General features: G+C 35.2%; 1 protein-coding gene and 1 pseudogene across 4 annotated transcripts; both read right to left on the bottom strand.

Annotated features, from left to right (window-relative positions):
* Positions 1-42,530: 42,530 nt before the first annotated feature.
* On the bottom strand, positions 42,531-210,095 carry DPH6 (diphthamine biosynthesis 6). 4 transcript variants are annotated; one of them, XM_061182271.1, is made up of 9 exons: positions 210,055-210,095; positions 206,670-206,764; positions 201,601-201,794; positions 112,472-112,545; positions 108,278-108,396; positions 76,122-76,183; positions 52,470-52,564; positions 45,325-45,412; positions 42,531-42,558 (listed from the first exon to the last, which is right to left on the bottom strand). In XM_061182271.1, the coding sequence occupies exons 1-9, from the start codon at positions 210,093-210,095 to the stop codon at positions 42,541-42,543; spliced, it is 786 nt and encodes a 261-aa protein (XP_061038254.1). In that variant the 3' UTR covers positions 42,531-42,540. The 4 variants fall into 4 exon arrangements, with proteins under 4 accessions (XP_061038254.1, XP_061038253.1, XP_061038255.1 ...); XM_061182270.1 differs by lacking the exon at positions 42,531-42,558 and adding an exon at positions 42,600-44,146; XM_061182272.1 differs by lacking the exons at positions 42,531-42,558; positions 45,325-45,412 and adding an exon at positions 50,795-51,091 and having other exon boundaries at positions 210,055-210,092.
* Positions 210,096-244,816: 34,721 nt separating this feature from the next.
* Positions 244,817-245,405, bottom strand: LOC133084660 (MARCKS-related protein-like; annotated as a pseudogene).
* Between the last annotated feature and the right edge of the window lie 40,419 nt (positions 245,406-285,824).

The following is a 285,824-nucleotide window of genomic DNA, read 5'->3' as shown; positions in this document are numbered from 1 at the left end:
AAATCTAAAAATACATCTGTAGCAATGCTGCAAAGTTAGAGGGTACTACCAGCATGCAAGAATAGGAAGGAATTTATGGAAGGTATAAAACAAAATTGGGAAAGAAAGATTAAGAAAGAATTGCAACAAAGATGAGAATTTGCAGATTCAAAAAGGGAACAGGAAGGACATTATGGGCAATAAATTCTTATACTTTTCACCTCTTTGCCATTTTACCTGGGATTATGTGAGAATTAGTCCATTCACCCTTCCAGTTCACTAAGCTGATCTTTGGCTGTTAAGTCTACTATATAGCCTGAGTGATTTTTTAAAAAAATCACTAATCATTTCATTTTCATAGCAGCTTTTTTTTAAAAAAAACTATTATCCACCTGAATGTCACTAAAGATATTAAATAACTTTGAAGTTTTCTTTATTTCCCAAATTAACTTTGTTCCCACAAAGGTTACATTGTTTTATTGCTGAGTTTGATTCTGTCTGTGCTTGGGTTGGTTATTCTTTTTTTTTTTTTAATTAATTAATTAATTAATTTTTAAATTTTTGTATTCATTGGGTCTTTGCTGCTGCACGCAGGCTTTCATTTCTCTAGTTTCAGCGAGCAGGGGCTACTCTTCAATGTGGTGCGCAGGCTTCTCATTGTGGTGGCTTCTCTTGTTGTGGAGCACGGGCTCTAGGCGTGCAGGCTTCAGTAGCTGTGGCACGTGGGCTCAGTAGTTGTGGCTCACGGGCTCTAGAGCGCAGACTCAGTAGCTGTGGCGCATGGGCTTAGTTGCTCCGTGGCATGTGGGATCCTCCCGGACCAGGGCTCGAACCCGTGTCCCTTGCATTGGCAGGCAGATTCTTAACCACTGCACCACCAGGGAAGTCCCTTGGGCTGGTTATTCTTGAATGTTTGGTTCTTGGTTATCTATTTATATTTATAAGCAAGGATCTTGATTACTGAGCATTGTTACCGGGAGTGAATTTCAAGTGACAACATTCACCTGATTCTGAGAGTGACAATGACTACATGGTGCTGGCCACACTGTCAGGCTGGTTTGTGTACACTGTATATCTTTGGGGTGGGTGTACTTCCTTGTCTTTTGGGGCCCATTAATCAGGGGAGACCCTACCTCATCAAAATCTCCTTTGGGACTCTCTCATATCTTATTTGGATTTCCAAATTTGTGGCTATATCTTATTTGGATTTCCAAATTTGTGGCTTCATCCTGTACACAGTAGAGTCATCCTGAAGGCAGGACACTGGTGCAATTGTTCTACCACCCTAGCCAACCAGACATAACCTATTCTTCTCAGTTCCCTGCAGCCTTTTATCTTGGGCTTATTTATAGACTCCTTTTGTTCTGGAGAATATTTTCTATCTCTATGGAGCTGCAGGCTCCCCTTTGCTGGTATATGCTGTCAATCTTATCCTATTTGCTTTATACCTTCCAGAAATGTGCACTTCTGATGGCACCCTTCCCTGCTTTCTAAAGTTGCTATGGATTTATTATTGTTTTACATTTCTTCTGTCATTTCAATGAAATTTTGGTAGGATAGAAAGATAAAAGCTGTCAAAATGTGAGTCAGCTCTCTTGAACCAGTATATAAATTTCTATGTCAATTCACTTGAATTATCTGAGCAATTAAACAAATGTAATCTGATAGCACTTCCTAGTTTACTGAAATGGGAGCCATCTGTCTTAATTCCAACTCTCCACTAATGTTTTAGTAAATTCATCCAGACTCTGCTTTTTCAATCTTGCTTCAGCATAAGAAGTATACCCCATCCCTTCTCTACTCCTACCCTCTTTTGTATCTCCAATCTTTCTCCTGTGGGCTCTTCTTTTCTCTTAAAACAGATTTTAAATGTCCCTATTCTAAAAATATCTCTTCCGTTTCACCTCCCTCCTATCTTTCACAGCCCTCACATTAACTCCTAAGCCAAAGAGCAATAAACATTGCCAAACACTCACCCTTGAGGAAGTCTTCCTGGGAGTTCCCTGATCCTAACTCTACTGTGGTCCTTGTCCTACCTCTATATCAACTCTTTAGTCTGAAGGTAGTGGGACAGTGGGGATTCTCTCAATGTTGTGTGGAAAGGGTACTAATGCCAAAGATAGAGAAGAATCATGGAAATTGATCAGAAATAGGAAGAAAAGAATGAAAAACAATGTTGAGGCCCTCATAAGTCAAACCTATGTTCTTTTCTTAGTCTTCATTTGCAGTAATGAATACTACTGAACCCTGACTCTCGTTGCCTAGGATTCCATGGTCCTACTTGAACTCGGTCCTCTTCCTACCTCTTGGATAATTCCTTCTTAGTCTGAAGGGAGTCATATAGTGGGGGAGGTTTCTACAATAGGGAGGGCAATCTGTAGGAGTGTCAAATAGATATATATTTTTGAAATTCATCAAAACTTTGAAGGAATAGATGGAAAACAGGACAAAGCCTGAGAAAACAGGGTTGGAAGCAATATGAATTGAAAGGTGGATTTAACCAGTTAGTTGGGAAACAAAGCAGAAATAACCCTTGGTTTCAGAGCCAATGAGGTCTGAATAGGAAGTTGTAATCTTCGTGCTGCCTACATGGTGGAATGGCTGGCAGATGTCAGGCGCTTAAGCCCTTAAGTATAGCAAATCAGATGAGCATTTCCAATCTCATCTGCCTAATGGGAAAAGAGCTTCTCATATATTGAGTCACTGTCCTCCACTGGTTCTGGGGGCAGATGGGTTAGGCTGCTCATGGCTGGATGCTGCTCACTGTGACTACCTGGAATGGGCCTAGAGCAAGGCAGAGATCTTGGAGAAAGTACCAATTTCCCTGCTTAATGCCACAATACTCTATTCTTTTATCCCATATCTACTAAGTCTTAAAGCATTCTCTCATCAGTAAATTCTTTTCTGCTTACTTACTTCTAGTGGGACTTGGGTTGTTTTATAGAAAAATTATTTTTATCTCTAAGCTTGCCATGGAAAAAGTCTTTTTACTTTCCTTTGTTTTTAAAACATATGTCCCTAGTATAGTGTTCTGCATCAAAATTAAATAAATACCTATTTCTAGAAAACTTCCTATAAAAAATTAACTTTTCTGTCAAACAACTGGAATTTCTTGAAGCATTTTATATTGTACAATCAAAACCATTTTTATTTTCTTCTTTCACTTTTAAAAAATAATTAATTAATTAATTTTATTTTTGACTTGTTGGGTCTTCGTTGCTGTGCACGGGCTACTCTTCATTGCGGTGCGTGGGCTTCTCATTGTCGTGGCTTCTCTTGTTGCGGAGCACGGGCTGTAGGCACGCAGGTTTCAGTAGTCGTAGCTCACGGGCTTAGTTGCTCCGCGGCATGTGGGGTCTTCCTGGGCCAGGGATTGAACCCATGTCCCCTGCATTGGCAGGTGGATTCTTAGCCACTGCGCCACCAGGGAAGCCCTTCTTTCACTTTTTAATTTGAAAGTTATATATTTCAAAATAATTGGAAAAGATAATTAAATATTAGCAAATTGTCCTGATTAGTCTTGTGCAGGCAAAACAACAGCAAAACATCTGATGTTTGGTTGTTTAAGATTATGTCTGAAACCATTTATTTTAAGGATAAGTAAAACAAGGCCAAATCTGACAATTTGAAAATGACCATACACTGGAGGTATAGAGATGAGTAGAGGGAGTAAAAGGAAGAGTGTACTGGTTCCACGAAGATTCATTCTTTACCTCACTGCCAACGTCACTTTCCAATATTAATTTTTCTCTCCTTATATCCCAGAATCCCTTTATTTCTTAAGCCTTACCATGAATGTGTATCTCCATTTGTGAATTACTGACAATTGTTGTTAAGAAATAGTAAGAATTGGTAAATAAGAGAGGGAAATAAAAGAAACCTGTGATAATAAACCATGCTAGAAAACATGAAAACCACATAAATTTGAAAAACAACACAACCACTATACCAATGGGAGAGAGCATGATAACGAACAGGTTTCAAAGTCAGGGATATCAGAGCATGAACCTTGAATGAGGATTAAAGAAGATAACCAGAGAAGTGCCTGGTATCAGGCATTCAGGCAACTTTCCCTTCATGTAGCAGTAACAGTTACATACCTTGCAGGCAGGCAATGCTTGAAGGTGGTCACACATGCTGAGTTAATAGATGAGAAATCTTTCATGATTTTCAGATAGAGATGGACCAAAATAATATCTTTCAATTCCAATCTCTTAGATTTAATAGTAGCTGCAGAAGGAAACATATATCCGTAAGTTTAGGAAAACTATGAAAATTATTAGTGATATCTTGAGTAGATTTTATACAAAATACTTGCCATTTATAATATTTATATTCTTGACAATGGATTAGTGTGATTGCAGTATTTGGTGATGGTATAATGCAGAGGTTGCAAACTTTTTCTATAAAGGACCAGATAGTAAATATTTTAAATTTTGCAGGCCAAGAGGCAAAATTGAGGATATCATCTGGAACATAAATTATAGAAACTCTAACAAAATGTAGAAAACAAATTGCTTTGTTAACAAAATTCAAAATGTAATAATAGTAATTGAGATCATTAAAAAATACATGTCTACTCATGAGAAGAATGAAGTTCTCTTTTTTTTTTTTTTTCTTTTGGGATAACATTTCACTTAATAAGGGTACTAAGTTAGTATTCCCTGGCATCAGTTGCAAATGTTCATTTGTAAGAATCCTTCTTAGCTTGTACGTGGTATCAAAATGGCAGCAAGCTGGCTTTGGCCTGTGGGCCTTAGTGTATTGACTTCTACACTAATGGTCTTTAAAGCTACCATAATTTGGCCTTTTATAAAAAATGAAATGTGACTTTAAACTTTAGGTTTTATGAAATAAAGCATCTGCAACTTATCAAGGTTTTTTCCTGTATAAACTTCATGTTAATAAGATTAAATCAGTGAATATATTTTAAAGTGTTACCTTATGCTAAAAAAAACCCATTGATTTTTATTTCAGAATACTTCCAATGAGTAATATCAATGATTTTAATACCTTATGTCTTCGCAAACGATAGCCAGAGTAAGGAAATAAACCATTACCGAAATTTCAATTAAAACAAATTGATCTAATTTCTGACCTCTTAAATTGCTTGTAATGTCCTCTACACTAGATCTGAGCTTTGGACACTTCCCAGTTAGATCCACGGAAAATGATAGATTATAAATACTAAAAAGTTAATACCATTTTCTTAAGGATTGTTGATTGTTTCCGTATACTGTTATCCCTTACTTTCTCCAAAGTTCTGGAAATGAGATAAATCTTGATTGAACCAAGAAACTAAGAGGATTTAAGAAGATAAAGAAGTAAGAAACCAGAATCACCATCTGTTGAGACTGAAGATTACTAATAAAACAGAAAAGGGCAGTAAAATTCTTGGGATGAACTGAATCCTCGGATGATCATTGACTTTATGGGATTTAATTATTAAGGAACTTGAGGGAAAGTACCTCTCTTTAAGGGTATTCCAGTTAGAACTTCGAATTTCAGGCAAAAGAATGCTTAGAAGATAACTGAGCAGCTCATCATCAATAAAGCAGATAAAAGAAGTAGGATTTAATGTATATTATATATTTTGAATAGAAGAAAATAGAAAACAAAATAACCTTCAAAGAGCTCCGTATGAAGATCTTAAGCTGCTTTTAAAATTAATATTATTTCATTCTTATACACTGAAACATTAAGTCAAATATAATAATCAATTTGCTTCATGTACCAGCAAACAGCCATTCTTGGGATGCCGCATTTCTTTTTTTTTTTTTTTTTTTTTTTTTGTGGGCCACTGAGTTCACTTATTCAACATTCAGTGGCTATATTCTTTCTTGAAGTACTAAGAAAAATGAAAATTATTACAAATGTAATAATTTGTAATTATTACAAATTATTAAACATGTAAATTATTCTGAAGTGTTATAGCTTAACATGCAAGTTAATACTTAAAAGTGAACCAAAGTTTAAAAAAGGTAAAGGAAAATCCCTAAGCAAATATTAAAGATTTAGTATCAAAAGCTAAAAAAAAAAAAATTCCGTTTTTGAGGAACTTCTTGCTTCAAGAATTATGAAACATTTGACTATTGGAAGATTTTCATTTTTTGTACATTTCAAAGAAAAACAGACTGCTATTTTTCTGAGTTCTAATAAAATTCTGTGGAAGAGTAGAGATTCAGCCCAGATGAGCTTTTCCCATTCCTTTCTGTTTGGTGATCCTTTGATAAATATGACACCCGACAGCATTTATACCTAGGAGACAGAGGATACCACTAACAGGCAAAGGATTTAAAGTTCCCATGTCAGAATCCTTCTACAACTTCTCTTAGTCTAGAAGTAAAGAGAATTAGGAACTTTCCTCACTCACATCTTTGGTTTAAACAGTGTCTGATAGCTGCAGAGAGATTTTGAATTGGAACTCATGTTACACAAAATGTATCTACATTTGGGACTTGGGGCTCCCAACCCAAAGCTATTCCTTGAGGAAGATGTGCAGGTTATAAGGGTTTCCTGCCCCATTTTCCGGCAACACCTGGCTGGTTTGCTTGCCTACTAATAACCCTTGGGATGGAGCTGCTTCCACTTGTGATATGTTTGGAGACACATACATCTTTGCACTGCCATGTGGGAAAAACTAGGTGTCCTGCTAACATGCAGCTACTCTCAAACTACAGTAGGTAACAGATAGGCCAAAAGGTCCAGTATTATACATAGCTTCCCAGAAGTTGAAGGTCATCTGTTACTGTGGCCAATCTCTTTTTTCTGATCAAGTCTATACTGGGTAAATGTGCCAAGGAATGCTACTTTGGGACCATCAAGATACTCTATTGCTTTTTAATCCTTTGGAGATTATCCTTCCCATTATTCCACTGGACTATCTAGGTTCATGACATTTTAATGCCAAGAGTTTTAAACTGAGGGATTTCCACATAGAAACCTAATTTTCATCCTAAAAATTAATTCATAAGAAAAAATTTTATTTATTTATGCACCTGTAAACCTCTCACTCCCAAAATGATTTGAGACAGCCACTTGGGAAAATTTACCTTGCTGGTAACTTTGTTAGAATCTGTTATCACACTAATGTTATAAACAAGAGATAATTGACCAAGACACTGAAAGTGCTTAGTCTCTTGCATTTAGAAGACTATTTCAACTAGCCTATACTAAAACAAACAAACAAACAAAAAAACTGGGTTATGGATATTTGAGTGTGTTTTTTATATAATATTTTTGATCATTTTTGTATGTCTTGAACATCCCATAAATTTAAATAACAATAAAAAGCTACACCATATTTGCCATATTGGTAAAAATAAAAGACATTAATAATAGCAAGTTTGGGCAAGTTTTAGCAAGTGTGAGTAAGCTGGAACTCTTATGCACATTTTAGTAGGCATATAAATTGGTTCAAACTTTTTGAATAGCAATTTAACAAAGTGTTCATAGTCCATATTTGTAATATGAAACATAAAATACAGCTTTTGGAAGACAACATGGTCTTCATGATCTTGAGATAGGGAAAGATTTTTCTTAAATGAGACACAGAAAGCATTAACCTTAAAAGACAAGAAAAGGAATGAATTGTTCATCAAAAGACATCATAAATAGAGTAAAATGGGAAGCCACAGTATCTGACACAGCTCACATCTAAAATAGAAAAAGAATTCTTGCCAATTAATTAAAAACTATGACAGATAATCCTGTAGGAGAATGTACAAGAGACCTAAACAGACAAGTTACAAAAGAAGATATCCAAATGGCTAGAAAACATGATCAGAGAACTACAGATTAGAAATATATTGACATACCACTATGTACTCACTAGGATGGCAAATATTAAAAAGACTGACAACACAAATGTTGGTGAGGTTATGGAGCTAATGGAACCCTAATACACTGCTGGTGGGAGTTCAAATTGTTTTAAACACTTTAGAAAACCCAGCAATTCTACTCAATAAAAATGAATACACATTTGAACCAAAGATATGTACTAGAATATTCATAGCACTATTATTTGTAAACCCATAAAATACCCAAATGTCCATCATAGAATGGATATAGTACATCCACACAATATGAATACTTTTCAGAAAAAAAAGAAAAAGGAAAGAAAAACCCTGACCATTTATACAACAGTATGGATGAATTTTATAGCCACAATGTTGAGTGAAATGAAGTGGAAGAAGCCAGGCACAAAGAACATATAAGAATAAATAATAAATATTTACTTTATATAGAGCTCAAAAACAAGCAAAACTAATTATCTGTGGTATTAATTGTGAGAATGGTGTTCACTGTCAGGAAAGGGAGAAGGAATAGTGACTGAGAAGGGCACAAAGCTGTGAGGACTTCTGCAGTCTTCATAATGTTTTATATTTTGACCTGGGTAGCCGCTACACAGGTGTGATCACTGTGAAAATTAACTAATTTGTATATTTAAATTGTGCTCTTTTTTTGTGTGCTAATACTTCAACGAGAATGTAAGAAAAAAAGCAGTTTATGGATTTCCTAACAGAGATCCTCTCAATATCATTTCATTCATCCTGAGGCGACGGAACAGACGCATTTCTTCTTGCTTCTCAATCTGTACTGCCACCATCTTCTAATAAGTTTTGGTTGTATTATACCTGTGTTACTTAATATTTTCTCTCACTGCCATTTCTGTATTACTGCATTTCTCTTTTTCCTTAGAGTGGAGAACGTAAATCTGATAGCATCCAAGAGTCGTTTTGGGTTGAAGTTTTTTCTGAATAATTTTATCCTTATTAACTGAAAACAATTAAACAATTTCCTTCTATTTTTCAAAAACTATCTCTCCTCTACCACCTATTTCTGTTCTGTTTATTTGAACATGGGACCTCCCAGATTTTTCTTCCATGTCTCTCAATTTTTCTCCCATATTTTCCAAACTTTTTGTTATATATTCTGGGACATATCCTTGACTGGTAGGAAGTTATCAGATTATTAACTTATTCTTGTGTTTTGAACTATATTATATGCCTCTGAACATCACGTTAACCTCAGGTTAAATATACTTACTTGTAGGAATCCAAATAATTTCTTGAATGAATTTATCAATATGTGTGGAAACATCTTAATTTTCACTGAATTTTTAAAATTTTCACTCAAATATGTTATTTAAACATAGTTAGTGAAAGAATAAAGGAAAAATAATGAAGACACTGCTTCTGGATGAGTTAGAAAAGGATTTTAAACTCTCCCTCCTCAAATCTTGTATAATGCAGACACAAAGTAATTAAATTGGATTTAAAAAAAATCAGTATGTCAATTTCTGAACATGACATTTAAAAGACATTCTATTTAAGGATAATGTTATTAATGTGTAACACACTTTAGACATGTCATTTTCCTATGAATGCCTTTAAATCAGCTTTCTTATAGAGAATTTTGGTTTTATGTCTGGATTGAAACATTTTTTGATTGTGTTAAAATGAACATATTTGTGAAACAAAAGCCAAGAAAATGTGTCACTTGGGGAAAGAGAGGAAAATATTTTGTTTTCTTTTTTTCTTGGGATATTTTTGTTTACAGAGTGAGCATAGGTTGCTATCAAACTTCCAAATCTGAACAGTAGAGGTGACTTTGTCAGCATCACTTTGTTCCCAAAGTCAGTAGCTTTCCAAAACAGTGCAGTTGCCAGCTCACCTCTTTACTTACTGCTACATTTAGACACTTTAACAAAAGTGTATTGTTCACTTTAAGTGGTATCATTTCATTTTTATGTACTGTTTGTCTAAGGTGAATTTATTTATAAGTAAGAATTAATGTTTTAAAGTGATTCTACTACTGAATTGCTTTAACAACAGTAAGAAATTATTTTCACAGTCACTAATTAAAAACTAAATGCAGCACCAGAATCCATCCAGTAAGTATTTGTTTTGCTTCATATTATTAGAAATCCACTGGAAGTAATTTATTTTATAACCTATGACAAATGTCTACACTTAAATTTCTCACTTAAAAATTTAAAGCTAAGTAGCTTGAGAAAAGTACCTGTATGTTTATTTAATCCTTCAATAACAGAATTAAAACATAGGTATATCACTGACTTAGGGAGAGGCCATATAGAACAGAGGCTAAAAGCAGAAGCATAAGGGCCAGTTGCTTATGTGTATCCCACCAACTGACTAGTAGTGTAAACTTGGCCTAGATAACTTCTAGTTAACCCAGTTTCATCATCTGTAAGATGGGGATAACAGTACCTAACTCACAGGGTTGTTGTGATAATTGATAATACAGGATCAGGCATATAGTAAACACTAAATAAAATTTAGCTAATTATTCACTCTTTATAGTGAGGAGATAATAGAGAATTGTCAGAAGATGCTAAATCAGTAGAGATATAAGTGTATTGTATAAAGTCATGTCATCTTCCAAAAGACCTATAAATAGAAATTCACAGGAGTAAGGGGAATATGAGGAAAAGATAGACACCCCACTTTTCCTTAAATCCAACAAAAATAGGATGAAGAATATAATAAAGATACGTGTATCAGTTAAATACAAAACCATTCCGTCTTCTCACCGTGCCCTCTGTTATTTTCAAAGCTTTCCAACAATTCCCTTTATGACTTCAAACATTTCCTGTGTCCTATCTCCCAAAGACTAAACATATACATGCAATCACATGAAGCTGAGGAACCTGTAGACCCCAAAAAGAGAAGTAAAGGGTACCAAATGTAACAAACTCCTTTACTTTTTCATCCCTTTGTGATTTTGCACTGGGTTATGTAAAAATTCCTCAGGTTAAGCTTCCAGTTCCCTAAGCTGATGTTTAGACCTGTTCTTTTTACAATTCATCCCAAACTAATATTTTTAATTTTTTAATTGAAGTATAGTTGAGTTATAATATTATGTTAGTTTCAGGTATACAACATAGTGATTCAATATTTTTATAGATTATATACCATATAAAGTTGTTATAAAATATTGGCTATATTCCCTGTGTTGTACATTACATCCTTGTATCTTATTTATTTTACATCTAGTAGTTTCTGTGTCTTAATCCCCTTCCTCTATCTTGTTCCAGTCCAATCCTTCTTCCCACTGGTAATGACTAGTTTGTTCTCTGTACTGTGAGTCTGTTTCTGTTTTGTTATATTCATTCTTCTGTTTCGTTTTTTGGATTCCACATATAAGTAAAAACACAGAATTTTGCCTTTCTGTGTTTGACTTATTTCACTAAACAAAATACCTTCCAGGTCCATCCCCGTTGTTGTAAATGGCAAAATTGCATTCTTTTTTATGGCTGAGTAATATTCCATTGTGTATATATATTACATATATATGTATATATATCTCGCATTCTCTCTATGCATTCATCTGTTCATGAACACTTAGGTTGCTCCCATATCTTGTCTTGGCTATTGTAAACAATGCTATGAACACTGGGGTTCAATGTTTTCAAATTTGTGTTTTTTTTTCCTTCAGATATATACCTAGGAGTGAATATTGCTGGATCATATGGTAATTTTATTTTTAATTTTTTAATATAAATGGTAAGAGTAGGCATCCTCGTCTTGTTCCTGATTTTAGAGGAAAAGCATTCAGCTGGAAAAAAAAAATCTAGGTTAAATGTATTCCTCTCTATCTCTCACCTATCTTTTTTGCATAATTATGGGTATTATTTCCACTAGACTCTAAATTCTGTGAGTGCAGAATATAAACCTATTTCATTCTCTGTAGTAAACCCAGAACGTAGCATGGTACTTGGCACAGAATAGGCACTAAAAAGTGCTTGCTGAATACATGTTATGGAAAGAAGGAATCCTAGAGTTGGGCTGGACAAAAGAAGAAAAGGTGATAAAATAAAAAGGTGATAAGAGGAAACAAAGACTTAAAATTATTTATCAAGAAAGATAAATCAAATAAAAAATCATTCGCTGGACATACTACCCAAAGCAATCTACAGATTTAACACGATCCCTATCAAATTACCCATGACATTTTTCACATAACTAGAACAAATAATCCTAAAATTCATATGGAACCACAGAAGACCCAGAATTGCCAAAGCAATCCTGAAGAAAAAGAACAAAGCAGGAGGCATAACCCTCCCAGACTTCAGACAATACTACAAAGCTAAGTAATCAAAACAGTGTGGTACTGGCACAAAAACAAGACATATGGATCAATGGAACAGGATAGAGAGCCCAGAAATAAACCCACACACTTATGGTCAGTTAATCTTCAACAAAAGAGGCAAGAATATACAATGGGAAAAAGACAGTCTCTTCAGCAAGTGGTGTTGGGAAAGATGAACAGCCACATGTAAATCAATGAAGTTAGAACATGCCCTCACACCATACACAAAAATAAACTCAAAGTAGCTCAAAGACTTAAACATAAGACATGACACCATAAAACTCCTAAAAGAGCTCATAGGCAAAACATTCTCTGACATAAATCGTACCAATGTTTTCTTAGGTCAGTCTCCCAAGGCAATAGAAATAAAAACAAAAATAAACAAATGGAACCTAATCAAACTTACAAGCTTTTGCACAGCAAAGGAACCATAAACAAAACAAAAAGACAACCTACAGAATGGGAGAAAATATTTGCAAACGATGTGAGCAATAAGGGCTTAATTTCCAAAATATAGAAACAGCTCATACAACTCAACAACAAAAAATACAAAAAATCCAATCGAAAAATGGGCAGAAGACCTAAATAGACATTTCTCCAAAGAAGACATACAGATGGCCAATAGGCACATAAAAAGATGTTCAACATCACTAATTATTAGAGAAATGCAAATCAAAACTACAATGAGGTACCACCTCACATGGGTCAGAATGGCCATCATTAAAAAGTCTACAAATAACAAATGCTGGAGAGGCTGTGGAGAAAAGGGAACCCTCCTACACTGTCGGTGGGAATGTAGGTTGGTCCAGCCACTGTGAAAAATAGTATGGAGGTTCCTCAGAAAACTAAAAATAGAATTACCATATGATTCAACAATCCCACTCCTGGGCATATATCCAGACAAAACTATAATTCAAAAAGATACATGCACCCCTATGTTCATAGCAACACTATTCATAATAGCCAAGACATGGAAACAACCTAAATGTCCATTGACAGCTGAATGGACAAAGAAGATGTGGTACATATATACAATGGAATACTACTCAGCCATAAAAAGGAACAAAATAATGCCATCTGCAGCAACGTGGATGCAACTAGAGATTATCATACTAAGTGAAGTTAAGTCAGAAAGAGAAAGACAAATACCATATGATATCACTTATATGTGGAATCTAAAATATGACACAAATGAACCTATCTATCTATGAAACAGAATCATGGACATAGAGAACTGGCTGGTGGTTGCCAAGGGGGAGGGCGTTGGGGGAGGGATGGAGTAGAAGGCTGGGGTTAGCAGATGTAAGCATTTATATATAGAATGGATAAACAACTAGGTTCTACTGTATAGCAGAGAGAACTATATACAATATCCTATGATAAGCCATAATGGAAAAGAATGTATTAAAAAAAAGAACATGTATGTATGTATAACTGAATTACTTTTGCTATACAGTAGTAATTAACACAACATTGTAAATGAACAATTAAAAAAATCATCTGAAACTAGTGCTACAAAATGATTGCTAAAAAATGAAATTGAAGAATCCTCATAGATAAAAAACAATCTTTAATATTGAGATTTTTTTCCTATGAATTGTTCCAAATGGGTAGGAACAAAATTCCATTAGTCCAAGCAAGGATACTTCCTTAGGAGTCAGTAAAAGATATTAGAATGTACAAATTAATGGTTTTGAGAAGCACTTAAGCATGGCAAACTATACTATCAGATGATTACAATATACATTAGCTATATTCACATTCAGAATGTGTTGATTTCAAAGACTATAACACACAAATGTTATCTGGTAATATTTGCCATTCTTTAAAATCTAGGGAGATAGATTTGTGAAGGATGAGAAGAGTGTCAGCTTTCAAAAAAATTAATACAAGACACATGCATTCTCCATAAACTATTTATGTTAAGAAGCAACTCAGTCTTAATTTTAATATTACTTAAGCTCAGCTGTGAAATTTTAAATTCCTAAATTTAGATTTCTAAACTCCTCTGGCAAAATCTGTCTTCTTTGGGGGTTATTAAATCAATTAACCTTGCAAAGGGAAGGTTAAAAGGACTTCTGTAGGCTACAATCTCACAGCATGAAAGAGAACAGGCAGAAGCATGAGTGAACTGCTGGTAGGGTTCAAGGAAAGGCTTATGCTAGCAGATGATCAGCTCTGTTCTTGCTAAAATTTGGCAAAGAATTACACTGTGGTTTCTTCAGATGACAGCATCATAATTCATTTAGCTCTCCCCCTACCTTTTCACAAAAAGGCCAAAACCCCACAGGAAATGTGAGCACTGACATTTTCTACCCAGGATCAAAAACTGACTATTTTGCCAGAAATTGAAAACACTATAGCTAAAACAGTAAACACACAGCAATGTGTTGAAAGAAATAGGCTGCTGGACCGGCCAGTGACACAATCCATCATTTCTATTTTAACTTCTGATAGATAGAAAGGTTAAAAAAAATAAAGATAAATATATGTTTGGACTGGCAGATTTCCATGCAAATATAATGAAAACCAAATAAATTTTAAAGAATCTCTTTGTATTAATCTACAGATTATGACCTAAAGATTTACATTAAACACTGTGCCTTTAAGGCAAGTTTGATTATACATTTCTATCTGATTTCCAGGCAGTTAAAAGCTAGCTTAAGGGCCATCTAGAAGGCATGATTTCTTTTCTTTCCACAAAATGCTAACGCTTCTTTATCATTCTGTATTCAGTCATGAATTCAGCTGCACAAGCCAAATGTAAAGATTTTATGGGGTGATCTATCATGCGAATTCGTGAACAAGAATACAAGCCTACTCATGCAGTCACTAAGAGTGATTTCCATTTTTATGAATAAAAAAGAATCTTGCATAAACATTGTTTATTTAAAGTTTTAAATAAAGAAAGATGCAAAACAAAATGGGAACATTTTGTTTTATATGTCAATATCTTACAAGAGGGGCAAAGTAAGGAATCTGGCTCACATGATTCCCAAGACAGCAGTATCTCCTTTGCATTAAGTACGTAAATGAGATTTATGGCCACTGACCTAATCTTAGATGCCAAAATGTACAGTAGGAACAGCTTTCTGAAAAACCTAATTTAAAATTATGATGTTAACAAAAGCACTTTAGGAAGCAGACAACACACCCGGCATACATGCACACGTTAATCTAAGATACATGACTACAGAAAGAAGCCATGGTTATTTGCATAAAGCTTTAGAATACATTTCAGAGATAATTCAAACACACAGGTTTTACTTTTTTTCCCTATCACCTTGATGTTTATGAACTTCCAAATAAATACATTATCACTAGACAGTTGATTTTCATCACTAAAGATCACTTAATACCAGATATTCATAGATTCTGGTTTGGGGAAGGCTTAGAATTAAAATAAATAAATAAACCTGTTAATTGTTTTTCTGAATTTTAAAAGCAGTTTCCTTACTCACTAAGTACTAACTAAATTAGCACCTTGTAGAGAAGAAAAGGCTTGAGCTGCTGCAATTATAATACTTTCCTCACTGAATGAGAGAAAGGCGGCTATGATGCCGCTAATCCACTGGTAACCACTTGGAGATTTTCCTGAACTCATTGATTTTTGACCTGAAAAAGAAAAAAAAGAAAGAATAAGAAAGAAAGAAAAAAAAACAGTAAATGAAACCTATAATGACAGATGTCAAGTCAACACTTTCCTAATATAGTTCCATAAAACAGAACTCCTGGGAGGAAAATAACATCCTGCAGAATAAAATGTCAAGTTAAAGAAACACATTCCTTCCCTTATCACTGGGTTTTAACAAGTGAATTATGCATAGTTAGAGGAGGTAAACATATAGTAACAAATGTTTTTCAAATGATTTCAAAAGTTTTTAACTTTTAAATATAGAGTTGAAGCTCTGAAATGTATTAATACATTTCAGGTATACATAAATATATCATCCCTGAAACAGATAAATTATGCTACTATGTAACTTGTGCATAGGGTTAAAAAGATTTTTAAAGAGTACCATTAAAAAATTAAGTTAAAATGCAGGATTAAAAAGAACACTGGGTTTTATAAGTTATCTGTACATTCAATTCTAAATTCCTGTCTTAGTTTAGACTGTCCCAAAAGAGGGTCTAAAACAAGAACTTGGATGTAGGTAACTTATTTGGGAGGTAAATCACAAAAAGCTGACTGAGAAGGCATGGAGAGCAAGACAGGAGAGGAAAAGCCAACAATGCTATTGAGTGGGTTAATGATCTGAGCAACCAAGGATCAATTCTACTGGGAATTCTCTGAGGAGCTCTGTAGAAGGTGGCTCAGATTGCTCATCTTAAGGATATCAGGCTGGTGTATTTATTCACAATATCCTGTCCCCCATTAGTTGAACACTGCTGCAAGTGCCAATATCTCCCTCACTCTTCCAGGCTTCCTTGGCACAAGGGCTGAGTAAGCTCCCTTGGCTTCAGAGGAAGCCCTGAGGCAGAAGAATGGAGAAATGCACATCCCAAGTTTTGGTAGAACATTGTCAGTGTACCCAGAACTATTTGGCAGTGCTCGACAGCATGTGACAAGGGCACCAAAAACCTGTGCCTCAGATGCCAGGTCACCTACAAAAGTTATCACTGCATTACTTTGAATCAGCTCACAAGATGGAGATTAGTAAGACTCTTCATAAATCTAAAGTTTTTACATTCTAAAATACATTATTATTCCTAATTTTAAAAATCTGAAAACAATCTAATTTATAAAAATGATTTATGTGTTCATATAACCAATACAATTTCCTTTTTTTCTTTTTTTTTTTGGTGTGTGAGTGTGTGTGTGCTTTCAGAAGAAATTCATGTTTAAACTAGGCAAAAGGATAAATTTGAAGTTTAAAGAAAAAGAAGCCACTGATGCTAAAAGACAGAAAGAGAAAGTATCACCTAAATCGGTATTATGACAAATAATTTTCACATTGTTTCTATACTACAAAATTATTTAAATGGAAAATAATGTAATCTGATCAGTTTTATTCTTTTTTATCTCAGTAAAGAACAATCTGGTTTGGATTAACTCCACATTTTCCAACTAGCTGCTTCAGCATCATGAACAAACACATTGTCTTAATTGTACTTTTTTTTTTAAAGGCAATATATCATAGTGGTTAAAATTGCTCAGGCCTTGGGGTCAGATGCCTATGTTTGAATTGTCTCTCTGCAACTTACCAGCTGTACAAAATGGGGACAATGATAATACTTAGTTATATATTTAGTAATTAGTACTTTAGGATTAAATTATATAATACATATGAAGCCCTCAGAAAAGTGTCCATCTCATAATAACTGCTCCGTAACATTACAGATTATTATTATTATGTATTGCTAATAATCTACAAAAGTTAGGAGGTAAAAAGTCATTAACAGTAAGTTTGTAATTATGTATGCACTCATATACAATTATACTACAAAGCAATAAAGGAGAAAAAGACTGAGTAAAACATAAACTCACTATTTTGTAGAAGGGGAGTCAATGATTTCCAGATGAGAGGCGGAGTTTCATTTTGGTCTTCTTCCTCTTTGAGAGCAAGGATGTTATCCTCATTACAGTTCACCTCACATGAGCAGTTACCCATAAACAGCCTGTCTGAGAATGTCAAATGCTCAGAATAAATATTAGTGAGCAGAATAAGAAATGATGAATCAGGAAGCTAAAAAAAAGATGAAATTGGATAGATAAATGCAACTTACATTTACTCAAGAAAAAACTAAAAGGAAAAGCAAGGAGTTTATCCATTAGTAGGAAAACACAATATCTGAAAATGGCAAACAGTAGACATTGGTGACACAATGTGGTCAATGACCAATGTGGAATAATAGATTACAATCACACAAATGACTGGTGTATTACAATCATGCAAAGGAGCAAAAGCATTATAATACAATAGCATAGAGTTAGGTTGTGAATTGCTCAAAGAAAAGGGAAAAACATCATGAAGCTATTAAAGGCAAAAGGGACAAAGTAAAAAAGCATCAATTAAAAACATTAAAAAAATTTTAAATTCCAGTAGGAAAAAAGGTTGATCATGCAGTGGCAGGCCAGCATTAGAAAGTCATATGTTAGCACAATTACTATATAAGTTCAATTAAATAAATAAACATATAAACTAATACCATAGTCTAAAGTAGGACACAGTAATACAAATAAACTTAAAGCACTGAGCATACCTTTAGGAAACTAAATTTATGTTCAATCTGGGATAAATTTGTTATTGCATATTGGCACAATAGATCTAAATTACTATAGGTATCTAATGGGCATCAAATAGGCTTCTTCAAGTTTCCTAATTTTGAATTTAAAAGTAGAATAGAGAAGAATACTTTTTTGAGATTCTATAATTGCAGCTCGAAAAGAAACATCATTTTTTTTTAAAGATGAGAACTAAGGTTACGTTAAAGAACAACTTTCATCAACTTATCCCAACAAACTATGCATTGAATTTCTAGTTTGGTTTAAAATAGGGAGACATACATAAAATATATCTTGAAGTAAATTTGTATTTCACAATAGAAAATAAAGTACATTTTCTCCCAGTTTTTAAAAGTTGTTTCCAAGCGGTTTTTAAAACTGAGTTTTCATATTAAAACATAGTGTTCTTATTATATGGGTTTTCATAATATGAACCTGAGAAAAAATGTTGAATGTTTTTCTGTAAAACTAACCAATAAACTTTAGAAAAGTCAAATTATTCATGCTCATCTGGTCTGTTTTTTTCAATAATTTTAAATGGAGGTTCAGTAATTCCATGGGTTATCTGATTTCCTTCCTTCAGATACAGTCAAATGAGAGGGCAACTGAGTCCAGTATTCCTGCCAGCCGGCTTTAACATTTATCTACTCAAGGCTAATCTTACTCACCTATACTTTCACCCACTTCTTATCCTCACTGGATAATACTGAAGAAAATCCCAGATATCATAACATCTCATCTGCATGTATTTCAGTAAGTAAACATACAGAACTATTTTTTTCTTTATAAATATAACCACTATACAATTATCACACCTAAAAAAATAATTCTTTAATATCATCAATTATCTTGTCAATGTTCCCATCAAAATTTGATGAAATGCAACAAAATGTAAGATATCTTAACAAATAGTACAATAAATGGTCAAAGCAAAATCCATACCCAATCTGTATATGTGTCTTAATTTTTAAAATACATTTGGTAATTAACTGAATGTTGTTTTCATATGAATTATTATCAAGTAAAATTCTTAAGTATCCATTATTATTTACTTTAAAGTTTCCATTCAGCAATACAGAAGGATTTTGACCTTAAGATTCAGTACTTGCCAATGAGTTATCTCCAATGTGTTCACTTTTTTTCTGTGAATAATCACCCTAACTTTTATTTGTACATGCACACAAACTGACATGGGATAATGCTACTTCTATGCCCACCACACAAAAGTACATGATGTCTTTCTAGATATACTGCTGCCTCATTTTCTGTTATATGCTGCCTCATGTTCCAACAACTACTTTATCTATAGTAGCAATGAATAGGTAAGGCCCTGGACTACTTTAAATCAATCACTCATCCTTTGACAGATTTAAAAAGTTGGCTAATTCACTTCAACTTAATAAATATTTATTGAGTGCCTAATAAATGCTAGGCTCCACGATGTTATACGTACTGTTATGTGAGCAGTCAATAGGCAAGAAATGATCTCCCCTCTCAACAAGTTTACAGTCTAGTCTAGTAGCAAAACTGTAAAAATATGCCAAAGCAATGCCCATGTAACCTATTTCTAAAATTAGGAAATGTGATATTTAAAAAAATCCCTAACAACATTTGTTTCTCATCTGAAAACTGTGATTTTACTAAGGAAAAAAATGAGGAGAGGCAAAAAGCTTTGCATATAGGAGGCCGTTCAATTAATAGTAATGGGACTAAACTGATTAACCTAGGTTTTTTCTGGATAAGCATTCATTACTTTTCCTGTTTAATAACAGTTAGCTGTGTTTAAGATGGGTTAAACAACTTGTAATTAAACCTGAAGTAATCAATTAAGTTTGAAACATCAAGTCTATGTTTTCTTATTAGACAGCTTTCTTTTTTAGAGGTTTATGATTACTACTGATGATAAAGAGAAGCCAACTGGAAGGCAGAATTGTAAGCATATACACTAAGCTCAAAGAAGATATGTAAATTGCCAATCCTAAACTCATTAAAAATTGCTCTCTTTCTTTAGAAAAATATTTGTTCCAGGCTGAAAGCCCCATTATATGCAATGGAACTGAACCTTCACTTATAATTAAGGTTGGGTCAAAAGTCTAAACCAGAAATTCAAAATACACATAAATACTTGACCCGAATAAGGAAAAAAAGTCTCCAGTTAAGTGAAAGCTGTATGTTTGAAAGTTCTCAGGAGACTCAATTACTACCCCCCATTCTTTTAGGAAACATAATTCAGGAGAGGCTTAAAAGGAAGTTAAAAACATGCTAGATTCCTAAAGAATTTATATTCTCTCCTTAGATATTCACTTATTTAGGCAAATAAATGACCAAGTGATAGAAACTGAATTGATGAAAAGAAGCAATTAAATAGTATATGAAATAATACATTGTATAATATTTTCCTACATGTGGACCGTGGTCTAAATTATAAATAAAGTAAGAAGGATATTACTGGAGTATATAATCCTGTTCTGAACTTTATTTGGTTACAAAAAAGGTGCGAAATTATTTATGTATTATGTCACAGTTAAAGAATGTGCAAAAAAATAGGCAGATATCAGTTCCTATTTTATTTCAAACTGAACTTGAACTACCTGTGGACCTAATCCAGGGAAATTACTTTTAAAACAGCGAAGAATCTTATTTTTGAAGTGACTTTAATCTTTTGTCTTTAGTAAATTATTAGAAAAAAGAGCCGTTTTTGCGAAGAAAATGTTTTGTTATATGGTTGACTTGGATCAACCACCCATAAACTCACACACGCATATAAGACAATCAACAGAGACTGTCAAATATGTAGCTGCAAAGTATCATACTAGATAGCATTTGCTTAATAAGGATAGATTTCTTGATATAATGTGGCACCCAACATACTAACATTCATTGTGAAAATACTATCACTCAAATAACAATTTAAACATTTTCTATGATTAAACTAGCCATTTTCTAATTGATATTATTAAATATAACTATGATTATTTAATATTACCATTATTAAATATTAGCTAATTTCTAATATTTGAGACTGACCTACTTTGGGGGGGGTACTGCATTAATCATTATTTCTTCTTGAGACATTTTTTTTTCTATTCTGTCCACAACTACTTTAATGCTTCCAAGGACTTTGATTCCTCATCTCACTTTTAATATATTGAAAAGGACAAATATAACAATTAAAGCATCATACTGAAAAAAATATTCTTCTGTTTTCTCACAAAAATTCTGTATTTGCAACAGATTGAGAAGTTTCCCTCTACCTTTAACATGGAAGTAAAAACTGTATCTTTAGATTATAAACCATTAACATATTTTTAAAAGATTTTTACATAATTTTAGCACAAATAATGAAAATTTAGAAGCAAAAAATATAGAATTCCTTCCTAACAAATTATTTTCCACATTTCTTCTTGTCCTTTTTTACAGATGCATAAATTTTACACATCTATATTCATACTATAGGCACAATTATACTTTTATCATTTAAAGATATATAATATGCAATTATCAATGTCATATACCCTGTAAAATAAATACTGTCAATGGATATATACTATTCCAATGAGTTAATGTGCTATAATTTAACTACTCTAGTACACAGAAAAAAGGCAAGTGTGTCCATACTTAAAATACTTAGAAGCGTACCTGGTATACAGTAAGTTCTACTTAGTGCTGGCTTTCATTATTATCATTATTATTGTTATCATGCTATTATTATTGTAATTATCATTGTTCTTAGAGTACAGGAAAAAAATGAAACTTGAAAAGAATAAAATGAGATATAAAATATTCAAATTAAATTGATATGTATATATTCTTGTGAAATCCAAGGGAATCAACTAAAAAGATACTAGAAATAATAAAACGTTTGTAAGCTAGTTCTACAAAAAGAATCTATAAAAAAACCAGAACCTTTCTTTATGCAAACAATAACTCATTAAAAAACATAATGGAAGAAAATCATAATTATATCTAACATTTATTGAACATTTGTTAAGTGCCAGGCACTGTTGTAAATATTTTAAATTTACTGTATTTACTAACCTAACCTTCAAAACCACATTATGAGGTATATATCATATTTCATCAAATCTAAGACATCACTGTTAAGACTTACATCATAATTTCAAAGATGTTAAAAAATGGAAAAAAATGTGCCCTAGAATCACTAAGATACAGTATTATCATTCCTATTTTATAGAAGAAACTGAAAGAAGAGAGGTTAGAAAATTTGCTCAAGGTCACTCAACACAAAAGTGGAAGCACTTGAACTTTTTCTTGTTATACATAAATAAAACCATTTTTCTAAATTTACCTTGTATCCAGAAACCTTACAAAACTTAATTCTAAGGATGTGTCTATACATCTGCTCTACATTTTCTACTTATACAGTCATAATCTGCAAACAGTGATAACTTTATTTCTCCCTTTCCCTAACTTATACATTTATTTATTTTTCTTACCTTCCCCACTGGCTGAATAGAAGTGGTGATTTTAGGCACCCTTATCCTGTCCTTAAACTCAAATGAAAAGATTTCATCATTTCACACTTAGGTATGATGTTTTCTCTATCTATTGCAGATGATCATGTGTTTTTGTCTTTGTTATTCTTTTTTTTAAATTATTTATTTAATTATTTATTATTTTTTTTGGCTGTGTTGGGTCTTCGTTTCTGTGCGAGGGCTTTCTCTAGTTGTGGCAAGCGGGGGCCACTCTTCATCACGGTGCGCGGGCCTCTCACTATCACGGCCTCTCTTGTTGTGGAGCACAGGCTCCAGCCACGCAGGCTCAGTAGCCGTGGCTCACGGGCCCAGCTGCTCCGCGGCATGCGGGATCCTCCCAGACCAGGGCTCGAACCCGTGTCCCCTGCATTAGCAGGCAGATTCTCAACCACTGCGCCACCAGGGAAGCCCTGTTATTCTTTTAATATGGTGAATTCATTAACTGATTTTCAGCTGTTAAATCAGCCTTGCATTCATGGAATAACCCAACTTGGTCATGGTGTATTATTCATTTTATATATCACAAGTTTAATTTGATAACATTTTGTGAAGGATTTTTAAACCTATGTTCATGAGTGAGATTGATTTACAATTTTCCTACCTCTTAATTTCATTATCAGATTTTATTATTTCCAAGTATATTTTAAAAAAAATTAGAATCATGAGTCTAATGCAAACCAGTATTAAATATCAAAACTGGTTAATGTCCCCTACAGGGCAGTAATATTGTAACTTTTGGGGTTATCTTTTTCTATTTCACAGAAATAATTCACATCCCTACTGGACAAAAATCTATACATTAATTAGTAACTTCATAGATTCTAGGCTTTAATCAGTAAATAGTAAGTTTATAAGTAATAAGTAATAAATTAAAGTTTATTTTCTAGAGAATAAATGCTCCTTGAGTGGGCTTTTCAGCAATACTCCAGAATAACATTGAAAGGATGTGTAGTCAGTCATCCTTCCCAAAACATTTTCAAAAGAAATGTCAATTATATGTAACAGAATGTAGATACTAACCTCATAAAATGAGTCCCCTCTTCTGTTTTCTTGAAAGGTTTCTGTATGAAGGAATCATAATGATGCCTTCCTGTTAAGATTTCTGGGACTGATTATTTGTGCCTTCACTCTTTTTATCTCTATCAGCGTTGCCACGGATTGATCGAGTTTAATCATTTCTGAGAACCACTTCTCTGTCTTACGTTCATATTCTATTTAATTAATTTCTTTTTAAACTTTATTATTTGTTTCTTTGGGTTAAATTTCTATTCTTTAACTTATGATTATTGCTTAACTCATTGATTTTTTTGCCATTCTCTTTATATTATATATACATATTTGAGGCTATAAATTTCATTGGAAACACTGCTTTAATGTTATTTCACAATTTTGATATGTCAAGTTTTTCATTAGCAATTTGTTCAAAACATTACTAATTTCACTTGGGGTTTATTCTTTGTGCCATGAGTTATTTAGAAATCTGTTTAATTTCCACATATTTATAAATTTTCTAGCTATCTTTTTTTATTGTGATTAAAGACAAGTAACATAAAATTTACCATCTTAACCATCTTTAAATGTGTTGTACAGTAGTGTTAAATATATGCACCTTGTTGTGTAACATATCTCTAGAACCTTTTCACCTTGCAAAACGGAAACTCTGTACCCACTGAGCAATTCCGTTTTCCTCCCCTACCCACAGTCCCTGACATCCAACATTCTACGTTTTGTTTCTATAAGTTTGTGTACTTTAGATAGCTCACATAAGTGGAATCATGCAGCATTTGTCTTTTTGTGACTAGCTTATTTCATGTAGTATAATGTCCTCAAGGCTCATCCATGTTATTCATATGATGGAATTTCCTTCTTTTTTAAAGGCTGAATAATATTCCATCATATGTATATACCAATTTTTGTTATCTGTTCATCTGTTGATGAACATTTAGGTTGTTCCCACATCTCAACTACTGTGAATAATGCTACAATGAATGCAGGAGTGCAAATTTCTTTTTAAGATCCTGATTTTAATTATTTTGGATAGATACCCAGATGTTGGATTGCTGGGCATATGGTAGGTCTATTTTTAATACTTTGAGGAAATTCAATACTTTCTTACATAGCTGCTGCACCATTTTACATGCCCAGCAAGAGTGCACAAAAGTTACAATTTCCTTGCATCTTCACCAACATTTGGTATTTTTTGTTTTTTTTTTGACAGTGGCTAACCTAATGGATGTGAATTGATATCTCATTGCAGTTTTTATTTGCATATCTTTGATAACTAGTGATGAGGAGCATTTTTTCATCTGTTTGCCATTTGTAGATCTTCTTTGGAGAGATGTCTATTCAAGTTCTTTACCCATACTTAAATTGGATTATTCATATTTAAATTGTTGAGTTGTAGGTGTTTTTATATATTCTGAATACTGGTATGGTTTGCAAATATTTTCCCCCATACTGTAGCTTGTATTCTGTTGACTGATTCCATTGCTGTGCAGAAGTTTTTAAGTCTGATGTTGTCCTATTTGTTTCATATTCTTGCTTTTGTTGCCTGTGCTTTTGGTATCATATCCAAGAAATCACTGCCAAATGCAATGTGATGAAGCTTTTCCCCTATGTTTGCTCTAGGAATTTTATAGTTTCAGGTCTTACGTTTAGGCATTTAATCCATTTTGAGTTCATTTTTGCATATGGTATAAGGTAAGGGTCCAAATTCATTCTTTGGCATGTGGATATCTAGTTTTCCTAGCACCATTTGTTGAAATACCATGCTTTCCTCGTTGAGTAGCCTTATCATTCGTGTTGAAGATCGTTTAACCATGTATATGAGGGTTTATTTCTGGGCTCTCTATTCTGTTCCATTGGTTTACATGTCTGTCTTTATGACAGCACTATACTGTTTTAATTACTGTAGCTTCGTAATATGTTTTGAAACCAGGACGTGTAAAGCCTCCAGCATTGTTTTGCATTCTCAAGATTGCTTTGGCTATTGGAGTTCTTTGAGATTCCATAGGAATAGTACTTTCTATTTCTGAAAAATAAATGCCATTGGGATTTTGATAGGAATTGCACTGAATCTGTGGATTGCTCTGGGTAGTGAGGGTAATTTAACAATATTAGTTTTCTAACCTATGAACATGAGATGTTTTTCCATTTATTTGTATCTTTAATTTTTTTCAGCAATGTTTTGTAGTTCTCAGTGTATAAATCTTCCATCTACTTGTTAAGTTTATTCCTAAGTATTGGGTTGGCCAAAAAATTCGTTTGGGCTTTTTCTGTAACATCTTAAGGAAAAACCTGAACGAACTTTTTGGCCAATCCAATATTTTATTCTTTTTGAGGCTATTGTAAACAGGACTGTTTTCTTAATTTCCTTTTCAGATTGTTTGTTGTTGGTGTTTAAAAGTGCAACTGAATTTGTGTGTTGATTTTGTATCTTGCAACTTTGCTGAATTTGTTCATTAGTTCTAATAATATTTTTGTGGAATCAAGGTTTTCTGCATATAAGATCATATTATCTGCCAACAGAGAAAAATTTACTTCTTCCTTTCTGATTTGAATGCCTTTTATTTTTTCTTGACTAACTGCTCTGGTTAGGACTTCTAGTACCACGTTGAATAGAAGCGGTGAGAGAGGGCAGCCTTGTCTTTTTCCTAATCTTAGAGGGAAAGCTTTCCGTTTTTTTTTTATCATTGAGTATGAAGATAGCTGTGGGCTTTCACCTTTGGGCTTTATTATGTTGAGGTAATTTCCTTCTCTTCCTAGTTTGTTGAGTGCCTTCATCATGAAAAGGGTTGAATTTTGTCAAATGCTTTTTCTGCATCAATTAAGATAATCATGTGGTTGTTGTCCTTCCTTCTGTTAATGTGGTATATTATATTGACTGATTTTCATGTGCTGAGCCACCTTTGCATTCCATGAATAAACCTAATTGGTCATGGTATATAATTCTTTTAATGTATTATTGAGTTCAGTTTGCTTGTAGTTTGTTGAGGATTTTTGCATCAACATTCATCAGGGATATTGACTTATAGTCTCCTTTTCTTACAGTATCATTGCCCGATTTTCTTTTCTTGCAGTATCTTTGCCAGGGTATTGCTGGCCTCATAAAATAAGCTTGGAAATATTCCCTCCTGTTCACTTTTTTGGAAGAGTTTGAGAAAAATTGGTGTTAATTCTTTAAATGTTTGGTATAATTCTTCAGTGACACCACTAGTCCTGTGCTTTTCTTTGTTGGGAAGTTTTTGATTACTGATCCAATATCCTTACTAGTTATAGGTGTGCTTAGATTTTAAATTTCTTCATGATTCAGTCCTGATAGGTCGTATATTTCTAGAAATTTATCTATTATTTGTAGGTTTTCCAATTTTTTGGCATGTAATTGTTCATAGTAGTCTCATACTTATTATTTCTGTGATACCAGTTGCAATGTACTTCTATTATTTTTGATGTTTGTTATTTCAGTCTTCTATTTTTCTTAGTCTAGCTAAAGATTTGTCATTTTTGTTGATCTTTTCCAATAACCAACTCTTAGTTTTGCTGTTTTTTTCTATCATTCTTCTGTTCTTTACTGTGTTTATTTCTGCGTTAACCTTTATTATTTCCTTCCGTTAACTTTGGGTTTAGTGTGTTCTTCTTTTTCTAGTTCCTTGAGGTGTAAAGTTAGGTTGTTGATTTAAGATCTTTCTTTTTTTTTTTTTTCCCAATCATCTAAAAAATTTTCTTTAGGTAACATCAGTTTAAAACATTATATAAGTTTCATGTGTACAACATTATATTTCTACTTCTGTATACAATACCATGTGCTCACCAGCAAAAATTTAGTTTCCATCCCTCACCATACAGTTGAGCTCCTTCACCCATTTCACCCTCTCCCCCAACTATTTCCCCTCTGGTAGCCACTACTCTTCTCTGTATCTAGGTGTTTGTTTTTGTTTAGTTTAATTTGTTCATTTATTTTATTTTACTATTGAAAAAATATATTTCACATATGAGTGAAATCATATGGTATTTGTCTTTTTACATCTGACTTAATTCACTTAGCACGATACCTTCAAGGCCCACCCATGCTGTTGTAAGTGGCAATGTTAAAGCAGGCAGTTACCTAGATATGAGCATAGAAAGGGGGGCACGGGCCAAATGGCAGGAGACCATACAACCTGTAAACAATGGGGGTCCTTGGGCAGAAAAAGAAGAGCAGGAACCTCCAGACTGACAGGAAACCACATATTTTGGGATGATAGTGTCCTAGAGGCAGACAAAGAAAGGTGGGAAAAGTTGGGAATCTCCAGTGTCTGAATGTAACCTTTTGCTCATTATGCTCTCATTACAATAAAATTAGCCTTGCAGATAAGAAGCTTCCATCATGCACCGATGCCATGACACTTCCAATCAAGATTAAATAAGGATATAAATCCCTCCTCCCCTTGGAAGATGGAGCTGGGATGAAAATCAGGGAGTATGACCCCCACATCCCTCCCCCCTAATGAATATTCCACCCCTTCATTTCTATGGCCCACAAACTGGCTTGCCAAAGAAACTTGGGGCAGCTACTGACCTGAAACTGCCCGCTCTCCCCTTGAGAGTGTACTATCACTTAAATTAATCCTCACTTTATTTTCTTGACCTCCCTGTCTTGTCTCTGAATACTTTCTGTGATGAGACAAGAACCTACACTCCGGTGTCAGCAAGATGTAGTATATATACCACATCTTCTTTATCCATTCATCCACTAATAAGCACTTAGACTGTTTCCATATCTTGGCTGTCGTAAATAATGCTGCTATGAACATACAAATGTGTATATCTTTTTGAATTACTGTTTTTGTATTCTTTGGGTAAATATCAGCACAGAATAGCTGGATCATAAGATAGATCTATTCTTAATTTTTGGAGAAATCTCCATACTGTTTTCCATGGTGACTGTACCAATTTACATTTTTACCTATGGTGTATGAGGATTCCCTTTTCTTTACATCCTTGCCAACACTTGTTATTTCTTGCCTTTATGATAATAGCTATTCTAACAAGTGTGAGATGATATCTCACTGTGGATTTGATTTGCATTTCCATAATAATTAGTGACATTAAACATCTTTTCATGTGCCTGTTGGACATCCGTATGTCTTCTTTGGAAAAACATTCAGCTCCGCTGCCCATTTTTTGATTGTTTTGTTGTTGTTGTTGAGAACTGTATGAGTTCTTTATATATTTTTGGATATTAATGGCTTATCAGATATATGATTTGCAAATATCTTCTCCCATTCAGTAGGTTGTCCTTTTGTTTTGTTAAACGTTTCCTTTACCATGCAGGAGCTTTTTAATTTGCAGTCCCATTTGTTTATTTTTGCTTTTGTTTTCCTTGCCTGAGGAGACATACCCAGAAAAATATTTTTCAGACTGATGAAAAAAAGCACACTGCCTGTGTTTACTTCGAGTTTTATGTTTTCAGGTCTTACCTTCAAGTTTTTAACACATTTTGAGTTGATTTTTGTGTATGGTGTGAGATAATATTCTATTTTCATTTTTTGCATGTGGCTGTCCAATTTTCCCAACACCATTTATTAAAAAGACTATCCTTTCTACATTGTTCTTTGCTTCTTTGTCATAAATTAATTGTCCATATAAGTGTGGATTTTATTTCTGGGTTCTCAGTTCTGTTCCACTGATCTATATATCTGTTTTTTTCTGCTAGTCCCATGCTGTTTTGATTACTACAACTTTGTAATATAGTTTGAAAACAGGGAGTGTGATACCTTCAGCTTTGTTCTTTTTTCTCAGTATTGCTTTGGCTATTCAGGGTCTTTTGTGGTTCCATTCAAATTTTAGAATTTTTTGTTCTGTTTTTGTGAAAAATGTCCTTGGGATTTTGATAGGGATTGCACTGAATCTGTATACCGCTTTAAGTAATATAGACATTTTAAGAAGTTAATTCTTCCACACCATGAACATGGAATATTGTTCCATTTCTTTATGTCTTCTTCAGTTTCTTTCAACAATGTCTTATAGTTTGCAGTGTGCAGGTCTTTCACCTCCCTGATTAAATTTATTCCTAGGTACTTTATTCTTTTTGTTGCAATTATAAATGAGATTTTCATAATTTCTCTTTCTGCTAGCTCACTGTTAGCATATAGAAACAACGGACTTTGCACGTTAATTTGTATCCTCCGGCTTTACTGTATCTGTTACTATTTCTAATAGTTGTTTGGTATAGAATTTTCTATACATAAAGATCATGTTATCCACAAATAGTGACAGTTTTGCTTCTTCCTTTTCAATTTAGATGACTTTCATTTCTTTTTCCCATCTAATTGCTCTAGCTAAGACTTTCAATACTATGTTGAATAAGAGTGGTGAGAGTGGGCATCCTTGTTTTATTCTTGATCTTAGAGGGATAGCTTGCAGTTTTGCATCATTAAGTATGATGTTAGCTGTGGGTTTGTCATAGATGGCCTTTATTATGTTGAGGTAGGATCCTTCTATACCCATTTTCTTGAGAGTTGTTATATAAATCGATGTTGAATCTTGTCAAATACTTTTTCTGCATCTATTGAGGTGATCATATGGTTTTTATTCTTCAATTTGTTAATGTGGTGTATCACATTGATTGACTTGTAGATATTGAAAAATCCTTGCATTCCTCGGATAAATCACACTTGATCATGACGTATGACCCTTTTAATGTATTGGTGTATTCAGTTTGCTAGTTGAGGATTTTTGCATCTATGTTCATCAGAGATATTGGCTTGTAATTTTCTTTTTTTGTGTTGTGCTTGCCTAGTTTTGGTATCAAAGTAATGTTGGTCTCTTAAGATGTGTTAGAAAGCATTCCCTCCTATTCAACTTTATGGAAGAGTTTGAGAAAGATAGGTATTACATCTTCTTTGAATGTTTGGTAGAATTTACCTGTAAAGCTATCTGGTCTTGGACTTTTGTTTTCTGAGAGGTTTTTGGTTACTATTTCAATCTCTTTACTAGTGATCGGACTATTCAGATTTTCTATTTCTTCATGATTTAGTCTTGGAAGGTTATATGATTCCAAGAATTTGTCCATTTCTTTTAGGTTGTCCAATTTGTTGGCATATAGCTGTTCATAATATTCTCTTATATTACTTCGTATTTCTGAGTATCCATTGCTATTTCCCCCCTTTCTGATTTTATTTATCAGAGCCTCCTGTCTTTTTTTCTTAGTAAGTCTAGCTAAAGGTTGTCAATTATTTTTATCTTTTCAAAGAACCAGCTCAGTTTCATTGCTCTTTTCTATTGTCTTTTTAGTCTCTATTTCATTTATTTCCACTCTAATCATTATTATTTCCTTCCTTCTACTGAATTTGGGCTTCATTTGTTCTTTTTCTATTTCCTTTAGGTGTAAGATTAGATTGTTTTATTTGAGATTTTTCTTGTTTCTTGAGGTAGGCTTGTATTGCTAGAAACTTCCCTCTTACAACTGTTATTGCTGCATACCATGTAAGCAGCATGTTGTATTTTTATTTTCATTTGTCTTCAGATTTAAAAAAAAATTTCTCCTTTGATTTCTTCATTGACCCAATAGTTGTTCAGTAGTATATTGTTTAGTCTTCACATAGTTGTGATTTTTCCAGCTCTCTTTTTGTGGTTGATTTCAGTTTCATATCATTGTGACCAAAAAAGATGCTTGATAAGACTTCAGTCTTCTTTAATGTATTGAGACTTGTTTTATGTCGAACATATGGTCTATTCTTGAGAACGTTCCATGTGCACTTAAGAATGTGCATTTTGCTGCATTTGGATCCAATGTTCTGTACAAATCTATCAAATCTACCCAGCCTAATGTTTCATTTAAGATCATTGTTTCCTTGTTGACTTTCTTTCTGGATGATCTATCCATTGATTATGTGGGGTGTTAATATCCCGTACTATTATTGTGATGTCAATTTCTCCCTTTAGATCTGTTAATAGCTGCTTTATATATCTTAGTGTTCTTATGCTTTTGTTGTCTCAAATTACCCCTTTTTATGTTGTGAATTTGTTACCAAATTTAAGTAGCTATAGTTAATTTTACTGCTTGTTTCCCCTTTAACCTTTATGCTATATTAAAGTGTTTAAAAACCTATTCTGATACAGAGTTGCAATTTTCTGACTCTATCACTTTACTCAAAGTTTTGTGTACTTTTGCCTTTTTGTTTCTGGTAGAAGAGCTTCTTCCAACATTTCTTGTAAGGCAGATCTAGTGTTGAACTTCCTCAGCTTTTATTTGTCTGAGAAAGACTATTTCTCCTTCATATCTGAATTATAACTGCAAGATAGAGTATTCCTGGTGGACCAATTTTTATTTTTCAGTATTTTGAGAATGTCATTCCACTCCCTCCTGGCCTGTAGAGTTTCTGCTGACATATGTGCTAACCTTACAGGGGTTCCTTTGTAAGTTACCATCTTTTTTCCCCTGGCTGCCTTTAAAATTCTTTCTCATTGACTTCTGACAATTTTAATATACTGTATCTTAGAGAATGTCTTTTTGTGTTGAGGTAATTAGGTATTTTCTTAGCTTCATGGACTTTTATATCCAGTTCCTTTTCCAGGTTTGGGAATTTCTCAGTTATTAAAAAACAGCAACAACAAAAACTCTCTTCTCCTTCTGGGATGCCTATGACCTTATGGTGCCCTTCCTAGAAGAGTCAGATAGCTTTTGTAGAATTTCCTCACTTTTTTAAAGATCTTAATTGTCTTTCCTCTTCTACTTGTATCATTTCTGTAGTTCTGCCACTGAGCTCACTAATTCTCAGTTGCATGGTCTGCTCTACTTCTAATGCTTTCTAATGCATTCTTCATTTTGTTTATTGAGTTTTCCAGCTCCAGACTTTCGTTTTGGTTCTTTTTTAGACTTTCAATCTCTTCGGTAAACTATTTCTTCTGTTCATTAATTTTATTCCTAAACTCATGGAACTGCCTTTCTGGGTTTTCTTATAGCTTGTTGAGTTTCTTCATGACAGCTATTTTGAATTCTCTATCAGTTAGCTTGTAATATTCCAGGACTTTACTTTTGGTTTCTGGAGAAGTGTCATTTTCTTTTTGTGATACAGTGTTACTGTGATGCTTTATGATGCTTGATGATTTGTTCCTCATTTGAAGTAGTGAATACTTTTCTTCTTTAGATAAAGCTTTTTTTTTTTTTCCAATAACGGATTCAACAGGTTGGATATTAGAGGTCTTTCTTTCCTCGGTAGGCAGTGCTATAGCACAAGTTTTGGTCTCCCTTACTTGGGCTCCCTCTGGTTGTGCTTTAGAGATGTCACTTTCCATCCTCCACTGCCTCCATCATTCAGCGGTGTAGCTTAGTGCCCTTTGTTACTGCTTGTTGTTGGTGCCAGCATCTGTGGCACTGGGGTGGCAGGTGCTACTCCTGTGTTGGGGATCTCCTGAGTCACAGACTCCACTGCTGCAGAGGGAGGGGGTTAGATGGGGGTTGCTGGGGTTGTCAGTGCCTCTGCTGTGTCTGGAGTTGCTGAGTTTGTGGCTGCCACTGTTGAAGGTGGGGAGCAGGAGGGCCTAAGTCGTGGGTGTATCGGCTGGAGAGATGGGGTCACAGGCCCTGAACCACTTTTGCCCAATTACCTGTGGCCACGAGTACTGCTGTGGCCAGGAGGACAGAGTTGTGTGTGCTACTCCTCTGTTGCTACTGGGTTCGCTAGGGCTGCAGGTTCAGCTGTAGTGGCTGAGGACCCAGGATAAGAGGCATTGCCTCTACTGTTCCCTTGGTTTTGCCTCCCCCATGTGCTGGAGTCCACCCACCTTTAAATGTACAGATGTGTGAAAATTCGGAAGTGTTCTGGTGTGTTAGGCAGAACCACCTTTGCTGACTTGTGGATATTTTACTGGTTGCAGATTAAAAGGGAGCAACAAAGGGGGTGTCTCACCTGACCATGATGCTAACATCACTCTGTCTTTGTTTTTAATGTATGCGTTTACCACTATACATTTCCCTCTTGGTACTGCTTTTGTTGCATTTCATAATTTTTGGTACGTTCTGTTTTCACTCTCATTTGTCAGAAGATATTTTCTAATTTCTCTTGCGTGTGTGTGTGTGTGTGTGTGTGTGTATGTTTTGACCCATGGGTTGTTCAAGAGTGCATTGTTTAATTTCAACGTATTTGTGAATTTTCCAGTTTTGTTATTGATCTCAAGTTTCATACCATTCTGGTTGGAAAAGATATTTGGTATGATTTCAATCTTCTTAAATTTGTTAAGAAGTGTTTTGTGGCCTAACAAGTGATCTATCCTGGAGAATGTTCCTTGTATGTTTGAGAAGAATGTATATTTTGTTGTTGTTGGGTGGAGTGTTATTTTAATGTCTATTAGGTCCAATTAGTCTACAGTATAGGTCAAGTCCTCTATTTCCTACAGTATAGGTCAAGACCTTTAATCTGGTTGATTTCTACATTATTGAAAGTGAGATGCTGAAATCTCTACCATCATTGTGTTACTATTTCTCATTTCAATTCTGTCACTGTTTGCTTCATATATTTGGGTGCTCTGCTGTTAGGTGTATATATATTTATAGTTGTTATAACGTCCTGGTGAGCTGCTGTTTTATCATAAAATGTTCTTGTCTCTTTTGACAGTTTTTGACTTAAAAATCTATTTATCTGATATAAGTATGGCCACTCCTGCTCTCTTTTAGTTACCATTTTCATTGAATACCTTTTTTCATCCTTTCACATTCAGCCTATGTATAACCTTATATTTAAAGTGTATCTCTTATTAAGGGCATATTGTTGTTGTTGTTGTTTTCAATACATTCAACCACTCTATGTCATTTGGTTTTCCTTGAGAATTGTTCCACATGTAGATGTAATTTTTGGTGTTTTGTAGATGGTGAGCTCCACATCCTCCTACTCCACCATCTTGATCTCCACCCTCCCCAATGTCATTTGATTTGGAGTTTAATCTATTTATATTTAAGGCAATTAGTGGTAGAGAGGATTCACTATGGTCATCTTGTTAATTGTTTATGTCTTCTAGTCTTCTAGTTATTTTGTCACCCTTTCCTCTTTTGCAGTTGTCCTTTGTGTTTTGTTGTTGTTTTTTTTTTTTTTTTGTAGTGACACACTTTGATTCCTTTCTCCATTTCTTTTGTGCATTCTCTATAGGTATTTTCTTTGTGGTTACTATGGGGATTGCATCAAACATCTATAACAATCTATTTTAAACTGATAACAACTTAACATTAATCACATATAAAACTCTACTCCTTTATACTTCCTCTCTCTTACCTTATGTTATTGATGTCACAACTTATATCTTTGTATATTCTGTATCCTCTAACATAGTTTTATAGTTAACTTTCATGATTTTACTTATAATATTCTATGCCAGAATTAGAAGTAATTTACACACCACTATTACAATATTATAAAACCCTGTATACGTCTATATATTTACCTTTTATTCAGGAGCTTTACATTTTCAAATGCTTTAGTGTTGCTGTCTAGTGTCTTTTTTTTTTTTCAACTTGAAGAACTCCCTTTAGCAATACTCATAAAAAAGGCAAGTCTAGAACTCTCTCAGTTTTACTTTAACTGGGAAGGTCTTTATTTCTTCCTCCTTTAGACTTTTCTGTATGTTTAAATTTTTCCTTAATAAAATGTTGGAGTAAAATAAAAATAAAGTTAAGAAATTTTCAAACAAAAACTTAGAAAAATTATTACTAGCAGACACACCAAAGCATAATAAAGTATGTTAAGGTTTTAACATAAATGTTATTAACTAGAGTTAAAATATTTATTTCTTAAGGATAAAAATTACAGTGAAATGGACAAACCATAAGTGCACTACCAATGAGTTTTGACAAATGCATTACCGTCATCCTGAACGTACCTTCACTTTAATTTTTGAAGGATATTTTTTGCTGGCTACAGATTCTAGGATGATGGTTATTTTCATTTAGCACTACCAAGAATATGACTCCATTGTTTTGGATTCCCTTTTTTTCTGTTTAAAAGTTAGGTTTCATTCTAATAGTTGCTTCTTTGAAGGTAGCCTTTTTAAAAAATGCATTTTGATTATTTTCAATTTTTTTCCTTGATTTTTGTTTCCAGCAGTTTTATTATCACACACCTAAATATGGATCTCTCTTTATTCCATCTGCGGTTCATAAGACTTCTTGAATCTGTACCTTACATTACATTACATTAATCTGTAATTAATGTGTTTAATTAATTTTGGAAAGTTCTGAACCATTATCTTCTCAATTTGTGCACTTTACCCATTATACCACTCCTCTCTGACACTTTAATTACATTTTAGACCTTTCCACTGTTTTTATTTCTCAACCTCTAATGCGTATTTTTAATCTTTGTTTCTCTCCATGCTTCATTCTGAATATTTTCTTTTGACTTCTCATTCACTGAATCACTCTTTGGATGTATCTACAGGCTTCTGGCAAGACTCTTAGCCTTTCCCTACCCAAATCCAACCACTCACAGCTCACCACCACTATCTGGTATATGACCAAAAGAACCAGTCTTGCTACCCTAAATCTGGGTTTAAACCTGTCACCAGAGCAGCCTAAGATTCTCAGATCATGTTTATTCCATAAACTCCAATTTTCATTTCTATGGGCAATGAGGCAACTTCCCCCATCCCCTCTATTTTATATATTTGATTTGTTTATCTGTCTCATTCCATAGGATAAAATCTCCATGAAAGAAATGATTTTTGGTTGTCCAATTCGCTATTGTATCCCCACTGAATGAACAGTGTCAGGCATATAAATGTAAGCACCAAATAAATATATTAAATGAATAAGTGGTATGCCACATCTCTTTTATGAGAAATCATCAAAGTGAAACTTTATGAAAACACCAATCAGAAACTTTATTTTTTAAAACAACACCAAGAACAAAAAGCTACATGGGAGAACATAACAACAAAGTAAATATTAAAGAAAAAAAGTTAGTCAATTAGAATTTGAAGGAAGAGAAGGAAATCAACTGATTGGTTATTTTTATGATCCTGCCCCAAACTGATTAAATCTATCAAGATTTGGGTTCAAAATCTCTTCTACTGCCCAGTTTGATTCATGGCTTCCTGACACACTGATAAATTGTTGGTACTACTGAAATCTATGCATTAGGGGCAGAAATGCGTTAAGCAGCTCTCTAAACTTGGGTGAATCTGACGCTTGATTTATTAATCTGCTCCAATGATCATTTATGGCAGCATTGGCACAGCGGTACCTAAGGCCAAAATCTACCTGAACCCCAAGTTATATCAATAAGGTTTACAGAATAAGGTTTTAAAACCTGCTAAATGCCTTGCTCCCTCCTACTAGATCAGTTTTCTGCTCTTTAGCTTGACGGCAAAAGATGGGGAAAGGGTGGGATGTGGTAGAAAAGTTGTGCTGAACCAAATGTTGACAAATAAAAGTCATCCTTTATCTTTCTCCTTCTTTCGTCCCTCTGTAAGGAAATATTTTTGAGGTGGTATAGAGACTGTGGCAGCATATCTCCATGGCAGGGATCTTCAAATTTATACATGTGTCTATGAGCTGTGAGAGTAAATTCCCATGCACAACATAATCAAGAGGCCAATTGTCCAAATACTTTTAGTCCATTTATTTATTTATTTATTTATTTATTTATTTGCCCCAAGATTCACTGCTTAGACTTTACTATAGGATCAACTAGGTTTCAACCCACATCGTGGGTACTGTTTTCACTTAAGTTATATGGAAAGTTTTAAAGGGCTCTAGTGCATCTCTTTCTACCGAGACTACTAAAACGCTGTAGAATAACATTTAAATACTCATTTAGCACTGATGAACTCATTTGCCTCATTTTCTTAATCAAATATTTTAAAATTTAAAAGCATATGCTCATTGTAAGAAGTCACAATTACAGATATATAAAGAATTAAGCTTCTCTCTGTTTTTCCCCTTCATGCTCCCTTTCCCCAAAGAAATCAATATTATCAGTCTGGTTATTATGTGCTTACATCTTACTATCCTTAATCAAATATAATTAAATATATAAGCTCCTTGTCTCCACCACTATATTTTAGAAAAACAAGACCATATCCTACACATTACTTTTCACCTTGAATCAACAATATATTATGGCCATAACTTAAGTTCAGATTAGCCAAGCTAGTGAACTGTTATTGTAATCATAATGCTGGGAATAATGATTACTCATAATAACTTCAATTAAAAATCAGAATTAGAATTATGCTGTATTCTGTCCATAATTATAGTCAAGTCCATGTAGGCCTAACAGTTTTTGAAATAGAGTTGGTGCTCACAGATATTTGTTGGATTGAAGAGAAAAATAAAAGCACAGAGATGATTTAATGTTATAAATTTTTTCAAGATATTTGATGAGGTTTCTGAAAAAAAGCAAAATAAAATGAAAGACCAAGAATGGTCCATGAAATTATGATGTCTTTAAAAGTTACAACGAGTAGGAATATGAGCTTTTATAATTATATAAATATATAATTGTCCGATGGGTTATTTCAACAAAAAACGAAAGTACTAAGTGATAGTAGGGTACGTTAGTAAAATTGGGGCTAAATTTCCGTGAACCTTGTCTCTTTATAAATGCAAGGGCTTTGCCAATAATTAATTTGAAATATTATTTCTCATAAAGCTGTTTGAAAAATCTAAAACAACTACATAAGGAAGGAAGAGCTTCTGAATTGTTAAAAGTCTTTATTCTTCTGTTAAAGGTTATGCATTTTAATATGATCTGTTGGCTGATTTATGTAAAGCTTTGTATTTTTCATTTTCTCAAGCCTGTCAGAGTAGTGATGTATGGTTCATTTTAGCATCAAGTTTGCCATAAGCAATAAAGTCAGAGCCCCCAAAAGAAATTTTAATATATTTCCCCATTTTTAACCTGGAGCTTTTCATTATTCAGTTATTTTGTTTGGGATCCCATGTTTAGTTGATATAATTTTTACACTCACATACATAAATATTTTAACTTAAAGGTAACATTTAAATAGGTTAATTATTCAATAGAAAAGTTTAAGGGTCATTATATATAAAGTGCAAATCTTAGTGATAACTTAAATTTTACACCAACAACCTCTCTAAAGGCTGTATTTTATGTTCCAGTTTGCTTGGAACATTTTTCTCTAAAAGGATAAAAGAAAAATGGTATGCAACATGAAATGGAAGCACGTCCATAAAATTCTGTAAGAAGAAAAAATGAAGTATGAAAATAACAATCAGTTAAATTAAAGAATTCTTATTGCAGAACTAGTTGCTGTTGTAGGGGGTATGAAGATGAAAAAAGAAGAGCCCTTAAGAAATTTACAATCTAGTAGAAATAATAAGTCTTTAAACAACTATAACATAAGCTGCTTAAATTAATGGTCACAAGAAAGGAACAAACAAAGTATTAGGGCAGTTCATCTGGTATGGCTAAGTGTATAAGAGTATTTGAATTCAGTCATACATCATGGACAGGATGTAAACAGTTAAAAAAGACAGACAGAATAAGCAAAGGCAAGGGAGGAGAGAAGCAGAAGGCCTGGTAAGGGACTTTTCCAATGGTTCTGTATTACAAGAGCAAAGGTACATGTGGGGCAGTCCTGGGAGAAAGACTGAAAAAGGATGTTATGGCAACATGTCATAGCTAAACATCTTATTTATTGAGAAAACAATGTAGTGCCATTATGGATTTTTGTGCAGAGAAACAAAAACTAGAAAGAAAAATCTAATATGGCAATGAAGTAGAATATGGGGAGAATAAAAGCAAGGAGTCCACTTAAAGAAGTTCTATCTTGTCCAAGAGTTTGGGCAAGATACAACTTTAACTAGAGAGATGGGCATGGAGATGGAATAGTGTACAACAGGGGTCTCCAACCCCTGGGTCAAGGACCAGCACCGGTCCGTGGCCTGTTAGGAACTGGGCCACACAGTAGGAGGTGAGCGGTATGCGAGTGAGTTAAGCTTCATCTGCTTCTCCCCATTGCTTCCCATCGCTCCCATTACTGCCTGAACCATCTCCTACACCCCCAACTGTGGAAAAATTGTCTTCCACGAAAATGGCCCCTGGTGCCAAAAAGGTTGGGGGCCGCTGGTGTACAAGACATTAAAACTAACTTATAAAGGATTAGATAACCAATTGAATGTTCATGGTAAAGAAGAGATGATTTGATTTTTCTGTGCCTGAGTTACTAGGGGGAAAAGAGTTGTGTTAAATAACAAAAAACAAGGACAAGGTGCACTTGAAGGGGAAAATGATTTCAAAGTTTGTACATAATGAGCTTGATACTCATTGGCAGTCATGTCCAGCAGCCAGTCAGAAATAAGGATGTAGAGTTAAGGGGAAAAAAAAGATAGCAGTAGAAAGTCCAGAAAGAGAGTGCTTGAGAATTACCTGCATAGAGGTAAAAAGTAAACTTGTGGGAAAAGACACAGTCTTTGTCAGAGAAAATACTGACAAAGAATAAAATGGAGCCATAAAAAGAACTTGAGGCGCATATATATATATATATATATATATATATATATATATATATTTATATTTATGAAGGTAAGAAGCAAAGAAGCTATTGAAGAAGACAGAAGAAATCTTGAGAGAGTGGAAGGAAATTCAGAATAGTACAATGACATGTACACATTATAGGAAAAAATTTCGAGGAGATGGTAGTCAATATTATCAGGGAAAATGATTAACAATTATGAAGACAGAAAAGACCAACATCAAAGTAACTGAGGTCAAGCTAGATTGCAAATGTGTTATAAAGTGAATAGAAACTAAAGGAATTTAGGGAACAGATACGGATTTTCAGAGTGGTATTCAAAGTATACATTTGAGGTCTCACTATTATTTGGGGTAGAGTGTTAATTAATTTGTTAATATGAGTTTAAAATAACAATGTGAATTTGATAAAACACATGGAAGAATATCTGTCATTTTTGCCCTCTAGCATTTATTCATCTTTCTTTTGTTAATTATACTTTGTTTTCCCTCTATAGAATCCCCTTCTCTACTACCTGGGTGGGCTCAGGAGTAAAGCTGGTGACTTGGCCAATGCTTTACCCAATCCATTGAGATGTAGTAAAATTTCTGGGAAAGGAACTCTTACTTATTTCTTTCCTGATTCACCCTAAAAATGCCATCTCAAAGCCTGATATTAAAAAAAAAAAAAAAAAAAAAAAAGTCCTAAAGGAGGCAACATTTAACTGATTAAGTTAGAACGATGAACATTAAAAAGGATGTCTAAGCACATATACATATACATATATGCATAAAACTCTGATGAAAGAAATCAAAGAAGAATGAAATAAATAGATATTCCATGATCTTGTATAGTAGGATTCAATATTGTTAAGACGTCAGTTCTTTCCAACTTGATCTATAGATTCATTGTGGTCCCATTCAAAATCTTAGCAAGTTATTTTGTGGATATCAAAAAACTGACTCTAATGTTTATATGGAAAGGTAAAAGACCTAGAATAGTCAACACAGTATTGAAGGAGAAGAACAAAGTCAGAATCTGACATCATCTGACTTGAAGACATACTATAAAGCTACAGTAATTAAGACTTTGTGGTACTGGCAATACAATAGGCAAACAAATCAATGGAACAGAATAGAGAGCTCAAAAATAGGTCCACACAAATACAGTCAACTGATCTTTGACAAAGGAGCAAGGCAATATAATGGAGAAAATATAGTCTTTTCAACAAATGGTGCTAGAACCATTAGATATCCACACATAAAAAAATGAATGCAGACGTAAACCTTATACCCCTTCACAAAAATTAAGTCAAAATGGATAACAGACCCAATTGTAAAATGCAAAGCCATAAAAATCCTAGAAGATAAAATAGGAGAAAACCTAGATGACCTTGGGTTTGGTGATGACTTTTAGATACAACACCAAAGGCATGATCCAGGAAAAAAATAATTAATAAGCTGGGCTTCATTAAAATTAAAAACTTCTGCTCTGTGAAAGACACTGGCAAAAGAATGAGCAGACAAGCCATAAACTCGGAGAAAATATTTGCAAAAGACATAGCTGATAAAGAACTATTTCCAAAATATATAGAAAACTGTTAAAACTCAATAATAAAAAACAGAGAGTTCGAATAAAAAATTGGCAAAAGATCTAAACAGACATCTCACCAAATATGATATAGAGATAGCAAATAAATACATGAAAAGATGTTCCATGTCATACATCATGAGGGAAATGCAAATTAAAACAGCAATGAGGGGACTTCCCTGGTGGTCCAGTGGTTAAGACTCCACACTCCCAACACAGGGGGCCGGGTCTGATCCCTGGTCAGGGAACTAGATCCCACATGCCGCAACTAAGAGCTCACATGCCACAACTCAAGATCCTGCGCACCGCAACTAAAAGATCCCGCAGGTGGCAACAAAGATCCTGAGTGCCAAATAAATAAATAAATATTAAAAAAATAAAATAAAACAGCAATGAGATACCATTACACACCTATTAGAATGATGAAAGTCCGAAACACTGACAACACCAAAAGCTGGCAAGGATGTGGAGCAATAGGAACTCTCATTCATTGCTGATGGGAATGCAAAATAGTACAGCCACTTTGGAAGACAGTTTGGTGGTTTCTTGTAAAATTAAATATACTCTTACCATATAATCCAGCAATCACGTTCCTTGGTATTTACCCAATAGAGTTGAAAACTTATGTCCACACAAAAACTTGCACATGGATGTTTTACAAAAGCTTTATTCACAATTGCCGGAACTTCAAGCAACCAAGATGTCCTTCAGTAGGTGAAAGGATAAATATATTATGGTATGTCCAGACAATGGAATATTATTAAGCATTTAAAAACTTACGAAAAGACATGCAGGAACCTTAAATGCATATTACTAAGTCAAAGAAGCCAATCTAAAAATGGCACATACCATATTATTCTAACTATATGACGTTCTGGAAAAGGCAAAACTATGGAGATAATAAAAAGATCAGTGGTTGCGCCAGGGGTTGGAGGTAGTAAGCGATGAAAGGTGGAGCATGGAGGATTTTTAGGGCAGTGAAAATATTCTGTATGATACCATAATGATGGATACATGTCATCTATAGGATGTACAACGCCAAGAGTGAACTGTAATGTAAACTATGAACTTTGAGTGATTACGATGTGTACTGTAGGTTCATTACTTGTAACAAATGTACCCCTCTGGGGAGGAATGTTGATAATGAGGACGACTATGCATATGTGGGGGTAGGGGGTAAATGGGAAATTTCTGTACTTGCCCTCCAATTTTTCTGTGAACCTAAAACTGCTCTAAAAAATTGTCTTAATTAAAGAAAAAAAAGAAAAAAAAAAAAGAAATGAGCTTTTAAGCTATGAAAAGACACAATGGAATCCAAATGCATATTAGTAAGTGAAAGAAGCCAATCTGAAATGGCAACATACTAAATGATTCCAACTACATGATATTGTGGAAAAGGCAAAACTATGGCAAGACTAAACACATCAGAGGTTACCAGGGGTTAGAGGAAAAGGAAGGATGAATAGGCAGAGCTATTCTGTATTATACTATAATGGTGGATGCAAGTCATTATGCATTTGTCCAAACCCATAGAACGTACAACACCAAGAGTGACTCATCATGTAACTATGGTCTTTGGGTAATAATGATGTGTCCGTGTAAATTCCTTGACTGTAACAAATGTACTGTTGTGGTGTGGGATGTTGACAGCTGGCGGGGCTGTGCATGTGTGGGAACTCTCTGTACCTTCCGCTCAATTTTGCTGCAAACTCTAAAAGTAGTCTGAAGTCAGCATAGGTAATACCAAAAAACTGCATTTTTAAATCAGTTATAAAACAACCCGTAAGAGTTAATGGTATTCTTCTTGATTGTCCAATAATGTTGAAACAATGAATATATTCAAAACAAAAATGGTGACGCCCAGTAGAATAAACTTGATTAGCTAAATACAGTGATTGCCTTTTCATCCTCATTTTCAAATGCCTTTGCATTAGGATACTATAGGCAGAGATGAAAGCAGGAACAAGAAAGAGGAAAATAAACCAGTGTGATGAAAGCGAAGAAATGTTACAGAAATGAGGATTTCAGATGAAGTAAAAGGGGAAAAAAGAAGGTACCAATCACAGAGATCATTGATTGGATGTGTTAACCAATTAATCAATAGTTCTATCAACTTCTGATAAAGATAAATATTTCTAAGAATAAAAAAATGTAATGAAAAAAGTGGGACATAATAATTGAGAAAATGCTATGTGATTTTTAAAATATAAAAATACCAGCTTAGTAACAAAAATGCTTTTCAAGAGTTATGTATATAATTAGATGTTCTGCAGTTGTCAGGTACTGGGGACACCTAAGGAAAAAAAAAGGAAATGCACCATATTTATTCAGTGTCAGTGAGTACTGCACCTTAAAGAAGTAACAATCTTTTCTGCAAGAGGGCAAATGGACAGAGAAGACCAAAGCAATAACAAAATAGTGTGAATACTGAGCTATTTAGGTAGAGGTGAACATATAATGGCTAATGTATTTAAACCAGAATTTGGTGGTTTTGATTTTTTTGCGTGTGCCCATGGCAGCAAAAGCAGCAGAGACCTAGAAGTAAGAGGCTCCTTTCAGTGGGTCTGAAAGATGTCTGGATAGTTTAGCTTCATTCTCTTGAGGTTTACCAGTTTTTTGGTAAAAGGTCACCAATAGTCATCTTTCAGCCCAATTCAATCATCTCTTTTCAACCCTGTCTTTTCTAGTTTTTCTAGAGAAATGGCACCAAATATTATTCCCTACTTTTGGAAACTCTTGCTGATTGAGAGATTACTGGGGTTCCCATTTTTCTCCTTCCTTTGCCAATCATTGATTCTCTTGGTTCTTCAGATCCTCTGTCATATATATGACTGTGGGTGTGCCTCAAGACTTGATGACAGAACACGAAAGATGCAGACTTCTTCCAATCATTTATGCCTCAAGGAGCAGAGCTTTTAATCACAGGGTCTAATCTAGATCTTAACTATTCCACAAAACATTCTAAAATTGACTTCTGCTGTATTTTGACAGTCAATGTATTTAAAATAAAACTATCACACTTTTTGCTTCATTTTCCATCTTTCATTTGTACGTCTGTTCCCCTGTATATTTTTGGAAAAGCTTTAATTTCTCCCTTTCCTCTCCTCTTAAACTTTGTATAATGAAGATCCAATTTATGCTCAAACCTTTCCCCTAAGGCTGATGCTCAATAACCTAATTCTTAATTTTCTAGATGATTTAATATTTGGTTATACACCGTCCTGTCTTCTCCTTGATTAATGTATATATGATTCCCTTTTCAAATGAACTGCAAACTCTTCAGAAATATAATATCTTTTATATAATATAGAGCTCTTAAAACTATAAACATCTGCAGAATTCTTAGTTACTGAGGATTTGAAAAAAATCACTTTTTACCCTTTCATTTGTTGTTATAGAATTACATCTGTAGAGACAACACACATATCTCAATTTTCTCTTTAAATCACTGTGAACCTTAGATTTACTTGCCTTGTCCTCCAAGTGCAATTCTAAAAAGCGTAGGTAAGCCACAGGTGCAAATGCATCAGCTGAATGTGTGACTACTTCTGATGAATCCCTGAAATAAAAAAATTTTATAATACATTTATCTACTATGCAAAATCTGTTTTGTGGCAAGTTACTCTTACTAGTGACTAGAAAAGACCAAAAATCCTCATTTATTTCCACTAGTATACTATTGTATACATATTTACTACATAAGTAGTGATTAACATCTACTTTTAATAATCCAATATTTAACTGGGGAAAGGTTGAGAATACTAAACTTTCAAAAATAAGTAAAGACCTTTTCATCTTTATGAGGACACACAGTTCAACTTTCAGGTTCACTCAAAGCTCTCTGAACAGTTTTACAACTTGAAACTTCTATTCAATTTCATTTTCACAAATTTGGTTGGTATGGGCTACCATTAAACAGTAGTGCTTTATCTTCATTATTCTTTTCATTTTCAAGAGGTAATTCATCCAGTGTTTCACACAAAATCTCAATTATCCTTCACAAAGGCAGTACTGGTGATGGTTTTAAGCTCTAGATGAACTCTTCACACTGCAATATCATTGTTATTAAAATTGATTGTCTGACATAGTAATTACCACATTCAGGTAAAATAGTATGAACTGCTTGCTGGCACCATATGGATACATGTAAATTAACTCAACTTTTATCAAAGGTACCCTGTAAAGCACATATGAATAACTAAGATTATGTGTGAAGTTCTAATAACTAATTATCTTTTATTGTTGTTTATTAAGAAAGCAATAGTGTTTTTGCATTTTAACTCAAATTCTAAAGGCAGAAATTTCTCATATCTCTTTAATGCCTTAGGAACTAGTTCCAATGTTTATATTAGTACACTGTTAGCACTTTAACCATTGTTGTTCAGCAAAATAAATTCTTACTCTGATTCTTTTCCACTAATGTAAAATATTTTTGAATTAACTTTTGTAATACAAAGTTATTTAGCGACAATAGAAGAAATCTCAAAAGACTAGGATCCGATATATTAAATTTTCATGAGCAAAATCTGTTTACTTTTCACTTGAAAGATCAGAGATAGAGAAAAAACAGTTTGATGGTAAAAAAAAAAAATCAACTACCATTCATGAACTGTTAGTATCAAATACGTATCTTGTTAGTGCTTTAAAAAATTACATTAAAACAGGCTTCTATGACTTTAAAAGAAAAATATTATAATAGAAATAAAATCATTAGAGTCGGGATCATGAAAGAAAGTAATAACCTGCCTTCACAGACTACCTAACCGAAAGATGCCTCAATGTATAATGAGCAAGAGGAGAAAGAGAAAGAAAAGAGGAGACCCTCTTGCTTTCTACCACCTGTCTCTCTGCCTTGTTAACTCTAGTCTAGTCGTCTTGTCTATTTACTCCAGAGTTGTCTGTTCTGGTCTTATCTTGGCTCCTCAATAGATTCAAATTCTAGTTCCTGTGTATGACCTCATTCTTACATTAAATTTCAATCTCTATGTTCCCAATCCCAGCTTTGGAAACTGACCCTGAGCCTGAATTATGCCTGATGTAGGCAGCTTGGTCTTGATATCCTTGACAATGGGTACACCAAAACCATGATTAACCTGAACCAGTGATGTGTCAGTGGAAAGGGTTTCGGGCCCTCCTTTCTCTTGACAGTTATTCCCACTAGAAACAGAAGATTGACAGCAAATAGCTCACTTAATTGATAAAATTATTGCATTCTGAATCAAGATTGTTATCCAGAGAAAATATATAACATTCTGAACACTAAATGAAGAGGAATATGGTTTTTATGGATTCTATTAAATCCATACTCTCTAATTGACTAACGTCATTTCACTCAGTTATACAAAGCCAGAATCAACTGGGAGACAGATAGTAGATTCAAATCAATGGCTTTTAGCTTCAAACAGAATAATGCCACTACTGCTCTGCTTTTCTTTCATAAACTATCACCTGAAACTCAACTTTCAAGGGTCTCTGGTTTCTGTCTGCTTCATGGATTTCTCTGAAACCCAGAGCAGAATCTGCTGGAATACCCTCAGAGAGACCCAGAAAATTAAGAACAACTCTACCACAGCAAAAATGCTTTCCAGTTGGCTACCCTCCTCCTCTTTCCCTATTAATACAAGTAATCAGTGCAGCCCCTTCCTCTTACACAACTGAGGTTTCTCGGTAGCCAAGAGCTAGATCCCATGCTCCCTTTCACTGCTGCGTTAGGCTTATCTCTAGTTACGACTTCAAAAGGGCAGCTAGCTGAGTCAGGTCTGAGTCTCTCTTCCCTGACTACAGGCTCTCTCTTGAGTTAAGAGATCAGGCCCTAACCCTCTCACTTCAAAACCCTGGTATTTTCTCTTGAGGCTCAGCCATGGTCTTGGTTCCTACTTTCCCTCTGAAAAGACAACTGCACGCAGATATTCCCCGTGGGCTCACACTTCTCCTCACAAGACATTTCCAACGTCATTTCTGTGAAGGCTTGCCTGACATCTTCAGACAGTGCTAGTTTTCTGCTTTATGTGCTTTGGTAATGCATTTACAGACCTTTCATAACACATCCACTATATTATAATTATGTGTCTGTGTGCTTGTCTTCCTTCTCAGAGAGGGACCAGGTTTTGTTCATCTTTGTCTGCCTGTCTCCCCACACTCCACCTCTGGCTCAGTGCAGAATACACTGCCTTATTTTCAATCATTTGTTGAATAAACAAATAACTGTATAGTTTAACTTTGTTAAGTATCTTTACATTTACACAGTAACTATTGACACTATCAAAAACCCACACTGATTTTTCAATTACCTATCTTCATACGAATACGTACATTTTCATACATGCATACTGCATATATATGGATACATGAACATAAGCATACATGTATACCAATAACAATATATAGTTATCTCTAGCATAATAAAAATAATTATATAAATTTAAATACAAGGAAAATGGTTCATAAATTCTAATAAATTCCTAAGTGATACAGAATAGAAATGAGAAGGCAGATAAGGAAAGTACTTGATTCACCCTCATGGCTAAATGTCATATTATGATGCTCTGGGCTGAGTTCTGTCTTGAATAGGTAGAAACTAGGAGTAAGTGGGGAAGATGAGTGCATAGTGTTTTAATCATAGAATTTAGTTCTTCTTTTCATCCCTCCTTCCTTCCCATTGTTTCTTCTATCCATCCATCCATCCCATACACAGCAACTCTGTAGCAATAGTATATTAATATTGACAATTCAAATGGAAATATGGGGTTGTACCAAAGACTGACATTAAAATTGTGTTCATTAACAGTGAGAAGAAAATTATCACCTTCATTAATACATTGGGATTTTAGTTCCTACTTTTTTTTTTTCAAAATACTTGCTATATTCCCCGTGTTTTAGTTCTTACTTTTGATATGCATACACATATATTTCAAAGTAAGAAATAATAAGAAAGTAGGTTTTTTCTTTTTAAATTTATTTATTTTAGGCTGCGTTGGGTCTTCATTGCTGCACGCGGGCTTCTCTCTAGTTGCGGCGAGCGGAGGGCCACTCTTTGTTGTGGTGCGCGAGCTTCTCACTGGGGTGACTTCTCTTGTTGCAGAGCATAGGCTCTAGGTGCGCAGGCTCAGTAGTCGTGGCTCACGGGCTCTAGAGCGCAGGCTCAGCAGTTGTGGCTCACGGGCTTAGTTGCTCCGCGGCATGTGGGATCTTCCTAGACCAGGGCTCGAACCCGTGTACCATGCATTGGCAGGTGGATTCTTAACCACTGCGCCACGAGGGACGCCGAGAAAGTAGGTTTTTTATTTGAGGACCTACAATTGTCCTCTTTTCTTAAAGACTAGGCTGTAGTTCCTTTTGTCAAGGCTCCTCAGGAAAAAACCCTCATTTTCTGATCTAAAAATTTGTATCTAGAGGTGAGTAGTCACATCCTAATTGATGTGAAAAGTAAATTGTAAAATGTTCTAGTCAAAAATTTAAAAAATTACTTCCACACAAAGACTGTTATACCAGTGTTTCCTACAAGATTTTAAAAATGTTAGTTGGAATTTGGGGCAAAATGTATCTTATAATAAACTTCTAGAACCACCCTAATTTGTCTAAATTATTTCATTATACAAGAGATTCTATCCGTGTTTTTGAAAAAAAAAAAAAAACACACCCTAATTATAATCAAATCATTTTGCATGCAAAAGTTTATTTTTTCTCCTCATAGAGGTAGTCTCCTTTTTTAACATAAAATTTTGAATTGGACATTTAAAAGGGGATTCCTAATAATCAACTAGTTGTATGCTAATTGTGGAAGATCACTACTATGTCAAAAATAACAGGAGAAATTATTAAGTTTGCCCCCCCAAATACATTCTAACTGACAGGATCCAGTATGATTAATAGTCAATTGTTAACAAGTAGTTACCAGGTCTAAAATTATCTTTTAATTGTGTCACATGGAAAACTATCTCTAAATAAAATAACTTTAATTTATATACAGTTTTAGAATGTGCAATGCATATTCATTCACATCATCACATTTAGTGCTTATCAGATAGGTATGATAAGGACATTTTCTATTTTAAAGAGAAGGAAAGATTTTGTATATAGCAGGTGACATTCTTTTTCCATTCAACTACTACAACCTCTAGTTATAACCTAAGAAAGGAACACATAAAAGTGAAATAGGATATTTAAAACTAAACAATAAATGAAAAATTAATTCCACGATATTTAACATTTATCAGTGCCTACTACTGTGTGTTCTGAGAGTTCAGATATGAGGACAAGCACTGGGAGCAGTAACAACCAAAGCCTTTTAAAATGGAAGGATTTAGTAAAGTGGGGATAAATGGGAAGGCAATCTAGCGAAAAGAAATAAGAAAGTTACGAAGCTGAGGTGAGGCAGAGCCTATGAAGAAAAAAATCAAAGAACATGCTTAAGCATCAGAATCAGATTAGTGATTAGCTGATAACTGAGTAAGAAAGAAACGTCAGTTCTTCCCCTTCTGTTCTCAAGGTACACACTCGTATGTTAGCACTTACAGTATTGCTGATTTGCCTCTCCATTCTTACAGAAGAACTTTTACAGAGCAGGGTGGCAGCTTGCAGAGTTCCACCCACATAATTATCCTCAACAAATGATTATCCAGTTCAACTGAACAGCTCATTTTGGCACTAGAGGGTTCTAATACACCTTCCCTGACATCCTTCTCTTCAATAGCATGGTTAACTCCCATCATGTCATTGTCTCAGTCAGGTTGAGGTTTCCCTATCTACACAATGATGAGGTGAAAGATTCATTTTTCAGGTCTAAAGTACTATCATAAATAAACCTTCTGGTTATGTAGTGTAAAGCAGTACATTTCTTTTCTTTTTTTTTTTTTTTAAACATTCCTTTTTTTTTTTTTAATTTTTATTTATTTATTTATTTATTTTTGGCTGTGTTGGGTCTTCGTTTCTGTGCCAGGGCTTTCTCTAGTTGCGGCAAGCGGGGGCCACTCTTCATCGCGGTGCGCGGGCCTCTCACTGTCGCGGCCTCTCTTGTTGCGGAGCACAGGCTCCAGACGCGCAGGCTCAGTAGTTGTGGCTCACGGGCCCAGTTCCTCCACGGCATGTGGGATCCTCCCAGACCAGGGCTCGAACCCATGTCCCCTGCATTGGCAGGCAGATTCTCAGCCACTGCACCACCAGGGAAGCCCAGCAGTACATTTCTTATAACTCTATGTTGTCCATAAAGACTTCTGGGTGCTCCAGGACCTCAAGTTGTCTAATAAACAGGAAGAGTATTATTCTTTGGCCTTCTTTCTCTTATTGCGCTTTTTATTTTTTTCTAATTTGGTTAGTCTAATAAGTATATTGCAAGTTTCCTATTATACTATAATTTCACCCTAGCATGGAAATGTTTTTCTTGAAAAACCAAACAGTATTATTTCATAGAAGTAATACCTAAGGCACAGTTCATTCAATGAATTGTTTTGTGATCATTGAAGCCAGAAGAAATACCTCCCGTTTATGAACTTATTCTTCTGACTCTTATCCTCTACCATTTTGTGTCACAATTTTATGCAGATGTGTCTTCCTTCCACCCTTCTGGAGACAGGAACTATGTTTCAACATCAGTGGTGTCCAGTAGAATGCTTTAGACATAAAAGGTACTTGATATATACTTGCCAAATATATTATTATTATGTTTGATGATTATTAATGGAAAAGAAGTTAGAAGAAATGAGAGAAGCAAGAGTGGGTGAATATTGCATAGGGTAATGAAAAGGTCTTGGCTATGTTTCCCAAGATAAATGTAATTTTTAGAAAATTCTCCTGGAGTTGTCTTAACTTCTTAGAACATTCTTTCCCTCATTATTAATATGTACAAAGAAGTCACCTTTCAGTGTTGAAAATATTAAAGCTGTCCATTCGATACAAGAGTCTAGTCTTTCATCAAGTGAGGCTTCTGAAATCAAGCATAATTCTGACAATCTTTTCAAGAAGCTGAAGAGCTTAGGAAAAGCAAATAAAGTGCTCTCTTAGCATATGAGAAGAGTGATATAAATCAGAGTATGGATAATAATGTTAACAAACTGAAGACAGTTCCTATTTTTTGCTACACGAATTTTAACAATTTATGGCAAAGAAATCACACTATTCACCATAAAACAGAATTCATTTAAAAACAAAGTTTATATGTAAAAATAACCCCAAATAATTGAAATGTTTAGTATTACCATTCTAAGTTATTAAAGCCAAGAAAAAGGAAAAAGAGAACGGAGTTAATGGAACCCACAGGCTACTGATGTGGCAGTTTATCAAATGTAGCTGTAATGAAAGATAAATAATACAGGCAATTCACACTTCAAGAAAGGGTAAAAGTGTCAGTGTGTAGGTACCAGTTTTACTGCAGGCCATAATCAGCAAGTAAATGAAAGTGCAATGTCTAAAAAGTTTATAGGCTTCTATGAAGGCCTCGTCTTGTCATGTATTGATTTAGGTATTCAGACGACTTCACTGGTATTAAACAAATTGAGTGTTTGTGAACTTGGAGGACATGTTCTATTTCTGTTAACAAAAGTTGCCTCCAGCTTAATGTTACGTTGCTTCCATCACTTAAATTTGAGGAAGGGGAAGAAAATGATGAAATGATATCTTACACAATTATTTTCTTCCTAAACAGAGGGCAATCCAAAGTGAACGTTTCATACTCTCCACCTTCTCCACAAACATGGACTCCGTACTTCTTAGAAAGCTGAATATAGGGAAAAAAAAGAAAAAGAAAAAGAAAGAAAGAAACAGGAATCTTAAAATTAGTTAGCAAAAATGCTCACTTATTTTGTCCTAAAAAATATCCATGCCAGAAACTTTAATTCCAAAACAGATTGTGAGCTACAGGAAAATAACTGTATATTTCTGCTTAAAATATGTGTTTAAAACCATATGAAAAATGTTATCATAAAGCATAGCATTTTTAATAATCACCAAACCCTTATAAAAAGATGTAAGGGACCAACATTTTTGTGTATAATGAGAAAGCTTTAAGATTACTATAAAGTTTAGGAATGCCACTAGCTTTAGCTTCAAAGGGAGGCTAAGGAGGAAAGATACTAAGTAATTACATAGTAAATGAGAATATATGCAGCCAAACCGTGCTTTCCCCTGCCCTTTGACCTATATGTAGAAGGGGGAAAAATGTGTTTAGAGCATTTCTCAGAGACACAGAGAATGTAATCTAAGGCCTTTCCTTGGGCCTGGGCACACAAAGAAGTCATAAACATGGTTATTATGCCTAAGGTTATTATTAATAGTAAAGTTCCAAGGGTATCAAGAACTAATGAAGTTCCAATGCTGCAGACAAGCCCTAGGAAAGTATAACTCCCAGAAAGGTTGGGATAGCTTATAATGTTGTCTAATTAAACCTGAAATTAAAACACAAAAAAATAAGCAAAGAAACAAAAAAATTCCCTGTGCTTTGCATTGAATATAAGCTGCGTTATTTAAATGATCCTGATACTGAGAGTAAAATCATCTCTTATTTGGTTGGTACATGGCTGGAATCAGTGCTGGGGAGCACTCTCACTGGCTGTGCCATAGAATCTTTCTGCTCTTGTGTGGAGGCTTTATCACTATGATTCCATCTCCTTCATTCTGAATTTCATAGCTTTCCCTGCTTACAGTCTCTCCCAGCCCAAAGTCCTCATAGCCCAAAGGAAGAGCGACTCCATTGATGTTCTCTGTTACTGCCAGTGCTGGGACTGTGGCCTAAGTCTTCGGTTTTACCTGCATTGTTACACATTTATTTATTTGGTTATTTTTGTGGTTGTGCTACCATTCCAAATCCATTACATTTCAACTATTGACTACGTGCCCTTCGGGATTTAAAGCACACATCTATGAAAATTCTACTACTCCCTCTAAGGATCAATAGTAATGTGGATGACCTGTAAAGCCAAACAGCAAGAGAAGTGAAGGAAAGAAAATGGGGTGGCATTTTCTATAAGAACTCACAAGAGCAAAGTAGATAAATGAAGTAGGGAATCAGCAAGGCAGGATTACGGCAGCTGGTCCTTATGAGAGCAGATAACAGGAATACATTACCGTAGTAAACCAAATTAAATTCATGTCTGCTTTGCAATAAAAAATGTAGGAATAATAATGGGATGTGGATTTCAGGGGTGTTTCCTTGTTCTGTCAGCTGGTGCCCGACCCCTTCTGTGCTGATCTCCCTTCACTGGTCTTCCCATTCTAGCAACTGTCTACCAAGTGAACCTTCTACTCTCACCTTTATGGACAGTCTTCTTACGTGGGAGTATACCTTAACAATCATTGGCTTCCTTTTATTAGAAAATGTTTCACTGAAGCTTTGCAAAATTTCTATAATCTACCACCAAAGAATAACTGGATTTTTAAAAATTAAAGTTGGCATGGCTGTTATCCTACTGATATCCTTCTATTAGTCCCTAGTAAAAATAATGCAAGCTGCTATGTTAATCCAACACAGTACTAGGAAATCTAAAATACGGATGCATCCAATGATATTTCCAGTTCACGTAAAATATTTCCATAATATTCATCCAATCAGTTCTTCAACAAATATTTATTGAACAGTGATTATTTGGCAGGCCTTGCTAGATGAAAAAGATCCAAAAGTAAACAAGACAATGTCCCTGGTCTCTGGAAGCTTCCTAAATATACTGCACCTTATATTTTAATACCACAATATGATGAAACAGTGATGTCACTTCTATAAATAATATGTGCAATCTCTTCTCCCCACTACTACTGGTTCACCAGCATGGACACAGATTCCAAGTCAAGAAATTTGGGTAAAGAGCCCAGTGGTTTTTATGGCTGATGAACCAAGAAGTAGTCTGTGAATCCTTAGGATGTCTTTTGCAGCCCCTCTAAACTCTACTAGCTTCAAGCTCTAGTAGATGCAAGTATTTAGAAAATTCGATCTTTATTGGCTGATTTCCAGCCAGTTCCAAGTCCCTCTGATGTCCTGAGAGGCCTCAAGAAGCAAAGTTTATGCTAGCCACTTTCTTTAAGCCACTTTCTTTATCTAAGACATAGCACTCTGTTAGAAATCAACATCCTGGTAGCACAAAAGCATGATGTATGCATGTGATAAAAAAAGGGTCAGTTTAGGTAAGTAGAGAATCCAGATGTGTACATTCCAGAGACATATTTGTGGTACACAACATTCAATTTACTCTTCTAAAACATGTAGGCCAGTGTTACTCATATCTACACTATTCACAGAAAGTAGCAACTTTATTCTAACATGTTTCAGGTCTGTGTTTGGGTTTCAACTCAAAATTAGCATTATTGTATGACAGCACTTAATCACTCCAAATACAGTTTTTGCAGTTCACTTTGATAAGTTTCTCTGTCAATTTCATTGTAATTGAAAATACTAAATAGGTAACAGTTTTTCTAAGGTTTAGTTTCTCGCTGAATTATCATGATTCTTTCCATAATTTAAGTACAAATGATAGCAATCTATATTGAAAAATAAAAAATATTTTTCATATTGCTATTTGACCATTAAGGTCTAATGTCCATTAATGATTAAAACATTGTTAAACAGTTTCAGTTAGTATGTAAAAAGTGGAAGTAGACAGTTGTTATCACCGTAACACCAAAAATATGCCAGATAGGCTACAAAACCATGCCTTTGTGTTTTACCTACAGAGATCCAAGAATGCAAAGAAGTCTGGATGAACTAACTGCAGATCAGGGTAAGCCTTTCCTAGATGAGTGACGATCCATGGTCACTTTCCTAATGGGGGAACAGACAGAGTAGAAGCAAATCTCCATAGATGAGGGATGTCTATCAGTGTATACAAAAAGCCAAACTCTTATGGCCATCTGTGGACCTTTGTGATAGATTATTAGGGTCCTGAGGAGACCCAGGGAGTGTGTACAGCCTGCCAGTTCTTTTTCACAGTCTTAACTAAGTGTACACAGTAGCTACATGCAGAGAGCTAGGGCCAGGGCAGAAAAGGGGAGAGAGATCCCTTTGAGAACACCTGCCCATCAAGTCTTTTCTACTGAACTTTCACTGTACCAAGGACTGGTGACAGGGCAGGAAGACAGAGAGGTTTCAGCCAAGACTTGGAAAGCCAGAGAGGAGGCAGGGTAAGGCCAAGAGCAGTAAGCCCTTGAAAAGGCACAAAACACTGGTAGCAGGACTTTAAAGCAGGGGGACGGGGTAGGGGGGAGAAGGAGAGAGCGATCTCTAGACTCACTGGAGCACAGATCACATGCCCTGATAAAGGGAGAGACCTTATCCTGCTTTCAAAACATTTCAAACAAGTAGCAAACTGAAACAACTCAAACCAGACCCAGCTCAACTGGAGATTAGACTAAAGAGAATAAACACCACAAACTAGCTGTCTGACAGAGGAAGGGGTGTGACTTTTCTGGAGTGAATATTTACTTCAGTCTCTACTGTTCTTTTTTATTCAATATCTACCATAATATATATAAAACAAATCAGATGAACAGTGAAGAAGTTAAAAATGTGACTTGTAATCAAGAGAAAAACAAACAAAACAGAAACAGGCCCACACATTAATCAAATATTGAACCCAGTAGATAAGGACTTTAAACATAACTACTATAAATACATTAAAGATTTACTGGAAAAGATAGACAAAATTTATGAACAGAGAGTAATTTTAGCACAGTTGGAAAACTAGGGATAGACAGCTGTAGGTTCATATTCTAGCTCCAACACTTACTGAGTACTGGACCCAGGATGAATTGCTTAAGTTCTCTGAATTTCCATTTCCCTAGGTAATACCTGCCCTTCGGGGGATGTTGTATTAGAAGATATAATACATACAAAGCTTTTAACCCAGTGCCTAGTGCACAGGAAGCAGTTGACATATGTTATCTTTTCTCTATTAATTTGCCATTCCCTTGGACCTTCTGCTCTTTATCTATATACTCCCATCTTTGAGGACCATGACCCCTACTATATCTATTACCTCTACTGCAAATGGCTCTTGAAGCGAAAACCCTAGCCATCAACCTCTCTCCCATGTATTCGCTCCCCCCCCCATAACAAACGTTTATTGAGTGTTTTACTTGGGAGCACTGTTGTCTTACTTCAACATGAATAAAACACAGTTCTTTATTTTTTCCTCAAAACCTTCTCTCCCTGCTCAATTTCTGTTCAATCAAGCTTAAAATACTGGAGTAGAACTTAATTCCTTCCTTTCCTTCTGCCACACAGCCTACATTTTAAAATTTTCATGAATTCATTTATTGAATCTACAAATATTCACTCAGTACTTATTAAGTGCCAGATGCTCTTCTATACACTAGGCATATGGCAGTGAATGAGAAAATGTACGCACTCCCTTCCATTCTAACATCCTTACTGATCATTTTGCACTTGAACTATTACAATAAACTCTTGTCTTCCTGCTTTATATTCACCCCTCCCAATCTACCCTACATGTTATCAACACACTAACTTTCCTTAACAATATGAGATGGCATTCATCCACTTAAAAACTTTTGGTGTTTGACTATTGCCTATTCAATGCAAATCAAGCTCTGTAAACAGAGCGTCAAAGACTTCAGCCATTTGGTCCCATCATTCACAAGAATACTAAGACATAAAGCTAATACACTGAATGGGAAAATAAAGTAAAATAAAGATTCAAAAGAACCTTGACTAGCTGAAAAAAACCCCAAAAGATTAAATCTTAAAAAGTGAAATATAATGTGATAAACATAAACCCCAACAGGTAATTTCCTTCTCTTCAACTTATAGAAATCACTCTTATTACTGCCTGTGGGATTGTCCTATGCTGCCTTATGACATATTTCTGTATTGCATTACTATGTACCCCTTGAATTTAAATGTTTCTCATGAGACTATAAGTTTCTAAATTTCTTAAACCCTCTCATAACTTTTTCCTAGTAGTGTGTAGCACATAGTACACAATGACCAAATGGCTGTCTTCTCCATGGTCCGGATACCCTGTATACTCCCAGAAAAGGTTCCAATTGGCATGTCCTGACAGGTCTAGTTTCAGACAGAAAGTAAGCCATTCCCAAACAGAATTATCAAGTAAAAGGGAGGAGTGATACCGAGCAAGGCCCTGTGGGCCTTCTGGGCACAAAGCCTTTCTGTGTCTCCCATTTCTGTGATTACAGGAAATAGCCTTCATTCAGCCTCCAGGACCTTCCCTGAGTTCCAACATGCAGATTCAAGCAGTTGTTAATTAGGGAAGGGAGGGGATATGAGACAAGGGAGAAACAAAACAGTCAAGAGAAACAATAGTGCAGCCTTGGCGGGAGGTCCTGGTTCCCCATCAAAGGATACACACAATAATATCTTTGAGCTGTTTTGCAGATACTGAAACCCGCTCCAGGTGGGAGAAGTTAACGGTTAACGATGGTATGCTGCCCTCAAGCATGTAGACCCCAGACCAGTTGGAACCTGAAGGTTGATGAGGCTGACTCCTACTTACCTTACCACCAACCCATCAGAAGAATGTCCACGAGCTGATCACGCCCTCTTTGAACCATTACTATAAAACTTCTCACTAGCCTCTCCAAGTTGGGACACATAGTTTTTCAAGGCAGGAGCCCGCTGTGTCTCCCTTTGTCTGGCAATGTAATAAAGCTATCCTTTTCTACTTCACCCAAATCTCTGTCTCCGAGATTTGATTCGGCACCAGTGTACAGAGAAGCTGAGCTTTCGGCATCAGGAGAAAGTTACTAATTGCTTTTCCTATATCGTTAGAAATAGGATAAAAATGTTCTATTTTTGGAACTCTAAAACTGAATAAAATTTACACATGGTTGTCAATGTTTTTCTTATCTCATTACCCACTGAATCAGGGATGTCACTATTTTTCCCCCTGTTTTTAACCATTTGGGGAATGTTATATAGAAAAAGATTCAGATCAGATGGCCATTGGATATGATTAATACACCTGCTATTTTGTCTGACATCAGTCAAACTGGTCCCATCCTTTGTATAAATACAAAGGTATAAAGCTAACACAATCAATAAAATAAAATAAAATTTCAAAAGGATCTTGACCAGCTGAAAAGAAATATGTTGCTGTTTTCTAACCAGTTAAATTATTTTTGATAAAATAATAAGATCATTTTTTACTTATTTCACATTATAATTTCCATTGTATAAAAGTATATTCCTTGCTTCACAGATATCTAAATTGTGCTGTGTTCTCTTTTGGATAAATTTTTTATGGAAGGTAAACATTAATTTTCCAACTAACTATTGTTAAGATAAGCTTTCTAAAACACATTTTGAACAGATGTGGCTGACTTGGGTCATTTCATGGCTTATAAGAATGCCTTGGAGTCTGAGCATTTAAAAAGTGAATTCCTAGTAAATGAAAAGGAAATTACTTGTATGATTCTATTTTTTCTGGCACATTTATTCATACAGATAAATATTCATATTCATAATAACTCCATTTGAACTCTACTAATTATTGAACTGAAAAGGTTATGGGCATCATGATTTCCCTGTTTAATTTTTTTATCCCTTTGAAAGACTGTAATAACCATAATTGTGAGAATTTCTTATTAAATCAAGATATTTCTTCTTTTAAACCTACCTCATTTGCTGTTACTAATCTTAAAACTGACAAAAAAAAAGAAAAGGCCAAATGAAATTGCACTTCCCTCATCCCTCCTACCACCTAAAGAAAACCATGAGGTTTAAAAAACTCACCACAATTTCATTTTATAAATGATGTATTTAACATACAAAATAATTTCATGCTGCATATATTCATTCATAGCATTTATTAAAGAAGTATTTATTGAATGTCTACAGTAGGTCTGGCATTGTTCTAAGTGCTGGGGATAACAATAGGAGCAGACATAAATTCTGCATAAAACAGCTTACTGTCTGGAGGTACAGACATAAAGTTAAACAAGCAATTACAATAAAAGGTAGGGACTGCTTTGGTGGATGCATGCGATGCAGTGGGAATATAAAGCAGGGGACCTAACTGGAAGGAACTCAAAAAGCTTCTCAAAGAATCTGAAGGACGAGTTAACCAGGAAAGTCTGGAGAGAGAGAGGGAAAGAGAAAGAGGGAGAGGGAGAGGGAGAGGGGAGAGGGAGACAGAAGGCAGGAGATAAGAAAACTGTTCCAGAAGGAACAGCATGTGTTAAGTCCCAGAGCACACGACGGGCACTAGAAATTGAAGTAAGTTTGGCATAGCTGAAACATAACTAGACGAGTAATAGTGGAGAGGTGAGGCTGAAAAACTAGAAAGAGGACAGATGTTATGGGGCTTCATATGCCATACTAAGTTATTATCCTCAGGTCATTGAGAACCCATGGGGATGTTTTAAACAGAAAACTGACCTGATCTCATTTGTCTTTTAGAAACATCATTCTGGCTGCACAGTGGAGAATGGGCTGGAGGGCAGAAAGTCAAGAAGCAGAAAGAACTGAGAAGTTGCTGGAGGAATCTCGGCAGGAGGTAAAGCTTTCCTGAACTGGAGAAGTAGCAGTGAGGATGGAGAGGAGAGGGCAGATATTTTGAGAGGGATTTTCTAGGCTGAAATAAGTGACTGGAGAAGTGAAGAAAGTTTAAAAAAAGTAAGAAAAATTCCCAGCTTTCTGCATTGGGAAACTGGATGGATGGTGGTCCTGTTTACTGGTTTTTAGTATAAGTAGCAATGTGCTGGGACACTGTCTAATGACCTTATCTTTTTCAAACTTTATGTAGCATGTGATACAACTGATGTCTCAAATCTTTGTGATTATTTTCCTTAGGCTTCCATGTTACTGTATTTTCTAAGTTATTGCTAGGCTTCTCCAACTCCTTTCCCTCCTGCTGCTCCTAAATTATAAATAGCCCTCATGATTCTCTCTATAGTCTTCTTTATCAATTATTCCCTCGGATAGCTTATGCAGTCCACGGGTTGAACCATCACCTTTATGTTATTCTGCTGCTGCAAATACGAACACTGTCACTACTAATTAAAGACAATTTGCTTTATGCCTTAAAGTTAAGAAAATGATGAAATTATCTTATTTAATCTTCAAAATGACTTTTAAGAATAAAAGAGAGCATAGGCTCTGAAATCAGATAGACTTAAAGCATAAATTCCAGTTCTGCAACTTCCCAGCTCTGTGACTTTGGAAAAGTAACTCACCCTCTAAGTGATTCCTCATCTGTAAAATGTAAACATTAGTAGTAGCAACGTCATAGGCTTGTTAGATGGTTAAATAAAATAATGCATAAAAAGCACTTAGCACAGAGTATGGCACTTAGTAAATACATAGCTTAACTATAAAAGTCGGTAAAGCACATATTGTAGTGAGGCACGGTGAAAGCAGCATTGCATAATTGATTAAAAGCAGTAGCTTTGGAGACACACTGCCCTTGGTTCAAATCCTAGCTCTGTCACTTTGTAGCTACGTGATCTTAGGTCATGCAAACTCTCGGAGCCTCAGATTACTGATCTGTACAATGGAGATGACAACAGCATCTACCTCATAGGAGTGCTGTTTTCAGTAATAAAACCATGTGAAAAAAAAATCTAATATACTACACAGCACATAATATATACTCAATGAAATGGCTCCTAATTTTAGTTTCTTCCTTTTCCAGAGGTGAAAACTAGGTTGATTTGCAAAGGTTATGTAGCTTAGAACTAAACAAACCCAGAATTTAAAGTTGTGTCCTGACTCTGATAAATAACAAACCTTAGTCTTTAGCCTGAACATCTCAATTGTGTGCCAACCTCATAGTTTAAAAACATATGCCTTTGGTTTACATGTTATAATTTAAAACTCAGTATGTTTAAGACCAAGCTTATCATTGTTCTTTCTCAACCCTGTTCTCCTCTGCAAAAATGTGTGCTTCTAATTTCCCCAATCATTACGTGTGGATTAATCTTTGATTCTTCCTTTTCCAGCTTCTGGCCATTTGGTGCTAATTTCTTTTTCATTCTTCCATCAAAATCTTTCTTTTAGTTTTGTTCTCTCTCTCCATCCCTACTGTCAGCGGTTTCATGCTCTAAGCCCTCACACCTGTTTCCTATAAGAGCACCTTAGACTCTTTCATTTCCAATTTCTTCTACTCCCAATCCATGAATACTACTGCCAGACTAAATTTCCTGAGATATATTTTAGTAATATAAATCCCTGTTGATGAGCCTTCTATATCTTGCTATTTCTTATCCCAAATCGCTTGGTCCATCTCTCAAGGCCCTTTATGATTGGGTCCTAAATTCCCACCTCACCTTTTTCTTATTAATCTACCAATACCAACTCTTAGTTTCGTTTAAACCAAGTTCCTCATTGTCCCTGCATGTCTTCTTGCCAGGAATCTTCTTCATATTGATTCACTTTGTTGCTACCACCCATGTAAATTTCATCCATCCTTCAGACCAGTTTAAGTGCTGAGGCTTCCATGACATCGCCTTCAGCTACTCTAGGTCATGTGGTCATCTTCCATCTCTTAGGTCCTAATTACATTTATAGTAAATACCAATTTGGCTTTATCTGATCCAAGTTATTAGGGTCCTCCCCTCATTTACAAAACTCTAAGTTCCATGAAAAATAACTCTTTGACTTACTTTGTACCCCTTATAGAAGCCAGCATAGAACTGAGCACATAAGAAGTCCTTACAAATGCTTATCACTCAATTCTATTAGTACCACATGACACTGGCAGTTAAGAGTTCTTCTATAAAACACAGAGAAATGTGAGGGACAGGTTAAAGGTCATATATTAGAACAGCCACTAACTATGGAGGACCTTCACCTCTTCTCTTTAACTACAGCTATTAATGGGCACTACTGCCAGGTCAAATTCCTTAAACTACACCTTTCAGAATTTTAGTCCCTTCCTCTAAATCCTGCAGTTAGTCCTCATTGTTTAGATAATTAAATCCGCGCTTCAATATTCAAAATCTCTCACGATATGGCTTTGACTTCTTTTTTCAGCTTCCTCTCCCAGTACTCAAAATATACTCCAAACAGTTCAGCCAGTGAAAAATCCTATCCATTCTTAAAGTCCAGTATGGCGGTCAATTTATCTCTGAATTTACTCAGAATTCTCTCAACAACATATAATTTTCTTTGAAATTCTATGGTACATATTTTTTACTTTTTTTAGAGTACATTTTAATACACCTTGTAATTTATATTTATAATAGTCACTGGACTCAACCATAACATTCCACATATCCTTCCAACTCAGTTATGTTCAAAATTCAAAATCTCCTCTCAAGGAAGTTCTACCTCCTCTTGACTTTCAAGGTCAGTTAAAGGTGTTCTTTTCCATAAAGTTAGCAGTACAGGAAACAAGGCTTAAAATTCTGTCTCTCTCTTCCACATTATCAAATCAACTTTAGTGAAATTCTCTTTATCTTTTGCTTTTTAAGTGATAGGTAGCTGGGATTGTAAACTGCTCTTTTGTCAAACCCATAAGGAAGACAAGTTAACTCATATAAAACAGAACTTGAAACAGAGCTTTAAGCTTGAAATCAGCATTGCACATATCTGGCTTTAGCTCTTACAGCACCTAGCTGAGTGGTATACTCCTTAGTCAGTACATATCTACTTACCTTTGACTCAAGGCTAGAAGTCCAATTTCCCAATTCTATGTGAATAGTTCTGGAAAAAGCAACCAATTCTATATATTCACAATTTTTATATAATATGGTTTCATTCTTCCATTTAGCAGACAACTTTTACTTGGATGATCTTAAGAAATCTCTTGATTAAAGAGTAATGGCTGCTGGTAAAGACAGTGGATTGAATCCATGTATCTACTCCCACGCCCTTCTAAAACCTTCATGGGAGGTATTTCATAAAATGGCATAAACTCAAAAAGATGCAGAAAAGCAGAGGGCAAGTGACAGGATCAATAAATTTAATAGAACCAAGAACTCTGGATCCTAGGCCGACTGACAGTGGAGAATGCAAAGGACCAAACCAATTTACACAGTAAGATAACTCCTTCCTCTAAAACAATAAGGTAATGAGCTGGTGGCACTGGGTACCTCTGGAAGTAAAGGGAAAATATGAAAAGGACACCAGAATAAGAAGGGTTGATTAGCAGTGTGTTTAACAAGCAGTCAGCTCCCCAGATCCTTTCGCTCTAGGCTGGCAACTGCCTCTCCTCCACCCGGACAGAACATTGAAGGTTTATTCTCTGCAGAGGGTGAGACAGAGGAACTAGCCTGGGAGAAAAGAGACACAGCTGAGGGCAGAGGTACTATAATAAAAACAGAGGGATTCAGTTAATGTATGCACACAAGATTCTGAGACCACTAGCCATCTTCCGTGTTCAACTCCCAGAAAACAAAACAAACAAACAAAAAAACCTTGCAGCATGTGTTCACTTCAGGAGCAGACTGGAGAATCCTCTTCTTTGAAATCTAACTAGCTCAGATTAAATGACCTAGATATACTTCCCTATAGTGAAACTCAAGGTCACAAAGCTCCATCCACACACTTAGTGCTTACCACAAAAATTTTAGGTCCCTACTCTTAAATATGAGTAGAACACCAAAGATTAGCAGAAACATCTCTAAAATGAAAGTTAGAGACCAAAGTAAACAATGGAGAAAAAGGACTATGCAGGAGAGAAGAAAAATTATAATAAGGATAAAGTATTACAGATTTAAAAAAGAACATTCAGAGAACAAAAATAAGCTTTTAGAAATTAAAAATAAGATATGAAAAAACTCAATTAAAAATTTTGAAGGTAAAATTGAGAAAGTCTCCCAGAAAGGGGAAAAATGATGTAGGTAAAAATTAAAAGAGAAACATTAGATATTAAAGAAACATCTAAATAATAGGAATTCAAAGAAGCAAAAACAAAGGGGAGGTAAACACCAGTGAAGTAATTCAAGGAAATTTCCCAGAACTGAAATTTTCAAGCTGAAAATTCTACCTGTCTCAGCACAATGGATAAAAATATGCACACCCAAGACACAGCACATAAGACTTTACAATTCGTGGGGCAATAGAAATATCTTACATACTCTTACAGAGAGATGGAGAGAGAAATAAATAAGGTTGCATACAAATAGTCAGGAATTAGAATGACTTTAGGCTTCTCAACAGCATATACCAAGCTGCAAGGGAATGAAGCAATACTATCAAGATCCAGAAGGGAAAATATTCCAAAAATAGAATTTATGACCTGCTGAAGAACCAATCAAATGCAAGGAAAGAATGAAGACATTTATAGATATGCACAGTGTCTCAAAACACTTACCTCCTGTGGACCATTTATTAAAATCTTATAGAGAATGTGCTTCACAAAAATGAGAATAAAACAAAGAGAAAGGAAGACGCTGGATCCAGGAAATGAGGGCTTCAACAAAGAAGAAAGGTAAAGGGGTCTCCAGGATTATGAGGAGATGATAGGATGACAGCCTTGTAACATAGAAGGAAACTGGCCCAGATTACCTACAGGTCAGAGGGCCCTGGAAAAGACTTCAGGAGGAGGAAACTGAAAAACTACTTAACATGTCTGAACATCTGGCTAAAAGACTAGAAAATTGGCAGTGAGTACAGCACTGAATTAGTGATTGGTACATGGAATACTAAATAAGTGAATAAAACAAGACAATTATTAATTCAAATGAAAAAATAAAAAGTTGTACAGGAAAGGTTTATTACCAGAGTTTATTATCTAACTCAGCTGTGATTTGAATTTTCATAGTTATCATAATTTAAACACTGACTATTCATCCAACTGGAATTGCAGTATAACTGTATGGGAAGATGGAATGAGGGAAAGAGTACACATATGTGATGGAGGCAAAGGGAGTAAAGATAGCTAAATCTGTATAATCTAGAGTGAGAAGTCAACAAATAGTTCTAGAGTTGGGGGAAATCATGAAGTAATACATAGACATGGAGGTAAAAATCAACTATAAGAGATGAAAGTAAGATGGTGAAATGAGTGAGAGGCAGGAAAGACTCAGAGGGTTGCTTCCCATAGCAAAGTTTGAAGGACCACTTGAGAGTATTAACTTTGACAAACATTGTAAAGTATCACAGAATAGGAATACTCTTAACAAACATTTAAATAACAGTCCAAAACTTTTAAAATTTGATGCAATTTTCATATTAAAATTCATCTCCTTTTTTTGAACAGTGAGAAAATAATCCTGGGGGAAAAAAGCACAAAAGATAAAATGATTTTTGACTCCATTGTTCAGATGATAATTTTAGGAACCTGTAGAAATTTAAGAATCAACGACTAAAATGATTCCATAGTTAATTTAGAGTAATAAATGTATAAGCCTTGAAGTTGTTGTATTTTTTGACCCATAAATTACATTCCTAGGGATTTATCTAAAGAAAGTAATAATCAGAAATGTACATGAAGATTTATTAGGAAAGATAATAATCACAAAATTATTTATAATAATTTAAAAATAAATAACATTATTTATAATAATTTAGAAAGAAATATTCCCAACAAGAGATAACTTGTTAAATTCACCATGCTATATTCATATGCAGAATATAAATATGATGGAATCTACACAGCCATTAATTAATGTATTTTCAAATAGATTTAGTTATGTGGGAAAATAAACACAGCATAATATTAGGAGAAAAAAAGGAAACAAACTGTATGTATAGTTGAACCAAATTATGTAAATACAATATGTACAAGTATTTAATGACATGAGCTTGTGTGTACAATGAACACTGTGTGTACAATAAAACAACATGGAATACACCAACATGTTAGCAGTGTGCATCATGGGGCAGAAGAACTATGCTTTTTATTTGCTATCCTATACTTTATCATATCTCAAATTTTCAGCAATAGTCAGGTATTCTTATATTGTATTTTTTTAAAATTCCCATTTATTTACCAGTGGGAAGAGGGACAGGGGGAGGGGCAACATAGGGGTGGGGAATTAAGAGCTACAAACTATTACGTATAAACTAAGCTATGGGGATATACTGTACAGCATAGGAAATATAGCCAATATTTCATAATAACTATAAGTGGAGTGTAACCTTTAAAAATTGTGAATAACTATACTGCACACCTGTAACTTACATAATATTGTACATCAACTATACTTCAATAAGAAATAAAAAATAAAAATTCCTGTTTATCTCTATTCTTTACCCCCATTTTTTTCCTTATCACAGGCAAATATTTAAAAGTATTCCATGTGTATCTCTTGTCTATGTCCTTGCAAATGTATTATTTAAATGTATTTAAATGTATACTACATTTTTAATTTATCTCAATGTTGCTTTTATTCATTCAGCACTTTGCTGCCATTTGCACATTGAATATATTTGTTTAACTGTAAATCTGTAGTTTGTAAGGTGTGCCTACCATGTTTTAACTAAAAGCTCTCCTGGGAATGGACATCCATGTTGCCTCCAACAACCCCAACCCAACACCATCAAAACTAACCCTGCAAAGGACTAGTCTCACTCATGTCCCCTTAGGGACTGATAGGAGAATTGCTTCATCAAGGAGCATAGGGACATTTAATCTAGGTATTACAATATTGCCCTCTAGAATGGTAGTACCTGTCCACATTCTCAGAGGGGTTCTATAAATCCCCACCTGTCAACAACTGGCATTATCCAGCTTTCGCATTTTTGCCAACTGGTAAAAGTAACATCCCACTGTTGCTTTAATTTGTATTTCTCTGATACTAAACCCGTTTGAGCATCTCTTCCGTCTGTATTAGGTTTTAAGACATTCTCTTCTGTATAGTGGTTCTCCATAGCTTTTGCCATTTTTCTGTTAGGATTGCTGCCTCACATGTTGATATACGCCAGTTAAAAATCCCTTGAGAGTTTTAAATATGACCCCAATTATAGTGTCTACCCGGTTCTCTGTGTATCTTGTAAGGCAGAAAAGTTTCCAAATTATTCTTTAGTAATGGCAAATTTTACTCATAATAGTAAACACTGCTAACATTTAATAGTAAACATTGTTAACATTCTTTAGTAATGGCAAATTTTACTCGTAATAGTAAACACTGCTAACATTGCTAACATTTAACATTATAAATTTTACTCATAATAGTAAACATTGCTAACATTTAACATTGCCAGATGCTGAGCTAAGCACTTTATATATCATTTCATTGTTATTACTTCCATTTTATATATGGGAAACTAACTAGATCAACGTTTCAGGTAAGCAGTAGAGTCAGGGGTAGGATTCACACCTGGGCTCCTACGTACAGAGGTAATTTCCTGATTGCTATCCCACACTGCCTCTTACCCTATGGGATCTGAATGAACTATGAAAGGACTCTTGCCCAAAGGTATCATCTTCTCTCCACAACTCCTGCCACCAACTTCTCTGTAATTCTCACAATTAAATATTAATTCCTGCATGGGAAAACATTATAATATGCAAAAATTCCCTAACTTAAAAATATGAACTCTTGAATACAGCAATATATTCAAAGATTAATATATTAGAAAAATTGACATTACGGTTAATAAGTCATGTCAACCCACATTACACAGTACATAAAAAGTGGCTCAGGGGATCTGAGGCAGGTAAACACACTGGGTTCCTCGACCTAACCTCTTTCTCTCCAACCCCTGCAAGTTTAAAGGTTGTCTGTTTTCTCCCCTTCTTTTGGATTCCTTGACTATTCATGAGAGTTGTGCCAACAAGTTGAAAAATGAACACGTGGTTGATCTTTAAAGTCACTTAATAAGGTTAATCACATTATTCATAAAGATAAGGAGATACAGGCATTCCTTAAAATCTGATTTGTCTTAGACAATGATGCAGAAGATGAGAGTCCTAGACAATATGTTAAAAAAAAACATACTTTCTAAATTCATAAAGAAGATATCGAGTTTGACAAATGACTCATTCACTTTTATATTAGAATCACTGTATTATGTGTACATCAGGCAATTGATTGAGTCTCCTTTATGAGCGTATGCAAAACTGAAAGGAAACAAAAAGAGAGCAAAAAACCTGGGCAGTCTGAATTAAAATGTGGATTGTGTCACATAACTGTTGTGAATGAGCTGAGAAACAAATTTCTAACTGTATAAATATTAAGTACTCACTTTACAGAAAATCCACATACACAGATTAGACTACGCAGAAGCCAGAGAAAAAGACACTCAGATTGCTTTGCATAATTTTCTATAACTATCAGGGAAAAGAATTCCTGTTCAAAATGTACAACTATCCATTTATATTCACCCCTCCCTTGTAGAGCAATTTTAAACCATCCTGAGAAACTACTTGTCAAAATCAGCAAAAATAATCACAGCAAAGCCCTAAAATCTCTTCAAACGCTGCTTCTGTTCTGTCCTTTCTCTCTTCCACTCCTGCAACTCCGATTACATGTATGATAAACTTCTCTTCCTTACATCTCATATTCTTGTCTCTATTTCCATTCTATTCTCTCTGTGCTTCAGGTTGGATATTTTACATTGCCCTATCTTCCAGTTCTTTAATTGTCTATACAACTGTATCTAATCTACGGGTAAACTCACGTATGGTGTTCTTAGTTTTAGGTATTGTATTTTTAAGTTCCAGAATTCTATTTGATTATTTTATATAGCTTTCAAATATCCCCTAAAATAGTTCATCTTCTCACCCAATACCACAGTCATTTTAAAGTCTACATCTGATAATTTGGTTAAACAGATATCCTCTGGGACTGTTTCTATTTTGTGTTTTTTTCTTAGTTTCAGTTATCTTCTCAGGTCTCCTGATATGCTTGGTAATTTTTGATTGCCTGCTGAAAACTGTATGTGAGATATTTTAAATCTAAGGCTCTGAATCACGTTATTTTTCTCCAGAGAGAAATAGGCAATAAGAGTAGGATCAGACCACTTTAATTCACTCTAGGATTGATACGATTCAAAGTTGGATATAAGCATTTGCAAGGGCTGCACTATTTCTGGTTTGCCTTTATTCCTAAGTTAGAGTCCATGTAGGAATACAGCTGAAAACTTGGAGGGTTAAGCAGGTCCATTCCACTTTGGTTTGCCCTGAATTCTAATTTTTGTCTCCCTAGCCCTATGAAGCTGCTGAAAGTCCAAGTCTGCTTCTCAGCTGGAGTTTTCTCCTCAGCTTCTTGGCATTTCTGTAGCATTTTTGAATTAGAAGAAGAGGCAATGTTCAGGGCTTCCATCCTCTCTAGAATTCTGGCCCCTCAAATTATTTCAGTTTTTGTAACTCTCTAATGCCTTCCAACATTAATTTGTTTTAATTTCATACCACTTTTCTAGTTGTTTGAATTGGGAGAGTTGATCTCATTTAAGTTATTCCACCATAACTGGAAATGGATTTCTTAAGTATCTATTAAAATTAAAAACATATATACTTTTGACCCAGCATGTCCATTCTAGAATTTTATCCTATAGATAAACTCATACATGCCCAAAATTATATGTAATGTGTATTCTAGCATTATTTGTAATAGCAAAAGACATGAAAGGAATCAATAAAGAATAAAATCTATCAATAAAGAACAGGTTTTATGTGTATGTAATAGAACACAATGAAGTGGAAACAAATGACCTGAATTTTCATGTGTTAAAATGGAAGATGGAGACTAATGTGCATAGTATACTCCAATTTAGGCTAAAGTGGATAAACACATGCATATATTTTTTACATATGCAAAAATGTTTTTGACAAGATACCCTAGAGCAGAAAAGAGTTGCTGTTCTGGGAAAGGACAGAAAAACTGGAGCTTGGAGTCAGTGGAATATTTTTCACTATATTTTATAGTATTTGAATTTTTGTTTTTACATATTACATGCCTTAACTTTATAATAAACATTAAGAGAAAAATATTATATAGCATGAGAAGTGCTACATACCAGGAGGCAAAGAGGAAAATGGCAGGCTCAAAAAAGGCTTATTTAAGCAAGACAACCTCACAGTATTGAACTCTGAATTTAGACTTCAAGGACAAATTGGATTTAGTAGAGTGAAGGAGAGAGAAAGCATGCAGAGAAGGCGAGTAGAACATGGAGGTATGAGGGGATGCTCACTTTAGGGAAATCATCAACTATTCAAAGTTGATGAAGGATAGGGTAGATGCAGGAGATTGTATACCTTACAAGCTTCACTCTTCCCCATGGACAGATTGTGTTGTGTTAGAAGTTTAAATTTTATTTTGAGACAATGGGGAGCAACTCAAAAGTTTGCTTTTTGACATGAAAGTGTCATATGATCAGATTCGAATTTCATATATATCATGATGGCAATATATGGACAGTGGAGGGACAAGGGGCGAGACAGGGAGGAGACAGACTTGAAAAAGAAGATAGGGAAGCACTTTGCTATACAGTAGAAACTAACACAACATTGTAAAGCAACTATACTCCAATGAAAATTAATTAAAAAAAAAAAAGAAGATAGGGAAGACTCTAATATGGCGACATGAGGACAAAAAGGAACAGATAATACGATATTAGGAAGGTAGAATGAAAAGGACTTGGGGCCTTATTTATGAATAATGGAGTATGTGAAATGATTTATTACAATTCATTTTTAATTTTTTTTTTTTTTTTTTTGGCTTGGATACCTTAGGAAACAATGGGGCCTTTCACTGTCAGGAAACGTAAATATGGCATAGATGTCAGGAAAGAAATGTTCGGTTCTTCACAGTCGAGGCTGAGGTGCTTGAAGACACCTAAGAGAGAAAGGTGCCCAGTTGGCAGCTGAATACATGTCTTTTTTTTTAACTTTTTATTTTGCATTGGAGTATAGTTGATTAACAATGTTGCATTAGTTTCAGGTGTACATCACAGTGATTCAGTTACGCATATACATGTATCTATTCCCTGGTGGTCCAGAGGTTAAGACTCCGCACTCCCACTGCAGGGGGCACAGGTTTGATCCCTGGTCAGAGAACAAGATCCCCATGCTGCATGGCATGGCAAAAAAAAAAAAAAAAAAAAGAACACATGTCTTAGGCATAGAAAGATGATGGAGAAATAGGCTTAACTGTCATAAGAATAAAATTGGTAGTTGAAGTCACATAGGTATTTAATATCACCACAGGAGGAAGGCTGTGGATGGAACCACAATATATAAGGGGTGGAATATAATTGGAAGCCCCAAGAGGAAGCTAAGAAAGTACTCAGAAATTCAGGAGTGAGTGGAAGGCATAGACTCCAAGAGATTAATTCCTTCGGGTAAAATGGAGAAAACTTTATGGGAAAACTGGTGAGCATCTGAGACTGATAGGTGGTCAAAGGACAGAGAAAGTGGAAAGGAGTAAGGTCCCAGTGGAGTAAGAACTATCAGGAGATCCAAGGGAACAGGAGTAGAAATCAGTCCAAGAGACCAGAGCATAAGATTCCTGGATGTGGGAGGAGAGGGTGGTAAATATCAGCCTAGGGAAGTAAGTTAAAACCAGATAAAAGAGGGCCTTAAAGTATATACTAAGCAGTTTGGACTTTGTTCTATAGCGAATGGGAGTCATCAAAAGCTTTAGAGCAAGGAGTGACAGGTTCATAAGTGAGTCACATGCTAATCTTTCATTTCCATAAATGAATGTTTGATTTGCATAAAATAAATAAAATTCTGCTTTATATCTCTCCCTCCCAACACACAAACAAGGCATACACTCTTTCAGAGAAATCTAGAAAGATAGGACCTGAAGTATGTTGCTGGTATTGAGGAACTAGAAGATTATACATTCGATCATTGTGTCAAAATTACATTGTGCTTATTTAAAGGTCAAATTCCTGGTCCTTCAGCACTGAAATTTCTTGGAATGGGAAAAGAGTATAGGCATTTTTAACAAGGTCCCCAGTTTTCCTCTCAGGTCTGAAAACAGCAATAGCAGATTGTAAACTCCTCAAGAACAAGGATCTTGTTTACTTAATTCGTCATGTATATTTAGTGCTCACCACAGCATCTGTCACATAACAGGTCCTCAATAAATGTTAAATAATTTAAAGATGAGAGCGATGAATGGACAGACAGAACAAACAAATGAATGAAAGAACTAAAGAACTCATGTTTTTGCCAAAATCTTGGTAATACTATTGGAGCTTACATTCTAGCGGAGTAAGGAGAGAGGCAACAGAAAATATACATGTAAACAGATAAACAAAATAATTTGAGGAGACCTACTTTAGCTGGGGTAGTCAGGGAGAGCTTTTGAGCTGAGGAAGTAGCATTTGAGCTGTCACATTATGAGAAAGCATTAACCATGTGATGGTCCGAGGGAAGAAAAACCTCAAGCAGAGGAAAGTCTTAAGGAGAAAAAGGGTAAATAAAGTGTGCTTAAGTAATAAAAGAGGCATATGTGGCTATGGCTCAGTGAGTGAGTTAGAGACTGGGAGAAAACGAGACTGAAAAGATTGATAAAATGCTCATCATACAGGGTCTCAGTGGTTGTGATCTCACAGGAGTCTGGATGTTATTCTAATTGAAATGAAAAACCACTGAAACTTTAAACAAAATAGTTATATCTGATTTACCCTTAAAAAAAAATCACTCTGGCATCTGTATGAATAATGAATCATAGCAGGGCAATGACAGAAGTAAGCAGACCAGTTGGGGGTTGATGGAGTATCCCAGATAAGAGATGATTATGGTCTGGTGGTAGCAGCAGAGGCAGTGAGAAGTGCTTGGATTTGGAATATATTCTGGAGATAGAATAGACAAGATCATGTTAATGGGTTGGATAGAGTAGGTGAGGGAGAGGAGTGTAAAGAATTTGGATTTTAGCCTGTAGGCAATGGGGACTCATTTAAAGTTCTGAAGTGAGTGACACAATTACAGTAGAATATATTCGAACAATGATCTTGAGGCAGTAGCAAAATAAATTCTTTGAGAAATAAAATGGAAAGTAGAGGCAAATTTGGAAGTATCAGTAATACTCTAGGCTTGAAGTGACAGGCATCTGAATTAAGGTGATGACAAAGGGAACGGCAAGAAGTGATGGATATAAAGGCCACAATCAAGTTTGCAGAGATTTAATTTGCAGTGCCTTTGGGCACTAGAATTTAGCAGAGAAATCTAGGCTAGAAATATTTGGGAGTTATCAGAATAGAGCTAGTAATGAAAGCCATGTGAGTGACTGAGATCACCCAGGAAAAGTCTGTAGACTGAAAATGGGGACTAGAATAGGAACTAGCAAGAGAGACTGACAGTGTCCAAAAGCAAAGGAGAAAAACTAGGAAAGTGTGGCATCACGAATGCCGGTACAAGCATTTCAAGAAGAAATGTTTATAACTGTCAAATAAGGACTGAGAAGTGTCTGTTGGGTTTGGTAAAACTGGAGATCATGGGTGGTCTTGATCAGAGCTGTACCCATTTAGAGGTGGAAAAAGAAGTAAGATGCTAGGTATATGAGGCGTCTGAGACGCGAAGAAGTACTATGAATACAGATAACACTTCTGAAATTTTTGGTTTTGAAGCAAAGAATAAAGAGAAGTGGCTAGAGGAATAACTAGAGTAGAGGGAGCGAATCTTTAGGATGGGAGAGATGGTGGCAGTGATGTGAAGGAGACCATAAAGAGAGAGAGGAGGAAGATACTGGAGGGGGAGGGTTGATTGCAAGGTCTCTAAGAAGGCAGATGCTAATGGGATCTAGAGCACAGAGAGTGCATTAGCCATAGACAGGATGAAGGACACTTCTCCCCGTCACAGCAAGCAAGGACAGGTGTAAGTGCGCATCAGTTAGAAGGAGTGGTGCTCAGAGGTGGAGGGATTCCTAGGATGATGATTTCTATTTTTTCTGTGAAGGAAGAAACAAGTCATCCTCTCACTGTGAGGAGAAAATATGAAGGGGTTTGAAATTTGAGGAGCAGAGAAGGAATAAAATGACCACTATAGAGAATGGGTAGATTATTTTTCTAATGAAATGTAAGATAGCCAGGTCATGTGAGGAACTTGCTGAAGTTGAATAAAATAATTTCTGCATTTTTGTGTTTAAACATATATGATAACATACAGGTTAATTCACAATCAACATCATGGCAATCCTAAAACTTTACTTAACCTTTTCTACAAAGAATCTCTACATGCTTGAAACCTGAACTCACTTCAAATTTTAGAAGCAGCTTACAAAAGCTCTTTTGCCAAAGCTCCAGTCTCCCATTTCTGAAGTTCTCTTTCTTTCACCCTCATAAATTTAATTTCATTATTTATCTACATTGTTTTTGCAGAAACAAAATTTAGTCTGATGGTAGTGAATAGATGTGAACATAGATATGTTGGCCACAGAACAAACTGCTGTGAGAAGAGTCCTATCAGAAGGGCATGGAAAGCAATCATGTCCATTAGATAGACTTAAATAAATGACACCAAATTATCTAGAAATCAAATATAATTTGTCACAATTATATAAGCATTGCATTTTAATTTTAATCGTTACTATTTCCCTGGCACATATTAGATGCTTAATCATGCTTAAGAAAAGAAGGAATTAGCATTTTAGGGATTTCTAAGCATTTGGTACATATTGATAAGCCATAAAATAATCAAATACAAATAAGTCTGAAAGAAAATGTGAAATCTATACAGTTAGTGAAGAGTACACCTGCTAACAGTTCATATCACAGCAATGGTATTAACAATGTCCAGAGACAATTCTGATGAAGAACATGGGAGGGAAGAATGATAATAGAGGAGTTCACTTCTGTCACAGAAGTAGGGTGATTTTCTTTTTTCTACCATGATTGTAAAATAAAAAAAAATTCTAATAATTACACTGTTCTAGCTAATTTAGCATTGCCATACTAATCATAACATTTGACCCCAATTCTAATAAAATATAATACAGTTAATAGGAAAGAGTAAAAATAACAAAACCTTTCTTTAATATTTAGAACACAGTCAGGATTTGACAATGATAAGGGTTAAACAATTGTAATTTGAAGCCTTGGGATAATTTATTTACTACTCTGCAAATTAATTTCCTAATTGGTAAAAAAGAAGAGGTTAGATTAGATAATCTCTAAAGGATATTTCCACTCACATTTCTGATGGAAATGCACCTGATCAGGTACTGATGGAGACTATCAGGTACTGTATAGTACTTAACAATGGCGATTTTAATAAAAGTAAACTTCTTGACAGAACAATTTCCTTTTAGGTATAGCTTACTTACTCTTTCAGTGAGCTCAACGAGCTGATATAACTTTTGTAATTAATTTTAAACATACTTTCATATCCACTAGAGGTTTAATTTTTTCATAAAACTATATCATCAATGTATCTGAGTTTTTCTAAAAATTGATTGTATAATCATTATATCATGGCATTGTTTATTTTCCTGCTTTAGAAGCCTATATTTTGAGAAATAGTATAAATTCTTACCTCTAAGAGATAAGGCTCCATTTGGTCCAGGGTTTTTCCAAGATGCTTATCTGGATCTAAACCTGCCAAGAAAGGTTAAATTTTTTCTTAGATAACGATTAAAATGGAGGTTTAAAGACACGTTGCCCTTCCCTTGGCTCCTCCTTGCCTAGGAAACCAGTGTATGTGTATTTTAAGGCAAAATGTACCTTACTAGTATTTACTTTTCTATTCCCCTTGGGTAACTGGTTTTCTTGCTCCTGAAAAATAAGTTTCATTCCAATTCATTTCAATTGCACTTCATCAACTACCAGACACATTGTTTCAATCCCTTTTTCATTTTTGAGGAATTGTAATTAGTATGGGAAAAAAAAGTATCATTTCAAAGATATGAAATTTAAATCCTTGGTATTTTAATTATTATTATTATTTTTTACTCATGGACAACAGCGAGAATTTTCTGACATTTCTATTTTATCTGTTTCAAACTTCTTATTTGGAGAATAAAAGTAGAAAATAAAAGAGTGGTAAACTGTATCCTTATGTAATTAATTCACTTAGTAGCATATGGACACAAATAATTGTATTACCAAATTAAATGACAGCTCATTTCAATGACCACTTGGTGTGACAGCGTCTTCCAAGAAAAAATAGAAACACTCTGAAAAATCATTATAGTACCAATAGCATTTGCATAATCTCTGATAAAGATGTTCAACTGATAAAATAACAGAGTTTATGTGGGTGATGGGGTATAGGTAGACTACTGTGGACAACAGGAACTCTTCCCACATTCCAAAACTAACCTGCCAGGAAAAAAATCACATGCCGCAAGTCAGCTATGAAAGGAATGAATTCATTTTAGATATTTACATCCATAATACATGTATTAGCTTAGGTTCATTTAAATAGGCTATTTTTATTTATTATTGGTTTAAACCAATCAGCTTATTAATTATACAAACTGAGTAATAATTTTCTTTTTCTAGTCAAATGCCTTCTTTGTAACATGGTATTTCTTATAATCACACACAGAATAATAAAAGGGAAGTCAGATAAAGATTAAGGATTCTTCTCCTACTGATATTAAATTATATTAATCCCAAAGGAAACAACTCAGACTACTAGCACTAAATGGATTATTTGACTCCTTTCACAGCAATCTTATTCTCAAGATGCATTCATTAAAATCAAAATTTCAATTGGCTGGGTAAACACTTGATGAACTAATTGTTGACTTTGTCCAGTTCCTTTATTCCTGTCACCCTTGCAACCTTTGCAATTCAATGTTTAAAATGAGTAAGTAAATAAAATATTTGAGACAAGCACCTATGTAATCACCACCCAGATTTAATAAGCATTAACATCTTGCCCTATTTCCTCCACAACTCTTCTTTAAACACCACCAACATAATAGAATCTCACAGTATATCTACCCTTAATCAATCTATTTTCCCTAGCCTTCAGTCTTTTGAAGTTGGTATGTTATTTCCCAGCTATGCTTTTATAATTTTATTACAAATGTACATATCCAAAACAATATTTGTTATTGTTCATGTATATCAAATTTTAACACGAATGATAACTTTTTACTTGTTTTTTTCAATTCACATTGTTAATGAGATTTACTTATAGTAATTACTATGGCTCTGGTCCATCCATTTTTACTGTTGTATTGTATTCCATTATATGGATATATCAGAATTTACTTATCCATTTTCCAATAGATGCACAGTTGGGCACTGACTTATTTCTAATGTCTGTTTTGCCACTAGTAAGTACTTTCTATGCTGCAGTAAATATGCTTTTATGTGAAATTACTATTGCAATATGATAGAGGAGAAAAAATATATTTGCTATTTTATATATACATACAATCTTCAAGTCCATTATATATTGCCAAATTGCTCTCCAAAGCAGTATTGTCATCAAGGAAATAGAATTCTTATTTCCCATAAGGTGAAAATAATTAATGTTGTTAGATTTTTCATCTTTGCCAATCTGAGTTATATAGACATATAAAAAAATGTTTTGGATGCTTGTTTTAATTTTCATCTTCTGATTACTATTAAAAGTAAGCACTTTTTCATATTTCATTGTCCATTCATTCAGGGTTTCACTTCAGTGAATTGCTTATTAAAATCATTTGCCTATTTTTGATGCTGTTTTTTGATGATTCATAGTTCTTGATATATTCTGAATGCTAACCCTTCATCATTATGGGCACGGTAAATATCTTCCTAATCAGTGGCTTGTCATTACACTTTTTTTTTATTGAGGGAGGGTCTCTTGATAAACATAAACTTTTTAACCTTATAGTAGTCAAAAGAATTGTTATTTAAAAATGTTTTTCTTTTGTATTGTAATAAACAATGCCCATGGTCATAATGTTACTCTCTTATATTTTCATTTCAAAGTTTTAAAATTTTGCTATTCACATTTAGATATTCAATCCATGTAGAATTTACTTTCAGTTATCATAGATGTAGTGTTATAACTGTATCTCTTATTTATGGGTAGGTACTGTTTATGGAATCCCTTCCCTATTGATGTATACGCCACCTCTGCCAAACAACGTTTCCATACATATGGAAATCTATGTCATGTTGCCTACAACTTACTTTAAAATATTTCAGCATAACCAGTGAAATATACAAGTGTCTGTTTTAATCTACACTCAGAGATGGTTATTTAGCAATTAAAGGACTCTAATCAGAACCCATAACTCCAACTTCTAGTGGTACAATTATCTTTATCTTAGACCAGCAAGAGAAAGTTTGCTAATTAACATGTCTGTTAGAAATGATTTTTCCTTGTGAAATTTATTTAAAATATATATAGATTATATAGTACTATGTACAAGGCACTGTTATAAGTGCTCTGCAAATATTAACTGAATTCTCATAACAATCCAATGAGTGGTATTATAATTATCCCTATTTAATATATGAGAAAATAGAGGCACAGAGAAGTTTAGTGACTCTCTAAGATCACCCACTACCAAGAGATAAAAATGAAAATTCAAACCTAGGCAGTCTGGCTATACAGTCCAGGCTTTCAACTGCCAGACTATGTTGCTTCTCTACGTTGGATTAAGGATGTTTCCATCTATACTTCATTTGCTAAGATTTCTTCGCTGTTCTCATGATCATACTTGCTAATTCTGCTGTTTTATAGCATGAACAGACACCAAATTTCATACATACTTTGTCTATATCTACTGAGATGTGTTCTCTAACATCTTCACCAATACTAGATATTATTAAATTTAAAACTTTTGCTATTTTGATAGGAAAAAATGATATTTATCTCCTTGGTATTTTTATTTGCATATCTTTACTCTTGTATGATTGAGGTGGAACATGTTCTTCAGAAATTTGTGGCCAGATTTGTAACTTTTTTTTTTAACTGTGAAAATGACTATTTTTCTAACAGGCCACTCATCTTCTTTTCTTAATAATACTGAAACACTTCTAAACCAAGGCCATTTATTTTATGAATTCATATAAGGCAGAATACTTTATTGGTGATTGGTCTTTTATTTTTGATGGATCTTGTCATGTATCTGGCAACTTGGGGAGTCTCATCAAGGTGCCAGCTTTTTGTTGTTTTTAATATTTTCTCCACTTTTCAATTTCATAAATTTTACTCTTACTTTTGTCACTTCCTTATTTCTGCTTTCTTTGTGTTCATTCAATAGCTTATTTATTTCTAGCTTCTTGATTTGAATGCTTGACTCATTTATATTTACACATTTCTTACTTTTTAAATAGAAAGATTTTAAGTACCAATTTAGCTGCATCCCAGAAGATTTGAAAGTGACACATTTATTGTCATTCTGTTTTCAATATTTTGTCATTTTTATTGTTATTTAAGATTACTCTTGTGTCAAAACATGTTTGTTTACTTTCACTACTTTTTGTTGTCTTCTAATTTAATTGCATATGGTCAAGACTGTAGTCTTTATATGATAATTCTTCAAAATTTGGTGAAGCTCCTTTGTGACTTATGGATGATTAAATTTTATAAATGCCCCATTTGTGCTTGGAAAGTGGATCTGCTGAAAGCAAAGTAAGATTTTATACCTAAACATAAAAAATCATGATCTTGTTAATTCTGCTGTTCATATCTTCTATGACCTTACTAATATTTGGTTTCCATGAACCATCAGTTTCAAATAAAGGGGTGGTTAAAACCTCCCATTATGATTTTGGTTTTAATAATTTCTTATAATTGAAAGTTTTGTTTTATACATTTGAGAGGTGTGTTGTTATGGACACAAATTCATAATTTCTAAAACTTCTTGGGAGGATTATTCCTTTATCAAGAAGTAGTGAGCTTTTCATCTCCACATATGACTTTTATCATATATTCTATTTATCAACATTACAACACCAGCTTTCTTTTTTTTTAATATATATATATTTTTTTATTAATTAATTAATTTATTTTTGGCTGTGTTGGGTCTTCGTTTCTGTGCGAGGGCTGTCTCTAGTTGCGGCAAGCGGGGGCCACTCTTCATCGCGGTGCGCGGGCCGCTCACTATCGCAGCCTCTCTTGTTGCGGAGCACAGGCTCCAGACGCGCAGGCTCAGTAGTTGTGGCTCACGGGCCCAGTTGCTCTGCGGCATGTGGGATCTTCCCAGACCAGGGCTCGAATCCGTGTCCCCCTGCATTGGCAGGCAGATTCTCAACCACTGCGTCACCAGGGAAGCCCACCAGCTTTCTTTTGTTAACGTTTTTCTGATATACATATAACCGGGTTTTGAAATTTTTTATCCTATCTTATAAATACAAATTCAAAGAATTGATTTTAAATATTTTATATTTTTTATATTTTACAATTTTTTTTGTCTGGACCTGTTTCCATCACCTTATTGTGCACTTTTTGTTACATTAAACTTTATATATATATTTTTTCCTTTGCCACTTTCTGCCTCATACTGGATCAAAAAGGATATTTTGTCTGTTTGTTTTCTCTGCTGATTAGAAAGCTGTACACTATTTATGTCAATCCCAATCTCCTAATATATATACACTATTGATACTATGTATAAAATAGATAACTAATGAGAACCTACCGTACAGCACAGGGAACTCTACTCAGTGCTCTGTGGTGACCTAAAGGAGAAGGAAATCCAAAAAAGAGGGGATATATGTATACGTATAGTTGATTCACTTTGCTGTACAGCAGAAACTAATACAACATTGTAAAGCAACTATACTTCAATAAAAATTTTTTTAAAATGTGATCCTTTTCATCGGTCTCATCTTAGTACAGTGCCTGGAACACTTTCAAGTGTAAGCTTTCAAGAAATATTTAGTGAATAAAATGCATGTTAATCTTAAAAATAAAATAAAGCTGTAGACTGAATTTCTACTCTTCCAGTAATCACTTGTAATTTTTAACATTCATTCAAAACCACAGTATTTAAGTCTAAAGTATTAAATATCTAAGAATTTATGAACCTTAGAATATAAATCTAAGAATTTATTTTTAAATTTTTTTAATCTAAGAATTTATGTTTAGCATCTTTTTTTTTTTTTTTTGCCACGCCGCGCGGCTTACGAGATCTTCGTGCCCCCACCAGGGATTGAACCCACACCCTCAGCAGTGAAAGCCCAGCGGCCTGACCACTGGACCGCCAGGGAATTCCATTTAGCAACTTTTTGACCACAACAAATTAGCATGTTTTAAACTAGACACTAAATAAGTTTTACCATTTAAGTTGTTATCACTGTGTTAAATTTTAGTTCCATCATTTTGGGCAAGAAAATGTAAGCTTATGAACACATTTTACAGTGTCTGTGCTCACCATTGTTTGTCATTCATTTCTCCTGGAATTCAATTTATTTCTGACTGAAGTCCATTCTTTATTTTTTCACTGAAGATCTGTGAGTGGTAAACTCTCCTAGTTTTTACCTGTCTGATAATGTCCTATTTTGCTATCTCTACCACATAACAGTTTAGTTGTAATATATTATTACTTCTTTAGGCTTTAGTTGTTCTTAATGAGATTTACGCTGCCAAACAGTGGTTCCCATATAAGGAATCTTCATTTTCTCTGTGCTAGACAGTACAATTTTCAGTTTACCTATATGACATTCTATAATTTTAACACAAGGTATCTATTTTTACTTACACTGCACAGCACCTAATATGTACTTTCAATTCCAAAACTCATCTTTCTTCGAACCTAAAAAGTTTATAGCCATTATATCTGTAAATACTGTTTTTCTGCCTTCTATTTTTTTCTGAAACATCTATTACACAAATATTGCAATTTCCCAATCTATCCTCCATATTTTTAAATTGCTCTTTCAATGTTGTCTTCTGGGTGAATTATTTTTTTCTGCTTCACTCATTCTGTCTTTGACTTGGTTCATCTAGAGTTTATTCTGCCCACTATTTTGTTTTTTAAACGACTCTATGTTTCACCCCAAATTTCTAATTGTTTACTTTTCACATCATACTGTTGCTATTTCATTTTGAGTGATTTATTTTTCTAATTGATTGCTTTTTCTTTAATGGATGTTTTATTTTTATCTCTTTGAGGTTCTCCTTCAGAGGGGGCACTTTCAGTCTGTTTCCCCACAGGACTGTGATCTCCCAATTGCTTTTGCCTATTTCCTGACCCTCTGTATTACAGCCCCACAGCTTCATTTCTGAATTATTTTGTATGTCTATTCATTCTTAATTCACAGAGATGTTTATAATGCTTTCCAGCACAGCTCTTTCATACTTTTCCTTCATATATTCATCTATTACTGCCATGGTTTGGGGTAGAAATTTGGAAAACTCAAAGCAAGAATGTACAAGGCCAGCATGGCAGGAAGTCATTTTTTAGCCGCCCTTCCAATTCCTTGATTCTCATATATATTGGTCACATAGCACATACATATCACCTTAGCACTTAGCATCAGGCTACACATCATTAAAATCATTTAAAAAGTCTCTCATGATTGAACCTAAGAATTTATGTTTTGTGTTCTCTATAAGGGTTTGGGAGTAAATAAATGCCTATCTAAAAGGCATGAAAAGGAATTTAAGAGCATGTGATTTTATACAGGTGGGCAATGAAAGATCAAGCCAACAATCTTCCCATTTTCCTTGCAGCCTTTTAATTCATTGCAAAATCATCATGCCCCAGTTCTGAACTGTTAAAGTAGAGAAATAGCTGTAATATCTCATTTCAAAGATGGCTGCATTCCATGATGTACCAGTAAAGTAATTTGGCTTGCCTTTAGATAAGAGAGTCAGTAAAATATGTAAACATAAGTCACATTGGGCACATTTTTTCCACATGAATCTGTATTCATCACAGAAGTACACTCTGGTAAAATTATTTCAAGATTTTTGTGTATTCATAGAAATATTTTCAATTTATTTATTCCTAGGATAAGCACTGAAAATTCTATGGAGCTAAAACAATTAGAATAGAAATTTAAAAATTTAAGGAAGATTTTCAAATATTTTTCTGAAACATATTATAGATCATTTCACTAGGAGATTATTGTAAAACTATAAAATAGCTAAAATAAAAGTTACATTTTTTTCTCAGAGTTAATAATGAAATAAGCTGCATGTATGAGTCATTATAGTTTGGTAATACGGTCTGCACCATGTTTGGTGAGGATGAGATGCTGTTACGAGTCATGGTCTGACTATTTAGATCTTTCACACAGGGCAGACCAATCAGTAAGGATACTTCACATACACACATCAATAGATGATTCCAATGGACGTGTAAAACCAAGGAAATGCGGGAACTGAGAAATAAACAATTTTGACACATTGTAAATTTATCAGAGGTTATGTCTGGTGATTTTGGTAGGCATCTTTGCATAAACAATGATTTAGGAGTTCTTATCTCATGAGATGATACTATTTAAATAGACTATAATTCTTTTCCAAAAAAGGTCTAAGTTTTAATAATGAAACTGCTTGTCTAGATTCCATACAATAATGTACATATTGTTCTGAAGGAATCTTTCTACTTTAAATCAACACTGTATATAATACATATTTGGGTCAGGCTACCATGTTCTACTGTAGTTGGTAATGACTACTCAGGTGCTTTTCTCCTGATGCTGGTTATCCTGTGCAAGTGCAATCTGTCTTTGCTTCCATTTTTCTGTTCATTAGCAAGTGACAAGTCATTGGGGACCTCACAATCACTGCCCATAAGATGTGCATTTCAAATTGTTTTTATAAAATATTTTCTTGGATAAGATCCAGAGACTCCTAGCAATTCAAGCTCCTGTCCTTGAGAAATCAATGGCCTGAAGCCACCCTGATCTCCGAGATCTCTTCTAAATTGGTATACTATTACACGTGGGATGATATTAGTCAGGGATGCGGTAGGAAGATTATTCATCCTACCCTATACACTCAGATATGGAACTTTTCTCAAGAAATTATTTACTGCCTAAAACAATGATGTTGCCATAAATATTAAACTATATGCAAATGAAAACTCTTTGTAACTTATTTTTATAAATATAATGGATGACTGAATATTTAATTTTATTACACTTACACATTTTTTTCACAAGTTTCTTCATTTAGAAACATCTTAGCATTGTATGTACAATCTGTATGATATTTAATTTCTCTAAATGGAATAAGACAATTATTAAGATAATTTTAAAACAAGCATCTGGAGAAACAGATCAGTTTAACATAAAAAAAAAGCCAAAAACCTGTTAGCTTATCTATAATTATGAAGCCCAAAGATGTTAATCTTTACCTCATGTATTTTGGTTTTGGTATTTTCTAACTAGATGATACGCACAGAGAATTCTGACACTGAAGATCCTTCATAATTGAGAATGGAAAGTCAGGGTCAGATTAGTATCAATAAAATATATTTATCATTGGATTTATGCTTTAAGTGCTTTAGAGAGAAATATTTTACATAATAAAGTCAATGTTTGAGTTAAAATTTAACAGAAAGCTTAGACAAAATAAATAACTTCTCAGTTTAATTTACTTGTTTTATCAACAAGTATCCACTTATATTTTTAAACTAAAGAAAGATGCTAATATACCAATATATTTGCTCTCAAATGATTCTACTATATGGAACCACTTTAGAGTACATGAATATATAACACACCTCAGTAATTTTAAAATCCATCTTATATATTCATTCTATTTTCAATTTTTTTTTTTTTTTATTTTCAATTTTTAAACAGTAGCTATTTAACTGGTAAATGCAGCCAGTCCAAAGGCATAATCTTCTCTTTCTTTGAATAAATGCTAGTATCTAGACCCAATACAATTTCAATACAATTTGAAAATCTCTAGCCTAATCTTTGTAATGTCTTCATTCCCATTTTATTTTATATAAAACTATATTAGGTAAAAACCCTCTGAGGGACTGTGAAAAGCCTATGAAAAAGCCACAATGGTTCCTGGGCTTTTTCCATGCAATTCAACTAAAAGCTTCAATTTATCCTAGTCCTTGGAAAAGATGTTTCTTTTTTAGATTCATTCAATTTAGGTGTCTCTTCTCTAGTGAAGCCTGGGTCATGAATGGACATAAACTGTGATTCACCAAAACCCTAACAGTCTGTTCAGTTTACCTCCTGAATCAGTCAGATGTGGAATGTGAGTCTCAGTGTGTCTAGCTCCCTTATGAAAACCTTTATAATCATTGAGATGGTAACATTTAATAATGTTTATATAAATATAAAGTATATTTAAAGTATATTTAACTCAAATACCTAGATAAGCTACTTTAAGTTACTAACAAAATTTTCTTCAAAGTGCAGAAAAATTTACTATAAATCCTGACACCTAATCATTTAATCATGACTTATAGACATTCCTTGATGGAAGCTGGGTGGATGAATAAACCCACAACAAGACCTAGGCACTGGATAACTCCATGCAGAATTAAGAAATTAATTAGGAGGAAGAACCATAATTTGCAGAGCTGACATCTATTTTATTTTACTTGCATGTTATCAATGGGAAGCAATTACAATTCAATTAAAATATTCAATTTTATTACTTTACTGACTGACCTTGAAGTTAATGCCTGTTCTATTTAATTGTATCATCTATGAATAAATGTTAACCCTACAATGTTATGCCCCATTATTTTCAATGCATTTTTCAACTTCTCAACTGAATTATATCAATTTATTGTCTACTATCATGAAAGCAAGTGGAAGTTTATTTCTTCACGACAGCCCAATATATGATATGAGAGAAACATCACGAAATGTTTGATAATGCTACTGTTAACAGAGTCAAGTAAAATGAATTGTGTTCTCAACTTTGTAGCCTAGACTTTTACTGTAAAATCAGTAGGTGATATTAGAAAAGGTATAATCACTCTGAGAAGCAATTTCTAGTCCGCCTATAATTCTTGATAAATTTCAGTGCAGACAGGAATGGAGCATTCAGTGTATCTTCAAAAGTTAAATACAACCCCTCCCTGCCCCCAATAATCTCTTCCTATTTTTACCAGGCTCACTGGCCATCAAAACAAGTGAATTTCATTTAAAAAGCTCTAATGTTTTTGTTGGTAAATATAACCTTTTTGTTCCCAGACTTCAACTGAGCACACCATTATTCTACAATTCAGCACTTTATAAATATAACCACTATATTTGTGTCAAAAGAACAAATAAAAAAGACTGATTATGTGATCTCTAAGGTAAAAATTAGCTCACATGTTTTGAAAGTTGACTATTGGGGGAAGGACCTTATTTGAATTTCCAGATTTTCCATTTCTACAATTAGATCACTAAAAGCTTAGCTATCTTAGAGGTTGTGTTAGGACTCATCTCAACATGTAACTTCTTTCTGAAATCTATGAACTGGTATTGTACTTCAGTGTATGTAACATAAAGGAGACTCAGACACTTCATGGATTCACTTTTGAGATCCATGGCACCCATGAAATGAATGACCAATAAATCATATTAAATATAATTATGCAGTTAATGATAATCAATACTTGCTGATGATAGCCCAAATGGTCCTTCTTCTACCTTTAAAATACTACACAGTTTTAATATGAAAAAAATGAATAAAAAGTGAAAGATATGCGAGTCAAAGAAATTTTTTAAAGGGGGATTTGAAATATTTATTATAGAAATATTTTCCTAATTTTTCATATTAGTTTTCAACATAATGAGGACTGGAAAGTGAAAGAAGCTTGATATGAGTAGGGAGTGTTTAGAGGGGTGAAAGTTGAGGTTAAAAAAAGTAGACAAGGGGGCTTCCCTGGTGGCGCAGTGGTTAAGAATCCGCCTGCCAATGCAGGGGACACGGGTTCGAGCCCTGGTCCGGGAAGATCCCACATGCCATGGAGCAGCTAAGCACGTGCGCCACAACTACTGAGCCTGTGCTCTAGAGCCTGTGAGCCACAACTACTGAAGCCCGCATGCCTACAGCCCGTGCTCCGCAACAAGAGAAGCTACTGCAATGAGAAGCCCACGTACCGCAATGAAGAGTAGCCCCCGCTCGCCACAACTAGAGAGAAACCCACGCGCAGCAACAAAGACCCAACACAGCCAAAAATAAATAGATAAATTAAAAAAAAAAAGTAGACAAAAGCCAAATCCTATAGGTCCTTGTGTTTCATTTTAAAGAGTTTGTACTTGAATGCAAGGTCACAGAGAAATTCTAAGCAGAGGATGACATGATCCAATTAGATCTTTAGTGATCCAATTAGTGATCTTTCTTTAGAAAGATCACTCTAGCTTCAGTTGAATTCCTTGGGAGGAAACAAGACTGATGGTAAGAAGGCAAATAAAGGGATTGTTGCAATAATTAGTGAGACAGGATGTAACAGACAAAAGCAATAGGTATGGAAGGAAGAGAACAGATTTGAGAGCAACATACAGTAGGTAGGATATATAGTACTTGCTGATAAATTGGGTATCGTGAATACAAGAAAAAGAAAAGGCAAGGATGATTTGCAGGTTACTGATTTGGTCAAATTAAAAGATGGTGGCACCAAACACCATTTACTTCAGATATAGAACAGAACACAAGAAAGTTTGGGAAGGAAATAAAGGGCAAATTCAATTTTAGACACGTGTTTGAGGTTTCAGGGAATCACCCAAGAAGAGATATTTAATTGGCAATTAGGTATATGGGGTTAGAGCCCAGCATGGAAGTCTGAGCTGGGGGTACTGATATAGAAATAGAAGCCACAAGATGAACACTCAAGGAGAACTTGCAAAGTGAGAAGATAAAATACAGGCAAGAGCTTTGAGGAATATCAAACTTTAATGGGCATTACAGTCAGAGAGCTGTCCAAAATGGAAAGCTGATCTGGTCATCTTCATTTTTAAATCCTTCATTTATACTTCTGGGCAAGATGGTTACATGAGCACTGGCATCCAATTCTTTCCTTTTCTTCCTGTGATGGTTAATTTTATGTGTTAACCTGAGTGGGCCATGGGATGCCCAGATGAAACACTGTTTCTGAGTGTGTCTGTAAGAGTGTTTGGGGATGACACTGGCACTTGAATCAGTGGTCTCAGTAAAGTAAATTGCCCTCTCCAATGCAGGTGGGCATTACTCAGTCTGTTAAGGGCCTGAACAGAACAAAGGACAGAGGAAAGAGGAACTCACCCCTTTTTTCTTGCCTCATTGCTTGAACTGTGACATCTCACCTCATCTTCTCCTGCTTTCGGACTGGGATGTACGTCATTGGCTCCCCTGGTTCTGAAGCCTTTGAACTTGGACTGAAATACACTACTGGCTTTCCTGGGTCTCCAATTTACAGACAGCAGATTGTGGGACTTCTTAGCCTCCATAATCATGTGAGCCAGCTCCTCATAATACACTTCTTTTATATCACGTTGGTTCCGTTTTTCTGGAGAACCCTGCTTATTAACACATGTACCCTCTCCATTCCAAACTCCACTGAAAAGACCACTGAATAAAGGAAGAGGAAAATATCAGGACTGAAACTGCCCAAAACTTGAACTAAATTTTGCTTGCTTGAGTGAAGTTGGAATCAAATTCAGAAGAAAGTCTATCCTAAGACTTTTCCAGTGAAAGAATAACTTTCTTGAAAAAGAAGTACAGGCGACTTCAGAGAACCCTGATTATTGTCCATACCTTAGGTCTTGCACTGTGAGATGCCTACCTCACCTGGTTTTTATGTAACTTTACACTAACTGTGACCTATAAATATTTCTACATATTTACCTACATATGTTTGAGACATCAACCAATACAATATTAACTTTCTGAAAGAGATTTTGACAGAAGACAAGCCCTACAAACTTTATAACATATTATTGTTCCAAGCAGTTTTAATATGTAAATGTTGGGACCTCAGCTAAGACAGGAAAATCCCACTTTCCAACCATGGCAAATATAGAATGATTCTGGTATTTTCTACACACAAACATCTGCTTGGGCAATATAGTTATTAAATAGTCTTACTACTACATGGATAAACAGAAAAAGACTCAAAGACTTACCTTTCCAGAAGGAATTTTCAGTGAATTGTTACATATTATCATGAAAGTTGTTTTAGTGTAAACTACCTGACACAGCCATAAAGGCTACTTACTACAGAGGGATAATTTTTATAATAGCAGGCACTAAAAAAAGATCTTATTTATTTGTGAATATTACATTTTGTATATGTTAAAGAATAAAGGGAATTGGTAGGGATGAAGGTAGAAAGACAGGTTTTAGAATTATAACATGGTACATATTTCTTGGAAGGCTATATATATATATATATATACACACACACACACACACACACACATACACACATACACATACATATACATATACATACAAAGTAGCTTGGGATGGATAGAATCTTAATGTATTCAAAAATTCAAAGAACATATCCATACTAGCACCAAATAGTTATATGCCTAACTTATTTTTAGAACAGCCTGCCTTACCTGGCAAAGGAAAAGATGTGCTAGCCATAAAATGAACAAAATCAGCATTTATTTCCTCTGCTGTTATAATCTGTTACTTCACTTTACAGACTGAGCAAAAGGCACCCTATTCAGAGATGGGTAGCTGTGGGACTGGTAGTATTTGTATTTGAACCTTAAGGAAAGATTATATTGCATATACTCAGAATTTGATATTTAAGACTTGATTTTTTTTCCTTCAATTTAAAATGGTAAACATTTACAACACATTTGGGAGACGTTAAAAGTTTCAACTTTTGATGTTTCAACACTTGAGCTTAAAAATTCTGTGCTACAGTACTTTGTATAAAGGTAAAAATATATTTCTAGTAGCAATTTACACTTGAATGCACATTAAGTAACCTTTTTTTAAACAAAATAATTATTTGAACAAAGTTCAGGTGTAAAAAATTGTTATGTTAACCACAGAATATGAAAGAATAATGCAAATTGCTTTTAACCTTTACTGTTCAGCAATCTTTTCTAGGAAGGCTATCGCAATGAATGATTTTAATTATGTCCATTATTATCCAGATGAATGACAGAAGAGTGCAAGGTGTGGAAGCAATAATTAATATGCCTTACCTTGGCTTATTTGGGCAGTTATAAAAGAAGAAACAGATTAATATAACATATAGGAATTACCGCAGGTGAGTATGCGTAGGAGTGGAACTCAGCCATTGGGATGTCGGCACAATTAAAGCTGTTTTCTAATTAGTATGGGCATCTCTTAATGTTAACCCAAAGGGTGAAACTTTAAAAAGTATATGTTAAAAATTTGAAGAAAAAAAATGGTTGGCATCCCTCCGAGAGGCAAGTAAGGGAGTTTGAAAACTATCCAGGCTGCTTGGAAGACAGAAAAGGACAGTGGCAATGAGAGACATATACAGAGTGTTCATTATTTGACAGGTCAAAAGAGAAATCTGTGGATAGTTTGGGGAAAAAAAAACAAAACTGGAAATAATTCCAGAGTCACTTATGAATACATTGAAAGTATCTAGAATATCTTAACACTTGCCTTTTTTTTTCTGAATTAAATACCAAAAATACACTGTCAGGGAAAAAAAGAATTTGAAAATTAAAAGGACAAAAGGTACCATGAGGACTAAGCAGACAACATGAGTGGTTGGACTAACTGCTGAGTTTCTCCCCATCAGTGAGGACTTGAAATGAGGACAAATAAAAGGATGAGAAGCAGCAGAGAAGTTTAATTCAGTTTTATTTGGCATTGACCTTTGCTGTACAGGATAGTGGGGAAACGACTATTCCAAGGGCACTTTCTGAGAAAATCAGTGGGGCAGTAGCAGAGAGCAATCTCCTAGGGGGAAATAACAGAGCAACTTGAGAAATTCCACAGTAATAAATTACCATGACCAGATGGTATTCAACTGAGAGTTTCTGAAGGGAATAAAGTGTGAAATGGCTCAGCTACAGATGAGGATATGCAATGTATTCAGAAAACCAGCAACTGTTTCCAAATATTGCAATTTTTCTAATATGGTAGCTCTTTTGTAAGAAAAAAAAACAATCAAATTAAGATTTATAGAATTACAGACCAGTGACTCTCTTGGTGATAATGGAGAAACTGATAGAGTCTAATTAAGAATAGCTTCCTTCAACATCAGGATAAGGTTAACCTGCTAAGGTCAAATCACCCACTGAGTCTATAAAGAGAACACTGTTTCTCTCCATCCTATTAAACCTATCTGGAAATGTCAATAAAATACTAGATAGAAGTAAGCCAGTAAATGTAATTTATTTGGGAATTACATGAAGCTTTTAACAAGGTCACATGAAACTACTGGAGAAAAATAAGCACAGTCTTTGGGAGGAGAGGCCACAAGAGAAACTTCTGTCATTAACTGTAAAACTTGCTAAGTAATGAAAACAAAGTTTCAGGGACAATTTTCTTCCCTAACACCGTGTTACCTTTTCCAGACACATATAGATCACCTTCAACTAAAAAAAAAAAAAGAATTTCACAATACACAAGATGCAGAGTAACAGTAGGCAAGGAAGATGTGCTTCCAAATCAAGAAAAAAACAGTAAGAGACCAACATGCAATGGCAAAATAAGCATGTAACAAAATTTTTACCTAGCAAATGGAATCTGAATGCCATAACTGAGTTTAAATTTCTCATCACTGTGCTCTGTGTAAGCATCAGATTTTAATGAAAGCTAAGAAGTAATAAAGTAATGAGACTGATTTTTACGTAGTCAAATGAGGGCTGTACCTTCAAAGTGGTCGCCTTTGCACACGACATATGCTTATTCCGGTAGTATATATTTGCCCTTAATCAATCCATTTCCAAAATTCTCTCTATAGAACTGCCCTCAGAGCCAGTGGCGTATTGTTCTGAAGTTATCCAATGGTGGCAAACCTCCACCCTTCAAGAGTGGAGCCAGAAGCCATTAGAGTAGAATGGAATTTCCTCCCCAAAGCCACCTTAGCTAGCCCCATTCTACAACCTCAGATGACTTCTGTTTCAGCATGAAGGAGCAGTATTATATTGGAAAGGGCAAGGGCATGTAGTAGAAGCTTGAAGAAATCCACACAAGGGCCTGTGGCAACCTCCTATGAAACTATCCGAGAGCTCCAAATGTAGGAAAGTTCTGATACCAAATCAAGACTTGTTTCACTACATAACTTCCACTTCCTCTTAGAATTGTTCTCTGAAGTCACGAAAGTACCAGCAGCCTTTCAAATACTGTGGATTGCTGTAAAAATCCCCATTTTCCTTGACCCAGTAACCTGCTGCCTTCACTTCAGGCTAAATATATAGCTCCTTTAAATAGTCCTCCTATGGCACCATTTCTCGTCCTTTCAATGTTCTGGTCACTCGCCACTCACTGAATTATAGCTGTTTCTGTGTCCCATCTTCATCCAATCTTTCCCCCTGTTTAAAAAAGCAATTTCTGGGACTTCCCTGGTGGTGCAGTGGTTAAGAATCCACCTGCCAATGCAGCGGACACGGGTTCAAGCCCTGGTCCAGGAAGATCCCACATGCCGTGGAGCAACTAAGCCCGTGCGCCACAACTACTGAGCCTGCGCTCTAGAGTCCGCGAGCCTCGGTGTCATCTCTAGATATTCTGATTTAATTTCTCTGGGTGAAGCTTGGGCAAAGGGATTTCTAAAAGCCCAACAGGTGACTCTGATGTGCAGCCGAGGTTGAAAACAATTGTTCTAGAAATTTGACCTGGGTCCCTGATATACGTGTCTATGGAGAGGAAAAAAGAAGAGGGGTAAAGATGTCTTTATTTGGCTGTAACATTCCCAAATGTACTGCACCAGGCTGTCCTGTATAATATATAAATTAACTGTCAGGATACCAGAGCATCTTGCACTGAAAATGTTTCTATTTGTCTTTATTATCAGCTTACAAACTAGCACATATGAGGCCCAACATGTTAAGCACATTTCTGAAAAAAATACAGCAAGTCATTTTGAATCAAAGGTCAATCCTTTGTATCACTGGGATATAAGGATCCCAAATAGGACTATGTTTCTTTTTCTTTTTTTTTTTAATATCTTTATTGGAGCATAATTGCTTTACAATGGTGTGTTAGTTTCTGCTTTATAACAAAGTGAATCAGCTATACATATACATATATCCCCATATCTCCTCCCTCTTGTGTCTCCCTCCCACCCTCCCTATCCCACCCCTCTATGTGGTCACAAAGCACCGAGCTGATCTCCCTGTGCTATGCAGCAGGACTATGTTTCTGTCCTGACTATGGGCTAGCCCCTTAAATTCCTTATATTGATTAGGAAGTATTATAAAGATGATATTGCATTTTTGATATTAATATTTTAGAATTTTTAAGTTGAAAAATATAACTTTGAAAAGATTAAAGCTAATTACTAGTAGAATGAACCCCTCCCAGAGCAATAGAGAACATTAAAATATCACACACAGCAAAAGGCAGAAAATAAAGGAAAACACAATAAATCATGAAAAATAGATAACATCAAATGGATAAAATAAGAAGAAAAATTAAGAAATAACTTATTGATTACACTATATGCTAGGTTATAAAGCATCCCCTTAAATTTTTTAAAAATTGTGATTGAGTCAGAAATCAATAATATAAAGACAAATAGGAAGCCATCATGTTTGGAAACTAAGCAATACTTGAAACTAAATAACACATTTCTAAATAACCAGTGGATTAGAGAAGAAATTTCAATGAAAATTGGAAAGCATTTTGAACTAATTGATAATGAAAATACAACTAGAGGTACAATTACAGGAAAAATTATAGCATAAATATATATATATTAGAAAACAAGGGTGAAATTTAGTGTATATGTATATATCAAGAAATTAGAAAACACTTCACAATATATACAAATATATAATCATTATGTTATATACCTGAAACTAACATAATGTTATATGCCAATTATACTAAACAGCAAATTAAACCCAAAGAAAGTATAAGAGAAGGAATAATAAAGACAGCAGCAGAAATTAAGGAACTAAAGAAACCAACATGTAATTTAGAAAATCAACAAAATCAAAGCTTGTCAATAATACAATCAATAAACCCCTACAAGACTGATAAAGTAAGGAAAAGAACAAATTACCATTGGAATGAAAAAAATGACATCACTACTAATCTTACAGATGATAAGAAGACAATAAGAAGCATTAAAAGCTTTATATTTATAATTTTCAAAACTTCAGACAAATTCAGAGAAAAACACAACTTACCAAACTGAAATAAGAAATAGAAAATCTGAATAGTCTTAATCTAACAAAGCAATGCAATCACTAATTGAAAACTTTCCCCAAAAGAAATTTCCATGTCCAGATGGCTTAAGCAATAAGTGCTTCAAAACGCTGAAGAAAGAATACCCATCTTACAGAAAATCGTTCAGACAATAGAAAAAGAGGAAACTTTATGAGGCTTTATGAGGCCAGGGTAACCTTATCACCCACATCTGTCACTACTAGGAAAGAAAATTATGGGTCAATCCTTCTTATGAACATACATGCCAAATTCCTAAACAGAGTATGAGCAAACTGAATCAAGCAATTAAAAAAAAGGGACAATTCACTGTGCAATGTTACACAGCAATATATATATATAAATAAATAAATACTGATCCAGGCTATAATATAGATAAACCTTGAAAACACTATTCCAAATGAAAGAAGCCAGTCATGAATGACCACATATTGTAGTATTCCATTCATAGGAAATATCCAGAATAGCAAATATATAAAGACATAAAGATGCAAAGCAGCTTTGTGGGGCTTAGGACTTGGAGTAGGAGAAGGCTGGGAGGAAATGGGGAATGACTGCTAATGGGTACGGGTTTCTTATGGGGGAGGGGGTACAAAAATGTTCTAAAATTTGATTATGATGATTGCTGCACAACTCTGTGAATATACTAATAAACATTGAATTGTATACTTTAAATGCGTGAATTGTATGGCATGTTAATTGTATCTCCATAAAACTGTTAAAAAATAGTGTACAGTATATAATAGTTATATGCTCAGACAAAACAGATGTAGAACTCATAAGAAATGGGAAGTGAAATGCAGGAAACCACATGTAAAAAATTATTTTTAACTGTTCTCAACAATCACATTAATGGTGGTGGTATTAGCATGGTTATTCTGAGACTGTATCATACATTGTTAAAATTTTAATACCTATATTTATTAATAATGCCGAGTGCCAACATGAGTCTCTTGGAGCAGAACAGATTATTATTACTACTTACATATGGTAAGTAGGTAATACCATTCTGGCCCTTCTGGGCCCCAGGTCTTATCCCAGGAGCAAGGTGATGAGAATGAGATGGAATTTTTCAAGTAATTCCATCTTCTGTAGGTAAGGTATAAATCTGTATATTTACTTAGGAAAAAAGAGACAGTTGTTTTCCTTCTCCTTCTGAGAGCTTCTTTGGAAAAGTAAAGGGAAAGACTTGTGTCTTCATTTTGGAACGTAAAAAAAATCTCTCTGGGGAGGAATAAACTAGTGTCTGCAGCTTTACAACCCAGGAGATGTCTCTTAAGGTCCTGGTCTCAACCCCCACCCCTGAAATGTAAACACAGACCTCCAGAGAAGTAAATCTCTCTGCAGTCCGCTCTGTCTACTCCAACATACATTAAATTCTAATGCTGGTCTTTTAGCCGAGGTCCCAAGTTTCTGCAAAATTTGCTCAGAAAGCCCTAATTATGCAGAAACCTAAGCCCATTTTCTCTACAACCCTACATATACAATGTGGTACAAAATAAATGAGAAATTGAGTTAAACCAAAAGACTGGACTGTCAAGTCAGACTCAGACAAATCCAAGACCTTATTCAGCATCAATCTTTACTGATAATTTAAAGAACAGAAATAAACAACACAGCAAATCAGGGAGAGGTCCAGGACTATCAGAATATCTTTCCAAGTCCTTCACTGTCACACTGATTATGCTCTGGCCCAGGTTGGCATAAAGGGTCAATTAGAATTATAGCACCATTCTCCATTTCTTGCCCAACAAAACCAACTTTTTCTCATGCACATTCACATTCAGTGACCAGGGTAGTGACCAGAGATTACTGTTCAATTAAGTTGTGGATTCCATCTGGTTTGAGAATTTAACTATATCCCAGATATCACAGTGTAGGTTTTAACCGCCATTGGCTTCTAGATATCATTGTGCAAAATGCTCTCTTCAGGTCAACACAGTGTTACTCCAGATAATCCTTTATCTGGCCAATCTCAATCAATGCACCATGGAAAGATAAATCCCCTTTATATCTATCTGTGGTACCTGGACCATTAGAAAACAAATATAAGGGTCACACTGTCCAGTAATGTCCTATCATAATCTAGGCTAATGGTAGTATTCCCATATACTGGCATGCTTAGCTTGGCTTCTGATACTCCTTTGATCTTTAAAAATAGCAACTTCCGGGGCTTCCCTGGTGGCACAGTGGTTAAGAATCCGCCTGCCAATGCAGGGGACACGGGTTTGAGCCCTGGTCCAGGAAGATCCCACATGCCACGGAGGAACCAAGCCCGTGGGCCACAACTACTGAGGCTGGGCTCTAGAGCCCGCGAGCCACAACTACTGAAGCCCGCGCGCCTAGAGCCCGTGCTCTGCAATAAGAGAAGTCACCCAATGAGAAGCCTGCGCACCGCAACAAAGAGTAGCCCCCCCTCACTGCAACTAGAGAAAGGCTGCGCGCAGCAACGAAGACCCAATGCAGCCAAAAATAAAATAAATAAAATTAAGTAAATTAAAAAAAAAATAGCAACTTCCATAATGAGTAGAATATTCAATAGTCTTTCCTGGGTAAGTATTCAGGCCCTCTCCCTATACTGTTGACTGACACAATGTTCCATGAAAGTAAATATTCCATTAATCCAGGCATTTAAAGCTTTGCTCTCCCTTCAGGGCCGTTTCTAGATGTAGTCAGTCTCCTGGAAAAGAGCTCCCTCTAGTGTCTATATTTGGACTAGCAGGTTCTTTTCACCATGAAGAACTTCCAGGAACATTCCATATTTTGGTCTGATGTAGTACCGCAAGACCAGGATCAAAAATCCCTACAGAACATCTTGCACAGCAGAGGCAATAGTAATCAACCCACAACATGTGTAATGACCATGGTACATTAGTGGCATTTGTACAATTTAGGAAAATGGCTTGTACACAAAAATAACGTTAAGCCCCGTAAGATTATCAATTGGTGTATTATACCAAATACAGCTCTGCCTGGGTGTCACAGGTTTTCCATAAATGTACTTTGCATAACTCCAGAGAGAAGTTATAAGTAATATCAATTCATTATATCTCTACCAAATCCATCTCCCTCAAGGGTTGTGTTCCAATTTCCTTAAATGAAGTCCATTACATTCACATATTCTGTATTTGAAGGACTAGACTAAGCTACGGCAGGCAGTAAAAATCTGCTCTCCATTATACCTAGGTAGGTGTCTTAGCAACATATTGTTATGCCCACAAAGAGTGCAAAAGCTCTACAGTTCAGAATCCTCCACCTACATAATTCATTAGCAATAATCATCAGAAAAATGATCAGAATGGTAGCTATAGACAATAAACCAATAACTGAGTGGTAACTGTAGTTAACTACCCCTACACTGAACCATCAATTGGAACACTGTCATTTTGTTGCTTCAAATTATCTAGGTAAAATCTTCACGTAGAGCTCATATATCAGCAACTTCCCTTCTCTGCAGAAAAGAGGTCCAGAGTTTTCTCTCAACATAAGTTAAGTAGTCAGCATCAGATCTGAGAGGGATGCCTAAGAGTGTTATTCTCTAGCTCAGAGGCTCTGGCACGGAGGCCACATGACTGCACTCTGCCACAGAATTGTAATCTACTTATAAGTGCTTTTCCATCTCCTCTGATTCCCTTCATTTCCATTTATTACCTGTTTTGACCCATACCCTTTCCCCTATGATTGGCCTTTCTGGCTCAGCAGATGTATTATAAACCCACAGGGGCAGTAAAAACAGCAGCCTTGTTAGCACTTCTCCTTGGACTGACTCGCAGGCTGATATTACAGGATTTGACAGAAAAAGAATCACAGGACACATGGCCCTGTGTTTAGAGATAGGCCTTAATTTATCTCTATGGGTGAAGCTATGACATACCCCTAACAGTCTTTAAGAATATGCACTGTCAAATTTTAGTATTAATATTGTGTTTTGTGCATTGATAACACTTTATTTTGGTACATGTAACTTTAAACTCAGGCCTGGAACCAGTATAGATCAGGCAAAACAAAAGAAAAAATTTGTGAAATAGGAAAAATATATAGTTGTGTACTTGCATCATCTCCCATCACCTCATTCCTACCTCCCAATCCTAGAACCCTTGCCAGTAGAGTCTTGGCATTACTTCCTATCATAGTCAATATTAGCACAAAATAATTTAACTAATTAAGCTAACCATAAATCTTTCTTTTTCCTTACCAGCCATTTTAATTAACTAGTGCATCAATTCCCCTTTCCAATTTTCAAGTACATCGCTGCTCTAAGGATGCTAACAAATGTAGTAGGTCCATGAGATATTTCTTGTCCATTTCTGTGTATTTATAGCAGTGAAATGTATACAATGGTCAGAATATACTGAAGTGGACCAAAAGATGGAGAATTGGCTGCTCCAAACTTTAACTGTACTTCCCAATGTTGCTTAAGTTGAATAAGGCTTAGTGTTGGCTAGGCATCATCTTAGTTAACACTCATTTGCTGTTTCTTGGGGCTTCTGGTAAAGGTCCAATATAATCTACTTGACAGCTAATATGCCAGTCCTTGTCTTTGGGAAATTTTATTCACTGCCCTGTTTAATTTCATTTTTTAAATTCGTTTTAAAATAAAATTCACCAATTTTAAGTTTCAGGAAATATATACAGGCATGTAGCCACCATCATAATGATATGGAACATTTCCACCACTCTAAAAAGTTCATGAGAAGTTGTAGGCTGTTCTTTCCCTGCTTTACAGTTAGTCTTTCCCCCAACTCCCAGCATCTGGCAACCAGTTATTTACCATGTGCCTGTATAATTTTCTATTTTCAAAATGTCATATAAATGGAATAATTATAATACGAAGCTTTACTTGTATCCCACTACTGTGATGCGTTGCAGTTTTATTTTCATTCAATTCAAATACTTTCTTCTTTGACTAGTGGGTTATTTAGAAGTATATTGGTTAATTTCAAAGTGTGGGGGATTTTCCAGATGTATCTGTTAATTTTTGTATATTCAGAGAACATACTTTGTCTGATTTCAGTATGATGACATATACTGAGACTTCTTTTATGATCCACAATATGGTTTATCTTGATGAATGGTCCATGTGTGCTTAAATGTGTATTTTGCTGCTAATGCATGAAGTGTTTTATGAGGGGCAAGTAGGGTGAGTTGGTTGGTAGTGTTGTTCAAACTTTCTATATCCTAATAATTTTCTGTCTACTGTACCTGGTTTAGCTATTACTGAAAAAAAAAATGTTGAAAGCTCTGTATATAACCATGGATTTGTCCAATTCTCCTTATATCAGTTTCGTGTTGTGTATCTTAAGGCACTGTTATGGGTGCACAGATCTTTTAGACTGCTATGCTCTCTTGATAAATTGACCCCTTTATCACTATGAAATGTCCCTCTTTATCCCTAATAATACTCCTTGTTCTAAAGACTACTTTGTCTGATATTAATATAACCATCTCAGCTTTCTTTGAATTAGTGTTACCATGGAGTATCTTTTTCCATCAATTCACTTTTAACCTATTTATGTCTTTACAATTAAGGCAAGTTTCTTATAGAAAGCATATAGTTGAACCTTCTTTTTCATTTTTTAATTGAATTTGCAAATCCCTCCCTTTTAATTGGAGGTGTTTGAATAATTTACATTTAATGTAATTATTGAAATGATTAAGTTTAAATCCACCATCTTATTTTTTGTTTTCTATTTTTCTCATCTGTTCTGTTTGTTTGTTTTTTCCCTTTCTTGACTTCTTTTGGATTATTTTACAATATTCAATTTACTCTCCTATACACCTGTTTCATTTTTTAGTGGTTCTTTATGGTTTACATTTTACATCTGTAAGTTATCAGTCCACAATCAAATAGTATTATATAATTATGTATAATTTAAGAATTTTACACATTATACCTTCATTTCACTGTACTTTCTCCCTTATACTATTTGTGCTACAATAATTATATATCTACTTCCCATATAAACCCCACAACTCACTACCATTATTTTTGCTTTAAGTAATCTAGCTTATCTTTTTAAAAGTTAGGAGAATAGATATAAAATTTATCTACTCTATTATTTCATTGCTCTTTATCACCTTGTAAGATTCAAATTTCATCAATTATTATTTCCTTCTGTCCAAAAAACTTCCTTTAGTATTACTTGAAATGCAGATCTAAAGGTGATGAATCCCTCAATTTTTGTACATCTGAGAATGTCTTTATATGGTCTTCATTTTGAAATTTATTTTTACTGGGTATAAAATTCTTGGTGACCTTTATTGATTTTCAGTACCTTAAGATATAAATTCATTGTATTCCATTTTGGACAGCTTTCGAGGCAAAGCCTGTTGATTTTTTTATCTTTGCTTTCTGTATAGAATTAATTTTTTCACATTGGCTGCTTTTAAGATTTTCTCTTGACCACTGGTTTTCAGCAATTTGATGATAATGTGCCTTGTGATTTTCCTCATGTTTCTTCTGCTTGGGTTCATTGAAATTTTGGATCTGTAGATGTAGAGTTTTCATCAAACTAGAAAAATCTTTTGCCCATTATTTCTTCAAATATTCTCCCCATCCTATTTCCTAGGACACTACACCTAAGTTAGTCTGCTTGTTATGGTCCCACAGCTCACTGATACTACGTTAATTATTTTCAGTCCTTTTTTTCCTCTATGCTTCATTTTTGACAGATACTATATGTCTTTAGATTCACTCATGTTCTCTGCAATGTCTAATTGCTGTGTATTGTTCATTTCAGATAACGTATTTTTGAAGTAGTATTTGGGCCTTTTTGTATTTTTTATTTCTTATCATAATCATGTTTTCCTCTAGTTTTTTGAGCATTATGATCATATTTATAAGAGCTGTTATAACTTCCTTGCCTGCCAGTTCCAAATCTGGGTGTATTTTGATTGATTTTCTCAGTATTAATCACATGTTCTTGCTTCTTTGCATGCCTGGTAACTAAGACGCAAGGCATTATGAATTTTATCCTATGTGTTGGATTTTATTATTTTCCTTTAAATAGTTTTAGATTTTGTTCTGGCATAAGTTAAGTTATTTGAAATCAGTTTGATCCTTTTGAGGCTTGCTTTTAAATTTTGCTAGATCAGGTTCGTAGCAGCCTTTAGTCTAAGGCTCATGACTACTAAGGTGATACCTGTTTGAGGACTCTACCTGATATCTCATGTATGATGAGGTCTTTCCACTGGTGGAAACATGGATGTTTCCAGTTTTATGTGAACTCTGGAAATTGTTCAGCCTACTGTTTTTTGATGATTCTTTCTTCAGCTGGAGGTAGCTCTCTTTCACACATATGCAGATCCATACTCTGCCGAAGACTGAGGGAAGCTTTCTATAGGCCTACAGAGGTTTCTCTCCATGAAGATCCCTTCTGTCTGGTATTCTGTCCCACAAAATCTCAGCCCTTGGTCTTTCTGAATTGTGATCTCTGTCTCCTCAGTTCAGTGAAAACTGCCTGAGCTCTCTTTGGGTTCTTTTCCCTTACACTGCAGTGTAGAAATTACCTCCAGGCAGTTAGCTAAGACAATTGTAGCATTCACCTCACTCATTTTCCTTCTCTTAGGGATTACAATTTGCTTGTTTTAGCTCAGGTCTCCACTCAGATTCAGATTTCTTTATGGTGGTTCTGTGAATAGGGATGAACAGGATTCCTAAATGATGAATATGTTTTTGCCTAAATCCAAAAGCCCTTCTAGTCTTAGATTCTTGTTTATTAGTGAATTCTGTGGGAGATATCAACTTAATTCCCACATTTTGAGGAACGTCCCATGGTTGGTCCAGCCCATATAATTCTCAGGAAACTCAAAGACTGAGCTAGCCCTTGAATTTCAGCTGGATTTGTCAGCCAGCCTCTATTTTTCATATATATACTATAGTTCTTAACTCCTCCTGAGTTTCTTCCTCTGAAGAGGCAATTCTCACTATTTTATCAATGCAATGCACTAACTTGGTTGGTATTAATGTTTTTCAAGTCCAAGTCTTACCTCACTGGATTGTGATGATGAATTTAAACATCACAGTGGCAGCACAGTAAATGTATATTGAGTTCCAGTCCATGAGAATGGAACATATTGTACATGGACGGGCTCTGAAACTGGTATTGTAAAGTAGGTGTTGGTCAGGGCTCTAATGGCATACTAGTCCCCCTGGTCCTTTTGCACTTCCTGTTTATAGTCTTTTTATATCAGGTACAGCTATAGCAATAGGAAGAACTACCTTGTATAATCCTTGATTGCATATTGTTAACCTCCAGGAACTAGCCAGACTAGATGATTAAAAATGAGCAGTGATCTTCTATTGACCTCCTGGAATCCTTATTGCTTAATGTTTACTACTAAGAAGGGCCTGGGCAATTCCAAAGGTTTCCATTTAGCATGGCCAGTTAAACCAAAATGAAGGGACAGACTTAGTACACATCCCCTGTAAAAAGGGTAAGGGCAACATATACTATTCACACATAATATCCATACCAATTATGCATTCAGGTAAACATGAAATGACCACAGGAGAAGCTCAAGAGTTATATTTTCCAATTTTTAACCTTAGCCCTACTTTGGTTTTCTCCACTACAGCATTCCTATATACCACAAATTTCACCCTCAGCCTTTCAGTGCACAATTCTTATCTTTCATAGGGATTACCATAGGATACTGAGCCCAGTATCTAACTAAAAAGTTCTGCATTCCACCCCAACAGTGTATGTAGCCTAAGATTCCCTGCTAGGGATTGGGCAAACAGATCTGACTTCTCAGTGTTTTTCAGATTCTACGGCTTTCTGAGAGAATAAATTCAGTCCCCTTTTTATTTTCCATTGTAAATCATGATTCTCATAATTGGGCTAAATTTCTCCAGAACAGATAGAATGAATTTGCTGAAGCATTTTAAAAGGTGGTGCCAGAATGCCTCTCCCATTTCCTAAAACTTAATAGTGCTTTATTAGATCCTTAGTAAAAACTCCATCAATTTCCCACTTTGTCAACCCATTTTTCAGAAGTCATCTAAACAACTCCACCTGGTTGAGCCAGTTACTGTCCTCCTATCTTTTCATTTCTCTCCTTTTTGCCTCCTTTCTTTTGGATAGCTTGGTAGTTTTTCACAATGCAGCCCTATGCATGGTAACTAAGCCAGCAGATCAGTTACTGCCCTGAATAGTCTCTTGGCTTCCCAAAAGCAATGTTTTCATGATGACCTACTCGCATGACTTCATCATTTGTGCCAATGGCATCAAATTATGTGTCTCCCTCTGGTCTTAATAAAGCCAGTCTAGGGTTAATTGTAACTCATACCATTTCTATTATTGCTTTGGAAGGAGTATTCCATTTGTAGTTCAGGGAAGGGGCGAGACACCTACTCTTTTCAGGGTAAGACTGCCAAATCCCAACCATAATGCACTGTAGCAAGTTAGTTGTCATACCGTTCAGAAGTATACAGAATGGACTGTCATATCATCCATCTGCTCAGCCTAGATACTCCTTTCCATTCAACAATGTCTAGAATAGTGATATGGCTTCCCGATTGTTAATTCTAAAATTCCATGTCAATAATCATTCCCCAGGCTTCTGCTGGTATTTTCTATAAAGAGCACTAACTCTTAAACGGAATACTCTTAGCATTGAGTAGTCACCTGACTTTGGTCTCCAACTACCTGTATGGTATTTCTACTGATCAATCTAGTTACTTTGTTAGCAAATATATATGGAAGCAGAAGGTTTTCCAGTGATGGGTAAAGATAGTCTCAAGCTTTTTCTCCAACTACTATCTCTTTTTTTGTTGTTTTTAAACTGTCCTGCTTTTACCGGGGCTGCTAACAATAGTTAAGTCCTCATCACCATTTTCTACCCTTTTTTTTCTTGCCAAAGGTGTCTTATATATCTGTGGGTCTGAAAAACAAAATCCCACTGACTAGGCCAATTTGCAATAACAAAAGACTGTACTGTGACATCAGACTCATACAAACCAGAGACCTTACCTAGTATCAAGCTTTACTAATAATTCCAAGGATACAAGCAATCAAAGGGCCAGGTGAAGCAGGGAGAGGGCCAGAACTATGAGTGAAGCCCTCCAGGTGTTTTCTGGTCACACTGAACCTGCCGTGAACCAGGTCAACAGGTCAGGTCTCTAAGCAATGCATGTAGCTTACATCACTTACACAGAAAATAGCTACCTCAGTCATAAAACATCTTGATTGATTTCCTATTCAGATAGTTACATACCTTACATGACATGTTCCAGGGAGCCATGCCCCCAAACCCAAGGACTCCAGGTTTGTTTACCAAAACCAACCATAGCAACCAGATACGTCCTGCTAAAGGCAGTTTAAAGATAAGGACTCCTCCCCACTAGTAAATATCATTAGTGATTTTGTTTTGTTTGTTTATTTTTGCCATGACATCTGTAATTAATGTTTATAAGGAGATTATATGAGTTCTTCCTTTTTTCCCAGGGGACTTACCCCAGTTACTGGAAAGAATGGGTTACAGACCTACTACTTGATCTTTTGTTCCCAGTAATTATGGGATCTTCTAATCAATAACATCTCCTATGGCCTTGAGAATCAAGAATATTTTTCACTGTGGAAGAAAGCACAGATGGAAGACAGAATAATTACAGTCCTTACATAGCCCTAAATCTGATTTCAAAATACCATGAACTCCTGAGGTTTTACATATACACATACATATATATCATTCCCCATTAAAAAAAAACCCAAGGTCTTCTTAAAGAAATGGATGTTCTAGGTCTGGGGCAGAAAATGTACAAAATGACACTATATGTTCATAGCAGTACTGTTTATAATGGTACCAAACTAAAAACTACCCACAGGCTATCGAATATAGAATGGACAATTCAACTGTGGTTTACTCCTACAATGGAACACTACACTATAAGGAGAAATGAGCAAGCTACTGCATTATTCAATAACGTGGATGAATCTCATAAGCATAATGTTGAGCCAAAGAAGCCAGACACAATGGAGCCTATGCTCTATGATTCAGCCATATAAAATTCAAAAACAGGAAAAACGAATCTACGGTATTAAGTATCAGAAGAGCTATAACCTCTGGGAGGGCAAGGCAAGTATTGACTAGGGAGATATTAGCAATGTTCTATATCTAGATTTGGGTGTTGATTACATAGATATGTTCACTTTTTGAAAATTCATCAAGTTGGACACAAGAATTTGTGCAATTGTTTGTATTTATGTTATACTTCAATAAAAGGTTAATTAAAAACAAAACAAAACATGAAGTAAATCTACATTTATTGACATGGAAAAAAAAATCTCCAAAACATATTGTTGAGTGAAAAAAGGCAAGTTGCCCATCAATACACAGAGTAAGATACTCTTCATATAATATTTCTATGTAGAAGTACTATGATTGTTCTATGGCTTTTTAAATATTACATATACACATACCAAAAAAGTGATTAAAAAGATGATCAGCATCACTCTGGTGGGTATCTCTGGGAAAGGGAATCATTGGCAGCAGAGGAGCAGATAGAAAACACATCAAATCTTTTCTGTAACCATGAAAATTTAACATTACATGGCAAGAATGTTTTCATGTAATACTCATACAATTAAAAATAAATATTTCTAAAAGGCAGGATTGTTCTTAAGTCCAATGTGGAAACACTTCTTTAAATAAGTCTAAAAACCAGAAACTCCTTTAAGCACTAAGCCGTTAATGTGAAAATTTCACGAGTTCACTCACGCCTGCAAGACACCAAGGTTGTGTAACACAATTATTCGAAATTTGTTTTTATACGTCCATATAGAATCAACCCTTTTATAAGACCATTCCATAATCTCATGGGCCACAAAACTTTGCTGACCCCCTCTGTGAATGGAAAGGTCCTACTGTCCCATTTTTTGTTTAAAACTTTTTCTGAAAATTTTAAAGTGTGTGTGGGGGGAAGCTTGGAAACCTATATTGCATCATTTATGTTTGTGTCTTTACAAGGAATGTGCCACTCAACAAACCTTTCTTTAACAGTGTTCTTGAGAATAATTTTCATCTTTGCACACCTATAGGCAATCAATAGAAACTATGTGCTGTAAATGTTCAAATCGGATCTATACTTTTGTCATTGGGATGTCAAGGACAAATTATCTCAGTTTCATATTTTAGCCAAAAGTTTAATACAGTTAATCACCATCCCCAACCTTTACAGAGAGGCACACACACATCCACACACACAAATGAAACGACAAGCAATATCGGCCACATACTATAATAAAGGTGGCAGTAAGATCATATTCTATTGCTCTGTCTTTCTAACGGGGCAGGATCTCTCAGGGTTCTAATCCATTCCATTTTCTAGTAGTAAAAGGGACAGAATATGTACTGTCCAGTGAGGTGTCACATGAACTTCATTACAGAACTATGCAATCTGAGAAAATCCAAAAGAGAGCAAGCGACAAAGAAAGTGAGAGAGCATATTCTGTATACATTCATATAGAAACTCATATGACAAATATATCTGTAGTGAGAACTTCAATCATAAGAGTTATTGAGCAACATTTTCTCAAAAATGAGAACACAACACCACCTCAATGTTTTTCTTTTTAACAGCTAAGGAGATCAACTGCATGTTCTCTAAATAAGGCTTTCCACTAAAGATAACACCTCAATTTCCACAAGAAGAGAGTAGCTTGGTGTTTACCAAGAAGAAATATTATGGAATCTTCCTTTTAATGCTGTTTAAAATGTGAATTCATCTGTGAAATCTTCCACAGCTTTGGACCTTGTTATTTTAGAGATCAGCAAGGTGAACACTCTCAAATGAGGTACATGTTTTAGGCTTTGAGAACCCTGAGGCTCCAGGGCATTTACTGTAATAGGTTCATGAAATAAATGAATTGGGCTCAAATCCCATGGTTTCTTGAAAATGAATATAATTATAAAAATTCAATGCAACAAATTAAATGTGTTCGTATGCAATATCCATTTTTGAATCAGATTACCACCTGCCTGTTGTGTCTATGCTAACTGATCAAACGACATTTTCTCAAACATGAATTTCTCATCATCCTCAACAAAAACCCACTACGCGGCTTATTTCTGATACCATAAACAAAGACAATCCTTCTATTTCAGCATTATTCAAAGTATGTTAAAAAAAAATACAAGGAAAATATCATGTGTTATACCAAATACAGATTTTAAAAAGCTTCAAAAAAAATCAAACTATATTTTCTGTTTCCTATGAATATGATTTCCATATCTTATAAAAAGAACTTAAATTGAAGGACCACAATATAATACCAGTTTTAGAGGTAGTTATATACTAAAAAAAGAAAAGAGGCTCACTATTAATCACTTTGGTTAATAATCAAAAGCCCATTTTAAAACTTCCCCTTACTCAATTTCTTCAGCTTGTGACTCCACATTTTTATATTCTAAGTCATTCTTCCTTTTTACTTGTAATTGCTTATTAGTGAACTCAGATTATCTGTGTGGTAACAGACAGCTCCCTTGGAATTCTGGTTACATACCTAGAGCTGCTACTTTGATGATGATTGCTTGAACGTTAGATGATATCATCTCTCGGAGCAAATCTTCCTGGTTTCTTTGCCAAAGGTAAGCTAAAGGCTGGAGATTAAGCCTTTTACACCTATAACATAATTTTTAAAAAATCAGATGATATCTTAATGTTCTATACTTGGACCCACAGCAATTACTTTGATTTTAAACATACTGCTTCTCTCAAGGATTTTAGCATATAAAATACTTTTAAAAACATGTTTTACATAATGAAGTTTATATATACAACATAAATATATTTAATTTCCATGCGCTATGCATAAACAGATAAAAATGAAATCTCCAGGCAGATTAGAAATATTAATTTTAGTAAGACTCTAAGTTTAGAAATCTATGCAAAAAAGCTTCCAAATGCTAATGGATGTTTATTCTTGTTTTAGAACTTTCTTGGGTATCAAAATTGTGAAGCACAGGCAAATACATTTATCCTAATAAAATAATTATATATTGATTACACTTATAATACCTATGGTTATATGAATTATTCTTATCTAATAACTCTGAAATTTTTTTTAAAGAATTTGACTCTGAGAGGGGGAGGGATAAATTAGAAGTATGGGAGTTAACAGATAAAAATTACTATACATAAAACAGATAAACAAGGGTTTACTGTATAGCACAGGGAACTATATTCAATATCTTGTAATAACCTATAATGGAAAAGAATCCGAAAAAAACATATACCTGAATCACTTTGCTGTACACCTGAAACTAACATAATATTGTAAATCAACTATACTTCAATAAAAAAAGAGAAGAAAGGTAAAATAAAGATATGTTAATACAAACAAAAAGAATTAAGAAAAAGCATAATCATAATGACAGCAAAAAAAAAAAAAAAGAATTCGACTGAGTGAAAAGAAAATAGTAAGAACAAAAAGTACATTCATTGAATACCTAGTATGCTGCAGGTATTGTACTACGTATTTTACATTATATTGCTGTAGAAAGAATGCAGATTTTGGATTCCAGACAAATCTGAGTTTGAAACCTCCTTCTACACTCACTAGCTGCATGACTTTGACAAGTCAGAGCCAAGCTCCAGGCCTTTAGTTTCCCAGTTCATACATAGGGACAAAAATATTTCCTTCCAAAGTTCTTGAGAAGATTAAAATATTAGAAAGTGAAGTCATTCATTAGTCCTCTTTTCTTCACATTCCACATCCAATCTACCACAATGCAGAATATGACCACTCCTCACCAATACCACTGCTAACATGCTGGTCTGAGCCACCAGTATCTCTCCTAACTTCTTCCCATTTCCATTCTTGCCCTTTTAAAATCAGTTTTCAATATAGTAGCCAGTGTGACCCTTTTAAAACATAAACAGATCATGGGATTTCTCTGCTCAGAACTCTCCCCATTACTCCTAGTAAATTAGACCTACATGGATCTCACCCTGGTTGGCTCTCATACCTCATCTCCCACTACTCTCCTCTCACTCCAACCCACCACCCCTGGCCTGCTCACTCTTGCCTAACACACTTGCCATGTTCCCTACCTTCCTCACTTGCTTTATGCCTTTGCTTAAATGTCACTTTCTCAGGGAGGACCAATTGATTAAAATTAATGTAGATTAATTGATTAATCAATTAAAAGTAATGTAGATAAAAAATGTAGTACAATACCTGGATAAAATAGGTCTTCAGTAAATGGTAGTCAGAGCCAAGTGCCTTGCTCAAGTCACAGAGTAAGTGGCTGAGATCAGATTTCAAATTAAAAAAACATAGCTCTAAACCCCATCATCCCTAGTGTCAGTAAGGTTTCCTGGCTGACTACTCCAGCACACATTGAACTCTTTCTCAGATAATCCCAGTACCTATTAAACGTACCACACGTTTAGTCATTTACTCATATATGGTCTTAGAAATATCACTCTTTTTTTCATGCACATATACCCTGACCTTCAAAGAAATCAAAATCTTCCTGAATGTAGAGACTTTTATCAGTATATAATTTACCTTTGTAAAATGTCCTGAGCATCTAAAGCAATGTGGAGGCAGTTAATAAATACAAAAATAATAAAACTGTAACTATCCATGTAACACAAGCATTACAGTTTTTGCTGTCCTATCACCAATCTTTAATGCCTACTAATCAAACTTCTCTCCACCTTTTTCAGCTAAAAGGTTTTTTTTTTTTGAAAAAAATTTTATTCCTTCCAGGCCTTATTGCAAAATTCTTGGTTGTTTCTTCGGTATCCCTGATCTTTTGGCTATTTTTAGACTTAAGTCATACTTCTTTACCTATTTAAATTCTTTAACAGTTTAAAATATCATGGCTGAAATAAGCTTCCTCTGTAAATCACTGTTGTATTTGAGCTTGTGACATCTATTAAGTGCTTTATACCTTGAAAATATAATGATGCAACACTAACTACAAATTGAAGATCAGCTAATTCAAACCTGAGTTTGCAGACCAACAGACTCCCAATAACACTGCTTTACAATTTTCAAGGATTAAATTATTACAGATGTGCTTTATGGTATATAATCTGGGCATCTTAAACCATGTGCTGAAGTGTACTTGAGACTGCATTTTGGGAAATAGCTTGCCTCTACCTATGAGTAATCAATGGGCCCTTCTCCCATTTAGATATTGCTATAAGGCAGCTTCACCTCAGGAGCACATGTTCATTCAGCTCCTTAAAGCTTTCATAAACAGATGTCAGCCCTATCTACAGCTTGGCTACCCAGTGAACCATGTAGGTTTAAACTTATTCAAAAACAAAGATTTTTAAACAAAATAATTCTCAGAGAACATGACTTAAACCTTGATGAGAATAATATTATTTTTAACATATGGCTAAGGGATATGCAATCCATCTCCATCTATAAATCAGCTGTTCTCAAATGTAGGCAGACAGAATGTAAGGACAACTTTTTCCAAATACACGTTTGACCTCCTCCCCCACTTCCACCTCCGCTCTCCATTCTCCAGAGATTCTGATAGTCCCCCAAATATGAGATCATCATACTTCTTTTCGTTTATTTATTCTTTGCCCTGCTTTCCCTTCACTTACTTTTAAAATTCTATATATTTAACTGCCTTAAATTCATTGTGGAATTAGAGAGAAAATAAATAAAGTAAAAAATAAAACAAGTTTTCAAGTCTATTAATATGCGAGTATTTAATGAGATAGTCAATATGAATGTTTCTTTGTCAAGAACATGAAACTATTAGATAAATACAGCCCTTATCTTATTTTCATTTACCCTTTTAAATGGCAAAATCATTTATTTCTACGTCGAATTGTGCTCAAGATTAATAGTGAAGTCTTTATTTTCTGTTTTGCTAATATAATGACATGTAAAGTCTCTACACAATATTTTATTTATCCGAATAAATTAAAAACGAAAATTAAATTCATTCGGGGGTGTTTTGCCAAGCCAACATTTAATAATCATTATTTTCATTTGACCTTATGTTTTTTGAGTAGATCAAAGGAGCTGACTATTTTGGTACTTGTACAGACAATGTTTTACTAGTACTACATTGCTTGGGAGGTGGGGGAGACGGGAGGAGCAACAATCTAAAAATTCCTTTAAAGTTGAATGGCTTTTTATAGAAGTATTTCAATCTCATGAATATTTTTAGTCAAGAACTGAATTCTAAGGACCAAAGAAGAGATTTCTTAATACATTTTTTTCTTTAATACTGCACTTTTATTACAAATGATGATAAGATATTAAAAGGGTATACTAATTCAAATAAGGAAAAATTGAAAATAATACTTTGACTTCAAAAAAATCTTTGTTTCAATTTTTTATTATAAATAATTTATTTTTCCTTATGGTAAGTTTTCTCATGTGTTGATATAAGGATAGAAAAAAAGTAAAAGTGCAACTTTTGTTACTTAGGGCAATACATTTAGTTTCATGGGGCATGTAGAATACCATATCTATTTATTATTTGGATACAATTATCTATTTATTTATTATTGGGGTATAGCTGTTTTACAATGTTGTGTTAGTTTCTACTGTATAGCGAAATGGAGTTCCCTGGGCTATACAGCAGGTTCTCATTATTTATCTATTTTATACATATTAGTGTATATATGTCAATCCCATATTGATTTTTTATTTATTCACATTCTTAAAATACATAAAACTTTAAAAATATAGGACAAATTAACGTTTTCTTACACATTTTCTACTCGAACATGCTGATAGTCAGACAGTATAGCACCTACTGATATTCCCTCTACTTCTTCTTTTTCCTGAAAATAAAGAAAAAAATATGATTAAAAAATAAATAACATGTGGCTCTGCATCATGTTCTAAAAATTATAAATGAACCGTGTTTCATTTAGAAGACCACCTTGAAACAGAATAACTTACTGGAGGGCTTCCCTGGTGGCGCAGTGGTTGAGAATCTGCCTGCTAATGCAGGGGACACGGGTTTGAGCCCTGGTCTGGGAAGATCCCACATGCCACGGAGCAACTAGGCCCATGAGCCACAACTACTGAGCCTGCGCGTCTGGAGCCTGTGCTCCACAACAAGAGAGGCCGTGATAGTGAGAGGCCCGCGCACCGCGATTAAGAGTGGCCCCCGCTTGCCACAACCAGAGAAAGCCCTCGCACAGAAACGAAGACCCAACACAGCCAAAAATAAATAAATAAATTTAAAATAAATAAATAAAATAACAAATGTTCAAGTACAATTGGTGTCTAAAAAAAAAAAAAAAAGAAATGTTGCTATTTAAAAAAAAGAATAACTTACTGGAAATGCAATCCACATTCAGAGAAAAAGAAAGTATATTAAAAATATATATATTTAAGTCACCCTCTCAGCTCTGGGGGGAAATAATTATTCTTTTTACCTAAAATCCAAATAACTGGAGACCATTTTCCATGGAGAAGATAAAGGCAGCACTTCCAAAATGTTTTCTCACTTGATATATTTTTAAAGATTCACTGATGTTTGATAGAAATTTCCAAGAAATTTCTATTTAAGGACAATGTATTCCCAGGTTGAGTAACTTTTTAAAAAAAATTTAAGCAATGGTATAAGTAGATAAAGGAATACAATGATTTAATCCATATCTTAAAGTGATTGACATAGGAGCATCCAGGAAGCAGAGATGATAGCGGCATTGTCTGTATAACAGTATAGAACAGTGGATAAAGAAATCTAGGATGAGAAGGAAGCAATGAATTATTATCAGTAGAGCTGAGAACATCTAGCAGTATATCCAGCAGAGTCCCCCAGGGATGAGGACTAGTCTATACAACACAGCCATTAATGACATGGAGGAGAATGTAAATTCAAATATGATCAAGTTTACAGATGATACAAAGCTAGGATGGATTAAAAAGAAAACAAAATCAATCAAGTACCTGGATGGATATGGACAACTTGGGGATTTGAAAGGACGGGTCTAAGATGAGATTTAATGTAAAGAAGTATAAAATAATACCCTTAAGGAAGAATCACACACAACACAGGTATAAACTAGGGAAATGTTATCTAGAAAACAGATATGAAGAAAGTGACTGGGGGGTGATTACTAATAACAAACTGAATAGAAATTCTCTGAATAGGCATAAAAGAAAAGTCATCCTAGCCTATGCAGTACAGAAGAAACTACTTCAGAGAGATGACTTCATTATTAACATTGGTCTTTCCAAATTTGGAAACCTACAAAAAAGAACAATAGTGTTTCACATAAAAATAAATGTAATACTTGGAGACATTCTAAAATAACCCCGAATGTCCTAAAATGATGCCATAATAAATAAACAAAAATGCACAACAGGAATCTCTCATGTCTTTGAAGATAAAGCCAATTTAAAATTTCCCCTCTAAAATGATAGAGAAACATCTTCCCAAACCTCCCCAAAATAAAATGATTCTTTCTATTAGATAAGGATTCCAGGAAAAGAGCTATTTCCTTTGCTTTCCTATTTCAGCAACTTTGTGAGAACATTTGCTTGTAACCTTTCTCTAACCTTCCTAGCCATTTTCTTTTCATAAAAGTCATTGTATTACTAGAAAAAAGCACGGCATAGTGATCCTCATTAAATGAAAATATAGCATAGGATCATAGGGTAGTGAATAATGTTATCAAAAATCAAAATTCTAGTTATATTCTTTTACCATATATTGTTTAACTGCCAAAAGAAAATATAAGGTACTGAATAGTATGTGTGTGTGTGTGTGTGTGTGTGTGTGTGTGTGTGTGTGTTTCTCTATAGATCATGAAAACAAACACAAGTCACTGGTGTTCTTCTTTCTAAACTAAGTCAAGGCACTGTTAAAATAATAATTGGCATTTACTCTCCACTTAAAATGTGTTAATGTTCTATAATTCTCATTTAATGTTCACTACAACCCTAAAATAATTATATAATTCTTCTTAGTCTACATGCATTGTGAACATTGAGTAATATAATACACATAAGTAACAGTGACTAGCATCTAGTGAGCACTCAGTAAATATTTTCTTCTGTCATTATCATAATCTTTGTTATCACTAATACTACTTTTATAACTACTTCTGTTACTACTTCTACTATTACTACTACTGACCACCACCACCGCTACAACTAGATAAAGGCCTAACTTGACAAACAAAGCCCTTCATTCCTGGGCTTTAATCTCTTGCTCATTACCACTTTTTAACTAGCTTACTAACCCATGATAGTTAATTTTATGTGTGAACTTGACTAGGCTAAGGGGTACCCATTGCTGGTAAAACATTATTTCTGTGAGGAAGTTTCTGGAAGAGATTATGAATTCGTAGACTGGGTAAAAAAGATTGCCCTAACCAATGCAGGTGGGCATCATCCAACCTGTTGAGGACCTGAATAGAACAAAAAGGTAGAGGAGGGGCGCATTTACTCTCTGCTTGAGCTGGGACATCCATTTTCTTCTGTCCTCAGACAACAGTGTTCCTGATTCTTGGGCCTTTGGACTCAGAGTGGAATTTACAACACTGGCCCCCTTGTTCTCAGGTTTTTGGGTTTAGACTGGAACTATATACTACCAGCTTTTTAGGTGTCCAGCCTGCAAATGGAGCACGTGGGACTTCTTAGCTTCCGTAATCAGATGAGTTAATCCCTCAAAATAAACCTCTTTCTATATATCTTTATATATCCTATTGTTCCTGTTTCTCTGGAGAACCCTGACTAATACATAACCCTTGACAACCAACTCTACAGTCCAGTCACAAATGTTTCCAACCTAGTGAGCCCTGAATAATCCAAGGATAAGTAAGACTTCTGTTGAATCCTTAATCATTCAGAACATACTACTAATTTTGAAGAAAGAGAGACCTATAAAAGATAAAAATCTATCACATAGACAATCTACTCTGCAGAAAACACAAAGCTAAGCTCAGGTCCTACCTGAGCTACCAGACTACCAGAATAAAAGGCGTTATACCGAGGCAGCATAAAGACATAGCCAAATAAATCACCCTGTGACATAACTGAAATAAAAATAAATGTGCTGCAGGGACTTCCTTGGTGGTCCAGTGGGTAAGACTCCACGCTCCCAAGCAGGGGGCCCAGGTTCGATCCCTAGTTGGGGAACTAGATCCCACAGGCATGCCACAGTGAAGATCCCGTGTGCCACAACTAAGACCCTGTGCAGCCAAAATAAATAAATAAATATTTAAAAATAAATAAATAAATAAATGTGCTGCAGAAAACAGTTAATATAGAATCTGAGACCCAGAAATCTGACCAGATTCGAACCAACTTCCCATGATCAATCCCATGCCCACTAAGCAACCTTAGGTTGCCTTGTTACTGTCAAACCCAGAAAGATTATGCTAATCCATAAAAACAAGCATTCTCATCCACTTAACAAAAATGGTCTACATTATAAATCAACAAATTGGCATTCAAGCCTATATATTAGTCTTAAATGAATTTGGTCTGTATTAGTCTATACTAAAGAGACTGATAACTTCTTGGTACATTGTCAAAATCAAGTCTCTAGTCTGGAGAGCTATACCACAGTACTCACCAAAGTAATATTCCCAAGCTTAACCAGCCATGTAACCTCTTCTAACAATAATGCTAATTGTCATGTCATCATTCTTTAATGGTTCACCTAATATTAAAACATGTAACCAAAAATGTTTTATATGTCCATACTATGTACCAGTTTAATAAATAAGATTAGCTCTACTGTTGGGAGATTAAGGCACCAAAACTAAGTAATAAAGAAAGTGATATGAAAGCAAAAAGTTGGGGAAGGTTTCACAGAAGAAGTAGACTTCAGGGCCTACTCATCAAGGATATATTTGATTTTGTTGAGAAAGGAAAGAAAGGTAGTAGGGAACAATTCAGACAGAGTGAAGAATATGAACCAAGGCAACAAAATAAAGTGTTTGGCATATTAGGAGATGGTCAGCAGTGTGGGGTAGCTGGAGCTGAAAGCACACATCAAGAAGTGGAAGGAAAAAAGGATGGAAAAGCAAATTGGGATCAGATTGTTCAGAAATGTGGCTTGCATCCTGAAGGTAACAGAGAACCCTTCCCTGTAGAAAATTTTTTCTAACCAACTCTTGCGGTACAATTCACATACAGTAAACTGCATCTATTTAAAGTGCACAATTCAATGAGTTTTGACAAACGCACACACCAGTGAAACTGCCACCACAATCAAGATTACTGACTACTCCCAAAAGATACCTTGTGCCTCTTTGCAGCCCAACCCTTCCCCCTTTACACCTGGCTTTATACTATTACTGATCTGTTTTATGACAGTATACATTAGTTTACATTTTCTGGAATGTTATATAAATAGCATCCTACAATACGTATTCTTTGTTTCTAGCTTCTTTCACTCAGTGTGATTTTGAGGTTCATCCATGTTGTATGTGTATCCATAGTTCATTCCTTCTATTCCATTTTAATCCATTGTATGGATATGCCACATTTGTTTATCCATTCACTTGTTGACGGATATTTGAGTTTAAGGTTCTTATGAATAAAGCTATGAATTTTACTTTATGGCTTTGTGTTAATATACGTTTTCACTTTTCTTGAGTCACTAAAGAATTTAACAAGTGAGATATGATATTTATAAGTAAAAAGATAAACGTGGCGATAGTGTGAAGGATTGACTAGAGAGTAGAGAAATCGAAGAAGGAGCCTAATCTGAAAGAACTGAAGAATGGAGATAAGAGGACAAACTCCAAAAATGATTTAGAGACAAAATTAGTAGGACTTGTGAACAGTGACAAGAAGCACACATAAAGCATGGGGCCAATGACTGTAATTTAAGTGACTATTAACTGAGAAAGGAAATATATGTCTTAAAAGAAAATACTGAGTTTATTTAGCAACGTACGTGTTGTGTTCAATTTGTTTGCTAGGTATCCAAAGTAGATAAGACCATTAGGTATATTGAGTACAGTCATCCCTCCATATCCATGGGTTCTGCATACATGGATTCAACCAACAGTGGATCAAAAATATTTTTTAAAAAATTTTCTAGAAAGTTTCAAAAAGGAAAACTTGAGCTTGTCGCACACTGGCAACTATTTATAGAGCATTTACATTGTATTAGGTATTATAAGTAATCTAGAAAGGATTTAAAGTATGATAGAATGTGCATAGGTTATACGCAAGTACTGTGCCATTTTATATAAGAGACTTGGGCATCCTCAGATTTTGGTATCCACAATGGGGTCCTGGAACCAATCCCCTGTGGATACCAAGGGATGACTATACTCTGGTGCTCAAGACAGTATAGAGAAAGATGGGGGTGCTGTCAGCATGTAGGAGAACTTGAAGCCACAGGAGCAAATAAGAACCTCAAGAAGCAGGACACAGAGTGAGAAGAGGGCTCAATGTATGACCCTGACGGCGCAGTGACTTGTAAGAAAAGGAAGGAGAAGGAAAATTCAGTGAAGACGTTGAGAAAGAGTGGCCAGGATAATAAGAGACACCACCGGGATAGAGTAACAGTGTGTGCACAGAATTTTGTTAAAATTTCTTAGCATCCCTTATAATGTTTATCTACCTTGGAGCAGGGTTGAGGGTAGTAACAAATATAAATGATTAATGACATTACGTGCTGCTGTTTCTGGTACTCAGTGATGCTGTTGATTTTATTATTTCCTGAGTTGAACTCCATAGTGATAATGGCCTGAGCTAAACAGTTTCCACTTGTGTCTGGGAGTCCCTGTGGCTTAGTAATGTGCCAGACTATTTAGGGCCCAGGCCCTTGTCTCTAACTTCTCTATTACTGACATTACTAATTTTTATTTTTATTTTTGCCTTCTTTGTTCTTAACTACTTTATGACAGGAATATAATTTAATATGTGTTCAACTCTCCAAATTCTCTGAATTGTGTTGAATTTAGCAATAGATATCATTAATTGATTAACCATATTTATTTTACTGAGGGTCTGAAATTTATTCTTTGAAGAATTTGGCAATAATATGTGTCAAGTGTTGTGTTCTTGCTTTCATTAAACATCGACAACTTTCCCCTCAGTGGTCATAACCAATTTCCTAATTGTAAAATATTGTAAAATACAGTGGTTCTGTTGAACTTTCTACAGAATTTGGTACTATGTATACGAGAAAGAACACAAGTATGGTTGGCAGACAGGCCTTAAAGGCTGGTTATTCTACTTACCAGCTATGACAACCTGAATGGGTTAATGTCTGTGTTCTCACATATAAAATCAGGTAAATAATATTTTGGATTGTTGTAAGGAATAACTGAGATAATATATACAAAGCACCTAGCACAAATCTTGGTATATAATAGGAACTTGGTAATATTGTTACTTTACCTTACCTTTTCATCAAAATTCTGTTTCTGTGCACACACCATTATTCTATCCCCGTTGTGTGTCTCATTATCACGGCCACTCTTTCTCAACATCTTTACTGAATTTTCCTTCTCCTCCCCTCTCTTCTTACAAGTCACTGAACCCTCAGGGTCAGATACTGAGTCCTCTTCTCACTCTATGTCCTGCTTCTTGAGGTTCTTGTTTGCTCCTGTGGCTTCAAGTTCTCCTACATGCTGACAGCACCCCCATCTTTCTCTATTCTCTCTTGAGCATCAGAGTACAGTTGTCCCTTGGTATCCATAGGGATTGGTTCCAGGATCCCACTGTGGATGCCAGAATCCAAGGATGCTCAAGTCTTTTACATAAAATGGTGTAGTATTTGCATATAACATATGCACATTCTCTCACATACTTTAAATCTTCTCTAGATTACTGAAAATACCTAATACAATGTAAATGCTATGTAATAGTTGTAAATATAATGATCAGATTAGCTAAGCAGACATCACAAGCTTATTTGTTGCTTAGATCACTCTTTTTTCCCAATTCTGTCATTGTGAAACACACCTGCAAGACTGCTGGGGAGCTAGTCCAGGCAGCTACTGACCTACCTCACCAATCATAACAATAGAGAGTTCACTTGCAAAAACAGACACATACTCATAAACTGGTACAAAACACAACTTCATTATTACTATTTCTACACCTACTTGTGTGCAAAAGGGCAGTTATACCAAGGATTTGTTCAGAAAGAGCAAATATATCAATATATCAACACTCTGTTTAAGAATCCAAGTCTGAATACAGATGGTCAACCATGCTTCTCACAATACATTTTAACTTCTGGAGACCAGAAATAGACCAAATTGTATAATGCTTACTTCTGAATAGTAATTCATTTTTCCTATTTCATTTCCAACTTTATACTTCCTCAAATATTTTTACAACACGTGTATTACTTTTCAATTAGGGGGAAAGTTATTAAAATCCACATATGCATATACGTACTCATCTCTTATCCTATGTGCTGGTAAGCTAGCAGACAAAATTATTCATGTATTTATTATACAGTAATTTATAAATGCCTATTGTGACAGGTCCTATACTAGGAAGGATGAAACACATTTGAAAACAGCACAGTTGCTAACCTTAAGAAGTTAAAATCTAGTGGTGAGGGATGTGGCAGAATGGACACATTAAGAAATTAAGTAAAATAAGTGACATAAGTCCATATAGAGCATAATGGACTACAAAGGAAAGAATTCTTGCTGGGGGAATGATATTAGAAAATACTTCTAATACTAAACAGTCAGAAATGTTGATTCTTTGCCCTTCTTGACCATAAGAAAATAGATAATAGCAAATACTAAAATAGATAATAGCTCCTACTACTGTCTTCCTCTACCCTCCTTCATATCGCATTTATGTACAAAATCCACCAAGTATTTTTTCTTCAAAGAAATAAATCTGGATCTAAAAAGAAATACATACAATTTATCAGCTAACGAATCTACATAATACTAATCGTTTATCTCCATTTGGTATCCGATTGTGTGGTTCCATCTTCCATAGAAAACAGCAATCAATAATCATCAAAAAAATATGACCATGTCAATCTGTCAAGGCCGCGGGGCGGGTCCTGTGCCAGGCTGGCACCTTTCTTCTGTGGCTCCTGGGATGCTCACTGCTTTTGGCCTGGGCCTAGATCCTCAGAAAGCCAGAGTCCTCTGCTGGGTGGACAGCTGCTCTGAGGGCTCCACGAAGCTCCTGTGAGCCCAGCCCAGGCCTGGCCCTAGAAGTCCAAGCCTTTGCACCAGGCGGGGAGCTGCATCAGATTATGAGGACCTGCCCATATAAGTTTATAACCTAGTCCTAAAGCCTTATTAACTACTAAGTCTTATTGACTTCTCTTAAAATCAATACCCTAAGGTATCAGGAACATAGACACACAAGGATAGAAATGGGCTTCCACTCTGAAATGTACTTGATGTGTCCTCATGCAAAACTCTACCATATAACAGTTAAAAGGCACCCAATATAGAGATTTGGATGATGAAGGCATTCAGTCATATGGTAATAGTGATAATTACAAGTTTTAAAGGTAGAAATCTAGACCCAAATTAGATTTATTCACTCAATAGTCACTTATTTTCATAATGAAAAGTTGATTCACAAAGCCAACAACATAATCTTTTTAAACAACTTTTAAATTGCAACTTATATAAATGAGGATTATTATTTTTTATGTTCTTTAAACAATTCCAGCTCTATTGAGTATAATTGACAAATAAAATTGTAAGATGTTTAAAATGTGCAACATGATGAAAACAAGCTGTCCCTTTTTACAGATGAAAACTAGGCCTACTTATTCCAAAGATGAGAAGATATGCAGCTTGCATTTATTGGGGATATTATTTTCTTTGAAAAATGCCTCAGTTACCAGTATTATTCTGTTAATGAGTTCCTGTCTGTTGAGAAAAAAATGAACTGCTGAATTCAAAATGTTTTTCATCTGAAAGGCATTCTAACATTTTTAATATGAACCATTCATTAAAGAAGCACACTTGCATTATAGCTCTGAGTGGCGATACTTGGACTTCTGGCAGCATGACATTATTAAATAAGAAACATTTGTGAATGTCAATGATATTCTGGGGACTGGATAACTAAACAAGAAGTTTATGTGGCCAGTAAGGCACTAGATGATTTTTCCTTAAACTTCTAATTCTTCACTTTAGTAGAATTAGACCAGTCCAGGTTAGTAAAAATAACCACAGAAGTGAATATTCTTTTATATGAAATAATTCTGAAAGTAACACTGAAAATTTCCAAGTGATATATTCAGGCGTCTGACTAAAATTTTTGTTTGACTTGTTATTGTTTTTCTTAGCATCATCAATATAAAATATTTCCAAAATGGGAAACGATCACCATCTGGAGTTCTTCCATTAAACAGTGAGCTCATGACAGAGTATTAGGTCACTAATTTGTAGCATTACTGTTCCCCTTTGTGAGCTTTCTCAGTTAAATAGGGAAAAATTTGTTAAGGCTGGAAATTAAATGACAAAGAAACTGCAGAAAATCATAATCATTTGTCATTTATTTCCATTTTAAAACTAATGTGTATTCTTTTACTTTTGAGTCTCCATCTGAGTTGCAACAGTATGACACTCCTAGTTTGTAATAAATCAGTCGTTTGCTACAGAGAGTGTGTTCCAACCTCAATGGACTTAGAGATTGCTGGTCATCCTAGACCAAATTCAACCCAAAATGAAACTGAACAGAAGTCTAGAACTACAATTATTTATTATTTTTCCTTGAGTTTCCCAAGAATATTCATCTTGCTAACAAGACAAGGTAACATTTTGAGGACTTCTGTGAAACTCTAACAACAACAACATAAATAAATATTGGATTAAATTGTTAATCTTTGTTGGAAGAATAAAGAATCAAGAAGTATTCATTTCTAAACAAACAAGTTTGGTAGGAGGTGTTTAATATGTTTAAAAGCTGCTTTCTGAACTCATTTTCTAAGCTCTTAAGAAAACTTCCTTTGATTAGAGATAACTTTTAAAATGCAACTTATATAAATGGGGATTATTATATTTTATATGTTTTTTGATTATTCCAGCTTTATTGAGGAATAATTGACAGGTAAAATTGTAAGATACTTAAAATGTTCAACATGATGATCCATATTATTGTGAAAGGATTCTGACTTAACACATCTATCACCTCACATATTTAACTTTTGTTCTTTCTTTCTTTTCATTTTGGTGAGAATATTTAAATCCTACTCTCAAAGCAAACTTCAACTTTACAATACAGTATTATCAACTATAGCCACCATGTTATATATTAAATCCTCTGACCTTATTCATATTATAACTGAAAGTTTGCACCCTTTTGCCAACCTGTCCCTGTTTCCCACATCACCCACCCCTTGGCAACCACCTTTCCACTCTCTGTTTCTATGAGTTCATCTTTAAAAAAAATTTTTTTTTTAGATTCCACATATAAGTGATACCATGCAGTACTTGTTGTCTTTATCTGGCTTATTTCATTTAGCATTTAGCACGCCTTCCAAGTTCATCCATGTTGTTGCAAAATGTCAGGATTTCCTTCTTTTTTTAAGGCTGAATAATATTCCATTATATACATATACCATACTTTCTTTATCCATTCATCTATCAACAATACTTAGGTTGTTTCCATACCTTGGCTATTCTGAATAAAGCTGCAATGAACATGAGAGTACAGATATCTTTCGGAGATAATGATTTCACTTCCTTTGGATATATGCCCAGAAGCAGGATGGCTGGATCATATGGTAGTTCTATATTTAATTTCTTGAGATACCTCCATACTGTTTTTCCTAGTGGCTGTCCAACTTACATTCCCATCAACACTGTACAAGGTTTCCCTATTCTCCACATCCTTGCCAGCATTTGTTATCTTTTGTCTGTTTGAAAACAGATATCCTAACAGGTGTGAAGTAATATTTCATAGTGGTTTTGGTTTGTATTTCCCTGTAATTAGTTATTTTGGGTACCTTTTCAAGTACCTACTCACCATTCATATGTCTTCTTTGCAAAAATGTCTATTCAGGTCCTTTGCCCAATTTTTTAATTGGGTTACTTGGGTTTTTTTCTTTTCTTTTCTTTCTTTTTCTTTTCTTTTCTTTTTTTTTTTTTTTTTTGGTTATTGAGTTGTCTGAGTTCCTTGTATATTTTGGATATTAACCCCTTATCATACATGCAGTTTGCATATATTTTTTCCCATTTCATAGAATGTCTTTTTATTTTCTTGATGGTTTCTGAGGCTGTACAGAGCTTTTTAATTTTATGTAGTCCCACTTGTTTATTTTTGCTTTTGTTGCCTTTGCTTTTGGTGTCAAGTCCAAAAAAATCATTGCCAAGACCAATGTCTAGGAGTTTATCCCCTATGTTTTCATCTAGTAATTTAAAAGTTTCAGGTCTTACATTCAGGCCTTTAACCCATTTTGAGTTGATTTTTATCTATGGTGTGAGACAGGGATCCAGTTTCACTCTTTTGCATGTGGCTAACTAGTTTTCCCATCACCATTTATTGAAGAGACTATTCTTTGCCCATTGTATATTCTTGGCTCCTCTGTCAAAAATTAATTGACCATATATGCATGGGTTTATTTCTGGGCTCTGTATTCTGTTCCACTGATCTATGTCTCTATTTTTACGTCAATACCATACTGTTTTGATTACTATAGCTTTGTAATATAGTTTGCCTCCATCTTTGTTCTTTCTCAAGATTGCTTTGGCTATTGGGGATTTTTTGTGGTTCCATAAAAATTTTAGGATTTTTTTATTAACGTCTATAAAAAAATGTCACTGGAATTTTGATAGGATTGCACTGAACCTATAAATTGCTTTGAGTAGTATGGTCATTTTAACAATATTACCTTTCTGATTGACCACTGAATGTTAAGTACATTAACACTGTTGTGCAATTGGCTTTGCATTTTTAAATGATTACATAGGAATATTGATCAGAAAAGTGTACAGAAGCAGAATAACTACTTAGGGAACCCTAAAGGTATCTAAGTAAGAAATGATGAAGGTCTAAAGTAAGGCAGTGGTTATGATGATGACAAGGAAAAGGCAGACTTGTGATACAAGAAAAGATCAACAGACTTTGGTGGCATGTGGCTGAGAAAGAAATCCAGAATGCTCTCAAGTTTTTGGCTTGGTCACTTGATGGACAGCAATGACATTAATTTTATAAGAAATACACAAATTTGGGGAGGAATATGATAAGTACTATTTTGGACATTAAGCCTTACGTGTCTTTGGTCATTCAATCAGAGTTGTCCAGTAGACAGTTGAGTATGGAGCTCAAAAAAAAGATATAATTGGGTGGTAACTGAAGCCATAAGAAGAGATGGGGTCAAACGGCAAGGAAGTGTAGACTAAAAGAGGGTGAAAAATGAACCACGAGGAACTATAATATTATAAATTGGGTAGAGAAAGAAGGGTCTTGAAAGAAAGCTAAGGACAGAAAAACAGATGGAAAACTAGGAAGGGAGGATATCACAGAAGACAAGGCCAAAGAAGAAAAGTTTACAAGTTCCCAAAGATTGGGAGTGAAAAAGAATAAAACGTGTCCACTGGATTTACTTGTTACTGACCTTAAGAAGAGAAGTTTTAATGCATTGCTGTTGATGGGAACTAAGTTGAAGCAGCATAATAGAATGGGCAATGAGAAATAAAATAAATATAAATAAATATTCCAAAAAGATCTGTTGTAGAGAGATGGTGCAATTGCTAGAAGAGAATGTAGGATTAAGGAGGGATACATAATGTTTAGTATTACAAGTTCACAAAACATAGTGGTGGCACCACCATGAAAATCAGAATTTGAAATAACATTTCCGAGTTCAGTCTTACTTCTACTAACATACAGAAATGCTATTCAGGTCAAGAATGACACGACCATAAGAAAATGTATGCAGCTTCATAATCTCTAAAAGTAAGAGTGTCCTCCAAAAAGTAAAACAAAACGAGAAAACTTACTTTTACCTCAATAATTGTACTCTCAGAAGAAAAAGTTTTTTAAAAGTTTCTAACTTTCCTTTAAAAACATGTCCAAAATTAACCTTATTATAATTACTATAGAAGCTGTGATTTATGGTCAAAAGAATATATGATTTTAAATGTGATCAAGGAAGCTAATAAAGTCCATTATTAAAAAAAGAAAACAGGGAAAGAGAAGACCTGAGTTAAAATACTCAGCTTTACAACATACCAAATAACAAAATCCTGTACAAATCTCAACTCTTAGAAGCATAGTTTCTTCATAAAATAAAGATGGTAATCTAGTTCATAGGGTTGTGTGAGGCAACTAGTATAACATACGGAAAAGTGCTCAAATAATCATAGAGCAATACAAATATTTCCTCATTAACCTCCTTTATGTTCTCATTTCTCTGTATTTGTCACTAACATCATCCAGCTTCAAAATGTACAAGTGACCTTAGACTCTCCACCCTCTGTGGGTGCTTACCTGGAGCCAGACAGACATTGAGACTAGAAAGACTCCCCATATCCAGTCACTAGGTATGGCAAATTAGGCATTTTACTGCGTTAGTACTAGTTCAGATCCTCTCAGCTCTCCCTAGAATAACAGCAATGGAGCCATCATTGCTCTCTCCACCTCTAATTTCTTCTCCCTCCAGTTGATCCAACTAACAGATTTATCTTCCTAAAAGCAATCCCTTCACACTTCCCTATCGGCCAAATACATTTCTCTCTCTAATCTACACTTATTTACATAAATCCTTTATGTATCTTCTATTTAGACTGAATGTACTAATTTCCTATCTTACTCTTCTTTCCATTTGCAATTTTCTACCAATCCTCTGGCCCCAATCTCCACTAAGTGCAATCCTACTCATTCTTCACAAACCATGAAGCCTTGCCTGATCCCTCTGATCAGAGGTGATCTCTTCTGCCTTTCACCCCTTTATACCTCTTACTCTGTACACTTCTTGAGGCACTTTACATATGTCATTTATATATATATATAAAATAACAACAAAATCTATTTTATTCTGTTGGCATCCACAGGCACCCAGTATAGTGTCTTACATTCAATCATCAAAAAAGTACATGAGAATTCAGTCATTTCTATAGATCCTACAATGATAAAAGTAAAGGGATGACTAATTTATTTAGCAATATTAAAGTTATACTTTATAAAATTAGCACTTTGATGACTGTATCAGTCAAAGTACAAGTAGAACAAAAAAACACTCTGAGAATTTAAAGAAAGGTACAGGGAATTAATTACACAGGTTACAGAACTGAGAAGCCAAACAGAGCATTGCGAGAGAACCCAGGAACCAGCAATAGCAGAAAGCAGTTACTATCCCTAGGCTGAAGGGACAAAGGAGGACTTTTCCAGAGCCCAGGAACCAAGTACCTGGTGGAAGCTGGAACCTCAGTGGGCCTGTCCAATAAGAGCTAAGCAAGAGGCAAGCCAGCCATAGCACAAAATCCACCTAGGCAGAGAAAAAGGGAAGAACCAGGGTTTCTCACTTCCTTCTGACCTTAATCTCCCCAGTGGCTCCCATCTAAGGGAAAGCCAGCTACTGGGGAGCTCTGGAATCTAAGCCCACTAAGCCCCCTTGGGATACCAAGCAGGGTCTGGAAGGAGCAAAAAAAAAAAGATATGAAGGCAGAGGCCCAGGACCCATACAATGACCTTAACAGTATGTAATCATTTAAGAAAATGTTTTTAAAAAGAAAAAAACTACTTATGAAAGTAAAATGTCTAAAAATCAGCAAGAGACAAATCCCAACACACTATTTTTTCTCACTCAGTAGATTATTCAACAAATACAGACAGACATCATCTTTACCTTAATGACCTTACTGTCTAGCAAAGGCTTGCTAGAATAATCAACCTTAATAAATAAGACATAGTAATATATCATAAACTTTGCTGGTTTCCAGCATCACCATATAAATGGTTAAGAACGGTGGGCTACCAGCTCTATTTGAAATGTTCTTCTCTTCTGATTCTCTTAGATACTAATCCCGAAATTGAGAGAAGCAACTTTAACTGACTATACCCAAAATAAAAATTTAGGAGGAATAGTCTTTAAGATGGTCAATTTCAACTATAGAATGCTTTGCCAGAAGTCAGGAATAGAAAGAGAATCCATGTTTATATATGCTAATTAATAAACACCATGTAGGTCACTCAGCAAACAGGAGTTGTCTCATTTTTACATAAAGTTTGGTAACAATCCTGGGAAAGAAAACTCATGGTGCCAGCTTTAAAAATGAAGCAAGTACTTTGATTTACATAAGTTCACCAAATAAATCATTATCAGGAAAAGGACTCGGGTCTCCCAACATTCAGTTATGTTTTCTTTTCATTAAGGAAATGAAAATAAAAGCCTTGATCAGTAATAACATAATCATTATGTTAGTAAAAACCCAGTTCCTCCTGTGTTTCTCCTTTACTCTCACACTACTACCACACTCACAACACTTCTGACACCAATGTCAGAGGAGGGTTGTCCCACATCAAGCAATTCTGCAACACCTGCTGAGTGTCCTACAATTTAACTCAACTCTGACACTATCTGCCTGGAAATAGCATTAGATCCCACAGGTTAAGGGCTCAGTCCTACAAGACTGCCCCCACACCTCCTTCAGATGCCAATTGCAAGTAGTAGGTCCCCAGGTTACTCACAATTTCTGTCCCATTTGGCTACAAATCGGAGGTCCCCATGAACATTTTGAACATTCTGAATTTTGAACCAGGTGAATGCATTGCCTATTCAATAAATAAACAAGATTAAGAGCAACTTCAACAGCAACATCCTCTGAATCTTTTTGCCCTTAGCAAATTTGGCAGGAAACTGATTTCCAAACCAAGTTAATTTTTTCCCCTCTTTAAAAGAGAGAAAAATTCAAGGGAAAAATTCCAATTAGCCCTGATCTACATATTATTGCCTGAAGTGCTGTTACAACTATAGAGTCACTAGGTTTAAAACTCTAACAGAATGTTGCCACATAAACATATGGAATTACAAAAAGGAGAAGCAAATACTGAAGACCAGTTACATTCTTAACTCTTCTTTGCCCTTGATAAACAAAACAAAACAAAAAAAAGCCACCAACAGACATAACATTAAAGTTTCAAGGCAGAGACCGTAGTTTTCAGAATTCTTTTAAGGTTAACCTGCCAATGGTCTGCACATGGTTAGGCTAATTAAGTCAAAGCACAGATCTATTTGCCAATTTTTCTTGGTAGATCATCTTTTAGTTATTCATTTTAGCATCCCTGAGGAAAAAGAATGCTGACCACCAGCCAAACAGGGTTTCTCTCAAACCATACTGGAATACTATATAAATGTAAAGAGTTAAATAATTAAAGATTTTTTTCAATGTTATTAGTCATCAATAAGCCAGCATTCTCTAATTAATGAATATTAGCTCCATAACTGCACCAGAAAAGAATGCATAAATAAATAATAAAAAATAAATGCAAAAATAAAATAATAAAGGCCTTCATTCAGAAGATCTTTGATATCAAGAGTTGGGACATCAAGGCCCAGTCCTATGAGGGGAGTAGTTAGAATACTGCCCTTCATGCTACCCGCTCACACTTGGGAGAAAAAACTTAAACAGCTACCACCATTCTTGATTTTCTCTCTCCTTCCAGCTTCATCCCTGCATCTAGATAATGAAGCACTGCAACAACAGACTTAGTAAAGTATATTATCCTGGTTCTAGCTGCCAAACATTAAATATTGCATAGAATAGGGATAGGATGAGAATGAGAGTTAAACAAAACATGGAAACAGTCTTTTATAAGTCTTCTTTCCATACATACATCCAAGAAATTGCTGGTGTGATTTTCTAATTTCAGGGTCAGTATCAGCTGTAGGGTAGATTTGGAAATAAACCTTAAGATCAGCAATGGTTTCAGAATCTATAAACATCAATGTTTATTTAGTTTCCCTGAACTCTCTGCAATTGAAGGCCCTTGGAAATCATAAAACTGGAGAACCTAATCAGAACCAGTATCCCAAACTTGTCAAGGTCTTTCTAGACCGAGTACTGACTAAGATGACACGCAGTTACAATTAAAGAGACTGCAGTGCTATTGGGGACATGTTGATTAAGTTGAATTATGTATTTCTTAGGTCAAATCTTTGATATTCTGAGGTCAATTACAGAAAAGCAAAATTTTTTGATGCATTTGGTGAAAAACGGAATTTTAATGTTGCTTTGAAACATTTTGTATTTTGCCAGAATTGTAGACATGTTAACATTTTAATAGTGTTAATTTCTGCACATAAAGCATCAGAGTAACCTGAAATTATCACAGAAAATACCGAATAAGAAAGACAGTCAAGAAGAGGGGTAAGAGTGGCAGAGCAAAAATAATAATAAATTATAACATGAACCAAAAAAAACCTGGAAAGAATATTAAAAAGCAATGTAAGCCACAGTCTCTGCCCTCTAGCAGCTTACATGTAGCTGGAGAAAAAGATATATGAATAATACAAAACAGTAAATGAAAAGAACAAAATAAAAAATCTTATAAAAACAAAACAGCAAAACATCATTGCAAATGACTACCGAGGGTGCATAAGACGTGAAAAGAAAAGATTTGGGGCAAGAGAAGGCTTACTAACTTTTAATAAGAGGCATTTTTTAATTTTAAAAATTATTAGATGATTTATAAAAGTAAGAAATATTCCTAACTGTTGAGTTCCTATGACAGAAATAGTATCTTACCAGGTATATATTTTTGATAATCACTAACTATGGGTCTTTAGCCAAGATTCCTAATTTCTCTAGATCTCAGGTCCGTCATTGGTAAATAAGAAGTTTAGACTTGGTGTGTATATTATCCTGATACTGAGCAGCTGAACTAATAAATATGGTTGTGCCTAAAGTTAGGATGATGGAATAACAGATGATCTGAGAATATAGAATGTGACTTGGTCCTGCTGTGTTGAATCAAATAAATAAACCAAATAAATCAAATAAATAAATAAATGAAACACGGCTTCATCTTTTCAAAGCAGGTTATCAAAGAAATTAGTACAAATAAATGCTAGGAAAGATCTTTAATTCTCAAATACCAGAAAATTATAACACTATCAATGTATACACAATCTAAAAATCTTAGTTTTTTAAAAGTCTACACAGAAGCACAAAGATTGGGCTATTTCTACTTGATAATTTTAGTTTATTGCATTATTGGGTTGGCCAAAAAGTTCCTTTGGTTTTAAAGTAAAACTAAAGACACATTTTTCATTTTTGCCAAGAACTTTATTGAACAACGTATTCACCCTTTTGTTTTACTATCTTCTGCTATTTTTCAGGCAACTTCATAATTCCATCTTCCTAAAACTTTTTATCTTTTTGAGTGAAGAACTGTTCCAGGTGCCTTTTACAGTCTTCAAGGGAATTGAAATTTTTTCTATTAAGAGAATTTTGTAAAGACAGAAATAAATGGAAATCCAAAGTGCAATGTCTGGTGAATACAGCGGATGACTCAGAACTTCCCAGCCAAGCTGTAACAGTTTTTGCCTGGTCATCAAAGAAACATGCAGTCTTGTGTTATCTTGATGGAAGATTACGTGTTTTCTGTTGACTAATTCTGGATGCTTTTCATCGAGTGTTGCTTTCAGTTGGTCTAACTGGGAGCAGTACTTGTTGGAATTAATCGTTTGGTTTGCCAAAAGGAGCTCATAATAGAGGACTCCCTTGCAATCCCACCATATACACAACATCACCTTCTTTGGATGAAGACCGGTCTTTGGTGTGGTTGGTGGTGGTTCATTTCGCTTGCCCCATGATCTCTTCCATTCCACATTGTTGTACAGTATCCACTTTTCATCAACCATGTACAATTTGTTTTAAAAATGGAACATTTTCATTACATTTCAGTAGAGAATCGCGCATGCAAATACAGTCAAGAAGGTTTTATTCGCTTAACCTACGTGGAACCCAAACATCAAAGCGATTAACATGACCAAGCTGGTGCAAATGATTTTCAACACTTGCTATGGATATTTTGAGTATGTCAGCTATCTTCCACGTGGTATAACGTTGATTGTTCTCAATTAATGTCTCGATTTGATAGCTATCAACTTCAACTTGTCTACTCGACCGTGGAGCATTGTCCAGCGAGAAATCTCCAGCATGAAACTTCACAAAACACTTTTGACATGTTCGATGAGTCACAGCACCTTCTCCTTACACCGCACAAATCTTTTTTTGTGTTTCAGTTGCATTTTTACCTCTCTTGAAATAATACAGCATAATATGCTGAAAATGTTGCTTTTTTTCTTCTATCTTCAATATTAAAATGCTTACACAAAGATTCACCAATTTTGATAAGTTTTTCTTTAAATGCACACTGATATGACAGCTGTCATAATACAATCTAACAAAATTGTTTTGAATGATGTTAAAGACAGCTAAGTAAGCACTACTAGAACCATCTTATGTAAAAAACTTAATGAACCTTTTGGCCAACCCAATATATTATATTCAATGTACAGAAGAAAAATTGAATTAAAGGAAACAATCACATTTACCATCACATCAAAAAGAATAAAATACCTAGGAATAAACCTACCTAAGAAGGCAAGAGACCTGTACTCTGAAAACTATAAGATGCTGATGAAAGAAATCGAAGATTACACAGATGGAAAGATATACTGTGTTCTTGGATTGGAAGAATCAATACTGTCAAAATGACTACACTACCCAAAGCAATCTACAGATTCAATGCAATCCCTGTCAAATTACCAATGGCATTTTTCACAGAACTAGAACAAAAAATTGCACAATTTGTATGGAAACACAAAAGACCCCCAAATAGCCAAAGCAATCCTGAGAAAGAAAAACAGAGCTGGAGGAATCAGCCTCCTGACTTCAAACTGTATTACAAATCTACAGTCATCAAAACAGTATGGCACTGGCACAAAAACAGAAATATAGATCAATGGAACAGGATAGAAAGCTCAGAAATAAACCCATGCACACATGGTCACCTAATCTGTGACAAAGGAGGCAAGAATATACAATGCAGAAAATACAGTCTCTTTAAGAAGTGGTGCTGGGAAAACTGGACAGCAACATGTAAAAGAATGAAATTAGAACATTCTTTAATACCATACACAAAAATAAACTCAAAACGAATTAAAGACCTAAATGCAAGACTGGATACTATAAAACTCTCAGAGGAAAACATAGGCAGAACACTCTCTGACATAAATCACAGCAATATCTTTTTGGATCCACCTCCAAGAGAAATGAAAACAAAAATAAACAAATGGGACCTAATTAAACTTAAAAGCTTTTGCACTGCAAAGGAAATCACAAACAAAATGAAAAGACAACCCTCAGAATGGGAAAAAATTTTTGCAAATGAAGCAACAGACAAGGGATTAATCTCCAAAATAAACAAACAGCTCATGCAGCTCAATATCAAAAAAAACAAACAACGCAATCAAAAATGCACAGAAGATCTAAACAGACTTTTCTCCAGAGACATACAGATGGCCAATAAACACATGTAAAGACGCTCAACATCGTTAATTATTAGAGAAATGCAAATCAAAACTACAATGAGGTATCACCTCACACCAGTCAGAATGGCCATCATCAAAAAGTCTACAAACAATAAATGCTGCAGAGGGTGTAAAGAAAAGGGAACCCTCCTACACTGTTGTTGGGAATATAAATTGGTACAACCACTATGGAGAACAGTATCGAGGTTCCTTAAAAAACTAAAACTAGAACTACCATATGATCCAGCAATCCCACTCCTGGGCATATATCTGGAGAAAACCATAATTTGAAAAGATACATGCACCCCAATGTTCACTGCAGCACTATTTACAATATAGCCAAGACATGCATGCAGCCTAAATGTCCATTGACAAACGAATGGATAAAGAAGATGTGGCACACATACACAATGGAATATTAGTCAGCTGTTAACAAGAATGAAATAATGCCATTTGCAGCAAGATGGATGGATCTAGAAATTATCATACTAAGTGAAGTCAATCAGGGAAAGACAAATATCATATGATATCACTTAGATGTGGAATCTAAAAAGATGAAACAAATGAACTTATTCACAAAACAGAAATAGACTCACAAACTTTGAAAACAAATTTATGGTTACCAAAGGGGAAAGGTGGGGGAGAGGGATAAATTAGAAGTTTGGGATTAACATATACACACTACTATATATAAAATAGATAATCAACAAGAACCTACTGTATAGCACAGGGATCTCTATTCAGTATTCTGTAATAACCTATATGGGAAAAGAAACTGAAAAAAATTGATATATGTATATGTATAACTGGATCACTTTGCTGTAACAGAAACCAACACAACATTGTAAATCAACTATACCCCAATATAAAATATAAACTAAATAAAAAAAAAAACTTTGTGATTACAAAGTTTTCAAGATCTATCCTATGGTATCACTTAAAGGTGAAACTTCTTTAAAACACAGTCTGTGATTAATGAGGTACAAGAGAGACTGACTTTAGATTGAGTTTCACTTACTAGTTACATTGCGTATTATAGAGAAATCCCAATGCATTACTTAGCCTTCAGAGCATTCATTATAGAACAGTTATAGAACACTAAGTGTTAAGAAAAATAATCTAGGAAATATAGGTAGCAAAAGACTATGCAGATTTCCACTTAACAAAGCTTTTCATTTTTTATAACATTTTCTTTCCATGGAAACTACTAAACTTTTCTGTTCTAAAAATGAACACAATGTGAGACTTTCAAAAACCAAACCAAACAAAACAAAATAAAAACAAATACATCTGTGAATTGTGAAAAAAGACATTTAGAGGTAGCATAATACTTTATTATAGCTACAAAGATAAGACTTCTTAATTACAGGTTTTATTTTTCATACAAGCTGAAATGATTATGTTATTTTCATTTTTAATATACCCTATGCATAACATTAATGAAAATGGGGAAAAACCCTGGAGGCTTATTGCTAGATTAAAATGTACAATTATACCATAACTATATATCAAAGTATAACATTTATTGTCTGAATTACATAAAATTTTAAATAAATCTTTTTTTAGTTTTTTTTTTGTTGTTTTGTTAAGGGATCTTAGGTGGGGGGTAGATTTTCTCTTAACTATTAACGTGGAGTTACTGTACTTTGTTATATAGCATGAAATGTTTTTCCAAGTAAAAAATGACTCATATTATGAAGTGTTAAGAGCTATATAACAAACAAAGGCACTGCAAAGCCCCATAGCATCAGTGTACTCCATCAGTGCAGCATATTCATTCATTAGAGTAGTGCCATCATACACATGGATAGTAGTGATGCACTTGTTCCTGGTAATGTATTACTCTTACAGGTTAGACCAGTGCAATATTTTATAAATTTATAGTACATAGTGATTTCATTCATTTAGAAATTTCATTTCCTTGTCACAGCCTAAAATGAGTTTTCTGAACACTCATGGTAATTTCATTGTCTATCTCCAAAATGTTTTAACTGGCCAACTAATCAATTGTTTAAATTGGTGTGACTATATGGGTTTTCTTCAATTTCACATTCTCACTTCTTATCTAGCCATCTTAGGGCTCAGCAAAAAGAAAATTAGTGATAATGCTTTCAATTTAATTAGTATATTACATGCACTGTAATTATTAGTGGGAAATGTTATATTAATGAATGTAAAAGTTAGCAGTAAATTACCTTGTAGCTATTATCAATTTCCCAAGCTACTGCTCCTTAAGATAACCCTCTCCCTATGGTCCTTCCGGTAATTTTTCTTTGCCTGATAAACACGATGATTAAATAGCACACAGAGCAAACCTTTGATACTTTTTAAATTAAATCCATGCCCAGCCTAAGGGCTGTGTCTGATTTCAACTAAATGTGTCAGTTAATCAGATAAAAAATTATCAGTAACTCAAAGAAACAGCAGCCTTAGGCTTCATCAGTGCCAGGGAAAGCTGAACAAAATAAGACATTCAGACAATATCACATTATGTGTAAAGGTTACTGATAAGCCTATAAGTAAACAGAACTGCTTACCACTGTAACAATGTCTGTCTGGAAAGAAATGTTATAGTCAACATTCAAATTACTCTAAATGATTTTAAGGAAAAAAAAGTAATTTAGAGAAAAGACTAGGAATATTTTACCCACACATAAAAACAAACATATGCACACTTATATATAAATGAACCCACAAAAAGATAGTAAAAACATGCACTGGAGTAGGGAAATGGAATTCTTAAAACTAGATTCTCTGAGAGATTTTATTGAAACAGTGCTTATTATCACCGAGACTACTTCTAGGACACTTGAAAAATTATACCAAGTAAACCAAATATTTAATGGCTAAGGGAAAGTGTACGTAAATTCAAGATCATTCATCCACAGAGTTCTACCTAGTGCTTGAAATGATACAATTTCACCAATTTTTAAAAAAAATCTGGGGTAGATTAAACTATAGCAAGATCCTAAATTAATTAAGAAAGCAGACAATTTTTAACCTGTAACAATGAGCACCAACAGTCATTTGCAGTGTTACCAATTAAAATAATATATATCATCAGGGGCCTGGTTATTAATAAGAGGATTTAAAAGCTCCTACAATTATTATTATATACAGAGGCTGGCAAACCTTTACACTTTCAGAGCATATTATGACTTTCAAAGCATTCTCAGATTCCTAATTAAGATTGCTTTAACTATAGAAGAGGGCTATCTTATAAACTGATATATCAGTAACAAGCGCCAGAAAGAAACTAAATCTGAAAAGAATGGAAAATTATCTTTGAAAGACATAATAGGCAGTAGTTATGAAAAATCCATTTATAAATCAGAGCAGGAGTCCCAAACCCTCTGACAAAGAAAATTTCAAATTAATACTCCATCATCTTTATTCTTCTCTTCTACTGCGATCAGATAATATATTCAACTTCAACAAGATTCTCATACTCTTTATCAAATGCAACTTCTTAGTAAGTAGACCACTGACAGGAGAAGAACTGGGCCAATTCTACGCAAATACAAACCACTAAACATCAGAGGTCCATAGTACAAATTAAAGTTATTCAACAGAATTTCAAACTTGTTACCCACATATGGATAGAGGATCACTGTATCTTAAAGTTTTACTTCTCAATACATTAAAAAGCTTAATATAGACTCTCTGAAATCACTGTTTTTTGTCAAGAATTACCTGAAGTGCAGAGAAAGTGGTTTTGCTTTCCTAACTGCTACAAGCAGCAATGTACACCTTTCAGGAAACACTTGGGACGATGCGAGTCCATCAAGGACTAACACTGCTTAAAGCAGGTTAAAATTTCTCCAAGACGTCCACACATTTCAGAGTTCACCAAAGAGCAGCTGAAAAATTATCTTAGGGTTATAGAATGAAATTCGAACCGGTCACCAAGAGGTGACTCAATTTAGCTGCTTCTAGCAATCCCCAGGGCTTTTTGGTCTCCTCTCATACCACAGGGTTTAATTAATGCACACTCCCTCTGACCTCTGCAAGTCTCACATTAATGGACACAACACTGTCCCTCTGAACGCTCCACAACTTCAAATCCATGCAAGAGTATTACTTAACATCTTGTTTAAATAAAAAGCGTAATGATATACAAGAATTAAAAATTCTAATTGAAAAGAAAATTATCCACAGTTTTATTTGAGACTACAATTACAATACTAGGTCCATCCTCTAAAAGTAATTGCAAGGAAAATAAGAATAACCATTTATGAAAATAATGTATTTATTATGGTTCTAAACACAATTTGCTATATTTTCAAATGTATTTTCCTGAATAGTGAAAATGTTACTCTTTAAAAAATTACTCTAGCACTGGCACCAGTGTCCACATGGTAGAAAGAGCTCCCAAAAACGGCTGCTGCCAGTGACTATATCCCCAGGGTGAGCCACAGCTGTCCCTGCTGCCTCTCAAGGAGAGTCTCCAAGACCAGCAGATGCACATGTTGCAATCATGCTTCACAGAGAGACCTGCAGTGTAAGATATGTTAAGAGAAATCTTTCTAGCAGAAGTAAATTATATCACATGGAAACCTGGATCTACACAAAGAAAAAGAAAACAGCAGAAACAACATCTACATAGGTTATTACAAGATATTGAGTATACTTCCCTGTGCTACACACCGGGTGGCTGACAGAGTCTTGGTACTCCAGCCGGGTGTCAGGCCTGAGCCTCTGAGGTGGGAGAGCCGAGTTCAGACATTGATCCACCAGAGACCTCCCAGCCCCACGTAATATCAAATGGCGAAAGCTCTCTCAGAGATCTCCATCTCAATGCTAAGACCCAGCTCCACTCAACAGCCAGCAAGCTACAGTGATGGACACCCTATCCCAAACAACTAGCAAGACAGGAACACAACGCCACACATTAGCAGAGAGGCTGCCTAAGATCATAACAAGGTCACAGACACCTCAAAACACACCACTGGACGCGGTCCTGCCAACCAGAAATACAAGATCCAGCCTCATCCACCAGAACACAGGCACCATTCCCCTCCACCAGGAAACCTACACAACACACTGAACCAACCTTACCCACTGGGGACACACACCAAAAACAACGGGAACTATGAACCTGCAGCCTGCGAAAAACAGACCCAAAACACAGTAAGTTAAGCAAAATGAGAAGACAGAGAAACACACAGCAGATGAAGGAGCAAGCTAAAAACCCACCAGACCAAACAAATGAAGAGGAAATAGGCAGTCTACCTGAAAAAGAATTCAGAGTAATGAGTGTAAAGATGATCCAAAATCTTGGAAATAGAATGGAGAAAATACAAGAAATGTTTAACAAAGACCTACAAGAACTAAAGAGCAAACAAACAATGATGAACAACACAATAAATGAAATTAAAATTTCTCTAGAAGGAATCAATAGCAGAATAACTGACGCAGAAGAACGGATAAGTGACCTGGAAGATAAAACAGTGGAAGTAACTATTGCAGAGCAGAATAAAGAAAAAAGAATGAAAAGATTTGAGGACAGTCTCAGAGACCTCTGGGATAACATTAAATGCACCAACTTTCGAATTATAGGGGTCCCAGAACAAGAAGAGAAAAAGAAGGGGACTGAGAAAGTATTTGAAGAGACTATAGTTGAAAACTTCCCTAATATGGGAAAGGAAATAGTCAATCAAGTCCAGGAAGCACAGAGAGTCCCACAGAAGATAAATCCAAGGAGAAACACGCCAAGACACATATTAATCAAATTATCAAAAATTAAATACAAATAAAAAATATTAAAGGCAGCAAGGGAAAAGCAACAAATAACATACAAGGGAATCCCCATAAGGTTAACAGTGGACCTTTCAGTAGAAACTCTGCAAGCCAGAACAGAGTGGCAGGACATATTCAAAGTGATGAAACCTACAACCAAGATTACTCTACCCAGCAAGGATCTCATTCAGATTCGACAGAGAAATTAAAATCTTTACAGACAACCAAAAGCTAAGAGAATTCAGCACCACCAAACCAACATTACAACAAATCCTAAGGGAACTTCTCTAGGCAGGAAACACAAGAGAAGGAAAAGACCTACAATAACAAACCCAAAACAATTAAGAAAATGGTAATAGGAATACACATATCGATAACTACCTTAAATGTAAATGGATTAAATGCTCAAACCAAAAGACAAAGACTGGCTGAATGGATACAAAAACAAGACCCGGATATATGCTCTCTACAAGAGACCCACTTCAGACCTACGGATACATACAGACTGAAAGTGAGGGGATGAAAAAAGATATTCCATGTAAATGGAAATCAAAAGGAAGCTGAGTAGCAATTCTCATATCAGACAAAATAGACTTTAAAACAAAGACTATTATGAGAGACAAAGAATGACACTACATAATGATCAAGGGATCAATCCAAGAAGAAGATATAACAATTGTAAATATTTATGCACCCAACACAGGAGCACCTCAATACATAAGGCAAATGCAAACAGCCATAAAAGGGGAAATCAACAGTAACACAATCATAGTAGGGGACTTTGACACCCCACTTTCACCAATGGACAGATCATCCAAACTGAAAATAAATAAGGAAACACAAGCTTTAAATGATACATCAAACAAGATGGACTTAATTGATATTTATAAGACATTCCATTCAAAAACAACAGAATACACTTTCTTCTCAAGTGCTCATGGAACATTCTCCAGGATAGATCATATCTTGGGTCACAAATCAAGTCTTAGTAAATTTAAGAAAATTGAAATCGTATCAAGTATCTTTTCCGACCACAATGCTAAGAGACTAGATATCAATTACAGGAAAAAAATCGGTAAAAAATACAAACACATGGAGGCTAAACAATACACTACTAAATAATCAAGAGATCACTGAAGAAATCAAAGAGGAAATAAAAAAATACCTAGAAACAAATGACAATGAAAACAAGACGACGCAACACCTATGGGATGCAGCAAAAGCAGTTCTAAGAGGGAGGTTTATAGCAGTACAATCCTACCTCAAGTGACAAGAAACATCTCAAATAAACAACCTAACCTTACACCTAAAGCAATTAGAGAAAGAAGCATAAAAAAAACCCAAAGTTAGCAGAAGGAAAGAAATCATAAAGATCAGATCAGAAATAAATGAAAAAGAAATGAAGGAAACAATAGCTAACATCAATAAGTCTAAAAGCTATTTCTTTGAGAAGATAAACAAAATTGATAAACCACGAGCCAGACTCATCAAGAAAAAAAGGGAGAAGACTCATGTTAAGAGAATTAGAAATGAAAAAGGAGACATAACAACTGACACTGCAGAAATACAAAGGATAATGAGAGGTTACTACAAGCAATTATATGCAATAAAATGGACAATGTGGAAGAAATGGACAAATTCTTAGAAAAGCACAACCTCCCGAGACTGAACCAGGAAGAAATAGAAAATATAAGCAGATCAATCACAAGCACTGAAATTGAAACTGTGATTAAAAATCTTCCAACAAACAAAAGCCCAGGACGAGATGCATTTACAGGTGAATTCTATCAAACATTTAGAGAAGAGCTAACAGCTATCCTTCTCAAACTCTTCCAAAATATAGCAGAGGGAGGAACACTCCCAAACTCATTCTACGAGGCCACCATCACCCTGATACCAAAACCAGACAAAGATGTCACAAAAAAAGAAATCTATAGACTAATATCACTGATGAACATAGATGCAAAAATCCTCAACAAAATACTAGCAAACAGAATCCAACAGCACATTAAAAGGATCATACACCATGATCAAGTGGGGTTTATCCCATGAATGCAAGGATTCTTCAATATACGCAAATCAATGTGATAAACCATATTAACAAACTGAAGGAGAAAAACCATATGATCATCTCAATAGATGCAGAAAAAGCTTTTGACAAAATTCAACACCCATTTATGATAAAAACTCTCCAGAAGATGGGCATAGTGGGCAACCTACCTCAACATTATAAAGGCCATATATGATAAACCCACAGCCAACATCGTCCTCAATGGTGAAAAACTGAAACCATTTCCACTAAGACCAGGAAGAAGACAAGGTTGCCCACTCTCACCACTATTATTCAACAAAATTTTGGAAGTTTTAGCCACAGCAATCAGAGAAGAAAAAGAAATAAAAGGAATCCAAGTCAGAAAAGAAGAAGTAAAACTGTCACTGTTTGCAGATGACATGATACTATACATAGAGAATCCTAAAGATGCTACCAGAAAACTACTAGAGCTAATCAATGAATTTGGTAAAGTTGCACGATATAAAAATAATGCACAGAAATCTCTTGTATTCCTATACATTAATGATGAAAAATCTGAAAGAGAAATTAAGGAAACACTCCCATTTACCACTGCAACAAAAAGAATAAAATACCTAGGAATAAACCTACCTTAGGAGACAAAAGACCTGTATGCAGAAAACTATAAGACATCGCTAAAAGAAATTAAAGATGATACAAACAGATGGAAAGATATACCATGCTCTTGGATTGGAAGAATCAACATTGTGAAAATGACTATATTACCGAAAGCAGTCTACAGATTCAATGCAATCCCTATCAAACTGCCAATGGCATTTTTCACAGAACTAGAAAAAAAATTTTCACAATTTGTATGGAAACACAAAAAACCCTGAATCGCCAAAGCAATCTTGAGAAAGAAAAAACGGAGCTGGAGGAATCAAGTTCCCTGACTTCAGACTATACTACAAAGCTACAGTAATTAAGACAGTATGGTACTGGCACAAAAACAGAAATGCAGATCAATGGAACAGGATAGAAAGCCCAGAGATAAACCCATGCACATATGGTCCCCTTATCTTTGATAAAGGAGGCAAGAATATACAAAGGAGAAAAGACAGCCTCTTCAATAAGAGGTGCTGGGAAAGCTGGACAGCTACATGTAAAAGAATGAAATATAACACTCCCTAACAGCATACACAAAATAAGCTCAAAATGGATTAAAGACTTAAATGTAAGGCCAGACACTATAAAACTCTTAGAAGAAAACATAGGCAGAACACTCCATGACATAAATCACAGCAAGACTCTTTTTGACCCACCTCCTAGAGAAATGGAAATAAAAACAAAAATAAACAAATGGGACCTAATGAAACTTAGAAGCCTTTGCACAGCAAAGTAAACCATAAACAAGATGAAAAGACAACCCTCAGAATGGGAGAAAATATTTGCAAACGAAGCAACTGACAAAGGATTAATCTCCAAAATATACAGGCAGGTCATGCAGCTCAATATCAGAAAAACAAACAACCCAATCCAAGAAATGGGCAGAAGATCTAAATAGACATTTCTCCAAAGAAGATATACAGATTGCCAACAAACACATGAAAGAATGCTCAATATCACTAATCATTAGAGAAATGCAAATCAAAACTACAACGAGGTATCACCTCACACCAGTCAGAATGTCCATAATCAAAAAATCTACAAACAATAAATTCTGGAAAGGGTGCGGAGAAAAGGGAACCCTTTTGCACTGTTGGTGGGAATGTAAATTGATACAGCCACTATGGAAAACAGTATGGAGGTTCCTTAAAAAACTAAAATTAAAACTACTGTACGACCCAGCAATCCCACTGCTGGGCATATACCCTGAGAAAAGCATAATTCAAAAACAGTCATGTACCACTATGTTCACTGCAGCTCTATTTACAATAGCCAGGACATGAAAGCAACCTAAGTGTCCATCGACAGATTAATGGATAAAGAAGATGTGGCACATATATACAATGGAATATTACTCAGTCATAAAAAGAAATGAAATTGAGTTATTTGTAGTGAAGTGGTGGACCTAGAGACTGTCATACAGAGTGAAGTAAGTCAGAAAGAGAAAAACAAATACCATATGCTAACACATATACATGGAATCTAAAACAAAACAAAACAAAAAAAAAACATGGTTCTGAAGAACCTAGGAGCAGGACAGGAATAAAGACACAGACATAGAGAATGGACTTGAGGAGATGTGGAGGGGGAAGAGTAAGCTGGGACGAAGTGAGGGAGTGGCATGGACATATATACACTACCAAATGTAAAAGAGATAACTAGTGGGAAGCAGCCACATAGCACAGGGAGATCAGCTCAGTGCTTTGTGTCCACCTAGAGGGGTGGGATAGGGAGGGTGAGAGGGAGATGCAAGAGGGGGGAGATATGTGGGTATATGTTTATGTATAGCTGATTCACTGTGTTATACAGCAGAAACTAACACACCATTTTAAAGCAATTATACTCCAATGAAGATGTTAAAAAAAAAATTATTCTAATGATAAAATTTATTTGGATATGCAATTACTGATATAGACCTGATATAAATATAAATATGTAAGATATAAATATGATGACCTATTAAACTTTGAAGAAAACAAAATAAAAATTAATCTTGAATTTAAAAAAAAATTTATAGTAATAATCCAATTTTGCTCCTGGGATGAGTTCAAGTCAACCAGAAGACTTTATAACAATATTAGCTTAAAAAAAGCTAATATTAGGTAGATGCTTATTTGCAGTGAAATATGTATGAATTTTGTGGTTTCTCCCTTTAAAAGCTCAAATATTTACACAGCATTTTCCTACAGACAATTCCTTCAGGAAATCCTATATATAAGAATGACCACCATTAGAAACCTGACAATGACTTATGTTTAAAACTGAATTTGACATAAACAAGCTTCCCAAACTTTAATACACTAAAGTTATTCTGCAGTGATCAGGTGCCAGTGAACAACCACAACAATTAAGTCTAAAGGCTATGTAGTTTTCTATCCAATACCAACCACATATATATCAAATACATTTGTGGGATTTTACATAGGATGCTTGTAAAACGTATAGCAGTTTTACATTTTTATCCTTAAATGAAATGTTTAACATTTAAAGCAAGCACTATAAGATTTCACATATGGCATGCTGATATTTAACCTAAAAATTCCATTAAAATAATTTAACAAGAGAAATTAAACTACTTTAATATTTAAGGTTGGGTATTATCTTTAAGAAAATATTATTTTCAAGTAAGTTAAGAATTAAGAATTTCTCTTGTCTTTCTTATATGAACTGTAGTAAGGGTAGCTGCTGAGTAACCAAATAATAGGTGAAGGGAAGTCTTTTTTTATAGAATATTCCAACTAATAAATGAAGCAAGAATGGTAGAATCATTAATATCAACATTTTGCAACCTCCTTTTAAATAATAAATCTAAGCAACAATCATCAACAGCTGATGATGTTAGCACCATAAAAAAAGAGAGAGAATTAAACATTATGTCTCCTAATGGAAGAACATAAAACCATTTGTGAGTTATAATTAAAAAAAAATTCAAACCTGAATTTAATGAAACTTCTAGATTAGTGATTTTCAACTGAGCTTTCAGCAATGATGGAAATGTTCTTTCTGTACCATCCAATACGGTAACCACACGTGGCTATTGAGCATTTGAAATGTGGCTAGTGAGACTGAGGAAGTAATTTTTAAATTTTACTTAGATTTAATTAATTAAAAATTTGATGTATTTAATGACATGTAGCTCATAGCTACCATATTGAACAGCAAAGCTTTAGATTGAACTATGAATTTACAGCAAATCAGAGAACAAAGAAACATACTGCACTACACTGTGGGGATTTTGTCAGTCTGTGGGAACCCTAATGGACAACTAACCTAGTTTTTTCAACAGAGAAGTTAAAAGAGAGAGAAAATATAGATTACAAGAGACTTAAAAGATATACCAACCAATTACAATGCATAAAACTGATTTGGATCCTGATTTAAGCAAGACAAAACAATGTAAGGCATTTATGAAACAACTGAAAACTTGAACACTGACTGGATATATAATGAATTAAGAAATTACTATGCATTATTTTAATCTGTGATTACGGTATTACCATTATACCTAAAAGGAAAATCTTATCTCTTAGAGATAGATGCTAAAATATTTGCAAATGATACATGATATCTGGTGTTTGCTTCAAAATAATAATTGATGGAGGTAAGTAAGCAGGTATATAGATGAAAGAAGATGGGTTATTGGCTACGTTGTTGTTGAAGCTCTCTAATAGGTGCCGTAATATTTATTACTTTATATTACTTTGTCTTCTTTTTTTTTACTGTTATCTGAAAATTTTAATTTTTTTTCGTTTCTCTTTTTTCTTTGATAGGTCTTTATTGGAGTGTAATTGCTTCACAATACTGTGTTAGTTTCTGTTGTACACCCAAGTGAATCAGCCATATGCATACATATCTCCCCATATCCCCTCCCTCTTGAGCCTCCTCCCATCCTCCCTATCCCATCCCTCTAGGTCATTGCAAAGCACCAAACTGATCTCCCTGTGCTATGCTGCTGCTTCCCACTAGCTAACTATACTACATTCGGTAGTGTATATATGTCGATGCTACTCTCACTTCACCAAGCTTCCCCTCCCACCCTGTGTCCTCAAGTCCATTCTCTATGTTGACATCTTTACTCCTGCCCTGCAACTAGGTTCATCAGTACCACTTTTTTTTTCTTTTTTTTAAGATTCCATATATAGGCATTAGCATACGGTATTTGTTTTTCTCTTTCTGACTTACTTCACTCTGTATGAAGTAAGGTGGATGGACCTACTTCACTAGGTCCATCCACCTCACTACAAATAACTCAATTTCGTTTCTTTTCATGGCTGAGTAATACTCCATTGTATATATGTGCCACATCTTCTTTATCCATTCAACTGTTGATGGACATTTAGGTTGGTTCCATGTCCTGGCTATTGTAAATAGTGCTGCAATGAACATTGTGGTACACGTCTCTTTTTGAATTATGCTTTTCTCAGGGTATATGCCCAGTAGTGGGATTGCTGGGTCACATGTTAGTTGTATTTTTAGTTTTTTAAGGAACCTCCATACTGTTTTCCATAGTGGTTGTATCAATTTACATTCCTACCAACAGTGCAGGAGCATTTCCTTTTCACCACACCCTTTCCAGCATTTACTGTTTCTAGATTTTTTGATGGCCATTCTGACTGGCATGAGGTGATACCTCACTGCAGTTTTGATTTGCATTTCTCTAATAATTAGTGATGTTGAGCATCTTTTCATGTGCCTCTTGGCCATCTGTATGTCTTCCTTGGTGAAATGTCTATTTAGGTCTTCCACCCATTTTTTAATTGGATTGTTTGTTTCTTTGATATTGAGCTACATGAGCTGTCTGTATATTTTGGAGATTAATCCTTTGTCTGTTGTTTCATTTGCAAATATTTTCTCCCATTCTGAGGGTTGTCTTTTTGTCTTGTTTATGGTTTCCTTTGCTGTGCAAAAGCTTTTAAGTTTAATTAAGTCCCATTTTTTTATTTTTGTTTTTATTTCCATTACTCTCGGAGGTGGGTCAAAAAAGATCTTGCTGTGGTTTATGCCAAAGTGTTTTTCCTATGTTTTCCTCAAAGAGTTTCATAGTATCTGGTCTTACATTTAGGTCTTTAATCCATTTGGAGTTTATTTTTGTATATGGTGTTAGGTAGTGTTCTAATTTCATTCTTTTACATGTAGCTGTCCAGTTTTCCCAGCACCACGTATAAAAGAGGCTGTTTTTTCTCCATTGAATGTTCTTGTCTCCTTTGTCGTAAATTAGGTGACCATATGTGCGTGGGTTTATCTCTGGGCATTCTATCCTGTACCACTGATCTACATTTCTGTTTCTGTGCTAATACCATACTGTCTTGATTACTGTACTTTGTGGTATAGTTTGAAGTCGGGGAGCCTGATTCCTCCAACTCCGTTTATCTTTCTCAAGATTGCTTTGGCTATTTGGGATCTTTTCTGTTTCCGTAAGAATTATAAAATTTTTTGTTCTAATTCTATGAAGAATGTCATTGGTAGTTTGATAGGGATTGCACTGACTCTGTAGATTGCTTTGGGTAGTATAGTCATTTTCACAATATTGATTCTTCCAACCCAAGAACATGGTATATTTCTCCATCTGTTTATGTCATCTTTGGTTTCTTTCATCAGTGTTTTATAGTTTTCTGAGTACAAGTCTTGCCCCTCCTTAGGCAGATTTATTCCTAGGTGTTTTATTCTTCTTGTTGCAATGGTAAATGGGAGTGTTTCCTTAATTTCTCTTTCTGATTTTTTGTTGTTGGAGTATAGGAATGCCAGAGATTTCTGTGCATTAATTTTGTATCCTGCAACCTTACCAAATTCATTGATTAGTTCTAGTAGTTTCTGGTGGCATCTTTAGGATTTTCTATGTATAGTATCAAGTCATCTGCAAACAGTGACAGTTTTACTTCTTCTTTTCCAATCTGTATTCCTTTCATTTCTTTTTCTTCTCTGATTGCTGTGGCTAGAACTTCCAAAACTATGTTGAATAATAGTGGTGAGAGTGGACATCCTTGTCTTGTTCCTGATCTTAGTGAAAATGCTCTCAGTTTTTCACCACTGAGTATGAAGTTTGCTGTGGGCTTGTCATATATGGTCTTTATTATGTTGAGGTAGGTTGCCCTCTATGCCCATTTTCTGGAGAGTTTTTATCATAAATGGGTGTTGAATTTTGTCAAAAGCTTTTTCTGCATCTATTGAGATGATCATATGGTTTTTCTCCTTCAGTTTGTTAATATGGTTTATCACATTGATTTGCGTATATTGAAGAATCCTTGCATTCATGGGATAAACCCCACTTGATCATGGTGTATGATCCTTTTAATGTGCTGTTGGATTCTGTTTGCTAGTATTTTGTTGAGGATTTTTGCATCTATGTTCATCAGTGATATTAGTCTATAGATTTCTTTTTTTGTGACATCTTTGTCTGGTTTTGGTATCAGGGTGATGGTGGCCTCGTAGAATGAGTTTGGGAGTGTTCCTCCCTCTGCTATATTTTGGAAGAGTTTGAGAAGGATAGCTGTTAGCTCTTCTCTAAATGTTTGATAGAATTCACCTGTAAATGCATCTCGTCCTGGGCTTTTGTTTGTTGGAAGATTTTTAATCACAGTTTCAATTTCAGTGCTTGTGATTGATCTGCTTATATTTTCTATTTCTTCCTGGTTCAGTCTCGGGAGGTTGTGCTTTTCTAAGAATTTGTCCATTTCTTCCACATTGTCCATTTTATTGGCATATAGTTGTTTGTAGTAGTCTCTTACAATCCTTTGTATTTCTGCAGTGTCAGTTGTGACCTCGCCTTTTTCATTTCTAATTTTATTGATTTGCACCCTCTCCCTTTTTTCCTTGATGAGTCTAGCTAAGGTTTCTCAATTTTGTTTATCTTCTCAAAGAACCAGCTCTTAGTTTTACTGATCTTTGCTATTGTTTTCTTTGTTTCTATTTCATTTATTTCTGCTCTGATTTTTATGATTTCTTTCCTTCTACTGACTTTGGGTTATTTTGTTCTTCTGTCTCTAGTTGTTTTAAGCATATGGTTAGATTGTTTATTTGAGATGTTTCTTGTTTCTTGAGGTAGGATTGTATTGCTATAAACTTCCCTCTTAGAACTGCTTTTGGCTGCATCTCATAGGTTTTGGGTCATCTTATTTTCATTGTCATTTGTTTCTATGTATTTTTTTAATTCTTCTTTGATTTCTTCAGTGATCTCTTGGTTATTTAGTAGTGCACTGTTTAGCCTCCATGTATTTGTGTTTTTTACAGTTTTTTTCTTGTAATTGATTTCCAATCTCATAGCACTGTGGTCAGAAAAGATGCTTGATACAACTTCCATTTTCTTAAATTTTCTGAGGCTTGATTTGTTACCCAACATGTGATCTATCCTGGAGAATGTTCTGTGTGCACTTGAGAAGTGTATTCTGCCACTTTTGGGTGGAATGTTCTATTAATATCAATTAAATCTACCTGGTTTACTGTGTCATTTAAAGCTTGTGTTTCCTTTTTATTTTCTCTTTGTATGATCTGTCCATTGGTGTAAGTGGGGTGTTAAAGTCCCCAACTATTATCATGTTACTGTCGATTTCTCCTTTTATGGTTGTTAGCATTTGCCTTATGTATTGAGGGGCTCCTATGTTGGGTGCATAAACATTTATAATTGTTTTATCCTCTTCTTTGATTGATCCTTTGATCATTATGTAGTGTCCCTCCTCATCTCTTGTAACTGTCTTTATTTTAAAGTCTATTTTATCTGATACAAGTATTGCTACTGCAGCTTTCTTCTGATTACCATTTGCATGGAATATCTTTTCCCATACCTTCACTTTCAGTCTTTATGTGTCCCTAGGTCTGAAGTGGGTCTCTTGTAGACAGTATATATATGGGTCTTGTTTTTGTATCCATTCAGCCAGTCTGTGTCTTTTGGTTGGGGCATTTAATCCATTTACATTCAAGGTTATTATGGATATGTATGTTCCTATTACCATTTTCTTAATTGTTTTGGGTTTGTTTTTGTGGGTCTTTTTCTTCTCTTATGTTTTCCGCCTAGAGAAGTTTCTTTAGCATTTGTTGTAAAGCTGGTTTGTTGGTGCTGAATTCTCTTAGCTCTTGCTTGTCTGAAAAGCTTTTGATTTCTCTGTCGAATCTGAATGAGATCCTTGCTGGGTAGAGTAATCTTGATTGTAGGTTTTTCTTTCATCACTTTAAGTATATCCTGCCACTCCCTTCTGGCCTGCAGAGTTTCTGCTGAAAAATCAGCTGATAACCTTATGGGGATTCCTTTGTATGTTTTTGTTTGTTTTTCCCTTGCTGCTTTTAATCTTTTTTCTTTGAATTTAATTTTTGTTAGTTTGATTAATATGTGTCTTGGTGTGTTTTTCCTAGGTTTTACCTTGTATGGGGCTCCCTGTGCTTCCTGGATTTAGGTGACTATTTCCTTTCCCATGTTAGGGAAGTTTTCAACTATAATCTCTTCAAATATTTTTTCAGACCCTTTCTTTTTCTCGTCTTCTTCTGGGACCCCTATAATTCAAATGCTGGTGTGTTTAGTGTTGTCCCAGAGGTCTCTGAAATTGTCTTCAATTCTTTTCATTCTTTTTTCTTTATTCTGCTCCTCGGCAGTTATTTCCACCATTTTGTCTTCCAGTTCACTTATTCATTCTTCTGCCTCAGTTATTCTGTTATTGATTCCTCTAGTGTATTTTTCATTTCAGTTATTGTGTTGTTCATCTCTGTTTGCTTGGTCTTTAGTTCTTCTAGATCTTTGTTAAACATTTATTGCATTTTCTCAATCCATGCCTCCATTCTATTTCTGAGATTCTGCATCATCTTTATTATCATTACTCTGAATTCTTTTTCAGGTAGATTGCCTATTTCCGCTTCATTTCTTTGGTCTTGTAGGTTTTTACCTTGCTCCTTCATCTGTGACATATTGTTTTGCCGCCTCTTTTTTTTATTTTTTTATTTTTTTATGAGTGGGATTGTGTTCCTGTCTTACTGGTTGTTTGGCCTGAGGCTTCCAACACCGGAGTTTGTAGGCTGTTGGGTAGAGCTGGGTCTTGATGCTGAGATGAGGACTTCCATGAGACCTCACCCCGATGAATATTCCCTGGGGTCTGAGGTTCTCTGTTAGTCTAGTGGTTCCGACACAGAGCTCCCACTGCAGGAACTTCAGCCCAACCCCCGGCTCATGAGCCAAGATCCCGCAAGCCACATGGGGTGGCAAAAAAAAAAAAGAGAGAACAATAACAAAATAAAACATAAAATTAGACTAGGAAACTAACAGATATGTTAGAAAGAATATAAAAATAAAAATATTTATGAATCAACAACCAGAAGGTACAATAGTACAATAGTAAAAAAGAGGAGGAGGGAAAAGAGAAAAAAAAGGGAGGCGGGGAAGGCCTTGGCTGTGGAGGGCGGGGCCTAAGCAAGGGTGAGGTTTGGGCAGTGGGTGTGGCTTATGCTTAGGACCCACAGGGCTGGAAAAGGCCCTGGGGGCTGTCGGCAGTGGGGCTTAGGCTCAACAGAACAGAAAGGGCCCAGGCATGCCCTCCACACCTGGTCTCAGAGGGTGGGGGACCTCACCTGGCAATGCAGCAGGCTTCCTGGGCTCGAGTGGGCAGGGCAAATGCCCTCCTCTCCTCTCCTGCTCCTCTGGTCCCGGAGGGCCCCTCCCACCTGCCTCTCCTGATTTCCCCTTGGCCTCCTTCCTATGCCCCCAAGGGCCTACATGGCCTGGAAGGGGCTTTTCAGGGCAGGGGATCTGCCTGGGAGCTCAGCCTGCTCCCTGGGGCCCAAGTGGGTGGGGCAATCGCCCTCTGCTCCTCTCCTGCTCCTCCTGGAGGGTCCCTCCCACCTGCCTCTCCTGATCTTCCTGGCCTCAGTGGCACCAATCCTGTCTGGCCTCCACTTCTCCTCCCCCCCTCAGTCCCCCCACATCCTACCGGTTCACTTGGGGGTTCCTTCCGTCTCCTTGGGCGTCAGGGTCCCCCACCAGTGGCCAGCAGGCACCCTAGTTGTGGGGAGATGCTAACTCAGCGTCTTCCCCCATCATCATCTTGATTCCATCCCCCCTTTACCTTCTTTTTAAATGTTTAAAATTTTTTGAAAAAAAAAAAATAACAAAAAGGTTACAGAAAAAGAAAATAAGGCCTGGTGGATTTACTTTCAGCAAATCCTATCCCCACAAAAGCAATGATAAACCTGGAGAAACTATCAGAAACAACTATCTCGGGGATCTGGAAATTGATCAAAGGTATGTACCAAATTAAGAAGTGGTTACACTGAATACATGAAAAACTACTGAACTTTGGGAGTCTGTGGCATTCTTGCCTGGAGCTGCTCCCATATCAAGGCAGGGGAAGCTGAAAAAATCAGCAGTTTTATTGCTAGAGGAGGCTGACTAGATTTGGAATGAGCCATGGAAAAATCTCCACATCCAGTGGCATCCTCAGTACCAACCATGATTTCCCCGGCAAATGAAGTGAGAAGACCAGGGACTCAGATAGCCTGAGGCTGCAATCCTGGTTGGGTGAAGCAATGGACTGTCAGACTAGCCAGACATATAACAGGAGACCCAGAAAATGAAACAGCATAGAACCAATTGATAAATTCTACACACATATATGCAGGAGACACCAGAGAGGGCCCAAGCTAGCTACACATTCCTGACAATGGTAAGCCTATGCAGATAGGACACAAAAGGGAATAGTAGCTGATTATTAAACATTTTATATTTACTATAAAATCAAATAATCAAGATGATGGTACTGGAGTAAGAATAGGCATATAGGTCATTTAAACTGTTAGAATTAAGAGTCTAGAAATAAACCTTCACATTTATGGCCAACTGAATTTTGAAAAAGTTTTCAAGGCAATTAAATGGAGGAAACAGTACTTTTCAACAAATGGTACTGAAATAATTGATTATCTATGTGCAAATGATTAATTCAAATCCTTTCCTCACACCATATACAAAAAAATAACTAAAAATATATTACACCACAGACTTAAAGTAAGAGCTGAAACGATAAAACACTTAAGAGAAAATACAAAAGAATACCCGAATGGCCTTAGCTTAAAAGCACCACCAAAAGCACAGTTCATAAAAGAAAAAATTGACAAATTGGACTTCTTTAAACTTAAAAAATTCACATTTCAAAAAATACCATTAAGAAGATTAAAAGATAAGCCATGGACAAAGAGAAAGTATTTGCAAATAATATATCTGATAAAAGACTGGTATACAGAATATATGAAGAATTCTTGCAACTGAATAATAAGAATTCAAACAACATAACTAAAAAGTGAGTATTACCAAAGAGAACATGAATGGCTAATAAGTACATAAAAGATGCTTAGCATCTTTAGTCATTAGCAAAATGCAAATTAAAACAATGAGATTCCAATACACACTCACTAGGATATCTAAAATCAAAATGTGTACAAGTGAGGTGAGAATGTAGAGAAAGGGAAACCCTCATTCACTGCAGATGGGGATTTTAAATTGTGTAGTCATATTGAAAACAGTTTGGTAACTTCTTTAAAAGTTAAGGATAAATTTATCTTATGACCCAGCAATTCCATTCCTGGTACCTATGCATGAGAAATGAAAACACATGTCCACACAACTTATATGTGAATATTCATAGCAGCATTACATATACTAGCCAAAAACTGAAAACAATTTAATTTTCCATTAATTGGTGAATGGATAAACAAAATGTGAGATACCTACATAATTGAATACTATTCAGCAATGAAAAGGAATAAAACACTGATACATGAACAACATAGATAAACCTAGAAAACACATTATGCTAACAGAAAGAAATCACATACAGAAGACTACATATTAGATGATTTCATTTACATTAAATGTTTAGAAGAAGCAAATCCATAGAGACAGAAAGCAGGTTAATGGTTGCCTCAGGTTGGGGTATGGGAACAAGGACAAATGGCACAGGAAAACTGGTGGAGGTAAAAAATGTTCTAAAGCTAGATGGTGGTTGATTGTCCAACTCTATAAATTTACTAAAGTCACTGAATTGTACACTTACAATGAGTATTTTATAGTACACTGTCATTTATACCTCAATAAAACTATAAAATACAAATAATTAACAAGGAATTCCCTAGTTGGGGAACCATCCTGCATGCCATGCAGCCAAAATACAAAAATAAATAAATATCAATAAACAAATTAAAAAAAAAAAAAGTCATTAGGTCCAGCCCACATGCAAAGGGAGAAGATTACAAAAGGGCAGGAACACTAGAAAGCAGAGATCATTGGGGACCATCTTAGAGGCTGTCAAATGCAATAGGTAATGGGTAATTGGGTTAGTTACACTATTCCTTCTACTTTTGTGTATGTTTGAAATTTTTCCTAATAAAAATTTCAAGAAGAGAGAGAAAGTATTATTTTCAGAAACTAAATGCAAGTAAACATTTCTTATTTTTAAGAAAATTTCAGAAGTTTCTACAAAGTAGCAAAATAATGAAAATGTCGTTAAATGAAAAAACAATAAAATGATTATTTTAACATTTTTTGACCACTTACCACATACCAGATACTGTTCTAAACATTTAACATGTATTAGTGTAATTTAATTTTCACAACAATCCTCTGCAGTAGGTATTACTAATATCCTTCAGATGAAAAAACTAAGGTACAAAGAGTTAAATAACTTGTCCAAGGTCACACAGCTAGTAAGTAGTAGAGCCAAAAGTTCCATGGGTAGCAGGGAGGGGGATGGGGATTGAATGGCACATGGGGAACACATCAAAAGTTCAGAATTAGGAATTCTTGGAGAAGGGGATTAAGATTTTTTGTGTTGCCATGTGTTGTCTTATTAATGTTTACATCATTACTACACAATTCGGGTATCAAGATATGTTATTATGTCAAAATAATTAAATGGTCTTATTCTCCCTTGTCAACCCCATTACAGGATCAGGTCATTACAAAGACAAGTTTATTCTATGGTTCACCCTCTGCTCAAAAGATCAGCATGGATTATTTTTAGATGTAAGCAATATTTAATAGCTAATGTAATTTCTCATTTATACATATCATAAATGTGGCCAGCTGTTCTTTTCCACTCTCTTTTGTTCTTCTAACAAATCACATGCCTTCATCAGTCTCTGATCAGTTGGCAGGGCAAGGCTTCCTTTTCTCATGCTTCACTCTCCCTCTGTCAAAGTCAAATGTCTAAAAACTGTTTGGATAGAATATTTCTGAATTTATGAAGTAATTTCATATATATTATCTTATTTGATCCTTCTCACACTAGCCTGTAATTAAATTGACAGTTTATAGTATTGCTCTATTTGGATTACAGTAATATGGTAAGTGGGGAATTCAAAACTCACACTGGAACTCCTGCTTCTGAGTCCAGGGCCCTTCCTAGTACCCACTATTCTTCCCTAAATGCTTCTGGGGTTTAGAAGACCACAAATCACTAGTTAGTTTAAGTAATTAAATATTAGTTTGAAAAGAACAAAAAAAGAATAAATTGTACATTATGTAAAATAAAGTTCTACAGGGCTATGAAAGAGATAAAAATGATGAGGAAAGGAAATTATAATCAGGCAAATGGAATTTAAAAATCTGGTTGAGGGCCATAGACATTTCAATTCAGAAAAAAATGAGACTCTGAATTTTATTAATACTAAATTCCCTAAAAATACAAGATTGATACTGCAACTCTGTGCATAGCAAGCTATAAAATCACCTAGCATCTTGTAATTTCAGTCAATGAATAGAGTAAATACATACTTAGTTGTCTGTCCAGCATCTCTTTTGTGCAAAACACCCACCTACCATCCATGTGGTAACCACAACTACTTTTTACAAGATGATTTGGTCCCTGTGGGAATAACTAATTGGTTCAAAACTGGGCACTCCAAGCTGGCCAACAGTTTGTTTCTCAGAAATTTGAAATTGAAACTAATAGATTTCAATCTCAGGCTAAGACGGACTCTTGAAAAGGGAGTTATAACCTTGAAAACTAGAAGCAGCCATGTTTTCTACCACATAATCTGGGGATCTGAGAAAACCAGTCTTTTCAGAGAAAATAGAGTGGATTTTTAAAGAGAAGCAGAAATAAGAGAGAAGAGTTTTCAAAGTACTCCAGTCCCTTGCTCTAGAGTTTTATGACATTGGCTTCCCTTCTGTCCTTAAAACATTTTTTTCTATCTTAAAACAGACCCAACTAATACATCATAAATAGAAGATGATGCATACTAATAAATATTAACTAGAATTACAACCAAAACTTATTCACCAAACTTTTGCAGGAAAGGGCCCATATCTTTCTCATGTTCATATTACAGTGTACACAGAATAAGATGCTTTTCGTTTACATAATGAAATATTAAATATAAAAACCATTTTTTCTGGTGCAATATATTAAAACTATTAAATATTTTGCTTTGGGGGGATGGAAAACAAATTCTATACCTTCATGTGCAATTCTACTTGTCTAATAATGCACTATTTTTTAGAATGTCAGCAAAGGTTATCTGGGTATGGGATTACAAGATTTTTTAAACATTTTTCTTTTTTTTTTATAACTTAAGATGATGACTAGCTATTTAATTGAATTTATTTATTTATTTATTTATGGCTGTGTTGGGTCTTCGTTTCTGTGCGAGGGCTTTCTCTAGTTGTGGCAAGCGGGGGCCACTCTTCATCGCCGTGCGCGGGCCTCTCACTATCGCGGCCTCCCTTGTTGCGGAGCACAGGCTCCAGACGCGCAGTCTCAGTAATTGTGGCTCACGGGCCCAGTTGCTCCGCGGCATGTGGTATCTTCCCAGACCAGGGCTCAAACCCTTGCCCCCTGCATTGGCAGGCAGATTCTCAACCACTGCGCCACCAGGAACGCCCAAACATTTTTCTTAATTAACAACCTAATAACGATTACTTTTAAAAAGTAGCAAAAAACTATTTTTGGCAAGCAAACAATTAGACAAAATTAGTGAAAATGCATAAGCCCTGAAGCAATGCTCTTCATGCAGGAGGTGCATCTAAACTTAAAACACCCAAGGGTAAAAGAAGACTGAGCATTTATCTTTGTACTTGGACTAAATCTACTCTAGGATCACTGGCCCTTTTTCAACTGCACCTCAATTGTTGGGTGAATCTGCACTTCACTAAGTAAAGTCTGAGATTTCTGTGGCTCCCACTTAGTCCCTCTTAAAGGAAAATATATCCCCCAAAACCAGAAAAGAAAGCAGCCTGAATTGTCAGTTATAAAGAGAGATTTGTAGTGGATCAAATGAATGTGGAATATAGTTAATAAATGAACTATGTTCCATCACTGTAAAACAAAAATACCTTCAGTCTATTTGACTAGAAAAGGAAAACTATTATAAATTATTATGTGTCCGTGACCACATAGAGCCATATAATGATAGCAGTCTGTTGTGCCAACCTTTCACTTTCTTTAGGTCCAGGAATGTACAAAAAGAATATTTTCTTATAATAAATTCTTCTGTGCCTCTTCATTCATGCTATTTTATTTAGAATTTTTCTTTTCTGAGATAGCCTCCTGGGACACGCATCTCATTTTCATGAGGGTTCCTGAGAGACTTGAGCATACAGTATTTACTTCAGTACAATGTCAACAACATATTGCAGAACATTTCATCTAAAATAATAATAGAAAATGTTGAGCCATCTTTCCATTTGGAAAAATATATCTGGAAGAATGTGATGTCTGACGAAATCCACAATGCTTAAACACACTGTGCCATCTCAGCTTGCTTTGGGAATTTAAAGATACATATATATGTATATATATTCTTTTTTAAAGAATAGAAAAATGAAGACAGATAAAAGGCTGTGCAACATTAGGGAAGAGAAAATTAATGGATATCGATATACAGTGCCTGGCACAGAGTCAACAAGAATGCCATAAGGTTAGCTGACTACCTTGCTTGGTCAAAAGTGAAATGACTGGATTCGTAGATAAAGAAAATTTTTCTAAAAAGTAAACTGTTACTGAAATTAATGTCCTAAACCAAGTTCTTTCAAGTTCTTCCTATAATCACTTTCTCAGTGGCATTTTCAATTAATCATCTGAACTTCCATGGTCAACATCAAACATGAGGCCAATGAAGGAAGACAATTAAATTTACCTATTACGTTATTCAAGTTTTTCACTCAGAAATAAGAATATTTGCCAACTAACAAATGAAAATTGTTTATCATGTGGGTGCTAGAAGGTAATCCACAAATTTCGCTCCCTCTTTATCAGTAATAGTAATCTATAGGAATAAGATTTCCTAAGATTCAGAAACATTTTCTCACTAAGGATTATTTCCCATGGCCTTCGCTGACTGAGATTTTCAAGTCTGAGAGCATTGCTGACAATCAATGAGGTGTTAAATAAGTGCATGCTCTTTGCTAAGGGTTTCACATGTATTATCTTATTCCATCTTCATTGTAACTTCATAAGATATGTTCCTTTACTTTTGATTTTACTAATAAGAAAACTGAAGCACAGAGGGATTAAGTAACTTATTCAAGAACATACAACTACTAGGGCAGGTTGGCTCCAGAGTGTGGGCTTGTAACCACTACACTGAAACATCAGGGCAAAGGTATAGAAAAAAATGAATAATGAAGTCCACTACTTTGGTTTACTAGACACAAGACAGAACTTGACAAACACAGATCCAAATGTGTGAACTACTTTTATCTGATTTTTAGTGTCATCTTTAACATGGTTCTATTTTCTACCTTAGGAAGATCACTAACTTTTAAGTTCTTTATTCAAAAGTAGTAGATTCATGCTGATCTACCAACGTTCTCTCATCCATAGTCACAAATAAAACATGTGAAGTGGCTTGATGTAGGAAGGGGAGTAATTAGGCACAGAGTTAGACAAATGGTTTAAGAATAACAGGAGGGAGAGGAACCATGTACCTAGTAAATGCACAGCGACAAATAATGAAGTCATAATGTGGAGAACTCTTGTATTTCAGATGAGGGTATTTTAATAACATTTTTATTTCTCCTGCTGTATTTTTTGAGTCTGAGATTAAAATGTACTACTACCTATCTATTTTAAGATTCTATTTTAAAATTGAAGATTTCTATCCCAGCCTAACATAGCCTTCTAGAGAAAGCTCTGGAGGCAACTGCCTAGGTTCAAATTATGATTCAATCATTTATTAGCTGTGTGGCCTGGCAAAAGTTACTTATCCTTCTGTGCCTAAGTCTCCTTATCTGTAAAAAGGAACGATAAAATAGTAGTATAGAGTTAATGTAAGGAGTATATTAATACATGTAAATCACTTAGAACAGTGCCTGCTCACATGTAGGCAATTTTTATTTGCTCAAAAAATATTACCTTTAGTTATTATTACTATTACAACCTTCAGTTATTATTACTAATAACTACTATTATTATTATTACTATTACTATTACCATCATGACTACTCCTTGTCATCCATCTATTTCTGAATGACATACTTTTTAATGATTTTCAGATTTCTCTAAAATGATAGCTATTTGTGCAATGCACAGTTTAACTTTTGCACATACTCACTATTTTGGAGCACCAAACTCCAAAATACCAAAGCAAAGAAACCAGAGCAGTTATTTCCATTATTAACTGAAAATAAACTGGATAACAACATTAGTTGGCAAGAACTAAAAAAAATAAAAATCATGTTAAAATACTCACGTGTTGATGATTATAAATACCTGTATCTTTAAAAATACTAGATGGCTGAATTCTTAACTTTTTCAACAAAACTTCATACTTCAAACAAGAAATTTCTCTTTTCCACCATTCTCCATATCAAAATTATCCATCAGTAAATTCTACCAACTTGTCCCCATTACAGCAACAATTAACATTCATACAGTCTAAGAGCTTCAAAGTCAGTTCATGATTAAAAAACAAACAAACAAGAAACATGAGCAATAGAAAGAAAGCTACCGTAATGTGATAAAAGTGTCTACAAAAAGCCCATGGCAAGTATCTTCTTAACAGTGAAATAACTAAAGGCTTTCATTCTGAGATCAGGAATAAAACTGCCATTATTCACAGGTGATGTAATTATGCACAAAAATCCAAAACAGTTAACAGAAACACTGTTAGATTAATAAGTGAGTTTAGCAAGATCACTATATAATTAATACAAGGTCAATACGCAAAATTAAACTTGTATGTCTATATGTCAGCAACAAATAATTTGATATCACTGTATTATAGGCTGAACTGTGTCTCCACAAAATTCGAATGTTGAAGTCTTAAACCCCCAGTACCTCAGAATGTGACCGTATTTGGAGATGAGTCCTTGAAAGAAGTAAATAGGGTAAAATGAGGTCATATGCGTGGGCCCTACTCCACTATGACTATGTCTTTATAAGAAGAGTAGGTCTTCTATACCTTATGTTAGGTCACAGATATACTCACAGACACAGGAAGACCATTTGAAGACATAGGGAGAAGGTCATCTGTAAGCCAATGAAAGAGGCCTCAGAATGACAGCAATCCTACTGACACCTTGATCTTGGACTTCTAGCCTCTAAACTGGGGGAAATAAATTTCTATTGTTTAAGCCACTCACTCTGCGGTACTTTGTTATGGCAGCCCTAACAAACTAATACACATTGGCATTAGCATCAAAAACACTCAGACATAAATCTAAAAAAATGTGAATGACTTCTACACAAAAAACTTCAAAACATTAAGAGGAATTAAAGAAGACCCAAATAAATGGAGGGATATACTACATTCATGGATTAAAGATTCAATATGGTAATGATGCCGGATCTCTTCTAATTAATTTATAGATTCAGTATAATCCCAATCAAAATGCCAGTGGATTATTTTTATAGAAACTGGCAACCTGATCTAAAATAGCTGAAAAAAAGCATAGCACTCTTAAAAAAGAAAAAAGTTGGAGAAATTACACTACCAGATAGCAAACTTATTATAAAGCTGCAGTAATTTAAAAAGTGTTCTAATGGCACAAGAAGGAACAAATGAACCAACAGAAGAAAATAGGGAATTCAGAAACAGATCCACATGTATAAGATCACTTAATTTACGTCAAAGATGACAATGTGGTATAGTGCGGTCTTTTCAATATATAATACTGGGACAAATGGATATCCATTTGGGACAAAAAAAATCAATCTTTACCCCTAGTTCACACTATACTCAAATCAATTTCAAGTGCACATCTAAATGTGTAAGTGAACAATAGCTTCTAAAAGACTGTATAGGATAATACTTTTCTGACTTTTGGGTAGGTAAAGATTCCAAAACCAAGGTATAGAGATGCCTTATCTAATAATAAAGGAAAAAATTGATAATTTAAAATTTTTAAGCAGAGTAGAAGATATTTTTCTACCACAGAATAAAAAATATTTGCAACTCATCTATCTAACAAAGGACTTACAATATCAGAAATATAAAGAACTCCTAAGTCAATATGAGAGAAAGAGAGGATAAAACAGAAAAACTGTCAACAGATTTGACAGGGCACTACCAAAAAAGAATATCGAAATGGTGCCTTCCCTGGTGGTGCAGTGGTTAAGGATCCACCTGCCAATGCAGGGGACACGGGTTTGAGCCCTGGTCCGGGAAGATCCCACATGCCATGGAGCAACTAAGCCCGTGCGCCACAACTACTGAGCCTGGGCTCTAGAGCCCATGAGCCACAACTACTGAAGCCCACATGCATAGAGCCCGTGCTCTGCAACAAGAGAAGCCACTGCAATGAGAAGCCCATACGCCGCAACGAAGAGTGGCCCCCGCTCACCACAACTAGAGAAAGCCTGCGCGCAGCAACGAAGGCCCAATGTAGCCAAAAAGAAAATAAATTTAATAAATTTAAAAAATAATATCGAAATGGCCAAAATACATATAAAAACTTTTCAATCTCAGCAGAGAAATGCAAATTAAAATCATAATGCATAACATTATATACGACCAGAATGAGTAACATTTTTTTTTTTTTAAAGTGGCAATGCCATGTGCTGACAAGGACGTGGAACAACTGGACCTCTCATATATTACTGGTGGGAGTATAAATTGGAACAACCATTTTGGAAAACTATATGGTAATATCTACTAAAGCTGAACATATGCATACCCTATAACCTAGCAATCTGACTCCTATACACATTTCTAATGGAAATGAGTCTACAAGTACACCAAAAGATATATACAAAATATTCTGTAACAGCCCCAAACTAGAAAGAGCCCAAATGAGCATCCAGAGTAGAATGAATAAACAAAATATGGTATATTTATATATTGGGATACTATGCTACAATAAAAGTGCACCAAGTTACTGCTCTGTGCAAACACAGAAGTATCTCATAGACATAAAACGGATCAACAGAAGCCAGATATAAACTCATAAATATTATGATTCCAATTATTTTATGTTTAACAATAGACAAAAGTAACCCATGGTGATTGAAGCCAGGATAGTGGCTGCCTCTAGTGAAGGGAGAGTGGTAACCAGGAGTGGATATAAGAGAATTACTAAGGTGCTCTTTTGTATAAAACTTTGGACCCTTCTAAAATATTCTCTGAAGTGAACCCAAACAAATTTTAAGCAAACTTTTTAATTGAGGTAGAATGCACAAATAGAAAAGTGTATCAAACTGGACACCTTGATGAGTACTTACAAATAAAACCACTTAAGTAAATTCTACCCATATCTACCTACTTCAGCCTCTTCACATATCACTCTCAACTTTCACTCTCAGCACTGCAGCCACACTAGCTTTCTCTCAGCCTCATACTACACACCAGGCTGCTCTCCTGCCTGCTAGAGGCCTTTGCTCACAGCCATCGGTGGGATGGAAACACTCTTCCTTCCCAGCACTTAATCAGATACTGTCCAATTGGAGAAATTTCTCACACTCAAACCTCACTTCAAGAAAGCCTTTCATAATCTTTGACCAGTTTAAATTCCTCCTCATGGCCTCATGTACTTCTCCTTTGTAATACTTGTCGTAGCTGCAATTTTATGTTTTAGATGGTTTATTTGATTAATATCTGTAGATACTAACAACTAATTATGTAATTAATTAGTAATTAACATAGACATTAATTACTAGACTCTAAGCAGATGCTCACCATTATACTCCTAGCAGTAAGCATAGGGCCTGTCACACAGTAAGTACTCAATGAATATTTGTTAAATAAATGAATGAAATCGAAAAATAAAATATTATGGAATCAAGAAACAGATATTAGTGAGTTCTTCCTTATATAGCAGTTTTTATTTTTGCTGCTGTTCAGGAGTAAATTTACAAATATTTACACATTTTGGAAACCATCAATGACACCAAGATACAAAGTTGTCTAGTAGAGTTGGAATCAACTCTATTCTCTAAAATGTGTTCCTTTTTCACATAGCAAGTTTTCTTGTCCTGGGAAGGGTACTCCTAAATTTTCTGTAACCATATCCATAGTCAGAAGTTGAGAAAGTACAGCTCAATAATATGGTTAACTACTGCCAGTGAAACCAAAATCAAAACCAAAAAAACCTCAAAAAACCTCTTTTTTAATCAATCTCTGTATTTCAGGGGTGGGGGTCAGGGGGAGGAAAGAAAAGAAAAAGAATACTAACCCTGCCAATCGGTCAAAATTTTAATCAACTCTCAATACAATGGAGAGAAAAAGATAACTCAAAATCATAGTTAAAAGTAACAAAACCAAGACACAAACTGATCTTCAAACTTATTTAGTTAATATTATCCACTGTCATTCCAAAGCCATTACTGCAAGTACGAGGTATTTAAAAACACAATTACTATTCTACTAACATTACCCAATAGTGTAAAAATCATATAACAGTTTAGAAACACCAAATACCACACGAATGGAAGACCACAGAACAAAAGATCGCCATCTGTTAAAATGGCCTATTATTGTTGACTGTACAGAGCTGTATTCTTTTTTCAATACTAGAAGGAAGCCTATGCAACATGAGTTCATCACTCTGCAAACCATCCTCTTCACTTGCTATAGGTTGAGCAGATACAAGACTCTTAAGCCCAGCACCATGCAAGATCATAGTTTAATAGTTAGTACTTTCTCTCTCTTGAGTTGAGATGTCCCTTAGTTCAGAAGTTAAAAAGCCCCTGCCCCTAATACTATCTCAAATGTCTTTCTAACCATGCTCTTGGATGTTTATAAGTTCACAGACAGGCTTGTCTCAAATAGATCTAGAATGATAAAATGTTTAAAATACAAAACAACAACAACAACAAAAATCCCCTTTCAGTCTCAGGTCCCTCATTTTTAACAGCAAAGTCATGAGCTTAGATGAGTACTAGAGTCTCTCTTCCCCATCCCTCATTCACTCCTTTCTCCCAACTCTCACTTTTAAAAATAAAATCACCTCTTGGGAGAAAATTAGAGAATCCTCTTATTCCTGGTCTACCATAAGACACAGATATTTTGCACAGGTTGTCACGTGGTTATCAAAGCATAAGGTTAAAGTTATTTAGAAATTTTCTACTCATTCCCCTCACCCCATCCCACATTTCCCCACTTCCCAGGAAGTACAGTTAAGAAATGCCACCAGTGGGAAGTACAGGCTTCGCTGTTGATAGGAATGGGCCAGCCTACTGTGGGAGTAAATACAATTTGATCTTTTGATCTTCCCTTTTAGTCTCAATTCATACAGTTGTTTTTACATAGATGTTGTCAAAGTATACGTGTAATTTTCTATTTTGTTAAATCATATGCATTTTTATGTGTTAATATATATAGGCTTTAGCACTGAAATATCCCATTGGGATATTTAATGGGATATCCCATGGGAATAATTTATTTAACCATTCCCACAATGTTGTAGCTCTCAGAGTAGCAAGTTCCAGTAGTTTGCTCTTCCCTGAGAAAGCCACTCTATACTTTTCTATTTTCTTAAATTTGTCTCTTGCCAGTTCTAGAACACTAAATATAGAATGACCTTGTTCATCCTTCTCATACTCCTTTCCAATTCCCTTTGCTCTTGACAAAATTCCTCTTGAGATACTACAACCAGAACCAAATGAAACAGTCTAAGTGCAGGACTTATAGAACTTACACCAAGGCAGAATCCTCTCTCCCCTCCTCCCTTCCTTCTTCTCTTTCTTTCTCTCCCCATCTCTCCTTCCCTCCCTCCCTTCCCTTCCTTTCCCCCCACAAGTTATTTTTCTGATGATTATGAGACTTAACTTACCTTTTGGTTACAAATGCATTTTAGGCTGATATGTGTACCTCCTCTGTTCCAACCTACCAAATTTTACTAATGACACAATACAAGAATATCTCCGGCCCCGAACCTACACCCATGGAAATCTGGGAAAAGGTTTAGATGTGAAATAGTAATTTTTCCACTGTGTGTTTTAGGAGGAAAGGGAAGATAAAGAGGGACGAGTTAAGAGAGATGGTCTGCTGGCTACTGCTATAGGGATAGAGGCCCCAGGGTCCTAATGTGAATAGCATGTTTGTCATAGCCAAAATCATTTTATCAATAACTGAACTTGTTTAAGTATTAAAAAGAATAACTAGTCACAGCAGCAAAGGGAAATCACAGGTTCGTGGGTCTAGCAGATGCTTGTTCCATTACTTTCTGGCCACTGTGTATTTGACAGGTGTGCCTGGTGGGCATAGGTGCAGAGGTGTCATGATGGTGAGCTTCCCATTTAACTCAGAAAGTACCTTGCCAACAGCTGCAGCAGTGTCAATAGAAAGAAGCAGGAATAAGGTTCCTGCAATAACATACCGATAACAACCAGCTTGCTAAAGCAACCATTCAGTCTTGTGAATGTCAACAAGGTCACAGACTGTAATGCGGCTTGTTTTCCACTGTGCAAAGAGGTTAAGAAGTTGATGAGATAAGAGGTGAAGTTAATAATTTTAAGGAAGTTGTCATATTTTTCTAGGTTCACCCCTATCATGAACATGAGGACATTTTGGTCCTATCCTTTAAGTAAGTCCTCTATTTTCCAGGATAATGAAAGTATCAGTGTATGCCACAACATAATCAGTATCATAACCACTCCATATAATGCTGATGGTTAGGAAGACAGTGATGGGCTCTCCCTTGATTAGAAGCTTCCTATTCTCAGTCCTGAATCTTATACCTTCTATGAGTCAAATCATATTGTTACAGTCAATGAATAGATCACTGATGGCTATACTCTCCACCTTGCAAATGTTTTCAGCATACTAACAAGAAGCTCAATATGATCCAAGTCAATTTAATTAGATATTCACTACCTTTTCTCAGAACTGCATCTGCTGGCAATGTAATCTAGTGATCAAGGAGAATGAGAGTGCTAGGGCTATTTTTATTAACAAGCATATATTGATTTGGGGGTCCTTGTCGTGATTTAAATAATAACTCAACCTATCATTCTACAAGCAGTGTTGGTTATTTTACTACATACTTGTTCACATGAAGGCTAAACTTCCACTGCTTTGTTCATTGGCATTTACTTTTTCATTTAACAAATAACTGGGGTACCCAAATGTGAACAAGGCACCATGCCTACTCAAATCTGGTATTGTCCAGGATTTTGTTTCTACTAGGAATAAACTGCAAGCCAGCAGATTTTAACATGTACTCTCTTTTCATGATAATTTTTAATGTTAAATAAAATGGGGCTTAGTTCGATTTATGCATTATATGAATTTCTCCATTCAAACGACTGTCCGTGTATTTCTTCCCTTTTTCCCTCTCATTGCCCGTCCTCTTTCCAAGATATTTCCCCTAATTTCATAATGACAATCAACGACAATAATAATAACCACCTAAGAGATGGAAAAACATTAGAAGCTTCCTTTCATGGTTATATCACTTTCTGTTGAAAACCATGGCCTCTTAGCTTGTTTTTTCACTTTTCAGCAAAGTGACTCTCATGAATGCCAGAGCAGCCTTCCTGTTAGCATGAGTATTTAGCTTAGTCAAAAACTCAGTTAGTCCTCTAAACTGCTAACATGGGTCAATTTCTAACAAGTGTAATTCTTCCTAGAAATATTCATCATGTTTCACATAAAAGATAAAAAACATAGAAAAGTTAGTTGCACATTACAACTTTTCTTCAACTTCCTAGTGAAAAACAAAGGCTTGGTCTCTGTTATACACAGAGAAAACATTTTAGGAACCATTGAGTTGATTTGTGTACTGGAGAGTCAGTCTAGTTGTTTGTTTCTTTGTTTTCTTAATAAATAGAATAAATATGTTCCTGAAAAGTTAACCCTAAAATAAAACTCTGATCATACTTTTGTTCCTTCATTAAGAAACTTCCAAAACTCAAGTTTTTACATTTATCTTCTAGAGAAAAAGTAGAAAGTCATTCTGATTTTAATTTTGTTCATATTCTTTTAAGGGTGGCTGTATTTTAAAATAGTTCTCAGAGATTTCCTAATCAAGGTAAAAAGGACTACACAATGGGTCAAAGACATTCTTAAGCCAGACCTTAACCCATCCAATTTAAGTTTAGCATGGAACATTCTCAAGGTCAGTTCAATCCTTACACCTAGGCAGCAAATATTCTTGACTTCAATCTCTCATTTGATAAATAACCTAGAATTACGATGCTTTAATTTTCCTAACTGGAAAACAATAAAAACAATGGCTTTAAAATGCTCATTCAGAGGAAAAACTTACTCCTTCAAAGTCTTTTTATGCAAATCAACAATTTTAAATGCTACTCTGCAGTTTTCTATATTTATAATTAAGATACAGGTAATTATACTGGCACCAAGACATCATATGAATCTGTATACTTTATATGAAGCATTCCATGAGTGGAAAATTATTGAATTTGGGAGACAGCTATATGGGGATTCATAATGCTATTCTCTCTACTTTTATACATGCTTAAAATTTTCCTCATTCTAAAGTTAAAAAAGAACAAGAAAAATTAAGCATTAAATAGCCACCAGAGTGATAGGAAACAAAATACCACCAGAATCTCTACATTACTATTTGCAACCACTGTTCTCCTATTGACAAATAATTGCCCATTCAGTTTGTTTGTTTTCTATTGGTGAATCCAAACTATAAGCTGTCCATTTCTCAGCAGTTAAAGAACAGTAAGTAGTTGACATTGGGATATTTATTCATCCTTTGTGGTATAAATTAATGTAAACTAAGTGACAATATTTTAAAGATTATTCTCAATTATTAAAAATGAGACTACTGTTTTATAAATTAAATATAGGATAAACATTTAAAGAGGAATATTTGAAAAATAAAAAAGCTACTTGGAATAACTCTTGAAGCAACTTATACATAATATAGAAAAATTGCAACACTAGACTGTTATGCAGACATTTATTTAACTTATTTGTGGATATCTCATTTTGTTTTTAATTCACTTAAGAAGGCAGTTTAGGCACCTATTTCTATTTAGGATCATTATTAATACTAGAAAGGGAGGACTATATTTGTTTGAATCTATGAACTGTTTTCTGGTATGTGATTCTTTCATCACTGACATAGTTAAGTGACCATCATAAAGTGACTGTATCATCTGTTGTTTGTTGCCCAGAAAATATAATCTTTCAGCAGCTGTATTCATTTAAATTCATACTAATGCTGTATTCTCCCCTCTGAAGTATGGAAGATTATTCTCATAGAAATTTTACTTAGCAATTGTTATCTGCTATGGTTTCTGGAATGTTTTATTTATATATTCCATAATAAATTATATTTACTACTTACCTTTGATATAAGTACATAAGTAATCTGCTTCCTTAAAAGTGATCTTACTTACCAAACATCCCTAATTCTTTTCAATTTAAGTGAAAATTAAATTTTAAAAACTATCTCCTTTTCAAATTTCTGATTTCTAACCACACATGGGCTCTGGGCAGTTTGGCAATCAGTCCCCTTTTCTTTTCTCCAAAGGGATCATTCCAAATGTTTAAAATTCTCCTCAAATCCCTTAATTACTTCCATCATCTCCACCCACTTGAGGTAAATGGTCTTGCCTCCAAGACCACAGAGAAAAATAGCAAAGGACGCATAGTCCTTTATCATTCCATTTCTCCTTTCTAAACATATCTATATTCTTCTGTCCAGAGCTGACCCACGAACCTGTGCTCTTCACACCATCACCTCCGTATCTTCCTGGATCTCATTCAGTCACTTGACTTCAATAACTTCCTCTCTATTGACTACTTTTTCTTAACCTATAAACACATCCCAATCTCTCTCATCTTATAAAATGCGTTCCTTCTACTGATTAGCCATTTTTTCCTCCTTATCAAAACACTTCATGGGAAAAAAAAAACCCGACTCTCAATTCTAAATAATAGCATAACATTAATAATAATAATTAATACAACATTAACTTATTCAGTCCTCATCACAACTCTATAGGTAGGCAGTATTTATTTCCATTGTATGGAAAAGTAAACTGAGGCACAAAGAGGCAAAGTGACTTGCCCAAAGTCACATAGCTAGTAAGTGGTAACTGAGAAACCAGGTACCAGAGCCCAGTTCTTTCCCACTATGCAACACTTCATCCCCTGGGTAAGGATATTTACTCACATGACTTTGATTATTAATTATACACTAATAATCACTACCATCAATCTATCCAGTCTTGATTTTTCCCTATTTAGTTTCATTACTTTCTATTTTGAGATACCTTGATCTCAATATATTCGAAAGACCTAGCCTCCATCTCTTTTCTCCTTATGCTTCCTCTACACTGCTACAAAATCAAATCTATCCATTATGCTTTTTAACTTACAAACCTTCAATGACTCTCCATCACCTACAAAATAGGGTCTCCAAGCTCTTCAGCAAGGCACACGAGACTCTTCATAACCTGCCCCAAAATTACCTTCTCACTTCTACTCCTGCAATTACTTACACATATCCTCTAATCATCAAACTCTGAGAAGTATGTACCATGCTTTGTCACATCTTCTGCTGCACATAGAATGTTCTCTCAGTTTGGGAAGTCATTTTTCATTCTCTCTTGATGAATCATTACTCATCTGTATTTTCCAAACCGCCCATCCTGCACCTTCCCCAGGTAAAGCTAATCTCTCTCTCCTACTTCTACATTCCCAAAATATTTGTTTAAAAAAAACCCAACTCTATCATCACAATATAATATTGTTCTATCATTAGTAATATAGACTATGAGCTCTTAGAGAACTGGGACATTCTCTTACTGATATTTGTATCCAGTACCCAGAACACAGCAGTCACTCAGAACACATTTGATAAATGAATAGATGTAAGCTCTTCTTTACTATTCAAAATCAATGTGCTCTGGACATGGGAAGATAAATGAATACATCCTGAGACATCATAATCTTAATTAATAATTACTTGCCTATAGAACAGCTAAAAACCTAGCAATATGCAGAGAATATTTTTGTTTAAATAGTAATACAAGTATAGACTCTTCCTTGAAGTTCCAGTGAACAAAGAACTCTACCATCTACACAAGCAATCTTTAAGTAAATAGTAAAATACATAAAGGCAATAAGAAGTCAGAAATGTTAGGCCTGTCTCCAAGCCACAAAACTTGATCATGAATAGCCATCAGATTATAAATATTACAAGATATCCACATGAACCAAAAAAACACTGAAGTTTTAGTCTCAATAGTTTTTCCCGCTACTCTAATTCCTACATGTATAAAATATTTTGGCAATGGTATGACACACCATGGCATTTACTAAATGGTTTACTAAATTACATTTATAAATCACAAAGGCATCAGCTTACATGCCCAACTGCATATAAGTGTGAGGTAGATTGAAGCTGTCTCACTCAGCCTTAAGTAGGGGAAACTCATAGTACAGTTTTTGCTTGTAAGAGTAGAGGTAAACTGCCTTAAGTAGATCTTTAAAGAAAAATTCAACCAGAAAGCAATGTGGTTTCCACCATGTTTTAAACGGTGGTTTCCTCTGCAGGCGGTTCCTCTTAATTCTATTGAGAAAAAGAAAAAAAAAAAAAGCAAAGGTTACAAAATAAGGTGATGAGAGAAATGCAAAGTAGCACAAACAGAGCAATGATGAAATACTCAGAGCAGTTTAGTTATTAAGCTACAATGAAGTCAATTAAATGTGTCTTATTTCTTTAAAAACTATTGAGTATCTCACTGAGAGTTTTTTCCTAATTTATATTAAATTCTCATGTCAACATTCTTGGATTGCATTTAATAATATGAGTGGTCTTGAGTGATTCTGATCCTGAAGTTACTGCCTTGTTTATACACTAAGGTTCACACATGGGCTGGTCTAAAGTTCAGAGTTCAAAATAATTCAACTTTTAATACATATAATGAAAAATTACACCTAAGTCACTCACCAGAACACAAAAGCAACATTAATATTGCTGTTGTAGACTAAACAAAAGCAGGAGTCGGCAGTCTTTAAAACTTTTACTGTTTTTCTAGCCTCCAACAGGAAGAGCATTTTGGAAATATAGGGCTCATTAAAGAAGCCCTTTAAACTACTGTTGGAACTTAGGATTTTTGCCTTATAGGTGGAACTCTAAGCAGAGATTTAATGATCATTCTTATTTATACTTGTCAGTATTTTAAAATTTGATACTCTGCAAAGAACAGCCGATGTTTGACATCGCAAGTTCATTATTAAAACCATAGTATGTCAAGCCCAAGACACAAAAAGAGAAATAAAACTAATTTGTTAAGGAAAAACCTTATCATGTAGTTTACTTTCCTTCCTGCATCACCAAGTCTGTATTTTTATCTTACCTGCAGTTTATGGCCTAAAAATTAAATGAATTAAAATTAATTAATTAAAAATAATCTAATGCAAATATTAAATCACCAAAATACTAGAACAAAAACAATCTCTAGGAATGCTTAAACAAAAATTCTGGAGCTTAAAAAAGAGCTATTTGCAAGCTTTCCTGCATTAACAAAAGGGCAGGTAATAATGATGGCTTGTATGACAATATTGTCTTTGTTAGTTTAGGCCCAACAGAACTAAAGATTTCCTGATTACGACTTGGTAATCTAAGTCAACTGAAAAGATTTCTGGGGAAGGGAAACAAAGAGGAGTCTGAATGCTAGCATTTAAGTGGAATATATTACCTAAGTTTACTCTTCAGTATGGGACACTGTAAATAAGAGGGGCTCCTACTTTGACAGCCCATGCTAGGTCACGACCTAAACTCACTGTACTGGTGTAAAAGAGAAAGTTCTGCTGGAGTCTCAGATTTGCATGCTTCTCTGCTTCACCTTCAGGATCTTGTAATCACATAGGGCCTTACAATGAAGTGTTCACTCTGTACTGTATCTCATTGTCAAGATTTTTAAACAGTGGCTTTTTTATTGTAATGAGCCAATTATGAGCCAGTCACTCAAGCAGTCATTAACAATAGATTTTTCTAATTGCATTTTTAATGAATTTTATTTTGGATAAAAGCCCTTAAAAGTACCTATGGCAAAGGGTAATCATACATTGAATTAACAGAAAAATCTGTTTAATAATGACTTGTCTTTTATTTACTACAACAAAATAAATTCCAGTGAGAACGCTAAAATATTGACAGTGTCAGGGAAAAAAGGTTGCAGGGCGGGAGAGGGAGTCGTATTCTACACTGCTAAAAAATAAAAATGAAAACATGCCTTATTCTTTCCTAACTTTAAGGTACAAATGAAACATTATCTTATCAACATAGACCTTGCTCTATATTTAGAAAATAATTAGTTATTAATATTTTACCCATAAGCTATTAATAATGCTTAATATAATTATAAAACAAGCTAAATTGACAAGGGAAAAAAAGGCTCATTTCAAATTTAATGTACTCATTTCTATAGATGAATATACAGATAAGATGTTAAAAGTAATTTTTAAAACTGTGTTGTTTAAACAAAACACTACAGTGTAAAAATCTTCATTCACCTCAAAATACTTTCTATGCATGTATGAATGGAAATGTCCTTGCTGAAGATAAAAAATGGTCTTAATGAAAATGTGAATGTATATAGTTTGTGATCAGTCAGATATATAAATGTATTTTTTTTAGGTTGACTCTATTGAAACTTCATAAGTCTTAATCATAATTAAGAGCTCACTACTCACTGTGATTTAATAAATCATTAATTAGGAAGTTTTAAAGATGCACAGTGACACTAGAAAAATCCTCTCTTTGGAGGCTATACACGTCATCCTCTGCATGGATTAAAAAAATTTTAATCCATTTAAATCACTCATTGGTGCAAAGAGACAAAAATTATAAATATGTATATATACATATATATGTACACATATATATTTATATATGTATAAGTAAAACTATTCCCAGAAAAACTGTCACTATATACTCTGATTTTGTTAAGAAAATAAAAACTTTTTTGAATGTTCAAGGTTTTAAAAACCTTGTATTTTCTGCCTCAAGAATGGGCTGACTGAAAGCATGAGGCTCTGCAGCCTCTGGTTAATTAATCTGCGGCTGAATGACAGCGTGCCTAGGGGCATGGCACTGGCATCCCACACAGGGTCCCAACATGCTTTAAGCCTTGGATAGCTACATTCTGCACGCCAAGACTTTGCCCAACAAATAGCAGAGAGGCCTTCAGAGCCTTTCTTCTTCTGTCTGAGACATTCCATTTAATTAATGTAATCCCTCTTTATCTTAAAGGTTTAATAAATTTAGGTGAGGCAAAACCAACATATCTATGGCACTGAATGCTGTAACTAGTTGCTCTAACACTTTTCTTATGTACCCCAAAGGCTTCTTCACAAGGCATAAAGAAAATGAAAGCAAAAAAATGTTCTAACAGGTTTAGAAATTTTCAAACATGCTTCTTGATCTATTAAAAATATGTATATTTGTACAACGTTTAAGAATTCAATTAAATGAATCTGGCGATTTCCATTTCACTAGACTTAAAGATTTTATGTTATAAAAATATAAATCATACACCCACCCCAAAACACTTTGAAAATCACTAATACCTAATCTTGAGCAAGGTAAGGCTATTTTTTAGCAACAGGATACAAAGGACATTCTTCTAATCCCTTTAACTGCCAGAACAAAACATCTTTCAAATCAAGATAAAATCGCTACATCATGAATGTTAATATCATTCTGAAAAAAATAATACCTTATGACTAGAAAAGACCATCCCTTTAGGGAGAAATGTTGTGTTAAAGTGGATTATTCTTTTAGTAGTGTAATAGAATGGCTTCTACCTACTCCCAGATGGAAAATCAAAATCTACATTTAAATGGAAATATTTTAAAACAGATAGGACAAAAGGCTAAAACCATAAGGAATATCTCCATCCTTACATTTTAAAAATCCAAAATGCTTCATAAGAACTTTTCTGTATGGTATGGCTTTAAGATTTTGTTTGTATGTTTGTTTCATTTTTATGAAGAGCTTGCAGTGCAACATAATTTCACAGTTTTGTGATTAACACATACTATTTGTGGCTATTATATCAAATTCACAAATTGGATGAAGAAGTAGGGTTGCAAAATTTTTACTATTACAAGAAACATATTTACTGTTTAGGCTTGTGCAGATTTAAGAATGAGTCCTGTATTTTCTTCCTATTTTTAACTATGCTATTTTATATGGAATTCTTAGAAGGCAATAGCAGTTTGCTGAAATCAAATAAAATCTGAGTTTCTTCAGCATTGACTCAAATCACCACCATGGTTAGAGTAAAAAGAAAGCAAAATGCTAGGCAATATTATAACAACTGCTCTTTGCAACCTGAAAGATTATTTTCAGTTCTTCAATAGTTGGGGCAATTTTCTTAAATCCTGAAGGAGCCTGACAGCACTGCACATTTCTTAATGCTTGCATTTACTTTTACATTATAAAACAATAAAACAGCAGGATAATGTTCATGCAGTTTAGAGACTTGTAACATTACCACAAATAATTCTACTGTATTATGGCAAAACATAAGCTTTTTAAATGTAGGCTGACTAAAGAAAGGGCAATCTATATTCACTGAAAGTACATAGACAAGTAAGGTTGAAAATATAACTTAAGTGTTGTACCTAGTTCTAAAATAATGTTTGAAAAGGGTTGAAAAAGCAAAATCCATGCTGGATGAAATCTTTTTTGTTATATATTAAAATACAATTAATTTCAGGTGCAGTGCTTATTGGCAAGGGAAAGGCTTCCCACCTTTCTTCCTTGGAGTTTATAATAGAGTACATGGCTTCTGCCACCTCAGAAACCAACCGCATTACGTAATTTGATCATTTTCCTCAACAATGTTGTAAACCAAGATACTCGACAATTACCAGCTTCAAAGATGCAGGTGTTTTGATGGTAGTCACATTTGACTACTGGACTGCAAATAATGGGCCAATCTGAAAAACTTGGCCATATCATCTCCTTTCTAAAATCAGCCCATCAGTTCTGAAACATCTTTATTGCTAGAAGCTGCTGGCTTTTGTACAGGAAGCTGTGTGGATCTCTTTATTTAAAAGACATCTTATTCAAAAGTGTAATGGGAAAAAAACTCTTGCATATGTACTGGGTGGTTTTCTCACTTTCAACAGGTAATTCATTTCAATCCAGTTGTCAGTGATTCTCCTAATGATAACCACAGGGATGAAAAAGAATAAAAGCATTTCCCTACAGTAACCTAATTCTCATTTACACTAGAGCCTCCATGCCTGCTCCCAATTCCCCACCCCTAACCTTCACTCCCAAACCTCCCAGCAGAAAAAATTTCAAATATCAGTGGGAGATGATATACCGTAAAATCTAATCATCAAAAATAAACCTTGATACATATCTTCATTAGTCTACACTAAGTAGCAAACTAAACTAGGGAAGCTGTATATGAAACATCACAGAAGATCCAAGACTCACGGATATTTTAAATCACTTGCTTTACAATTGCCTAAATTAGAGAACAACTGTAGAAACATGGCAAATTATGATTTAAAAGAAAGTACCTCCCTATCCTTGTAGATATTAGACTTTTATAGCTAATGTGTGAAGAAACTGACTTTTAAACTCAAATATTCCTGTTCTAAATGAATGGTACTCTCAGCAGAGAACCCATCTAAAACCTCACATTTCTAAGTGTGGCCTCAGACCAGTAGCAATGGCATCACCTGGGCACTTGTTAGAAAAATCTCAGGCTCTACCCAGGCCAACTGAATCAGAATGTGAATTTTTAATAAGACTCCCAGATGATTCATCTGCACTGAGGAGCTCTGGTCTAAGTTTTTCTAGTTCCACCATTTATTCTTCATTGAGAGACATAAAACAGTGAAGAACAGAACAGCTTGTACTCATAAAAACACATAATATTACAGATGACCACAATTTAAATAATGAAAGAGAAAACAGGGAGAAAATGTTAGCAAAACTTAAGTAATTAAATTAGATCTAGATCCTGCAATCTTTGTTTTTAATACTTGCAAATTCACTTATATGTGTGTATGTGCATGCACAGACATGTGTGAGAGGTGAAAGAGGAAGACAGAAAGGAAAGGTAGAATAAGAATGAGAGAAAAAATAAAAGGGAGAGAATGGAACCGTAAGAGTGTACAGAGGATGTATATGTAGATGTATTTAGGGCCGAAAAGTAGAAGAAACTAAGTGAGAACCCAGCAGCTTGGAGAAGAGCAGCAATGCCCCTTCTCAACCACATTCCCACACACTCCCTCTTTTACATGCCCAAGACAGTGTGATGGGAATACTTTTCATCTCAGCAACAAGAAACTACCAAGAAATAAGCATTAAAAGCAAAATATGTCACAGAAACCAGTATTCCCTAATTGTATTAAACAATACAAGTAAACATGGAAAGATTACTTCTGAGAAAGTAAAGAGATCAACAGCACAAGGTAATTATAACACTAAAAAGGTGATTTAATATTCTTTTTCCAAAGTCTAAATAATCATTTAGAAATAGTTACCGTAAAATAAACATTGTTTTATTCTTACAAATGAACGTACTATTCTTACTGTTATTATTACTATACTAAGAGACTAAATTCAAAATAGTAGCACTATAGTTTTGATTGTTCTTAATGACATCATAAAATAGCTAACATTAATAACACGAGCCCAAGAAAAAAGAGAAACATTTTCTATTGGACATAAAGTAACGGCTTAAACCTGCAGTAATAATTTGCAGAGTGTGAAGTTTACCTAAAATGTTACATTTGACTTTTAAAAATATATATATATACACCTAAAATGATTAATCTACCATGATTAATCCAATATTTTATCATTTATTTAATGAGAGAAAATTAGAAATCATTTCTAAATACTGCCAAACTTAATGATACCAATAGAAAATATACCAGTTGATATCCAGGAGAACATAATGGTTAATCAGAAAACAGAACTTGTTGGAAAAAAATGAATTATAATTAATGTAATATTGTATCTGTTTAAAAAATAATATACATGTGTATATATATATCTGTATCTGTATTCATCCACATGGCACATTAATAGTATACAGTGTAGTAAAATTCAGCTCACTTTGCAGCTGACCATCTATGGAATGTAGCTCCATTAAATCACTGGAGACTGATTTCTCACAATAATAGGGGGAAAAAAATCACCCTATATCTTGCATTTCATGACTGAGCTTCCCTAATACATATCTCTTTGGTTTTGCTCCAAGAAAAAAATGCAGTCAAAGATGGGCAGAATGCTACTCCCAGCTTGTATTCACCAAATGCCAGGAACTGTAAAAATAGGATTCCAAGTTGAGGTTTCAGACACTTATTAAACAAAGACTTAAAATTTCCAAATATAAATAATATTTGCATAAACAAGTTTATTATTTATGGAAGTCAACTAGGCAATATATATCAATGGCTTCAGAAATAATCATATACTTTGATCCATTAATTCCTTAGGATAGATTTGTCTGAAAATCTATCCTAAGGAATTAATTTTTTTTTAATGTAGACAATAATTGATATACCCACATCAAAGTGCTATTATTTATAGTAAAAATTAGATTCAACCTAATTTACAAAATTAGGGAATCATTAAGGAAATTATTATAGAGCCACATGATGGAATATTAAGTAGCCATTAAATTATATTCATAAAGACGTTTTAGTGACATGAAAAACGCTCCTGATATTTTAAGCTTAAAAAAAAAAAAGCAGTGTATAAAGTTATACACACAAAGTGTGTGTGTATATCTATGTATGTGTGTTAAATATATGGGTGTGGAAAATATGTCAAAATGTTAACTCTAAATGACTGAATTTTGAGCAAGATCTTTTCTTATACTTTTATATATTTTCTTTAAGAATCAATTGTTTTAAGTATCAAAGAAAATTAAGTAATAATTTAGATAAAAGACAAGGTATGAAGAACAAGGGTGAGGATACTGCAAGGTTACACTGAAGCTATTCCACTGAATAAAGAAATTGTGTGTGTGTCTGCAAGAGGAGTACCAAGAACCTAGTGTCAGAAAAAAAGAAGCTCTTTCTTCTGACTACCTGAGAGGTAAAAGACAGATGAAACAGTTAAGCAAAAAAACAATAAAAAATAGAAAAAAAGAATGTAGAAAAGTCAGATCTATTAGAATCTAATAATTGGACAAAGAAAGCAAAGGGGATATCATCAATGCCAATGTGATTTTTTACTCTACAAAAGTACCAAATAGTTTCAGTAAATAAGAAAATAAATTATAATAACGCTTAGTTTTAGAATGTTTATTCCAAGTCTTGGACTGAATACAAGGAAAGAAACTAGTTACTATTAAATAATAACAAAACAAATTTCTAGAACCTCATTTTGTTTTCTATGAAGTTGACAGATACAAAGACTGCTGTTTTCATTTCTTTCACAAAACACAGTTAAAACACAACTTTAAACTGTCCAGGTGATAAAAATTATATACTGAAATGTGTACAATCTACAAGCTATGTCTTTTATAAAACAATGTTTTAGCTACTATGTTAATTAGTAACAGTAAGTTGTAACTTACTGTGTTTTCCCTTAAACTTTTCTTGACTGTAAATGCTTCATAATCATTTTCATTTCAGATTGCTTGATTGATCTGGATTCCAAATCAATAAAAACATGGAGTAAAGAGTAGTCACACTAAATCCATTATATAAAACAGGGAATTCAGTGAACGCACTGATTTTATACACAGTAGGGAATCAGTAATTATCAAATAACCATAAAGTATACAGAAAGCATCAACATAAGTTTGGTATCTTATAACTCTGTGAAATCTTCACAAACTAGATTAGTTTTACCTATTATACATCACTGTTTTGTCTAAAATATACACAAGTGACAGTCTGAGAAGAAACTATATATGCTCAATAGCATGAAGGAAAAATCAAGCTACTCAAAGCTGAAGACAAAATTTCTACATGAGCACAAATGTTCAAGAACTCCATCTGAAAACAAGGCCCCTTGATATTAACCTAAAATTAATGTTTAAATTACCTAGTCTTTGATAGAAACTAGTCTATGACAACTCTAAAGACTATTTGAAATTAATGTGATGATGCTTCCATAAATAAAGGGGAGAGGTGGTTTCTGGCTTTCCAAAGCAACTAATTTAAAACAGTAAGAAGTGTCTAATTAATGACCTCAGGATACACTGAATTGGAAGTCTGACCTAATTTAGTACAAAATCACACTTCACTTTGGCAAAACTAGTACTGTGGTGGAAGCACTGAAAAACTGTTAACATGTAATTACCCACTCTCCATTGTGGAGGACCAGGACAAGGAAGAAGCTTAGAGACTCTAAGACTAAATTGGTTAAAAATAAACTACTAAGTTATTTGAAGGTATTAATCAAAATTATAAGCTAAATCAAGATTCGTAAGTATAATCCACAAACAGGCTCAGACGGAGCAATACTGAGTCTTAAAGACCACAGGACTCTTAGGAGAAACTCAGTGACAATGGCCAGACAAGGAAGGATGAATGCAAACTCATGGAACAAAGGTACACTACAAGAAACATGGAATATTTTTAAAAGAGCAAAGATTTCATCACAAATAATAATTCTGATGAATACATAGCAGTAACTTTTTCCCTTAAAACTCAAAGTGCTAAGTCCTTGAGACAGGCACTGTGCCTTAAATCATCTACATCTCTAGCAGCTAGACAAAAAAAAAAAACCTAGAAAAATAACAAGGGAAAAAATAAACATATGTTAATGTTCTACAACTCACAGAGCATGTGTAAACACTATGAATAATGGTTATATAGTATGTGACTTCCTATCTTTGCACCTCTTGCATTTATCACCTTATTGAAGCTCAAAGAAAAAAGCATACAGAATAAAATCATCTGAAGAATTCCTCCTCACATTGTTTTCTCATATAAACTTTTCAAATTCTACTAATGTGACCATTTTCTGTCTACAAAGCTTTTCCAGTTAATAAGATTTTAGTAGGTGGGCACCTGCAAGACCCTTTAGAAAAACTGAACCCTGGAAAATATTCAATTAATTCCAGCAATATCAAGCTAAAGCAAAGTCAAAAACACACATACTGAAATGCATAAGCTTTTACATCATATTCACCAATGTCAAAGAAACTGATATCTGAAGCACAAAGAGGAAAGACAATTAAAGACAAAATAAGGAGTAGCAGAATTTCTACCACACTATGCCTGAAGACACAGAAGAGCATGGTTAACTGCTCTAAGAACCAGATCAACAGATAAATCAGGACAGATAACAATGATCTTAAGCTGGTTAACTACGAGCAATGCTCTATTGCTCTAATGCAAAAGAAACATAATACTTAGTGACTAAAAATAATAATAATAATAATGATAATAATGTAATAGTTAACATTTATTGAGGCTTCCTTTATGACCTATTTTACTGTCCCATTAATGCTCATGACAATCCTATGATGTAGGTACTATCATTAGCCCCACTTTACAAATGTGAAAGCCCCACTTTACAAATGTGAAAGCTAGAGAAATTAACTAAACCAAGGTCATACAGCTAGCATGTGGTATGGCAGAGCCTGGAACACAGACAAGTCTGACTCCAGAGTCCCCACTCAGCCCTTGGAAACAAACAAAGAAATCCCCAACATTTCTTGTTACATACAACCTTGGTTTTCTGAAATATATGTAATTATGAAGATATCATTAGTCATCATTAAAGTAAAAGGTGAAAATATACAGTGTAACAAGGGCTATCAACCTCTTTTTGGTCTCCAAACACTGACAACATATTATTCCTCATCACAACCCAGTGATGGAGCTGAGGAGGAAATACCACCCAGCTAATCCTGATATACCCACCTTGAGAATTCCACAGTATACATACACACATCTTTTTTTATAAGCAATACTACTTATGGCTCCACCCAAATCTTGCTTGTGGCTCCAAAAGATTTTTAAATAAAATGTATATTCAAAGATTTTTGCCACATTTCTCTCATGCAAGACTCAGATTAAAAAAATTTCATCACATATTTCAATATCAATTTATAATAAATAAAACTGAATTAGTAAAAAAAATAATAAAATGCTATTTTTTTCTCAGGTTTCATTCTTCTTCATTCAGCAGTGGTAATGATCTCGTCTCACATTCTACCACCTTGAAGAAATTTAAAGAAGGATTTTTTTTTTAGAGGACTGCTATAAAATTATCACTGACATTTTAATTAAAAAAAGACATGTATGTAGAATAAACAGGACATTTCCTCTAACAGTCTGCAGTGGCTGCTCCACTGCTTCTTTGTACAGTCTGGGTAAATCATGCAGGCTCTAACTAGACAGAGCAGCTGTATTTCACTGTCTTCAGTAATGTAATCTACATTTATCACTATTTTAATTAAGCGGATTCCTAATTTGGTACTTCCATTGCAAAGAAAAAATACCTTATTCGTTTTTTTTGGTAGACAGCATCTTGTCAGTCTTGTAAACCAGAATTTAATTTTAAACAAGTTTCCTACTGCAACTGGCCATTATTTTAAAAAGAACTACCATATTTGGTTTATTAAGAGCTTGTTCATTTTCAATCTAAAGGCTTAAACATTGGTTGCTTCTTTAAAATGATTTAAAAAGATGCTTTTGCAGTTCTCAATGTTAACCCAAGTGATATACTAAAAACAATATGTGCTTTATTATAATATTAAATTCAAGGTTATTCAAAATCAATATGAAGCACAAGTAAGAACCTTACAAGAAAAACAATGCTTTACAGAATGTTGAGAAAATTCAATTCAGTACTTCTTAGAGAAAGATTATGTTTATCATCGGGTTATGTGAAATGTCTGAATATTTAGCTAAATCCATCACTGTGGAATAAAGCAGCTTTTACGTTTTGAAGACAAGTTCTGAATTTTTAAAAATTCATTTCCCATTATTATTTGTAGTTAGAACAATTTGACTTTAAAGAATAAGTATATGAATTACTCTGAAGGTGTGCTTGTTTTAAATGGTTCACAGAGAAACAATTACTGTAATATTACGTCACTGCATTAAATTGTGAATTTTAATACATATGATATCTCAAATCTTATATATCAATAAAAAAGGCCTGATGTTAAAAAAATTTTGTATTCAGCACACATTAATTGAGCATCTTTTATGTGCCAGGTAAAGAATTAAGTGCTTTGTATTCAAACCAAAGTAGAACAAAGCCTTTGCACAAAAGAGGGTGTGTGTGTGTGTGTGTGTGTGTGTGTGTGTGTGTGTGTACACATATACATTTACAGTACAGTACCAAGTGATTTTTAAACTTTGTTCCTTCGAAGGGGAGGGTCTTTATTGACCCAAGTCCACTTCGACCAGAAAAGCTCCACCTTCATCTATTTTTACACGTCTTTTTTGCAGCCAGGTGAAGAAAGCAAAAGCCGCTTACCTAGAAAGTAGAATAAGGGCTCTAGACTACCTCTAAGAACACAGGTAAATGAAAAGTATCCTAACTGTTCCCAGATATACTGAGGGAAAAAAATAAAAGACTCCTTTTTTTTTTGAGTTTCATTTGTTATCAGTTTCACATGTTGCCAAATATTGGTTTGTGGGTAAATGTCTACTAAAGTAAAGTTAATAAACATGGCCTATTTAAGAAGTTTGGGGATGAGGTCTGCAGGGAATTGAAAGTTAATGCACCATCTCACTTTGTCAGTCCACATTACCAAGGAATGCCATGCCAGCTTTCAGATTCACATAAATCATCAGAAGTTATGAGATCAGAATTTTTAAAGAAATCTATAGTGCATTAAATGTGTTCTAGATATATATTAAAACTTCCCCATGTAAAACAATACCACTTACCTTCACACTGTGATTTTTGGACTGAAGTTACCATTTGAGCATCTATAATGACTTGGCCTATTAATATACATTATCTCTCATCCCTTACAAAACCTCAAAAGATAAGCTATTTTCACTCCCGTTTGACAGATGAGAAAGCAGGCTCAGACGTTAAGAAATGTGTTCAATATTACATAGTGAATACAAGGAGAAGCTAGGATTTGGGCCCATGGTTTTTTTTATTAAAATACTTTCAGAAGCAAAATAAACTTAGCACATGAAATTTTTCTCTTCTAATCACAGCTAAATATGATGCCTTCTATTACTATCATTTAACAGCTGTACATAAAGTTGTTTTACAATGAAAAATTTAGCTATTGACATATATGATCAAACAGGTTACCAAAAAAGAGAAAGGAAAATCTAAAATTTAAATCAATGCTAATTAATGACAAATACTTTAGTCATTGTGTAACTCCCTTAGTTTGAATTTAAATAATGTCATGTATAAAGCCTGGGTTACCCAATTCAGGAACAAGTAAAAGTTAAGTTCTAGGCAGCCCACTCAGGCTCTAATTAAATAGAAGAAATGAGTACAAAGGAACTAAATTATTTTTTGAAATACTCCTATTGGAACTCAACTTCAAAAAGATATTTCATGAAGAGACAGTAAAGCTTGTAAGATTCCTTCTATCTCAAATTACTCTGATGAATGTCTGATAAAACTTGAGATTTACCACTGGATAACACCAAGAGGTAGCCAATAATTCTAAATGAAAACTCAGAATGGTCTTTTGTTCCCTTTGTTTAAAGTAAAGCCGCTAGTGAAAAACAAGAATGTCTGCTTAGGAAAAAGGAGTCTCTTGTCAGAGCAAACCTTAAATTTAAATATCTTGCTTCTTACCTGAATATTCCAAATCATCTACATTTATCTACTGTTCACTAAAAGACTATAGAGGGCACTGTTGCATTAGCTTTGAAGCTTTACAATAGAAGCTGAGAAAAACGTCTAGAATGTGTAATTTCTTTAAAGAGTCAAACGCATGGTAATCTACTAAGCCTAATAAAGGGAAAAAACCAAAATGTATGTTTTTCTAAAATAGGCTGAACTTCAATGGGGCAAAAAACTTAACAAAAACAACTGTCAAATTGAGAACACCGCATTGCACACATTTTGCATTTCCCTTTGTAGTGTTTTCATGAGAAAGGTAACTAATCATAGCACCTCCTTATCCAATGGAAACAGCACCCCATTGCAAAATCCTCTTCACAATCAATAGGAAAACGAATGTGGCACCTCATGCAATCCCTCCATAATTCTATCAACAGAAAGAATGCAGTCTGTTTGCATACTTTTGTCTAAAAGGCCAATTCCATTTGTCCCCTCTTTGGGAAAAATGACAGCTACAGATCAATCACTCTCACATGAAAGTAAACACACTGCAAAAAAACAAAACAAAAAAAGGATCAAAATTGAAATCCTCACCTTTTTTAAACAAAATTCTATTACATGTAAAAAGTCAAACTCAAAGCAAAATAGAAAAAACAAGTTTTCCTTCAGAGATATGAATTTTGTGCTATTGTGCAACAGTTCTGGGATATAAAAGAAATAAGTTATATACAACAATATTCACTAATCATATAATTACATCCGGATAGCATTCAAGCTTTCCATGTATTTTCTGTCCTCTCACATCATTCCTGTTACAACTCTTTGCAACTAAATTCGATTAAGTACAGTGCCAAAGATCTTTTTTAATATATATGTTTGCAATATATTACAATGAGGCTAGTATATAAGATACAAAGCTTCTTATTACCCTACCACTTAATTTTTTTCCACTTGTTTATTCACCAAAAATTAAAATTTTTGACACAAATAATATAAATGGGAAAGGAAAATTAAATTATTTATTTTGGTAATTTAAAAATAATGTCCTGAATTGCTGAAACACCATACAGCTATAAGAATTAAAACATCATGACCAGACTACTAGAGATAATATGTAAAATGAGAAATGCATTAATACATATCAAATCATAACACCACATTAGAAGTTAGATGAATCAACATTAATAAAGGTACCATCATAAAACTAAGGCCTTGGGAATTCCCTGGCGGTACAGTGGTTAGGACTCTGCGCTTTCTACTGCCGAAGCCGAGGGCCTGTGTTCAATCCCTGGTCAGGGAACTAAGATCCCACAGGCTGCACAGAGCAGCTCAAGAAAATAATAATAAAATAAAATAAAACTAAAGCCTCTAGTAAAGACTCCCAAATTCCCTAGAAAAACAGTATACAACTCATTTTGTCACTCTCAAACTTCCAGAGAGATTAGCACGTTCTCTGAAATCAAAGTGCAGAACTGTGAAAGTGTTAAAAATTCTTCAATAATATGTCAACCTACTCATAAATCAAAAAGAGGGGAAGGGGCTTCAGATGGTATGTAGATTTCATTTTATTACCAAAGCCCCAGTTTAACAAGTTATTTTCAGCCAATAAAAGTCAAAAGTAAAGCATTGTTGAAGTGGCCAGCACTGACTCTAAGGCTTTAACTTATTAACTTAACCAAAATGCTACTTGAGTATTGCTCCCTTAAATTATTAATTTATGAGTTTTGCTTAGTCTCCTCCTGAGGCAAGGCAGTTTGTAGGTATATTGAGTGCATGTAAATAAACAGAAAGCTTTTATAATAGTCTAATAATACACTAAACATAATAAAACAACCTCTTTTAATGAACACTGAATGAGCAATCCTATGAACCAAGTTTATATAAATGGGCCATGTAATTTAAAGAAACTGTAAGATCCTCTAGGAAGTAAATGCACAAAACCAGAAAAATTAAACATAAGCCTATTGCTTTTCACTGATCTGATAAAATGCATACAACAGAATCAAAGTGCTGCTGTGACTATGAAGAGTATGTCACACGCAATTTCAAAGAAATCTAAGAGAAATGTCGTGAACTATGAGAAAATTTATTTGCAATATTGTTCTTCATCTACCATAAGGATGACTGAAGAAAGAAAGAAAGAAAGAAAGAAAGAAAGAAAGAAAGAAAGAAAGAAAGAAAGAAAGAAAGAAGAAATAAAGAAAAACAGGTAATGTCTTTAATATTCAGGATATTTAAGTAGATATTTTAGTTTCCTATTATAAAAAGAAATGTAGCATACTAAAATCAATTTTGGTTAACTCTAATTTATGCAAAGCTTGACTGTGAGCAATAGCTGCTAAAAGGATGCAGCATTGTTGATTCATATACAAGCATTTTACTTAACTACACTGGATAATAGCAGTGCTCCTAAAAGAGTATAAAAAGCAAAGTGATTAGCAGTCATTACTGTTAATTAGTGCTCACATTACATTCCTTGGGATGAATCTCCTTTAAGTTGAATACATGGAAAGTTTATTTTTGAAGGACTGCCAAACCTTGCCTAGGTAAGTAGTGGAATAAGCCGTCAACTACCAGTAAGCAAAATAAAAAACAGGGACAGATCAGCATCCAATTAGTATGTCTAAGTTTTTAAACAGGAAAAGGGTTGAGGAGAATGAGTAAAACTGGAAACTCATACTTCACATTCTGCAATCTCACTGATAAAAGGAGGAAATGGTGTGTTTATCAAACTTGCTGTGAGCGCACAGTTCATTCAGAGTCCTGTAAACAATCGCCTGGCTGCCCACTTCCAAATGCATGTGAAAATCTTTGAGATTCAGAGCGTCATATTCAGCAAGCAAGGTCACTCTAGTGATGCCCTGGAAATGGGAAATTAGGAAAACGTGGCAATCAGAGGTTTAGGGCTGACCAGAAAAAGCCCTGAGGCTGGCTCACCATCTTTCACCACCAGTCAGGCTGTCTCTGCCTATTCAGTATTAACACAACAGGGCTGCAAGTGAATGAAAAGAACCCCACACACCTAACTGGGACATTGGCTTTCTTGTTTAGAAAATGATAGGCATTTGTCACAGAAGGAAAAAAAAACAAAAAAACAAACAAACAAAAAAACCCCTCAAACACAGCTTTCAAGAACCAGCTCTAAAAAGAAAAGAAAAACAGGCTCCTGATGAACCTTCAGTAAAGGACCTGGGGAATGGCGACATCCTGTTGATTACCAGGTTTCCTTGACTCCTATACCATTCTGTGCATTTTAAGATGGAAGCCAAATCTTCAACAAAGAAGCTTCAAAAGCAATGCATGCTCATTAGAGGAAAGAATCAAAAATTCCAATGTGCAAAAATTACACCAATGCTCTTAATACTTTCCATATACAGACTTAAAAATTTATCCTTCAGATATTTTTCTATGCATATATTTGTACAAATGCTTACACAAAAATGTAATTATACCATACAGAGTATTTGGTACTCCATTTCCTCCTCCTAATAATATATATAGATATATATCTGCAACTTCAGTTTTGATCCTATACAGCATTCCACTGTATGGATACACCATAATTTAGTTTGCCAGCCATTTCTAAATCTTTCAGTACAACTTTATTTCCTTAGAATATATCCCCCAAAGTGGAAGGGCTGGATAAAGAGACAGTATATTTTTTGTTTTCTGACGAGTTCTGCCAAATTACCCTCAGAAAGGCTGAACCAATTTCTAGGGCTGTTGGCAGCACATAAGAGTACTCACTTCCCCAAAACCAGTAGCATTTCTTAATCCTGCCCAAGTGATAGCTGCATTTTTGAGTTAGTGAGGTTGAACATTTTTTGGCTATTTGAATTTCTTTCTCTGTGAAATGCCTGTTCATATCCTTAGCCCATTTCTCTATTTGCAGACCAGTTTTTAAACATCCAAAAAAAAAGTGATGAAAAGAACTCATCAAATGCTACTTTACGGGATCACCAAAAAGAGATTATTTTAAAGACAGGATGGCAATTGTATGGACACTAAAACACCCTATTAGGATTGGTAACTGAACATGTAGTTATTTTACAGCATATTATATTGTAAAAGAAGACTTCCCAACCCACCTAAAAAGAAAAAGAAAAATTAAAAACTGAACTGGTTTAACAGGTAACTAATAAGAACCTGCTGTATAAAAATAAAATAAAATAAAATTCAAAAAAATAAAAACTGAACTGGTTTTGCAAATATTATTTCAATGAAGATATCTTTGCTTTCCATAAATGTAGAAACTATCACACCAAGGTGGCATCATCAGCAATGTTCTGTTGCTGTTGTTATCTTTTTTCTTTTCTGTTATTCCAGGAAAAAATCTGAACACAAAAAAATTTGAAGTACCTTATTAGCTACTTAAGTCAAGGAAGGAGGCTGTAACTATAAATGATAGACAAGTTCCTCATGCTATTATCCTGGATCAAGGAATCAATAAAATGTGTCATTCTTGAGAAAAGTACTAAATATAAGAAAAAAAATGAAAACTGCCCTCCTTCCCTAGAAAGTCCATTCAATTTAGAGCCTTTTCTCACAGAATCAAGAAACTGACAATGCAGCCAAATATACCAATTCCTAATTCATCTTCAGAACCAGGTTTAGATTAGAATGTAATTTCAAGCTACAGATCATGTCTTTTCTTTTTCAAACAATAGCCTAAAAACTTGAAAAGCTGTTACCTAGACCAGTGCTTCTCAAACCAAGTTAAGGACCACTTTTTTAAAAAAGATTTCCAAACCTTCAAAGACCAACACTTTTGTAAAATACAATTAAAATGAATTACAAAAAAAAAAAATTAAAAAGATAAAAAACACAAGGCCAAATTTTTATTATTAGATTCAACAAATATAAAATTACTCTCAAATTACTGTAAAAGTTTCTAAATACTTACCTTCAATTTCTATAAATAGCTGACCTTGAGCCAACAGCAAACACTTCTTGGACTAGCACCAGCCCCTAGACCATACTCTGAGTAGCAATAATCTAAAACTATTCTGAGAGCTTTGAAATGAGATGAGATCGCAGATGATAGATCATTTTAATCCAAGACATAATAACTCCACCTCCCCTTATCAAACCACATACCTGCCCCTCTCTCTCACTGCTAATTCACACATGCCTTATTGGTCTATATATGTATTATATATGTATTGTTATATGGTAATATCTCCATGAATTAACACATATGTAATGCTGGGAGGCAGCAGAACACAGTGATTAAAAGTACATGTTCTACTTTCTAGCTGTGTAACCTTGGACAAGTTACTTAACCTCTGTATCTCAATGACATATCTGTAACACAGGGATAATAAACCAGGGTTGAGGTAAGGATAAATTAGAATATAATGTGTAGAGATTAGGACAGTGCCTGGCAGGTAGTGCTACATGAACAATAGCAACTATAATTACAATAAGACAAAAATAATTGAAAAAAAATCACATGGCTCTGGGCTTTCTAACAATCATTATAAAGAAGAAACTAAAATGAGTTGCGTGATTTAGTGTTCATACAATAAAAACCGTCTTAATAGTTATAGTAAGGCAAACCATTATAAAGACTAAGTCCTGAGAGAAATTTCACCCTTGGATCGTTATAAAGTTCAACATGTAATATGGTGAAAATCTTCAACAGCATCCCTAGGGCAAATACACAATGACAAACTCTGCACACCTCTTATGGACAAGGCACCATGATGGACACTGCAGAGTATCCAAAGTTGAAAAACACAAAGTTGTGCCTTCAAGAGGCTATAAACTGACAAGGAAGATATAATACATATGCAAATAATGATGTAAAACAAGGCATAATGTAATAACAACCCAAAAAAGTAACTAAGCACAATAGAAATTCAAAAAAAGAAAGCTACATTTGAGAAAATCAGGAACACTGTTTTTTGTATCCCTATCCTTTTCTCTTTCAACATAAAATCCAAAGGCTTATTAAGAACCATCCAGAACACACACAAGGTCCAAGCCTGTTGGCCCTTCTCTGGTCATCATTTCCTACCTGAAATTATAAGATGCCACTTTTCACTCTATTATTTTTGAGATCTTAATATTTTTCTTGAGAAATGCCTGACATCCCCATCTGCTCTCAGGTGCTACCTCCATGGTACTTTCCTCTTCACTCTTTGGAAGCCACAGAAGCTCCCTCTGATCTCAAAGCATATAGCTCAGTGGACAGTAGATTCCTAACCTGAGTAGTCATGTGTACCCCTAGGCTACAAGGCTTTCTGAAACTGATGGTTAAAATAGTAGTTCTTAAACTTTTGAAAAGAACAGATCGCTGTGAGTCTATGATAAAAATTTGGACCTCTCCCCAGAAAAATTTACATTCACAAAAAATTGGCACAAAATTTCAGGGTTCAAAAACATCTCTCCCCTCTAAATTAAGAAATCCTGTCTTAAAGTATCAAGTTATTTTGCACTGAAGTCCACTAGCCTGATTCTTACTAGCTTTCTGTGATCAAGCCCAGGTTATATGACCACTCAAAATCAGTACAAGTTGGGTGAGGGTTAAGAAGTCACAAAAATGACTGTGAAACCAAAAAAAATCATTAAAGGAGGGAAATTGTGAAAGGCTCAAAAGGGAAGACCACGGGTTATGTACCAAGTGATGATGATTCTTCCTCCTCTCCTCACCACCTTGCAAAATTAGTATGTAGGAAAGAATCCACAAGGGAACTGGTTTTAAAAGAGACCACAGACCATTTCAATGGCTCTAGAACCAATCTTATAGTAGGCAGCAAAGTATTTTGCACAAGGAAGGGAAAATAAATGTCTGATAAATAGTTCTGCCTCTTCTGATTTGTCTCTATTTTTATAGAAATCTATAGGGATCAATATTAGCTAAATTTGGTGAAGGTTAGATAGACTCAGATTAGTAAGTCTAATTTAACAACTGCTCATTGAGCACCTACTCTGTGAAAGTACACAAAGTGACCACATGCCTCAGCACCATAGATTCTATGAATAAGGGTAGGAAAATTCTGCTGGCATTGAGAGGTGATTGCTCTTATATACAGGAGTGCACATAATTGTCCCATTTTACTGCCTCTGGACATTCTAAGAGCCATTTTTAAAATCTGTTAATTCTTTACATACTATTTCAAAAGTCAAAATTCTCTAAATTTAGTTCATTAACCCTCAATGAAAGTCCTTGCTTAAGGCTTTTTACAAATGAGTTAATAGCAAATATACTGCTTCAATTTAAAAAATAAGCATAGCTTAACCCTAAAAGAACACGCCAAAATAATTTTTAATGGAAAAAAAAGCATCTATTAATAAGAACCTTTGTCATCTTTGGGTTCACTTCTTTATCTTCTTTTGAAACAATCCATGCCTCAGTTTACTCATATAGGAAACTAGACAGAAAACATTATTTCCACACATCTCTTGGAAGGTTGAACTATCTGATTGAAAGAGTCTAAAAAAGACTCAGAGGGCCAAAAATTATAGGCAACAAATGTAGTAGAATAAATTCAATCCAATATATAATATAAATTTGCCCCCATTAAAACCTCTTTCACAATTTGAACGATTACCATTCTTTTTCTTCTCTGCATTAATGTACTAATAAAGTCAAGAGGAATTACACTCATCTCCATGCCAACTTGCAGCTACTACTTAATATTAATATACTAATGGAAATTTGTATGCAATGAAAAAAACTGACTTTATTTAGCTGTACTGGATTATTTTGGAAGCTAGAGAATAAAGGAGAAAGAAAATCTGAGACTGACATGAAGTTGACAGGCTTTAAAAAAAAACTAACTTATACAACATCTTTTTTTCTAGAAACCTAAAGAGGCTCTCATATATTTTCTCATTTATTCTCAAAACAGATAAAAAGGATAAAAGGAAGATATATTCAAATTTTACAGATGGAAAAACTGAATTCCAGAGGAGAATAGTTGAACACAATGCCTGTATAGTCCATAAGAAATAAAAAAGAACAAAATACAATCCTTGCTCCTTGAAGTAATTATAACCTTTAAACAAAAACCCACAACAAAAACAAATTACACAACAAAACAGAGCCAGTAGCTCTGGATATCAAGATAGATTAAGTACTATAAGAGAAATACAATGTTACATGAAAGGTCCAGAGAGGAAGATATTACATTCAGTGGGGGCGTATCAAGGAAGACATCAAGAAGGAGATGCCATGTTAAAGAAGGAATTGGAGAGGAAAGGTTATTTCTGAATAAAACATAGCACTCAGCAGGAAAGACAAGGACTATATGGGGAAGAATGAGTTCTGACAATAGTCTAGTGCAGGTGGAACACAGGTTCTATGTGGGGGAATACTGGGAAAATATGAAAGATAAGATGAAGTCATACTGCAGAGCACCTAGGGGGTCAATGGTAAACAGCAAAGGTTTTTGATGAGGAGATAAATGTGACTGGATCTACACTCTAGAAAGACTAACCTGGCAGGAGTTTGCAGGATACATTATAGAGTGTGAGAGAGTGGAGAAAGACCATGGTAATTTGAATCCCACCTACATGCATGACTATTATGTTAAAAGCATTAATATCATACATTGTGCTTCCCTGTAGGTGCTTTTATTTAGAGTCAAGAAATATGATGGACTATTTTAGCTGATGTGTATACATATAACCCTATGAAGAAAATGTAAAAGGACCATCAAGACTAACATTTATTAAGAGTTAATCTTGATTAAATGAACCCAGATTGATATGAAGCACCTTCTATACCATCCTATACCAGATTAAAGAGACGACAAAGATAGGGTGCTGCAAAATTGAGGATCACAATATTTGTAATAGATAGCTATTGTAATTCATTTGATTATCAACAGTGCCCAGTGAAAGCTGAGTAGATTAGCCATGGAACTGTCAGTTTACAAGGTACCTTACATAGACTCCTTGTCACTTTTTATTTAAATATTACCATCAAGCCCTATCAACCCACCTCTTCAATGTCCTCTCTTCAACTTTCCCACTGGTACTCCCCCAGTTCAGATCCTCAGAACCTTTCAGCTAGCCGAGTATCTCAGTTTTCAATTTGAACTCATCTCCAGAATTCCACTTCCCTAATCCATTTCTTACATTATTAGTGGTTCAACCTAATGGCCTTGAAGTTCCCTTCAACCATATAATTCTATGTCATTTCTTTTGCAAAATCCTTCAAGGTAGTGGCTTTCAAACTTGTCTGACCATGACAATTTGTTTAACAGTAAGAAACACATATATACATGTAATGTTAACAGCCTAGCATGCACACACACACGTGCGCATGTTTCCCAAAATAATAATTAACCTTACTACATACACTGCATTTTGATATTTTCTATTTTATTCTAGCCTCTTTCATTTAAGGAAAAAGATGTGACCACTAAACTGAGTTTGGAAAATACCGCCTTAGGGACTCTTCACTGCCTGAACTTGGTCTAAAATTTAAGACACTCTTTTTTGTGGCCTCAACCTACCTTTCCAGACTTATTTCCCACTACTCCTTGAACTCTTGAGCTCTAGCCAAATTGGACTACTATTTCCCTAATATATCTCATGATTTCCTGCTTCCATGACTGTGGCTAAACTATGCCCTTAATTTGCAACATTCTCTTAGTCATTTTCCATGCTTGCCTTTGTCAAAATTGAAACAACCTTTAAGGATATCAAATGTAACTTCCCCTGTAAAGCCTCTCCTGATTCCCCCACACAGGGGACTTTTTTCTCCTCTGAATCCCCAAGCCTATTAAATGCACACTCTAATGGCAACTCTACATTATATTAGTTTCTTTGTGTATATGTCTTATCCCATTAGAGTCTGTGAAAGCAGAGACTATGTCTTATACATTTTTTTACTCTACAGTAGTGGTACATTATAAGCATCCAATTAATGTTTGCAAAATGAAAGACATAAGAAAAGTCTCTAAATGGTGGTAGTATAGGTTAAAGTTAACAGGAAAAGTCAAGGTCAACTAACACATCCCTTTGATTCACTCAATTTTTTCTCACATGTCACAGAACAAGCCCCTATTAAATCATTTCTTACCAATAAAAAAGATAAGCTCTAAATATTTATTGATATTATCATTGATTTTATGGCTACTTTATGATTTAGGCACTACAAACTTGCTGAATGAAGACATTCCCTACTTAAAAGGGAAAGTTGACATAAAAGTTCAGTTCAAGACCTATCATATTATTGTGTGACCACCAATAAAGTCTTATGTAACAAAAAATGTAAAGAAAACAATAAAGGAATAAAGTAATTTATACTTATAAATCTTTGTAATGTGTTCTCAGTCATTTAATAGAGAACATAACAAAGACATGGTAAGACATGGTAAACAACAGGTCTAGAAATGAAATAATAGACTGTAGGACAGAAACATACATCTAGCATCTTAGACAACACAACTCCAGAAGTAGACATCAACAAAAGGTTTCTTAAAAAATAAATAGTAGCATAGTCCAAAAAGTTAATAGGACACAAGCATCAGAGGTTGAAAAGCATAAAAGCAAGAAATTTGAAAGACAAGACAAACATACCCAACATACTTTAAAATATATAGAGTAGATGATAAGATAGAAAAAAATCTATAATTCGTAGAAGAAAGGAATACAAGGACATAAAATTTAGTCAGTTGGTAAATTTATAGAGAGGCAATGAATCAGGCAAAAGATAAAAAGAAAGAGTATATAAGTGCATGTGTAATATACACACACATTCATTGATACTAAGTGGAGAAAGTTCAAAGTTGAGGAGACAGAACGATAGTTTTGCTAGAATGAAGGAGTCACGTTTTCCAGGCTTTAGGGGAAATCTATAGATGAAGACTCTAGACCTGTGATAAGTTTACAAACTGTAATAATTGATGAGTATGATCCAACATTTTATTTCCAGACAGATCATCCATCATGTACTTTCTCATGCATAGTTGACTTTATCATTGAAAGGGCCAGAGATGGCACAGCCTCAATAAAGCCACACCTGGGAGTCAAAATGACACTGGCCTGTGCTAATTCCGAGTTTTCCTATTTGGAGTCCAGAATCAATACTAGCAAAGCATTTCTTGTGCCAAGGGATTAGGCTTAATGTCCAAAATCTTGGGAACCGACAGGGCTTGAGGCAAGCTGTGCAATGCTGAAGAGCCAGAAGCAATCTGTACAGGACTATGGGCCTGTTTAATTAGCACTATGGGTTCTCCCTGAAAATCTTAAGGCCATCTTATATGTGCCTCCCGCTCTAAACCCTTTGGATTTGCCTCAAGCCACCCAATTATCTAGGGTTTTTCCCTGAGATCCAAAGTGAAAAGAGATCCACAAAGTAATTTTCCACCATAATAAGCAGGTTTTCTAAGATATATATACCAAAAATAACTTGAAAAAGTGTCTGCTTAGCATTTTTATAAAACATTCTGCAGCTGGAAATTATTCTTGGTACACTTAGTGGTGACACTGCCGAATCTGATAGGACACGCTATTTTGAAAAGTTTCACTATGATGAATAAAAGTTCTATTCTATGAACTATGAATAAAAGTTTCACTTCTATTTAAGCTTCTAAATGAAAAAACAATAATAAAATGAATTCGCCAATGGTTTTACATCATATTTTTAAACAATGTTGTGGCTCCCCTGCATTAGATAAATTATTATATAAAAAATAATTCGTTAAATTTTGGACTAATTTGTTCAACTATCCTTTAAACGTCATCCATATGCCAGGAACATAGCTGGACACTAGAGATATAAAAATGAAGAGTACTGAGATTGTCTTTGAGGGTCTCACAGTCTAGCAAGAGACAATCATATAAACAATCCTAGTATTGATAATATCCTAAGAAGCACAGTAGAGGTATGGACAAGCTGCCAAGGAAGAGACAGGAAGGTGAATTAGAGCCAATTCCACAGAAGGGTATGAAGCAACAAGAGATTCTTCAGGAGAACAAAGAGATAAAGGCGTAGAAAAGCACAGGCAAAGACTCAGATATGAAAAAGCAATCTCCTGGAAACCTAATTAGTTCATTATAACTCAAACCCAGAAGCTTGGGAATGTGGGAATGGCAGGATCAGACAGGCAGGCTTGCAAGGACCTCTTCCTAAAGAGTCTTTTTTTGCCAGGCTAATGTGTTTGGACTTTATCTTAAGGGTGGGTTATTTAAGTATGTATGCAGATCAGCTGATGACAATGTGGTAGCAAGCCTGGAGGGCGCACAAGGCAATATTGAAGGCAAGTGGGCCAGTTAGAAGACTTGCACAGTATAGATAAAAAAAAATTTATGGTGGGAATGAAGTCAAAGGGTCAACTTCAGAAGTCATAGAAGTAATATCAAAAGGTCTTGTAGATCAAATGGTTATGGTTGGGGTGGGAGGCAACTGAGAGAAAGTGGAAGTCTGGTAGTGAGGCCCCAGGTTAGACTTAGGTGATGGGGTAAATGACGATGTTTTTAACTAAGAGGGAAATACAGAAAAGTGAGCAAGTTTGTGCAGAAAGATAATGAATAAGTTTTGAACTTGTGGAGTTTACCATGCCTACAGGATGTTAAGGTGGAGAAATCATGAGCGACTGAATATATAGGTCCTAGAGTATAAGCTTACTGTTGTAGCTCCAATGGTCAACTATTTTTGAAAGAAGCCAAGAAGGAAGGAAGAGAAGGAGGGAGGAAAGAAAAGAAGGGGGGAGGGGTGGGGAGAAAGGGAGGAAGATCTCAAAAGAAGAACCATTTAGAATGGTTCTCAAGTTTGTAAGCAGTTGGAACCTATTTATTCTCAGGAAACTTGTTACTCTTTACCCCCTGCCACAGTTCAGCCTTCTACCAGCAACAGCCTGCTTTATATTTGGAGACCTACCCTTCCAACAGTGGGTTCTGTTCTTCCCACAGAACCACAGTAGATGTGGTTACAGCAATCACGACTCAGTCTCTTGCTCCACGAACGGCACAGGATCTAGGCCTGTCCAATCAAATGAAATCATTTTCTCCCAACAGCAACGCATTCATGGATGATACGTGTCAGGCCACTGAGTGACAATGAAACATAAGTGGATTTTCCCTCTAGCTATTTAAGAAGATCAGAGCTTTTCCTACTAGGTAGGAACTAGAAAGAATGTAACTGTGAACCATCTTCTAACTACAAGGGTCCAGACTGAGAATAGAATCAAAAGAAAAGAAATGCAAGAGATAAAAACAGCCCAGCAGGCGGGTTGGTCATATAGTTTGTATCCTGTTTCTAATCTACTTGAAGCTAAACTTATCTTTAGGTCATTGTCAGTAAATTCTCTTATTATTTAAACTAGCTTGAACATTACTTTCTGCTCCTTATAATCAAAAGAATTCTGACAAATACAAAGAGTAAAGTAGCAATTGATGTTTTCTAAAAATTTTAAATTAAAATCCAGTTTTAAAAAATAAGTTTTTCACAAGCCTGTCTATCAATAGTAAATATTCTATCTAAAAAAGAAAAAAGATCATTATTCACTTATTGTTGTATTCAAATTAGAATACAAGTGTCCACTAGGTAATTTAACATCATATTTAACATCATCAATACCAAGATAAAATGCCTAATGCAAAAAGGAACATGAAAGAAGAAAAGTACCAAAGATTAGAAGAGGAAGACTGAAATTGAATACTCAACTTAGGGAAGAATATTAAATGAATTCCATTGGAATGAAATTAAGACAGATTTCTGGATCAAGAGATTCCATTAAAATGAAAACAAAGTTATAATCTCCAAAAACCAAAGAAAACAGGGGGGAGACACCAATGGAAAAGGAATTTCATTTAGTTTTCTTGCGTCAGAAAGCAGAAGAATAAGGAACAACAACTGATAAATCAACAGAGGAAGCTGTAACCTACTGTTTGTATGGAAGAGAAGAAAGTCAAGAAAGGAACCAAACGAGGCCACATTATTCTGAACTCTAGGTATAACAAGGATGAAATGTGAGGCTGGAAAAACTCTAATGTCAAAAGCATTCACAGTCAGCTTTCCTCTTGCCTTATGCTTAGATATGAACAAGCAACCGAGACATCTGAGAAAAGCCTACAACATGAAAGAGAAAGAAACATGAGAAAAAAAAACCCAAAGAAAACATGAATATTTTAGGGAATGAAAGATAATGTTTAAAATCTCTAATCTGTATTTTAAAATGGATGTAGGGACGTTATATCTATAGAAGAAAAAACAGATTGTTATTAAAAAAGGGACAACCAATAAACAAGTTCTTGGCTACTGAAAATACGATTGCTAAAATAAAAAGAAAATTTCAACAAGAAAGTAGGGCATTTAAAATGGAAACCTCACAGAATGGACAACAAAAAGATACAGAGATGGAAAGTATGTGAGAAAAGACAAGAGACATGAAAATTCAATCTGGGAGATTTAAAGTCTGATCAGTGAGGGTACCAGCAAAAGGGAATAAAGAAAGTCAAGGGGGGTAAATCATCAAACAAATAATGGAAGAACATTTTGCAGAGTCATCCTCACACTGCAATTCTATTGACTCTGCCATTTTTTGTGTGTCATATTTGACAGCACGTTCTCTTCCCTGCCTCCCCCCAAAAAAGCCACAACAGTTCTAGGTCTCACATCCACACATCCCTCTGCACAGAAGAAAGACCTTATCTTCTGCCAACAATCCATCATCTTAGGCTTCATTCTATTTGGTACAATGCAGGTTAACAAAATCATCCCTGACCTAATGGCTATGGCCAGAATTCCATGTTGTGACTGGCTTTCACCTGCATTAATGCCACCCTAAACCATCATTAAGAGAAAGAGGACAGAGATGTGCTGCTACTCAATAGGAAGTTGCAGAAGGGATACAGGGGAAACAACCTTCAATGTCCAGTGCACTGTTGTGACATTTCAGCATGTCAAACATAAAGACACAATCGTAAAAGATAACAGAGAAGAAAAACGAGTCAGCTGGGGCTTCCCTGGTGGTGCAGTGGTTAAGAATCCGCCTGCCAATGCAGGGGACACGGGTGTGAGTTCTGGTCCGGGAAGAACCCACGTGCCGCAGAGCAACTGAGCCTGTGTGCCACAACTACTGAGCCTGCGTGCCACAACTACTGAAGCCCGCATGCCTAGAGCCTGTGCTCTGCAACAAGAGAAGCCACCACAATGAGAAGCCCATGCACCGCAATGAAGAGTAGCCCTAGCTCGACGCAACCAAAGAAAACCTGCGTGCAGCAACGAAGACACAATGCAGCCAAAAATAAATTAATTAATTAATTAATTAATTTAAAAAAAGAGTCAGCTAAAAAGGAACAAATATCATATTAGCATCAAACTTCTCACTGGCAAAATGCTAGGGGACAATGGAGCAATGCCTTCAATGATTTGAGGAAAAATGACCTTCATTCTAAAATATTAAATTCAACCAATTTATCAATCAAATATGAGGGCAGAATAAGAACGTTTTCAAAATGCAAGGATTTGAAAGTAACTTCTCTAAGGCAGTCTCTTAATGATGGATTCCACTGAAATTAGGGAATAAACCAAGAAAGAGGGCGATATGAGATCCAGTAAGAAGTGGCTCCCAACAGGTGGAGAAAGAAAGAATACATGATCCCTAAACATATTCTCTATAGAGATATGATGTTTAGATGTATCCTTCAGTAACTATTTCATTGCTTTATGTGACTTAAAAGGAAAACACCCACACAATTTGAAAATTACTATATTTTCAGGAAATAATACAAGTTATCTATATACCAAACTAATCCAGATGAGAACCAAAATGACATTTTAATATTAAAGAAATTCTAAAGAATAAAAGACCAGCTATATGATAACCAGATATTTTGAAAACAGCTTGATATAAATATATATATATATATATATATATATATATATATATATATATATATATATACCTGTCATAATCACCTGACAATCTATGAGACATAAAGGCTTACTGCATTTCTATTAGTTTTCATGACTTCTAGAAAATAGTTAGGAAACTTTTAATTCTGTAAATTCTTCCAAGTCTTTCTACTTATTTTCAGCAATTAGTCAATTAAACTCTTTGCAAAAACAAGTACCTCCTACTCAAAAATTAGCTCTAATATTTGGGGGGGAAAAGAGTTTACAAAAACAAAAGACTGACATACATATGAAAGTCACAAAACTGCAACCTGTTATAAATGAATGTTTAAAATGAAAATGAATCTAAATGCTTTCAATTCTTCATTAATATTCAAAGGATTAAAAAAATGTAATTCCATCTTTTCCTTAGAACAAGTGAAGTCTAACTTGAAGAATTATAGCTCCTCTCAATTCGTTTTTTCCATAATTACTCAAGTATTCATTAGAATATGTAAGACCACTATTGGAATCTTTGCACCGTGTTTTATAAATGGATTTAACTATAAAAGCCTGGTTATACAATCTCTTCCATGAAAGCAATATATTTCCAATATTTATGTCCTTAAAATATCCTATAGTAAAATTAATATTTTTGCACAGAAAAAGAAGGAACTATTTAGTCCCAGACAACCTGATAACATCTCTTTCAGCTATAGTTATAATTATCATGTACGAACTTCCAAAGCAGAAGTTGTCAAGATTTAACATTAGCATTAATTTATGTCGTAACTGACGGTTACTATAAAGATAATGGCAAAGCATCCATTTCTCCAAAGACAGCATGGATTGAAAGGGAAATTTCTTCTTAATTACTACTAATCAGCCCATTTTTAATTAAATTGATTAGTAATTTATTATCTTTCCCTTTCTTGGAAGCCTGTTATTATCACGTAGTTTCTCCAAAGTTATCAGTTATCAGTGATTTTTAAGCAATCCAATTACCTCTAGTGTTGAGTCCCACCATTCTGTAATATTGGTTTATGCTAAAAACTTAATACACAGTTTCTCTGTACCCTGAGAAAGAAATTTTGAAAATGCAGAATTTGCGCTCAGTATTTCACACCTCAAAGTGAATGCTGTCAAGGTCTTAGTTGTGCACATGGGAAGAAGTGAAAACTTCTTTTATGCCTTCCCCTTTGTTTGATAATCAGAATAGTTGTTATTAGCATGTACATCCCCAGAGGGAAGAAATCAGGTCCCTGTGATTTCCTTTGAAAAGTAACTACTTCTTATGCCATCCATAACTAGACAGTAAATTATGTAACAATTCTAAGTGTTTTCCCTACCAGTTTCTTTTTTAAGTAATTGACTATCAATGAGAATGAAAAGATAAAAGATAACTGCTTAATATAAAAGGATCTCTATTAATTAACATTTACTAAGTATAGTACTTACTAGATATATGAGTCCCATACTTTCTCTCCTAAATTTTCTGTCTAGAGAAATTAATAATGAATACACATTGACTGCCAAACTCTTATATACAGGGACTTAAGTATTTAATTCATACCTCTTACTAACTTAAAGTAAGGCTCAGTCTCTCCCTTTCTGTAGGTCTATTTAAATTTCACCATATCAGAAAGGTCTTGCTTAACCACACCCTGCCATCACTCGTGATCACCTTGACTCTGCTTCATACTTCTTCATAGTACTCTTCACCACCAAGCATATAATTTGTTTGTTTATTGTCTGTCTCCTTCTACTGGAAAGTAAGCTCCAACAAAACAGGACTTTGTTTGATCTGTTCATTGCCCTATCCTCAGTGCCTAGAACTATATATAACAAGCACATAGTAGGTATTCAAAAAGTACTTGCTAAAATCATGACTGAAAGGTCATCAGCTCCAAAATCCTAAGGAGAACTTAATTAAATATCATTTGATAGTTATGGGTGCCAGACTACACCAAAAGTTCTATTTTTAAATACTATGTAATATAAAGGCATAGTAATAGTTTTCTATCCAAAAAGACAAAATATCCTTTCAAAGGATAGTTGGGCTACTAGCAGTTGTAAATTATTTATTACTTAATAATTCAGTAAATGTAATTTACTAAATTACACACTAAATTCAGTAAAGGTAATTAGTCACTCTGCATACCTTAACAAGTTTCAAAAGCTCATAAAGATCTTCAACCTCATCACCTTCACATTTGGTGTACACTCGTCCTGTATCCATGCTCTTTCCTCTTATGGTGCGGCGATAGAGGGGGAGAGCCATTGCTTCTGCATACAAATCAATGGCATGATGACCCACTGTCTGATACATGTAGCTATCCAGTTCATCTGACCCCACTGCAACAATTAAAGTGGAAATAATCAGTCAAACAGAGTGAGAGAGAGTGGATTTGAAAGTCCACTGAAGTTTTACTGCTTGGAGAGCAGTCAACACAATTTAAAAGCTTACTACACTATATCTCTCTTCAGTTATTAAATAAAATAAAATATATAAGAGTTGCACATTTGTTCAAGCTGCATCCAGTTCACATCAGCTCTGGTCATTTCTTCCGCAATTAGAAATACAAGTATACATACATTTTTAAAACTATATATAGAACGTTTAAAGAGAAGAGTAATGTATCCAGCAAATTTTGAATAGTTTATTTGATTAAAGATTTTATTATAAATATTTTTTCAAATCATTCAAAGTTATTCATGAAGTCACCTAGAGTTGTAGAAGAAACTCTTAATTAAATATGTACTTAGTTAATAAGTGCCAAATATTTGTAAGAAAAAAATTTAGATGCTCTTGATATATTCTATATTCTTACTTCAATAAAACATATCAACATATATAAATTCAGTATTGTTAGAGCAGTTACAAATGTGTATAGAAACATAACTTAAGCTAATAAGTAACACAATCACTGGTTGTCACAAGATTCCAAAAATATCAATGAGTAAAATATTCAAAACAGATAAGTCACATCAGACTTTTTGGTGATACAAATAAACTTAGAAATATATTGGAATATGCTTTCTGATTTCTTAACACTCTTTTTTTTAGAAAAAAGAATCATGAATATACACAAAGATTATTTGCAAAGATGTTCATCACAGCATTGTTTATAACAGATTAAAATGATAGTATATTCACATAATAAAATACTATGCAGCCATTAATATAATTTTGAAGAGGAGTATTTTCTAAAGTATGTTCTGCAGAATAGAAATTCCATGAGATATTAATAGGTATTGGATGAAAAAAAAGGACTCTGTGGTCAAATAAATTTATTAAAAATGAGGATAAACCATATTAAACAGGTGTTTTAACTGCAGTTCTTCCTAGGCTATTCTTCTTTAAGGTGCTCTAATAAGGGGAGAGTGTATGAATTATCTCTCTAAGTTATCTATCCACAGAACACTTATATTTTCATAGGGTATTTGTGTTCCAAAGACAATATCTAGAAAATGCTATGGTAGAATACTACTTAATGACAGGGAAAATGTTCACAATACATTATTAAGTTTTCAAAAAGTTACAAAACAATGTTTGACATATATGTGTTTCTATATGCATATATGCCAAGCAGGTCTAGGCTTTCCACTGAATGTGAAAGAATTCTATCAAAAGGCATGAAAAATGATATTGTAAGGGCCCTTCAATAATCAAAACTGCCACCATATGCTATCAGATTTTGGCTCACCAGATTTCTGAACCCACAGAACAGACTGGCTTCCATGTACTCACATTATTATTATAAATCTGTCTAGTCCTGGTCCCAGTAGGAGGGAGAGATATAGCCAAAGTTACCTAAAAACCTTTCAGATTACCTTCATCTCAAGTTTAAACTAGATCTTTAAATGTATTAGTTTTAAAGGCAATTAATACAATCGAATTAATATATTTAAATAACTTTGAGCTACTCAGCAAGAAACTTCCTGATGTTAGCCTAATAATTAAAACACTTTACTGACTTCAAAAACCTGGAAGACAATTTTCCTTTAAGGCTCCATTTAGTCCCGACCACAATGCAACTTTTATTAATGGAAGCTACATAGCAACAATGGTATGAGAGCAAATAAAACCAAAAGGCTCCACTGTTGCCTGAAGCACCTCAATTAACACACCACAAAAGTTCCTACTACAAATTTAAAGAGATGGCTTTGTGAATTTTATGACAAGTTCACATTTATCCCCATTAATGAGGATAAAGTCTTTTCCAGACTACCCATTGAAAACTCAGTGCTGTGAATTTACTTTAACCAACTTTGTACTGGAGTCATCTCTACCAGTCATTCCTCATTAAGATTCCTTTTACATGGTTGGGGGAAAAAGTCAGTCAATGACTCATTCAATAATCACCAACTTCCTGCTGACTTTAAATCACGATTAGCTAAACCCTCTCCATCTACCAACCCACAGCCATCTATTCTCTTCCATTACAATGAGAGTTGCCTCTGATTTTTTCCAGCTTTTACTTTGTAATATTCCAATTCCATTTACTACTAAATTTTTTCTCACTAACAATATTCTAAATAAATAGCTCCATTCCATATGAGGCATAATTTAAAGATATACTTTGCGTGTCATCTTACCACTCTGCTAGTGAACCCTAAGCACATGGAAGGTTATAAAGACAGTCCTTAACTTGGTTAAGGTTAGGATTTTTGGTTAAATGGTTAAATGTAGGATTTTTCAACTTTACGATGGTACAAAAGCAATACGCATTCAGTAAAAACTGTACTTCGACTTTTGAATTCTCATCTTTTCCCAGGCTAGTGATACGTGGTCGATACTCTGTGTGATGCCCAGCAGAGAGCCACAGCTCCCAGTCAGTCACACGATCACAAGGGTTAACAACCAATACACTTAGAACCATTCTGTACCCATACAACCATTCTGTTTTTCACTTCCACACACTACAGAATTCAATAAACTACATAAGATATTCAACACTTTATTATAAAATACGCTTTGTGTTAGATGTTTTTGCCCAGTGGTAGCCTAATGTAAGTGTTCTAAGCACAGTTAAGGTAGGCTAGACTAAGCTATGATGATCAGTAGGTTAGGTGTATTAAATGAATTTATGACAGGATATTTTCAACTTATGTATTTCAACATAACCCTACTGTAAGTCAAGGAAGCTCTGTACGTTAATGATTCAGTACAAGGTAACTGTAATAATTCATATAGAAAAGCTGAAGATAGAAACTCCAGGGAATGAAATTATATCATGTACGTATTATATATTATATAAAACAATCTGCTTTTTAAATCCCAACACCTCTAAAGATAGAAAGCTTAAAAAACTCACTTGCTTGACTGGCCACAAGGGATAAGAAAATTCTTTCCTTTGGTAACAGAACACAACCTGCAAGGAAATTCTGCTTCTTCTTTTATAATATAGAAGTTATAGTATAGTTCCCACTCACCCTTAGTCAAAGAATTTTCTCTTTATTATTTAAAGTCAGAAATAGGAGGTTATTTTCTAAACATATAACTTCGAAAAAGCTATTATTATTAATCATCAGAAGCCCAGTACAAAATCCTAAAGTGTATGTTTACCCCTGACCCTCTACAGGACCTCCACAGGACCTGTTCTATTTCTTCCTATAAAATATTTCTAATCTCTATCTTCCCCACTTCACTTCCAGCATTACTTGGGTCTTAATCAGAGAAGGAAAGAAAATTCAAATATCTGACTGAAATAACTGCTCGCTCTTGCAGGGCTAATTCTAGTTAGTTCATTATTCATCTGTCCATCAATAAACCTTGAGTGAATGCTTATCAGAGGCACAGAGTTGTCCCAAGTGCTGAGGAACAATTAAATGAACACAAAAGATATGACCTCTCCTCTCAAGAAGCTTACAAACAACCTATTTGGGCATAAAGAAAAAAAAGAAAAAGACAAAATAAATAGAAAACAACTGTAAAATGATATAAAAACAAAAATTCAATATACTGGCAGCACTGAGGAAGGAAGGAAGGAAATATTTAGTGCTAGATGCATTCAACTAAATTTACTGGGTGCCTACTTCATGCCAGGAACTATGATTAGGGTTTTCACTAATAATTCATCCTAAAATAATAGTAGAGCAAAAGCATGGAATCTTGAAAGAAGTTGAGTAAAGGGGATGATAAAAAGATCTTACTAGAAAAGTAGTAATAGAGTTAGACAAGTGTTAATCTCGCCCTATTACATTTTAGCAGTTAATGTCTATGGTTGTATGGGTATAATAAAAGAGTATAAAAAGCAAATCAGTGAATATTTTTCTTTTTTTAAAAGTCTGATTGGGAAAAAAAATTATAATTATGTGTGGTGATGGATGTTAAGTAAACTTATTGTGGTAATCATTTCACAATATATATATATATACACCAAATCATTACGTTATACACCTAAAATGAATACAGTGTTACACATCAATTATATCACAATTAAAAAAAGATATTGTTGCTGTTTGAATTGTGTCGCTCCCAAATTCTTGTGTTAAAGTCCTAAAGGTCATTGCAGACGTAATTAGTTAAGATGGGGTCATTAGGGTAAGGCCTTTATCCAGTATGATTGGTGTCCTTATTAAAAGAGGAAATCTGGACACTGACATGGACACAGAGAAAAAACAGTTCTAAATGGGGAAATTTCAGTGGAGAAAAACTGAAAAAAGTAGCTAAAATAAGGTCTATGGATTATTTGTACATGTCCTTATTACCACAGACAAATAAAAAGTAGAAGTACATTGCTCTATGGCTCTCTCAAGTCTCACACATTTAGCTTACATCTAAGGTGGCTAAACTGGATGCTTTTAATAACAAAATTCATATATTATCATTTATTAATATATGTCTTACTTCCCAAGCTCCAAGAAGCTGTATCTTATTTAACTGTGCATTGCCAACAACACTTCGAAAAGTGTTGTAGTAGAACAGCAGTGCACTCTGAAGTAAGAGGATTCAAGTCTCAGCTCTGCAAGTTTATTCTAGCTATTTCACCTTGGACAAATTTATAAAACTCTAAGCTTCAGTATCTTTGTCTAATAAAACTTTCTAGAGTTCTTGCGAGGAGTAAAGGATATGTAATTGAAAACACTTAGCATAGAACATAGCAGGTAATCAGTGCTAAAGATATATGAGTTCCTTTTATTGTTTGCATACTGCATATAATAGAATGCGATTATGAGGTTGGAGTTTCAGTCATTTAGAGAACTTTCTGATAGTTATACACTTACCTTGGTTTTCAGGTGGTCTTAGATTTGCTAAAGCAACAATCTGATGCCCAGCATCAATGCACTGCATCATATTATAACAGCTGTCCTTCCCACCACTAAAAAATAAATAAAGAAATAGATGAGACAAATATCAGGTTACTGACCATTATTTGACATAGACTCATTAGATATCGAAATAGAACACATTTTTTCAGCTTTTCAGAATATTTGAGGGACTATTTTACATTAGAATGCAAAAAACACATGTAATTTCCATAGCATACGCAACTGATCAAACGAATCTGATTATCTAAGGCTGCTACTCACAAGGGCTTATGAAATTATATGCCATTATAACAAAGACTATGTTAAACAAAAAATGGCAACTCTTTGGTTTGTGATAGTGGCTTTGCTTAATATATAAAGTGTTTTGCAAATAAAATATGATTTAATTTTACATTTCAGTTAAACTATTATATATACTTCTCAGATGAAATTTTCTATGAAAAAGTAGGAAAAAACATCTGTTCTGTTCCACTTTAAGAACTCTAACAACGGTCACCATCACCAATTAAAGGATCAAATTAAAGATCTGAGATCCAATCAAATGACAAAGTTTGATGTACTTGGTGGGTTCAAATTCTGTAGAGGTTGAAAGCAAAATGCTGAATTACACTGCTAAAGTTAAACATCAGTACTATCAGTACTTCATCTTTCAGCCATCACTACATATGATGGCAGGATAAGGCCTGAGTCATAAATCTAATAAACAGATTGACAGGAAATTCTAAATTCTGGTACCAAATCTACCTACCTGGCAAATCACTTATTCAAGACCAATAGTCATTCATCTATAACAAGGTTGAATGGCAACCTCTATACTATTTCAGTTTAGTGCTCTGTTGCATGTTTCTTCCTTTGTTTTATCTTTGTCTCTCTTCCTTTGTTTTATTCCTGTTTCCCTTCATTCTAATCTTTGCTAAAATCTGCAAATGTACCCCCAGATAATGTTTAGACCTATTTATAAACAAAGAAACCAAGAGACTGATTACCCTAGAAGTTGGCCATTTTGCCTTTTATTTTAGTTCCCAGCATTTGTCAGCCTCTACCATATTCTGATCAGTAACAACTGTCATTCCAGAACTTCTCAAGGGGAGGGAGACTGCAAGGGGCAAAGTGAAGTTACACATCATGCTCTCTCTCCTCAGCTTCTGATGTTTCCCCCAAGTACCTCTTTCACAACTTCTCCTATTGAACCTCACTGTTTTACTTCCCCAGGACAAGACGATCTAATTCTTTACAATATTTAGAATATTAAAGATTAAAGGGTATACATCCACAATCAGAACTTGTCCTTTTATTTTAAAATATGCTAAGATTTCAAATATGATTTTAAAATAGTATTTCCCAAATTGTGTTCTGTGGAACACTAGTGTCCAACAAATACTCTAAGAACAAAAGGTTTTCAAGGTCAAATTACGTTTGGAAAATGCTGAGTACCTTACTCACTTCTTAGAACATCACAAAGTACATCAGCCTGTTAGGGCAGACATCCTTCACAAGATCAGAATTTCAGTTCCCAATTCTGGAATACCAAACTAAGTTACTCAATGTGCTTGGGTTCACATGCTTCATTATAAAATTAGAGAATGGGCTAACTAATCCTCAAGGTGTCATTCAACTGTAAAATTCAATGATGCAATCTTTTGTGTATTAGGAAAATATGCTCTTCATGGTCTAAAGATAATGTAAGAATCTTGGTTTCACTTATTCCCTAGAACACACACACATATCCCATCTCTTAGTGCACACACTAAATATATTTATTGCAAGCAGATTCACTGTATTAAGTTTAAATCCAAATACATTCAAGTGTATATGCATACAAATGTATATATGTATTACGTATGCATTCATATTTGTATGTACATATTATGTTCTGTACTCCTACTTACGTCTTCCAACATTTATACAGATCTTACATTTTAGCAACAATTTTCCAACATTGCGTTTTTTTAAAAGTAATTTGCTTTTTTATTATAAAAGTAACATATGCACATTACAGAATATTTAGTGTAATGGATTATACCAATCTTCTTCTCTCCTTCCCTTCAACATTTCTGAGACTTTAGTTAAGTGTCTCACTTTAACGGTTAAACTTTTGGTAAACTGCATGTGGATATGAATTACTCATTTCCTGGACTGCTTTTTGTTCTTACTTATCTAGATCAAATGAAGTCCATAATGTTGGAAGCTTAATCACATTGTTTACAGAAGAAATTCATTGAAAAAAAATTATTTTGGCATTATAGTCCAGTATCCTAACAATGGCATTGAAGTAAAAGATGTTATATCGAGTCCTTAATAGGTCACACTATTGTCAGCCAGTATTAATTTCGTAGGCCACTGAACAAAAACTTTCATGAAATCTTCAATGGGCTTTGCATGGTTGCCCTCTATTCATCTCACTCTATACAGATCCAAAACTCATCAAACAAATGTTCAAGTAGTCTAAATTCCCTTTTGCATTTTGTTGTTTTTTTCCCTTTTGCATTTTGTTGTTTTTTTCCCTTTTGCTTCAGTTTACAGATTGAGCATGGAGACATTTAAGCTGACCAATCTTTGGTCGTCATAGGACTTAATTTAGACACCTAAACATGATGGGTTACTATAGATTTCAAACTCCTTTTGGAATATGGAGTATGTTACCGTAAGGTCACTTTTCTAAAAGCAATCATGAGTGTCCAAAGCAATGGCAACTGGATCTCAGATAAAACAGGGTAATTCCATCTCTATCACTTGAGCACCAAAGTAAAACACGTCTATGCCATAAACAGCCCAGTCACTATTGGGACGGCAGGCGAGGGAGAGGTGGTCTTTTGCGGGAGGGGGCGGGGCTGGCAACAACCTAGGGAACCAGGCAGGGCCCGAGGACCGGCAGAAAGACTGAAGGGAACTATAAAAGAGGATGAAGAAAGAGAGAAAAGGGTGGGAGAGACTGAGTAAGTGGCGTCAAGCAGTGCCCCTCAAACTTCACAGCCCATTACAGTTTTTGAGAATCCGACCCCGGGTCGGGTCGGAGTAATTTAACCAGCTCTCGGGCGGTGAGAGCCAGACATCAGTAGTTTTAAAGTGAAACCAATCTGAACCCAAGTTTGGGGCCCAGAAGACCAAGGAGGCGGCGACGGACAGAAAGAAGGAGCGCCAGCCCGGGACCGGGGACCAGCCGGACCGGGCGGTAGCCCGAAAGCTCCGCCTCTTCCTGCTACCGGGAGGAGCCGCCGAGCCCCCGACACGCGGCTCCTGCAGGGACACCGTCAGTTCGGCGGTGGCGGCAGGTCCCGCCGCTCAGCAGAAAGGGACTGGAGACTAGCAGGGAGGAGGAAGGCGGCACCCGGGCGGTTACCTGATCAGAGCCGCGACCCTCATGCTGGGCGCAGTGCGCATGCGTGCGGCGGGGGCGGGCCGCCGCCGCCGTGACGCGCGCAGGTCCTCGCCCGGGTGTTCGTTCCGCCGCCTGTCAGGCGACCGGTGCTGCGGCCCCTGCGGCCGCCCACGGGGCACCTGGGCGCGGAGTACGCGCCACGTTGGCGCCTAGTCCCTGAGGCAGGGACGTCCCGGCCCGGAAAAGAACGCTGTTTAGGCGCGGCCTAACCACCTAAGTGAGGGCACTGAAGCTGCCTGGGGAAGGGCAAGGCCCGCGTCGTCGCGCTCGGGCTCGGAGCCCTGGATTTGTTTGGGTAGGAGAATGTTCAAAGTCCTTTATGCCGCCCATTGAAACACTTGTGGACATGCAAAGGGAAAGCAAGTTGGTCTTTACTTCCTCAGCCACCCACCTACCCCTTCCCCAGAAAGAGCTGCACCCTTTAGTTTTTTAGCTTTTGTCTCCTCAGTGCTTCCAACTTACCTCTGGGGCCACTCCCAGGGCCGCTAGGCTCCCTGTGGTTTGGGCCCTTTGTGTAATAAAGAAGCTCAGAAGCTGATTAAGGCTCATCACCAAAGAGCAGTGTCCTTGCAGAAAGAAAATCTAGTTTCTAAATTTATTCACCAAGTATTTATTGAGTGCCTTTTATTTACCTGGCGCTGTTTTAGGCTCTTGGGATACATCCGTGAATAAAACAATAACCTCCCGTGGGAGATTGCCAGGTGTGCTTTGCAAGGATAGAGCGGCAAAAACAAACAAACAAAAAACACCAATCACCTCCCTCCGGGAGTTTACATGGGGGTGGGGAAAGCAGACAGTATACTGCCAAAAGGTTACATAGCATGTTGAAACATGTTAAGTGCTATGAAAAAGAATAGAGCTTGAGAGGAATCAGGAAGGAGGTTGTCGGCCTGTTGGGAACTGGGCTGTACAGCGAGAGGTGAGCGGTGGGTGGGAGAGCCAGCCAGCAGAGCAAAGCTTCATCTGCCACTCACCTGTTGCTCGCATTACCGCCTGAGCCATGCCCCCACCCCCAATCCGTGGAAAAATTGTCTTCCACAAAAACCAGTCCCTGGTGCCAAAAAGGTTGGGGACTGCTGCTCTAGGCAGAAGAAAAAAACCAGAGCCGAGACCCTAGATGCATTATGTGTTTGTGGAAAAACAAGGCTGGCCAGTGTGGCTGAAGCCTCAGAGTAGTGGGAGATGAGGTTCCAGTGATGGAGTGAGGGAGATCATATAGGTGTTACTGATACCAACCATGGTTCTTGACCTTGCCCAATCAATAGAAGGTGACAAGAGGCCAGACAAGAAATTCAGGCAAGCAGGGAGGAGCAAAAACAAGTAATAGTTTCCCTTGCTCGCTCCCCAGGGGTGGGGCGGGGGCAGCTGGTTCCTTATATGGGATGAGGGTAGGGGGGTGTCCAGGGGTTGGCCGGGAGTGGTGGCTTAGGTGGTTTGCCCACCCCTTTGGTGGTGTTGCGTGCAGGGGGCATGCACAGCACCCTGCTTTTGCTCCTGACACCCTGTTTTTGCTCCCAGCTCTTTTTTTGGTCTTTTTGTATCTTGTTTTGTATAATTTGCCCCAACTGAGCATGCACGCAGTTATTTTTAGTCCCTTATAGTTTCCTTGTACTTTGTTGCTCAAGGAGCTGTTTGTCCATGTGAAAGTACTACAGCAGAGTGTACCACGTCCCAGCCTGTCTTATTATTACCAACCCTTTCAAGTTGGGCTCCAACAAGGGTCCTCCTGCCTGGTTCGTTCAGAAGCAAAGCAAAGCTTTGTTCTTTGGTCAAAGAATGGAGAGGTGTGAGATCTCGCTCTAGAAGACAAGCTCTCCCCAACAGGCCATGGGCAGGGCAGCTTTATGAGGTTCTTGTCAATAGGGTGGGGCACAGTTGTGTTCCTGGGGGCACTTTAGACTTAAGTGCTGGTTGCAGCATTTCTGCACAGGGTATGTTGTCCCCATCTTGAATTGAGATGTTGTGCGCTAGGGCTTTTGCCCACGGCCCAGGCAATTTGGGGTGTCGGGCGCAGCAGTTTTGCGCTGGGAACTCTAATTCCACATGTTAGGTGCAAGGCCTCTGCACACGACCCCCTATAGGCAAGTGAAACTAGACTAAGCACAACAGAAGAAGGTAGACCTTAACACCTAGATTCCATCTTATTTTTCCGTGGAACCCCAGTGGGCTTTGCCAGTGACATAGGTTCTTGTAGGCCACTAAGGACTTCATCTTTTCCTTTGAAGTGAGTGACCGTTGCGGGATTTTGAACAGACATATGACTTAAAACTTTGAAAGAATGACACAGGGCTGTGTTGCGAATACACCTATTAGGAGGCTTTTACAATAATCCAGGAGAGAAATGATGGGGCCTGGAATCAGGATGGTACTGGTGACTTTGGTGAGAAGTGGGAATGTACCAGATCTATTTTGAAGGTAGAGCCAATAGAGTCACATGGACTAAACATTGGATGTGAGAGGAAGAAAACCATGAAGGATGATGTCACCATTATGAATTAAATAAATAAATATATGTAAGGGACTTGTACCCAGTAAGCATTCAATTTTATTATACTATAATGTTCTCATTAACTCTGCTGTTCTTAGTATGGGTGACTATAGCAGTGACAGTCTGCATACCAATTTCAGCATCTAAAATGCAGTTTTAAAGTTTTGTGATTGTGGATATTTACGAAATGAGTCAAATATTTAAGGAGCTTGCAGTCTAGTTGGGGAGATAAGACAAATGCATGAAACAAATATTCACAATACAAGAGGGCATATTTTGAAAGTAACAAGTTATGTAATGCATATGGCAAGAGTCCCATGAGTTGAATCCACAGGATAAATTCTAGAAAAAAAACAGGACTTGAATGATGGGCAGAAATGAAGAGGAGGAATAGGTGGACCTTACAAACAAAGACAGATAAAGGAATTCAGAGCATGTCACCCCAAAAATGCCACTTTGGCATATTGATTATTTTAAGTTAAGGGCACTTGAGAAATAGCAGGTGCAATAAGGGCATTCTGAACTCCTTTTTATTTCTGAAAGCAGGAGATAAAAGCCCAATGTAAAAGGTGCCTTCTCTGTACTTGGGAGAAAAAAAGATATTCTCTTCCAGAGATGGGAAATGGGGAATCAAGGCCAAAAGAAATCTGTGCAAACAGAACTTGTTAAAAATATGGATTCTTATCTTCCTTTCGCCTCTCCATATAGTTTAGTTACTTTTCTACAATTACCTCTCCTTGTTCAACCTACTATAAAAGCATGTAGGTTCTGCCATCTTTTGGGGGCTGGTGGGGAGGATCTTCATTCTGTTGTGAAGGCTCCCATGTCCATGTAAGAAATTTTAGTAAAACTTGTATGTTTTTTTTGCCAGTTAATCTGCCATAGGCGAGTTTAATTCTTAGCCAGAGAACCTAAGAGGGTAGAAGAGAATTTTTCCTCCCCTACAGGAATGAGTATGTTGTGTTCAGCAGTAGTGGGCAAACCTGCCTGATAAGTTGTAAGAGTATATAAGAGAGAAGGGAAAATAAGTTGGATGGATAAAATGATGCCAGATTATCCAGTGTCATGGAAAGCCAAAATGAGGAATTTCAACACCAGTATTTTTAAGGAAATGCTTTAATTTACTTTGAAACAAATATACTAATCCTGAACATAGTAACATACTAATATTGAAACTTCACAAAGTATTTTTAAAAAGACTCACAAGTTAATAAGGAGAACTCATTTTTAAGTAGTCAATCCATTTGTCGATAAGTAATTTGCCCAAACTTCAAGAAAAGTTGGCTTAGCAGGACCCCTATATGCATAGCATTCTACATGGATAGTGTAAAGGTAGCTGCAGCCCAATCAATGTCAACAAGATAGCAGATTTTATATCAGCATAGTCTAAAGTAATTCTTTTTATAATATATTGAAATGACTTGCCCAAGATTTGCCTTTCAAAGGCATTGTGAGCTCACTTCCTACAATCTCAAACTGTTATAAATGACTATGTATTAGTTTATAAAGCCAACAAAATAGGTGAATGGAAAATCAGCCTCAAAAAATCTCAGTTCCTTGCCAGTTTACTTAGGGGAGACTCTTCATAGCCAAATACTGTTGCTGGTAATAAAAAGTTGCAAGCTGTCACTGAATTCTGCTTCCTTGGCAGCACATCTCAATGATGTACTGGTTGATAGAGATTCAGATAATCAAATCAAAAACCCTATAGGTAGATACTCCTCAGAGATCTTGAGAGGATTTATCAATACAACTCAAGCCAGTGCATCTCTCTGAAGTCATGCCATACACAGAATCATTGGAAGATATCCTGGTGAGGATTTAGGAAAAAAGGAATTAAGTGATTATTTGGAAGATTTAAGGGCATCGTTACATGAGTGTCTGATGCATTTATATTAATAATGACAACTTATATGGGCCAGGCACTCTCCTAAGTGTTTTAGGTATAGTGACGTAACTATTACAGCAAATATATGAACTAAGATACATCGTTATTCCCATTTGCAGATGAGAAAACTGAGCACAAAGAAGTTAAATAAGCTGCCTGTTTTAGTCAGTTTGGACTACTTTAACAAAATACCATAGTGTAGGTGGCTTAAATAACAGACTTTCTTACAGTTCTGGAGGCTGGAAAGTCTGAGATCAGAATATCAACATGGTCTGGTTCTGATGAGAGCTCTCTTCCTGGTCTGTGGATGGATGTACCTTCACGTGGTGGAGAGAGCCTTTTCTTATAAGAGCACCAATCCCATTCACAAGGGTCCAATGTCATGACTTAATTACCTCCAAAAGGCCCCACCTCCAAACACCGTCATATTGGGGATTAGAGCTTTAACATACAAATTTTGGAGTAACACAAACTTTCAGTCTGTAGCACTGCCTTGAATCCTAGAGCTAATAAGTGGCAAAATCAAGATTCAAACCCAGGCAGCCTAGCTCTAAAGTCTATGCTCTTAACCACTGTACTATATCTGCAACTGAAAAGGCCAGCTTGTTATTTTGGCAAATATATCCTATTTCCAAAATATGTTTGGAAGGACATTGCCATCATTCACTTCCTGAATTTCCTTTTTCTATGCTTCCAAGCTGACCAATACTTTATCTGAAAGACACAAATTTTTTTTTTAATTGGAGTATAGATGCTTTACAATGTTGTGTTGGTTTCTGCTGTACAGCAAAGTGAATCAGCTTTATGCATACATATATCCCCTCTTTTTTGGATTTCCTTCCCATTTCGGTTATCACAGAGCATTGAGTAGAGTTCCCTGTGCTATACAGTCAGTTCTCATTAGTTATCTATTTTATACATAATGTATATATGTCAATCCCAATCTCCCAATCCATCCCACCTCCTCCCTTCCCCCCTTGGTATTCATACGTTTGTTCTCTATGTCTGTGTCTCTATTTCTGCTTTGCAAATAAGTTCATCTATACCATTTTTCTAGATTCCATATATATGCATTAATATACGATATTTGTTTTTCTCTTTCTGACTTACTTCACTCTGTATGACAGTCTCTAGGTCCATCCACGTCTCTGCAAATGGCACAATTTTGTTCCTTTTTATGGCTGAGTAATATTCCATTGCATATATATACTACATCTTCTTTATTCATTCCTCTGTTGATGGGCATTTAGGTTGCTTCCATGTCCTGGCTATTGTAAATAGTGCTGCAGTGAACATTGGGGTGCATGTATCTTTTTGTATTATGGTTTTGTCTGGGTATATGTCCAAGAGTGGGATTGCTGGATCATATGATAGTTCTATTTTTAGTTTTTTAAGGACCCTCCATACTGTTCTCCATAGTGACTGTATCAATTTACATTTCCGCCAACAGTGTAAGAGGGTTCCCTTTTCTCCACACCCTCTCCAGCATTTATTGTTTGTAGATTTTTTTGATGATGGCCATTCTAACCAGTGTGAAGTGATACCTCATTGTAGTTTTGATTTGCCTTTCTCGAATAATTAGTGACGTTGAGCATCTTTTCATGTGTTCGTTGGCCATCTGTATGTCTTCTTTGGAGAAATGTCTATTTAGGTCTTCTGCCCATTTTTTGATTGGGTTGTTTGTTTTTTTGATATTGAGCTGCATGAGCTGCTTGTATATTTATTTTGGAGACTAATCCCTTGTCAGTTGCTTCATTTGCAAATATTTTCTCCCATTCTGAGGGTTGTCTTTTCGTCTTGTTTATGGTTTCCTCTGCTGTGCAAAAGTTTTTAAGTTTAATTAGGTCCCATTTGTTTATTTTTGTTTTTATTTCATTACTCTAGGAGGTGGGTCAGAAAAGATCTTGCTGTGATTTATGTAAAAGAGTGTTCTTCCTATGTTTTCCTCTAAGAGTTTTATAGAGTCTGGTCTTACATTTAGGTCTTTAATCCATTTTGAGTTTACTTTTGTGTATGGTGTTAGGGAGTGTTCTAATTTCATTCTTTCACATGTAGCTGTCCAGTTTTCCCAGTACCACTTATTGAAGAGACTGTCTTTTCTCCATTGTATATTCTTGCCTCCTTTGTCGTAGATTAGGTGACCATAGATGCATGGGTTTTTCTCTGGGCTTTCTATCCTGTTCCATTGATCTATATTTCTGTTTTTGTGCCAGTACCATACTGTTTTGATTACTGTAGCTTTGCAGCATAGTCTGAAGTCAGGGAGCCTGGTTCCCCCATCTCCGTTTTTCTTTCTCAAGATTGCTTTGGCTATTCAGGGTCTTTTGTGTTTCCATACAAATTGTAAAATTTTTTGTTCTGATTCTGTGAAAAATGCCATTGTAATTTGATAAGGATTGCATTGAATCTGTAGATTGCTTTGGGTAGTATAGTCATTTTCACGATATTTATTCTTCCAATCCAAGAACATGGTATATCTCTCCATCTGTTTGTGTCATCTTTGATTTCTTTCATCAGTATCTTATAGTTTTCTGAGTACAGGTCTTTTGCTTCTTTAGGTAGGTTTATTCCTAGGTATTTTATTCTTTTTGTTGCAATGGTAAATGAGATTGTTCCCTTAATTTCTCTTTCTGATCTTTCATTGTTAGTGTATAGGAATGCAAGAGATTTCTGTGATTAATTTTGTATCCTGCAACTTTACCAAATTCATTGATGAGCTCTAGTAGTTTTCTGGTGGCATGTTTAGGATTTTCTATGTATAGTATCATGTCATCTGCAAACAGTGACAGCTTTACTTCTTCTTCTCCAATTTGGATTCCTTTTATTTATTTTTCTTCTCTGATCGCCATGGCTAGGGCTTCCAAAACTATGTTGAATAATAGTGGCGAGAGTGGACATCCTTGTCTCGTTCCTGTTCTTAGAGGAAATGCTTTCAGTTTTTCACCATTGAGAATGATGTTGGCTGTGGGTTCCCCATATATGGCCTTTATTATGTTGAGGTAGGTTTCCTCTATGTCCACTTTCCGGAGAGTTTTTATATAAATGGGTGTTGAGTTTTGTCAAAAGCTTTTTCTGCATTTATTGAGAATATCAGATGGTTTTTATTCTTCAGTTTGTTAATATGGTGTATCACATTGATTGATTTGCAGATATGGAAAAATCCTTGCATCCCTGAGATAAATCCCACTTGATTGTGATGTATGATCCTGTTAATGTGTTGCTGGATTCTGTTTGCTAGTATTTTGTTGAGGATTTTAACGTCTATGTTCATCAGTGATATCGGTCTGTAATTTTCTTTTTCTGTGATATCTTTGTCTGGTTTTGGTATCAGGGTGATGGTGGCCTCATAGAATGAGCTCGGGAGTATTCCTTCCTCTGCAATTTTTTGGAAGGGTTTGAGAAGGATAGGTGTTAGGTTTTCTCTAAATGTTTGATAGAATTCGCCTGTGAGACCATCTGGTCCTGGACTTTTCTTTGTTGGAAAATTTTTAATCACAGTTTCGATTTCATTACTTGTGATTGATCTGTTCATATTTTCTACTTCTTCCTGGTTCAGTCTCAGAAGGTTGTGCTTTTCTACGAATTTGTCCATTTCTTCCAGGTTGTACATTTTATTGGCATATAGTTGCTTGTAGTAGTCTCTTATGATCCTTTGTATTTATGCGGTGTCAGTTGTAACTTCTCCTTTTTCATTGCTAATTTTATTGGAGTCCTCTCCCTTTTTTTCTTGATGTGTTTGGCTAAAGATTTATCAATTTTGTTAATCTTCTCAAAGAACCAGCTTTCAGTTTCATTGATGTTTGCTATTGTTTGAAAGACACAAATTGTATTACATGAATTAATATATTGCATGAGGTCATGGGTAAGCATTATAGGCCTGAGACTCATTCTGTCTCCTTTAGATATCTTTTTTCTTTACTCCATAATGGAGAATGGCAAATTCAGAAGCTGTAGGAGCCAGTCAGATAACATAGATGAGTGCAGTAGGTTGGTATAAGAAAATTTGGAATGGTGAAGACTGTGGCAAACCACTACTCACTCATCACTTTGCTGTAGCTGCCCTGTGCAAATGTGAACCCAGTGTTACCAGATCTTCCAATTTTCCAAGAGATGATAGAAATCTCCATTTTAGTTAACTCCTTTTTTCAGTGTTGGAAACTAATTTTAAAAGTTTTAATCACTATGCACAGCAAATAAAACATATCTGCTTATTATTAATTTTTTAATTTAACTTTAGAGAACAATCTTTATTCCTTTACTCAACTAGTATTTATTGATGGCCTATTATATGTTTATTTATCAAAATTTTAAATGTTTACATGGCTACAGAAATATTTTGCCCTTGTATATGTGCAAAGATGTATAAGAATGTCCACTGCAGCAAAATGGAAATCTCATCAGGACAGGGACTTTTAAATTATTATATATTTATATATAATATTATTTATTATATTTATTAATTGATATTATTTATTGTTCATTTATTGAACAGTCCTTGTATATAGTAGGTACTTACTATATATTTATTCACATACATATATATGTAATTAACCTAAATTTCATCAACAGAACTAGTTAAATAAATTATGGTACCTCCACACAGTGAAATAATATGTAACAGTTAAAGAAAAATGAAAAATTATTTAGGACATATTTTCAAGTGTAAAAAGCAAGTTGCATAAGATGTTTTCATTTATATCAAAGGAAAATTAAGCATATATATGCATAAATATATTAGTAAATATTAAAGGCTCTACAAAGTTATATACTAAACTGTTACAATGATACTTCTATGAGAAAAATGGGAGGTGGGACTTCTACTTTCACTTCATATAAGTCTGTATGTATTGTTTGACTATTTTTGATGAATATATATGCATTACTTGTATATTTTAAAAGACTAACAATTTAGCTCCAATAACAAGTAAATGAAATAAAATAACGTGTGATATAATTTCTTAACTTTCAGGTTAGCAGAGGTTATAAAAAAGCCAAAACTGGTGAGGATAGAGACCAATGCTGGCAGGAATACAGGGAAAGGGAAAATCTCATCCTCAGTTGCTGGAGAAGTAAGTACAACTTTTCTGGAGGGCAATTTGGGACTCCATATTAAATCTGTAATGTGCATAAACTCTGGCTAAGCATTCCCATCAGTAGGAATTATCTTAAGGAGATAATTGAACAATAGTACAGAGAATGTTCTTTGCAATGTTGTTTATAATATTGAAAAACAGAAAACAACTAAATATCGATAATTAGGGATTGGTTAAATAAATGTACCATGTAAATATAACCATGAGATATAATATGATTGCATTAACATACAGAGAATATACACACACGTATACATAGGCACATATATGAGAGACAGTGCAGAAGCATGGTTAAGTACTTGCAGTCTGGATTCAGACTGCCTTAATTTGAATATCAGTACTGCCACTTACTAAGCTTTGTAATTTGAGACAAAGTACTGAAACCTTTTTTCTTTAGTTTTATTATCTGTATGGTGGGGTTAAAATATGATCTACTACACATAGTTGTTGTAAGAATTAAATTAAATAGTTCATTATAATAACAAAGTCTTTTTATTTTACATAGAGATCTGGAAAAAATTCATTAACATGTTGATGGTGGTAGTCTTTGGGTGGCAAAACTGAATGGATTTTTTTTCTTTCTTATATATACCTTTCTATATCATTTTAATTTTCCAAAATTAACACCTATCTTTGTAAATAGAGGAGATATTTGGAAGAATGGATGATTGGGAGAGTGGAAGGAAGGAAGGAAGAGAGGCAGGATACCCGACTGCTTCAGGCTAGGTCTCACGGGTTAGGCAATACTCTGATGAAATTACAGAAAAGTATAGGAGCTAGTTTTCAGCTCCATAGATTCAAAAAGTCTTTACCATTCATCCAGTGTAGATAAGACTGTAGGGAACTGATAGAAGCTACACAGCTTCATGGATGACTCAATAATAAACCAGAATGTACATAAGTCAGTTGTGTTTTTGCCAATAGGAAAGCACAAATTGGAAATATAGCTCTTTCATTGAAACATTGCCTAACAAATGAAAACCACAATGAGATACTAATACATACCCACTAAAATAGCTAATGTAATAAAGACTGACAGTAATAAGTGTTGACAAGGTTATGGAGCAACTAAAACTCTAGTGCATTGTTAGTAGGAATGCAAAAATGGTACAGCCTCTTTATAAAACAGTTTGGCAGTGTCTTATAAAATTGAACACATTTTACCTTATGATCCAGCAATTCTACTCCTTGTATTTGCTTCAGAGAAATAAACACATATATCAATGTAAAAATGTGTAGTTGAATATTCATAGCAGCATTATTTATAATAGCTAAAAACATAAAGCAACCCCAATTTTCAAATGAATAAATAAATTATGGTATATTCATACCATAGAATACTTCTCAGCAACACACACAGCAACATGGATGAATTTTAAAAGCATGCTAAAGTGAAAGAAGTCAAACACAAAAGACCATATTTCATGCAACTCCATTTTTATGAAATGCTAGAAAAGGCAAAGCTACCCGTAATAGAAAGAGTATCAGCATTGCCTGGAGTCAGGAATGAGGAGAGGTCATCAAGGGCAAAAGGCCTTAAGGAGACTTTTTTAGGGTGAAGGAATTGTTCTAATACATCTTGATAGAAGATGTGGTTACACAATTATATGCAATTATCAGAATTCATCAAACTGTACACTTAAAATTGGTAATATTTATTGTATGCAATTAATATCTTAATTAACAAAACAGTTATTGGAAAGGATAGAGTCAGTTTTTATTATCTGATAAATGGTATCATTCCATTAAGTCTCTTTCTCTATATATATATTATATGTATGAGTATATGTACCATAAGAATTAAAATTTGAAGGAGACCGGAATATCTACATTCATTGGTGGGGCATCCTTTTCCCTTTTCCTTTCATTCTTTTTCCCAAACAAAAGGAGTTCTAGAATCTCTATATAAAAAATGTTTTAGGAGTGGCTATCCAGTTAAAAATGGAGGCAAGAGATTATAAGGGGGCTAAAGCCTCCAAAACCATCTTTAGTGGCAGTTGCATTTTCAAATACTATAGTGATTTCAATCAGGCACTAGTCAGTTATAAATATATGAAAGGAAATTTGCACTACACATTAATATTATCAGTGACATATTTTAAAACTTTGCCTTAAGGGTAAGGTTTACTTCTGCAGATAGCTAATTTCTTCATTGTTCTGTTTTACTATAGTTAGCTTCAAAGAGAGAGAGATAACAGTACCATATTCTTGAATTTATTTCCAAATGCTGGCAATCCATTATGTTTAGACCCTATATCTCTTTGCAATCTTCATGTATATATTCAATAATTAAAAATGTAATAACAATTCAGTTTTTATCCTATGTCTTTTTTATAGACTTCTGATTATATCAAGGTTGAAAGTTATTATGAAATTTTCCTGATATTACAATGTATGTTTTGGAGTCAGGAAAACCTGGGTTTGAATTCTGGTTCTGAGGCATTCATTTGTAATTTCAGCAATATGTTTTTCCTTCATCTGTGAAATAGAGATATTCACATTTACCTTATGAGGTTAGAATTTTATACATATACATACACACACACAGTGGTCACAGTATCTGTCACATGTAAACCCTGAAGCAAACACTAAAAGATTATGAAGCAAAGATTTATAGCTAAAAAGCCAAAAAGGAGTCAAGATGGAATCATATAAAAATACTGTATTAGTCCAAAAGAAGGCAAAAAAAAAAGAGGGAAGGGGGGAAAAATGAGACAGAAAACAAATATCAAGATGGTAGATTTAAATCCAGTAATATCAATAATCACATTAAATATCAATGTTTAAATACCTAAAATGCAGGTTGAAAGATTAGACAAGGAAGCAAGACCCAAATATATCATGTTTGCAAGAAACTCACTTTAAATATGAAGACACATACAGGGTAAAAGTAAAAGGATGAGAAATATAAATATGTACTATGCAAACGCTATTCAAAAAAAAGCTGGGGTGACTATATACGTATCAGATGATGTAGATTTCAAAGCAAGGAATAAAATTAGTCTCTCTCCTTCTTCAGACCCTCAGCCCTCCAGATCATTCCTGTGGGGCAACACATTACCCACTGTTCTGTATCTTTCCAGAATGAGTTTATGAATATATAAGCATATATCACTTATTTTTCACCAAAGGGAGCATACTATATTCACTGTTGTGTACTTTGTTTTTCCAAATATATCTAGGGCATTATCTTGTACTGTTATATATAGTTCTATCTCATTCTTTTTATCAACTGCATAGTAAAGAATAAAGTTTATTTTTTAACATCTTTATTGGGGTATAATTGCTTTACAATGTTGTGTTAGTTTCTGCTGAATCACAAAGTGAATCAGTTATACGTATACATATATCCCCATATCCCCTCCCTCTTGCGTCTCCCTCCCACCAAGAATAAAGTATTCTTTTTTTAAGGTCTCCATCAAAAAAAACCAGGGTGTCCAAATTCTAGCTAATGTGGCTAGGTGAAGCCCCTCTAAAATAAGATTGGAACGTAACTAATTTAAAGAATGCTGGACACCTGCATCTCCAGCACATTCAAAGCTAAGGTCAATATCTTAACATGTCACACTCCTACACCATTACACCAACTCACACTTCTACCAATTTATTGTTTTTTGAAGACATAAGCTTCCACCAATTTAGTCTCCAAGGTAATTCTTAACTTCTCCTTCTCCCTTATCCTTCCCCAAACTGTAATCAAGTCTTATAGATTACACTCTCAAGATGTCCCAGTAAGTTGGAGATGGATGATGAAATTCTTTTTGAAGTTCATAGCTACTGATTCAGTGTACTGCAAATAAGACTAATATGTGCATCCAATTTCAGTCTCCATTGCCAGACGTTTTGTCTGTAAACTTGCATCATAGAAGAAACTTAGAGTTATTTAGTGACAAATTGATATTTCTAATATTCTGTATTCAAAAAGTTTCTTTCCAGATTCCTTCTTTACAATTTTATACATTGTTCTTATTTATGAAAATGTTTCTGGTCTGGTGGAATATATAGTGCTGTATAACTATAATGGGGATTTGTGGATCATCTTTCTTTTGACAAGTGCCAAGTACTTTAACAAGTTCTGTTTCATATGTCCTAATAATATCCCCTTGAAATAGGAAGAAAATATTGTCTTTTCACTTTATTAACGAAAGAACAGAAACATAGATATGTCAAGTAATTAGTGTTTGCCTACAAAGTGTGCTAGTGACAGAGCTGGGACTAGAACCCAGGTTTCCTCATGTTCAAGCCAGATTATAAGTTTCAGCATCATAAAACTGTCACCTCTGCAGTTTTGCAAAAGTAATAGCATATACTCTCACACATTCTGAATTTCTAGAGCTTGATAATAATCCATTAAAAAAAGAAAAAAAATCTTCCTTCTAATCTCATTGGAAAAGAACATTTCTCAAGAAATGTAGAGAATACGTATTCAACCACTGATTCTCTTCATCAAGAACTTTGCTGTAAAATGAGCTTAAAATGTGATGACATCAGGCTCAATGTTACACCTATTTTCATTCTTGTAAATTATTGTCCAAACATATAAATGCCCTAGACTCTAAATCAATCATTTGAAACTGGTCGACTACACTCTGAAAATATTGGGAGCATCATAAACATCATGCCCATCTCTCACTTCTCTTTCATCATGGAACATATATAGCCTGTACTCATTCATAGCAATATCTCATGGCTCTGGTAGAAGCTTATGAATAAACTTCTCTGTCCAGCTGTGTATTTCTGAGTAATTAGATGAATTAAATAATCCAGCAAACTAAATTCTAAACAGTGACTCAGTGGCAAAAGGAATAGTTGAATAAATGTGTTTGTTTAAATGGAAAACCTATATTTCTCTGAAGTAGAGCAATTTGCAAGAAAAACTGAAAAAAACAGTCTATAAAAATAGAATTTAAACTTGGAAAATTTTCATTGCAATTATAGTAATATGTTAGAATTTGATTGAACAACATTTTAATTATGGTCATTTTTCTCTTTGAGCTTTCATTTCATAGATTTCTGTACATTGGCTTTGCTCTTTTTGTAGAACTCAATAGATTGAATTTTTATTGTGTTTAGCAATGTGTATTTTGGATTATGTGTGTACATAATTCTAATATTGTTTTTCATTTCTCATCTCTGTATCTGAGCATGTGCACATGCTTGGAGAATAAGTGATATCTGAGAACTATTCAGCTGTGAGGAAGGAGAGCATATAGTTGACATGATTTAATTTATCTACAGTAAAAAACATGACAGAAATGAAGTAGGTAGGATTTTTAAGCAAGCAAAATATACTATGTAAGCATTAATGTAATGAAAATAGTGGGAGATTTTGATGATAAATAATAGGCAATGAACACTTTAAATTATTCATCACACGATTGGTATTATAATTCTAGAAATTAAACAAAAAAATTCTGTATCTCCTTACCAATATTAATTTTAATTTTCCACATTTAATTTTTGTTTGTACCTATATACAAACATAATTTTAACATAATTGTTATTTTGAGTGGATGTAATTTTGTGTTCTGACTTGGGAAAATGAATACTTTTTATAGATAAGAAATTCTTTGAAAAAGTGCAGTGGATATTAATTTTATTTGATGTTTTAAAATATTGAAAATAAAAATAATAAGGAAGAATCGTTCTCTAAAATCTCCTCCAATTTTTTAAAAATAAAAGGTAGAGCTATAAATCAATAAAGAACAAATAACCTACCTGATTTGTTTATAGGATGTTCTTTGTTTTTCTTCATCACTGACTCCTTTTTCTCTCTCAGGCAAAAGGAAATTTATACACCCTTAATTCTGCTTTCTTTCGAAATGCACAATAATTGTCCAATCAGTTGAAATATTCTAATGCTTATTAGTGCAGAACACTAATGTGTGGATGACTGGGAACATTTTGCCCATATCAGTCCTAGTTAAAGACTCAACATTAACTTTGTATCTTATGGAAAAGACTTTTGCTTCCTAAGACTTATCAAGACTTTTCAATCATCAATGGATGATTTCCCATCCATTGGCAAGATCCCATCTGGTAAATGTAGTAGCTTTTATTACTGTTCACCAAATATTCTGTCTTTCTTCCCTTTGAACTCCCTTGCTGAGAGACCATTAATCTCTGCCCAAAGATCATGTGGTTTGTTTTGACCAATTAAATGAGCAGAGGTGACAGAAGTCGCTTCTGGCAAGAACTTTTAAGAACCAGTACATGCTTCACTGGTTCTCTTTTTCTTTTGCCAAGGGACTGGTAATCAGACTGCTCATTGCTCTACTAGCTTAAGTCCTAAAACAAAGCCCCTGGCTGTCTTGGGATGTATATTTAGAATGATTAAGAAGTAAACTTTTGTTGTTGCAAACTACTGAGATTTTAGAGGTCACTGAAATTCGAAGTCCACCAAGTTATCTCAGGGAGGAGATAATCCTGCCAATTTGCATGAGCAGCAAACTCTAAAGAGGCAAAGGAAGAAAATGGTGTCATTGGATCTTTTTAGATACTCGAGTGATGGAAGAGGGGTCAGTCACTCAATAGGAGCTGTAGTGATAGAGGAATCCGGTCATTACCATAATAGTGCACCAAGAAAGAGAAATCACTGACCTCTTTCTGCATCTGCTTTGCCATCTCCTACCAGTGCCTCCCACTGGCTGAATTTCACAGGAAGAGGATAAGGAAGCATGTGGATACAGTTCACAGAGATCAGCCCTTTGGGGTTGGCAGAGAAGGCAGAGTAGGATGAAGGGTTGGTCTTGGAAGGGCAAACAGAAGAACCTATACACCTCCTTATTGCTATATTCCCAATTCCTGTTTGTTTGCCTGGTGCATAGGGAATACTTAAAGATATTTAATGGATGAAAGAATGAAGAACATAGACATTAAAAGCAAAGTAATTAATCTGGATGCTAAGATCAGGCTGCATTTCTTGGCTTTTTTAGGAAATTAGTTTACTTCAATAAGTTGTCTTGTCACTGAATATTGTCATGAGAGGGTTTTAGCTATCGATATTAAATACTTTTAAACCACATTTTGAACTCCTATGAAGAATACTAAAAAGTAAAGTAACTGGGGAAGGAATTGTGAAAGAGATAGTATTGGTATGCAAAATTGAGGTGACTCAATTTGAACAAGTTTATTGAGTAGATAATTAAGTGAAGAAGGTGAGTCAGAAAATGTAATTCATGGCATGCAGTTACACACAATTACTCAAATTATCACTGGTATTGATATTTGGTGGAGTGTCAGCTGGGGCAAGGCATTAGGAGATCATGTGGTTGTGGCATTTGATCACTATGGCAACAATGATGATTAAGAGACTGTGGGATGGGCTGATTATCTCTGTGTTGTAAAGCTTATAAAAAAGAAAAAAATAAGCTCAGTGCTTGAACTCTTAAACCAAAGGCATGAAGAGAATATCAGAAAGCTTCTATGGAAGCTTTAAGCAAGATTTCCTAACCTAGAATCCACGTTAAGAATTCATGTTTCTTATCTAAGGTAGGGGCAATTGTTGGGAAGAAGTGAAAACTATTATTTGAAATAGGGACATTTGGGCAGGCATAGATGAGGCTGAGAACTTAGAAACTCAAATTCCTTTGAAGCTGCCTTGACAATAAGAGATGCTTTCTCCCACTGTCTAATGAAACCAGTCTTTCCTTCCAGAAGAACTTTTCAATAACTTCGCTTGGGGCAGTTGCATCTCAAGGGGGTACCTGTTTTCCTCAAGACACTCCTGCCCCATTCACCATGCCTTATTGCCTCCAGGACCATAATGAGAATTAAATCCCAACATAACCATGAGACCCAGCATAATCCTGAGAGAAAATTTCAAGGTCTGCTCTGGGAGATCATCTTGCCAATTTATATAAATAAGAATCTGGCAAGCATGAATTAGATTGAATGCTAAAGAGATTAGGTCAAGGTGAATGAATTGTAAGATTTAATTGGCCAGTGATTCTCAAAATGTGGTCATTGGACCAGCCAGCATCAGCATCACTTGAGGACTTGTTAGGAATGCAGATTTCCTAGACTCCATCCTAGACCTAATGAATCAGAAATTCTAGGGCATGGGGCCTGGAAATCTGTTTTAACAAATCATCCAGGTAATCTGGTACGTGTTAAAATTTGAGAACCATTGGAATATGCTAAATGTATGTATGTGGCCTCTACTAGAATATGAGATTTTAGTATGTTAGCTAGAAAAATTGGGAGTGAGTCAAACAGTTGGCTGGTAAATGAAAGCCTGGACTCAACAGTTTCCTGTAGTTAATGAGTTTAAGATTACAGAACTACCTTGACATAATGTAGAAAAGGAAGCTTGATGGCTTAGAGAAATAAGAATGTTAGAACAGATTTAAAATGTGCAATTTGCTCCACACCCTCTCACCTTCCTTACTCCAGAACATCCTGGAGGACACCTCCTTCATTCAAAACATACTAGAATGCAATGGGTTAAGGAAGAGAGCACCCTTGAAAACCTCTGTGGTGGCATCCCTAACAGCTGAGGATGGACATGAGAATGTTGCCATGAAAATGAACTCCCTGAGTAGCAGGGCTAAGTGGCTGCTCTTAACTGTCAGAGACAAGGTGGGCACAATTATCCCAATATCCTTATTAATAATAATACCTTATTATTAACAATAATATATTTTATTATTAATAATAATATCTTATTAGACACAGTTTACAGAGTGGTAATCAGAGTGTTTTGACCAACATGGACATGTGCCAGTGACTAATTGATCACAAGGTCACTGGCAATTAAATATATGGGCAATCTTGTAAGGTGTTTCTTGACTTATATAAAATAAAAACCAATTTAAGTTGTCAGTGAGAATTAGCCTCAGGCCCAGTTCCCAATTCACAGATCTGAAGTCCTTTAATTAAGGAGCAGGCCAGGTCCCTTTGAGGAAGAATGTAGCCTGAAATATGGCCACAAATGGCATCCATGGCTTTTCCAGATTAACCTATGGTCATTTACCAGAATGATTTTTACTGGGGAAGGGAAATCCCCAGTCCTTCTGGGGGTTTTTAGATAGTGAATTTGAGATAATGCTAGTCCTTAGGAGACAAAACACTATTATGGCCCAGTGGGCAGAGTATGGACTTAACGGAGGTCAAGTGATAAATGAAGTCTTGACTTCATTTAATCTGACAATGGATTCAATAAGTCCACAGACCCATCCTGTAGTTATTTCCACAGTTTCTGAATATATTAAAAAATAGACTTTTTTATCAGCTGAGGCATCAACTTAGAAACAACAACTGGTGAGTTTAGGTTGCTATGCTGTAGAATGTAGTATATGCCTTAAACTAACATTAGATATATAGTGCCCTTTTAGCCAGAATGCAGAGATTCAGGAACCAAAGAATGGAGGTGGGAGTTACCTGTCTTAGTATCTCATATTTCAATTAAGTATTCAGAAGATTTAGAAATCCTAATTTCCAAGGTAGAACAATTTCTGCCAGGAAACATAGTCATTGTTCCATTAAATTAAGAGATGAGTCAATCTTTTGGCTATTTTGGGGCTTCTCATGCTGAAGAACCAACAGGAAGATCTTACTCTATTGGCTAAGGTAATTACTATGTGGAAATTGGGTTACTGTGATACAGTAGAGGCAAGAAAAACATGTGTGGAACTCGGGGATTTCACTGAGGAACTTCTTACTGTTCCATAAGAATGGTCCGTGAGAAACTGTGGAATCGCAATAAAGTCAGCACCACTAAGAATTTTAAATTGTGGAAATAAAGGTTCAGGTCACCCTTCCAGGTAAATAACCCCAATCTGAAAAATACATGGAAGAAGTGATGGATATAATTTTAGGTCTCATGACCAGCTACAAAAGCAGATATTATAGTGGCTGTATCTTATGTTAATTTCATTTCCCCCCTTTTTCTGCTACTGAATATAAAAAGTTCTGATGGGAGGTTAATTATAGTTTAAGTTTCAGGAAGGGGCATGAATGAACTGAAATCACTCCATATTTATGGAATAGCTGATGTCACTTTTGTGTGAGGGGGTTAGAGTTTTTTCATGTGATGGAGTGGCAAAAATTAATGTATGAGGCAAAAATTGTAAACTAAGCTGTTTATGCTCTGTCCCGCCCCCCTTCCCATCTATTATGGCATAACAAATTACTTCCCAAACCTAGCATCTTAAAAGAACAATATTTTATTATCCCATAATTTCTGTGGGTCAGGAATCCAGACATAGCTTAGCTAGATACTCTGACTCAGGTTCTCTCAGAGGGCTGAAGCCCATCCAAAGACTTGTCTTGTAAAGGATCTACTTCCGAGCTCACTCACATGGCTAATGGCAGGATTCTGTTCCTCAGGGTTGTTGGACTGAGGGCCTCAGTTCCTTGTTGGGCTGGAGACTTTTCTCATTTTTTTGCCATGTGGGACTCTCTATAGGGCAGCTCATAAGAAGGCAGCTGACTTCCCATAGAGTAAGGAAGTGAGAGAGCAAGGGATGGTGTCCAATATGGAAGCCCATGATGGAAGCCAGGATGGAATCATATCATGGAAGTGACTTTTCAACACTTTTATCATATTCTATTCATCAGAAGTATACGACTTTTCCAGCCTCACTTCAGGGTGAGGATACACAAGGGAATGAATACCAGGAGGCAATGATCATTGGGAGCCACTTGGAGGCTGCTTCTCATACCCTCAATTCATTCTCTGCCCGATTCTGCCCTGATATGAATCTCAGTTGGACTGCATCACTCAGGCTCATACCCTCTGGCTTTCTGTTGGGTTTTACCAATGGCAAGTCCAGGCAGAAGAATAAAAGATGAAAGAGAAATAGAAATAGAGTAGAAATATTTCTTTTCCTGCTTTTTTTCTGCTTTCATGCTGTGTTTCTGGCAGTAGCTGTGCTCTTCTTCCTCATAATTCTGCTTGCCTAGCTCCAGACTTCACTAGGTGCTGGTAACACCATTTCCTCCTCTTCCCTCTTCAGGCTTAGGAATGATATAGGCTTCCCACAATTGCCAGTCCCTGAATACCTCAACATCTCTTGCTGATTCTTTAATTATTCACACACATCTACAAATGTTTCTTTCATTAAATTCTTTGGTTTCCCTAATAGCACCTTGAATAGTACACATTTCTTAAGGGAAGAGATTATGTATTATTATTTCTTTAGTCCTAGTGCCTAACATGGTAAGCATTTAATCAGTGTTGGATGATTAAGTGGATGGGTGGGTGGGTAGATGGGTGAACCTAGTTTGAGTAATACGAAAGAAAGGAAAGATAAAATATTTTAAATTATACGAAAATTCTTCACTGACACAGAGACATTAGGCCTCTATGTTTTGTCTGAGACGAAACAGAGAAAAGAATTAAATCTCTAGTGAAAAATGGCAATTTTAAAGAAGTAATTTTCTTTTGATAGAGAAGGAAAAAAAGAAACTTATTTAAATCAAGTCAACAAGTCCACAGTAGTGTAAGAGGAGATTTTTCAGAGGGTTACCCAGTTTATGGAAGCAAAATGCATACTGAATTGGCTTAATATTAAATAGCCATAACCAAAGGGTGTGGTTATTTTTATACCATTTCTAAACAATTAAGTTTGTTCCAGCTATGTGTGTCATGAAAAAATTTTTGTCAGTGATTTTTAAATTTATGTTAATGATCAAGGGAAATTAAGCTGATGTTTGAAAGTATTTGAGTTTTAGGCATAAAATGCTCCACATAAAATAAACCATACTGTGTTCTAAATATTAATGTACAATTAGTAAAGAACTCTGACCCCTTGAAGAAAGACAACTGAAAGTATTTACTGTTAGATAACTTCATTCTGCAAGATGTAATATTGTAGAAATATGGCATTTTCACAATTTACTTTGTCAGGGCAAGGTACCATATTCTCTGAGATTTTGGCTTCTATCATTTTGCCACCATAGTAAGAAATGGCCTTAGTGTTCTGGGTTAGAATTGCCCTGTCAGTATAAGGCAAATTCTAAGGACCATCTGTTTTCTCTCTGTAAAGTGTGTTATAGCAGCCTTGCAAATAATTTTCAAAAATTGACTTGTTCATTATTTTCCCTACCTGCCCTCACCTCAGGAGAAATATATTTGAACAGTAAATTCATAGTCTTTATTACTCCTGAAGCCCCCATGGTTACTTGCAATGGACAAGTGAATAAGGGAATATTTGCAAGGCTGGTATAGAGACCATGAGGAAGAGTAGTGTTTATAGGTAGAATCCATTCGACTCAAAGGCATTTTATTAGTGAGAAACTTATTTTTTAATGTATTTTTATACAGCCCAACTACCTAGCTAATTTATGTTTTAAAAAATCTCTAGGCGTACCTTTTCTTGTCTTAATTGGCAGTTTTATTGGCATAGCGTTGACAACAGTCCTCATTAATACAACATTCATCGCACTTAAAGAAACCTAAGATGGTGTGCTGCAGGGGGTAAAAATATCTCAAACAACTCTGCACCTTCTTCCCAACATTTGCAATCAGTATAATCAAAAAGTTGAGAGAAATTAATAAAGTGACAGAAACCAATAATGTTCAAAAAGGAACTCTAACACTAAAAGCCTCAACTTCTTAATTACATCCTCTCTTCCATTTCAAACACACACATGCACAGACCTACATATATCTTAATATCAGCATATTCAAAAATATACTCACTTTTTCAGGCTTGAACTACCTTACAGATCCCCAGAGAGGTGCAAGGTCTAGGAAATTGTTCAGTTAATAGAGAACCAAGAATTCTTTTAACTAAAAATATTTGTAATCAACCTCCCAAGTGGTTAATAAAACATGTGACTGAATGTGAAGCAGGCCAAAGAAAAAAGTGACAAATCCATTTATTTCTTAAAAATCAAAACATTATATTGAGAAATCTGTTACTCACTCACCTGCCAAGTTCTAAGATTAGAAATCTTTGTTTTCACTGCAACAGTTGATGCTACTGCAAACTGCTAAGTCACTTGAGGAACCTGCTCCCTGTTCTATTTCAGATGTTTCTTCTTCAATAACTTTTTAATTAAAAAGCTTTACAGATAACCCTAAACTTAGAGTCATAAGAACAATGCTTTTAGATTTCCCCCCTCTCTTATGTGTGTATATATGTCTATAATTCTCCAGATTTATTAAAATAAGTGCTGTCCTACAGGCTGAAATAAAGCTACAAATACAACATCTGTCTCATTTCTCTAATTATCTCATGGATATCTACCAATGTATTAATTAACTTCTAAATTTCATGACTCTGTCAGCCATACAGTTCCTTCTCTCAGTATCATCTGCTCTCAGTATTGTTCATAGTTTTAAAAATTAAATCAACCTTTTTCTATAGATTTCATTTGAGTATGACTTGACCAATCACTATAGCTATTTAGTCTACCATTTTATTAAGACACTACCTCTTCATGCATAATAGTATCATGGTATATTTATTCCTTTGTTTGCAATAGAGAGAAATGTAATAAACCACTAATAGTATCATGGGTTAAGAGATGCTAAAAGGCCAGAGTCTACTGTAAACCATTCTTCTTCCTACATGGTGTGGTGTATGAAACTCTCACCATTAGTGTCACTGTTTTTAGTTAAGTTGAATAGGTCATGACAATTATATAATCTAATAATGTTACAAGGAAGTACTCTAATATCACAACAATAACATGCTTGATGTAACTTGAAACCTATCTAAACAAAATAAAACCCATAATCCTTGCCAGTGGGTTTGGGACCAAACTTAACTTTTCACTGAGTCTTCAAATTCTACAACTTTTCCACTATTTAAGACAGATTCTTCAAAACTCCAGAAAAAAATTAAAGAAAAAAAAAAAGAATCTTCTTTTTCCCCGCACACTGTTACATAGCTAAGGTTTAGAGAAAGCTCCAAAAGTTGAGGAATGTGTGTAAAAGATCTTGAACGACAGAGCTGTTTTTGTTCACTCTCCCTCCTTTGCTACAAAGAAAAACAAGAACATGGGTGACCTATAAGGATAAGGGAAACAGATTTCCATCTGTAAGCCTATAAGGGGCCATTGAAAACAAGGGTATGAAAAGAAGTTTTAAAAGTTATAAGGAACACATTCAGAGAAGAGTTTCAAATGAAAACAAGCAATTAATGAGGTGGGTAACAACAGGAATTGAGCATATGCCAAGGCCTGCCCCCTATCTCATGCCTCTTTGGTGAGAGAAATTGCTTTTTTTCCCTTTACTATGTAACCCTATCGTGAACTTTGTGACCTTTAGAAGAAAGAAAGATACTCAGGAAATAAAATTAGGATTATCATTGCTGGTAGCAAAATGAGAGACTAGTGGGTTTATTGTTTAGAAACCATTCTAAGAAAGAATACCAAAGCAAGGAAATTAACGTTTGTCCGAAAATGATACAAAGAACACATTGTAGCTGCAAGTCTATACACTGCATAGTGTTCTAGAATAACTACATGCGCAGTATGAAATGATAGTTTAAGGAGTTTTCTTATATATGCAGGTACTTAATCTGGATAATTTAAAGAAGTAGTTGTGACCTTGGGCAAATTTGATAATCTCGCTTTGTGTGCCTCAGCTTCCCCATCCTTAAAATAGAAATAACAAAGAACCCATCTCATAATTTGTTTTGTTACTACTAACCTATATAATATATTTAAAATATTTAGAGCTGTGCCTGACAAAAAGTAAGCACTCAATAAATATTACTACTCTGCCGTTAAAAGCATAGACTTTTGTTAAAATATCTGAATAAATACTTCAGTTCTCCAGTATACCTTAAAAAGAGGTTTTGTATGAATGCCTGTAATAGGCTGAATAATATCCTCCAAAGAGATCCTGGTAAATCCTATTCTCTGGAACCTGTGAATGTTACTTTATATGGCAAAAGCATCTTTGCTGATATGATTACATTAAGGATCTTGAGATAGTGAGATTTTCCAGAATTATCTGGATGGGCTTTAAATGTAACCACAAGTGTCCTTATAAAAGAGAGGCAGAGGGAGCTTTGCATACAGAAGAAGGCCATGTGATGCCTGTAGCAAAATGATTACTTTGCTGGCATCCAAGATAGAGGAAGGAGCCCCAAGCCAAGGAATGTAAGGAATGCATCTCTTGAAGCAGGAAAAGGCAAGGAAACAGATTCGCCCCCTAGAGTCTCCAGAGGGAGCAAGTCCCTCCTGACATCCTGATTTTAGCCCAGTGAAACTGATTTTAGACATCTGTACTCTAGAACTGTAAAAGAATAAATTTCCATTAAGTCACTAAGTTTGGGGTAATTTGTTACATCAGCAACAGGAAACTAATGTAATGTCTCACATGTTAATTAATTAAATTAACCATGTGCTATGGTGTGAAATGGTTATGGGAAAGTATTATTATCTGGTTTATGTAGTCAAAATAGGTATCTGTTTGCTTAAATTTTACAAACTGATAAGGTTTCTCCACCCTCCTCCTCCCCATCCCAGTGTCCAAAACTGATTTACTGCTCCATTCTCAGGCAGTGAGTGGAGACTTGAATTCAGACAGAGCTATGGGCATTTAGTGGGAGACCCTTTTAGCTTTCTTTCTATGCTTAATTTACCACTTCAGACATGCACACTTTAATTTGCTAATCTGAGGTAAGATGATACTACTTTTTAGGTAGCTGTCTTAAATACAAGCATAGAGACCTGCCACATTTTACAAAGCAAAAAGTGGATGGATCAGGCAGGGAAACTCTTAGTGTTGTGGAAAAGTACTGGCTTTGGAGCCAAGGAAATCCAAGTTTGAATCCTAGATCTACTCTAAACTTTGAGACCTTTATCCTCTTTGGATTACAGTTTCCTCCTGCATAAAATAAGAATTTTTTAAAAGGGCCATTTGTGATAAAAATGGTCTCATTTTATTTATAACCAGATTACAGTGCTCCAAGTCCACATTGCCTTTAGAATCAGGAATTCCAATCCTTTTTCCAGAGGCTCCCCTCATCGAATGTTTCTGGGAATTCGTCTCCACTCACTGCCTGAGAATGGAGCAGCAAATCAGATGGTGCCTCTAGCTGGATTTCAACACTGCTGGCCCCTTATAAAATGTTGGTATCTACTGGTCCCAGAGGCCCTGGTGCTACCTCCACTGCCTGCAGTACTTCTGAGGCAGGCTGCAACATGCTCTGGTGCCCTCTGAGCATATCTACACTGGGTCTTCAAGAAAAAAAAAAAGGCAAGAATGGATTCTTGAGGTGAATGGCCAGGCAGAAGGTGAAAGATGTCCTTCCTTCTATGTTACACTTAGTCAGGGTGTGTTCCATAGCAGATAGCTGGCCACAAAGAGGCATCCTGAAGATTTTATGTTTTTAAGCTCTTTTGATTCTCCCACACGATTATTTTCCCCTGGGCATTATCGCCAATACTGAATTTGATGAATCCAGAAGGATAGTGCCAAGTAAAATTTAGATAAACCCACAGTTGACAAATCCAAGTATTAATTGGGAGATGTCAGCTCTATTTAGAAGAGTTTCTTAATCTCTTGTAGATTATATCAAGAAAGAACTGTGACCTTGTAAGAACTATCCAACAGTGTCACTAAGACACAGCACTTGGCCCAGATCAGAAATGTAATCTCAGTGCTCCTCTTAGCATAAAATAGAATTTACCAAATTTGCAGACGTTTTCCTTAGAACCTACCATACTGCAGATTCTTTAGAATTTATGCGATCCTTATGAGTCCAGAAGCTACAAACCAGTAAACGGTCTTAGAAAACATTTGGTTACCAGAAAACAATGGTTTATCTTGTCCTCTGACAAAATTTGCACATGACTTATTCACTGAGTCAAGCATCTCACTGTGGACCAGCCAGATCATTCATTTGATGGTAAATGATTGTCCATCTAAACCTGTTAATTAAAATATACAGCATTAGATTTTTTTTTTTCCATTAGAGAACATCTCTATTGCCTACTGATTGGTCAAATAGAAACAATACCCCAGTTCTTAAATTTTGGAGATGACACACTCCTTCCCATGACAGTGAATGTATGCAAAGCCCACAAAATGTGGTGTATAAGAAATATCAAGGGGATTTTGTGGTCTGTGGACCCCAGGTTAAAAACTGTTGAGACACAAAGAATTTCAAATATGAAGCAAGATTTTCAGACATTTGAGCTTAGGGCGTCAAATTGGATTTTTGTTGATAACTTATAACACTGAGTTGATAATAATTAGTTGTATTGTGTGTCTTTAATGCATTTGGGTGGTAGAATTGGACAAAATAAATATTATATTTGATTTGGTGTTGCAGATAGATTTTTATTAAAATTTCCTGTTTATATAGGATAGCATATTAGTTGTCTAGGGCTGCCTTAAGAAAATACCACAGACTGGGTGGCTTAAACAACAGAAATTTATTTTCTCACTATTATGGAGGCTGGAAGTCCAAGATCAAGGTGCCCGCAGGGTTGGTTTCTTCTGATGTCTCTCTTTGGTTTGCAGATAGCTGCCTTTTTGCAGCCTCTTCTTATGATTGTCCCTCTGTGGGTCACACTCCTAGTGTCTTTTCATACGTCCACATTTTTTCTTCTTAGGACACTAGTCAGATTGGATTAGGATCCACCATGTGACCTCATTTAATCTTTATGACTTCTTTAAAGGTCCTATTTCCCATACAGTCACATTCCTAGGTATGGTGGGTGGGGGGATGGGGGAGGTAGGGCTTCAACATATGAATTTAGGGGGAGACATAGTTCAGGCTGTAACACATAGTATATGAATTTACTTGCCTTTATTTGCCCCTAAAAGTGTTATTTCAAATTCCAAATTTTCATACTTGAATTATCCTTCAGAAACATTACATTGTATAGAAATTGCACCTCATTTTCTTACGTTAACCTGATGTCAATAAAACTGGCAATGGTTAATTTGTGGCCCAAAGAAAACAACCACAGACAAAAGGCTTTATAAAGAGAAAATAGTAATAACTGTAGTTTGAAGAGCTTTTCTTGGTCTTAAATGTCATCATGGAATAAGTAATGTAAATAATTAATATGTAGTTTTGAAAAGATTTATAATATTTGTTTAATTGTCATGTTTGCTTTTTATGTAGAAGAATTGGTGTACAAGTTATTCTTGGCAACGGAAAGACTATACCAATTACATTTTAATTCTCACCACACTACTGAGTTTGCTATGTTACAAACATATCAATAATATATTTGCAAATCTGCCAGCTGAGGTTGGAAATTGCAAGGGAGAAAGAATTGGTGGGTTTATATTACAATAGGCTAAAAGAGCAAACATTAGACATTTATTTAGAAATAGTACACTTATTGTTAACTTTCACTGTTAAACTAAACTTCCCAAATAAAATATCTTATATTGGTGTGCATGCAGAAATGACAAAAGGTGAATACAAAGAGGTAAAAATTATACAGCTGAAGCATGGACACAAATCCAAAGCAAATGAAATTAATATTGGATATTAAAATGGTAAATATTTAGGCAATAAATCTTACAATATCAAGGGTATCAGTAGGTCAACTTCCACATTTGTGAAAAAGGTGTCAAAAAGAGACCAGTCTACTTAGTCCTTCTCCCTTACCAAAAATCTTTTTTACAAAGAGGAAATCAGTATTTTGTGAGAATTGGATCTTTTTTTTCATTTTCCAATGAGCAACCAGTTTTAAGTAATATTAAAGGCATTTGAACCCAGAAAATATGCAAAATATAAACAAAATTTTAACCCTATTGCATGATGCATCAGATGAACGACAGAAATAATTGCTGTCAGTTTGTGCTTTTTTGACCAATAATTCTCTGTATTTCCTACAAGTAACTTGAGTGATGCAAATGACCTTATTTTTACAGCATGCTTTTATTAAATAGTTTATTATTTTGGCAGACTAATAAAGATTTTGGTATTTGCTTTTATTTGCAATAATATTACCACCACATAAAAAAGGATTTTATGTTCTTTTTGAGGAACAAGGAGGATAAAAGTGGTGATGGATAGCACAACTGAGGCATCAGCAATGAGCTGGAAATGAGACACATAAATATGAAAGCAGAGCTAAGAAAATAGAACTGCACCCTTGGCCTTTCTTAAAAGAACATGCACACTTCATGGTTCATTCACACTGTTACAGAAACTCCTTTTGTTTCCAGTGAATCAGGGAATGCATGTAAAGTCTGAAACACTATTCTTACTCATAGCTGACTGACTTCTTCTATTTAATTAGACTCATTCCGGGGAAATATTTCCAAGCTTTCTGAGGATGTTTAGATTTGAGGAAAAAAAATAATCAATTGACTAAAAAGTTGGTGGCCGGAGGGACGGAAGGGGAATCAAAACAGATTTACTATTTTTACCATTAATTAGCACAGTGCACAGAAATGAAAGCATTCCACACTGTAGCATCTTAGAGTCAATAGAGCAATTGTGTAGTATTTAAGGATATTCGATGTAGGTGGCTAGGCAATTGAATGTGTCAATTAAGGACAAATGTATTAAGGACAAATAATATTATATATGTATATAAACATTGGGTAGACCACATTAGATGGAGGCTTTGGGAATTATAGCATTATATCTTGCCAGTGATGGTACACGTTTATTCAAAAATTATAATTGTTTTTGTGTTGCATGTTTTCTGACAATGTCAGTATGTAAATTTTACATGTCAAATATTATATATTTATTGTCACCAGAGTATGTCTAGTATTAATTTTATCTTTTTCCGTTAATAACATGTTTCCTTGTAGCAGCATTTAATTGTTACCATGAATGAAAGCAGATTGTGATGAAGAAATGGAGGGAAGGTAAATCTTTTATTCAGGGCCAGAACCTGAATTGGCAGCTCTTAGCTCAGTAATATTCAAACGTGGAACTATTTTTCTTTGCACATGAAAGTGCAGCCAATAGATGAAAGTAGGAAGAAGTAATATGTTGTGAGCTGAGAAATCCACTGCTTTCATTATTGACATAATTCTTCAGATCTTACAGAGGGAGAGAACTCTACCATTTGGACTCTTGCTGCAAAGACTTACAATAGACATGATTCTGACAAGAGGTTGGTGGTAGCTGAACAGACTTAACAATTAATGGTATGCCAAGGCTGAGTTCAGAGAATTGCTTTACCCAATGCCAATCATTCATTCCTGGCAGTAGCACTTCACATCTTTCCTGGGATGCCGTCCAACCACAGTAGCATCTAAAATATATCGAGCAGTGTTACAGTTGGAGGTGAAATTGAAATTTGCGCCAAACAGAAGTGACAAATTCACATGGCTGAGTGTTGCCTAGCAATCAGGTCCAAGGGGGATGTGGCAATTCTGCGTTTACCCATGGGGGTGTGTAAAGGGGGAAAGAAGTATTTACATTAGAGCTTAGGTGGTCTCACGAGTAGAGCCAGGTGTATGAGAGACTTCATTTCACTTCCAGAGTGTTAGGAGGTAGGAATTGAAGTGGCATAGGGAAAGGAGAGCAGCAGCTGAAGTTGGTAGGATAAGCAGCTTTCAAGTCAGAGGTTCTCAGCAATTAACCTGGGGAAGGGGGAGAGCAGCAAGATGCCAAGATGCCAGACTTGCTTCAGAAATTCATGGCAATTGGCCATCCTGCTGCCTTTTGACTGCAGGCCTCTGATGCACCTCTGTTCAGCTGACACTTGGCAGCTGGGTGGCCCCAGGGTAAAGCGAGCAAATGGTGGCCTTCTCTTCCCAGAAATCCACCTGGGAGCAAAGCTCCCACTGGGCAGCCAGACTCAAGAGGTTAGTGGAAGGAATGGAACACTCAAACTGAAATTCTAACCTTGTGCCCTCATTTACTGTTTCTTTTGGGGGTTTCCCATTCCACCTATTTTTTTATTGGTCTTTTCTTTATCTTGGAGAATGCTACTCAAACTCTCCCTACCCTATACTCTACAGTACAAAGTGACCGTCAGAATCAACGATGAACATACGAAACAGCAAGTGGATACATCAAAATACCAACTCTGGGGAAAGAGACACAGTGCTTGCCCTATAAAATTTTCTCAGGTCACAACCTGAGAAATTTTGTGCAAATAATTTTGTCTTGGGTTTTCCACCCCTCCTTATTTGGAAGAAGAATAAACCTGGAAATTTGTAGTGTAGATTTAACTGTTTAGTGGAGGAACTCATGGAGGTATTACAGCCACCACACCATAGATTGTTTTCTTCTTTGCCTACTTTTTTGTTGTTCTCTTTCTTTTGAACTGTTAGGACCTCATTAAACTGATGAGTCTAGACTGCACAGCCCTGTGTGAGAGAAGAGCCCAATCTAGACTGAGACGGTGGACATTGTCATTCCCCCCTGTGGTGCTCACTAATCCATAGACTTAGTCTTAATGAATCTCAGGCCTGAGTGAGTGCCCATTCCCAATGTTGCAAAACTTCAATACTATGTCTAGGGTGTTTGGCTAAATTTGTATGTAATCTGTTGTTTTCTCAAGGAGACAATAACTTCTAAGGGCAGGAACTTCTAAGGAGGGTCAGATAAGATAAAAAGGTGAAAATGTAAAGTGCTATGTAATTGTAAGGTATTTTTGTTATTTCATTTATGTGTAGTATGCTGCTCATTTCACAATAGATGTTTCATAAATGCTGGTGGATCAATGGACAGACTAGATTCATGGATGAATTGTTAATGACTGATGAATGTATAAAACCACACATACATTTAAGAGATTCAATAGATCATAAAGCTGGCTAATAATAATAACAACAACTAAATTTATGGACTGCTCATTTTATGTCAGCCTAAATTCTTTACATTAATTAACTCATTTAATTCTCACAACAACAATATGAGGTAGATATTATGATTCTCATTTAAAATGAGAGGGTTGTTGCGCAGAAAGGTTAATCAGTTTTCCCAAATTGTTAGTAAGTGAGGAGAACTTCTTTCTAACTGGACTTCAGAAGTAACCTCCATTAATGGTATTAATTACCCATATATATTAAAATTTGGATCTATTCTATTTAATTTCTGTAAGCATGAAAAGCTAAAGCAGAATGCAGTCAGTACACTCTTGTGGTAGGCAGAATAGGACACTTCAAAAATTACCATATCCAAATCCCTGGATCCCCTGAATATATTAAGTTACATGGCAAAAGGGAATTAAGGTTGCAGATGGGATTATGGTTGCATATCAGATGAACTGGATCTAAGGAGAGGTTATCCTGGATTAATCAGGTGGGTCCTATGTAATCACAAGAAAATACAGAAATAGTGAAGAGAGAGGTAGAAGAGTCAGTGTCAGAGGAGGAATGCACTGTGAGAAAGACTTGACCGCCATTATTATCTTTGAAGATGGAAGGGGACCATGATCCAAGGAATGCATACAGTCTCTATAAGCTGGAAAAGGCAAGAAAATGGACTTTCCTCTGGGCCCTGCCCATACCTTGATTTTAACACAGTGAGACCCATTTTAGACTTCTGACCTCCAAAACTGTAGGATAATAAATTCATGTTGTTTGAAGTCATTAGGTTTGTGGTAATTTGTTACAGCAGAAACAGGAGACTAATACAGCTTTCAAATTCCAAGATTACAGAATGAATTTTGATTTCTCACTAATCCAATGCTGGAGTTTATTGACATAACTTCAAGAGTCAAAAATTGGAAGTCTTGGCCTGATTTAGATTCATTATTAGTCTTATTTTCATTTGAACTATGTATGAGGAAAATCTCTCTACATAATCTATAATTTCTGAACACTTTTTCTCTAAAACAAACAATGTCTATTTTTATTCCATTTTAAGTATATTATGATCGTTAAAATTATGGACATAGGCACCCAAAATTACCTGGAAAAGAGAGACACCAAGTTCCATGGTCTATGATTTAAACTTTTCTGCCCTGTTACTTCACTTTCCTTGCTCTTTGTCTCTCCTGTTCTTTCCCATCTTCCTTCACCTGTCCTTTGTTTAACTCTCAAAACAATGATCTCCTCAAACCTGTTACTTCTCTGGCTAAAGATCCATTAAGAATGCATCCCTTTTTTAAAGCCTCAGTATCCTAATATTTCTATTTCTCTTCTTTTCCCCTTTAGTAATAGTAGTATTAATAATGATAATAGATGGAATCCATTAAGCACTTCCTATGTGCTAATATTGTGATAAATGCTCTACATACACTGTATCATTTAATCCTCATAAAAAATAAGAGGTAAGTACTCTTATTATTTCTGTCTTTCAGATAAGAAAAGGGAGGCATAAAGAAGGTTAGAAACTTGCCCTAATTCCATTAGCTCAGAAGTGGAAGAGCTGGGATTCAAATCCAGAGAAGTGTCCACTTCAGGTGAGTGATCTTAACCTCACATTCTGCTGCCTTCTGGTTTAGTTTCTCCCTGGAAGCAGCTACTAGACTGCCTCCTATGCAAAAAGTACCTGAATTATGCATAGTGCTTAAGATAACAAAAGATAAAAGTGTTAAGTGCTCTGTCCTGAGGAGAGCCCTAGGTGGTTAAGAAATAAACAGAGTAAAAATGGGGGAAGTTAGAAATCCAGGCAGGTGTTGTACACGTGAAAGCCAAGGTTATCCACAATGGAAAGTAGACCCTGAGAATATCAAGGCAGGGCCCTTGGCTTATTTAGTTTCATATTTTGAGCACTTAGCACCAAGCTCAGTGTACAGTGAGTGTTCCAACAGTGATTTTAAACCTGGGTTTGCTGGACCACCAGGGATGTGATGATAATATTGGAGAATCTATGTGTTTTACAGTCAGTATTCTAAAATGTCAAAGAAAATGATCCATCTACAATGATAAGACTGCACAGACTGTTTAAAGAGATGAGTTTCTCGGCTGTTGGCTAGGATTCTACCAGTTCAGTAAGATTATATCCTGGTTACTTCATGATGACCAGAAACTTTGATTAACAGATATGTATGTGTAATAAAACAGGAAACCAAATACTGCTTAAAATAAATTTGTTTGCTAAACAAAATATATCAAAACAAGGACTATGGAGTCTAATGAATTAAAAAACTTTACTTAATGGTGAAAAATTTGAGAACCGTAATGTGTACTCAAATATTAATTAAAAGTTGAGTGAATAGGTTCAAATTTTGTGTCTCCAAATATCCCCAGTTATAATCTAATGCTTCTATTAACAGATTAATGAACTACTTCTTGTAGTCATCATACTTTAGTGCTAATTGGCTTATCAGCTCAACTTCTGTGACAGGTGACATGTAGCTGAGATCTGGGCACAGAAGGAATGTGAGTTTTAATCAGAGGGAAGACAAATTTTCTGGAAAGGGCTACATAATTTTATCTAGTAGGAGGTATTAAGGGGCTAATTTCTTTTGGGCTGGGGGGTGTAGGTGTAGAAGAGAGTAACATAAAAGAGGAGAAAAAGTATGGAAAGAAGAGATAATACAGCCAGAGACAAACATTATGTATTACACAATTTGCCTACTCCTAGTACTTTCAACCAAAACAGACGCAATTAATAAATAATTTCTGGGCCTCTACATTAAAGGACTGTGCCATTCAAAATATGATTCAAAAAAGCAAACAAACAAAATATGATTTTTTTTTTTAAAGGGACGACATTTATTCCTTTTCCAAGTGTTACAGTAAAACCAGGTGGAAGAGAATGGTTTTAGCAGCTGGAAAAAAAAAATGACAAATCTGGGGTTTGGCCATTAAAAGTTATTTACAACAATGGAAGGGGAAAAAAAAAAGACAACAAGAAGTTGTTTCACATTACATACCTCTCCCCAACCCCAAAGCTTAATACTTGCTTACCAAGTCAAAAAAGAGACACAGTTGATTCACAAGCCAGAGGTTTGAACTTGAGTAAGACATTTATAAAAACCTAAAAGGGGGCAGTGTCCTCCCCAGCCAAGGGGCCACTAGGCACAGCACAAGAGACTAAAAACTCAACAGGGGAAGGCTGGACACTCAGGGTTTGGGAGTGTAGGCACCCCCAGATCTGGCTCAGGGATTCGGGGAGTAAACAAAACCTACTTGGAGAAGAATTGGGGAAGAAAACCAGCAATTGCCTTCTGCACAGGTGGGGACAGGGAAGGAGGTAGGGACAGGGGCAGGAGCATTTCCCATCACTAACCTAACTTGGGAAACTGCAAGGGACCATCTTCAACTGGCCTTAAGAGGAAGACCAGATGGATGAGTGGAGAATCCACAGGAGGAAGAGGACGAGAGGGAACGTGGCTAGGGGGCAACAGCCCCTTCCTTTCTGGGCGCAGGAAGGCAGCCAGGGCACCAGGTCCAGGCAGTGACCTCACAAGGACAGCACAGTTTTTGCAGCTTAAGATCACCCACCTGCCCCCACCCAGCTACTCATTCTGCCCGCCCGCTGGTGTAGGGCCCCTCTCTGCCCAGAGCGGTGGATGGCTCTGCGCCTGGGGCCCTGCCTCTTCTGTGTCTCCTCCCTTGGAGGCAGCACCAGCCTCTGCCCCTGTGGCCTGGGGCTCCTGGCTCTCAGGGGTGGCGCATGCCTTCCCTTCCTGGGCAGTGCCTTCCTTGCTGCAGGCACCGACCGCCCCTGCTCCTGCCCTTCCTGTGGGTGAGGAAGCAGACGGATCCCCCCACGCCCCCTTCCGATTTCTCTTGAAGGACAGGCCACTCAATTTGGAAGCCTTCTTGAAAGAGAATTTCTTCTTCTTCTTGGGGGTCTCCTTGCGGGGAACCTCCCCTTTGCCCTCAGCGCCCTGGCTAGGGGGTGCCGGCTCGATGGCATCGCCAGTGGCCCCGGCTGCCTCCTCTGTTCCGTTCACGGGGGACGACTCCCTTCACCTTTGGGGGATAAGTCTGCATTGCTTTTCACGTGGCCGTTCTCCTGTCCGTTGACCTTAGCGGGGGAAGCGCCTGCTGCCTCCTCCGCGGTCACGTCAACCGGGCAGACTTGGAGCTCTGGCTGCCCATGGCGGGGGTTCTGCTGGGGGGCGCCCGAAGCCGCCCCGGGCTCGCGCCGCAGGGGGTAGTTCGGTCGGGGTGGGCCTGGCCGGCGGAGGGGTGGGGCTCGCGCCTGAGAGGGGTGTGGGGGGGGGGACCGAGCTCCACGCCCGCTCAGCGCCCGACTCGCTAGCTGCGCGCCAGAATGCCTAAAATGTGAGTCTTGTTCTTTGTCCTCAAGGGGAAATGAGATTTAAGCACCGGGCTAGCAATAGGATGAGGAGAGTAGGGCACTTCATTTAAGCATATAAAAATGTATATAGTGACATAAAGTAAATCATTATTTCATTTAACAGTACAGAGATAGCATCAGGTAGTACCAGAAGAATTAACCAGGGAATGATAAAAATTTTGGGGGAGGGAGCCATCATTATGGCCTGGAATCAAGAGGTATTGAACCAATGTACTGGGGTCTGGAGGGGCATCTATCTGACTTGCCCTATATTCCTAGACATGTACCACACTGGATTACTCTTACTAAAATAGATTTTTTCACTCTCTCTTCTCCTAATAAATAGAAGAGAGCAACTGAAGCTCAAGGCACCCCTTTTTCTTCTCATGACAGCCCTAAGATTCTCAACCTAGCTGGCAAATGCTATAGCACTAATCAGAGTGCTGGGCCCATAGAGCCACTCAATAAATACCTTCTAATTATATGGTAAGGAATAACAAACATTTAACTTGGAGAAGGTCTCACCAAATGGCGACCCTACCACTTCCTAGCAGTATGAACCTGGGTTAATTACATATTGATTTTATTTTCCTTATCTGTGTAACGGGATTGCTAACTTCTTCCAAAAAGGTTAACCAATCTATAAGCGTAACTGAAATAACATGTAGACATATCTGATGCTTATTAGACAAATGTTGACTATAAATTTGAAAGGTGACCATATTGCTATAGACAGATAGAGGCTAACACCTTACATGGAGGTAAGTTGTGTGGTATTTAGAAATTGGGCCCTGCTGGTCCTTGATTTTTTTACCTACAAAATGAAGGCCTTAAAACAGGTAGATTTGGAAGATCCCTGAAATTCTAATGGTCTCTGTTTCTGAGAAGCAACCATCTAGTCAAATTTTTTCTAGGCCCTAAAGCACTGATACAATGTTGAATATAAAAAGAATAATGGAAAACTTAGCACTAATTAAAGAGACAGCATATCATCTCTTTCCTCATTGTGCACATGCTTATATCTTGGATACGTATCAGTTGGGGTTAGTGGGTGATGATATTATTAGGCTGGCAAAAACAAAAACAAAAATAAAAAGTAGTGAGAATTTTGTTTAGCCAAATTTATTCAATTTAATAAGAAACTACATCTTCTTCAGGGGTTCTTCCTACAATTTTGGTATCAAATTGTCTTTTCTTTATACAACAGTGATAAAAGATAGTACTAATTTATTCAAATTACCTTTCATAGGAAATGAAAAGTTGGCAGCTTTATATCACTTTCCCAGTTTTTTCTATTGCTGATTAATTTTTAGGTTCATAAAATTTGAAAATCTAGAAATCCCTGACCTATAGCACCAACCAATAAATAGTTTTTATTTTTATCATTAACATTGGCATTGTCATGTACAATGTTAAGAGGAAACTTTCTGAAAGGAATATCTGATTGTTTATTGAAAAGTACCAAGTTTTTAAAGCCTCACTGGCCTTTCTCAGAATCAAAGCCTGACCAGCCCGTCCCCCAGCTTCCCACCCCCACTCTGAGGAGGAAAAGATGTGAGAAGAAAAAAGAAGCAAGAGTCAGATTTTTTTCTGCTCCTGTGGGATCCTACTATCTGAAATATTTACAAGTGTGGAAATGGCACAGAGGAAGCCCACTTACTGCTGGAGAAGAAAGGTCGGAATTGGGCTTGCAGCATCCTCAGTGAGCCAGCTCAGAAGGCTTCTCTGCCCTGACGTAGCTCCAGGCAAGTAGCTATCAGGCCTGTTTGGGGTAAGTGATGCAAAGAAGATAAAACACCAACAGCAGTTTTAATGTCAGAACTGCTGCTTGAGTTGCCACACTCCCAGCAGAATAATACAGCCACATTTTAGAGGATTTTCATGGGATGAAATTTTAACAAGTATATTAGAAAAACTGAGGGGAGTAACTCTATAAAAGTTTAAAGTCCATGCATAGTGGACTTGGTGGTAGATTTTTAAATCCACAGTAAAGGCTTGGTTTTGACTACCTTCTGACTAACTTTCAAAGACATTTCTATTGTAAATTAATAATAAACAAACTTTTATAATGACTGGAGATATTTTCTGACTTAAGAACTTAATCATGAAATTGTTAATCTGTAAATGATTTGCAAATGTAAAAAAACTGCTATTGTTGCTACTATTTTTTTTATTTACCAGCAATATTTTTCATATTCTTATCATTGTCTCTCTATTGAATTTGACTTGAAAAGTAATATTTATTTGCATATGTCAACTTTGAGTGTTATGGTGAGTTGTATCAGACCTTCTGTTCAGACATATTGACATTAAGTAAAGAGGAACAAAGGGAACCTAGGAACTGACTCTGAGAGCTCACCAGATTAATCTGTTATCAGAACCAAGAACATGTATTTTGAAGTTTGGTTTGCTCAAACTATATCAAGCCCCGTACATAGTCCCAGATACTTATTTAGTCTGAACATAGATTCACGTATAAGGAAGTATGCCAAACAACCTCATGTCAATCAGTGACAGGAATAGTTGCAATAATACAAATAGACTCAACAACAGCAATGATAATGTATATTCCCTAGAGAACGAATATGCTCTCCAACATGGTGGCATTACCTGGTTCTCAGTTAAGATTTGATATTTTCCTGCTCCGGAGAGCATCCCACCCTTTGACCTCTTCTTCTGAGTTGAGAATTATTAATTGCTCTTGTTGTGATTCTATTTATCTCTTAGAGAAGACGGGAAGGAGTTTCATCTCTTTCCCATTTTTGTGCATCATTTGTGACTGGATAACCTATATTAAAATGATTACAATGTGTACCAGAACGCCACTCATGCATGCATCTGTCTTCCTCAGGTTTATTCTGACAGAGTGTGTGTGTGTTTGGTAGTGTTGGAAGGGAAGATAATAAGTACAGCCAGGTATATTTTGACAAAACACTTGAATGTCATAAAGCAAAATTTACTGTTTTTCTTTTTTAAGCCAAAAAAAGACCATTCATCAGTTAATCTATTAAAGCTGAATTGCCTAGAGAAATATGTTTATTTTCTTTAACTGTTTTATTTTGTATATTGATTTTGAAAATTATTCTTAAATTCTTCCCCAATCCTCATATGTCTGTAATTTTTAAAGATAGTCTCACCAGTCAGAGTGGATCTCCAGGTATATGAGTGTGAAATCTGGGGAAAGGTGGCACACACAACTTTAACATCTCTCCTGTCTTTAGACTTATGGCAAAATCCTTTAAACATAATGTTGTGTTTTAATCACATCATTGAAAAAAGATCAAAAATAGAAATTTAAAAATAATTTTTGTCAAAACTAGAGCACTATGGTCTAAAGAATATTTATGAACTCATGCTACCTCAAGATTGCAGGTCAGGCATGGTTATTCAGGTGTGGCTCCCTGACCAAATCATGCAGGGTAGGATTTTTACCTCTAGACTTTCAGACAAGAAGTTTTAAAGAATGAACATGTAGCTTACCTCTAAATTCATTTCCTTTGAAATCAATATGTGTTATTCTGGGAAAGTAAAGGGATATATAGACTACATTAATGTGTAGGATTTGAATGGACCACTCTAAGAACAAGCTATATATTTGTATGTAAGGATGTGTGTGTATGTACACACACATGTCTAATAGTCTAGTAAAAAAGAGCCCATAGACCTATATTCAAACATAAGTACACATATTTATACTTCATGCTCAAGCACAATTCTGACATCATTGACACTTTGCATTGGAATAGGACAAGCTGGTATCACCAAACAGGAAAATTAATTCACTCAATCCTTAGTATGCTCATGGAAGCCGTACAATTCATTATAAGCATATTGCCAATAGAAATACAAACAAACAGCATGTGTATCCTATTAGATCTAAATCATAGCAGGGAGCCGAGCTGGTGGAAATAAAATGCATCCAGCCTTAAGCATTCTGAGTTGTACTCATGAATGACTTACTGTATGCCTGGATTCCACTCCAGTTCCTTATAATTTACACTGGGTTATTATATGTTGTGCCTCTTCCCAAATCAGCTGTCTCCATAAGGGACTCATGCATTATGGAGTCAGGGGAACACTTAGGACCAGTCCAAGAATGCTTTGTCCATTGGGGAAAAGTCAAAGTAAAAACTAGTCCCTATGTAAATGCACAAAAAATGCTGGTTCCTAAGCATCAGATGCTCCTGAAACCCCGCCTAAGTAAAGTCTAATAGCTGGTCTCAAGAAGAGTGTGGCTGGCAGTTTGGAGTAGATAATTTAAGCTGTCATGAAGTTGGGGAGCCTGGCTGGTTAAATCTTTTGCAAGCCTATTGCTTCTCCAAACACTCCCCACAGTATCTAACACACAAACATACTTTATTGAGCATCAGCAAAGGTTGTTTTCCACCCACCCCTACTACATTATTCAGACTAATATAAGAATTAAGACCAATGAAAGGAAAAAAGTAAAACCATATGTGTCTAAAAGTCCATTGTTCAGACAAGATTTTTTTTTTTTTAATTTGGAAATTGCAGCACTCATTCATGGATACCCTGCTTTTAAATTTCAATATAACATTAGTAATACTTTCCACTTTAAACACTATATTCTTGAACCTATATAGAAGGGATGTTTTGAGTTCTATATGTTACCAGGCTAACCAGTTAAAAAGTGAAATATTCAGTTAATGCTATTCCAATCAATGAGCATGTTTCTTAGAAAACAAGATATTTTTTATGGAAACTAGATATATGCTCTAATAACAGACAGATTTTATATATTTTGCTCACTATTGTATTGCTAGTGACTAGACCATAGGAGGCATTCAATACATATTTGTTGAATGGGGGAAAGAAATCAATGGTTTGTGACATGTTAGAGAGAGAACACAGCTCTGAACAGGTGATGTGTTTATCACAGTGGAGTTTATTTCTCTATGTTTGTATGCTCAGAAATCCAGAGGATAAGACTTGAAGCAAGTTTTAATAAAGGGTGTACTAATATCTGTTCTGATCTGATATTTGTCTGTGGTCAGAACAGGGTCAAAGGGGTCTGTTAGAGATGTATTTGGCTACAAATAACAGAAAACTACCACAGTGGCCCTAAGAGACCAGGTTTTGTCTTCTGCAGCAAGAAGTTTGGGAGTAGGTAGTACAGGGTAGGTGTGGCAGCTCAGTAATTCTACTAGAAACCTCAATTCTTTCCATCTTTTTGTTCTGCCAAACATAGTTTGCAGGCTCTTGCTCTCAAGCTTGGCATCTTATGATTGCAAGAAAGATGCTTGCTGCCATGTCTTATGCTAATATTTTATCAGACAAAAAGGAAAGATAAAGTGAAGAGGGAGTCAGGCATGGATGGTGACTGCATCAAGAAGCAACAGATTTCCCATCAATCCCAGCAGATGTCTGCTTACGTTTCATAGAGCAGGACTGTGCCACATGATTAGATTGCCATGGAGTATGGGAAAGCAAATGATTTTAGCTAGACAGTTTGTTACGTCTCCAAAAAGCCAGGGTCCTATTAGACAAAGCAGAAGTGAGGAAAGACATTGGGTAGGCATCTAGCCATGTCTGCCCCAGGACTGAAGTGAAGAAATTAGTCTGTCATAACATAAAATCTGAACAGCGCTCCTCTGATTTCACCCTTCTAAAAGTAAATTCAGACAAAAGTAGTTCTATGGGGCAACAGTTTTAGTGCACATTTTTCCATGATTGAGTTAATTCAGACCTTGTTGTTTTCATAAATAGCTTAATAGGTGAAGATTTCTTGATGAATTTTCATCCTGTATTTGTGGCCTAGGGAAAAAAAATTCCTTTCTACTGCTCTGAACTTAAAGTGTTCTATTATCTGGACCAACTTCTTCCTTATTTCTCCTTTCAAAACCATTTTCTCTAAATAGCTCTCTGAGAAGGAGTATTATAAAGAAATTCATACCCAAATGTTAATGTTTGACAGTGTCTTTCTATATTGTCCTGTATGGGGGCTATTTGAGGTTTAATGGGATAATTGCCTAAAAGTCTAGCTCTAATTTCAGAAAGAGTGGCCAAGAGAGATATTTTTGAATTCAGGAACCTTAACCTTAGTTATGTAGTCACCCATCTGGGCAGTGGTCTTTCTTGTCTAAGAACTGAACTTTGTTTTTATTTACCAAGAGTGGTATAAAGGTGATAATAATCTTTCTCTCTTTAATACTTGACAATGTGCCAATGGAACAATGATTCCTTTAGCAGATGACCTACATGAATCATGTAATTCTATGACTCCTTGCTCATAGAAATATAAACAATTTAATACTTGTTAGGAGTTGGAGATGCTCAAATCTTTGTTAAGGTTCTGGCCCTTTCCTTGGTTTCATTACTTTTATATTAGGCCAAGCCTTTTATTAATATAATGTAGGGAGATGTTTGGCAGAAAGGTATAATGTAAGCTGATCCTTTGTAAATTTAAGAAAACTAGAAAGAGGGGAGGGAATAAGTCGTTCATGACTAAAACAGTGGAGGCTGTCGTTGCAGGTGTTCATGAATGTTGTATGTGCACCCAGAAAGTCTTTATAGTCTTCAAAACAATTTGTCTTCACCTACAAACCACACAGCCTTATTATGTATTTACTGCTCACCACCCCGCTTGGTCCTGTAATTTTCCTTTTTTACCTGCAGGCTTAACATTCTTGGCAAAGAAGAAGGCTTATGGGAAATATTCATTGACTTCTTATTGAAGCAGTGTTGTTTCTGCATGGGAGCCAGGCTCAAGGAGTGTAGCTACAGATCCCAGAACAACTTCCTTGATTTTACAAGAAGGGCTCTGAGGGACCCTTATACTGCAATAATATGAACAGAAACTCTCATTCTAAAGTTTCACAGAAATGCACACCACCCTCTCCTTACTCATATTGCTAGAAGACCTTGCCCTTAGAGAATGAGAACCTGGGCTCTAGGGTATCTGGACAAGAGACATCTGAGTGGGCATTGTCTCTTCTGTTATTTGCTCTAGGACACCCTCTCGTCTCTGTCCTATTATCTCCCATGCAGGCCTCCTTCTGAGGCTGTGTGGGGTCTTCCTCTCTGTTGGACTATGTAATAGCCCCAAACTTTCTGCCCTAGGGTGGGAGTGGGGGATGAGGATGTGTAGCATAAATGTAAATGGATCTTTTCCAATAATTGTCAAGGAACAAGAAACGTTAGAGAAGAATTTCTTTGCCCCTACATGGAGCACATTGTCCCTGACTGTTCAAAATAAGTCTCTCAGTTTCAGAGAATCCCATCCCTCAGGAATGCCACAAGAATAGCCCCAATTAGCAGAATGTAATTACTTGAGTCGGAATCATATACTTAATGATGAACCTTTCCTCCCAAATGGCATGAAGTCTTGAATAATTTAGAAGGAAAAAACAATTAAATATAAGGGGACCCTCCTTAGAGTAGGGATGCTTGTGGCCATGCTCATGCATATGCATGCTGTAAGGGAGAGCTAGTACTAGAGAAGTTTAACCAGCTTTAAAGTGGAACAGGGTTGATATTTTCAACCTATAAAAAGCTCATTTAAATACATAGAATGACATCAAGATCCCATATAGATAAATGGACAAAAGTTACTGAGATAATTATTCAGGAGAAAATAAAACCAGGAAATAAAGAAAATGTTCACCTTCAGGAGGAATCCAAAACATGCAGATTAAAACAACAATAAAGGCCCATTTTATATCTATTAAAGTAAGTAAAACTTTTAAAAGTGATATTATGTAATGTTAGTGAGATTGTGGAGAAGCCAGTATCTGTATTTATTGCTGGCTGCAATGTAAAACTTTTGGAAACAAATTTGATCATTTTATTATATCAAAAGCCTTGAGACAGGTTTATGACCAGTGATCCTAAGAAATAACTAAATAAAATCTTAAAAGCTACATGAACTAAGAGTAACTGCTATATGTTCTATAGTAGCAAAACATAGAAGCAAATATGAAAAAAAACACAATAGTTACAAATTATAAAATAACAGTTCAATGGAATGTAATGTCTTTTACAATGGATGATTAAAATATGCTAGCATATGATACAGGAAATAAAAAGATTCAAAATTTAAATTACACTGTGGATATAGCTATGTAAAATATATAACTATATGTGTAAACACTAAAAAGATATTTATAAAATAGTATCAATGTATTAATGTAGTATGATTTTCAGGGATTTATTTTTATTCTAAAATTTGTTTTAATATGATAAAATTTTAAATCTGTAATGAGTTTATTGAGGAGCTTCAACTTGTTAGGGATAAACATGAATTAGATTTATTTCTCTGATAACTCTGTACTATGCTGACCTCTCTATTTTTTGCTGAGGTACTACTTCCAATTCTATGACTTAACAGTCTTTCCAGTTACCAGAACAGTCTTTCTAGTTTTTGAAAACTCAGTCCTGTGTGTTTTGCAACTTCAATCTCACATTCAATTCAAAACTTTCCCATTTCCCCCCCAGCTCTAGTTAGATTTATGACTTGCTATGGACTGCATGTTTGTGCTTCACCAGAATTCATGTGCTGAAACCCAAACCCCCAATGTAATGGTATCTGGAGGTGGAGCCTTTGAGAGGTAATTAGGTTTAAATGAGGTCATGAGGGTGGAGTCTTCACGATGGGATTAGTGCCCTTATAAGAAGAGGCCTGCTCCATGCCAGCATATGGCGAGAAGGTGGCTGTCTGTAAATCAGGAAAAGGGACCTTACCAGAACCCAACCATACTTGCACCTTGAAGTTGGATTCCCCACACTTCAGAACTATGAGGAATAAATTTTTGTTGTTTAATCCACCCATCCATAGTATTATGTTATAGCAGCCCCAAATGACCGAGACAAGACTCATTTCCCTTCCCTCTTTCCTGTACTTCTTCTGATGGACATGGTTTCTTATATGTTTCTTTTCAACAGGCTAATCTCTACCTAATGCTGATTGGCCATCATTCTCCTTTGGTTTCTTGGAGGGCCCTAGGAATGCCCCCTCTATAATCTCCTGGAATGGGAGATCCAAGCTGGCTTTAATCTTTTCCTCCCAGGTCAACCCTTCTCACAAGCCACCCACTCTATATCTTCTTACTGCTGGGATCCTCTTAGTTAATAGACAGCCTTCTTGGGGTTAATACCAGCAAGTCAGCTCAAGCCAGCCATCCTACTCAGTGTCTACATAGGAAATCATGGATCGTAGTCCACATTTAACAGTGGAATGCAGGCTGTTTCACTGACCTCTCTTACATGCCATCTTCTTCTTGCCCTTTGCCCTTTGATACACTCAGTATCAGACATTCTGCTGGCCTAGTAGCCTGGAAATTTTTAAATAATTTTTAAATAAGGACTGTTCAGACAGTCACTGAGAGTAATTCTCCTGGAGCCCTTCTCTCTCTGTTTTGGTAAGAAGTATGCCATCTCTATTCTTCCTTGGGAAAGCAATAGCCTTGATTTTCAAATTTACAACTCTTGCACTCTCCATAAAAGCCATGCCTCATTTCCCAAACCCAGTCTTTCTCTTATATTGGTAGTGATGGTGGCAGAGGTGATCTTTATGGTTATGTTGAAAGAGTGCCTTTCTACAGGCCCTATGTGGAAGATGATGATGGCTCCAATTACTGGCATTCCTTTGAACTTAGAAGGTGGAGTAGTCAGATGCCAGTTCTGGCACTCAGCATCTAACACCACTTAAAAACAGGGAATTATCATTAAGTGATAGTTTGAATGTAATTAATTTATAGAATCAGGAGAATAAAAAAGTCACCCTCTTACTACTAAATATAGTTAATGCCATTGATATTTATTGACTGAATTATTAAATGCTTTTTGGAAAAGATCAGGGCAATAATTCAAAACGTTTCAGAAAGGATTCCTGAAGCATCCTAACACAATCACATAGATGTTTTATTTTCAGAGTTACTGCCATTGAGTCCTATCTGCTGAAAATCCTTTCTCTCTCCAAAATACTTGTCTTGTATACATCTTCTTCTACAGAAGATAAGTTAAAATTGTCAGTATTATGGGTAGAGGAAGGAGATTGGAGTGAAGAGAACTGGAGTGATGGAGCCGATGGGGAGATGGGACTTCTAAAGCAAAGTTTACTTACTTTATGTTTTACCAGGGTTAGCACCAGCACTCACATGATAATCAGCAGGAATTTTGTGTTTCCTTCTCAAATCTATTTATGAGTACTTATTAACTCACAGGCAATTAAAGGGCTTGAGGGCACAAATTCTCTGTCTTGTTAGTAAAATGCCCAGGTATTGCCTAACACTAAATAATATGGACACTACTATTTTGAATCTTTCCTTGAATTAGAATACAATGGTACAACTTCAGATACATCAATTTTTCAGAGCTAAAAATGGAAATACTAGTTAGAGTTGACGAGAGAGAGCGAGAAAGAGAGAGAGAAAAAGGGAGCGTATCTTATATTGTTCCTGTTTATGAACTTTTGAAAGTTAGAAAAATGTCATGGAAACTTAAGCCTTTGGGATGCTTTTGAATTTAAGCCAAAATATTGTTCTAGTGGAGTTATTTATCTAGATTCCAACAAACACTGTCCATTTTTTTCTTATGGATTTTCTCGAGATGTGCATCATAGATATATTTTTAAATTGATCAATTTGACATAGTAGTTTAAAATACATGTCCCTTAAGACCCAACATCTTTGAAAATGGGAAGCTTGAAGTTGAATAGCTTAAGGCAGAGTTTGAAAAATGGGCTATATTAATATCAGTAAGATTGTTTTGCTTTTGATCGTGCACAGACAGAAAATCACATCTCAGAGGTGAAATTGTTGAGTATTATCAACATGCCTCTCCGTTGTTCTTACATTCTGCAGTGAAAGCTGCTAAAGATTCTTTATTTAGAGCTATGCGTTCAGTTTTATTAGACTATCTTTAAAATAACATGTAATTGGTTATAATAGACACAGTAAAATGTTAAAAATTACATGCTAAATGAATCTATAGTAGCTGCTATGGTAAATTGACTTTGGAAAGACAAGAGCTAAAGGGTCTGTTATTGTAATTTTGGTCTATACATGATGCCTGCCTCCCAAGAAACAATACCCAAACAGCATATTTAAACGTAAGCTTCAAATGAGCCAAGTAAACAAACATTTGACCTTTCTTGAAAATTATTTAGGCTCAGTCTTATATGTTATCACTATTTAGCATTTAACTGCAAACTGTTTTGTTTTCTGTTTAACTTTATATGTATAAATGTATGTATATGCAAAGCTTTTCTATTATATTTCTTTTCTATTTCTACCCTGTGACCACTTTGCATCTTATCAGAAAGATAAAGAATATGGAGGATAAATCCCCTAAACTACAAGATCAATCTTTTCTTGTGTTGTTCTGCCTATCTGTGTTGTACTTTTAACTTGATACAATATTTGGATGCTTGATTTTTCCTTCCTGCAAACTTGTGATATCTCGTTACAACTTGGCTAAACTTCTGGTACTCAGGCCTCTCTCCTAGTTTCAGCCTCACTTGCATTGTATTGCTCACCCCATACCTTGGAGTAACAAGTAACAATTTAGTAGCTAATTGATTAGGGATAAATACTGGTAGTCTCACTCATGCTTCTTTTACTGGGAGTCAGGAGTCTAGAAGTAACAGGAAGAAGGCTAGAAGTAGCTCAGTTTTGTCAAATGATTTGAGTTGATTCATGGTAAATGAAATCTGATATTTTCCCACTTCCTACATGGTTAGGAATTTTGGTTCTCAAAAGGTATTGAATTTAAATAGTAAACTAGTGGAAGCCACATCTATGCCTCTGAGAACAATGATTAATTATATAGGTTCTTGAAAATCCAGTTCCAATCTTTGTTACTAAAGAAAGCTGCTAAAATTAGATTTTTTCCTACTTCAAGAAATTAGTCCTGAAATTACAAACTTTTATAAGTCATGGTCTTCTTTGAACCACATTTTCCACGTGTTTTACATTGTCACTGCATGAATTCTCTGTTCCTTTGATGTAGTCAATAATTTATTACTTTTGCATTTTTCTTGTGACACAGATCAAAGAGCTATAAGAAACTGACCATTCATTTCATGTGATTTGGGCTTAAAATATGATAAAAAAAAGAGTAAAAATAGTCATTGTAACAAATTACTTTACAAAAGGTGTTCTGTATAACAAAGCTTATTCCATTCAATGAGCTTCTCTATAAAAGAATGATCTTGTTATAACAAATTTTATATAACGAATATTTGTTCTACAATAAAATTCTGCTTATCTCTGTCACATAATCACTGTCACTAAGCAACAGACTTACTTGCTGCTTATAATAATGAGCTATGGATGAATTCATTTCAATTGCTTCATCCTTCCATCAAACACCAATTACACATCACCTTTCCTGAAGTTTTCACTCCTTTCTTACCAAAGCCAGTTGAGCTAGACAAAAAGACCCCAAATATTTAAAGTTTGATATCGGCCATCACTAAACCCAAACAATTATGGTAACTAAAGCTCAAAATGGTGGATATAACATAGCATCTCCCACTTTTCCTGACCACAAAACATTTTTTTTTAACTCACAAGCTAACTCAGACTAGGAAACCTATCAGATTCTTTTCATCTTTATCACCTGTGGATGACAAATTAAATTTCAAGTAAGATGCCATTATGAAGCAATTGGAAAGCCTCATGCAGTTTTTGTTTTGTGTGTTTTTAAGCTACAGTAACCTAGCAACATAGGTAAAAGCCCATTATAATTCAGTGTGTGTGTGGGGTGTGTGCGTGTGTGTAATTTTGTGGTCCATGGAGAGAAGTGGACAAAGATACTATGTACTTCTCCCCACCAAAAGTCAGAAATATAACACCTCTCTGCAATCTCAAGAATACTCATACTTTCTATGAATAGTTAAAATACAATTACTCATCTGGATTGATATAATACATTTTAAAAGACTAATATTGGAAAACATGTCAGACCGTATTCTCTTTCAACACTTAAAATAAATAGGATGGAGGGAATATACCAAGGCACACAAAAAATTGTATTTTATCAAAGACAACCACAGCTACCTACTTGGAGATAGGCATGAATCTATCACTCTTGAACGCTTTTTCACTCCTAATATTTTCTAATACTGAAATCCCGAGCAACAGAAGGCAACCATGATAAGGGTCTTAGCATTCTTTAATTACTGTTAGATATTCTCTCCTTTTTGTTATGACATTTAAATTTTTTATTTTTGCCTTTTAAATATAAATTACTAGTTATTGTTACTTTTCTATGGACAAGAGTTACTTTTTGTTACTATAATTTTATTGGTTTTTGTCCTCACACATTTTGTAGCACATATATTCCTGTGGGGTTCACTTTCCTTTTTGCTGAAGTGCATGTCTTGTCAATGTTTATGGTGAGGATTTGTGGGTGGCAAACTCTAAGGCTTTGTAGGTCTGATGATGTGTTTACTTTGCCCTCATTCTGAAGTAACACTTTAAGCAGATATAAAATTCTAAATTGACAACTTTTTTCCTCAACATCTTGAAGGTGTTGTTCCATTGTTTTCTGATTTCTATTGCCTTAGATGAGGTATCATTGTTAATCTATTTTCATTCCTTTGTAGATTTTCAGATGGCTTTAAAATTTTTTGATATTTTACATTTAATACGGGTTTTGGTTTGGGCTTAATCTTCTTGTTATTTTGGATACATTCCCTATTTCATGTCTTTCTTCAATTCTGGAAAATTCCCTTCAAATATTTCTTCAAATATTGCTTCTCTTTCATACTGTCTATATTATTCTTCTGTGACTTCTATTAGATGAATGTGAGAGTTTCTCAATTTGTCTTACATTCTCAAAATTGCTCTTCCTATTTAAAAAAGCTCATTGTCTCTGGCATACTGGGTGTCTTCCTTGCTCCTTTTTTCTACTGTCACTAATTCTCTCTTCAATTATATATAATTCAGTTTAATCCAACCATTGCATTTTTAATTTTAATGGCTATATTTCCAATGTTTCTAATTGGTCATTTTTGATATAAATAATTCTTCCTTTTACATAATTAATTTCTAAATAGAAGTTATTAACTCACATATCTCTATGAGCATTCAAAATATACTTATTCTGAAGTCTGTCAATCTTTTCTATGAAATTAATTTCCTATGAAGCAACTTCATGTTCTGATTGTTGTTTTATGTTTTTTTCTTATTGGTAAATTTCTTCATATGTTTAGAAACATCGGTCTGCATATGTGGGATAGCCACATTTTCTATCTTATTGATGGGTGTAAAGAGCACTGAATTGGCAGAGATACTAGATGGAATCATCCCAGATTCCCATATCACTGTTGGAGGACAGCTGTCAAGGAGAATCATCTGACCTGCATGGACGGTGATGTGAACATGGAATAAATTTTTTTCCATGTCATCTAAATCTGGTTATATTTTGGTTTAATTTTTTACTGCAACATAACTTAGCCCTAGCTGATATACCACATGCCAACCTACCCTTTTCCCCAACCTCTATTCCAGAACTATGTTATAAAATGATGGTTCAAAGTTCCTACCCTATTATGATATTTGAGGTATTGAAGATTAATCCACCAAGCCAGCAGGCAGGCTTCAGTTCGTATTAGAAGGCTGGTCTCTATACTCCCAATTCCATAGGCCTGAGGCCTTCTTTAGTCCCAGGCAGCAATCACCATAAGTTCTCCAACCTCTGGCTACATGTTGTGAAGCTGACTCTTGTTCTTCATCTAGAGTACCTTATGCTTCTGAGGCTGAACTACCTCCTGCCCATCTCTTCTGGACCTGATACCCAGCAAGTCAGGAGCTTCAGCCCCACGTACCACTATGAATTCTGGTTTACAGAGATGCTTCTCTTTTGAAAAAAAATGCCTATTTTTTTTTTCCTTTTCAAACTTGCTATATGTTTGTAGTAGAGGGGTGTGTCAAGTCATGAATTTACTAGCTTGACTAAGAAAACGTTCGAATGCAGTTCTCCAATCTGGAGTTTAAAGATTGGAATTCATGAAAAACCATAGTGGTTCATGTAGGCCTTCTCAGAGCACTGTGGGGGTAGGAGAATGTGCAGTTGTTTCCAGCTATGGCTTCTGGGGTCATAATGGGCTTTATGAATTTCTTGGCTTTTGGTATGCATTCACTATCAATTGTCCATTTCACACTCTGACAATTTTTATGATGCTTTTAAAAGATGTTTTGGAACCTGTGGTAGAAGCAATGAGCTAGGCTATTGAGTCTCAGATCTGAATGATATATGGCCTTCTTTTGAAGGAGAAAAAATTCAAGGATCTCCTTAGTGTTGATTGACATTATTATTATTATTTATTAATTTACTAAACATACAATCATGAAACTAGGTATACACTTATGATTAGAGCTTAGATACAACCATAAACAAAAATAACTTTATAAATTAAATAAAATGAAACTATAAAACCAATCAAATTCAGAGTAATATATTTATTTCAATGTGACAGATGTTGTTTTGCTGAAACCAAATTGATGCTTGTAATACGAACAGAGTACTGATCATTGAGATTCATTGTATCGGATGAATCATGGTGGAAAATGAAAGGCATTTATTTTAGCTGTATTTGAAGAGGATTTAATAAAAGAAATATATACAAAGGTGTAGACAGGCTCAGAAGAAACTAAAGAGTATTGAGTATTTTAGTAGTGAAGAGCCACTAACACTGTGAGACTGTAAAGGCAAATGAAGAAGTGATCATCACAGCTTGGAGAGAGTGGCTGCAGTTATAGGAGAACAATGTAGAGAAGCTATGCTCTTTGTTAGAGCGATACAGTGAATTTGCAGGAATCCAGCAGGGAGGAAGACATCAAAATAAATACCTTGATCTTACTCTTTTCATTCTTCAGCCTCCTGCTACTAACTCCCATTTGCTGAGCCCAGTCAGAAACCAGAGATCAAGGAAACCCCTTGATGAAGGTTATGGGAACAGAATAGAATGGAGAAGGATAGAGAGAGTTGTCTAGAGAGGTAAAGAAAAATATTTATTCAAATTCTTTGGAGTTCAGTACTATGTACTATCAGGTACTTTGTGATGACATAGTTCTCTCATAACATTTTTTAAAAAATTCAAATGAATAAAAAATATTTGTCTTTCCCTTGGCATGAATACAAATTTACATTTGAAGTCCTGTTTTTTTTTTCTTAGTAGTCCATGACAATTTAAATTGTAATTAGTGCCAACATGCTGATAAACAGAAGGAAGACGTAAGCACTGAAATTTGTGGCATATTTAATTATGATATGGTCATCGAGCTGAACATAAATTACATTTTAAAATTATCATCAGTGGAGAAAAGGGAACCCTCCTACACTGTTGGTGGGAATGTAAGTTGGTGCAGCCACTATGGAAAACAGTATGGAGGTTCCTCAGAACACTAAAAATAGAATTACCACTCCTGGGCATATACCTGGACAAAAGTATAATTCAAAAAGATACATGCACCCCTATGTTCATTCACCCCTATGTTCATTCACACAAATCATAGCTTTTACCCATAGCACTATTCACAATAGCCAAAACATGGAAACAACCTAAATGTCCATTGACAGATGAATGGATAAAGAAGATGTGGTACATATATATATAATGGAATACTACTCAGCCATAAAAAGGAACAAAATAATGCCATTTGCAGCAACATGGATGCAACTAGAGATTATCATACCAAGTGAAGTAAGTCAGAAAAGGACAAATACCATATGGTATCACTTATATGTGGAATCTAAAATATGGCACAAATGAACCTATTTACAAAACAGAAACAGACTCACAGACATAGAGATCAGACTTGTGGTTGCCAAGGGGGAGAGTGGGAGAGAGAGGGATGGACTGGGAGTTTGGGGTTGGTAGACGCAAACTGTTACATTTAGAATGGATAAACAACAAGGTCCTACTGTAGAGCACAAGGAACTATATCTAATCTCCTGGAATAAACCATAATGGAAAAGAATATTTAAAAAGAATTTCTCTATGTGTATAACTGAGTCACTTTGCTCTACAGCAGAGATTGCCACAACATTGTAAATCAACTATACTTCAATTAAAAAAAAAAGGCCATTTCATGGCATGCAGTATTACATGAATCAAAAAAAATTATAATCAAAATAAATAAATATTCAATATTTTTAAATGTAAGAAACAAATAAGCAAATAATAACAACAGCAAAATCCTCAAAAAGAACTTAAAATTGTGCCTAGACATCCACTGAGTTCATAGACCTCATTTGAGAATTATTGAGCTAAGCCATTTCAAGCTTCAATCTGGAAAATTTTTCCATCTTCCAAAGCAACCTGCACAGATCTGTTGGAAAAATCTACTGAAGCTCTGCTGTGATACTGTTATTCTCTTTGTAAAAATCCTTTAATGGCTCCTCATTTTCTACAGAATTAAGTATAAAGTCCTCAGCCTGGAATTCAAAGCCTCCACTTACTTTTCAAGCTTTATGTTCATGACTGTTCCCTTAGATATAGCATATACCCTAGCTAAACTAGGATGTGTATTGTAGCCTGAATATATCCTATGTTTTTCTTCTTTCTTTTCTCAGTACTTATTGTGTCTCTGCTTGGAATGCCATTTGCTTCATTTCTGCCTTTTAAAATCCTAAACAACTCTCTAAACTCATTTCAAATTCTGCCTCTTCCATGAAGACTGAGTTAACACCAAGGATCAGATTGTCAAACAAGACTCACACAAATATAGCTCTTACCCAGTATCAAGCTTTTGATACAGTTTCAAAAATAAAAGCACTCAAAAGACACAGGCAGGGCAGAGAGAAGGTTGGGACATGCCACAAGATTCCCCACGTCCCTTTTTTGGTAGATGTGCTCTCCAGCCCAGAATAATAGATGAGGTATCTAATGCGGACTGCAGGTCACCTCACACAGTGGGAAGCATTTAAGTTAGGAAACATCTCCACGTTACGCTCCAGAGAGGTGTTTAGATTATATCACATTCTACAGGGAACCAAGCATGATAAATCCATAAATTATAGGCTTGTTCATCCTAAGCAGTCCTAAACCAGAAACATCCTACATCATTAGTATATTTCCCCAGAATTCCAGTAATCATATTTGCAAAATATTAGAGTGAGTCACTGCCTTCTTTCTTTCTCTAGAGGCATCCCTATGGTAATTGAGAAAGAAATGGATCACTGGTCAACTGCTTTTAACTTCCTTTCTCCAAAAATACTTTCCTGATTGCTTCAATCTTATATAATCTTTCCCTTCTATCTCTTTGTGACTCTATCATAGAATTATTTTTCTGCTTTGCATTATACTTATATAAATTATGTCCTCCCCTCTTGCAACTCAGCAGAAGGGACATGATTTATTCATTTTGAGGTCACTAACAGCACTTTACAAAGTGCCTTGCATATAACTGTTTTACATTTCATAAATGTTGGAAGAAATTAAGAGAAAGATAATTTTCTATTCTCATTATTTCCCACAAATACCACTGTTGAGTCCAGGACAGTGGAGAGGAAGAAGACCAAGTTCAGCTGAGTCTAAATATCTGCTTGTGTAGATAACTTAATAACAACCCCACAGAATTATGCAAAATTCTGCAGTAAGTGAAGTTGTTTTCATGGTCTTTCCTTCTTCCTGAGCACTATTTCCCTCTCTACTCAGGTGCCTATATCTGGATCTTGTTTGGGGGATGGACTTTGCCCAGGTGAGATGCTGGCTAGGAGAGTGCTTCAGTATTACCAGGGAAAGTCCTAGGGGATGTTATCTGGAAATTCACCCTTGGAGTATCAGAATAAATGGTAGGAAAAATAAGAGCAATAATGGATCCATGCTTGGAGGTGGGGAAATTGGAAGGTAATCAATCAACACATCAACTGGAAGGATAAGGCAGAGACATTAACCAGGAAAACACAATGAGGAAGATAGAGGACAGGGAAATGTGCTAGCTGTTGAAGTGAATGATTCAATATCCAGGTCTGAAAACCTGTAGTATCTTTGGCGGTGTTGCTTTTATGCAGGTCTTAGAAAACTTTGCTAGGTTAAGAGCATAGACTTAAAAGGATAGAGCTGACCTGACTAACAGGGTTCTTATGCTTTTCTTGACTCATATAAAATTTCATTCTCATAAGTGAAAATGATTGACAATAGTTTAAAATATTTTCCTTCTGAGGAATATATACATATGCCTATAACCCGAAGTCTTAGGCTAAAATGATGAGGGGTGTATTTCTGTTATTGGGTTGAGGAGAATTAGTGCCATAGGAACTTTCCTAATGCTGCTTAAATTACTTTGTTGGATGTCATGATGTGATACTCTTTTTTATTTGGCTCCCTAACATTGAGAACTTATATACATTTCTAAGCCTCACTTCTCTAATTGGTAATAAAATAAGTTTCATGCTATTTCTTTTTCCCTGCAGAGAGAGTAAAAAACCCCACAGCTATACTTACTTAATTCATGTTTTTGTTGTTTGCATAACTGTGTTTTCCCTTATCTGTTTTAAACAGTGTACTTCTTGGAGGTTTTATTATTTTTCTATTACTGCATAAAAAATTACCACAAACTTAATGGTTTAAAGCAACACACATTTATTATCTCCCACAGTTTCTGTGGGCTGAGAATCTGAACATGACTTAACAGGGTCCTTGGTTTAGGTTCTCACGAGGCTGCAATCAAGGTGTTGGATAGGGTTGGGTTCTCACCAGAGGCTTGACTGGAGAAGGATCTATTTTCATACTCCTTAGGTTGTTGGTGGATTCATTTCCTAGCAGCTGTAGGATTCATGGCAGCTTCTTTCTTCAAAATCTGCAACAGAGAGAGAGAGAGACTCGAGCAAGTTGGGTGCTATGCTAGTATGTAATCACATACATTCCATCACTTTTTCCATAGTCCATGGGGTAGAAGCAAGTCACAGGGCCTATCCATAGTCTAGGGGAGGAGATTACACAAAGATGTGAATACCAGGAGGCAAGGATCTTGGAGGGCTGTCTTAGGATCTTTCTGCCCCAGAGGTATAATGCTGTTTATATAAATTCAAAGTGCAAATCAGTCTAGACTCATGTAGATTCTCCATGGCTATGTAGTGACAATGACTCTAATAATGATGAAGATCATGGAGATGCAGGGCCAGATACCAGAGATTTGTGTAAGGACTCTAAGGAAGAAAGAACAGCTTAAGGTTACAGACATTCTCCAGCAATGGTGACATGTATCCTGATAAAATGTTTTATAACCAGGAACTAAATTTCCATCCTATGCATCTCATAAGCTTGCAGTTTTTAAATATTTTATTCCCTCTACAATGTTTTGGTGACTTAAGGTGTCCATGTCCTCTGCTGTGATTTAGATATATAAAGTAGATGGTTAAAATATCTTGGCCTTTTTATATCCTGAAATCATGGAAAGGCAAATAATCACTCTGGTAACTTGTGGCTGTTTGGGGTTTTGTAACTAACAAAGCTACAACAGGAAGGCTGTCACTGCTTGTCAATGTTTAAGAATTTTATACCCAGCAAAGGACCACTTGAGAAGACAGACTGTTGTTTCTTCACTGCATCAAGAACTTTTCATGATTAACTGTCTTGTTTATCCTAAGTCTATTCAAGATAAAAAAGAAATATGGGGAGGAAGGACACAGAAAAAACTTCCAATTTAGGCATTTACTATGAGAATCATTTCAAGAATCTGTGTTTCAGATCTGCTTCAAAGAATGTCCTGTCACAGCTCATTGCCAAGAGTAAATGTATCCTGTAGGAGGAAAGAGCAGCACCTGATTTTCCAAACTACGTGGGCCCCAATGTTTTCTTTTACTACTACCTTTTACCTATCATATGACTGCTAAGCAGGGCTGTCAACTGCTATCTGCGCATGACCTACATTTTCCTGCCCTTTCTTGCCCCCACTGAAAGTGTTCTCTCTGCTTCTACTGCTATTCTTCCTCTAGTCTGTCCTTAAGGCCTAGATCAAACACCATTATCTTCTTTAGTGTTCTGATTGCTCTAATTCTCACAGTGCTTGGCAAGTTTCTTATGGCTTATCACATTGTATTGCACACACTTTTTTCAGGTAAAATTAACATAACATAAAATTGACCATTTTAACCATTTTAAAGTGTACAGTTCAGTGACTTTAGTACATTCACAATGTGTAACTATCACCACTTTCAAATTCCAGAATATTTTCATCACTCCCCCCTGAAAAAAACCCTGTACCCATTAAGCTGTCACTCCCAATTCTTCTATCCCCCAGCTCCTAGCAACCACTAACATGCTTTCTATCTCTATGGATTTGCCTATTCTGGTTATTTCATATAAATGGCATCATATAATATGTGGCCTTTTGTCTGAATTCTTTCAGTTAGCATAGTGTTTTCAATGTTCATTCAAGTTGTAGCATGTATCAATACTTTATATGGCTGAATAATATTCCATTGTATGGATATACCACATTTTGTTTATCTACTTATTAGTTGGTGGACATTTGGGTTGATTCCACTTTTTGGCTGTGATGAATGATGCTGCTGCTATGAGCATTCATGTACAAGTTTTTATTTGAATACCTGTTTTCAGTTCTCTTAGGCATATACTTAGAAGTGTAATTGCTAGGTCATATGGTAACTCTATGTTTAACATTTTGAGAAACTGTCAAACTGTTTTCCATAGCAGCTGCACCACTTTACACTCCCACCAGCAGTGTTTGAGGGCTCCAATTTCTCTACATTCTCACCAACATTTGTTATTTTCTGTGTGTGTATATGTGTGTGTGTGTGTTTTAATTGTAGCCATTCTGGTGGATGTGAAGTAACATCTCCTGTGGGTTTGATTTGCATTTCCCAAATGACTAATGATGTTGAGCATCTTTTCATGTGCTTGTTGGCCATTTGTGTATCTTTGGAGTTATTCCATAGACTTTTATGTTCATTTCTTATCTCTCCTCTGAGACTACAACTTTCTTCAGGATGGAATTGTTATTAATCTTTTAATCTCTCAGGGGACCTGTTAAATTGATTTGGGCACACTGAGTGCTCAACAAATGCTTATTGACCTGAATTTAGGAGTCATAACAAAAGACTGTATTGCCTGAGTCAACCCTGAGATGAAGTCCTCATATCATGTAATTTCAGTGTTAAACCATTCTTACTCAGAACATCAGTAAACTGTTTGTTAATAAATCTATTGGATCTTTCAGTGGCATCTGAACTGTTGACCATGTATTCCTTGAAATATTTTCTCTGCCTCCTTCTAGGACACCACACTTCCCTGGCTTTGCTTCCTGATTCTCCATTAGAAGCAGTCTCCTTTGTGGGTTCCTCTCCTCTAATGAACCCTTAAGGATGAGTGTTCCCTGGGCATCTGTCCTTGGTGTTCCTTTTCACCAGTATCAGTGTTTCCCAAATGCTGGCCTGTGAATGATACCATTTCATGATAGAGTCATTTTGTGATGAAGGACAATGTAGTGAACATTTTATGTGCCTTAATTTGTTAATTAGAAAAATTATCCTTCTTTTTAAGGCTATGTTATCCATATTTTTAAAAGGTGAAATGTCTTCTACTTCTTCTATGAAATAATAGTGATAGTACATGGCTACTTATGTATACTTTTAATGTCCTTAAAAAAGTAAAAATTTAACAACCATTTATTGGCTCTCCCTTCCAACCATTTAAAATTATACTGGACATTGATAAACTAATCTACAGTTATTCCTGGTTTATTTCATTTATGGATATAACTTCAGTTATCACTTACATGATGGTGAGCTCCAAGTAAAAAATGTCTATATTAAGCTCAAATCTATATATACAGTTTCCTACTGAATGAATCTCCTTGATGTTCACAAATCTTTTGATTTAGCACATCTAATCTTGAGCTCATTATGCACCAACTCACCTACTTCCCCCTTAACTGTGTTTCTTATCTTATTGAATGGCATTATCTGGTCACGTAAGTCAGAAACCAGGAAATCCCTCTATTTCCCCCTCTTCAACATATTTTCTACATCCAATTACCAACTTAAAAAATTTTTGTCTTTATAATAGTTCTATAGACCATCCACTTTCGTCGATTCCCCATCTTCTTGCTAACTTATTTAAGACTACCACCAACCATCCATCATCCATTCAGCATACATTTGCAAAGTCCATACTATGTACCAAGCACTGGGAGTACAACATGAGAGCTTATTTTGAGGGAACAGTTTTTGGCATTATAACCTAGTTTAGGTTATTGCTGATTTTCAAATAATGAGTATTTTGAGGTTTTTTTCCCCATGCTTGGTGGGTGCTCTGTATACGTTAGAGATTCATATTGGAAATATTTTGACTTGGGGAAATTTAAAGTGAATTACTTACACTGAACAAAGAAGTTATTCCCTGAACCTTAACTGTAGCCTAAGGAAATTCCCTTAACCTCTGTTCCAGTTTCCCATTTGGAAAATGGAATAGTTGTGTAGGAGGCTAAGATAAGTTGGTTGTTTGCTGTGGTTCAAGAGCTCTATGGATCAAAATTTAAAGTACAGATTTCTTATTTATTCATTAACGAAAGTTTTAGCTGTGAGTTTCATGTTCTGGGCACAATGTGTTATAATTATTAATGCATATTTAAGTGCATTCAAATGTTGCCACTTATTATCTTACCAACGAAAGGAAAATCAAAGCATGACACTAGGAGTTGGTTAAAGGGATTTGGCCTAGGTAGCATATCAGGCTCATAAAAAATTGGGACCAGAATCTCCATCTTCTTTACTGTGATTCAAAGCATGGGCTATTGGAAGATGCTGCTTATCCTATAAGTAGGGCTTGCAAAAAGTGGAGGTTCCAGACACTAAGGGGAAGGGTCAATGTCCTGAAGAAAAAAGGAAAGCATTTGGCTGGGTTCCAAGGAGGCGATCAGAAAAAAAAGCAGAACTGACTATCTGGAATGGATGATGACACCATCTGCCTTCATAGTCTTACCTTGGGCAGTGTCCAGTACTTGATGTTTCAGGAGAAAAAAAAATCCCACTACTTTTATATTTTTCACTTGGTAAATTATTAAAATCTGGAAGTTATCCTTCCTACTACCATTATTTTGGCATTTTTTCCCTTTGATACTTGGTTCTTTCAGATTTATTAACTGGACTAGAACTTGAAAAATATTAATGATGATATTTCTCTTGCTAAAAGGCTGGGATGCATTAGTATTATAGCTGCTTTGCCAAATTCAATGTTGTAGAGAGTGCCTAGTGGGTCTAGGAAGGTTTGCAGAACGAGCAAGCACTTCACATGCCCTAAGGTCCTGCGATGTACCACTAGGACTTAACATTTTTAGTTGTTTCTTGATTTTTATTAGCTATTTCAGCTATATTCTGGGTAAAGAAGTGGACAGAAGAAATCAAGAAGTGGAATAAAAGAAATGCGTGGAACAGCTTTGTTTATAATCCTTAACTCTTGGAGTGGGCATGAGGGAAATTGCCATTATGATAACTCAGATGTTATAGATTCAGAAAGTTACCCTTAGCATTTCTTTAGGGTCCCCAAGCTAATGTTTTACTTCTGAGTTGACAGTCTGGGACAGCATGCTTTTGAACAACATTCTCCAACCTGGATCAAAAGAGCAGAGTTCATTGTCAATAGTTGTTAGAACATTTTCAGGTACACCTCCTCCATGACTTTTGGGACATTTTATAGAATCATAGAATTTTTGTACTGAAAGAGACTAAGAGATAATAAAATCAAAACTCTTCAATTTTGAGTCCAATCTTTGGCCTCAGAGGTTTCAATTCCATAACTTGTTCATGATTACTAAGTTGCTAATGGCACAACTGTGACTAGAACAAGATACCCCCTCGTTTTCTAGTGTTCTTTCCTTTTACCTGATGCCCAATGTTCTCCTTTCTTTTCTGATAATTTTCTCCAAAACCTCCTCTGAAGAAACTGAACAAAGCCAGTTTAGAATGGCTGCTTGCCAAGTTTTTTCTCATGTGAGCTCCATTTTTATTCTTTCACAAGAGTAAGCTCCTCTGATGAAAAGAATCAAAGTATTAGAATTGAAAGGGGTATTTATGGATTCTAATCTCCTTATTTACAAATATAAAAATCAAGGCTGAGGGAGTCAACTTGCCTGAGGCGGCACAGACATTGGTAACACTGGGATCTGAACTCAGCGTTTCTCTGAGGTTAGTGACTTGCAGAGAGCTTCACTACCTTGGAAGAGCCATTTCTTCTTCTGAGCCACATGCATAATGGTTGAACACATTATGGCTATTAATTTAAATTAAAGACAAGGAAGGCTTAGGACTCCAGATTCCATGAGACACAGCTGTTCTAGTATACCATGTGTCTTAGAGAATTAGTGAGAAAAAAAATAGCAAAAATTTAAAGAAACAAAATTATAAATAAAAATCAATATTTAAAATGGAACTTAAAATGAAATTCCATAGATAATAGTGATTTGTGCTTTTAACAATTACGGGTTCATTAATTAGCAGCTTTCCTGATGTTAAAGACTAGTGTCCAATATTTTTTCTTCTGGAAAATACAAAGATAGCAGCTTGTTCTAAGGCTCCAAGCCATTCCCTGTGGACTGTTCTTGGCCTCTGCTGTCACAGACTATAACTAGAAAAAGAAAATTGACAGACAGAAAGAAAAAAACCTTAACAGCTGGAGCTTTAATTTACCTACATGGGAAAAAATATTTCATTTTCTGAGATTTCTCCTGGGTTGCCTGATTTGAAGGTAGAGAGAGAAACCAGAGGAAAAATCACCAAAAAAGCTTTTAAAAGAAACACTATGAAAAGAGCAAATCCTGAGAATTGTGTTTAATAACAGCAAGGATGAATTTCCTGGCAGTCTGTACTGAGCAATTAAAGACCAACCAGCATGTGAGAGAGGCTGAATTAGGATGGTCTAGAGCAGCCTAATAAAGAGTGCCAGAAGATTTATTCTCTCATATGTATAATTTTGAGATATGAATGATTCTATATTTAAGAAATGTGTTACAACCATCACATTAATTTTTACTAAGAGCTTCTAGTTTGACTCAAATCAGGGTCTGAAAAATGGAAGAACAGTGCTTTGAGCCACCAAGTTAGTGCCCCACAGAATATTTTAAAATTATTTAACACATCATCTCAGTGTCAACAACTCATCACAGATAAACTATCTAATTAACAGAACCCTTCATAGTATTTGATAACTGAGTCTTGGCTCAGTTTTTATACCAGAAGGGCAATCCTTGATAAGCAGAAATTATAAAAGCAGATTTTAAAAGCATTAATTCAGAAATAAAATCAAATTGGGTCCAAATTAACCCCCTATTGGTATTTAAACTTACTTAAAACCACTTGGCTTAAAGATAACACTTGGAGAGGCTGCTTTTGACCAGAGTCAGGCTTTGTCTAGATTGTCAGCCTCTGTATTTTGATTCCTTTTGTTGTGTACCAGCCTCCACATGCCCAGGGTAATTGATATGGGTCCTGTGCTAGGGACAGATGAGTTTATCCTGTCATTGAAGCCCTTCACAAGATGCCTTAATTATTAGAGTTAATTCGAGGATTTGTGCTCTTAGGAAGCTCGATTGTTTTCTCTTTCTAATTCCACGTTGGCAACATTTCCAATGACAAATCCAATAAAGAATTAGTAATTTGGCTCCCTGTGGTTGTGGAAAAAGGACAGTAAGAATGAGCAACAATAATAATTTGTTTGTATAGTATTTTTTTTTTAATATGAGAAAGTTATTACTGCTACAGTTTAGGGACAAAGACTCACGAAAAAGTAGGAAGGAATTTGAATTTCTGTAAGGATGGTAAATTTTGATCCTTTGATCTCTGCTGATAATTAATATCCATTTTGCAACTAAGTGGGAAATTGTAGTTTACAATGGAGAGAATTGGAGATAAAGAAAAAGTAAGACATTGCCATTAAAAATGGTATCCCTATGTTTAGAATACAAGGTGACAAGGAAGAAAAGACACAGTTAAATTGTGGTTGTTGTAATCAGATAAATCAGGTTACCAGACTCTCAACATACATATTTGGTGTAAGTGAACTCTTTTTGGCTAGGAATCTACTCTTACATTTCTTTGGGACCACATGTTTAATTAAGGCTTGCTGAATTTCATCCTGCATAATAGCTGGAACAGCAGAGGCATCCATATATTACCAAGAGAATGTACTTCTCAAGATCACAAACAATATGTACTGACTGCTTCCATTTTGGTGTTATGGATGGGTCAGCACATAGATGGTTGATACCCAAGTATTAATTGTAATTATCTCTGGGTAGTGGAACTATGAACGTTTTTATTTTCTTGGTGTGTGTGTGTGTGTGTTTAACTCTATTTTCTAAAATGAACATGCATTACTTTTGTAATAATAAAAGTGCCTGCTTTGTGATTTTCCTTCAGATGCAATACATCCTGATTTCCAGCATTCAGTTGGGGGAAATCAGGGTATAAAATAAAAACAAACCCTCAGCTATTTCACTCTTGCTATCTCACTGGTTTCTAGGGTTGATTATTAACTAGATTTTACCCTGGCACATACTCTTGCTACCTGGAGGGATCTTGTTTCTGACACACATAAATTCAAATAGTTTAACAACTTTTCCTCATCTCCCTTCTTACCCACTACTCTTTGCTTATAAGTAGACTGACAAAGAGGAAACTATCACGTTGTAGTTTTTCAATATTACATTAACATTGTACAACTTAGCACAGGGACAGCAGGATATAGATTGTTTGTGTAGGAATTTTCTGGACACCCAATTTGCCAATTTCTTGGCAAATGGACTTTGATGTCACTATTAGAGCTTCATAGAGTGGCCCCCTTGAGTCTAATCCAGGGGTCCCCAGCCCCTGGGCCACGGACAAGTACCAGTCCGTGGCCTGTTAGGAACCGGGCCACACAGCAGGAGATGAATGGCGGGCAGGCGAGCGAAGCTTCATCTGTATTTACGGCCACTCCCCATCGCTTGCGTTACCACCTGAGCTCCGCCTCCTGTCAGATCAGCGGCGGCATTAGATTCTCATAGGAGCGAGAACCCTACTGTGAATCGCGCATGCGAGGGATCTAGGTTGCACACTGCTTATGAGAATCTAATGTCTGATGATCTGAGGTGGAGCTGAGGCTGTGATGCTAGCGCTGGGGAGTGGCTGCAAATACAGATTATCATTAGCAGAGAGGTTTGACTGCACAGAGACTATAATAAATCAATTGCTTGCAGACTCATCAAAACCCTACCAGGGAGTGGCAAGTGAAAAGAAGCTCAGGGCTCCCACTGATTCTGCATTATGGTGAGTTGTATAATTATTTCATTATATATTACAGTGTAATAATAATAGAAATAAAGTGCACAATAAATGTAATGCGCTTGAATCATCCAGAAACCATCCCCCCCCCAACCCCAGTCTGTGGAAAAATTGTCTTCCATGAAACTGGTCCCTGGTGCCAAAAAGGTTGGGGACCACTGGTCTAATCCCCTTGGAGAAAAATTTAAATTCTCTAGATTATCTTCTTGTGATTAGGATAATTTTACCTACTGAGTGACAATTTATCTTAATGAGCATTTGAGAAGATTTCACAACCTCATTTGGAAGCTGACTATCAAAAACGAGGTTTGTTTTTTTTAGCCTAAAATTCTTATATTTATTTTTCCATTCTTTTAATTTACTGCATCTGTGTCCAGATCTCTGCATAGAGATCATTCATGCACTTGCAGGCCAATATTAATAGATCCCTCTAGGTCTAATTTCCTTTAGAAAATATATGTCTTTTAAAAATTGAAATATATTTGATGTACAATATTATATAAGGTATAGGTGTACAATATAGTGATTCACAATTTTTAAAGGTTATACTCCATTTATAGTTATTATAAAATGTTGGCTATATTCCCTGTCTTGTACAATATATTCTTGTAGCTTATTTTATACATAATAGTTTGTACCTCTTAGTCTCCTACCCCTGTGTTGCCCCTCCCCACTTCCCTCTCCACACTGGTGATGACTAGTTTGTTCTCTATATAGGTGAGTCTGCTTCTTTTTTGTTATATTCACTTGTTTGTTATATTTTTTAGATTCCACATAAAAGTGATATCATATGGTATTTATCTTTCTCTGTCTGACTTATTTCATTTAGCATAATGCCCTCCAAGTCCATCCATGTTGCTGCAAATTTTATTCTTTTTAATGGCTGAGTGGTATTCCATTGTATGTATATACCATATCTTTTTTATCCATTCATCTGTTGAATAACACTTAGGTTGCGTCCATATCTTGGAAATTGTAAATAATGCTGTTATGAACATTATAGTGCATGTATCTTTTCAAATTAGTGTTTTTGTTTTTTTCGGCTACATACCCAGGAGTGAAATCGCTAGGTCATATGGTAGTCCTATTTTGTGTTTACTGAGAAATCTCCATAGTGTTTTCCACAGTGACTGCACCAATTTACATTCCTACCAACAGTGTACAAGGGCCTAAGGAGGTAAAAGAGTTGTACTTGGAAAACTATAAGACACTGAGGAAAGAAATTGAAAACGACACAAACAGATGGGAAGATATACAGTGTTCTTGGATTGGAAGAATTAATATTGTTAAAATGACCATACTACCCAAGGCAACCTACAGATTCAGTGCAATCCCTATCAAAATACCAATGGTGTTTTTCACAGAACTAGAACAAATAATCCTAAAATTTGTATGGAAATACAAAAGACCCTGAATGGTCAAAACAATCTTGAGAAAGAAGAACACAGCTGGAGGAATCATGCGCTCTGACTTCAGACTATACTGCAGAGCTACAGTAATCAAAACAGTATGGTATTGACACAAAAACAGACACATAGATCAATGGAAGAGAATAGATAGCCCAGAAATAAACTCATACACCTATGGTCAATTAATCTACAACAAAGGAGGCAAGAAAATACAATGGAGAAAAGAAAGTCTCTTTAATAAGTGGTGCTGGGAAAACTGGACAGCTACATGTAAAAGAATGAAAATAGAACATTCCCTAACACCATATACAAAAATAAACACAAAATGAATTAAAGACCTAAATATAAGACCAGAAACCATAAAACTCCTTGAGGAAAACATAAGCAGAACACTCTGACATAAATCGTAGTGATATTTTTTTGGATCTGTCTCCTAAAGCAAAGGAAATAAAACTGAAATAAACAAATGGGACCTAATTAAACTTAAAAGCTTTTGCACAACAAAGGAAGCCATCAACAAAACAAAAAGACCACCTATGGAATGGGAGAAAATATTTGCAAATGATATGACCAGTGAGGGGTTTTTATCCAAGATATATAAACAGCTCATACAACTTAACATCAAAAAACGAAAAAATCCAATTAAAAAATGGGCAGAAGACCTGAATAGACATTTTTCCAAAGAGGAAACACAGATGGCCAACAGGCACATGAAAAGATGCTCAATATTGCTGAACAGGGAAATGCAAATCAAAACCACAATGAGATATCACCTCACACTTGTCAGCATGGCTATCATCAAAAAGAACATAGATAACAAATGTTGGTGAGGATGTGGAGAAAACAAAATATATGTGTTTTATTTCTCCATATGACTCTTCTACAGTTCATTGTGGAGACCATGAATACAGTATAATAAAATTCTCAAGTTTTTGTTTTTGAGAACTTAAGGCAGTAATTCTCATTAGTCATGTTTCAGAATGACATGTGGAACCCCATCTTTGGAGATACTAATTTTGTAGCTCTCGAATAAGATATAAGCTTGCCTTTGCATTTTTTAAACACTGTCTTTTGAAGAAGAAATTTTTAATTTTAACAAAATATGATTTACCAGTTTTTATAGTCTGTAATTTTTGAGTCATTTAGGAAAACTGCTTGATCTAAGATGACTAAAATTTTCTTCTAGACGTTTTGTAATTTTAGCTTTTAAATTTGGGTCTATGATGGATTTTGGGTCAATTTTTATATATAAAGGTAAGGGTCCAGAGTTGTGGTCATTTTTTTTTTTTTTTGACATGTGTATATTGTCCTAGCACATTGTTCTAGCACATTGGAAATCAATTTTCTACACTGAATTGCCTTGGCACCTTTATCAAATATCAACAGACCACATATATATTGGTCTATTTCTGGACTTCTATTCCATTTGTCTATATATTAATTTTTGTACCAATGTCTTGATTATTGTAGCTTTATTATGCCTTAAAATCAGGTATGTAAATCTCACAATTTTTTGTTTTCAACATTTTTTTAGACATTCTAGGTCCTTTGCATTTCCATATACATTTTAGAGTTAATTTATCAATTTCTGAAAAAAAAATCTGTTGGGTTTTGAATGGGGTTGCATTGAATCTATAGATTAATTTGGGGAAAACTGACATTTTAACAATATTGATTCTTTCAATCCATGAGTACAGTATATATTTACGGCATCTTTAATATCTTTTAATAATGTTTTGTAGTTTTCAGTATAAAGGTCTTACATGTATTTTATTTTATTTTTTAAATTTAATTTTATTTATTTTTTTATACAGCAGGTCCTTATTAGTCATCAGTTTTATACACATCAGTGTATACATGCCAATTCCAATCGCCCAGTTCATCACACCCCCACCCCAACCCCACCCCCTGCCACTTTCCCCCCTTGGTGTCCATACGTTTGTTCTCTACATCTGTGTCTCAATTTCTGCCCTGCAAACCGGTTCATCTGTACCATTTTTCTAGGTTCCACATATATGTGTTAATATACGATATTTGTTTTTCTCTTTCTGACTTACTTCACTCTGTATGACAGTCTCTAGATCCATCCACGTCTCTACAAATGACCCAATTTCGTTCCTTTTTATGGCTGAGTAATATTCCATTGTATATATGTACCATATCTTCTTTATCCATTCGTCTGTCAATGGGCATTTAGGTTGCTTCCATGACCTGGCTATTGTAAACAGTGCTGCAATGAGCATTGGGGTGCATGTGTCTTTTTGAATTATGGTTTTCTCTGGGTATATGCCCAGTAGTGGGATTGCTGGATCATATGGTAATTCTATTTTTAGTTTTTTAAGGAACCTCCATACTGTTCTCCATAGTGGCTGTATCGATTTACATTCCCACCAACAGTGCAAGAGGGTTTCCTTTTCTCCACACCCTCTCCAGCATTTGTTTGTAGATTTTCTGATGATGCCCATTCTAACTGTTGTGAGGTGATACCACATTGTAGTTTTGATTTGCATTTCTCTAATAATTAGTGATGTTGAGCATCTTTTCATGTGCTTCTTGGCCATCTGTATGTCTTCTTTGGAGAAATGCCTATTTAGGTTTTCTGCCCATTTTTGTACTGGGTTGTTTGTTTTTTTAATACTGAGCTGCATGAGCTGTTTATATATTTTGGAGATTAATCCTTTGTCCATTAATTAGTTTGCAAATATTTTCTCCCATTCTGAGGGTTGTCTTTTCATGTTGTTTATGGTTTCCTTTGCTGTTCAAAAGCTTTGAAGTTTCATTAGGTCCCATTTGTTTATTTTTATTTTTATTTCCATTACTCTAGGATTTTTTTACAAAATTTTTCCCTTTTGTATTTCATATTTTAAAGGCTACTTTAACTTGAATTATTTTCTGTGTTTTTATATCTCTTTTAGTTATTTTTTTCCACCCATTTATTGAGGTATAATTGAAGTACAACAAAATGCACATATGTAACGTATGCAGTTTTATCAGTTTTGACTTATTTACGCACTTACGAAACTATCATCACAATCAAGACAAAAAATATTACCATCACCTTTCAAAATTTCTTTATGCCCTTTGCAGTTGATCCTTTTCCCCACCCATAGCCCCAGACAACCACTAACCTACCTTCTGTCATTGTAGATTAGTCTGTATGCTCTAGAATTTTATGTAAATTGAATCATCTAATATTATCTCTTTTGGCTGCTTTCACAAAACATAATGATATCAAGATTTATCTATGGTGTTACAAGTATGAATAATTCATTTCATTTTATTGCTCAGTAGTATTCTATTGTAAGGCTACACCAGGATTTGTTTCTTTCTTCACGCATTGATGGACATTGGATTGTTTCCAGTTTACAGTGGTTACAAATAAAGCTGTGAATTACATTGGTGTACAAGTCTCTGTGAGGTCATATGCCTTTGTTTCTCTTGGGTAAGTACGTAGAAGTGGAATGGCTTGGTTGTATGGCATGTGAATGTTCAATTTTTAAAGAAACATTTTTGTGATTTCAGATTCTGATTGTTCAATCCTAGTGTATAGAAATGCAATTGATTTTTTTTTCAATTTGTTAGTATGTAGAAATACAACTTATTTTGCATTGTATCCTATGGCTTTGCTATACTCACTTATTTATTCCATAGCTTTTTTTGGTAGATTCCTTAGGGTTTTCAATGAAGATGATTGTGCTGTCAGCAAATATAGAAAGCTTTACTTCATTTTCAATTTGTAAGCCTTTTATTTCTTTTTCTGGCCTGATTGCCCTGGCTAGGATCTCCACTATATTACTGAATTAGAGTGATAAGAGTGGTCATTCTTATAATTTCTTTTTCTGGTTTTTGTATCAAGGTAGGATGGTCTCCTTGTTTGAGTTAGAAAGAATTCTCTCCTCTTTTACTTTTAGGAAGAGTTTGTGCAGAATTGGTTTTATTTCCTTTTTACATATTTTGTAGAATTCACCAGTGAAGTAATCTGGGCCTGAAGTTTGCTTTGTAGGGTGTTTTAAAGTAATAATTCAATTTTTCTAATAGATATATAAGAACATTCAGCTTATCTATTTCTACTTTAGTGGGTTTTGGTTGTTCATGTCATTCAAGGAAACTGCCCATTTTATCTTAGTTATCAAATTATTTAGCATATAGTCGTTCATAAAATTACCTTATTAATCTCTTAATGACTATAGAATCAGTAGCGATGTTCTGTTTCTCATTCATGATAATGGTACACTGTGTCTTCTCTTTGTTTCCTGATTAGCATGACTAAAGGTTTATCAATTTTCTTGTTCTTTTCAAAGAAGCAGCTCTTGATTTTCTCTAGTGTTTTTCTGTTTATATTTTATTGTCTTCTGCTCTGATCGTTATGATATCAATTCTTCTCCTTACTTCAGTTTAATTTTCTCTTCTTTTTCTAATTACTTAAGGTGGAAGCTTAGATCGTTGATTGGATTCTTCCCAACATAAGTATTTAATGCTATAAACTTTCCTCTAAGCACTGCTTCAGAAATATTGTTATATTGTATATTAATTTTCATAGTTACAAATATTTTCTAATTAATGTGATTTCTTCTGTGACCTAGGATTTACTTAGCTGTGTGTCATTTAACTTAAAATATTTTAGGATTGTCCAGATATTATTTTTAAAATTTGATTTCTAATGTAAATCAGTGTGATCAGAGAACATACTGTGTATTTTTTCAATCTTTTAAGTTTTGAGTCTTGTTTGAAGACAAAAAATGGTCTATCCTTCCTAAATGATTTATGTGCACTTGAAAAACATATGCATTTTACTATTGCTTTAGAATATTGTATAGACATACACTTGGTTAAGTTGGTTGATAGTGTTGTTCAAGTCTTATATAGCCATACTGATATTCTCTCTAACTTGTTTATCAGTTATTGAGAGTATTGAAATCTCTAACTATAATTATGGATTTGTCTAATTCTGCCTTTAGTTTTATCAGATTTTGCTCCATGTACTTTGTATCTCTGATATTAAGTACAAAAACATAAAAATTAATCCCTCTTGAAAAATTGACTCAATCATCATCATGAATTTCCCTCTCTATCCCTGGTAATATTCATTGTTCTGAAGTCCACTCTGTCTAATGTTAGTATAGCCACTTCTGCTTTCTTTGACAAGTGTTTTCATGGTATACATTTTTGGTATGCTTTTACTTTTAACATATTATAACTTTATATATCAAGTGAATTTCCTTAATACAGTATAAAGTTGGCATTGTTTATTTTTCATGTAATTTAATAATTATGCCTTTTACTTGGACTATTTGGAAATTTATTTCTAAGTAGTTTATATTTTTGAGACTTTTAAAAATTGCATTATTTTCTTTCTTTTTCTATCTTCTTTCATTACCTATTTTACAAATTTATTGAGGTATAATTGAAGCACAATAAACTGTACATATTTAAAGTATACAATTAGATCTTTTTTGACTTATATATGCACCCATGAAAACATCACAACAGTCAAATAATAAAATTTTCCATCACTGAGCTATTGTATTATATGAGTGTAAGCTATTATGTGAGTATTGGTACAGTCAGGTTTAAACCTGCCACCTTGCTATTTAGGATTTATTTATCCTATCTTTTCTTTGTTTCTTTTTTTCTCTGTTACTTTTTCTAGTCAGATTACTTTTTTTTTCTAATAAATCTATTTTATTCCACTATTATCATGTTAGCTATGTGTCTTTATTTCATTTTCTATATGGTCAGTGTAGAGTTTACATTATATACTTTTAATTTATCACAGTCTATTTTCAAATAATGTCATATCATTTGGCGTATGATGTAAGAAACTTGTAATCATGTATTTTCATTTTGTCCCTCCCAGCCTTTGTGCTATATTTATAATACGTTGTACTTCCAAATCTACCAGCCCCACAGTATGTGATCATTACTTTTGCTTTAAGGAGAGAAAAAAAAATCTTTTATATTTCGTCACATACTTACCTCTTCTGTGATCTTCATTTCTTTGAGTAGATCTACATTTCCATCTAGGTTTATTTTCCTTCTTCCTGAAGAACTTCCTTCAGTATTTTCTGTAGTTCTAGTCTGCTGGGGATAAATTCTTTCAGCTTTGGTAAGCCTGAATAGCTATTTATTTCATCCTCATTTTTAAAATATATTTTGCTGGGTATAGAATTCTAGGTTGAGAGGTTTTTTTTTTGTTGTTTTGGGGGACTTTAAAGATATTCCATTGTCTTTTATGTTGCTTTGCATGGTTTCTTATGAGAAGTGCATTCTTTTCCCTTTGTACACAATGTGTCTTTTTTTCCCTCTGGCTGCCTTTATGACTGCCCCCCAACCCCACCTAAAGTTTACATTAATTTTATTACGATATGCCTTTGTATAGTTTTCTTTTTTTTCTTCTGCTTTACTTTTGCTGAGCTTATTGGATTTGCGGATTTATGATTTTTATCAAATTTGGATTTTTTTCAGCCGTTATTACTTCAAATATTTTTTCTGCCCTCCCAGACCCCATTCTGGGATGTCAATTACCCTTATGTTAAGTTTCTTGTTATTTTCCCACAATCCACTGGTGCTCTTTTTAATTTTAATTTCACTCTTTTTTTTCTCTATGTGTTTCATTTTGTGTAATTTACATTGCTCTGTTTATAAGTTCACTGACTTTTTCTTCTGTAAAGCTTATTCTATTCTTAATCTCATTTGGTGTAGTTTTTATTTCATATATTTTATTTCTCATCCCTAGAAATTTAATTTTTCTTTTTGATTTTCCATTTCCCTCTCCAAAATATTCATGATTTCCTATAGCTTCTTTAACATATAGAGTATATATATTTTAACTGTTTTAACATTCTATTTTTTAAACTAATTCTATTCTCTGTGTAATTTTTGTTATGTTTCTAATAATTTTCTCTTGGTTTTAGGTCATATTTTCTTGCTTCTTTGCATGTTTGGTAAATTTTGATTGGAAGCTAGCTAGGATTTTAAGTTGTTGTTTTGTGGATTTTTTTGGGGGTGTAATACTTTGAATATTTGGGAGCTTGGTTCTGGGATAAAGTTAAGTTACTTGGATCCAATTTTGTCCTTTGGGGTTTCCTTTCAAGATTTGTTAACATGAGTGCAGACGTTCATTAGTCTAGGTTAATTTGCTATCATTATTTAGGTAGTATACTTCTGAAGACTCTACCCCCTTTATGTATTAGGAAGTTTTTCTACTATGTTGAGAAAGGAACCTATTTCTGGGCCAATTTAGCCTTCAAGGATTTGATTTGCCTCTTCTTTTCTGGTGGTTTCTTTCCTGGCCTCACACTCATGTGCAGATCAGTACCCAGCCAATGACTCAAGAGGAATTTTTCTGGAGCTCTCCTGCGTTCTTTCTGTTAGTGGCAACCTCCTCCTTCTTTGGTTCTTTGCTCTGAAAATTATACCCACTTTGGCCTCCCCAAACTCTGAATTATTTCTCTGAAACTCAGCAAGACTGCAGTCTCTTTTTGGTGTCCCCTCCTTGTGCTGTGACCTGGAAAATCTCTTTAAGTAGTGAGCTAAGGCATTTATTGGGATCAAATATTTGTTTCTACTCTCTCAGGGATCATTGTCTAGTGCTTCCTGTTGTCTAGTGTGTGTGTTTTTTTTCTATCTCTTTTGTCTGTTTGTTTTTAAGTTGTTTACTGATACGGGGTAAATTGAGTACCTAATGTTTTATCATGGCTGGGCATAATATGTTTTAAATGAAAAAAAAAGGGAGGGAGGAATTTATTGTATAGAAGGGCATATAAACTCAAGGAAAAGAATACAACCAAGATTTAGGAATAAGGAATTTATAACCTTCAGCATCCCAGGCAATACTTTCTTTTCCTATCTCTCATCTCTGCATCTCTCTGTCAGTCTCTGTGGACTGGCTTTCTCTGTTTCTCCGTTCTGTATGGTTAAATGTGTCCACTCCACAGTTGCCAGATTTACATATTATTGTTCCATTGACTTGTAAAAACTTCTTTTTTTTGTAGCATTTTCCTTTACAAAATGAATTTATTTGCAAAATGCTTTGAGATTACTAGAAAATATATTATTAAATATTATTGAAACAATATTATTTTACCTATTTTCAATAATATGCTTAATGCTATTAAATCTTGATGAACTTAGATAGTGCTTAGTAGGTAAGAATACTAATTTGAATTCACTATTTGATATGGCAATATAGTTAGTATCAAAATATTCTCCACATTATTTTTTTTACCATTGCACAATCTAAAGTCCCACTCACTTTTAAAGACCACTGTTATTATTGTTTTATTGATTGACTTGTAATGATGTCTGTTTGCTCTTGAATGATTACAATTGATTTAGAACCCACATGTATACAGATATAATTAAAAATTTCCTGCCATTGTGTATTACTTTATGTTCATCTGGTCTCAATTTTGTTTCATTCCATTGTCTAATTGACATTATTAAGGCTTTTCTGGAAGCCGTCATATCTTCTCAACTTTGCCTCAACTAAATTGCTTGGTGCTGTCAATAATTTTTACATTTGAACAGTTTATTAAATACATAACATATCAATTGTCTTTGTAGTAAATTATGCCATCACTTGACACCTACTACTGACCTTTTTCCATCACAAAACAGATACTGCTCCTTTACCTCTAACAAATTACGAATTGCTTTGGAACAAAACTGAAAGTTTTTAACTTTACATCTTCTGTGGACTTAATGCAATGTAAAAGAAATACCATTGGTTTAAGATCGATGTAAAACTACATCATTAAGGGTTTTGGAATGAAAGTGAGACAGGTTATGCCCAGCATGTAGTAATTGTTCAAAATATTGGTTGAATGAATAAATGAATAAATATTGGATGCAATGTGAGCTATCCCCATTCATAAGTTAACCATGAATCTCACTGAATTGGAAAGAAATAGATCATCTACAAATATTCTGTAATAAAATATGGGATTATATTCACTGTTGTACAAGCTGGCTGTCTTTTATAATTTTTTCACTTTGTAAAGCTTCCTGCTTTTTGATTTAAAAAATAATTTGTATATGCTCCATAAAAACACATACATTGTTGATTTTATACCTTCCAGGACTGTTTGAATTTTATTTTTACCTTGTACATATACTAACTTGTAAAATATAAAATAAAATTCTTATTACACATTCAAAAATGAAAAAAAGTCATAATGAAAAATGATTTCTCAGACACCAAAAGCACAATCCATTAAAACAAAAATTGATAAATTGGACCTTATCAAAATTTAAAACTTTTGCTCTGCCAAAGACTCTGTTAAGAGAATGAAAAGACAAACTCTAGACTAGGAGAAAATATCTGCAAACCACATTTATGACAAAGAACTTGTATCTAGAATCTATAAAGAACTTTCAAAACTCAACTGTAATAATGCAAATAATCCCATTAGAAAATGGGCAAAATACATAAGCAGACATTTCACTGAGGAGGATAAGCAGATGGGCAAATAAGCACATGAAAAGATGTTCACCATTATTAGCTGTTAGGGAAGGGCAAATTAAAACCACAGTGAGATATCATGCACCCCTTTCAGAATGGCTACAATAAAAAATAATGATAACACCAAATCTTGGCAATGGTGTAGAGAAACTGGTTCACTCACTCCTGGTGCAGATTTAAATCGGTACAGCCACTCTGGTAAAGAGTGTGGCAATTTCTTACAAAGCTAAACGTGTGCTTACTGTATGACCAAGTGAATGCACTCTTGGGCATTTGTCCAAGAGATATGAAAATGTACATTCACACAAAAACCTATACACGAATATTCAAAGTAGATTTATCTTAATAACCAAAAAAGTAGAAATAACCCAAATGTTCTTCAGTGGATGAATGGTTAAACAAACTGTGGTACATGCTTCCTATGGAACACTGCTCAGCAATCCAGAGAACTATTGCTACATCCTTTGGATGGATTTCAAGGGCGTTATACTGAGTGAAAAAAGTCACTCTCAAAAGGTTATATACTGGATGACTTCATTTATATAACAGTCTTGAAATGACAAAATTATAGAAATGGAGAATATATTAGTGGTTTCCAGGGTTTAGGGAGGAGAATTGGAAGAAACACTGCTGTGGTTATAAATGGTAGCACCAGGAAGCCTTGGGATGGAACTGTTCTGTATCTTCACTATTAGGGTGATCACACCAATCTACATATGTGATAAAATTGTATAGAATTACATACATACACAGACACAAATGAATGCATATAAAACTAATAAAATCTGAACAAGATCAGTGAATTTTATCAATCTTAATTTAGTGGTTGTGACATTGTACTCTAGTTATGCAAGATGTTACCATTAAGGGAAACTGGCTGAAGGGTATTTGGGACCTCTCTGAATTACTTCTTAAAAGTGCATGTGAATCTACAATTATCTCAAAATAAAAACTTAGAAAATGATTATTCACTACCATTATGAATCCACTACGGGCGTCTGTATTACCATTTCTGCAGACACTAGCCTGAGAATGATATCAAGTGACTGATTGGATCAGGTCATAAAGTGTTGGGAATTCTGCTGAAAGGAGTGATT

Source organism: Eubalaena glacialis, chromosome 2 (assembly GCF_028564815.1).
Source record: "Eubalaena glacialis isolate mEubGla1 chromosome 2, mEubGla1.1.hap2.+ XY, whole genome shotgun sequence".
Lineage (NCBI taxonomy): Eukaryota > Metazoa > Chordata > Mammalia > Artiodactyla > Balaenidae > Eubalaena > Eubalaena glacialis.
The sequence above is the reverse complement of the archived record's forward strand: the minus strand, read 5'-3'. Positions and strand labels throughout refer to the sequence as shown.

Coding starts and splice junctions, on each gene's coding strand:
- DPH6 (XM_061182270.1), bottom strand. CDS start 210,095: ATGCGCACTGCGCCCAGCATGAGGGTCGCGGCTCTGATCAG. Junction 108,397..112,471: donor CATGTTCGAGTAGAAAATGT/GTAAGAAAACGT, acceptor ATTATGTTATAG/GTGTAAAAGGCTTAATCTCC. Junction 45,413..52,469: donor TTTAGGAAGAAAATAATTGT/GTAAGATATCAT, acceptor TTTTTATTTCAG/GGATTCATCAGAAGTAGTCA.